The sequence below is a fragment of the Danio rerio genome, chromosome 21 (genome assembly GCF_049306965.1).
Source record: "Danio rerio strain Tuebingen ecotype United States chromosome 21, GRCz12tu, whole genome shotgun sequence".
Taxonomy (NCBI): domain Eukaryota; kingdom Metazoa; phylum Chordata; class Actinopteri; order Cypriniformes; family Danionidae; genus Danio; species Danio rerio.
In genome coordinates, this window is record NC_133196.1 from 19993644 (window position 1) to 20246662 (window position 253019).

The following is a 253019-nucleotide window of genomic DNA, read 5'->3' on the forward strand; positions in this document are numbered from 1 at the left end:
AATTAATAAATGCAGCCTTGATGAGCAGAAGAAGTTCATTTTAAAATATTTAAAAATCCTACTGACCCCAAACTTTTGACCGCACGTTTTACTATCTGTTTAGTGATAAAACGATTTTAAAAATCTGTGTAAAAATTACTTGTGTCAAAAAAGGGAAAGGAATTTCAGAAATTACAGAAATTTACTGTAAAATAACAGAGGTTGAATTACAGAAATTTACCAGAAATTACAATTTAAGCAAATTTCTGTAATTCAATGTCTGTTATTTTACAGTAAATTTCTGTAACTTAATGGCTGTTTTTTAACGTTTTTTCCCAGCTGCCAGAAATAAACTGTAAAATTACAGATTTTTTTTACATTGTAGAAATATGTGAAAATGAGTGCATATTTAATTAATTTATTTGCCCTATGTGCATATTTAAATATAACAATTTACTATTACTACAAAAAATGTTTGCAATTCTTAATGTATAAGTCAACTAAGAAAGCATAGAGATACATTTTTTAACCTATTTACCTGCAGTACTGACTAAACAAGTAGTCCTACATCTCTATATCAGTGGAGCCGCAGCACAGAGACAATTCTGTCGTTTGAAAGCACTCTTATCTCATAATGCCTTTGACATTCAAAACAGAACATTTGTGCAATACAGATGTAATTAAGCATTTTAGAGGGCTGTAAGGCTGGTTTGAATGCAGGGTTTCACCCTTAGATTTGCCCTCAAGAGAACATGAAGGTTTGGTGGTTTTGGGAGCATTAATGACGAATTAAGATTCTCTTTATACCCCAGACCTGGAGCTTCAGACTTGCATGGCTTTACAACAAAAAAGAAAAAGAAAAAAAAGAAAAGTGACTTCTGCCTGATTTAGAGTAAGACTGAAGGTTTGCAGAGAGAAAAAAATCTTTTGACTGAGGTATCTTGAAAACTGATTAATTCAAAACTGCCAGTGCATATCTGAGTCATGGTCTCTCTCATTATCCGTATTCATAAAACTGTGTTACACAGTATATTTTAAGATGAGACATGGTGTGTAGAATTATGCAGTTTTGATTGAGTGCATATGAAAAAAAATCCTTCATCCGCAGACATTGAATCACAAGTCACGCTCCTGTGAAAACAATGAGACTGTATTTCTCAAAGGCCTTACCAAGTAATTCATACCTATATGGAAAACTATTGGGCCATATTATCACAGAAGGTCAAAATATGTATACTGTATATATGTATATGCATACAGTATACACAAAAATAGAAAAACTTGAATTAAAAATCATTTGACTGGATTTTTTGAACATTTTTTGGTGTTCTATTTGCTGTAAATGTTTATGAACTTTAGTTTGACTTTGTTAGTTTGGTTAGCAAACAACTAAACTTGATAAAACAGCATAGCCTTCATTCTAGCTACCATTTTCATGTCTGTTAAACTATATATATATTTTTAATAGCGTTTGTCTTACGTTGTATTTGTCTTACCAAATATTGCTATGAAAAGGAAAAATAAGAAAACAAAAGCAAAACATGATGCAAAAATGCCTTGAATTAAGCTCACTCTCTGTATCTTGCAAATATTAGGCAACATGGAGGAGTAGGTGTTCATCATAATTTTAAATATGTTTCATATAGGTTTTTAGTATCAAGCTGTAGAACTAAACAATACAAAATACCAGCAGTTTAATACCAGCCGCCATTAGACATTTAAATAAGCCATAGACAGAGGCAGAGGTGTTTCTGTGACTTTTTATAGATTGTTTTATTGAGGGTTGCTTGGTTGTCTATTTGCAATGTTTTGTTGTTTTTTTAAGTAACTTGTTTCAAAATGTTTAAAGAAAAATTCTAACATCGATGAGAAAATATTCTTTTTACTATGAAAATATTCATTTCAGTGCTGTTAATTTAATAATGTTACAGATGATCAACTGTATTAAATACCATGGATCAGGTACAACAGCACTGTACTATATAACTGTACCACATCATTATATTTTTGTTAGTAAAATCACACTATAAGCCATAAACTAAATTTAAAATGTTTAAAAATAAGACCAAAATTTACTTAAAAAAAGTAAAAGGTGTATAAAATACTACTAATTTATTTTAGAATTATTATTTTTTTCTCAGTGATGTTTTAAATCCAAACTAAGACCCCATTTTCTGTCCACAACTAAGGAAATTTACAAAAGTGATTTACGGAGGGCCACGGCCCTGCACAGTTTAGCTCCAGCCCTGCTTCAACACACTTACCTGTACCTGCAGGTTTCAAATAAGCCTAAAGGACTCAATTAATTTAATCAGGTGCGTTTAATTAGGATTGGAACTAAACTGTGCAGAGCTGCGGCTTTCCAGGAACTGAGTTTGACACCTGTGCCTTACAGGATCAGCTTAATGTTTCAAATGTTTCATGTTATGCAAAAATTAAATGTCTAAATAATCAAGTTTACAAACTATTGTTACACTAAATGTTGTTTGTGGGTGTCCTCCGTAAATCAAAGTAAAAGAGCATAGCTATTTTTTGTTTGGAAAAAAAGTCAAACAAAAACATTCCAAAGTGTGCAAGAAAAGAAAATGTAAAGCTTTTATAACTTCTTTGATGCCCATACAAAAAACAAGAGCCCACTATGAGAACAATTCACTGCAGCACAAAGCGTGACTCCCCTATATTTATCCACGCTTTGATGTACATATATCTAAGCACTATTCCTGGTTACAGCTGCTCGCTTGTCATCCACGCTTGTACAAAGCCGCTGTAAAAGACAGCAGGTAAAGTGACCCTCGCCATTTACCTCAGTGTCTGCTCCCAAACTGACAAGCGGCGGCGCTTTGAGGAGCACTGACATGGAAACAAATAAATGTTTTCATTTGAGCCGCGCTTCTAACAGCAGGACAGGTTGACTTTAGCAGAGTAATGGACCTGCCAGCTTTCTCCCCCGTGTTCCTGATGGCAACCTCTCAACCCTCACCTACAAACTCCATTTCCCCGAAATGCCGCTTTCATTTAGACGCAGCGCCGACATGAGAGGCAGACAGAGAGAAATAAGGGCACGTTTTGAGTCGAGTGCTAATGGCTTCAGTTTTTACAGCTCCTCAAAGTGAGCTCCTTTGTGTTGCCAGAAGACGGAGATGTGATTTATTGGCCAGCCCTGAGGAACGCTTGCGGAGCCGAGTAACAGTGACACAGATAATCGGATTTGTTAGTGTGGTCCATTAAATACCGAGCCACCTTCTTCTTCTGCCACGGGCTTCTGCGTAAAGGTGCGCCAACAATTTATGTTGCCTCCAAATAATTACTCTGCAGACTCTGTACGTGTGTGTGTGTGTGTGTACCGGAGACTTATTTCTTGGTCTGATAATTCGATTGCAGATGCACACTGTGTTCAAACAATCCTCCCACGCTCAATATAAATATGTATGGTCTCTGGGCATTGAACAGAGAGATCATTGATTTAATAGTCTGCCAGGGGCCAAACCACCCTGGCAGGGGGCTTTCCTTATAGTCCCTATATGATCGGCAGCTTTTTATTAGTTTAGTCTACAATTGCTATTTATCAGTGAATGATGCTTTATTATTTCAATGTCTATGTGTTTTGTTCCATTTCAAATTCATTTGTTCAAATCATCAAATTCAGATCAACAGCACAACGGGGATTTATGCAATAGTTAAAAAGCTTGTTAGAACTTGATTCGAGTCCCAGCAGATTCACTTGGCATTACTGTTAGGAGTTTGCATGTTCTCCCTGTAGTCGTGTTGGTTTCCTCTGGGTGCTCCGGTTTCTATCACAGTCCAAAAACATGAGGTATAGGTGAATTGACTAAACTAAATTGGCTGTAATATATGAGTGTGTTTGTGAATGAGTATGTATGGGTGTTTCCCAATACTGGAATGCAACTGGAAGGTCATCCACTGTGTAAAACATATGCTGGAATAGTTGGTGTTTCATTCCCCTGTGGTGACCCCTGCTAAATAAGGGACTAAGCCAAAGAAAAATGAATGAATGAAGGAATATGCAATGAAAATGGCTCAAACTCAGAGCAGAATCACTCATGTGTCTTTAAGCAATACAGCTTTATTAAGCAATACGTTCATTCTTGAATGAATCAGTTGATGAATTCTGTTTGTTTAGCGAATAATAGAAAATGTTTTAGACAAGTAGAATATCTGAATTCATAGTATTCATAAAATAGTATGTAAAAATAACGATGATTGAAGGGATAGTTTAACCAAAAATGAGCATTTCCTCATTATTTAGTCACACTTAAGTATTTCTAGACTTTTAAACATTTTAAACTAAATTGAAAATATTCTGAAGTATGTTACATGGAAAAAGTAACCTCTGACATCCATAGTAGAAACAATATATACTACGTAAGTCAATTGTTATGTTACAACATTATTTAGTAAATCTTAAAAACAAAGAAATTCAAGTTGGGAAAACGTGGAGGATGAGTAAATGATGAGAGAATTTCATCTTTGGGTGAACAATCCCTTGAATATTTTTGGTAAGATTCTGAAGTGCACATCTTTCTGATATTTTTCTATCTTATAAGCAATAGAAAAGGATTTGTAAACGGCAGTGGTAAGGACAGCATGGTAGAACAAATACATAGAAAATTCCATTGGTACTACAGATATTCATACTATATACTCTAAAAAAACTATTTAAGGGCAACAAAGTAAGTTTCAACCAAATATCTAAATTGCTTCTAAATGAATCAGTGTTTTTAAAAAAGGTATCCATGTATTCAGTCATTTTGCTATAATTGTTGCATTTATTGTTTTGTATGAATAGTGAACAGATATTTTAGTTATAAGACTGAAACCTCCCAACTGATCAATATTGCAGAAGTGCACTTTTCAAACTAAATATTTAATAAGGGGCTGTTTGCTTGTTGGTATGAAAAGAGAAGTTCACCCAAAAAATGAAAATGATAAAAGCTAAGGTGATAGTGTATTTAACCTAGTAATTATATTAAATTATGTTTTAAAATGTTCATAATCAGATTATACACTGTAAAACGTTATAGTCAAATTTACCAAATGAAATGAGTGTTCACTCAAATCTTACTGGAAGTTAATTCTACTCATTTAAGAGTTTTGAACTCAAGTTCAAAGAGTTTTGTGTATATAGGTTTCCTCAAACGATTTGAGTTGTCAACTTATTGGGTTCTACAGAATTCAGTTGGTTTGGGTTTTCATAATTTATTGGATTTTACTGTGCTTGAATGGTTTCATGTACTCAAATGGATTAAGTTCACAGTATTAACTATTAGGATTAGTTTTTAAACTTAAATGGTTTGTTGCAATTGGTTTCATCAAATAGTTTGAGTTACCTTAACTTATTGGTTTTACATTGCACTGTAAAATCTAAAAAGGTAAGGTAACTCAAACCGTTTGAGGAAACCGATTGCAGCCATTTATGCTAATGGTACTAATTAGTACTGCAAAACCCAATAAGTTAAGGCATCTTAAATCGTTTAAGGAAACCGACTGCAACAAACCAATTGAGTTAAAAAACTATTTTTTTATGAATACTATGAACTTACTCTATTTAAGCTGAAGTAATGATGTATTTAATTAACCCATTACCTTCAACACTGAGATCAAAACTCTTCAAATGAGTAGAATTAACTTTCAGTAAATTTTAAGTTAAATAAACTGATTTAATTTGATAAAGTTGACTGTTGGGTTCATATTTATGTGTATGAATTAATTGAATCTTGTATGCACTTTTTTAAACTTTTAAAAATATCTCCAAAAAATATTAAGAAAAGCACATATACCTACAATGCCTCTAGGGTAAGCATATTTTGGGTGAACAATACTTTTAATTAGCAATATTTACTGAACTTAATATGAAGTGAATGTATTCCTACAGCACTTACTGTGTCCCAATGGACTTAATAAAGTTCATACATTTTTATAAGTGGGGCTTAAATGCACAAATAATTCTCAGTGCCTCCATATGTTGCTGCCTTAGCAGATAATGCATCTTAATGACTGAAATCATACAACTGCACAGATCTGATTATCACATAATCCTTCTTCAGCATTCACACGATTTCAAGCAAATGTCTTCCCTTAAAGAACAAGAGGCATCCAGATGAAGGAAGAGCATTGTTAAACCTAATGCACTGGAACAACTATCCAGAAAAAAACCCAAAAACAACAACAATGATAAAAGCCATGTTCTGTCTTCTGCTGACAGAGATGGCTGTAGAGAATTGGTTAAGCTTTAATAGTGAAATGGAGCAACATTTTGGTGTGTAGACACCCTCATCTCTAGGCTTTGCTTCTATCAGCTCCTTTACTACAGCCTGTCACGCTGTTACCACAAGTCGAGCAGTGAGAAGCTCCTCTTTGAACAACGCATAAAAGCAGGCCAGAGATGGTTTGTTGTTATACCCGTTAGACACGGCAAAAACATCCAGAATATATAGAGCATGCATTGCTGTGCCACTTCTCATAAAAACCAATGTTCATGTCGGTGACATCCTCAGTTCCAATGTGACTGATAGTTCATAAATTGCCACTGATGGGGCATTTACAGGAGAGTCTGAAAGGTTTATTGAAAAGTTATAGACGGGTTAGTGGAAAATGAAGTTTATATTGTGCATTTTACATCAGATGTGCTTATATTTAGAAGGTCTGTCAATTTGTTTGTGGTCTGAAGTTTTGGCCGTCTGTTGCGAGATCAGTGCTGGCATTATACTGACAACTCTTTTGACATTTACAGAAACGCCAATGTTGTTAACTGGCAGAAGGCAAGATTACAGCAAGATGCTCTTGGTGAAAATTCAGCTAATGCAAGGTTGAGAGGTCTTGCTATTTTCTCGTCCTTTGTTTCATAAAATCAGTAGGAAAGAAACATTTCACGCACGCAACAACCAGTCTTTGACATTAGGAGAATTAATATACACTCCTGACAGACACCAGCTAATGTCATGATTTAATTTAGAGTGTGCTCGTGCAATTCCACTGAGACGCAGAGAACAGAGACCCAAATACCAAAATATCAGCTGAGATAAAAGGAGAAAACAGACCCAATTCCAGAAGCATCCCTCTGAGGGTTAAGTGTGCAGCCTCTCAATTTGGATCTCAAAAAGGCTTGTCCCGCCGGGAACAAAATTAAGCGCGTGCGCAAGTACGCATGTGTGATTTTCGCTAATGAACTTGTATTGTTTCAGTCGCCACCTTGGATAAAGTTATGCACTGAATGTCGTGCCTTTGAAAGAAGGAAAATAATCCGTGGCTCTATGCCGTGCTGACATTGTTTTCCATTAATTTGTTTACGTTCTACTTATCATAATGAAAGATAAATTAACAGCACTTGTCCGGGAATATCAATAAGCTATGAAACATTGTCAGGAAATACACGTGTCAAAAATTTGCAATGACGGACGGGGCGGAGTCACATGTGATGGAGAAGGCGTTAATTGTCACATCAATGTCAGTTAAATGACTACAATCATTTAGCTCCAAGGGTTGCACGCTAATGTCACATTAACATGGAGTAAAGCCTCACTGCGCTGATCATTAATTAGTCTGGCCTGTCTCGGAGGGGAGGGAGCTGCACCATCCAGCATTGGGATCCTGCCTGTATAGTTTAGCTCTAATGAGCCTTTAATGTGCAGGACTGAAGAAATGGACTATATCTCAAATCCCGAGCTATTGTGTCTGCAATAACCTTTGAATTACATGGTGCACACAGCCGCCACAACAACACACTTCTCGCTAAAGCCTGTGGTTTACTGCAGTGCAATATGGGTAAAATTATAGAGGGCTTTCAAAACATTTTTTTATATGCAGCAAGGTTGAATCGCAATGTTGTATTTGCACACTTACAGTATAGTTCAGCAGTTTTAAGCACATAACCTTTATATGGAGACTTGGGTCATGTGCCTGTCAAGGAGAATGACCATCAAAGGCTGCAAATCCCCTCTGAGGCAACTGGGGTTAGAAATCAGCACCATCAACTGGTAAAAAGTGGAAAAGCAGGATGTCATGGTTTATTTAATATGCAAATAGAAAACCCAGTGATGTAATGCATAAATTAAAAGATGCTTTTTCAGGACTTTATGGTAATAGGCAGTGCTTTTTTAGCTCACAAAACAGACAATTAGTTAAACGAAAAATAAAATAAATGGCAAAGTAAGCTAAAATGCTACATACTGTAACAAACATTGACTCATCACATTTAACAGAAACATATTTTAACAGTACTGACTGGATAGGATCACTGACCGGCGTTGAGTGGACTGTCTTGAACCTCCTCAAGTACAATTATTCCTCTGCGGTCTTCATGAACGTGTCTGTTTCATGAAGTACAAGACATGTGTAGAACAGCGGAGAGAATTAATTAATACATTTTATACTATTAATTAGTCTTGATTTTAATTAATACCATCTTACATGAGACATCTGGATGATCCACTTGGACATCATGCCAAAATAACTGAAAGAGGAATAAATCAGCACACACTATCTAATGCTTTAGAAAGTAAACTGTTTAAAGGGTAATTGTATATTGACTAAGTCCTTTATGATATTTCCAAACAGCTCACAAATATAGATCGAGGGGTTTTCTAATCAATGTATTCACAAATATACTGTTCTGTGGTTTTCTTATGAAAGTATACACGTCTCTCCACTGCATCAATCACAGTACCTGAGGACAGAAGCCCCAAACTCATCCGGTCCAATTAACTTTAACCTAATCATTAGGCTAATCTGAGGGACATTTGTTTAGGTGGGTTAGGTATTCCTTGTTCTATTCTCCAATCACTGTAAGGGGGAAAACTAAACAGAATAGAAAGGAAAGCAAAGAAATGAAAAAAAGGAAATTAAATGCTAGAGCACACATACATAAGCATTTGGAGCGCATATCATCTATCATTCTAATACTGTAAACAACATATTATACAATATTGATAACACTACCTACAACAATACAATTTGCTCAACAGCTCTCGAAGGGATGTGGAGGGTCATTTATCTGCCTGTTTTTCCCAGAAGTCTTCTGCCATATTTATATACATGTTCATTCAAACTGTTGGTGGAAAAAGTTCCAAAATAGACCATTTTTTTCATCCGTCCATACTTTGAATTCACATGCTTGTACATATGGTTGTCAGTCTTTGGAGAAATACAGTAGACACACAAACACGGACAGGAACAGAGATGTATAAAAATATGTAAAAGCTTACAAAATGTATTCTCACTCATCACCCGAGCCAGTCAATGTTCAATTTGTGGAAATGCTGCAGTTTTCCAGCGCACTACTGATATGTTTAAATGTCAGCTCTTTGTGTTTTCTGAGATATTCACTCACAAAAAGATACCACCACCAACCAGGCTTCAGTGTGATAAATTGAAAAAAAAAGAAATATTTATATATATATATTTTTTAAAATATACAAATGGAATATCCTCTTCTTCGGAAAAAAAAGAAAAGAAAATATAGACATCTCGATTGAAACATTTCTCATAATCCAATGTTCTCACATCCTCAGCAGTTTCACAACCATCTCCGTTTTCCTTCTTTCCTGATGATGAACCCTCATGACAGTTGCCATGGAAACAAGACCAGATGAATGGCTTGTCTTTTCATGGTGAGATGTGAGTTTGTCTGAGTGCAGTAGAGTCAGGACAACCCCTCCACCCCACCACCACCACCACCACACCACCTTACCCAGAAGGCATATGGGTGAGCTACGCTTTTGTCTGAAAAATACATAAATAACTACAAGCACACTATACGATGTTCTTGGTAGCATTTTCATTTAACCTTTCCATGTAATTTCGGAGCTCTTTGGAGTCCCCAAGCTCAATGTCTGGGCATACCCATTTGATGTCGCTCTGACCAATGAGAAGAGGGCTTATGGATGGGCAGCCATTGCTGGGCTTGCTATGGCTGAATGTGGTGAACTTGACCCGTTTTCGTTTGGTAGTGGGAGAGTTTATGGACTCTGCCTTGTGATCTCTCCCAACACACCCTGAGTCCGAAGCTGATCTATGGACCTGACCCTGCACACTCTTCTGGGAGGAAAGGCCATTAAGGAGCTGGCTACCTTCCTCCAGGCCCAGCCCGGAGTCCATGGTACCACCTAGCTCCTCTTGATCCAGACATAAACCAGCTTGGCTTTCCAACAATTCAGCATCGTGGCCTAACCAAACCCAGTCGTGGGCGTGAGCCATGGTCTCCTGGCCCTCCAATGGGAGCTGCTTGTTGCGATACTTGAGAGCGTAGGAGACGCAATTGATTAGAAACACCAGGATGGCCAGGCAGAAGACACCTAGCAGGGCGTACATACCTATTTCCAGGTCTGTGAGTCCACGGCGAGAATGCAGCAGGTCATCCTCCATGTTACGTCCAGGAGGAAGATCAGCTTGTGCTGGAAATTCAGAGAAATCCATAGGAACATCGCCGGCTGAGAGCCTGTCACCACTCGCTTTTCCTGGAATGGAGGATTTGATGGTGGTAGCACCTCGATTCATGATTCCAGCCTCCATGTCTGAGATTGAACCTCCATAGTATGGAGCATTAGGTCTATATCTCCTGTCGCTTGCGCTGTTTCCTGTTTCTTCATCTCGACCAAACTTCACAAGGACGTTTGCATTGCCGGCAGCCAGAACAGTGCGGCGCTTGGTTTTAAGACATAATTCAGGTCCATACATCTCCAGGCGGACCAACATTCCTTGCCCTTCCCCCTTTGCCACCACCACTGGCCATCTCCAGGAGGTGCTTTTCTTCACTGACACCACCTGGTCGTCCAGCGAGGTGGCCGTAAGAATGAAATGTGCAGGGTTATAGAGGTCCAGAGGGGTCATGGAGCCATCACTGAACTGAAGCCACGCACTGACAAGAGACTCCTAAAGAAAAAGAAACACAAGATGAACGAATGCTGTTGGGAAAAGCTAGCTTTCTTTCCTTTTATAAAGCTTGCACAATTCTTAACCTGAATGCAGGATGGTTTAAATGGTTAAATATCCCTAAAACCAATTTTCAAAAAGAACAGACGCATCAATCAGCGGGAGATTCAACCAATCTGCCCGTTTTATGTCTGAATGTGGAGAGGAGAGTAAACCCCTGCCGGTGCAATGGTTTTGTGAAATCAGACTAATCAGAAAGAAGCTTTAAATGTGAGATGACTCAGAATAAGTGGGCAGCCCCAAGCAGCAGGATCCACTAACAAACCACAGCTCCTCATTAACATGCTGCACATGTCAAAAGGACTTTGTCCATAATGACAGTGATTACAGTGATTGCACCTGCTCTTAGATAAAACAATCCAGAGATTCCGAGAAACTGGCATGGAAGTATGCAGCATGCAATGTCATGACCAGAAAACCAGAATACAATTTTAAATTTGATGCCATAGTGTTAAAAAATGCACAGACTATTTAGAACACTGTGGTTGGTGATCTTTTTTTTTTTGTGATACCAGTGCAAAATATGTCATTTTAAAATGTTTTTATATTTAAAAAAATATATACCAGACATACTTACACATCTTTTTTTTTTAGAAAAAATCTTTAAACTGAACATTAAGTTTAAATTAACAAGTTTATAGTATACATAAATATGAACTGAAATTTCAGTAATTATGAATATGACCATATTGGTCTTCTCATCTAAAAAAAAAAGACAACTCCAGACTTATCTTACACAATACATATATACAGGAGTGTAACTTTAAACGCCAAGGGGGACATACATGTCCCTCCCATGTTTCCAGCTTTTTTGGATTTTTTATGTGCACTGTCATTTCCACAGATGAGTGTCTCTGTTTGTCAACGCATGCATCCGCATCAAATAACTTTGTGTGCACGCTCTTAAAATAACTCTGTGAAAGTTCTAATGAGCAGATATTGCAGTTGAAACAACCGTTTCAGTCAAAGATAGAACTCCTTACAGCAATAGAAGATGACTTTAATGTCAACAAGGATGAAAAAGGAAGATGTGAGTTGATTGATTGAGTTTATAAGCAGTATTTAATCATATTTAATGTCAGACAGCATATGCCTACATCTCTTGATGTTTGTATAATGTTTAGAAAATTAGCACCAGGGATGTAATTATTTTATTTTTATTTTACAAGTAATAAAATAATGATCAACATTTTCATATAACTTTTATTTAATTTAGTTTTGCTGATGTCCATCTGTAATTAATTACAAAATTGTGATTCAGCGCACACTGTTCATAAATTTATTAGAAGTTTACATTTTTAGGTTAGTTTGTAATCTAAATTTTCATTTTAATTTTAGGTTGGAAATTAAATGCATTTAATCAGCCTATTTCCCCCTGGATTTTGTGTCAGCACAGTCCCTAAATATATGTAAATGAAGAAAATGGGATTTAAATTAGAAACATTTTACTCAATTTTGTGACCTCCCCACATTACAAGCCAAAGTTACATCCTTGCATGTATAGGTTATATAGTGGTACATATATAAAATAGACAATATACCTATTGAATTAGATTTTGGTGGATTTCAGTGCCCAGACCTACAGAATACCATAGACACAAGTATGTTTGTTTGTATGTATGTATGTGTGTATGTATGGATGGATGGATGGATGGATGGATGGATGGATGGATGGATGGATTAACTGATTGATTGTTATCAGTCTTACTGGAATACCTGATTAACACTGTGCATGGTCTCCTGTGTGGTAGCTGTGGCAACGATGGCCCTGTTGCTTCCCGTGCTGAGCTGAAGGTTCAAGGAAAGTCCAGAGACCAGCTGCACACCTAGCTCTGTAATACTGACTTTATCATCCAGAACGCGGATCACCCTCTCAGCCAGAACTGAGTCTGATAATGGGGACATCACCTGGATAAAAAATACACACAGATATGCCTCTGTTACATAACACTGAAACAACAGTATATTTTCTCCTAGTTTCTCATAATGACACATAAAAAAACTGAAGGCTGTGTGCAATTTCAAAAATCTTAGTGACAGCTGTCCGCCCTCGGCCATATGGCAATATCTGACACACGAGCATGAAGATGACTTCGATATCAAACGTGACGTGAAGACTTCCTATCTGGATCAATTAATTGCAAAGCAGCCACCTCCATATTTCCGCATTCATTATGTTATAATGAAGTGTCAGAAGCTATTTACTTCTTATCTGTAAGTAGGACTTCCACTGTCACCAATGCGCACGGCCTGTACTTGCTTCTAACTACCATTTGTACACTAGTCCTCAGGCGACAGATTTGCACTCGAAGATGCAGCCATGTTAAGGTAAAGAAACAATCCTTACGATGTTTTTATATTCTGAGCGCATTCTAATTTGCCATTTGATTTGAGAGATTTATTAATTAGACATAAAAAAAGAATAAGCAAGGGGAGCCTCGGGCCTTACTCAACATTGCGTAAGATGCTGCCCCAGTGCTCCACTTATTTTATAGATCTGTTTCTAACAGTTACTGCATGCCATGCTACTTTAACAAATCTTTCCTTCCAAACGAAACCTGCTCTTGAACATTTTTGAAAGCATACGTATATCCCCCCTTTCTAATTGCAAATAATTAGTAAATCAATTTAGTTTTAATGAACTGCAAAACAGGTGCGTCCCTCTGGAAATTGAATAGTACATTTGGCCTGACAGCAAGGTGGACGATTGGCAATTTGGCCATGGTTAAGTGCTGTTTTTTTTATTTCAGGCATCTCGATATATAAAGCAGCACTGCTTTTCAGACTCCACGTATTCCATCCCACCATTACTGGGCTTTTTATCTGATTTTAATTTCAGCAAATGGATCAAATCGAAGCGTTCTCCACCTGTGGCTCTGGCGTCTATCTTTCTCTGCCAGACAGCACTCTAATGGCACTTTCAGCTCGTCAAGGGGGAGTATTTATGTGTGAAAGTACATGTGACAGATCTATAAGGAAAAAATGTGTAGTCTTCACAGACCAACACGTAATTAGTCGGTCTTAATAAAGAAGATTATGGTTTGTGGTAAGAGCTGTGAGAGATGTGCAGACAGACAGCATGCAAGCTGTGACAGAGCTAAGTGCTGTCTAGCTCTCGTCTGACAGCGTACACGTGTCACATCACAACTCGAGCTGATTCACCTCTCATCCGCATGGAGAGATTGACAAATGACAGCTCGGCTTTTCCAATAAAAACAAGGACGTCCTCACTTTTTATTCATGCGGTAGAAACACAAGGGAACTGCGGCTTAGTCAGCTGTAACTGTCAGTTTTCTTTCTCCAAAATGTGCAGCTCTGGCTGTGGTGTGGAGAGGAAATTGCATAATACGTTATAACAAATGAATCATGAATCTAGCTGTAATAACGCTGAAAATTCATGGACTGCTGATATCCTATCGATTGTGATATACCAGTAAAATGTTTACTATGATAAGAATCGCTTGTCTTCCAGCAAAAAAATAAAGAAATAAATGGAATTACGGCATCTGGAATCTGCCTCTACAATCTGGAAGTGGTTTGGTCTGGGCGGTATAGTGAAGCAAAAACTGGCCTGTGCAATGAATAAAGATACATTGTAACAGAGGAGTGTTTGAGATAATTTTGTGTTCATGTTTTGGTTATCAGACATGGTGATATTTCACGAAATTTGAGAAAAAAATATGATCTGATATGAGTGGCTGTTATGATCACCTGCGATCTAGCGGCTGCAGATGGATAAAGGACAACCAATCTGCCATTTTATGGCCTACAAGATCCAGTCATACACTACCACACACAACCAGTTCCTGATCCTAACTGATTAGACTAACAGCACAAACACACACATTGTTGCTAAGTATTATTATAGGCGTGTTAGAAACGTGGTTCCCTTGCCTAGTCTTGTCATGTACTGAGCTTTGCTTTGTTATGTTTATTCATGTCTGCTGCTTGACCATCCATTTGCTTATTGACCAAGATTATGGATCGCCTGTATACATCTGATTACTACTGTGTTGACTGTTGCTTGCCTGACCATTCTGCTAAATAAACCTGCATTTGGATCCGCACCCCTGTTGTCAAGCGTCACTGTCACATTACAATGGCTATAAGAACACAGATAAATCAAATATACACTCAATTGTGTGCTCGTTTACTTAATGTTTGATCAGCTTACTCAAAATCATACTATTTTATCATATTCTATCCTGTGATGAATGCTATGTCGATTAGCATTTCATTATAAATATACTTAATTCTTATAAAAACACTCAGGATGGCTATAAGAACACAGATAAAACAAATGTTCTTACAACTGTGTGATTGTTTTAATCAGCTTAGCCAAAATCATACTATTTTATTGTATTCTAGCCAGTGATGAATGCTATGTCGATTAGCATAGCATTATAAATATAAATTCATATTTATAAAAATATTCACAGTGACTATATGATCACATATAAACTAAATATTGTCACAACTGTGTGTTTATTGTCTTCATGTTTGATCAGCTTACTTGAAATCAAGCTATTTTATTGTAATCTATCCAGTGATAAATTCTATGTTGATTAGCATAGCATTATAAATATAGATTCATATTTATAAAAATATTCACGGTGACTATATGATCACATATAAACTAAATCTAGCTACAATTGTGGGTTTATTGTCTTCATGTTTAATCAGCTTACCCATGTTTAACTTCTGCTTACTCAAACACAGCAATGACATGATGTCTTTATCCACTTGTTAGGTCTGATGTAATGCGAAGCAGCTCCAGATCCAAGTGTTCTATCAAACTGAATGAGGAGGCTCAACAAATGGTAATAATAAACGTTTACAAAGTGCTGTAATACTTTCGACAATCATGATCGCAATATATATATATATAACCATGCCTAATATCAGATTAACAAGCGAATTGTCCTTTGTACTTGGAGATTGTGTGCAAGGCGCCCTCTAGCTTCCAGTATGAATGAAATTATATTACATCGTGTGTTCTCACATCACCCTGTTCTTGTTTAGAAAATACTTCTCGTTAAAGATGCATGATGATTTAAAATATTTTAATTGTAACAGACACCAGAAAATATTGTGACAGTTTTAAATCCACATTGCCAATCCCTAACTGCTATATTATTGTGGTAGTGCATGTTATTTAATCAGCATTACATGTGTTTATGGTACATGATGACACACTTTAAATACTAGATTAGAACTTCCTGTTTCTTACCTGAACTTTGGTGGTGCCAGTGTTCAAGCCGATCAGGACCTGCTCTTCTGACAGCTTGGCCACACGTTCATCCGCCACCCTTAAAGAGTCTCTCACCAGCTCTGTTACATCCACCTGCCAGTCACTGCCCAGGAGGAAGTCTGGCTGGCCCTGCCACTCTTCTGGCTCGGCCTCAAAGTGTGTGAGGACACGGACGGTGGTGCTCTGGTACTGTGGAGCACAGCTTCGGTCCTTCCTGGCTCCTTCTTCCCCATCATCCTCTCCAGACCTGCAGCACAGAGAGCATTCGATACTGAGCGTAAAATCTACTTTTTTATTAAGTTAAAGTAATTAATTAACAAAAGCACTTTCAAACACTTTGAAGTTATTTTCAGAGGTATAAAAGAAAAATAATCGTATTAAAAATAAAAACAGAGGAGTAAACAGTATTCTAATCTATGCTATTTACAACATGCTATTTAAAGACCAATGTGTAAAATAAATAGAGTTATTGTCTAACAACAAAAAAGAACAATTCAGATGGGTCTGAATTGAGTTGTCATTAACAGCAGCACAAACCTACATAGGTTCGTAACAAATTTGCTTAAAACCAGTTAGACATTGGCCAGTATAATATTCTGACAGTATGATAAACTTGGATAAAAATATCACAGCTTCACGGTATAGTGATTATTGCTCTAAAAATAAGTTATTTTTTAAATGTCTGAATAAAAAAAACAAAAATTCCCCCCTTTATACTTAATATATTTTATTTTGATAAATATTTAAAATATTTTGGAGCAGGAGCTAAACATGTCAGGCTAAATAATTCAAATGAATCATTGACTTCTGCTGTCGTCATTCGTTTCAAACACACATATTTCTTTACAATTTAAAACAGCATCTTTGGATATCTTTTCAGCTGGATATACTGTTGTCCTAAAAAAACAAACAAACAAACAAACAAACAAAAAAGTAAAAGAAAATCTTACATATATCATAGGAATAGTAAAACAGAAAATTTGGGCAGTTTTAAAATCTTAACTTTTCCAAACTGTGGTATATCTTGAAAACGGTTATTGTCCCATGCCTTCCAGTCCTAAGGTTTTCACTGATTGGCCCCAAACAACTTTGAACAGGCTTGAATATGTGCCGGTTGAGAAGCCACTGTGAAAGCAAATCTTTTATTTCAAAGAATTATAAATGTATATATATATATATATATATATATATATATATATATATATATATATATATATATATATATATATATATATATATATATATATATATATATTTATATTTTTATATATATGTTGTTTTTAAGTTTTTCTTAAAACAGTTAAGTAGATATTAGACTCCTTCAAATTTTAAGTATTTATACATAAAAATAAAAATAAACATGATGCAAAAAAAAGAAATCTTAACATTTCAAGGTTTAAAAAAGTTCAAATCAACCAAATAAAGGTAAAACAAATAAAGAACCAAAACTTTTAAGCAAAACTATTATTTTAAATATGGCTAAAACAAAGATGTGCATTATATTCTTATATACTTGTGTATGTGTGTACAAAGTTGAAGTCAGAATTATTAGCCCCCAATTATTTTTTTCCCCAATTTATGTTTAAAAGAGAGATGAGTTTTTCAACACATTTCTAAACATAACAGTTTTAATAACTTCTCTCTAATAACTGATTTCTTTTATCTTTGCCATGATGACAGTAAATAATATTTGACTAGATATTTTTCAATATGACTAGATATTTTTCATACTAGTATTCAGCTTAAAGGGTTATTAAAATGCTAAAAACTAGGTTAATTAGGTTAACCAGGCAGGTTAGTGTAATTAGGCAAGTTATTGTATAATGATGGTTTGTTTTGTAGACTATAAAAATAGCTTAAAGGGGCTAATAATTTTGACCTTAAAATGTTTTTTTTTTCTTTTCTTTTTTTTTTACTTAAAATCTGCCAGAAGAAAATATTATCAGACTGTGCAAAGGGAAAATTTCCTTGCTCTGTTAAACATCATTTAGGAAAAATGTTTTAAAAGAAAAAAAAAATTAAAAGGGGGCTAATAATTCTGACTTCAACTGTATGTGAGTGAGAGAGAGAGAGAGAGACAGAGCAGCAGTGGTGTTCAGTCTCATATTAAGGTTGAGTGGCTTCAACAGGCTATAAATGTGAGCCCTATTCACATTACAGTGATAATGCACTTCCTCTGCTCGCACAAACAGTCCAGCACCAGGTGAACAGGCCGGCAGCTCAGGCTATTCCATTATTTTTAATGAGTCAAAGCCATCGAAAATAAAAAACAACAGAGGTGGCAGGTTAACATGGTGTCTTTGAGCGGTGCGAAGGCCACGCTCCTCCAGACTTTTACGCAGCGACGCCTGACCAGCGCGGCAGAAACAGCATGACATTTACAGAACACAGGTGTATAAACAGGGCAGGCGGCGCTCAGATGAGGAATGTCAGGTCACTGCGGGTCTCAGGAGTAATGAGCTCCAGTCTTAAAACACCAGCGCATGTCTCCCGCTCTCTCACAGGTAATCAAAACACTTCCGCAGACAGACTTGACCTCGCACTAACAGAACATATGATACAGCAAGGGCACAGAATTAAGACTAAAGAGACAAATATGAACACCAGCTGACCACTGTCTTAAAGGGACAGCTCACCCGTAGATGAAAATGTATTTCCTTGTGTCTTTCTAAAACAGCACAACTTCTACTAAGCAGCATGAAAGTGCTTTTACACTAGGGTTTATAGCCTGGTCAGAACTGGAGCTTCTATAAAAATGTAAAAATTATATGATCAAAAGTGATGACAACTATTTTAATTTATGCACATTTTAACTATGCTTTAGGTGTCTGTTTTTTTAATAATGATTTTGTAGTGGCTTTTCACCTTTTATTGGGATAGGATAGTGGAGGACAGACAGGAAAGCATTGGGAGCAGAGAGGGGGGAGGGAACGGCACGGAGCCTTGAGCTGGGAATCAAACTCAGGTCACCGTGAGTGCCATATGTCAGTGCACTTAGACCCAATCCCAATAATGTTTTTTACCGCTACCCCTTATTAACATTGGTTATGAATGTATTAAAACATGTTATTATCCATGCTTGTTTATTATAAAATTTCATAATAATGATGCTAAAGAGAATTGGGACACCCCCTTCACACGAACGCACAAAACAAGGGGCAACGAGAAGGGCTAAGGTGTAGAATAGGGATTGTGATTTAACCACTAGGCTATTGGAGCTGACTGTTTTAGGTCTGTTTAATCAATGTATGTTGCAGTGACTTGTAAACTTGAGTTTATTCAAGTTAAAAATTTAAGGCAGCTTTTTTTTAATTGTACAAAGTTCTTTAAAGATCACTGTGTAAATTAAATGGATAAATGGATAAAAACAGCCCTAAGGTTTTCACTTATTGGCTCCAAAGAACTTGACCAGGCTTGAAAGTGTGTTTCACAGCATGTTGAGAAGACACTATGAAAGCAAATAATTTATTAATTTATTAATATTTCAATAAGGATCTTATTATCTAAAAAATTAAAACAACATCATAATGGATTACTGGTCATTTTAATGCAATAATGATTTAATGTAATGATGAAGTTGATTAATAGATATTATATATACAGTAGATCCATCAGAAATCACTCTCATATTATTAATAATAATAATAATAATAATAATAATTATTATTATTATTATTATTAATAATAATAATGGTAATAGTAATAAAAGCAATAATGACTGGACTAATAATTTCATTTGAAAATACATACAATAAGTAATAAATAAATATTGGACAGATAAGTATTTAAATATTTTTCTTTTTTTACGTTTAATTAATGCCGTCTTTATGAACAATCATTTTCTTTAAAAAATAAACATGAAAAAAACAACTTCAAACTTTTGACCAGTAGTGTACATATTTTCATATATACAGTTGTAGTCAGAATTATTAACCCCTCTGAATTATTACCCACCCCCCTCCACATTTCTGTTTAACGAAGAAATTTATTAAACACATTTCTAAACATAATAGTTTTCTCATTTCTTTTAACTGATTTATTTTATGTTTGATATGTTGACAGTAAATAATATTTGACTAGATATTTTTTAAGACACTTCTATACAGCTTAAGGTGACATTTAAAGGCTTAACTAGGTTAATTAGGTTAACTACGCAGTTTAGGGTAATTAGACAAGTTATTGTATCATGATGGTTTGTTCTGTAGACTATAGAAAAAAATGCTTAAAAGGGCATTTAGTAGATCACATAATTCAGCCTTCACATAATTTAGTATTTTTTCCCCTTATCCTAAATTTGTCTTCAATTTGACCTTTTGTTTGTGTCATTTTTGTAAAAATCTCTTTGTTTGTTTTCTGCACTGCAAAAAAAAAAAAAAAAAAAAAAAAAAAAACAATAAAAAATGAGAAACAGTCCTCATTCAGGTGAGGAGCTGTAATTGCATGTCTATTGCATGATCATTTTTCAGCACAAGACAAAGCTGCCTGTTGTCCGCAGAATGAACTTGCCTTAAAGCATTTTTCTACAATGCAAGAAAAATGCTAAATAATTCAATATATACATATTCTAATGAAAAATAATATAAAATACAGTTTTACGGCCAGTTAGAAATATGCATGACTTTCTCAAGTTAATCCAAAAGTGAATTAGTTTTACAAAGCAAGCTCATTTCCAAGCAATCTAGTACAATAGGAGCTTTAAAAAAATCTTGGTACTGATTTTTTTTGCGCAAACCACATATTTTATTCCTGTCAACCACACACTACAGATGACAGGCATATCCATTTTTTGAGTCTCATCAGTGCCTTGCAATTTTTCTACCGTTCATTCCATCTGTCTTCCGTCTTCCGGTTCTCGCTTATCATGCATGAGTCAATCCAGCAGGATTGTTTCTGGTGGAAGAGTAATTAAAAATTATCTCGTGGATATCCGCACGGTATGCCAGCATTAACCTGTGTGTTGTCTGGTGCTGGTGCGTCAGAAGCAGGTGTGCCTGAAGACGACCCAGTGGTAATTAAAAAGTCAGCGTCCGCATCCTCCCTCACCACCATCATGCTTTCCGGAGGGAGATCCGTACATGTCTGGTGTTACCAAGAAACAACCGAGCGTAAAAGCGGCTGTTTATTAAGACAGGCCAGGTGAGCTGGAGCATTACTGTGCAGTACTGAGAGACTTACTTCAGTAATGTAAGAAATCATTGTGTTTTCAAATCACCAGTCGCATTGCATAACGTGTGGGCTGTGCAGGATATTTTTTGCTCAGATAAATATTAGAAATCTTATCTGAGTATAGTCAGAAGATTCTTATCTTCTAAATTCTAATTTACCAAAGTTACACATTTATAGAAACTTTATAATAGACAAAAGATTTTAGAAGGTTTTTCACCTCAAAAGAAAAATAATACTTTTAACATCTCTAACAGGTTCTTGAAAACCTTTGGTTATTTCTTAATTTTTAACAGTGTAAAGGGTAATATATTACTTTTTAATTTTTTTGTCTACTCAAATATGGTGGCACGGTGGTGCAGTGGGTAGCACTGTCATCTCACAGTAAGAAGATCGCTGGTTCAAACCTCGGCTGGGTCATTTGAAATTTCTGTTTGCATGTTCTCCCTGTGTTCGCGTGGGTTTCCTCCGGGTGCTCCGGTTTCCTCCACAAGTGCAAAGATTTGCACTATAGGTAAATTGAGTAAGCAAAATTGTCAATAGTCTATGTGTGTGAATGAGAGTGTATGAGTGTTTTCCTGTACTGGGTTGCAGCTGGAAAGGCATCCGCTGCATAAAACATATGCTGGATATGTTGGTGGTTCATTCCGCTGAGGCGACCCCAGATTAATAAAGGGACTAAGCCAAAAATAAAATAAATGAATAGATGAATGTCTACCAAACTTCCAATTTTAATGTTTTACGCTATTTTTAAGCTTCACTCACACCAAAAATGATAACTATATAGATAACTCTAGTGATAACTATATTAGTGTCACACCAGCAATTTTGTATATTTTAACCATTTGCTGCTTTAAAATCGGAGTAGGATTTAATCTTTATGGACCCTTTTCACAACCCTGTTTGGACGCGTTTAACGGTCCTTAACATCTTAAAATCTTACAATTTAAAATTTTTAGTTTTGAAAAATTGCATGAACATTTATATGAATGTATTATATCATTTTTGCTTCAAATTACAAAAAAAAAGAATGACCACTTGTGCAAGGCATTTGTAATGCATCTATGGAACAGGACAGTAAATTTGATGGAATTCTCTTCTCTAGCTGCCGTCATCAGTCTCACACATTTTTTTTCCTTTTTCTTAAAGTCTTTATAACATCAACATTTTAAAAAATTATTTGTTGTACTCTCCCATTAACTGCACTCTAAGTTTACGCAACTACGATGACTTCCACTTCTAAGAAATCCGGAATGTGAAAATGGTTGTCCATGGTTATCAATATTTATGCAGCTTTTGATGTCATTTCGATAAATCGTGTAGTCCTAGTATGTAAAGCTTATTGAATAAGCATGGGTGCTTAAAATAAAGATAAAAGTATCTAAAGTATCAAATTCTATTAAAATAAAAATCAATCCTAGTAAGTTTTTAGATGAAATGTTACAATGGCTAAAAAGATAGTTAATCCAAAACGGAAAAGTCATCATTTACTCATCCTTTACTTGTTCCAAACCTGTTTGAGTTTTTTTTTTTCTGTTCTGTAAACACAAAAGAAGATATACTGAAGAATGTTAAGGATTAAACACCTATCTTTTTAGTAAAGCATACACACAATGCATCGCATAACAGTTTGATGCATGAGTATGCTCCACGCAGGTGACCAGGATTGACAACCACCTGTAGGACACACTCCTGTCTTAATGCACCATACATTTTGTTAGAAACACTCATATGCTTTACATGTTTGTTTCCACGTCTGTTTATATAACTACTGTTTTCATTTATACAGTAGCACTTCATTTTTGCATCTTTTAAATACACTATGAACAGCTGCTATGCTAATTATTTTCTTTATTCCCTAGGGTGTAAATAGAGGCCACCAGAGATTATGAGGCCAAATTATGCAGCAACATTGATGCGATTCAAGACCTGTGAAGAAATGATGCCAAGGTATCCATAATCTTGGACCAGGCCGTATTCTGAGCTGATGTGACATACTCACACCTGCAGTTTTCCATGATGGATGTCCAGCGTTTCCAACTCTGAACTTTTAGAAGAGAAAATTAAATCACACTGAACTGAACTAAACTGAGTTTCAACTCTGAAATCTGGACTTTATTAAAACTTCTATGTTAAGCTGCTTTGACACAATCTACATTATAAAAGTGCTATATAAATAAACAGGAATTGAATTGAATTGAATTGAATGTTGAAATTTTAGCTTTCCCTATCATGTGCATCAATGGTTACAAGACCATTCTTCAATATATCTTCTTTTCTAATACCAACCTAAAATACTCAAATTGACAAGTAACGTGTAAGTAATTAAATTTTTTTTGAGTGAACTATTCTTTAACATCAAAACCTTCTTGGGAAAATTTAAATATGCTTAATTTGTATAACAAACTCTTTTTTTCCTCACTTTTAATGAAAGATCAAATTGTGATTCCTTAAAAGCAAACCATGTTTAACCTTTGGTTGGCGGCATCTGCAGGAACTCTCCAGCCCCTGATTTGGCTGAGCTCAGGATCAGACATCTCGATCTGCAGGGGAAGTCGAGGCGTCCACACGCTCAACTCCAGCTGAGCACTGAGGTAACTGTAAGTGAAGTTCACCATCATCTTCACCCTCCCACGCGTCTCCTTGCCATTGACGTACACATAATCACACCTTTCGGACACCTAAGAGGCAGGAATACAAATCAGACCGCAGATAAACAAAGCATTCAAGCAGCACTGTATTCAAAGCAGCACTAAATTAAAGAAAATTGCAGTGCTGGCCAAGGTATCAGCCTACTTTTCACTCCAATTTCCTGGCGACCATTTCAAATTTTGAAAGCGCAAAAAATGAGGCCTCTCCGTGTGCTAATCAGCGCAATATGTGAAAAACAGTCTGGCCTTTGTGTGTTTTCTTGCCGCTGTTGCTCGCTTTGATTCTGCACTTTAATGAGGAAGATGAGAGATTGGACTGGCTTTGACTGGTCTGTCCAACTATTTATTTCTGACTACAGTCGGTGGAGAAGTAGCCATCAATAACTAGATCCTATATTTTTCATGCTTTGGGGTTGAAAAGAGCTAACAGATGGGAGGGATGGAAAATAAAATAGTAGTCAAGTCTTTCCAAAGCAGCAAAGTAATTCATTTGTAGAATATATACAGTGCACTTAGCTAAAGCGTATGATACCTGGCAGAGAGAACATTTCTTGTCATCCAATCAACTTGAGGGCTTCTTTAAAAACAACAGATGTGAAAGTAGACCAATGGCAACAGTGCTTGATTTCTGAGTAGCTGCCCATCAGCTTGAAACCCAAGATGACAAGAGTGTGAGTTGTTTATGAGATTTCCCTAATGTTGTGCCATTTTCCCGATCATCATACTTGTTACATCTCAATATCAGACTGCTATTTGGTAGCCGCAATCAGTAAGCAGTAAGCTTTCATCAAGTTCTCATTTGCTCACTGCTTGCAGTATCTCAGGAATCAATTTCATCTTTTTTTGCATCAACAAAAAAGCAAAAAGACAAAGTCTCAAAGACTTATCACTTCCTAATGAAGTTTTAGACTACTTTCTATTTGCAACAGTGGGGATAGTCAATGGTGCATTTATTTGAGCTGTGATTAACTCCAGTTGCCACTATCCATTATACAGTGCACACTGAACCCTGTGAAATGAATAATAAGTTTTGTTGTGATAATGGCTGCAACAATATGTGTGAACTAAAAATCACATTAGCTTTCATGACAGGACTGGAAAAAGTTTAGTCTTAATAGGAAAACCAAAATACATAATTTACAATTATTATACTTTATTTTCAAATAAAGTAAATGACAAGGTTATATAGGAAGGTTACAGTTACCACTAAAATTGCATTCATTTATTTTTATAGTGGACCAACAGATTACATATACACTCACTGGCCACTTTATTAGGTACTGCTTGCTAATGCAAAGTTCTAATCAGCCAATCACATGGGAGAAGCTCAATGCATTCATGCATGTAGACATGATCAAAATGATCTGCTGCAGTTCAGACCGAGCATCAGAATGGGGAAGAAAGGTAATTTTGGTGACTAATTGTGGCATGGTTGTTGGTGCCAGACGTGATGGTCTGAGTATTTCAGAAACTGCTGATCTACCGGGATTTTCAAGCACAACCATCTCTAAGGTTTACAGAGAATGGCCAGAAAGAGAGAAAATATCCAGTGAGCGGCATTTCTGTGGGCGCATATGCCTTATTGATGCCAGAGGTCAGAGAAGAATGGCCAGACTAGTTTGAGCTGATAGAAAGGCAACAGTACTTCAAATAAACACTTGTTACAACCAAGGTATGCAGAAGAACATCTTTGGATGCACAAAACTTCCAACCTTGAGGCGCATGGGCAACAGTGGATTTGCTACAATTCGCACATGCTCACCAAAAATGGACAATAGAGTATTAAAAAAACATTGCCTGGTCTGAGTCTCGATTTCTGCTGTAACATTTGGATGGTAGGGCCATAATTTGGTGTCAACAACTTAAAAACATAGATCCATCTTGCCTTGTATCAATGGTTCAGGCTGGTGGTGGTATAATGGTATAGGGAATATTTTCTTGGCACTTTGGGTGCATTAGTACTAATTGAGCCTCATGTCAACACCCCATCCTATCATCTTCTATTTGGCTACTTGCAGAAGGATAACGCACCCTGTTATGAAGCACTAATTATCTCAAACTGGTTTTTTGAACATGACAATAAGTTCACTGTACTCATATGGGCTCCACAGTCACAAGATCTCAATCCAATAAAGTACCTTTGCGATATAGTGGAATGGGAGAATCGCATCAGGGATGTGCAGCTGACAAATCTGACAAATTCTGATTAATTTTGTGGTTGTTTTGAATTGTCATTTTAAAATATTATTTAATAATAGTACAGATTTTTAAATAAATAGTATAGTTTAATAATGTATATTAAACAGAAACAACATTACGCATTCTTAAGATGATATTTTACTGTACAGAAATGAAAATCTACCATGTAACTCCATTGTTTTTCATGTCAAGCAAATGATTATATTAAAATGAATATTTGAAAAAATAAATCATTTAATTACACAGTGAGTTTTTGGTGACCAATTTAAATCCTCAAATAGACTTACATGTTTAATTTGTAAACTTAATTCCTATCTGGCACTTGTGGATTTGGAGTTAAGTAAATACATAGATCAGCAATGAATTGGTCCAGTTAACAACACCTGTCATTGTTAAATATATTCACACTGTGTGACTAAAAGCAAACGATGCCTGATGTAGTAACAATGAACAACTGCAGTGAACTTAAATAGAACTATAATTCCCTGCAGCAATTATATCTTGTTAAACACCTGTTAAACTGTCTGGATCTGCCCATATAAATGACATAATGGTACAATCTGCAGTTTCACATCGACAATTGTATTCTTTACTTCCTCATTTATAAACTATAAATCTCCTACAACAGTCTGAGAGCCAGAGGTGCTTTGGCGGCCTGTGAAGGGATTTAGTTTGGGTATACAGATTGAGAGAGTGTGTTTAGTTCATGGGTCAATCTAACTTCACTGCATCATGCCCTTCTCATGAGTGTCTGTAAGCATCATAACAGCCTGGCAGGGCATTAATCAGGAACATTAAGACTGCCGATGAGAGGGACACTTACAGAGGACGTCAAGACCCCTGCGGAGACTGAGTTGGGTACTTAATGACCCATTCAGACGGGCACACAGAGACACTGGACTAAACTGCTTGACGCAAGCACTGTCCCTCTCTGCTCGTCCATCTCAGATCGAGGTGATTAGCAGAGTGCATCGTGAGCACCACTAGATGTTTCCTTCAAGGTGAATACAACTCTTGGGAGCAACTATCAAAAGCTACTAAACTGGAGTTAAACTAGACAAAACATGCTAGCCTTTCCAGTGGCAACAAAACTCCATAACACTTGTTCCATAAGACCTGCAATATTCCCTTTTTTAAATTTAAAAAAAGCTATTTTTTATTATATTGTTTTATATTTAGATTTTTTTTTTAGCTTTTCGAATTTACTGCCACTTCAGAAGAACTGAAAAAAAATTCAACCGGGGGTTCGTTCACGAAAACCACCGCTTGTCAACTAAGGTCTCAAGTTCCGTTGTTCCAAACATCATTCGTTGATTTGGCATTTCCCAAATCCATCGTTCCAACAAGGATTTGCAAACTGCGTCTCAACTTAAGTACATTTCCAACTACTCCTCTAAAGCTGTTGTTAGAAGCATAGTTCCTGATTGTGTTCTATTCCCAGTTATGCCCCCCTATGCCAGATTTATTTTGAACATTCCAACATTAAACTCGGAATGATAAAAAAATGTAATTAAAGTCATCTCACTTAAGTGTAATTTGTTTTCAAAGTATTTTTACAGTTCAGTTTTAGTGATCTTCATATTGACAATTGCGCTCCCTTCGCAGTGCACTTTGAAAACATTTATGCCATTTTGAACACAGGTGTGGAGAAAAGCCAATCATGACGAAAGATAAAGGTGGCCTATCATTCAAAAGCAGAATTTACGTTGCCTCTTCAAAGCTTGTGAAAATGCTTGTAATTTATATTAGGTTATTTATTTAAAAAACTGTATCTGTACTATATATGCATTGGCCTGTTTGTTAGAACATTTCTGCAGTGGTTTGAATGTATCAAAATGTAAAAGTAGACTTTTACAAAATTAAATAAACAATACCCTACTTACTAATAACAATAATATTAAATTAATAATAATAATATATATATATATTTTTTTTTCTTAATGAATAGCCAACTGTAAATTACAACTATTAGCCTAATGATTTATATGACTTCTATATTAGAATAGAGTGTTAGCGAAGTGGTTTTTATGTTTTAGAATAGAATATGGCATGTGCTCCATAACATTGGAAACATAGGCCCTATATGTGCCATCAACATATATTTTAATTAATATGGAAAATGAGTGCATGTTTTTATCAAAACTAATACTGGATTGTTGGCCACACTTTATTTTGATGGTTTGTTTGTTGAATTTAAGTTATATTGCATCTACAGTACATGCCAACTAATTCTTATTAGATTAGAAATAGATTGTTAGTCAGTGTTAGTGTTAGTGTAAGTTGACATGTACTTGCAAATATCAGAGATGCACTTGCAAAGTTTCTTAGTCAATTCTGACTTCTAGTCAGTTAAATGTCTGTTTAACAGCAGTATCAACAGATATTAAGCAGACAGTCTGCTAACACTCAAATGGACCATCAAAATAAAGTGTTACTAGATTTTTTTTAAACGTGTGTGCGTGTAAAACAATATAATTTGCACAAAAAAGTATGGGGTTTATCTCTAAAGAAGTTGTTACTCCACCCAGTTTAGAGCATCATTATGGAGGTTTTACGTTATAACTAATGTGGTTCAAACCATGGATCTGTGACAAAACAGCTATACGGTTTAGAGAAAGACTCATCACTATATTGTTATTTTCCGGAACGATGCATCGTACTATGACAGTTCAGCCACGAGTTACATCGTTGTTTGGGAAACACAGCCCAGTTTTGTTCATGGGTATTTTTCGCCCCTTATCCTTAATTTGTCTTTAATTTGACATTTTTTTATGTAATTTTTATATCAATCTCTGTTTGTTTTCTGCTCTGGGATAGTGTAAAAAGATGAGAAACAGTTTTAATATTTTTTATTTATATATTTTTGCATTTTTTGTTAGCTTTCTGACTTTTCCGCCACTTCAGAGAAACTGAAACAAAAATATGCAACCAGTCCAAAACTGTCAAACAGCAATCTGTTTCAATTTCTACATAGAATATTCTATATACAGTAGATTATTAACATTTAAAGAGATATCTGAGTTACCTGTTGACCTTAACCTTCACTCACTCATGGCACTCTTACACCATGTTCTAACTACATGTGATGTGATGCTGCAACATGTTACAAAGGTATCTTTACCTGGTTATTAAGTTTTTGCCTTAACCATCAACTGCAGCAATGTAAAAAGGTAGAAACGGTTTCTACTCTGAAATGGTATTTGTCACATCATGGCTGAACAACAACATAACCTACCATGAAAATGATCACCTTAGATACTAATGCACGTGCTTTATTCTGTGTTGAATATTGCTATTGTGAGTTTGCCATTTTATGAGACATATATTGCCATACTGAAAGTTGCAGCAGATAGTTTACCTCAGACCATGTCAATAAGTAGCAAACATAGTTTAAACATGATTGTTGGAACTGATTCTGTGCAAACCAACAACATCCCCGCATGTAGTTTTAATAATGTTAATAGGGTTTAATATGTATTAATTAAATTAATATTAAATAACTGTAATAATTTAATTGGATTAAAACCTGTCCCATACAGGGCAGTTTGTTTCTGTGGTGTCACTTTTGGTGTGGACAGCCAAATTGCTTGCCACTGGAATCTTGCATTGCTAGTTGTTAGAACATAGTATTATACTGAATCCAAGGCTCAGAGGAAACGACTGCATTCAAAGCCTGTGTTCATGTGTTATTTGTCAAGTGGGCATTGTCTTTTTATTGGAGATGGGGTTAACCAAAAGATTTGTCACGAATGAAAGATTGATCAATTATTCAGTGATGGAAAAATCTAAATGACAAAATGAAAAAGGATCAATATTTGTAGCTTTGTTTTAGTCATTTCATCACACATTAATTGTAATGATGCTGTCTGTCAGTGGTGTATTGATGTGTACTGTAGCAATAATAAGTAATTATTATTTGAATTATAATAGATCATTTAAATGAATGTACAGTTTTAATTGAACAACAACAATTAAAATACTAAATACATTCTGCTATGGATCACTGCCATCATCAAATAACAGTAGCAACATTTGTTTGTTCGTTTATGATATAAAGTAGAGCTGCACTTTACTACAGAACACACCAATTTCAACACTTGATGGCTTTTTTTGGTAGAATTTTTATGGCTTCCTATACATTTTCACATGGTTATCTCTGAATCTAAGTGTAGCAGAGCCAGTTTTTCACTGTATATATTTGCCACTATCATAGTCTAACATTTAATTTTAAACATACTTCAGTTTTGACTAAATGTGCAGTAATATGGCATTTTGTCTTTGTGGAGTAATAAACCACCAACTACTAACAGTAAACTAATGTTATTAGCTTGTAACTTAAGCCTCAGTTTTAAAGCAGGTTGTCAAACACTAGGCGAACACACTTCCCTTGCCGCACACATTTGTATGTATGAACACAAACAATCCTTCTGCAGTGTGGTGATACGGTGTCATCTAAAAGAATTTACTCCATTTCCATACCTCAGTCCTTTCCTCTTTCATTACTCTCAGCCTGTCCAGCTCCTGTATCTGTCTGTACACAAGATCATCTTGCTGGACTGTCAAGGCGGCTTGGAATCGAAGAAATATTGCACATCAAACACACTAACAGCTATATGTCTTTCCACTGGGTTTCATAATCTCAACTGACAAATAAAATATCAACAGCTGCTAATTGAAATGCCCTTCAGCAAATGTAAACAAAACTGAGCTGAGAAATATGGCAGTAAAAAAGCATCAAATAAGGGCTTTTCACACTTGTCTGTTTAAACACTGGATAAACAGTTCTGTGTCTCCCTGTATTATATTTAATAATGTAAACATTTTCTCATCATTTTTATGTATTTCATACAAAAAAAGAGCCGCTGGGGAATTCAGCTAAATGACCTTTTCTGTTTCCTTTGTGTTTTCTTGTGATATTTTCCTTGAACTGTTCCTTTAACATACTTGGGCACATTTGCATATATCAGAAATATTTATGAGGTCAATAACATTGATTTGATGAGTACATCTCACAATGTGGTTGTCATGTACTTGTAATTTAATTTTTCTTCAGACTGACTGGAATTACTATACAAAACACATGAATAAATAACGAGAAAGCACTGTTTAGTTCATTATTGCTCTTTCTAAAATATAATATATGCATTGCTTTACACTGTATAAACTATCCCTGAGACTACAATTTATAGTGTTCATGTCAGTGCTAATATTTACAGTAAAAATGTCACTGAACTGATGTGTTTACAGTGTGGTTATTCAGTTAATTTAATTTGAGTAGAATATCAAATTGAAAACAGTTTATCTAGAAATCTCTCCAGAGGATTTATAAATTAGAAATAAACAATGAATAACTGTCTAACTGTCATACTTTTATAAGAAAACTGAATTATACTCTAATGCTTTACTCAACCATATTAACAAAATAGGACTCTATTTTAACGATCTATGCACAAAAGTCATAAAAGCGTCAAGGGTATGAATCCACATTTTCTTTTTAAGGGATGGAAAAATACGCCTTGTGCCCTGACACATAGTCTAACAGGGCTGTGCTTTTGTTTTGTTAAAACAAATACAAATATGCATATAATAAAAAATATCGCTAATATAATGACATTAAACAAATGCAAGTTGTAATGAATAAAATGAAAAAGGCATAGAGATATAAAGAAAGCATGGAGGTAGTGGTTTTTATATTTATGTAGAAAATAATATTTTTTGTAACATTTTAATCTTTTAATCTTTTAATTTTTTTCATATTTAAATATATTTGTTTATTGCTTTAAATCCTGTATTACATAATGTGTAAGCATTTGAACCCACACAGGTGCATAACTAATGCTGGACTTTAGACCTGCTTTTAGTAGGTCAATGGCGCGGTCTATTTCAGTTCTTCAAAATAGCAACACACCAACAATGTGCCTTAACACAAATGATTTGCTATTTAAACAACGTGGTGCAAAATGTGAAAATTACGTTGCGCTGGTCCGAAAAAAGCACCAAATTGCGCCAAACATGTCTAGCGCCTTATTGCACCGGTTATTTGATAGGGCTTATAGCGTTTAACGTTATAATACATTTAAACAGTATAATACCATTCAAAACCACAGCAAACCCATGATAAATATTTGAATAAGTTGTGATTTGATCATGAAAAGTTGTCATTTTCACTGGATGTCCTGGTGATGTTTAATATGAACATTTCCTGAGCTTGGGTTGTGTTAAACTCAAAGTATATGTGTTTTAACCATTATTCAAGAGTGCTTGTTGAAGGTCCTATGAAGTGCTTTGAAACGCAAATTTTTTATTCAATGTTTGACATAATCTCAGCAGAAAAATGAAGAGAGGCTGGTAAATAAAGTAGCTCCTCCCATTTAAAAAAATTAAACCAATAGTGTTTAATTTTATCACAACTCTGCCAGTGATAGTGGAGATCAAGAGCATCAAATGAAAAGCAAATGAGAAGCGCCCCAAATGGGGGCGGGGCATGTCAGAGTATTGGTCAAGAATTGATCAGAAACTATAAATTAGTATAAGGTGACTTGAAATAAATCGATGATCCATTTAGATGGAAGTGACAAACTGCAAGCTTTGGATGTTTATATTGGTTTTATATTTTCTAAACAATAATTTTGTCACTGTTCTGGAGCACTCAAGCTAATAGATATTACTAAAACTAACAGACTGAAACTAACATCTACATTTTTTTATTTTAATTTCAAGTGATCTTTAACGGCATAATTTGTGGATATATCTAAATATTTATTTTTATCTCCGGTAGTTTGTTGTTGATCTGAGACTCTTGTTGTCTCTCTTTCAACTGTGAAACATCAGCAAAGGCAAGTGTTGTCACCTTATGGGCAAACTAATTACTACATATACAGCTGAAGGCACATAAGCAGACTGGATGTACTCTGTGTGAAATCATAACATAGCTTGGAAAACAATTATACAGACAATACATTAGCAATTGCATAAAATGCACAATATCTACAATGTCGAACGTCCATTGAGCACAACCTTAGAATAAGAAAGTGTCTTCAGATGCACTTAATCCAGAGCACCAGTGCCTGTGTGTATGTGCTTTAGTGTGGCGAGAGGGGGAATCCTCTCCTGGGGTCAGTGTTTCAGTATGGGGTGTTCATCAGATAATTAAACCCGAAGGGAGTAAACAGACAGACACACACACATTGTCATTTTCCCCCTCATAGAATGCTCTCAGATTTTGTTCCCAAATGACAGAAGGAAGTGGAAGGCATAAGCTTGTTCTGAAAAGACTGCATTTAACATCCCTTTGATTTTGTGCCTCTGGCTTAACAACTGAAAATAGACAATCCTTCAGAGTAGTGCAATACATAGTGCTTTAAATCAAATCTAATATAGTCGCCGTAATATACTATGTGTGCCCTCCAACGGTTCTTTTGTTATCTTGGATACAAAATAATTCCTAGATCATGAGTATCTGCAAGTTCATTCAGCTTGTGCATCTTTTTGATGAAAATCAACTCAACTATTAAAAATGTTCACAGCACATCACACCACATTACAAGGTCTTACTAATAATCATTTCTAAAACCATTTAGAAATGACTAATTTAGTCGGACACACAAACACACATACAAACACACACACACACGCACACGCGCGCGCGCCCACACACACACACACACAACCACATACACATAGGAATGTATTCAACATCTGGCATTTTTATGAATGAGAATCTGAAAGTTTTTATCATTTTTCTTTTTCTCTACTTTTTTTAATGAATGCATCTTATTATTTTGCCTTTTGCACAAATTACAGTGGTTCTGCTGATGTTGCTTCATTTCTATTGCATCAGAAAGATCCAGAGCTAAAAAGTTTTTTATTTTTTTACTATGGAGACAAATGTTTAAATAAAAAACAAATGTGAGATTATAAGATTTTATAAATAAGAATAGACAATGTTTTTATTGTGCCTCATTTCCAATTGAGCTTCAAAAGGGCAAAGGTGATTTTTAATTGTGAATATAAATATATAAAGAGAAAGTGTTTCCAAGATACTGGTGATGCTTTATTCGGTAGAATATTTTGTAGCTAAAGCCATGTTTTATTTTCAGTGAGAGGCTACTGTAAATCTGAAAGTCAAAAAAAGTATAAAGTTAAAAACTATCTGTATTTAAAAGTGCCAACAACCAACAACTAGCGTTTTATAAATCTTCAAGGATGACAGTTTCAGTTAAAATCTTAAAATCACTTATGATGAAAATTATATTTTTTAAGCTGTTTGGACAGAACTGTGTATAGGTATAATGTGTCCACGATCATATTGGAGTGATATAAACCTAACAAGTCACTTTTTAAAAATTGCCTGATGTAAAATTGCCCCCCTCCCACCACCACTAAATTGGTGGACAGGCACTATAATGACCTAAAATAATGCTGAAATGTGTGTGTGTGTGTGTGTGTCTACTGCAAACAGCCTTTGTGTGTGACTCATCATTTCAGAAAAGCCTGAATAAGCTCCACCACAAATACATGAAATAAATTTACTTGGTATTTTTGACTAATGAGCTGTATTTCAGCTTTATCCCAGTCTGTCTCTGTCACTGACTGCTGTTTATCAAATGTAACATGATGCAAAGCAGACACACACATGGGGACGGTGGGTGGGGAGAAGGAGCTCATTTGCATTTAAAGCTACAGGCTACAAAAACCACCTACACTGTACTCAGACACCAAATTTGGCATATTCTGGAGGCTATAATGAATTATCTGATGGGTATTTTGAGCCGAAACCTTACAGACACATTCTGGAGACACCAAAGGTTTATCTTACATCTTGTAAAAGGGGTAAAACAAGTGCTCTTTAAATTTTAGTAAATTAGCAGCAAACTTTCATTTTGGTATGAACTGTCCCTTTCTAGACACAGAAAATTCCATTAGCGTACCAAATAAATATTTTACATTTCCATCAACATTTACACATATTTTAAGGTGTGTAGAAAAAGGTTGATGCTCAGAATTGACAGCTACTTGGCAAATTATATTATACATATACATATACATATATATATATATATATATATATATATATATATATATATATATATATATATATATATATATATATATATATATATATATATATATATATAAACAAACTATAAACTGCTATACCAGTACTTTCTGTGACAATTGTAGCCAATTCAACAATGCATGACAACTGTACTCTCTGGGCAAACTCAGATTTGAATGAATTATCATCAAATTTTTTTATATACATATGCAAATTGTTATTTAGAATTAAGATTGAGTAGATGTTTAAATCCAAATCCAGACTTTTAATTAATTCATTATGGCACTTTAATTTGAAGTAAAATGCATTCAACATATGTGTGATCTATTCACATTACTGCACACCTTAACCACGTTGTCGTCCGTCGAGCGACACTCCACCGACTCAGTCACATCGGTCACCGTGCCTTCGGTTCCAACAGTGACCACCTTGACCGGCATGGCGACAGTCTTCCCGGTGAGGACAGCAGTGTTGAGGATCTCTGTCTCCTGCACACAAAGGGCAGATCAATCAGACTGCGTTAACTCCAGATAATTCACCCGTCATTATTCACGATAATTCGTCATTCTGTCAGCTCCAGCTCTTCAGCGCCAACATCGAGTCGCGCTATTAACCCAGTGAGTCATATCATTCAATTAGAGTCATCAGCTCTGGAGAGTCTCGGAGTGAGATGAAGAGGCCTGTTTAGAGCCAAACAACACATCCTGTTTTCATGAAACTGATTCACTCCTGGATAATATATATTAGCGTGAAAAATACACCCCAGAAATAGGTTCACTATCAAGGTACTGTGAAATGAAGAGGGGAGAGAAAACATTTTCAAATATTCTGAACAAAATGACACCAGGGCATTTCTAAGTGTTTACTAGAGTTTTCTGAGAATTGTGTGTGAAATTGTGTAAACAAACTATCTTTTTTAGAGCTAAAATAGTAAAAAGCAATTTACCTAATTATGATTTGGTCTGATGCTGGTCTAAAAAATATTTGAGTGAGTGAAAACATAAAAATGTTAATATAAGAAATCTTTTTTTGACTTAAAATATGTTTTTGGTTGAACATTTTATATAAAAAGTATATGCAGAAGGACTTTTATATTTTCAGTCACCCAGTTAAAGCGTATCTGGTGAACTGCAAGAATCGCTGTTTAAGGTCTGTTTTCTTAAAAAATCAATGATCTTCACTTAATGATTGATATGATATAAAGTGGGTCTCAGAAAGTACAAGAAGCACTGCATTAAATGTATTTTTCCATGTCATGTCTTTAAAATATGAATATTTATTTTAATAACATTTCAATAAATTTTTATGCACTCGCCTGCTGCTCGTCAAATTGCTCATTAAGGCAAAATTCTAATCAGCCAATCACACGGCAGCAACTCAATGCATTAAGGCATGTAGACATAGTCAAGACAATCTGCTGCAGTTTAAACCGAGCATCAGAATGGGGGTGAAAGGTGATTTAAGTGACTTTGAATGTGCTATGGTTGTTGGTGCCAGACGGGCTGGTCTGAGTATTTCAGAAACCGCAGAATAGTTCGAAAAATAGGATATATCCAGTGAGCGCCAGTTCTGCGGGCGCAAATGCTTTGTTGATGCCAGAGGTCAGAGGAGAATGGCCAGACTGGTTCCAGAAAACAAAAAGGCAACAATAACTTAAATAACAACTCGTTACAACTGAGGTATGCAGAAAAGCATCTTTGAACGCCCAACACATTCAACCTTGAGGTGGATAGGCAACAGCAGCAGAAGACCACACAGGGTGGATAACACACCATGTCGTAAAGTGCAGATCATCTCAGACTAGTTTCTTAAACATGACAATAAGTTCACTGTACTCAAATGGCTTCCACAGTCACCAGATCTCAATCCAATATAGCACCTTTGGGATGTGGTGGAATGGGAGATTCGCATCAGCCGACAAATCTGCTGCTAACATGGCAATATGGAACAAAATCCCTGAGGAATATTTCCAGTAGCTTGTTGAATATATGCCACAAATGATTAGAGCAGTTCTAAAGGCAAAAGAGGGTCCAACCCTGTACATGTATGGTGTACCTAATAAAGTGGCCAGTGAGTGTATATGATCAAATGATTCAGTAGAGATCAATGGATCTCCCGTTATCTCAAATGCCCACAATGCACTGCACCACAATGACACATTCCCATTATCGTTTTTTTTTTTTTTTTAATGTGTGTAAAATAACAGAAATAATGCTAACAGTAATTACAGTTCCACTGTAGGAAGTTCAAGAAATGTGATTTATTTAGAACACAATGTCAGGGGGAAAATGATGTCGGCACATCTTTCTTTCACAGACATATCTGGTAATTACAGCGAAACGATAGCTACGGTTACCATTTCTGTGAATCCATTCTCTCCTTGCGTAATATCTTATCTAAAACCCATCCGTCTTTCATTCTATAGTCCAAACAAACCAACGGCTTGGAAATTACATCATTTAAGTTGTGTTCATCCTGCTGGCTGATCTACGCGTGAGAAGATGTACACAACATAAATAAACCTAAATAAAGAAGCCCTCTGCAAGGTTTGTTCTTCATCCCAGAGTCTTTTCTTCTCTGTATGTCCCAGCTCTCACCACTCTCCTTAGAGAAAACAGATAACATTATTTAATCCTGAACTGTGGATAATGAAATTTCAAGCTTGTTAATAAGACTGAGGTCTTCTGTTGCTTCTTTTTTTCTCCAGGCTGATCCCACTTCAGGCTTCACTTGGCAGCTGATTCTTATTTCAATCATTTGAACTTTAATGCACAGCAATTGCGAAGATGAACGAGCCACTTCCTTTCTTTCCCTTTACGCGTTTAAGACGATCATTATTTTCTATCTACCACTGTCTACTTCTGAGGTACAATTTGAATATGCCGTTTCCCTTGATTTCGAAATTATGCAAATGTGCAATAGAGCAGCGAGAGCCTGGTATTCAAGCCTTACGCTCAGGCGTTTTGACAGGGAGTTATCGCTTGTGTTTGATTTGCTGTCAAAACATTAATTTATCAAGACCAGGAAAATGACTCTGATAAATATTCCGCTGGATGGGATGGGTGAAGTGTTTACAATTCACTCTCCTGTTTTCGCTCAGATGATTTCAAAGAACTCGGCGACACCTTTCAGCAGATGAGGAGCTTTCAAATGTCTTTCAATGCGTCCATTCAGCGGCTGTTAGAACCCAACAATGTAATTTTCAGTCAAGCCTGAAGATTACGCCGTGAATTAAAAAGTGAATTCGAGAGTAAAACAGGCCACGCGGTGAAAAACGCCTCTCATTGTGATGCCACTGAGTCTGATGGGCAGCTTTACTTCACTGTAAAAAACAAACAAAGCTGAGGTGAGCTGAGTTCAGAGAGGGAGCACAATCTGAAACCACACAGGTCAAATCTATTGACCCTTGAGAAATATATATGTGCCTCCATTCTTGAACTCGCACTGAAAAAAAGCACAAATATATAGAGGAACTTTCTTTCTTTCTTTTAACAAATAATCACTCTTTATTTATTTATTTTTTTTTACTTTGACAACTAAATATGAGCATTCTAATGCTTTAAGAAAAATAGGAGAAAAAAAATTATTTTTAGGTTTGTGAATGTTTACAGTTATGATTACAGTACTTTCCAAAGTATTATTTCCATATTTTACAAGCACAAGCAATAAGAACACTGTTTTAATCCAGTTCAGTCATATAAAGTAGTGTTTTGATCCTTACTAGTAAAGTACATTGGATTAATCTGTTGTGGTTATTCTATAGTTTTTACGGTAACACAACAACTGATTGCAAAATGACCAATCAAACAAATAAATCAATACTGTAGTTTTCTACAACTATAGGGTATATTATACTAAAATACACCACGGTTACATTGGTAAAAACTAAACTATACTACAGTATTTATTACAGTTTATCAGTTAACTGTAGGTAATAAGACAGTATTAATTAATAAAAAGTTGTAAATTCTATAATATATAAAGTATCATACGCTTAGTTGTATTTTGGTTATGAAATAAAACAAATAGAAAATAAGGTAAAACAATACTAAGACTAAATAGATTTTATAATGTCCTGAATATGGTCATGAACGGCGTTATGGTGAGAGAACACTATATATACAGTTGAAGTCAGAATTATTAGCCCCCTTTGAATTAATTAATTAATTTTTCATATTTTTAAAAAAAAATATTTCTCAAATGATGTTTAACAGAGCAAGGACATTTTCACAGTATGTCTGATAATATATATTTTTTTATAGAGAAAGTCTTATTTGTTTCATTTCGGCTAGAATAAAAGCAGTTTTTGTTTAAAAAAAAAACATTTTAAGGTCAAAATTATTAGCCCCTTTAAACTTTGTTTTTTCGATAGTCTACAGAACAAACTATCATTATACAATGACTTGCCTAATTACCCTAACCTGCCTAGTTACCCTAATTAACCTAGTTAAGCCTTTAAATGTTACTTTAAGCTGTATAGAAGTGTCTTGAAAAATATCAAGTCAAACATTATTTACTGTCATCATGGCAAAGATAAAAGAAATCCGTTATTAGAATTGAGTTATTAAAACTATTATGATTAGAAATGTGCTGAAAAAATGTGCTGATCTCCATTAAACAGAAATTGGGGAAAAAAATAGGGGGGCTAATACTTCAGAGGGGCTAAAAAAACTTTAACTTCATATGTGTGTGTGTGTGTGTGTATAATTTTATACTATATATATATATATATATATATATATATATATATATATATATATATATATATATATATATATATATATATATATATATATATACATATATATATATATATATATATATATTTTTTTTTTTTTTTTTTTTGCGCAATTGGACATGTTTTTTTTACAGCGATTGTGTTTAATGCCCTGATATCATTATAGCATGAACACTCTGCATTTTCTCTGTAGTTTTTGGTGTTTTTTTTTTAACAAACTCGCAACTCATACCACACACATGAGGAATCCACTATTTATGGGGCCCCCTGGTTTTGAAAAGAAGTAATAATTTTAAAATGTTAATGGTTATAGTTAGATATTACAATATGATTTAAAAATTATAAAACAACTATATGATTAATAGACTTCTTGGCATTGGTTTTGGGGCCCCCTAATTCGCCAGACTCTAAGCAACTGCTCACCTTGCTTATTGGTTAAGCTCACCCCTGCCTGTACAGTACAAAATGTGTTCAGCTTGCCAAATTTACATGAATCTTTGATCGTTAGCAGTGTGACTCTGAAGTGCTGTACTGTATGTTTGCAAGTTTTCACCTCAACAAAATTCATAATGTCGACAAAACATTCATGCTAACCACCGCTCAAAAAGTTGGACTTCTGGACAAGGTAGAAGTTACACGAGTGTTAAACAAGAGAGAAAAGTGTGAAAATGTTAATGCTTATATAAGTACACCCCTCACTAATCTCACTTTTAAATTCATGAATTTAATAAGAAGCTACACAATATTATATTTGTGCATATACATTAGATTAGTCAGATTAATCTAACAAAATAACTTATGATAACGGTCTAAAAACTAGTACAACCCAAATTTATATGTTATAGAAAAAAAATTAAATACAAATTTAAAAAAAGAGGAAAAATTAGTTAAGGCATCATTAAAAAATTATGTTGAAATTTTGTAGGTTGTAATTTATTTTTTTGCTTGAATTAAATAGTATTATCTTTCAATTTCTAAATATGTTTGGTGACTAAAATGTAATTTTAATAAATATATCTGTTTAATAAATCTGTTTTGTTTAAACGCACTAAAATACATTGCCTATATTCACTCAGAAATGGATACAAATATTCATTTTCAAAATTAGGTGTACTCAATTATGCAGAGCACTGTATTTAGTTGTTATTTTTACTATTATTAATTATTATTATTATTATTATTATTATTATTATTATTATTGTGTTATTATCATTATTATTATGAATAATTAAATGTTTTATTAGCAATACAAATACACACACAAAAATACACAATTAATGTAAAACAAATTCATGTAACCCTTTTCAATTAAATGGCCTTGATGTTTCAATCTTTACAGGATTGAATTTGTGAGAAGGACGGCAAGACAAGGTTAGCATGCAGAACAGAATGCAGAGCTCAGTCTCCTCACACACCTGGCTGGAAAATGATAGAAGATTTACTTTGACAAGTAAGACTGATGTGGGAAACATGAGAACCAGCAGAACTAATATGGCACTAGTTTACATCCACCTACACTCCCAGTCCTTCCCCCTGTTACTGGAACACACACCATCCTTCGCCACACCCCCCCATCCACTGAATCCAGCCACTATGTGTTATTCATGCAGACTCATCATCCACAGCGGCCTGGATCTCAGTAAACATCATTCCCTGGACCTCTGGCTGATTAGTGTTCACTTCATGTGGATGCAGACATTAAACAAGTGTCTGGACTGACGTACACTTCCAAAAGTTTGGGATCGGTATGATTATTTAAAAGGTTTTTAATATAAGACTTTTCAGCTTTTTTCAAAATACTGTCTTTTGTGTTGAACAGAAGAAAGAATCTCATAAAGGTTTGGAATCACTTGAGGGAAAGTAAAAAGTGAAAAAAAATTCATTTTATGGTGAATTATCCCTTGAATCAAGCAACAGGGTGAATTTGTAGGCATACTACTGATGGAAAATAATGTTAGACTATAAGACCAAGGCAATCATAGGAAGCTAAGCCTTTTTTGGTGGCTGCATGAGCATCTCAACTCCCCTTCCTGGTTTATACTCGAGGCGTTCGCTAGTTCGCTCGTGTGCTGCAAATGTGGCGCCATCGCTGTGTTTGCAGAGGTTGGCTTTGGGTGCGCACGACATGATTTCGGCTGGCGGAGCGCATGTTTTTTTTTTGAGACTCGAGCGAACAGTCTGCACGGTGCCGTGTTTCATTTTGAGTTGAATATGAGCCACTTTAAAGAGATTTTGTCTGAAACAGGTACGACTATACAGACATCTTTATGATCCGTAATCATAGAGATAACTAGATAATTTATAATTCTTGGATAGAAATTGCAACAGTCGAGGGAAAAGAGAAAAGTTTTTGTTAAAGATTTTGGAACAACCTAAGGGATAAGTTTGTTTAAACAAAAAGAGGCCATGGCAAAAGTGGAGACCCAGGTACAAAATTACAGAATACGTTTTTCCACCATCCGTAAGTTTTACACTGATGTTTATATTACAATTTTGAATTTTAAAACAATTTAATAGTTACACAACTATAATTAAGGAACAAACAATTTCTTTGATAACTGGAAAGGAATATACATACCTATTAGTTTACAATATACTGATGGCCTGTTTTTAGGCTTTACAGGTGATAATAGTCAGGAATGTTGGATCATTATTGCCTTTTTAGCATAAGAAGAGGACAGAAACTAGCCAGACAGTAATGTGTGAATTGTGGAGCAAGCTAAATCTAAAAAAATCTGAATTTTTTAGTAAGTGTACAGTTTTTTTTTATTTATTCTTGCCATAATAAAAATATATTTGTAGAGAAATCCATGTTCTGCTGTCAATAACATTTTAATAAACTTTAATAGGTAAAAATATGTTTTATGAACAAAAGCAAGTGATGCATCAAAGTTTAATAAAAAAAAAATCTTGAAGGGTTATGAAAATCCTTAAACATTAAAATGATTTATAAAAATAATAAAAAATAGTTCATTTTAAAATATTGGATGATATGACGTAGTTCCGGAAACTATCTACTTCTTTGTTTACCTGTCTGACTTTACGGTCAGTTTTTTTTTGACCACCCTTTGTTGTTTTAAAGAATATCACAACAGTGAATGCGCCAAGTATAAAGCCTCATTCATTTCGCAAGTCACAGTCAGCGGAGATCTGCAACGCGGAGCCGGGTGAAAGTATAAATTCAGCTTAAGAGCTGGTGGGAGTGGGTTATATTGCTGAAGTCTAGTGGCCTGGAATGGAAATTAAACTTTTGTTTGAGGTGCCACTTGGCATTTACACTATTTCAAACTATGCAGAATACCTTGTTGTTGGCAAATTGTGACATAGAAGCAAAGTAACTGGTTTAATGATTTTACATGGCAGAATTTTTATATTGTTTGGACAACAGAAATGTTTATCCCACCCCTCTAAAACTAAAAAGGCATTTTAATTGCAATTAAAGTGTTTTTTGTGGTGTTGGAAATTTAAACCAATTAACATTTTTTGTCATGTCATAGTTCTCCAGAAATTATTCTAATATGCTGATTTATGTCTCAATAGATATTTACAATTATTATCAGTGTAGAAAACTTTAGGGCTGCATCATATATTTGTGGAAACTCTGACATAGTACAATTGACATTGACAAGCAACGTTAAACATGTGTATGTATGGTGATCGATGTACATGTGTGGTGACATTTTATTTTAAGATACATATCTCTCAATAAATAAACGGTTAATTAAGACTTTTAGCTCAATAAACTACAAATTTGATGCAAATTAATAGTTAGTGAGATAGTAGTTGGATTTTTATTGGATAGGATTAGCGATGTAGAATGAGACCCTTCTTTTTAAGTACTGATAAACAGCCAATATCTTAATTGTTAATAGTGGGCATTAGTACTTGAACTAAATTGTAACCATTTGCTTTAATTAATAAAGGACTAAAGGAAAGAACTTTCCTTTTTATTATGAACAATGAATCCTTAAAAGTGACAACTTAATGATTAAGTCTCAGTGATCAAAACTGAACAGCAAAACAGCAAACTATAATGATTTCTGCTAAAATGTAGCTTTAAATCACAGCAATTACATTTAATAATAAAGCAGTTACTTCAAATTATATAATATTTCAACGTTTTTTATTTATTTTTGATCAAATCAATGCAGCATTGGTAAGCGGAATTGACTCTTCTTTTAAAAACATGCAAAAAATCCTTTTGTTTACTCCTTTCCCAGAGACCATCTCAATGGGAGGGCAATGCTTCTACAACACGCACTTACCCTTAAATGGCTCCACGCTATCTTGAGAAAGAGAAGGGGGTAAATCGATAAAAGGCCATTACACTTTTGGGCAGTGTTGGTGAGGTGTGCAGTTGGGGAATGAAGGGTTAAACTCAGCACAGGTGATTGGTTGAGTTGGCGTTGGAGCTCCATGTGGTCTAAAGCAGCACTGAATGCATCGGCACCCTGTGTGGATCCTCACTAACCATGCTATTAAAGAGACATCGATCGGCCGCTGTATTTCTTTTCAAGACCGCGGGTCCTCCTGCCTCTTCAGCAGCAATGGTTGAAGCCTTTTTGCCTGCGAGAGTCTTGCTGACAGAGCCTCTGATAAAATGGCACAACAGTGCAGACAAACAGGGAGCAAAGAGGAAGATGGCTATTGATTTCAGTAATAGCGCAGAGAGATGAAACCGACGTTTAGCTGCCGTTGAACACATTACAGTCGCTGGGTCAGACAAGCGCCTCTCAGTGGCCGCTAGCATGTGGATAATCACAGTTTTGTGTTACTATTTCTACCCTTAATACAAGTTTTCTCCAACAAATCCACCTGGTTACACTTTCTAGAAATCAAGAAGACATGAGCAAAACCTGGACTTCTCCTCTACGATTGGCAGAGTTGAACATCAATGCATGATTTCCTGACACTTCATGCATAATATCACTGAAATAGTTTTTGGATCAAGCTCCATCATTGGTTTCTTTTTCGTGATGCACAATTTCGATTTATCTTCTGATTTAAAGGGCACATTTTTGATCCCTTTTAAGAGATGTAAGAAAAGCCCTTGGTGTCTTCAGAATGTGTCTGTAAAGTTTCAGCTCAAAATACCCAATCAGATTTCTTATTATAGCCTCCTGAATATGCCAATTTTAGGGTCTAAATACAGTATAGCTGTTTTTGTAGCCTGTGGCTTTAAAGGGCCATGACACCCCCCACTTTCAGTTAAAGTCTACTTCAGAATTTTTTCAAAAGATGCATGATTAATGGGCGTGGAGCTTCGCGAGCATCGGGCAGGAGTGGGCGTGGCCAGCAGGGGAGAACGTGAGCGAACGAAGCTAGCTCACAAAATGAGACAAACCGTGAGGAGACGCATGAGTTTATAGTTTACAAAGTTAAAATGCAAAGAAATAAACAGTGATTTAGTGCCCTGCTACATTTGTTATTCGTAATTTCATATACACATAACCACAATTTATATAATTATAAAGATAAGTGTGTTCATGTAAACCGTATAAATGGGGACTTCTCCCTCAATTCCTGTATCCAGCAGACTCAGTACAGCAGGTCTCCTGACCTGTCTATTTTAACCATTAGCCCTGCTGGTAATCTGGAGGATTTAGGCAAACACAGCGGCACAGTGATGTGTCTGAATGTGAACGAACTCCTGATGAAAGTCAGCGTCCGCCATTCTCTAATTCTCGTGCTGCTCTCCCGACAAAAACGCTAGCAGCACACACACAGCTTTGCTGTATGATCGGCCCTAACAAGATGGCGGGGGAAAACATGCAACAAACCGCGTGGATCATGGAAACAAACGCATATGAGCCTTCATGAACGGCTAAATACTGTGTGCCTGTGGGTCCGTGACACAGCTCGGGCTTGACTCTGGCAGGTCTGGCAGGTCTCATGAATAATTAAGCAGCCGGCTCTTCTTATAGGATAAGAAAACTCCGCTATGAATAATAATGAGAAACCGACGCGTCATCATTGCACTTGCAGTACTGCGCTACGTCGCCGATTTTGATCCCGCCCCAATAATCATTTTAAACCCGGAAGCTGAAATTAGATGACAAAAGCTCAAAATTATCCAGTTTTCCCCACAATTAAAGGTGACAGGTGCTAACATTGTCTTAACTGATGCTCAACACACACAAATCTGTTAATATAAAAAAAAAGTTATCCAGGGTGTCCTGAACCTTTAAATGCACATGAGCTGTTTCTCCCTGCCCACCGTTCCCATGTGCATGTCTGCTTTTCCTGCATTACATCAGAAAAAAACAGCAGTCAGCGATAGAAACAGACACAGATGAAGCTGAAATACAGTTCATTAGTTAAAAATACCAAGTAAGTTTATTTCATGTATTTGTGTGGGAGTTTATTTAAGCCTTTCTGAAATGATGAGTCTCGCACAAATGCCGTTTGCAGTACACTTAGCAATTTTACTGTCTTTATTACAAACAAGCTCTGTTTTAAAAACATTTTAAACTTATAAAACTTTTAAAAATCCCAGAAAATTGGAACAGATATTTTAATCCCAGTTTCTTTGCAAATAAATGTTCTGTGGACAAGTGTATACATGTTATTATGCACCTATCAATCAATTCGGTGGGCAGGAAAAAGCACACTCCTACATCAGGTTGCAGTGGGCCTTAAAATCACGGGAATTTGGGTCGTAGTTTAAGGTCAAGAAATGTAAAAAAAAGAGACTTGTCTGTTTCTATCACTGACTGGTGTTTATCTGACGTAACACAGGAAAAGCAGACAGACACATGGGAATGGTAGGCAGGGAGAAGCAGCTCATTAATAAATCACTAAGGTATGGGTCCTATCTTAAGGTCAAAAAATAAAAAAAAAGAGACTTGTCAGGTTTATATCACTCCAATGTGACAGTTGGCACACTATACCTACACACAGGTCTGTCTAAAGAGCTTACAAAAGTAGATTTTCATCATAGGTGCCCTTTAAAATACAGATTTTTTTTTTAACATGCAAATTGGAAAATTGATCAGATTTAATCCAAAAAAATGCAAAAGCTTTATGTTTTTAAAGTTAAGTTAAATTGTATAATATTGTAAATTGTAAAAGCAGCTAGCTCTCTGCAACTTTTACATGGTCACCCACTGAAGCTAAGCAGGGCTGCGCCCGTTCAATACCTGGATGGGAAAACCAGGTTGCTGCCAGAAGAGGTGTTAATGAGACCAGCAGGGGGCGCCCAACCTGTGGTCATTGTGGGTCCTAATGCCCCAGTATAGGGACGGGGACTCTATCCACTTGTTAAGTGTGACGTCACGCGAAGCGGCTTCCGGGTCCAAGCACTCTATTCAACTGTATGGGGAGACTCATGAAATCGTAATAATAAACATTTACAAAGTGATTTAATACTTTCGAAAATCACAATCGTAATATATATGTCCATGCCTAATATCTAATGGCCAGAAAGTGATTCAATTTTTTATAAATTGTTAAATTTTGGTATTTGTTATGCAGCAAGCCCAGAGATTGTTGTGTACACTATGACTTTTTATAAAATTAACTTTAATGTGTGATTAGAATAAAAAGTGACCATAAACGAATAATTTCGCAACTCAAATGAGTTTTAGCTTGGACCCGGAAACAGCATTACATACGACACCAACACTTCACCATTTAACAAGCGGATACTGCTTTCAGATGAGACGTCAAACCAAGGTCCTAACTCTTTGTGGTCGCTAAAAGTACCAGGATGTCCTTCAAAAAAAGAGTAGGGGTTTAACCCGAGCATCTTGGCCAAATCTGCCTACGGGCCTCTGTCTATCGTTTCCTCCTAACAATCCACATGCCATAATTGGCTAATTCTTGTCAAACAATCATATGATAAACACACTTCCTAACACAGAGATCACTGGAAAACATTATTTAAAAAGCCATTCTCCTCGAACCATAGCAAGCATAATGGAAGCAGGGGACATTCAACAAAGTTAGAATTAAAATTGAGTGACCTATATCAGCTTATTATAATAACAAAAATAATACCTTTTTTGGTCAAAATATGTGTATTTCAATTGCAACCTTCAAGGCTTTTTGAGTTAATATCCACACAGTTCAGCCATATGATCATCAATAACTCTTTGATAAACCTTTCAAATCAAAACCAGTTCAAAAATCCCACCACCTAATAAGGGATAAAAACACACTCACACACAACTTAGATGCAATCACCATCTAACATTGCCTGTCTCATTTCCTCTGCCTCCGGGGCAGTGAAATGTGGAAGTACAGATTCCATATGCCCTGTGTAGTGTGCAGGCCTCTAGGTGAGGGATAATGAATACATGTGCTGTTCCATATGAGTGTGATAAGCCCTGTGTTGGAGAGAGAGAGAGAGAGAGAGAGAGAGAGAGAGAGAGAGAAAGAGAGAGATGCTAGTAGTAATGAGGGAGCGTGTGGTGAAGACCATCGATCCCCACGGCTCTGTGGCAGAGCGCAGGTTTACCGAGGCCAGCAGCCGCCACACACAATAACACGCTTCTGTCTGCATCTTAATCTCTCAGCGGTCACAAATCAACTTGCATTTCTTTTAGACAACCGCATTCATTTTCCCCTTCGCTCTTTTTCGCTTTCTGTTCTTGCGTGTGTGCTGCAGGGGATTCTAAAGAAACATTTGCATGAGCAGTAAATAAAGCAATAACACAGAGAATGCCCAAATACTTGGTGTACGGTGAACACTCTGTCAAACTGCGTGGCTTAAATGACTTTTCTCATAATAAATCGCCTAGATTACAGTGTGAAAGGATAAATTCCGTGCTTTGTTTTGCTCAAACGAAAGGTCTTCGATATGGATCAGAAAAGTATTAAAAAGATCAGACAAGAACAGCTTAGTTAATTTATGCTGTTGTTAATAAACAGGATACTTTTTACAACAATATTGGCCAGGATGTGAAACATTTAATTTGAAGATATAAAGTAGTCTTTATTTTACATTAATGGGGATCTATGATGAAAATCATCATTTGTAAGCTGTATGGACAGAACTGTGTGTAGGTATAGTGTGTCCACATCATATTGGAGTGATATAAAGACAACAAGTCCCGTTTTTTTTTTTTAATTTCCAGATGTTAAAATAGAATCCAATTCCCTCCCATTTTGAGGCCCACCGCAATGTGATGTAGGAGTGCAGTTTCCCCGCCCACTGATTTGATTGACAGTCTTGTAGTAAAATGTCTTTGTAGTAAGGCTGCTAATCATATCAACAAGACAGGACGTGCGCAAAGCAACTGTGATTAAAAGACCAGTTGAACTCTCTGTAATCATCAATCATCATCAAATTTGATCAAGAATGAGCTTTACAAGTTCAAAAAATTGTTTAAAAATTATTGAGAAATGTTTATTATTATTGAGAAACTCGCCTATGATATACATCAAAAGTCATATGACTTCTGGCAGCTATGCACACCTTTTTGGCATTACATCGATAAATTCTCCTGATTTTCTATTTTATGGTATATATATTTTTGCTTCTAGCTTGACTGTATTACCCTGTTTTACTTGTTTGTAAATTTCCCACTTTTTTTTCTTTTTTTCTTCCCCACTGTATGATGGAGACTGTATTTGTATGTGCTGATGTATCAAAATAACCGACAAATAATAAATAAACAAAAATAAATAAATAATAACAAACAGTGCATGTTTGTAATGAATTACAGCAATTTTAGCGTCTTTATCACTACAGCCACATGTTAGTACAATTATAAAAGAAGATGCTTCAATCCCGGTTTGTGGACATTAAATCAGGTTTATTTTGTACATTAACATAACGGATATCCATAAAGCGGTGTATATTAATCTGTATCCTCTCACATTTTTGTGCGAAAACAGTGCAACGTTAAACGAGCCCACTGTGTGTGTGTCCGTGCGAGAATTGTGTAACAACATTGTGTGTGACTCATCGTTGCAACTCTACAACAAATACATCAAATAATTATTGGGAAAGTTCTTACTGTAGTATTTCTCACAAGAATCACGTGATATCTACTTCCTTCATGTCTGTTACTGTGCTGCTTATCTGACAGCTGAGGCATGAGATTGAGGCACACTCTGACAGGCATGTGTGAACGGTGGGCGGGGAGAACTAGCATTAAAGGCACATGCAGCAAAAACAGCTACATTGTGTTCACAGCAGAAAATTCAATATTCTGAAAGGTATAATAAATAATCTGATGGGTGTTTTGAGCTGAAACTTTACACACACATCCTGAAGACACAAAAGACTTCTCTAAAATCTTGAAAAAAGGGTAAATTTAGTGCCCTTTAGGGACAAAAAAGAACTTAAATCAATTATACTGTGGAACCGATTGATAGACAGAGCAAATAAAGGGAAAATAAAATAAACAATAAACAAATTCTTTCCTTTCCGATTACCTCCGTATAGACAGCTTTTCAGTTTTTATCAGTGTGTCAAGTAGCTCGTTGCATATGTTGGAGAATTTGAGACGCAGAGTGAAGTTGACCGTGACGATGGGGTTCGAGTCTGATGAAAAACGATTCCAGAAAGCAGGTAAGATAAAAACAGAAGCCACAAAACAACAATCATGTAAACAACATGGTGAGACTGTGGTAAAATCTGAAAATGTGATAAAAATCAGACTGCTGCAAGGGCTTTTCTTTTTCTGGATTGATGTATAAACACTGTTGGTTGGGTTTAGGGAAGTGGGTAGGCACTACTCAATCAATGCTTTTTAAAACACTATCGGTTGGGTTTAGGGAAGGGGTGGATGGGGATATCAGTCGGTCAGTCAGTCAGCCAACAGCGGCCTTTAGTGGATTTACTTCTGAACAGCTAAGCAAGAATGGCAATTGCAAGAGAAATTTAAAATCTGAAAAAGCATCTGGTTAATTCACAAAAACTGCCCAAAAAATAGTTCCTGGGACATATTTGGTGCTCTCCAGAAACATATATAGGGGTACATAACCAGAACGAGCCTGGGTTGAGCAATTATTATTCTTGTTGCAGGACTTTACAACATTTTCATGTCTTTTCTGTACTGACATAAAAATTCAGATCACATGCAAGTCAACAGCTATTTTCAAGTTACGGATGATAACTGATAAATGGGCAATTTTAAAATGTTTATTTTTCTGTTCATGTGTGTGTGCTGCAGGGAGTTGTGAGGAAACATTTGCATGAATAGTAAATAAAGCAATAATACAGAGAAAGCTCAAATACTTGTGTTTTGTTTGCTCAGATCAAATTTGCCGGTTTCAGACACAGATCAGAAATGTCAAAATGCAGCTCTGAAAGATCAGACAAGAAGAGCCGAGTTAATTTATGCTGGTTTAGTTGTTAGACCGGTCTTAGTGAAAAGGATTATTTTCTGTATTTTCTTTTGGCATTATGGGGTGGTGCATGCAGTATGAATTTGAATATATCCAACAGTATTTCATTTAATGTAAAAGTTACAGTATACACTTTAGAATTTGTATTATTGACAAAAAAATTGAGATAATTATATTGCACTGATCATGAATGGTGGAAGGAAAGTAAATAAAGTGCAAGCTATTGTGCAATAAGGATAAATAAATGTCACATGATTCACTGCTTCTAAAAGATGTTTTATACTGTATATTTTAAAAGACATTATTATATATATTTGCATTTTTTCTGGAAGAAAGAAAAAACTATTAGATTGCCCAATATTTAACTGTACACTTACATGTGGTCTAAAATGTAGCATATATGAAACAAAAGTTATTAATTTGATATTTTTATTACTGGACATTACATTTTTTCAATCTTTTCTGTGAGAACACCGTGATTTAAAAAAAATCAGATCACATGCAAGTCAATAGCTATTTTCAAGTCATGGATGATGACTATAATTTCTTTCTATTTTTGTGTTTGTGATGCAGGGGGATCTAAAGAAACATTTGCACAAGCAGTAAACAAAGCAATATTACAGAAAAAGCTCAATAATACAGAGTCAAACTGTGCAGCTTAAATAACTTTTCTCATAAAAAATAGTCTAGATCGCAGCATAAAAGGATGAATTCAGTGTTTTGTTTTGCTCAGATAAAAGGTCATTGATTTTAGAAAAAAAATCAGAAATGTCAAAATGCTTTGAAAGATCAGGAAAGAACAGCTGAGTTAGTTTACACTGGCTTAGTAGTTAGACCAGTCTCAATGAACAGGATTCTTTTATGTTTTTTTAAGCATGTGGTGGGATACATAGCAGTTTCAATCTACTAGAACTGCTATGTTAAGCTGCTTTGACACAATCTACATTGTAAAAGTGCTACATAAAGAAACATGAATTAAATAGTATTTAGTTGGAAGATATGCAATTCATGCTTTAAATTGGAGGACTTTAGAGTTTGCACTATGGACAAAAACGCCAAATTGACCCTTCACTAAGCCACACCCGAAAACCGCCACATACCAATCGTGGCTTAGCAACCGTAGCTATGCGTGGGAGGTCTGTCAAACTTTCCAGTGAGGGAAACAAGCCAAAGCATTGTGCATATGGATTGTGAAAATCTGATACCCGGAATCTTAAAAGTTTGGACAGGGTGGTGGAGTTTTATTCCCTTTCCAAAACCTAAAACCCAAGGGGAGAAATGCCAGCGTAGATCAAGCTGTGTGAGGGGCTGTAAAGCAGCACAATCTATTCATATTTCTATCTGTTTCAAGCTACAAATATTCGGATTACATGTCAACAAAACAAAACCGAGATATGATCACAAACTGAGCACTTACAATCAATGTACTTCACCTGCAGCTGTTTTTCAGTAATTTATATCCCTCATGTCCAAATTAGAGCTACAATTCATAGATGTTTTTGTCTTTTTTTTTGGCGACTTAGTCATTGGTGATGACGTTACAGTGGGTTAGTGTCTGCTTTTATATTTGGGGTCTGTTCACTTCTGCTATTTATACTTTGATTTGTATTTCAATGCATTTATTTTCCCACTTAATTGCAAATTAGAATATAAACTGTATAAAAACCACACAAAAGTACTGACAGTTAAAGGTACTGTACATTGTTATGGGTTAAGAACGCACAAATCCATCAATTTCCCCTTTCTGGCTGTTTTTCTTATGAATGAATTATGAAGAAGCACTGTCCATGCATGTTACCTCGTCGGTTAGTAACGCTATATTTCATTGTACAACAATTACTAAATCAGGCTTTATGGTTAAAAAAGAGAGCTTACACAGCTTAATTTGTTATAATTCGATTATTTTAAAATTTCACCAATCTTGCGGTGCATGAACTAAGCTGTTGAATGGTCAGTGTATGAGGCAGCTAGGCATTAGCTTCAGTTTTGATTAAATTATTTTCGAATTGGTTGCCTATTATTTTGTGAATATATCCCTGTAATGCATACTGCAGTCCTTTTATGTCTGGCTTTCCCAGATATCTCACATGTTCGCCAAAAATCACTAATTATATCTCTGGAACATTCATACTGTAATAGACGTGCCAGGCACGAAAGCTTGACAGGCGTGACAACGGTAACTAAGGAGAGCGGGGCTTAGAAAAGGGTCAATTCCTCTTCAAATGTGGAATGGTCTGATTTCAATGTTTAAAATCCTAAAAGTGAAGTTAGACATCATAATTTGCTGCAGCATTAGCTGACCTTGAATGTACAAATAGAGGAAATGATTATTGTTCCAAAATAAAGAACGTTCTAATTAACAGTTAATAAAAAAAACAAAAAAAACAATAGAGGACAATATTCGATGTAAGTTTGATTAGTAGTTCAAAAATGCTGCCTGCTATATGGCCTACGGCCTGTGGAGAACACAAAGGAAAAGGCATTACCTTGCCCTGTAGGCAGTTTACAGAAGACGCTGTTCAAACAGACTTGAAGGAAGGCAAACAGCAGGCCAGCGATGCTCAGAGAAACCCATGAGCTCTGAAGTAAAGCCTGACACACTCCTAAACTCAAGACTAAGGCCAAGAGGCTACAGAGAACCAAACAAAACAAATCCTGGAAGGAAAAAAAGAGTAGAGTTTGAAGTGAGATGCCTTGGACTCGGCAATTTGTTTGATTCTGCTTTTCTCAGAACAAACTCTCCGAGCGGCGCAAGAAGACAGGGTGGCAAACAAGAATGAGAGCGCTTTCAATAGTCAACAGAAAACAAGCTCAGCAGGGACCCCAAATTTGCCTTCGAGAGGGCTGAACGGCCAATTAGGAGGAGCTTAAGTAAAGTTGATTCGAAAGTTGGGAGGTATAGAATCAGAGAGCGAGGAAGAAAGACAAACAGACACACTATAAAGAGAGAGAAAGAGAAAGAAAGAAAGCAAGCACGCCGATGCATCCTAATGAGCCAGAACAGATTTCCTGCATTTTGAGGGTATCATGCACTGCCAAATCCTATTAGGGCATCTCCTCATTCAAAAAGTTGAAAGTGATGTGATTACATTGATCCCCTCCTGCTGTGTAACACAACAATCTGCTCTCCCAGCATTCCGAGAGCTCAAGACAAATGCGCTCCGTCAGAGGGCCAGACAACACAAGTGATTGGTGGCTGCTATCTCGCTGTCTGTAGCCGTGATCGCTGTGTAAAAATGCACCAGTGGGCCAAAGGGGCTCCGTCCGGGGCTGTCGAGCTCACGATGTAAGGCCATCCGGTTTCATTTTCGCAACATTATTACATCATTCTCCGCCTTGCTCGCTACTGTACGGCTGGGCAGTGTTTACCGTAATGGGCTGAGACAGCACAGCTCTCAAACGCGATGGCTGATGGCGCTTGTTTGGCCATCGAGTGGGGAATGGGGCAGCTATGGCTGTCCTCTCTAATGAGGCCGAAGAGACAGCTGGCAGGCCGGAATTAGCTGGTGTCCGTGCGAGGGGAAAAAGCTAATTCTAATGGAGCAGAAGCCTCCGATGGGACAGATTGGAGTCTCTTGCCTTTGTTATCGTATGCCATTGTTCCTGTCACAGCAATCTGCGTAGTTCCTCTATATTAGACAGGTAGAGAGATCGGAGCGCTGGAGGTGATTAAAACAGCCCGCTGGCTCTGCTGCTGGCTTAACGAAGTCTTGATTAGGTTTAACAAGGTGTGGTGATGGCAATGTCATTGTTACGGACAAGGGGAGAAGCCGCCATAGGGTGTGTTCATGAACGCCAGACAGTAAAATGCAATTAAGACCAGCTCCAAAAGAGGCAGGTTGATATAATTCAAGATGCTATGCAAAAAAGAAGCAAATCTGTTGTGTGAATGTATGTGTGTGTGAAGGTCAGAGGAGTGTAAGGTGAAATGCTTTAGCTAACATGAAGCAGCATTAAGATTTCATTGGTTTGTCTTGGTTGTAGAAAATAGACAAACCTTTTTACAAGAAAATGAAATCATCTTCCTCTTACCGGGCTATTGAAAGAAGGCGATGAAAAGTGGATGTCTAGCCCACCACAAATCAAACATCATTTTTCACCTTGCCTTAGACTATCTCTTTGCATAAACAAATGAAACTTACACTAAGAACACACCTTTTTTTCTCATATTGTGGTTTCAAGAGAGCACAGAAGTCCTTATGAAATGTAACAATGCATAATTTAGATATTGTGTACATCTGTTCATGTATTTAGGCAGTTTAACCAATGATGGTGGATATTTTGTCAAACAAGAGCAGTATAAAGTTCGCATACTTTATGAATTTGTAGGTAGGATTGGATGGATACACTACCCAAATGCCACTGAGTGGTACAGTACATTACGGTACGCTTTTACGGCCATTTCCACTGTTAAAAGGTACCAACAAGTGAACTGTCCCATTCCACTTTTTGGCTAGCACATCAAAATGATACCAAAAACTGAGCCAGAACTCCAGCTGAATGCTATTGGTTTACAGAGATATGTCACTAGCTCATGCACAACCCAGGAGAATGAAAACAAAGAAACCACCATCTTTAAATACACAGCCGAGACATCACACATTGTAATATATACATAAAATAATTAGCCATGGTCTTCTTTGTGATGAAGAATGTACACATAAGAACATAGGAACTGTATTGTTAGATACTCAATATAACATGACTCTGACCAGTTCATTGGTACAACTAACTTGATCTGGACATCTCTATTAACAATAAATGCTTCCCTGCTCCTGGAAAGCACCAGTATAGCCCACTCATCATATACAGTAGCTTAAAACAAGCCTCATTATCTTCTATTTAACCTTATTTGTTTGAGGCCACTCAGAGTTTCCTTTCATTTTAAATTAATCACTTTTGGTCCTGACCCAAATTGCTTGTTTTTTAGCAATCTGTACGCTCAATTAACCAAATTAGAGCTAATTAAAGTGCTAGTCATACTGTTGCTTCTGAAAGCACATCAACATTTCCCGTCTTTCCTGTGTGACACATCTTACATTATGCCTGAAGGCAACAATAATTTCTATGATCAAACAGTAATAGTAAAAAGAAAACGGAAGAAAAGTCTTGCATGTTTGGGCTTGTTGAGAATGAGTTGACAAGGAATAAACTCACCATAGCCAATGGCACAATGCCACCAAGGTCATGTGGTGCTAGTCGAATTAGAGTCTGGATCTCATCTGAAAGGGTCCGGGAGATGGGATACTCAATCTGCCATGTCACTAAACGACTTCCTAGAGGATCCAGCAACCCGTTGACCTCCAAATCCACCTGAAGAACCTTCTGAAAACCAGCTTCAACCCTTTAGGAAAAAAAAACAAGATTATTATGAAAATATTGAATGCAATCTCAAGACTCGTTGCATCCTGTGTTTATTTGTTGTTACAAACAGAGGAAGCGTCAGTCTAGAAATGGAAGTGGCCATTTATTGAAACATTTGTTTTTTCATACACCTGGATTTGTCATGTGCAAACCTAAAACCATTGATTTTCATAGTATGTGTTTTTCTACAATTGGTGTCAATGGTTACAGGCTTCCAACATTCTTCAAAATATCTTCTTTTGTGTTCAATAGAAAAAAATCGTTAACACTTTCTATAAGGCTTATAATTTATAACTGTATAACTGTAAATAAAAGCTTTTAATGTATAACTGTTTATAATTATTTATAATAAATCATAACAATTTTATAAATGTATCTATAAAGACAATAAAACATATTATTATGACAGTTATAGCTACATTTATAGTAGTGTTATAAATTCTTACTAAAGAGGAATAGCATTTGTCAATGCATGCTAATTACACATTATGCATGACTATACTGTAAGTATGAATTAATTATGAATATAGCTATAATTGTCATTATAATACAGTACAAGGTTTATTGTTTCTTTTTATATACATTTATAGAATTGCTATGATTGATTATAAATAATTATGAACAGAGTTATAATTCATTATGAGCTTCATATAAAGTGTTTGGAACAAGTCAAGATTTTTGGGTGAACTATCCATTTAAAGCACTTAAATGTGTCCTTACCACTAAAGAACTACACATACTGTGTTGAATGAAAAACATAAGAGAAATATAAAAATATTTGAATGCAAGCTCAAAGCATATGCATATAAGTCGTCCAATGTTTATTTGTTGTTATGTGGCTCCTGGCCAGCACGTGCTGCCAGTAGTTAAAGGGCCAGTCAAGCAGCCATTTATTGACCCTTTTGTTTTTGTACACCTGGTGTGTGTAGGATGCAGGCTGCGATGTATGTGGGTGTGAGTGTGTGTTGGTTTACTCTCATTATTTCAGTTCAACAAAAACACATCCCAGCAGCAACTGAAAAAAAAGACAGCAAAAAAAAGCAATTTACTTTTGGTCCTGCGCCACGGCATTTTCAGAAAAGATTTCCAAAGCAGAGCATAACATTGTCTCCTCTGATTGCGATGCAAACAAAGCTGAAAAACAATGAATAAAAGCAAAGCCATTTGATTTGCCCAGGCCTGGGTTTGATCAGACTAGTTGCTCCGGCCTCACAGTACTTAGTTAAAACAAAACAGCATATGAAAAATTCCTAATATCCAAAAGCAAATGTGAAATATGGAACTGCAATTGAATTCGCACCTGGTAGCATGACAGGGAAAGCAAATCCAAAACTACATTCTGCTTTCGCAGATTTTTTTTCTTATTCAAGGTCTCTCTTAAAATAACTGACACATCCATGGAAAAAATAAACTAAGGTCACTGCATTATTCTGAATTCTGTCATGCTGTCATAACTTCGACAAAACATAATTATAATTTGCTCTTTGGTTCACAAAATTTTGATGGAACAAAAAAAAAAGGCTTTTTTCTTTAAAAGGTTGCAGCTTGTTTTCCCAGTGGAATTGCTACTTTAAAACTGTTCCCATGAGAGATCTTTTTGTCCTGCAGTTTGAAGGTTTGACATATCACACCAATTTGAATCCAAAGAATTTCTGACCAACCAACAGAGCAGTCAAATTTCTGCAAATCAAAACAGGTAAGATGGATACTGCGTTTGATGGAAGAAGACAGGCCAACTGTGGCTATGATTACAATATATAGTTTATTTAAAGTGTAACAAGTAACTGTGAATAATGGGACAGCCTATAAAAGCAACAGTTCAAAAGTTTTGAGTCAATAAGACTTCAACAAGGACATGTTAATTTGATCAAAGGTGACAATGAAAATATATACAATATCAGGCTATTTCAAAGAAATTATGGTCATTTGAGCTTTCTGTATACGAAAATCCTGAAAAAAGCAGCACATATTTTCAACAAAAAGAGAACAAAAACAACCCAGCGAGGGAAAACATAAACATAACAAATAAAAACAAACTGGGCGGGCAGGGAAGAGCAGTGCTGGACTGAGGTGAACACAACAGGACAGGACAAGGCGATATACCACGACGAACTGGCACAGAAAAGCAGACAAGAGGAGATTATAAAAAAAAAGAATTAACAAACAAAGGGTGAACTAAATAAAGTAATAATGGGTTAACAGGGAGGCTGGGACTAGACAATATGACACTGATACACAACACAAGGCATGTGCTCACGTAAAACGGGACTAGAACACACAGCCAATGAGAGACCTCATCATGCGTGTTAACATAAAACATGACACTAAAGCATGCGGCGCATGTAAACATGAACCATGTGCTAAACACAACACCAACAGAAGACTGTACGCAAGACACGAGTACTTGTAATAAAAGCACTCAACATGCATTCATATGAGCAACCTGCATGTTTTATCCCAGCGCCAATCGAAACCGAAACCAACTAGACTGAGATGCTGAGAATATAACAGCACGCTGCAGACAGAACAAACATAAACACCAGGAAGAGAGCGCGCATCCCGAGCACACTCAGGTCCCACCCGTCCGCGTCAAGCCGTGACGGTGCTCATACAAAGAAGAATATAATGACAGAAAATGAGTGTTTGACCCACGAATTCTTGAGCTGAGCACAACATACTAGACAAGACAAGACAGTACAAAAGTAATAGTAAAGAAGCACATCTTTGCTATTCGCTTCACTATAACTATTTATTACATCACAAAAATGTAATAAACCAATCACAGGCATTGACAAATACAGTAGAGAAAAGAAACTAAATAATGCTTTATGGTATTCTGGGAGTCTAAAAAGCATTCAGGTACAAAAAAATTATAAATAAATGTAAAATGGCATTGTATAATTTTATTGTGTAAAAGAATTGGAATTGTCTTGTGCATAAAGCTTTAAATAGGATTGAAATGGTTACAGTCACAGGCCTCAAAAACATTTTTTTGTAACTTTATGGTTAAAAATTGTAATGACTCCAAAATCAGGTGTGTTTTTAACAGTAGCTCCTAGTCAATTATAATTCTGATTCAACATTGCAGATCCAGTGATGTGACTATTGCCGATGAGCACATTGTGATATTGTTGCTGAAACAATATATTGTGCAGCCCTAATATCTTTGTTAATGTTAAGTCAAGTTATGTCAAGTTATTTACGTTAAGCTAAAGTTGTTTATGTTAGTTCATGTTAACTCAGAGTCCATTAATGTTAACAAGCGTAACTTTGGATTTTAATAATGCATTAATAAATGTTGAACTATGAATAATAAATGGTTTACATGATTATTTATACTTAATGTTAGTAAATTACATTAACTAACATTAACTAATGAACCGTTATTCTAAAAGGAAATGCAGCTTCTGTGAGCATAAACATAAGACATTATAATTCAACAGAAACTTTTAACAAATAGAGTATCATGTACATTCTCCATAACGAACAGATATGGCCATCCTTTGTCCATTAAATATATAGATAATCAACCGAATCTACATGAAATGGAAAGAAATAACATCTTCCTCCTGTCTCTGTCCTCTAATCACCAGCAGTTCTAATAACTTTCATTCCGCTGAATTCTCTGATTTCAATGTCATGGAAACAGAGACGGCAGGATATCTTTAATAAGCAAATCTAGGATGATCATATCAGTTTTCACACGTTCTAATCTGTGACTTTACATAATAAAAGCAGCCGCACACTGCCAGTCTGCCAGATCGCACATGCTGTAAGTTAATTTGATTTCTAGATTCCTTAAAGAGACATTATCTGTAAAGAGCAGAAAGTGAACTCAAGACAAGAGCGTGCTTTTGTACAAGATATAAAATCTTGTTATAAAAATCCTTAAAGGAATCAATGCGCTCTAAACCTGTATGACTTTTTTCTTCAAGAAAACACAAAAGGAGCTGTTAGACAGGATGTTCATTTGCAAACAGCGAACACACAATACAAAATGATACATCAGAAAAATACTAACACAGTGATTCACACAACACACACAATATATACAAAGACGTTTGAAGTTTTGCAAGAGAAATACACTCACCAGCCACTTTATTAGGTACAACTGCTCGTTAAAACAAATTTCTAATCATCCAATTACATGACAGTAACTCAATGCATTTAGGTAAGGTCAACACAATCTGCTGCAGTTCGAACCTAGTATAATAATGAGGAACAAAAGTGATTTAAATGACTTTGAATATGGCATGGTTGTTAGTGCCAGACGGGCTGGTCAGAGTATTTCAGAGACTGCTGATCTATTGGGGTTTTCACGCACAACCATCTCTAGAGCTTACAGAGAATAGTCAGAAAATGAAAGTATTTCCAGTGAGTGGCAGTTCTGTGGGTGCAAATGCCTTGTTGATGAGGTCAGAGGAGAATGACCGAACTGGTTTGAGCTGATAGAAAGGCAACAATAACTGATTTAACCACTTGTTACAACCAAAGTATGCAGAAGAGTATCTCTGAACGCACAACACGTCCAACCTTGAGGCGGATAGGCTACAGCAGCAAAAGACCACACTGTTTACCACTCCTGTCAGTTAAGAACAGAAAACTGAGGCTACAATTGCTACAACAGACTCACCAAAATTGGACAATAGAAGATTGGAAAAAAATGTTGCCTGGTCTGATGAGTCTCGACTTTTGCTGCGACATTCAGATGGTAAGTTCAGAATTGGCCAACCAGAGTATTGTTGCTGACCATGTCCATCCCTTTATGACCACAGTGTACCTATCTTCTGATGGCCACTTCCAGCAGAATTCCACCATGTCATAAAGCACAAATCTTCTCAAACTGGTTTCTTGAACATGACAATGAGTTCGTAATACTCAAATGGCCTCCACAGTCACCAGATCTCAATCCAATAGAGCACTCTTGGGATGTGGTGGAACGGGAGATTCACATCATGGATGTGCAGCCGACAAATCTGCTATCATGTCAATATGGACTCAAATCTCTGAGGAATATTTCCAGTACCTTGTTGAGTTTATGCCATGAAGGATTAAGGGAGTTCTGAAGGCAAAAGGCAGTCCAACCTGTACTAGTATGGTGTCCCTAATAAAGTGGCCGGTGAGTGTAAATTAAAATTAGGTCTCTATTCACAGTTTATTTGTTCATACTTATATATTTATACATGTTCTTTAAACATTTATTTGGAATAAACAGTGCATGTCAAATTAAATGTATGTATGTTTACATCAAAGCTTTCATTTTTTGTTAGATATTTTTTATTTATTTATTTTTTAGAAAAGTGCAGCGTGAACATCCTACTTTTATGTTGTACAGAGTTTCTTTGGAGTGATACAAGGATGATGAAAAAACTAGACAAATTCTATAAATTATGGAATCCTAAGCATGTCTGACTACTTCCAAAACAAAAGGTCTTGCTATGCCATAAATGACCTTACCCAGCAGGCAACTGGTTAAGCATTTTTCATGATCATACAAGAAAGGCTATTTAAAGTAAGTGGCATTTTGTAGTGCTAATGTGGCGCTGGAGAATAGAGATGGGCGGCTAAAAGCTCTAGTGTTAGAGAGGCATTCTGGGAGTGACACAGCTCACAGCTTCGTTGCACTTAAAAATAAATGTTTCCGCCTTGCAAACATTGGCTTTCCACGACCTCACTGAAAAGCCCTGTTAGTTCCAACACTTTAATGGGTCATTGTCAGCTTTCCCATTCGCTGTAAAGAGAGCCGAACAAGCACGGGAGGATTAACACTGCAATTAAGGCTCAAATGTAGGGCCAGGATGTGTCCAGTAGAGGGCGACCTGAAGTATCCCTTCAACCTTGATGACACAAGAACACAAGTTATGCTGATTGAATAAAATCTCATGGAATTTGGGATTTTTATCTCCATCTTTGTAATTTATTTGGATGATAATCTCTGGGATTAGTTTTAAAATGAAGAAGTTGGGTAAACCAGATGTTAAACCAAGTGTAGATACAAATACAAACAAAGTTTTGGTGGAATTCTGATCGTATGACTTAGTTTAAGGTGCATTGTATATGTTTATACACTCTACTGAGTGAGTTTGCTGCTTTCCTCAGCCCACTTTGACAATCCTATGCATTGCAGCGTAGGTTATAAGGGCAGCAAATATGAAAATCATTTCAGACACAGAGAGTGAAAAAGTGAAGCCTGAATACATATTTTCAAACCACAAAAAGAGTACTTTGTGCAAACAGGAATGTAAAGTGGAACGTCTCTGCGAGAGTTTCTCTGTGAAGTCTTTGAGAGTCTCGACAGGTGCTCAAATGCTCATCGCTGGGATGAATGGATTGTTATGTCAAAAGGTATCAAAATGCAGAGAAAGCCGGAGGAGCACTATTTGCCGAGATAGACTCGCACGTAAGAGTCGGAGGGAGAGAAATTCTGCTGAAATGTATAGATCTGATGACAAAGGGCTTCTACTACAGGAGGTGGAGAATTAATATTTAAAGTAGAGCTGGTGAAAATTCCAACCTTTCAAAAGGGATCTGAATTTCCAGAAACAGAGGCTCTTCAAAGAGACGGCGTGCGCGCCTCCCTCATTTTACACAAGCATGTAAAAATGGCGTGAGAGAAAAAGCGAGAAGGAGAAATGGGTAGAAAATGGAAACTGCTTTCATTGTGGAGACTCTGGGGTGGATATATTCATGCACAGTGGTGATCTGCTTAGCACTGACAACAATGATACATCAAACGAATGGAATCAATTTGACTACAAAGCCGCTGTGGTTGGCACCTCGCGGCTTGGGGAAATAAAAGTCAAAGCTGGGGAAGTAATGGCAGTTGGCGCGTCAGCTTTGAGTAAAGCTGTGGTGGAATTTCATTTCACAGGTTGCAGGAGAGGCAGAGTGAAAGAGGCGCGCTGAAGGCAAGCCCTCGCCCTCCTGCTGGAGGATTTGCCAGTCGACGACTCCACTCGTTTCCCTCTCAAAGGCAACGCTGGGCACTCGGGACCCCCAACAGGCTAAGCATGAAACTCAATCACAGTGCTGGCATGGGGGCCCTGACCTGCATCACGCTCACTGGAGAAGTTTATGGTCTAAAGACGGAGTTCAGATGGTCCGAACAAAGGAGAGGAGGATGAGAGAAAAGAGAGGATCAGCGCTGACTACAGAGTAACGTTATTATATGCGTGCTGTGGCGCTTTAATGAAGAATCAGGCTGATACAATCAACCATTGTGAGATAGAATCGGTTGCCAAGCTTTACAAAGCTTGTTGCGTCAACACTTTTCTATATAGCCAAGAACTGTGTATATAATTTAAAGTAATTGACATGAAAAACTGCAAAATCAGCACTTTTTGTTGAATGATAGTCACCCTAAACACATATAAAAAGGTAGCTACAGTAAAGTAGTAAGTAAGTAAAATCATATTTTTCCGCACCATGTCTTTAAAATGTGGAAATTAATTTTACCCCAGTATTTTCAATGGAACTTTTTTGCTAGCCTCCGCCTGCGTTTAAATGGTCATTCATCTCTTTTTATGATTTAAGAGTTCAAGAATCTCTTGAGTTTTTTTTTTTTTTACAGATTTGTGTGTGTTAAGCATCACTTAAGACAACGTTAGATCCTGTCAGCTTTAACTCTCCACACCACCACCACTGTGCAGCATCCACTTGGATGATGTGACAGCAGCCACAAGACAATGACGTCAGTGTGCTCACCACACACCAGCTATAGGTGGACTGGAGAGACAGTGATAGAGCCAATTCAATGGATGAGGATGATTGGGAGGCCATGATGATTAAGGGCCGAGAGGATATTTGGCCATTACACCGGGGTTACACCCCAACTCTTTATGAGAAGTGAGATGGGATTTTTAATGACCACAAAGAGTCAGGACCTCGGTTTAACGTGTCATACTAAAGACGGCGCTCGCTGACAGTCGCCTTTACTTTACTGGGCATTAGGAATCATAGAGACTGCAGGTTGAGCGCCCCCTGCTGCCCTCACTAACACCACTTCCAACAGTAACCTAGTTTTCCCACATAGAACTCTATTTTGACGGTCTATGCGCAAAACGGAAAGCGCAGGGCACAAACGCTTTCAGGGCGCGTCAGAATAAATTTTTGCTAATTTAAGGACGGGAAAATCCGCTTTGCGCCGTGGCGCATGGTCTAAAAGGGTTAAGTTTATTTTCTTAATGAGTTATAGGTGTGTATTGAGAATAAACCAATTAGAGTCTCATCTCCCATTCCCTTTAAAAGCCAGCTGCGTCGCGCCATAAGCGCATTTGCTATTTACAGGAGGTAAAAAAGTGGAAGTGAAAAACCTGAGCATTTCACAAGTAAACAGTTACCAGTTAACAGTTTTTTTTTAACAGAAAACAGTTAATCAGAGCATCTACCGCAAGAATGAGAGATAATCGATCTACTTTCACTTTCGCTCTCGTGGATAGGGAAACCTTTATGCACAGACATCAATTAGCCTATAAATAATTAATTTCGTTTTTTAAGTGCAAATATTTGTTTCAAAACTATTTCTAAATTCAGTTCTAATTTCCAGCAAACAAATAAATGAACAATAATAACGAAGTGTGTTCAAAAACCTGAGTTATATCCTAAAACACATGCTGTGCCCCATAGTCTAAATTCTGCAGGTGGACAAATCTAAGCTTGTTTTAATAAAACAAATATAAATATAGATAATATAAATAATACTGCTAATAATAATAATAACATTATACAAAAGCAAATTGTTATGAATGAACTGAAAAAGCCTCCTGAGATGAAGAAGGCAAAAAAACTGTGGTTTTTCATATTCATGTAGGCTAGAAAATAATGTTTTGTAATATTTTATTCCTTTATATTTATATCCTATATATATTCTTATTATATCCTATATACAGGCGTATCCTTAATATTTTAGTTTAGATATTTGTGTATTGCTCTACATCTTGTGTGTAGGATATTAAGCATTGTGTAAGCGGGGCGCAACTCTGCGCAGGAGTTTAGACTGGGTTTGTTTTGGTCTAATGAAAAATCTATTATACAGTAGTTTCTCAAAATAGCAACGCGCCAGCAGTTCGCCTCAGAACGCCTTTGTTTTTAGACCAGAACGCCTATGGGCGCACATATGAGCCCAAATGCATTTGCTATTTAAAGAGCGTGGCGCAACGCCTCAAAATGACTCTTGCGCCAAGCTGAAACTAGCAAACAAGTATTGCGCCGTGCCTTGCGCCAGGTGTATGATAGGGCCCATAGTCTCTCATCCAGGTACTGACCAGACTCGGCCCAGCTTAGCTTCAGAGAGTAACAGGTCTTGGGCTGCAGGATGATATGGCTGTGGCATATTTCTTTGCAGTTTAACTTTGTAAATATAAAATCATGTGTCTCATTTTATGAGCCAACTGACAATAGTTGTTCGCTCCCCTCTTTTTCCCCTGTTTTGCTGGTCACGCCCACTCCTCCCTCTGCTCACAGCGATCTGCACTCATCATGAAGCATTTTTTTTAAAAATTCAGCTTGAACCGAAAGAGGAGGGTTTCATGGCCATTTACCAACCAAATGAATACTTATGTTTATTTAACTGAATATATTGTAATTACATTACAACATCAATGCTGTAAAAGCAACCTCATGAAATTGAAAAAAGTCACATAGATCTTTCATTGGAAGTTCATCATTGGCTAAAAAACACTAGCTGTGCATATACTCATTTATAATGTTAGATCAATTAAGAAGATTCTGTAGTGAGAGTGCATCTCCATAAAATCTTAGAAACAACCTATAACATTTTTGGGGTCCCCTCCCTGAGACATTTTGGTTGTAGTCTTTGCTATTTGCATTTCTGTATTTACATGTGTGGTGAGTATTTTCATGCACTTGTTTAGTCAGAGATTGATAAATTAATGTTTACTATTTACATCTCAAAAAAATCTAATAAACTATCTATAAGATTTTTTAGGTCCCTTGACACATTTACATTGGGGTCTGTGCTATTTGCATTTCTGTATTTACATGTGTGGTGAGTATTTACATGTGTGGTTATCATTCAGTTTTTTAACTGAATGATAAAAAACTAAATAATTCAATAAAATTAATCATAGTTATGGTCACAAACACTACACTTTCTTATACCTAAATGCTTTTAATATCATTATACAATCACAGGCATCAAAAATACATGCAAATGATAAATTGTTACACAAACTCACTAACAACTACATTGTATATCCTGACTATTGCGAATGATCACATTGCGATATCAATGCTGAAATGATATTTTGTGCAGCCCCACTTCTAAGTGATCCCAAAAGCATTGTAAGCCAAGGTAGGTTGTAAAAATAATTGACAACAGTGGTCTTTACAGTTAACGTAGGCTTTCAATGATTCTGGTAAATGCAGTGAAGGTCTCTGAATCTTTTAAGTGAGCAAAATCTCTTAAGTGAATCAATATTATTACCAAACAAACCTTTTAAGTAAACAAATAACTAAAGCAAAAAAGATTTTACAAGTGAACAAACAAACTAACTAAGATAAATGGCATCTCTTATTTACAAACAGTTACGGTTCACATTCTGTGGCGCTCAATTACTTTTTCTGCTTTAAAAGACTGATTACAAAATGAAGAAATTGTATCTTCTGAAAATCATAGAGCATTAAGGTTGTTCCTACAAGACATTTCACCCCAGCAATGGCCAATATTGCTTGTGTGTGAGTTCTGTCATACCACTGCTCTGGATATTGAGTCTATATTACCTGAACAACAAAGAGAAAATGGCCCTCAGTTCAATGTTGTTGTATAGCTGTATTGATGTGTGTGTGGAAGCAAGAGCATAAAGAAGTGTGTGCACATTGGTTTGTCAATAATAGATAACAAGTGCCATATAGCATTGTTTTTAGGACCTTAAGATGTCATCCTACTTATTTACTGCTCATATAATCCATAAAAAGCAAAGCTAAACAAACAGACGGCAACAGGAAACTCAGCCAAGCAGACAAGAACAGAGTGTAGACAGTTCATAGACCTCGACTTTTTAGTGTTAAGCAATCGTGTTGGAAAGTCATCATTAGAATTCACATAAATATATAGAGAAGAAAAAAAGAAGGCTAAAATAAAGATGAGAACCTAAGTGTAAAAGTTTCTTATTTGATACAGGAATTGGGTTGAGGAGTTTATGAAATTGTCTAATTGGAGTTTATGAAATTGTCCAAAATTAATCTTGGTTTACTTTTGGTGTGTAATATTTAGCTTTCTACGAAGGGAGAGCAGGGCGCTAACTAGCAATGATACAATAATACACAGTTAACGATTTTTGTAAATTACACAGTATTTAACCTTAATTTGAACTGTATTTTAACGTATGACATTTATGCAGTATGTTACTGTAATTTAAAGTTGATTTGTGAAAATAATTACAATAAAAATATACAATACTGCTGCCAGTAAATTGCAGTACACTCTACAGGAACAGTGTATACTCAATACCCCTCACTGTTAACGATTTTTGTAAACACAATATTTAACTGTAATGTAAACTGTATTTTACTGTAGAACAGTAATACAATATGGTACTATATTTCAAATTTTGCATTGTGAATATTACTGCATATTGTACAGTAAATTAGATGTAGAAATATACAATACTCTGAGTACAGCAAGATAAATGGTGCTATAAATGTAAGTGCAGTATTTTTGCTGTAATTGATTAATAGTAAGGTACTGGCAAACTGCAACCAGTAAGTTACTGTAGATTAGGTGTAAAACTCTAGCATTTTTTTTTAAATAGGTTGTTGTCAAGGCCAGTAACAGATTATTAAAAAAAAACTAAAACCAATTTTTTAAAATATATATTTAATAAAAACTTTTGAATAGTATGTCACTTATCTTGAATAAAAAGATCCAAACATTTTATAATTAAAAATAAATTTTAAAAATAAACTAACTAAATTAAGTAATAAATTAACAAAAGATAATCCTAAAATAAAATGAAAAAAATGGAAGTTCCTTTATGGAAGTCGGTGGTTACAGGTTTTCAGCTTTCTCCAGAATATCTTCTTTCAAGAGTTCACATTTAGATATTGCTTGATAATATTAGAAGCTTTGGCATGCTGTCCTGGGAGAGAACAATGAGCTTGGTGATAATTGAGCCAGGAATCTTGCCTGGTCAATGAGCATGTTAGGGTACAAGATCAGGTAGGTCTCGAGAGCTCCCCCTGGTATAGGAGAAAAAAGGGGAGATAGGGTAAATGGGGGATTCTTCAAAAAAAATAAAATAAATAAAGGAATAATACTAGATGGGCTATTTATAGTGTGTTTGGATTAATCCGGTTGGCTTAATAATGATTATGGATGGGAGACAAGCCACGATCGATCATATCACATGCTCCTCTTGAAATTATTTTGTGAAACTTCACTTTGTGTTAAACAAAATAAATAAAGGTTTGAAACTACCCAAAGCAAATTTTAAATTAGGGTTAACTATCCCTTTAAGTGTGCATCTGAAGATCATCAACAAAAGAATTCCCCATAAATTCCCTGCTTAAACTACCTTTTCATGAATAAGATCCTTGAAAACAGGGACGAGCAGCATCTAATGCAAAATACCACCAACAAGTGACGAAAAAACCCTAAAAAAACAGACCACCTTGACTGTCTGTGACCAGCGATCATATGAACCTTGAGGCAGTGATGTAATATTCATCATACTCTGTAAGTTGATCTGCTTGGTTTTGCCTCCGCTGGAATGTGAAAAGCTTAAGAAGAATGTGAAACTTTTGGACCAGGTGGAAGCTGAGGAAAATGGCTGCCCTTGGGTGAGACATCCAGCTGGGAACATCATTTAAATCCATTAGCTAGATATCATCGGACTTTCCCACTCACTTAGTAGCAACGTTATCACCACAGCAGACGTGAAGTGGAATGGGAAGTACAGAGTGAAATAGATGCCCAAGACGGCATTTTTTCACACTAAATTACCTGAACCAAACCTGGGTATATCTGCGGTTTATAAAGCCTTCTCACCAAGCAGCATCACTTGTGACAGCTGGTTTAAGGAAGTTGTGTTTAAAAAACTATTCTTTGTATTTACTAGAGTATCAGTAACATTGATATACAGAGCAGCTGGTTCTATTAGTAACCCCTGTATTTAGCTTTCCTAATTCCTAAAAATGTTCCTAAAAACCGAAGCACACAGAGGAAACCCACACAAACACAGTCAGAACATGCAAACACCACACAGAAATGCCAACTGACCCAGCCGAGACTCGAACCAGCAGCCTATCTTGCTCTGAGGCGATTATGCTACGTCTCTGCGTCACAGTGATGCCTTTATACGTTATACATTTATTTATTATAAAAACATCCTTTGTAAGTGAATACTTTGATATGTGTATACAGTAGTTCCTGTTTTTTATTTGATTGTTTTGTGTGTGAAATTTGTCTTTATATTTGACTCATTGATTTGATACTTTGTATATTTTTATTTTTATTTATACATTCTACATTGGACACAGTATATATATATATATATATATATATATATATATATATATATATATATATATATATATATATATATATATATATATATATATACTGTTATAATATATAATATATAATATATATTATATATATATAGTTTTTTTTGGTTTATTTGTTTTTGGCCTTATTGTTTGAGGCCTCGTAGTGGACCCACTCCAGGTTCACTATATCACACATTCATAACTTTTCATCAAAAATGCATTCATAAATTCTTTCTAAAAAAAATTTACAATTCCAAACGTGCATATATGCAATGTTGTTATTTTTATTTTTTATTTTATTATTATAATATTACTTCATTAGATTTGATCTTATATAATTTGATCCCTTGGTTAGATAAAAAACAATGAACAGTTTTGTTTTACAGGTGCAATAAAAACTCTACATACTTTTAACTATAAGAGATGTACAAATTTATATACACTACTGCTCAAAAGTTTGGGGTCAGTTTTTATTTCATGTTTTTTTTTTTTTTTTTTTTTTTGCTTAAAGAAAATTATGTTCATCCAATGGCTAAAATTGTTAAATATTAATTTTATGTACTGTAGTTTAATAAAATTAAATTATTACTCCTGTCATTATTGCTTTTATTACTATTACCATAAATAATAGTAATATAAATAATAATAAGGCAGTGGGTTAAATTTGTAGGTAGTGCTGTCGCCTCACAGCAAAAAGGTCGCTGGGTCGCTGGTTCGAACCTCGGCTCAGTTGGCGTTCTGTATGGAGTTTGCATGTTCTCCCTGCCTTCACGTGGGTTTCCTCCGGGTGCTCCGGTTTCCCCCACGGTCCAAACACATGCGGTACAGGTGAATTGGGTAGGCTAAATTGTCCGTAGTGTTTGTGAATGTGTGTGGGGATGTTTCCCAGAGATGGGTTCTGGCTGTAAGGGCATCCGCTGCGTAAAAACTTGCTAGATAAGTTGGCGGTTCATTCCGCTGTGGTGACCCTGGATTAATAAAAGGACTAAGCCGACAAGAAAATGAATGAATGAATGTATATGAACAAAACTTTAGAGAAAGGCTTCTGCTAATGTCTATGTGCATGTACACTTTTTTCTCCACAGCCTCATTGATGAATTGAAAAACTAAAGCCATTCAGCACACATCTGCTGCCTCATGGGCATGGTAGCATATACGACCGTGGAAAACACAATAACCCAAAACACAGCCATATGAGGAATCATATTCATTATGCAACAGTGATGGATCAGAACAGTCATTATTGCCACTAATTCATGCTCTGCATAAGCCAATATAATTAAATGTGCGAACGTGCGATCACATGGGATCCATGTAAGTGCTAAGCATACATGCACAATGCATGCTAATGTTGGCATACTCACGAGAGTCGCAAGCCACCTTCGTTCCTTCACAGCACTTTGTTCGATTTAACTTGATTAACTTCCATGCCATATGTTTCCTATTATTTTTTTTCACCATTAAGCTCCATTGCTCTCCTTCCAGTCATGAAACATGATATCATTGGCTTCTGTCAGAATGTGGGATGAATCCAAATGATTCGACTCCTGTTTTCTAACTGATGAACTTCCCATTTCTTATACTCAGCGAGAAGAAGACGTCAATCCATAATTGGAAGCTCTCAAGCGTAACATACTCAGACTAATTAAAAGAACTAGAGCTAATTGCAAAACACGCCATACTGCGCTCTCCACAAACAGGTTGTCCCTGATACAAGTCATTATAAGGGCCATACACGCATACAAACACCAGACACTGAGGATGCTTCACTTTTAATGCAGACGCTGATTTATTTATTTATTTATTTTTAACTTCTGTTGGGTCTTTAGAAACCTCCAATTTGGTAACTTTTTACAGTCTTTGGAAAACAAGCTATATCATGGTTCCCAATTTCATCTCTAAAATATTTTAATATAAGAGACTTCCCTTTAGAAACTAATTAAAACTATTAAGCACTTCATCTTACACTGAACTTAAACACAAAGTGTTTAAAATAACTGTATATGTTGTCTGTGTGATAATAAACACCTAAAAAAAGAGGCGCTTTTTGTATTTTTTTTATAAACTAAAATTTAAAAGTGTACTTTTTAGATTCTGTGTGGTCTAGCTTGCTGTTATTAATTTTGTTAATTACATATCTGTAATCATATGAAAAAAGAAAAGTGTCTCTATCATAATCTATGCAAAAGTTATTGTATTCCAACTGATGAGAGGTGCTATACAAGCCACAGACATTGATCATTGTTTTCATATTTCACTATTCTGTTGTTTGATCAAACATAATTCACTGTGTTTGGACCACGTCAGACATATAAAAGGATTACTTATGCACATCACCTCAAAAACAGAGGGGAAATGTCCCTGAAGCGCACAGCATAAGGTAAGAAATGACAGATTTTTGTGCTAACTGGAGCTGCTTATTGATCATAAATATATTGTTTTCACCCATGTGCCATGGGAACACTGCAATTTCTTAGACAACTGTTTGATATGTGAATATAATTCATTAAAAAGAATGCTAGAACTGTATGAGCACAGGCAAGAGCTTTCATTTGAGTTGTAACTTGTACATGTATAACATGTACATGAAAAATATGAAAATTAACCAATGTTCAATACCCAGCTCGGGTATCCAAAATACTGTGTATTTAAGAGTAAATAACTATTGTACAGTGGAATAAAAACCAAAGTGATGCATATGTGCATAATATTTAACTTCTACACTTTCAAATGAAACCACTTAAGGGGTGTGATGCAATGCTAGTCTTTTAAATCTTAAAGCGAAAGTCGATAACTGGTTAAGAAAAGTTGGTGCTATTTAAAGATCATTCAGAATGCACAAGCAAATGAAAAAAAATCTAATTAACATTTAAATATCTTATTATTCAGGCAAATACTGTTTGTACATTAATAAATGCTTTATTAAGTCAACTTCATTTAACTTCATTTATTGTTAAATTATTATATGCTGTTGTTTTATCCAAATTTTTTACTTGTATTTATTTCTAATAGTATTTTTAGACTCCTGTTATTCTGCAATGTTTAAACCACAGTATTTTTTAATTGTCATTTATAAGGGATTTACAAAGCATTAATAGTCCCCACTTTAGATTAGGTCACAAAATTTGCTTAAGTTGACTTACTAAAGCATTTATTAAAACATAATGACCAATAATATATGCCTGAAAAATAACATTTTTAAATGTTGATTTAATTAGTTTATTAATCGTTCACTAACCCTTTCTGAATTATTCTAAAAGCCACCAATTACTCTTAACAAAGGGTTTGTAAATAATGCAATACTGAATATAGTAATGAATAGTTAATAAATAATAAAGTATTTATACAGTAAGTCACAAATACAGCATTTGTAGCTGCATTTATAAACTGCTTACTAATGTTTATTAATTTAGAGTTAATGCTTAACAGACATTGAATTAATTGTTAATTAACTTGCTTAATAGATGATTCATAGTGTGTAGTTATTATAAAGTGTTAACAACAATAGTAATACATTTCGCTTCAGCATAGCACAGAATGATATCTGAAGCACATTGAAGTTCTGTAAGTAATGATGCTGAAAATTAAGCTGTACTATCACAGGATGAAATAAAACTTTTAAATAAATTAAAATATAATACAGTTATATTTGTCTGTAATAATATCATTGTATTTACGGTACTTTTATTAAATAGATGCACGTGGTAAGCATACAGTAAACAGTTGTATTAGTTAATGTTACAGTAGTTAATGCATTTACTAACATAAACAAACAATAGATTTTTTACAGTATTGTTCATGTTAGTTAGTGTTAATATATGAAAATAGAGGTTTTCATTGTTAGTGCATGTTAACTCGTGCTGCATTAATGTTAAAAAGCATGAATTTCGATGTTAATAATTTATTAGTTAATGTTAAACTATGATTAAAAATGCTGTACACGTAATGCTCATTATTAATTTATATTAGTAAATACATTAACTAATGAAACCCCATTACCTAGCATGACCCTGTTGGTGACACTTTAGCTTAGGTCACAATTCATGCTATTAACTATTGGATTATTAGCTGCCTATTATTAAGTTTTTAACTGTTCATTAGTTGTAATAAAGAATGATCTTATTCTGCATCCCTAACCATACCCAAAACTTAAACTCAACTTCTACCTACTAACAATTAATAAACAGCTAATTAGTAGTTTATTAAGCTAGTAGTGTTAGTCCATGGCGTGGTAATACTGTGACTTGTGACCTAAACTAAAGTGTTACCAAAATATTTATTTATTCACTACACTGAATAGAGAGTTGTTCATCCATGACATGTTCTCTCATTCTGTCTGTGCTATGTCAACGCATCAGAATAATCTCTTTGACTGTTCTGTCATGTCTTGCCACGTTGCAGCATCTCACTATGCATTGGTGACAAGTGGCCATGTCAACTTAAAACATATAAAACTCTCTTACAGACACAATTTTAGAAAGCAAAAATGTGTCTTGCAAAAATGTGTCCCCCCACTCACTCACATACACACACATTTTGCTAGCCTCTGTAAATGTGATTTGGCATGTTGGCTGACAGAAGGTGGTACTTCACGCTTGAATTAGTCAAATGGAAATTATCTTGTCACAGAATGTATGCACAGGTCAAGAAGCATGTCTAATTGCATTATTATAAAAATATTATATTAATATGTAAAAAAAAAAACGTAAGCCCACTACTAAATATCTGCCTTGCAGATAGGTTGTTAATAGTTAGCTAAAGTATTTATTAGCATTTAAAAAACAATAAACATTTGAACAATGAATATTTATTCATCTTTGTGAACATTAATCAATGAAATAAAGTTGTTCATTGTTAGTACATGTTAACTCAAAATTATTTTACTAATCCTAACAAGAATTATTCTGGATTTAATAATCAATAGTAGGCCCACACGGAATCTGAGTGCGCAGAAATACGCAGATTTCCACAGATTTTCAGCTTATCATTGAGTCTATTTATTTAGTTGTGTATAAATGTTTGTACATTTATATTTATATTTAGTTTTTAAATAAATTTCAGTAATATTACTGACTAATATGAAAATTTTCATATGATTTACTTACAATACAATTTGTAAAGTAATAATTTCTGTCTTTTAGTTGATTTTTTGTGGATATATTATATGAGATACTTGCTTTGTTTGAAACAGACCATGTAGGTTAAAGAGTTGTTACACAAAAAAATTGAGAGCTAAAGTGGCAGTGTGCCGATTTTCTTTTGACCTTTTGCCACTGTGTTTGTTTTTGATTGCGTATCTGCGTTTAAGAATCCCAGATGTGTGCACATTTCTGTTTTTTAGATTTGCTTTGTTTACCAAATAAATGGATCTAATGGACTTTGCATTGTAACCATTAAACAAAAGTTGAAAATTTATAATGTTTTATTTAACGTATTAAGTTTTTAGTAACAATACACCTAAAAATCATTTTGCACAAATTCTCAGATTTTTCACAATATTCTGTGCAGAAATAGCAAAAAATATCTGCAGATTCTGTCTGGCTCTAATCATTATATACAGCCTTGCTGCATTTCTGTAACTGTGGGTGCTGGATAACGGAGTTGAGAATTCACTTGCAGTTTTATTAAGTAGTAGTCAGACAGGCAATGGTCAAACACATGAGCAAACAGGTACATACAAAGAAATGCGGAAGCATAGTCAGATCACAGGCAAACGGTCAATACATTCAGCAGACAATAGAAACAAGAGAACAAGGCAAGGAACAAACAAGGAAAACGATTTGTAATGGTACAGGGTATAAACCAGCAAGTCTCAGCAATGTGTGTGTGACAAAGTTACCAGTCTATATAGTCGGATGCTGCATCAAAATTTGCATACTATCCGTCCTAAATAGTATTTAAAAATAGAATTTCTATGTCCCAAATCATAATATGTTGAAAAGAGTATGCCAAAGGTTCCCGGATGGTTTCCTATTAAAAATTTGACGTGTACAACCGACCTAAGGAGATTTCTCTGCATGAAAGACTTGTTAATAGGAGATTAACCTGCTGCTGCTTCTCCAATAAGATAAGAACTTCAATAGGAAAGAAATGTGGATGATGTGTGGATGATTGACAGGGCTCACAACTAAGCAACATAACGATCTGTTAGAGAAGAAGTAATGTGTCAAAAGCTTGCATACTGATCTGTTACACACTCAAAAAATATATACTTTTAGGGCGTAGTATGCGTAGTATCGGGACACAGCACGAATAGACAGTCCTTAGGCAGCTCCCAGGTGTGTAATCACAGGTGAACCAGCACAGGTGTGAGTGAGGTGCATGACAGGATTTGTAGTTCATATGATGACAGGATTTTAGTCAATCTATCTAATTAATCTAATCACTTTCACTATGTAGTCATAGTGAAAGTGAATGTCAACCAGCGATCTACAAGCCTGGATCGCTGGTGATGGTGACATTTATGAGTTTGTGTTAATAAATACATAAACTAACATAAACTAATGAAAACTTATTGTGACTGCAACTAAGCTTTAAAGAATTTAAAATCAAGTTTTTCCAAAAATTCAGATTTTTAATTTGAGAAATATTTATGTTCATGGTTTAAATACTTATTTAATACTTATTTAAACACTCATTTAATACTACTACTAATTAAAATGTCATGTTTTTAAAAATAATTTATGTCATTTTTTACTCCTGCACCAAGCACAAATGCTCAACCAAACACCTTGTTCCCTGAACACATGTCAGAAAGCTGGACGTTTCCAAATTCCATACGCGACCTTTACAATATCACTTTGTTTCATGAGGTGTGACCTCTCTGAACACACCAGCCGTTAGCAGAGGAGGAAAAAATGGTTCATTTTGACCCGCCGCACAAAGCAGACACACTCACCATCACACACTCAGACTGAGTCTATTCCTGCCCTGATTAATGTGCTCATGCAAAGTCAAATGTAATTTGAGGATGTGTCTTTTTATATATGCAGATTTCTGCAGCACAGCCACACCGCAACACCGTATTCATAAGCTCATTAGGAATGTGTACGTAGCTGCAGCGCGGCTTGTACAATTTAACCCAAATTGATGGATTGTTCTCCGGGTATGCTAATAGTGGCCAGAGGCATTGTTATGGAACGCAACACTCGTGCTTACGGGGCTGGAGGGTGTGTTTCTTTTTTCTTCCCCGGAGAGGAAACAGACAGTCAATAGAGGATCCAGGACGAGCAACAGCACCCCCAGCATAGACAGAAAGACATTTTAATATATTACAGTGTGCATGTTTTATTACAGGAAATGAGCTCAGGCTGGCGATGAGGAGCACACAAGGCCATGTTTATTTTAAGAGCTGCGCTGAACGAAACATCAAAAAACTTCCCCATATTTCAGTGCAAACATCATTACTATAATAGCATACAACATCTTTTTCAACCGCGCTTAAATCAGAATATTGCATGCGTCGAGATATCTGCATAAACGCACACCCACGATTTTGCCTTTGAGGCTTCGTGTCCTCCCCGATTTAAGGGAAATTCTCATTTACACAAATCCACCAACACTGACGTTCAATCGATGACAGCGGCTTATGGTACAAGGCCACGGGACAGTAAATTAGGCTTAAATCAAACAGTCCAAAGTGCAATTCAGGCCAAGTCACAACTTCAGTGCACTGCAGATGAAGGAATTTTAATGGCCAGTTGGAGGGAATGTCAGTAAAAAATTTAACCGTCAGGGTGATATCCTGAGAAGACATGTTTGATTGGAACGCAGCCATAATCTGAGCAATCAAGAAAAATAAATAAAAAATCTTCAAAGTTTGGTGTGAGCAGGGCAGAGGCAAACTAAAGCAGAAAGCTGGTAGTGGCTTGCTGATTTTAGAAAGCCGGGAGTTTTCCAGTGTTTAAAACTGATACATAAATCAGTGCTCTTTAATGGAGATAATATTCTGGAATGCTCTAAACAAATGGACTAATCATTAAGCTAACAACTTAACAGCTCACAATCAATCATATTTGGTTACATCCCAAACTAAATTACTTTAAAATTACTTTATAAATGATATTTAATGATTTAATATTTGCTACTGTATTATTGCCAGGGTTGTGCATCATTTATTGCTGAATCAAAAAAGGTTTTTCCAATTAAAATCCAATCCTTAACTCCAAAGCTTTAACTGCCGGTATAAAACCGAATCCATAATTGCAATAAAAATTTGAATGCGTACAAATAAAATGATTTGAAATTCAAATCAATTCAAGTATGTAGCTGGAAAAGCAACGTTTGTCGAGACAAATTGACAGACAGAACAAGAGAATGATGGGCGGAGAAAGACAGACGGCTCATGAATAGTATGACAGTTCTTCAGTTCTCAAGTTGAAGTACGCTGCTAATGTTAGCTTTCTGAAGAAATGCCGGATGTGTTTAAATATGACTTATGATATATAAACTGATGTTTAAAAGGTCTCTGGTTAAAGTTAAATTACAGCTTAGTGATTTACTGTTTACCCATGTTAAAGTATTTTATAAGCTAAATTTGCCGTTATGTATGAGTCTGTATGGGTGTGTATGGATGTTTCCCAGTGATGGGTTGTAGCTGGAAGGGCATCCGCTGCGTAAAACATATGCTGGATATGTTGGCTGTTCATTCTGCTGTGGCAATCCCAGAATAATAAAGGGACTATGCCAAAAAGAAAATGAATGAATAAAGTACTTTAAGACATGGGCTGCGTCCATACTTCCAAACCGCATACTTCCATACTATATAGTACTCTAAAATCAGTATGTGAGCCGAGTAGTATGTCCGAATTCAAAGAATTCGAAAAACAGTATGTGAGAAGTACCCGGATGACTTACTACTTCCGGCGAGATTCTGGAGTGCGCATTCCGTGAATGCTGGGCTATCCCATGATGCCCCGCGAGCGAATTTATGAATGGGAGTAAAGCGACGCAAATTACGCAGGTACGTCACGTGACTATGTCAAAATGGCGGACATAGTACATCCGAATTCCATTCATACTTTTCACATTCATACTGTGTAGAACATACTTTTCTAACGGCCGAGTAGTATGTTTAAATTCAAATGCAGTACCTACTGAGTAGTAGGCGGTTTCGGACGCAGCCATGCAGTTAATTAAAAAGTAGCCATTACTACTGCCTGTTTTGGTGTTACACTGATAATCTGGACTTAATACACAATGCATGAAAAGCCTCATTATTAGCAGGTAACCGCCCTGTACCTGTTAACATCCGTACAAATTTCAGTGATTTGGCTGTTCACGGAAGTTTTCAGAGAACACCGAAAATGGAAGAGAATTGCTGATAATTACCGTGGATTTGGCTTAACAGTTGACGCCTCCATGTTTCCCCTCCCCACAGTGAACCTTTCAAATGTAAGTGTGTTGCTGTAAGCTATACACAGAGATAGTATACAGTATACGTATAGTACACACAGAACAGTATTTATGATACCAGATAGTAGATACAAGATAGTGATACAAAACAGTATTTTGTAATTTGTATTTGATATATTTTATGAAAAAAGGGTTAATACTTTATATCAAAATACTTAAGTGTCTTGTTTTTTTTTTAAATACTGTAAAATACTTAGTCTACACGATGACAACATAAAAATGTGATCAGACCAGAAAATGTATTAATATTGAATAAGGTGGAGTATGGATGAACATTATGCAATACACATAAAGAAAATAACAGACAAATGGCGCGGGTATATTCGGGAGCAACTCCACAATCATTGAATAGTATACTGCACAGTGCTAAGACCAGTAATATTTGATGCACTATAGTGGACAATGCTTTAGCATCTCGGTTTAAGAAATAAGATCAAATAAAACATCAGTCCAAAAACAGTAATATGGAGCCTACAGCACTTAATCATTATCAGTCTCAGTGCTGCATGTGAAAATGCAGAGCAAGTTTAGAGATAAAAAAAAAAACACCTAAAGATTGTGTACTGGTGTTCACTAAGGGGTTAAACTGAGATTCTTCCAGTTGAAGTGCCATAATGTCTAATAACTGAAAAATTCTTGGGAGAATAAGTAAACTGCATAAATAATAGTAGTTTTAGATGGATTGCTGATGTACAGTTGAAGTCAGAATTATCAGTCGTCCCTTTGAATTTGTTTTTCTTTTTTTAATATTTCCCAAATTATTAAACAGAGCAATGAAATTGTCACAGTATGTCAGATGATATTTTTTTCTTCGGGATAAAGTCTTTTTTTATTTTGGCTAAAATAAAAGCAGTTTTCAAATTTTTAAAAACCCATTTTAATGTCAAAATTATTAGCCCCTTTAAGCTTTTTTCCGATTGTCTACAGAACAAACCATCACTATACAATAACTTGCCTAATTACCCTAACCTGCCTAGGCAACATAACAAACCCAGTTAAGCCTTTAAATGTCACTTTAGGCTGTATTAAAGTGTCTTGAAAATTATCTAGTAAAATATTATTTACTGTCATCCTGTCAAAGATAAAATAAATCAGTTATTATAAATGAGCTATTAAAACTATTATGTTTAGAAATGTGTTGAAAAAAAATGGGGAAAAAATAAACAGGAGGCTAATAATTCATACTTCAACTGTAGATGCCAAGAAAATAATACAAGCAACACAATAAAGAAGAACTTATTTTGAATTTTGTTAGCTTATAAATACAGTATATATACTCAGGCTAATAAACTACCATACATAACACAAGCAAAGAAAAGACAAGCTTAAATCTATTTGCCCTGACCTACAGTAGGCCACATTCATAAATTGCTAGTGGACTCTGCCTCTTGTCTTCTAAACAACTCAACATTATTATGATGCTTTCAAAATGATAACCTTGAGCTGAGCCATACTGTAAATTATAATGAAATTCAAATAGAACTAAAATTACAGTGCAGGAATTTGGTTCACCAGTTGTACAGCATATAAAAGTGATGGAGACTAAAATAGTCAGACAGCTCAAAACTGCAGAAAAGAAGATCATAAATGTGCATTTCCAAATAATAATAATAAAAAAAATAATCAAATGATTTAAAGTAGTTTTGCTCAAACTGGCAACAAACCTGATAATAACTGACCTCACCATTTTGGCCATGAAATTAAATATTGATGTGCAGTTTACCTTTATGTGCTTTCTAAAATGATTAAAAATACGACTTTGGATTTAGGCTGACACAATTTTCAGAGCATTCGCCAGGATTTTATTTATTTTATTTTATTTATTTAAAAACTAAAATTCTTCTTGTTGGCACAAAATCTACACTCTCTATAACTGACTCCCTTACTATAGATGGCACTTCAGTCTCCCCCTCTCATCAGGTTAAGAGTTTGGGTGTCATCCTCGACAGCTCACTTTCTTTCCAGTCTCATATCAATAATATAACCAAGTCTGCATATTTTTATCTCCGTAATATAAATAGTCTCTGCTCCTCTCTTACCACTCACTCCACCTCTATCCTCGTACATAGCCTTGTCATCTCATGCACTGATTATTGCCATTCTCTCCTTTATGGTCTTCAGTGGACATCCCTCCACAAGTTGCCATCACCAAAACCATATCACCCCCATTTTACAAGATCTGCACTGGCTTCTACTCCAACCCAAACTCGAATATAAAATCCTCCTGCATACATTCAAGGCCATTCATATCCTTGCACCACCTTATTTGTATGATCGCCTCCAAATCACCACTCATTCCCACTCCCTTAGATCCCCCTCCTCTATTCCCTCTCTGTTCCCTCTGCCCCTCTCAGCACAATGAGGAGCAGAGCTTTCAGTCGTTTCAGGGTTTCTTGAAAGGCATTTTAAATAAAATGTAGTATAATTATTAATATCATTATTGTTAATATTTGCTGTTTATATACTGTAGTATCATGTTTGAGGCACAGTAAAAACTGTTTCATATGCCTTTAACTCTAAGAGGCAATGTTAGACATATCAGAAGTTCAGAACATGCGTCACTGGTCAAGGCAAGCTGTAATTCATCTGCATTATGAAACTTTTCATCTCCGAGCTTTCCTCCATGCACACAACAAACTAATTACCAATATGTATTTACATATTAATTCTCAGTAATCTGGCTCCTACCCTTGCCTTCTGTAATCATCCTTGCGTTATTTATACGCATACCTACACACTAATGCTAAGATGACAAGCACTTATCTTCAATAAAAGGGGGGATTTGTAAAGCATGGCAACGCGTGCAATCACTGGATGGATTTAAAGCATCGATCACGCGTTATTTAATTTGTGTGAGTGGCGTATGAATCTTAAATGCCTAGTGTGGCCTTGAGCAGTTATGTAATCATAAACGAGCTGTAACGGTTGCCGGGCACACGGCTATGAAATAAATTAAAAAACGGAGGGAAAAATGTATTTACAGGCTCTGTCATCATTAATGAAAAACAGTAAATGGCCGTCCCACCCTTTAACATAATGGAACAGCCTAAATCGCTTACTATGATTAATATTAGACCCTCTGCCCACCTCCAAACTTCAACAAACCTCAATCGATACGGGGGATAACGGCGATTTCTACTCTCTCCACAGGGATATTGGCCACATCTGAAATCTTGTTTCTAAAGCAGCTCTCTCTCTCCAGAGCATCTAGCTTTATCGGGCAGAGAAACACCAGGGTTTGGAGCTGCTCTGCCAGCCGAGAGCCTGGAGACAGTAAAGAGGGTTGTCAGTGAGGCCGGGCTGGCCTCATGTGATAAGACGTAGTGTACAAATCCAGGGTGGCAATTTAATCCGAACCATCCTGCAGCACTTCATATCACTAACACCAACTACTGTAGAAGTGCCGCGGTCTCTGTATTCTATCATAAACACAGATATACAGCGAGCCCCCATTGGGAGAGAGAAATAAGACCCGTCTGTTCTTAAAGGGCATTCAACTTCAGACGTGCTTGCAGGACTCGGGGCTGCAGGAATTCAATGTCAACAGTGTATGATACTTCTTTAATAAAAGACTTCTTATTACATGGTAGAGAAACAATAACAAAACAAGTGGGCAAATTGGAAAGTAAATGATTATAGTGAGCTATGGCTTAATGTTAAACGAAGCTATAAATATTTAGGAATCTTACCAAGATCTTGTCCCAAAGAAGTGGTTTAGACCAGCAAAGGTTATGCAGAAGATACAGTTTAAAACCAAGAGCATCTTTCTCCATTGATGTTGAAAAAGAGTGCAGCTAACAATATACTTTATACCTCTCCTGTTCAAGAGTTTATTTCTACATTATAATATAAAATGGTATTGGTTTTACTGTGTTTTCAATCTTGGTAAGAAACTTTCAGTAGCATTAATAACTGTGTATGATATATATTTAGACATGACCGTTTTATATTAGAGTTGCAGTATATTTTCATAGTTGCTCTTTACCTCAACAGATCAATAAAACTGTGATTCAACATGATATGACCTCTTTAAACTGCCTCATACAGTATATTAGATAACACTGATTTGCTGAAAAATGTTCAGAGTTGTCTGTATAAGACAGAAGTTTCCCCTGTAGACTTAAAACTGTCAAGATTCCAGCAATGCACATATCTGTGTCACCAGGGATATCAAACCGGTCAATAGAGATATACTGCCAACTAAAATAAATAAATAATTCCACTAAACTATTCTTTTGCATAATATAAAGCATGTATAAATGTAATATACGTGATGTAATGCTGTTCTAAATTATTCCATTGGTTCAGATTAATGTTTACAGATCAACTACAGTTGTGTGACTATATACTGTAATTTCTGTGGGTATTTCTAATACTAAAGTACACAAATTTGTTATATAAAAAGTGTGTGACGCAAATAAATAATAGTATTAATAATACTCACTTTATTCCCCGCTTCATCAGTGGTTGTCACAGCATAATAATCATCTAGTATTAACATATTATATTATAAATTTTATTTATACATATTTATTATTATTATTATTATTACTACTATTATTAATAGTCGTAGTAGTAGTAGAAGTAGTATTAGGATTATAAACGCTTTGCACAACTTAGTTTTCCACAAGGTGATCATGAAATGAGCAAGAACCACATTTGTATTTGCTTTTTCTTTATGAGCTTCCTCATGCTTTTATTAAAATTCAGAAAGAAAATCTACATCATGAGTTATAAGCCAGAAAATGTAACTAATCACAGAGAGTAAAGTGTGCCAAAATAGATCTTTTGCCCCAACTATGAAGCACCAATAATAAGTCGCTTTCCCTGCACTCTCAAAATTACTTTTGCAATAAATAAACTAAATTAATAGATTTATATTTCTCTGTTGTTGTTTTTTTTATTTGACCATGTTATTTACAGTTCATAATGAGAATCATTAAAATAATGTACATCAGATTTTCATATATTTCAATGCTTCAAATCAAGTCCATAATGCTAATATTTTGAATAACTGATTGAGCTGATATATGGCTTACCGTATGGTGCTTTTACTGTACAAATATGTTGTTCAAACCCACATGAAAAAATACAATGCTAATTATTAGTAAATAACAGTGTTTTGAACCACTCTATAATAAATTATTCAAATCAATAAGTTGTGGTCATTTTATAGTTACTATGGTAACACAACAATTACGGTAGTACAGACAAATGACCCAATACGGTAGATTTCTACAACAATATATTTTCTGAAATACACAAGTTTACCATAATAAAAAAATTATGCATCAACTGGTAAATCAGTTGATTATAGCTAACACAACATTATGCTGTAGCATTCAAAGTTGGGAAATAGTATAATAAAGGGGTTCTCAACCTTTTTCACTTTGGGGCCCACCACCTTCGCTGAAAAGTTTTTGAAGGCTTAAGATAATGCTTATTTTGAACCTTTATTTATTAGCAACACATTTCTTTTGCTTATACTATTATTATCTTATTTTGCAACAGCATTTTATAAAAAAGAAAAAAAACGAAAAAATTTTTCCATGTGCAGAATATTTGGGTCTTTTCTTTAATAAATGAACCTGTACAGGACAGCATGACAAAAAAAGCTGCACCTTTGAATTGGACTGACTACAATTCATTTATTGATCAAATCCATTAAAAATAAACAAAAAAGTAAGTACAGTAAAAACTCTCTAAGTCTAAAAACACATTGATCTGAAGACGGTTGGGTTTTAAGGATATTATTAAAGTTCGCTGACAGTAGTGTCAGCTTAAACACCACAGAGTCTCGCTAGATCCTCCTGTATGGGTGCGTGTCCGTTATAAAACAATCGCACTCGCGTTATAAAACACTAATTTGGACAACTATGCTGACATTTTAAAGTTCACACAAAGAGAGCACGCATAGTTTGGGAACCAATGGAGATGTGCGACTCTGATATGAATCACAGACGTGAGGTACGAGCAAACTGGTTATAACTCTAATCATCATTACACTTGTGAGATGTTTTGCATTATACAGCTGAGCCAGTAGTCCTAGTTGACGTGAAGTGGTTGAAAGTGCTCTTTTTGCACCGAGTGCGAAGTAATCAATAACATAAAATAGAAAAAGCCATTACACCAATCATTTTTATATAAATTTTTTTATGAAATCAAATAGTTATAGTACATAGTAATAAGTTTTTTTTTTTAAATATAGCTTAAATTTTAATCTCGAGGCCCACCAGCAGGATCGCTGAGCACACTATAGTAGGCCGCAGCCCACTGGTTGAGAATCCCTGGTATAATATACTGTAAAAAGAATAAGACAATTGAGTGTAGTGGTTCAAAAACACTGTAGTAATTGCTATAATGCACTTCAGTATTTTTTCATGTGGGACTTCTTGTGAAAAAGATATGAAGAAAAAGGAATCAATGAAAATAAATGGCATGTACATTAGACAAGAATGAGTTGATTAAGTATGCAAGTTCTGAGCAACAGAATTTGTTAAAGATATCAAACAGAAAATACTTTGAATAGCTGTGTGTTTGATGGAAAATGAGTACAAGAAAATCCTCCAAACAATGATTAACTCGGCTAAAGGATTCACTCGAAAACAGATTAGCTTCAGAATCAAAACACTGCTATATCAAAAACACTTTCTACTTGTCCTTGCTGCCCTTTATGTGGCCGGGGATTCTGACAGCGCATTGAGAGAGTTTGTTACCAGCAGATACTAACCGAGCTCAATAGTGCACTGACCTGTGGGGTGATGCTTCTGACAAAAAGCCAGCCTCATAAGTGTGTATGTGTGTGTGCACGCATGAGGAGAGAGGAACTTCACTAGTGTCCTTGGCACATTAATGAGGTAGAAAGACAGAGGGTGAGAGCTGAGGTCATCTCAGGGTCAACCTTGGATCAGCAGTCCGATTAAGTGGTCCAGACACACCGCTTTAATGAAATCAACCAGAGAAGAGGCCAGCAGCTTCTTTAGAAATCACTGCGCGACCTTATATTTATTCAGATACTGTTTAGTGTGATTGGCTTTGTATGAAGAAGCCTGATTCTTTCATTAAAATACCCTTGCCTTGTGAATGGCTGATGGGTGGCGTGTTTGCTCCTGCATACGTTTTTCCATTCACTGTCCCTCATCACGAATTCACCAGGTTCAAGATTTCTTATCTAAACAGAGGCAGGCGTCTGACAGATGGATGCTGACAAGCATGTTTCGAATTTAAATCCAGCACCACTGGGGAAAAGGGTGTAGTTTGCATTCAAGCCAAAGTATGTCTGATGTCTTTAAGGTGTTGAACATCTCTGTGAGTGAAATGCGCGGGCAATCAATCGCATTTGGCTGCTATAGGGAGCGAATGCTACTTCTATATAGAAGCCAGACGAAAAAGTGGATGCAGATGGGGACGAAAAATGGAAGAGTAAAAAGCAAAGAAAGATAAAGAAAAGAAGGCAGAAGACAATGATGAAGTAGAGAATACAATTAACCAAGATATTTGGATGTAGCCGTCATTTTAAAATTTGTTTTGGAAATTATTTTTTTAAAGTTGCATTTACATTTAGTCATTTAGCAGATGCTTTTGTCCAAAGCATTTTACAATCAATGAGGCATTCAGCAACAAGTACACACATACACTCAAATGCTAAGTATACAAAGTAACTTGTTTGAGCTCAGAGAATTTAGTGTTAGAGTTTTTTTCAATTTTGAGAGAGACAGAGAGAGAGAAAGTGTATCTACAGGTGGTTTGTCAAGCCCACTCACCTGTATTTTTTGTACGCATACCTTTTTATAGTGTGCATTTTATGATTATGAACAGAAGAAAGGAAAAAATAAATAGACTACTGTATTTTTTTATTTTATTTTAATTTATTTTTTAATTTAATCAGAATTTCTACTGTATATTGCAATTTATGCTGTCTGAAAATCACAAAGAAAAAAAAACTGTACCTTTAGGAGTACAACAGCATGCCACAGGGGTTTTGTTCTGTTCTGTAGTTTTTTTATATGAATCATTTTATAAAGTTGTCTAATGTGTTGAACATAAACAACACTAATTAAAATAACAAATCACACAACACAAAAAACTAAAACAAACAAAAAACCTAAACATTCAGAGGGCTAAACTAAAGAAGATGCAATTTCAGTAACCTAAAAATAGTTTAATTTTGTACATATTTACCACAAAAATTGCCAGAAGCAGTTGTTCATAGGAGTACCTTAATATAAAACAATAACAGTACTGTATAGAAAATCCTTTAAAGAAAACAACAGAATGAATAGTTATTTTCATCATTAAAAAAAACAGCGGTATTCATGAAAAATAAAAAGAAGTAATATACAACAATAATGTGAATAGCAGAATTTATAATATACCTGTTTTCCTCTGACATATTAAAAAGCTCTGGTATGTTTGCACTCTATTCTATTACAAACTTTTTTCTCCTGATGCGATTTCAATAGGTATAAAGTTGTTTGTAAAAATCTCAATGCTCAATGCCACGCTTATTTGAAAACAGACTAAAACTGGCCAATGATTGACCATAAAATGATGCTAACTGACAGAACACATTACATTTCAGTCAATCAATAGACTGATGACATTGCTCATATCTCCATCATGAGCTGCACCTTCTTGGCTCAGTTTAATTTTCCACTTAGTAGCTACGGAGGATGTATTCGCTTCAGATTGTGTGTGACTGATTGTCATGGTAGCATGAATTTCATGTATAGAACATCTTATCTTTTTGCATTTTAAAGAAGTCTGCATTTATATAGGTGATCCAGGAAATCCTCAACAAATTGTGAGCAAAACTGACCAATGAAGGAGCAGGGGACAAATTGAGGCTTTATAAAAAAGTGTGTGTGTGATTATACCCTTGGTTTGAATTGTTATCATTGTTTAAACTACTCAGTTTAACTATCTAACAATAAAAATGTTAATTAAAATACAAAAGATAAATAATCGTAGATGTTTTTGTTTTTCTGTTCTGTAAAAAAATAATCATTTTTATTATTTAATCAATGTTGTTAACTTGAGCAAATTACACTCTAAGATGGAATCTAATTATAAACGAGACTAACATTTTACACAAGCATGTAAATTTAAAGGGTGAGCAAAAGAGACTTCTTTCAAAAGCATTTAAAAAATCTTAACCATATAAATAACGTTTGGCTCAGTGGCAGCCAAGCAACTGTGATAGCCTGGGAATGATAAAATATATGGCCTTCCTCTCAAAATCTTTATAAAAAAACCCAAAAGCGACGTCGTTAAAAGTTGTGCAGGATCCGACCTTAAAAAAAGCCAGACCTGTCAAATATGCTTTGATGGGAGTACAGTGCATCAGACAAGCAAAGAGCGAGTGAGCGAGCGTCAGTCGGTTCACCTGAGACTCCACCTCCAGATCGATCCGGAGCAGGCTGAGAGAAGAAAGGACAAACTCAAAACAAAAGACAAGATGGCTCAATCTAATCCCCGCTGTGGTGCTCCAATGAAAAGAATAAATAAGTTGATGAAAGAGTATCGTGTTCGTTTTTACGCTGGGAATCAACCCTGGCTCTCCGCACCACTGACGGTATGGGGGATTATAGCCTGCCCCATTGAGCAGAGTCCCAACCCCAGGATTAGACGTCTTGCTGTGCCGCTTCAAGCACCTCGATAAGTGGCGTTCCCACTGCTAAATCAATACAAGCACAAAACAGCGCGCAACACGGCCAGACACGGCACTCAAGGCCCAATTACAGCCTCTTTACCCATGGAAACATGAGCCAGCAAACTCAACTTCAGGACCAAAAACCAAGTACTTTGGGTTAAGAAACTAAATTCGACACGTTGTTCAGCGCAGGCCTCTTATAAAAATGTTTTGTTGAGTTTTGCTGCGTCGTTCTAGTAGGGCGACTAAAGCTTGTTACTTTGGGGAAGAGGCAGGGCTGTGGATTCTGCATGAGGAATTCATTGGAAGCACATCTGCTCCTTCCAGGAGTAACTGATCCTCTCATTTCACACACCGTTTGAGAGGAATATGAAAAAGAAAAATTTCCTCTGCAGTCAAGCTGAGGGAAAGAGACAGAAGAAGTTGAAAGAGAATGTTTGTGTGTGGGCACAGTTTAACCCTCATATCCTAGCTTTATAAAACCATTTAAAACAGATGGTTTGCTTGTCCTAATTAATTTGCGACGGCCTATTTTTAAATTATTTTTTCAGCATAAATGCATTGCAGTAAATTGATCACAAAGTAAATATTTTTGTGACCTTGCAAATATTTCTATTTCAAATTAATGCTGTTTATTCAACGTTCAATATGTCAAAGAAATCAATGGTTTCAACAAAACTTATAAGCAGTAATAAATGTTCATTCATTCATTTTCCTTCATCTTAGTCCTTTTATTCATCAGGGGTCACCACAGCGGAATGAATCACCAACTTATCCAGCATATGTTTGACACAGCGGATGCCCTTCCAGCTGAGCTGCAACCCAGTACTGGGAAAAATACACACACATACACACACACACACATGCAAACTCCACAAATGCCAACTGATCCGGTTTGGACTCAAACCAGCAACCTTCTTGCTGTGAGGCGACAGTGCTATCCACTGAGCCACTGTGTTGGCAGTAATAAATGTTTTCAAGAATAATAATCAAATACATTTTTCAAATCTCCATGTTAGAATGACTTCATAAATCTCATGTGACTAGATTTGGGTAATGGTTTTTGAAAATTCAGCTTTTCATCACAAGAATACGTTGCATTTTAAAACAGTAGAAATGTGCTTAGCCAGTCACAAGGATCAGTATGGGGGATGAGCAAGCATTTATTAATAGATCGGTTTTTGCTCACATAAGGCCAATTCGTTTTTTTTTTTTTTTTTTTTTTTTTTACAACTGCAGTCTCTGAAGTTGGTTTCCTCATTGGCACTTGTACATACACTATAATCAGTAAACACTCTAAGAAATAATGGTATGCGAGCTGTCACTGGGGTGGTACCTTTTCAAACGGTAAAAATTTTAATTTACAATTTTATTACCTCAAGGGAACATATTAGTATCTAAAAAGTACAAAAGTGTTCCTCTTAAATTTTTAGGTATTAATATATACTTTTGGGGTACCAATATGGACCTAAAAAAGGTGACAGCTTGCGTACCTTTATTTCTGAGAGGGTATGTGTACTTGAACTGAATCAGAACCCAGGTTCAGATCATATTAAAATGTTATACATGAGGCTACAATGGCTTTTCTTGGTCAAACAATTAAAATCTATTGTAAAAAAGTACTAAAACATGAGTAAGGACCATAAAACAAGTCATAAGTGTTTTATTTTTTATTTTTCGAAAAATGAGAAATAAGCATCATCTGAATATGCTTTCCATTGATGATTGGTTTGTTAGGATAGAACAATATTTGGAAATAGTCTGAGGGTTCAAATAATAGTTTTTTAAAGGATGTCTAAACAGATTAAACAAGCTACTAGAAATATTCCTCCGGTGTGGTCTCCAGCTGCTGTAGCCCGTCTGCCTCAGGGTTCGATGTGTTGTGCATTCAGAGATGCTCCTTTGCAAATCTTGGTTATAACAAGAGTTATTTGAGTTACTTTTACCATTCTATCAGCTCGTACCAGTCTGGCCATTCTCCTTTGACCTTTGGCACCAACTAGCCATTTGTACCCATAGAACTGCCGCTCACGGGATATTTTCTCTTTTTCAGACCATTCTCTGCAAACCATAGAGATGGTTGTACGTGAAAATCTTAGTTGATCTGGAGTTTCTGAAATACTCAGACCAGCCCGTCTGGCACCAACAACCATGCCATGTTCAAAGTCACTTAAATCATATTTTCTTCCCCTTTCTGATACTCGGTTTGAACTGCAGCAGATCATCTTGACAATGTCCACATTTATAAATGCATTGAGTTGCTTCCCTAGCTGATTAGAAATTTGCGCTAACGACCAGTTGGACAGATGTACCTAATAAAGTGGCCGGTGAGTTTATGTAACGTGTAGTGTTTTTCTCTGCACATAACCAGTTAAAATACATCTTGTATATCTCAGCTTACACATGAATGTGATCAAACTAAATATAAAACTAATCCGCCACTACCAAGGCATTTATTAATAATTAAGTGATCATTATGTCAGTGGTTCTCAATTCCTGTCTTCACAACCCAATGCTCTTAGATAACCAGCTTGATAGGAGAGTACTTCATGCATGAACTGTGTTCCAATTGACAGGATTCCTACACAGTGTTCATTGCTCTCTTAACTTCTACGAAGATAGAATATCTTTACTTTATTGCGCACATTTACTCAAAAATGTACCCTATGCCTGCAACCAATGGTTTCACACGTAAAAATTGTGACATTATGTAACATTAATGCCATTTGAATGAAACCTTTATGCTTTCTTCAGACGGGAATCATAGAGGAATATGCTGTGGTGTCTACTTCACAGGACACTCACAGTCAAGTTAGGACAAATGTGATAAGAAAAACATCAGAAATGTGCAGTGATGAAACTGCTATGTGGGAAAGATTTCGAACAAAAATGACCATATAAGAGTTGAGTAACTTTGATTTACTGTCTCAGGTTTTGTAAATCCCGAATGCTCTCATTGGTTGAGACGAGTGATGATGCGCAATCTAAACCATTACTGATCAACTTCACTGCATGTCATTGCTCCAGTGACCAAGGTTATTATAGTTAACAAAAACGAATGAAAAAAACTTTTTGATCTTTTTCTGTAACTGAAAGAAAAAAAGAATACTAACTGAAACTGTATTGTGTACAAAACTAACTGAAACTCTATGCCTTTAGAAGTAAATATTTTTACTTCGCACTGCCAGGTGTTAGACCCGTACAGTACCCCAGAGTCTGTAATCCTGATGCCACTGATCAGCCAGTCCTCGTCCAGTCAGGCCTCGTTGTTGCTCCAGAGATAACGACTAGACATGACAGCAGCATAGTGACAGCTTTAAATGCGACCTGAGAAGACACTTAAAAGTATTAATTTAACACATTTGTGCCCAGTAATGGGTTTTATTTCCATACTAGTAATCATAATATCGAACAAATCATTCATTTTACTGGATCTTCAAAGTCAACCAGTTGAAATAGTTCACCAAATCTAACTGAATCATTTGAAAAGATTCGCGTCTCCAGCAAACACTTATCCAGAAACTACTTACTTTTTAACATACCCGATAACCCCTCTGACTCAACCAAATTTTCACAATCAAGTTATTTAGCTATTATAACAGTTCACAGAGATCAGATTTGACAACCGGTGAACTAATAATACTGCATATGCGTGATTCAGCAGGTGAATTGTTCACAAACAGCACAGGTACATGACAGCCTGCCCTCCTGTGACTTAACTAAACTTGTGCAGGTAAACCCACAAAGGGCTCAAATAAGAGCATCTGACAAAACATAAGTTCATTTCATAGCAGAAAGTCATAATGGAGTGAATTATGCTTCAGTTGGCTTGCAAAACGTAATTGTAAGAAACTTTTCAGATCATGGTGATATTTTAACTGACTGAAATTATGATTGCTGACTGCATATTATTGGTATCTTAAGTCCTTACATGCGAGGATTGTCACAAGATCTGGTTTGTGTTAAAGAGCAGAACTACCCATCACCACTGTAACCTTAGAAGCAGCCTTGCACACATATTGTATTTAGGGCAGCTTTCTTGTGGGCTGTAGTATTTGAATTTGAGGATGGTTAGATGGTAGTGTTCATTTGTCCTCTACATATTTCAAAGAATGTATCTTTGGTTGCGTTTTTATTATACAATATTTATTTTGATGATTTAAAGTCTTGCATCTAACAAATATGCTTATTTACAAAAAATAAAAAATAAAACTAACACTGAAACTATTAAAAACTAAACTAAAACTAAGCAATTTCAAAATATAAAAACTAATAAAATCTTGTAAATCTGCCTCTAAAAAGTAATTAAAACAAATTGAATTTAAAAACAAAGTCAAAATGAAAACGAATGAAAAATCTAAAGCTATTATAACCTTGCCTGTGACGCATGGTTTGGCTGTATGTGTATTCATAGCTAGTAAGAAACAGAGTTTTAGAATCTAAACACTTAACAAAAAAAAAACATGTTAATGCAAAATAAAGTAATTGTCTGCATTCATTTCTGAATGCATTAATGCGATAATGCTTGCCCAGCACTATGGCCTATATGGCAATTCAAAAGCCTAAAGAACATGCAGATCCACAACAGAACACGAGGATTAAAGACAGAAACAGAGTGCAGTCATAAAAGCTCAGCTCTGTAACTTGTCTGCTTTGATTTGACAATGTACATATTCAAACAGTGTAATGCTGCTTTGTCTTGAGGACTTGTGATATTCCCTGAGACTGGCTGTTTCTTTCTTTCGCTTTTTTCTTAATCATTTACAACTTCAGATGGCTATCAACTGCACATCTTTATCTGTGAGACGCTCCAGTATAATTGCTCTCATATGAGTCATCAGAGGCTCTGATAGTTTGTCAAGCCTTGAACTGCAAGTGTTTAGAAACAAAATGGCTTGTTCTACAATTTGTCCTGTAGTTTAATTAAGCAGATATAAAAGCTGATTTAGCACTGCTTCAGTTATCACTCACAAAAAGGAAGTGACTGCAGACTTACAAACTGGCTGAATTATAACAAAGAGTCTAAATCCTAATTACATTTTAAAAACAATGGAAGAATTTTAACTTCCAATCATAAAAAAAGATTTGGTGGCAAACCAAAAATAATACTGATCTTCCTCATTCCTAATTTGATAACTGAATAATTATAATACTTTTATTCAAACATTACCATTATTCTAAAATTGTGTCTAAGACACTGACCCAAGTAAACTGTTGTACCCAACGTTACACCCAAACATTATCTTGCCGTTTAAATCATTGTTTAAGATGTAAACAGCATATTCAATCAATTAGAACCACTTGTTTGGGAAACAGAGCTTCAGCAGTTCTCTCATGTACAGCCAGTTAAAAAACTGAAAATGTTGTGTAAACTCACCAGAGTTGAAAAAAGTGACATTATTTTTGGGAAGTACTGATTGAGAGGAATGAAGCTGTGCTCACTCAATTGATCTAAATCTTCACGTACGAGGGGGTGCAGCCATTGGAATCTTTTTGGCTCAAGACTTCCCGTCTTATTCAATTCCACTGATTTTTAGATGTTAAAAACAGCTTGTTCTGCTGCTTGATGTTGCAAACCGCCAACTTATCCAGCAAGTTTTTACGCAGCGGATGCCCTTCCAGGGACAACCCATCTCTGGGAAACATACACACACACACACACACACACATACACACATACACATACACTACAGACAATTTAGCCTACACAATTTACCTGTACTGCATGTCTTTAGACTGTGGGGGAAACTGGAGCACCCAGAGGAAACCCACACGAAGGCAAGGAGAACATGCAAACTCTACACAGAAACACCAACTGAGCAGAGGTTCGAACCAGCAACCTTCTTACTGTGAGGCGACAGCACTACCTACTGCGCCACTGCCTCACCCTAGTAACTATATGTGACAAACAAAAATAAATTTATTGTTAACAATAATTAACAATTAAATTTTTAACAATAATTTTGTTTACTATGACACTGCTTTACACTGTTTTTTTTTCAATGGGTTAAAGTAAAAAAATATGTTGAAATAAAGAAATCAAATATTTCTTTTACTTTTATGATATTCAGGAGCTATGTGCACCCACTGACAGGTAACATTTGCTTAGCTCTCTCTTTCAAGAGTAAAGCAAACTTGAATGCCAAAGCTTTTTAGATATGTATATAAAACGTCTCGGGTTACGTATGTAACCATAGTTCCCCGAGAGGGAACGAGACACTGCGTCTAACCAGAACGCTAGGGGAACACCTCTTTTATACGCGTCTTGAAGCACATGTGAAATCAATCTAATGTAATTAAGCAGGTGTCGTCAGACCAGAGAGTATAAAAGCCTGTACTGAGCATTCAGTATCAACTTCGAATTTGCTTGAAAGAAGTAACAGGCAGAAGAGAGTATGGCGGAATACGCAGTGTCTCGTTCCCTCTCGGGGAACTATGGTTACATACGTAACCCGAGACGTTCCCCTTCTAGGGAACTTCAACACTGCGTCTAACCAGAACGCTAGGGGAACGCAATACCCACTAGGCCAGACTCACTGCTGACTGTGAACGCACACTACGCAGTGAGAATAGAGGACCCTGGTGAGGGGTCTACATCGAGTTGATAGTGACGCACAAATGTATGTGGAGTCGACCATCCTGCCGCCAAACAAATGTCAGAAAGGGCTGAGCCCGAAATAGAAGCTTTGGAGGCCCCGACAGCCCTTGTGGAGTGGGCCTTAACAAATTTAGGTGCAGGGCGTCCAGCAGCCTGATAGGTAAATGAGATAGTCTCAACTATCCAATTACTTATTGTCTGCTTATTTGCCGGACTCCCCCTTTTTGAGGGTCCGAAGCAGACCAGTAACTGTTCACTCTTTCTCCAGTTGATAACCCGGTTAACATATGTATTCAGAGCTCTAACTGGGCAGAGTAAGTTTAACTTCTCTTGGTCCGACGACTGAAATGGGGGCGGGTTAAAGGCCTGTAGCACAGCAGGTCTCGCCACATGAGTGGGCACCTTAGGCACGTACCCCGGTCTGGGATAAAGAAAGGCTTTGGACATGCCTGGAGCAAACTCCAGAAATGAAGGTGCAACCGACAAAGCCTGGAGGTCACCAACCCTTTTTAAGGAAGAAATAGCTAATAAAAAAGCTGTTTTTAGTGTCAGAAACTTATCTGACGCCTCCTGCAGTGGCTCAAATGGGGGAACAGAGATGCCCTCGAGCACCAATGTTAAATCCCATGTCGGTACCCTGTGTGTGCTGACAGGCCTTAGCCTTATGGCTCCACGAAGGAAGCGACGAATTAGCGGATCCTGTCCTAGTGACTCATCATCTAGGGGAGAACGGTAGGCCGCTATAGCTGACACGTACACTCTCAGAGTGGATGCAGCTAACCCAGCAGACAGGCGATCTTGGAGAAATTCCAGCACTGAGGCTACCTGGCAGCTGACTGGGTTCAGCTGGTGTTCTCTGCACCAAGCTGAAAAGAGAGCCCATTTTAGGGCATAAAGCTTCCTTGTGGAGGGAGCCCTGGAGCTTAGAATGGTCTGAGCAACCTCGGTTGACAGTCCATACTCTATGAGGTGGGCCCCCTCAGAGGCCACACCCACAGTTTCCACAGGTCGGGTAGGGGATGAAGTATCATTCCTCCCCCCTGGGACAGAAGGTCCCTGCTGATGGGGATCTCCCACGAGAGACCCGCCAGCAGGGCTATGAGGTCCGATAACCAAATCCTGGTAGGCCAAACCGGGGCTACCAGCAGTGACCGTACTCAGTCTTGACGGACCCTCTCCAGGACTCCTGGGAGCAGAGCGATCAGGGGAAAAGCATACAGACGTAGCCTCGGCTATGTCTGAACCATGGCAACCAGTCACGGAGGGGCTGGATGCGAGAGAGAAACTCATAGTACGCAATGCGTGGTCTCTTGGGAAGCAAACAGGTCTACCTGCGCTTCCCTTAATCTTTCCCAAATGGACTCCACCACCTCGGGGTGAAGAAGTTTCCATTCCCTGGATCTCACCCCCTGCCTCGACAGGAGATCTGCTCCCATGTTCAGATGGCCCGGGACATACATTGCCCTGATGGACAGGATTTTGTTCTGGGCCCACAGGAGGATCCGATGTGCTAGTTTGCATAGCATTCGAGACTTCAGACCCCCCTGCTGGTTGATGTAAGCGACCACCAATGTGTTGTTCGTGCAGACTAAAACATGATGGCCCCTTAGATCTGGGAGAAAGTGTTTTAAGGCCAGAAACACGGCCATCATCTCCAGGCAGTTTATGTGCCAGTAACGATGATGTTCTCCCCATCGTCCCGCTTCGGGAAGCCCCCTCAGGGTTGCTCCCCAGCCCGTTAGAGAAGCATCTGTCATAAGCATGACGCGATGACAGACAGCCCCCAACACTAGGCCCTGGGACAGATACTAGGGCATTTTCCACATACTTAAGGCTCGAAGGCAGCGCCGCGAGACCTTGATCATGCGGATCAAGCCCGTTGCTCCCTAGCCCGTCAGAGAAGCATTTGTCATAGGCATGACGCGATGACAGACAGCCCCCAACACTGGGCTCTGGGACAGGAACCAGGGTATTTTCCACATACTTAAGGCTCGAAGGCAGTGCCGCGAGACCTTGATCATGCGGAAAGGATTCCCCTTGAGGGAAAACCCCCTGGATTTGAGCCACCACTGCAGGGGTCTCATGTACAGCAGACCGAACGGAATCAAGCTGGCTGCTGCTGCCCTGAGACCCAACAACCTCTGAAAGTGTTTCACAGTGATGAACTGGCCTAGTTTGACTCTGTGTACGGTTGACTGAATCGATTCGATTCATGGCGGGGACAGACGTGCTCGCATCGTCATGGAGTCCCATAGCACACCTAAAGAAATGGTCGTCCTGGCTGGAACAAGCACACTTCTTGCGGTGTTTAACCGAAACCCCAACCTTCTGATATGGGTGAGAACGACATCTCGATGCCGAACTGCCATATCTTGAGTCTGAGCTAGAATTAGCCAATCGTCTATGCAGTTTAGGATACGTATCCCCTGCATACGAAGTGGAGCTAGTGCCGCTTCGACTATTTTGGTAAAGGTTCGAGGTGACAGAGCTAGGCCGAATGGAAGAACCCGATACTGGAACGCTTCGCCCCCGCAAGCGAACCTCAGGTATTTCCTGTGTTGGGGAAGGATGGAAATATGGAAGTATGCGTCTTTCAGGTCTATCGTCACAAACCAGTCCTCGGACTGAATTTGTGACACCACGTTTTTGATGGTTAACATCCTGAACCTGAGGGCCTCGACGGACCGATTTAGATTTCTCAGATCTAATATGGGACGCAATCCCCCATCCTTTTTGGGAACTATAAAATACCGGCTGTAAAACCCTGACTCTTTGTCGAGTGGGAGAACACGCTCTATTGCGCCTTTTATTAATAAGGCCAGTACTTCCTGTTCCATAACCAGAGCCTGTTCTGGCTTCACTATGGTGGGTGCAATACCGTTGAAGCGAGGTGGGCGTGCACAAAACTGTATTTTGTAGCCGTGTTCTACTGTGAACAGGACCCACTGGGACACCATCGGCAGGTGTTTCCACGCTGCCAAAAAATGTGCTAGGGGTACCAGCCTCTCGAGACTGGCCTCTGGTTGTTCTTTGACCCCCCTGCAGAGGGGGTGGGGCCCCCAATGCCCTCAGACACTGAGGAACGCCCACCCCGGGAGACACAGAGCCCCCCACCAGCATACGTGGTGAGGTGGTCTCTCCCTTTCTCCGCGGACCCTGGTTCAGTGAGAGCGCTGAATGGTGCTCTCGGCGTCCAGGGGGGGCCCTGGAAAGCCTGACTCCCAACACGTCAGGACTTTGTTTTATCCTTTGAACTTCATGATATGAGGAGCTGGTTGACGGCTGGCCCAGACTTTTTGATCTTGGGGGGAGAAAGTCCCCGAGGGAGCTAGAGCGTTTTTTAACTCTGTCGAGGGATTCGGCGACGCGATCAACGGCGTCACCGAAGAGCCCTGAGCTCGATATTGGAGCGTCCATAAGAATAGCTCTATCGGTTTCTGACACTTCTGCTTGTGTCAGCCAGAGGTGCCGCTCAGTAGCCACCAGGGTAGCCATAGATCGCCCCAAACTAGAGGCTGCCTCTTTAGTAGCTCTTAAAGCTAGATCTGACGCCCGAAGAGCTTCTCGAAGCTGTTCGGGTGTTGCTCCCCCACCATCTAGGCACTCTTTAATTAGGTCAGCCTGATATGCCTGCAGCACTGACATGGTGTGCAGGCATCCAACAGACTGACCAGCCGTCATATATGCTTTACTGACTAGACCCGATGTTAATCTTAATGGTCTCGACAACAAAGGAGGGACCCTTGCAGATTTTAGATCTGAACGACGATGACACGCTAAGTCCTCTTCTATCATTGGCATTACTGTACATGCCTTTTCCCCTAGCCCACGAACTGCTGAATAAATAGCTGTTTTTGGTGTCATTAACCATGCTGAATACGGATTTTTCCATGATTTAGAAACCGCATCATGTAGCTCGGGACAAAAGGGGAGGTCCCTTAGTGGAGGATCTACTCTGCTGGGTAATTCTCTCTCATCCAGCATTCCTGTCAGACGCAGCTGCTGCTGCTCACGTGCTGGCTGCCAATCTATTACATCGAACCGGTCAGCAGCACGTGAAATCACCTCCACTAACTCCTCATATTCCGCTGACTGGGGCGGCAGATTCCCCGACCCTCTTTTTATTTGTTGCTGCGGCGCCTCGGTTTCCTCGGAAACGGAGGACGCCGCCCTCTCACGAGGCGCAGAAGAAACCGCAGAGCGTGCTTCTGACGCTCCCGAAGGAGGATTAGATCTCACGGATCCAGAGAGAGAAAGGACAGAGTCCGTCTCCATCTCATCCGCCAGATCTAGCTGCGAACCCCACGACCGAAGTCGACGCTCAGCCTCAGCACGAGCGGGACCCGAACCGCGAGGAGCGTGCGCCACGGGAGCTTTATTAAAGAACTCTCTCCGACTGCGCAGCTCTTTACGGGAGAGAACGTCACAGTGTCCACAGTCAGCATTCTCAAATGCTACCAGGGCATGCTCTTCTCCCAAACACTCTAAACACAAATCATGTGAGTCACCAGCCGTAATAAAGCGAGGGCATGGAGGCACACAACGTTTAAAGTTTTTCTCTGCCATACCAAAATAAAAAAGTAAGTTGTCAGTTTTTTTGTATTTTGTGTATGCAAATCAGTAATGAAAGATCACAGAAAGAGGGTGTATTTTCACGTGCGTGCTTCTTGAAAGCAAAGAAGTTGATACTGAATGCTCAGTACAGGCTTTTATACTCTCTGGTCTGACGACACCTGCTTAATTACATTAGATTGATTTCACATGTGCTTCAAGACGCGTATAAAAGAGGTGTTCCCCTAGCGTTCTGGTTAGACGCAGTGTTGAAGTTCCCTAGAAGGGGAATAGCCTGTATAATATATTGGCATTATCAGATTAATAAAATATACAGTAAATGAAAAATAAATGACAGAAAAAAAAGAAAAAAAACTGACAAAATCTCTAAAAAAAATTTATAATTACAAGATTAAAAGGTGTAGATTATTTAAATAAAGCAAATTCTTTGATTTGACATTACTAATGATGTAGGTATATTTTGCAGCCAGTTTAGACAATTCATTTCATCCGTGTATATAGTAAAGTTTGGCCCAATCCCAATTCTCCCCCTTAGCCTTTCCCCTTACCCCTTGTTTTGCGTGTTCCTGTGTCTCAATTCCCTTTTGAAGGCGTAGGACTAAGGGGAAGGGGTGAATACCCCTTTGAACAAAGATTTTTCATGAACCAAGGGGTAAGAAAATTTCCCAGAATACACAAGCCACAACGGCAGATAGTTACACCCGGAAGTAAATTTTTACAACAAACAAACACATTGTAAAATAATCATAACCGCATCCGTGTTTTACAGTCAACCACTAAAATAAAAACTAAATTTCGCAATCTATTATGCATAATCATAAATCCTGTACAGCAGTGCCACAAGATTCTGACACTTGGTGACAATTACATACCCTGTCAGAAAAGTCTAGTGGCTGGAAATTACCTTTGTATGGTGTCTGCTATAATGTTAATGTTGTTTTTGGTGTGATTACATAGATGAATATGGCCACTGTGTTAAATGCACAGTGTTATAATCTTATAGTCACATTAGATCGTTATGATAACATATGTCTTCAGTGATTTCCTGAAGATAAGTACTAAAAAATAAAGCAGCTGGAATCACTACAGCAGTCGTGATCGTCTGATCTTATATGAAGCAAGAGAACGGAATGACATGATGACGTGTGGATGTCCCAATGTCCCAGTGGTGTCCCAATTCTTATGGATAAATTTTGAAGCCCTTCCCCTTCACACTTGGTTTTAAGGGCCAAGGGAAAGGGGTAGACATGCAAAAATAGAATTGGTATTGGGCCTTTCTCTGAGTCGTGAATTATTTAATGTTTCTCTTATCTTCGCAACTGCGTGCATGTACATTCTGTCTGCATCTACATCTTGGCTGCAAAGCCAAGTGGAAGTAGACTTAAATAAAAAAAGGTAATGCAAAAACACATACGATTAACGACAGCTTTAGAAAGCGAAAGTGAAAGCAAAAGCTGAATCCCGGACATTGTAGATTTAGAAACCCCAAACCAAGTCCCAAGGGACATCTCCGTGGATCAGCTGAGCACATAAAGCTATCTTTGGGAGTGTTGACAGTTCTCGCAAACACAGAACGAAAAGGGTAAACAGGAAATGTTTCACTACTTTATTAATCACAGATGTTTGGTTATATTGGGCTTTATATAATTAATATTGGGCTTTATAATACTTTATATAAGTAAAGTCTATGTGTATGAAGCACTGAGTTATGAACACACTTGTTTGTAGGGTAAGCGGTTTAAATGTTTTCTGCCATGTATTATTTCTAGTCATTTTTCCCTTAGGTAACTGTTCTACAGTTCTAAACCAATGCCAATCAATAAAACGGGCACATGTCCGCATTGAAGAATAAGGTCAACTGGTTAATATGCAAGTCACACAAAAACGACTGTCATGCTTTTGCTCTCGAACAGAAAGGTGCCTAAATTTGTTTATTTATCAATACAGCAGCATTTGCAGATATTTTGCAGATCTAAAAGATTTGCAATAATGACCCATTTCTAAATGAAAATAAATGAAAACAAGTTCTATCAATATGTGTGCACATAATGTAATTCTAATATAACTAAAATAAATATAGAAAACATTTAAGGTATTAAAATATAGTTGCCTATGTAGTTCATAGGCAGGCAGCTCACTTGGTTTTAGAAAAGAGTTCATGTCTTTAAAATTTCGTAGTGGAATATTAGTTCAGGCAGACATTATTATGCTGATATAATGATCAAATCTGCTATTGTCAGAGTGGAAATGGTACAGTGTGTAAAGACTCATTAGTGATATATTGGAGACCTCGGGAAATCAAAGAGGAAGTATAATAACTCATTACCAATCTGCCCCCTGTGGACTGGAGCTAGAACATGGTCCTCTAGCTCTCTCACCATCATCTCTTGACCTCTAAAGTAAAAGAACAGATTAGAAAAGTCCATGGGGAAGACTTTCTTACCACTCATACTCTCTGTAAAGCTCATTTACAAAATTATACAGTTAGGTTTTGAAACCCAAGGAGCATAACTTTGCCTAAAGTATTAGAACTTAAAACAAGGTGGATCTGTTTTAGAGATATTCTTTTTTGTCATACCAATATTGGTATGTATTTTCTTTTCCTAATTTTGGCAGTATAAAAGATTTCAGAAAGTGTCTCTGAATCTCCCTTGTGCACAAAAAATAAAACTCTCAAAGCCCCTGTAAAGCCAAATGTATTTTTTTTCTGCTCCCCTGGACAAAAATTACAATTAGGTAAAGCATGTCAAAGTAACAAGAATATCTTCTGGAAACTCCCACACATTAGGTGGAATAGGAATTTCAATGAGGGAGCATAATCAAATAACTGTACGTTATTGAAATATGATTTATATAAAGCTCTACAGGCGAGGAAAGAAAATTCTGTTAATGTTCATCATTTTTCTCTTTAGTCTGAAAATGAGTGTATGAAAGCTCAAAGCTCTGTCAATACTGCTTACCACCCCACACTGTGTGGCCATTATATGAACTGACACACTTGAAAGTAATGTATTTGCAGGCAGATAGGCGAAATGCACAGCCAGAGATGATTCACACTTAAACCAGTCTTAAATAACACAGATGCTTTACATCCCTTTTTCATTCGGGCAGTTTTTCTTTTTTTTAATCAGTACTTGGAATGGAGTGTGTTTGTAAGATTAATTTGCATATGCAAATGCCACCAAAGAGAGGTACAGGAACAGGTGAGAAACCTATAAGGGCTGAGAGAGTACAGCTGCCAGTCTAAGACTTTCTAATCTCTCTGAGTGGAGAAATGCAGAGCGAGAATTATTCTGTTATTTTCAGCCTGGAAATGCAATCTAACACAATTTTTGAAATGAAAAACAGGTAAAAATTTTAACAAGGAATATGAACTTGAATGGAAACTGAAATAATAATGCACCGAAAACAATCTGTTTGAAATCAGTGCAGGAGGAAAATAAACATGCATTAACATTTAGTAGATGCATTTATGCAAAGCATCATACAAGTGAGAAAGAAAGAAGATCAAAAAAGAATCATCAGATAACAACAGTATATTATTGCTATCCAGGGGCGGGCTTAGTTATTTGGGGACCCCTAGGCAATTCCAGGTATGGGCCCTAGCATTAAAACTCAAAACACTCTCTTTCTCAATATATATTTTTCACTTTGTAGATTTGGTTTTATTTTTTTCTAAATAAACTGCAACAAAATAAAAAATATAAAATCTATTTTAAGTGGAACCTTTATTTTCCTAATGTAAAACTAAATACAACAGATTAATACACACAAAAAAAAACAAGTTTACAAACTAACATTGCAAAGTAAATTAAATTTTAATATTTGCATGTGAGGTACAGAGGGAATTTCCCATTACTGTATATATGGGGGACACCTGGTTTTGAGAAGTAGTACCAACATTAAAATCTTAAATCTTGTCAGCGTAATAGTCTAGTGGTTAGCGTGCCGACATATGGTGCAATAGCATGTCAGGGTGTTGCGAGTTCGAATCCCGGCTCAAAAACATTTCCCTACCCCCTCTCTCTCTCTGCCACTTCTCTTCCTATCTTGATACTGTCCTATCTAATAAAGGCAAAAAGGCCAAAAATAAATCTTTAAAAAAAATAAAAAATCTTAAATCTTAATCTCAGCTATAATCCAATCAGATTGATTCAAGCTTACAACAAATAGACAGAATTCGTCCTACTACCTTATCTTTGTTTTGAAAGAATCCCTTCTTCCACCCCATCTCATCCTTTTCCTCCCTTTACCAGGGGGAGCTCTCTAGGCCTACCTGATCTCGGACCCCCTTATAAGCTCATTGACCAGTGGGAGCGGAAGCGGGAGCTCAGGGTTCTCTCCCAGGCCAGCACGCCAAACCTGCTATTAGCGTCTGACATATCTAAGTGTGAACTTTTGAAATGACAGAAAATTTATAAAAGAGCAGTATGATTAATAAATTGGTCAGAGCCCTCTAATTCTCTGGAGCCCTAACCAGCTGCTTACAGTGCTTCGCTTATTGGTTAAGTCCATCCCTGATGCTATCACCAGTATTTTAGGTTTTCCAATTTAAATATTTTATTATTTATTTAATTTGGGCAACATACAGATAGGAGATTGTGTGTCTTCTACAGGTGGTTTGTCAATCCCACCTAACTGAGGGAAGCGTGCACACTAAGAACTGTATGATGTTTTTTTCCCAAAAATACCCATAAAAAAGTGTCTGGTTCATATGGAGAGGAGAGAGTTGCTGTTTCTCCATTTCAAGAACGCAGAGAACTGACTTTCATTCTTGTGGTGACCAGTCTTGCATTCCAAGTTAGCTCGGAAGGACGAACTCTGAAGACTACGAGAAAAGAGAACGTGTCCTGTGAGAAATGAGATGCTACGCTCTTCTGGATAGTCACATTTCTTTAATGGAAAACTATTTAAACATTACAGCATTCAAATTTTTCAATATACTTTGCACAATACAAATAAAACAAACTTTAATGTGAATTTTAGCAAATTAACACCCTTAATGTGTTTATGCCTTTATTAAGATTTTCATGGTAATGTTTACTTTCACCGTATCATTTAGGGAATCTCCTGAGGTAAATAAGTTTTATCTCTGAACTTTAATAAAAAATCTATATAAAATGCTGCTATTCCCACCTCCTTAATTCAGCTGCAAGGACTTCTAGAACTTCTCGAGTGAGTTTTCAGAATTAGAATCAGAAAGAGCTTTTGTGTCAACATACGAGGAATTTGTTGTCGTGACAGAGCTTCTACAGCGCAACAGAATTACAGAGACAGAACAATAAACAGGTAATAAATATATAAACAAGCAGTAAAGTTAAAGTTTTGCGCTCAAGTCTGGATTGATGCATCCTCGATATCAAGAACACATGTGGAAACTTTTATGCATCCTACGTTCTTGCTGTCTTGAGTTTTGGAACTGAACTTTGGCAGTTGATGATGTCATTACACGAGAACAGGAGGATGCAAGATCGCTGAACGCATAGAACAGCCAGTGTGTTTCCTACAGGTGGTTCGTCATGCTCACTCACCGTTGTGAAACACATTTAGAATTTCAAAATTTTTCCAAGAAGCATAGCACCATAAAATTCATGGTAAGAAACCCATATGAAAAAGTTGTGATGGCTTTTGTTTGATGAACAGATTTAATTCCGTTTTTAACATATACACACTGAACCATCTTTTCTTGAAACTAAAGAACAAAACTTGATGGCTGAAATGTGCTTGCTTGACATGGCATGATGTGAGAAATAAACTCATAGCTTCAATAGCATCAATCTAACAAGATTGTGCTCCAATTTGCTGTATCTGATGGGCTTGATGTGAGTGTGTAAAATGTTTATGTGTGAATGAAGTCATGAATAAAAGTCAGTGCAATGTTTTCATCACATAAAAGAGTAGTTTCAAAACCTTATGGGTTTGGAGCGAAAAGAGGGTGATTAACTGATCAGAGGATTTAGATTTTTGGGTGAACTAATGCTTGTTTAAGATGAGTGCTGGCTCATTTGGTGCATTTCAGAACTCACATTTTCCCTCTTAGTTTGGCTTTTTTAGGCAATCACTCTCAGATTCACACAAAAACAATCTGAGTTTGATTGGCAAGAATGAGAAGGCCTCAGCCTGATTTAAAATGAACTCTGGAATGGTTCAGTTGAGGTGAGAAAGCAATACAACCCAACAGACCAGCAAACCAAGTGGTATCATAATTTGTAACAAGAAATATCCACATAAAAAGCAGTAATTTAGGATTATGTGAGTATGTTAGTTATTGCTTCTGAAAACCAAAGAGAGCCTCTTCATCTTAAAAAGTTGTGTAATTGCTTTTATTATAGCAAAAACACCCTCCAGACAAAAAGTGTAGATTCATGCTTCGACCGCATTATAGATTAAATATTAATTTTAAATATAATTAATTACATATAATTATTCACTTAGAAAACTAAAGAAAAACGCAACATTTTAACCAGTTAAGTTCTGTTTTGTAACAAAGCTAACAATCTATAAGTCTGAACATGCCCAAATTTACAAGTAATTAAAAAATCAATAATAAAGCAGCTACTGTAACATGTATAACAGGAGAATTTCATGCTACACAATTCAGAAATGAAACAAAAAGTAAATACAAAGCAAATGCACATTAAAAATAAAAAGATCCCCATAAAAAAATACTTATTATTTACACACCTTACTTTAAGCAGCATTTCACCTAACGTAATTCAGAAATGCAACAAAAAGTAACTATAAGGCAATTAGTACCTAGGCCTGTCACAATAATCAATATATGGATTTATCCCACAACACAGGGACATGGCCTTATTCATTTTTAGTGATGTAATATATATCGCCCATGCAAAAACCTAATTATTGCAACATTTCAGCTTATTGCACCTCACTATCTCTTCTAGAGATGTCAGTATCAGTACAGTTAAAAAAAATAAATAAATAAAAACTACTTTGCAGAATTTACTATAAATCACGATCGGATATTTTCATGTAGATGTCTGACAACTGAAATTAGATCTGAAAGCAGATATCGCAGCCTCTGTTACTATTTACCTTGCCATTTTTTGTTAACATTGATTATCTACTTGTTTGGGATATACAAGTTTTCACATTCTGATTCCAATATATAATTATTAAATTGTTAAAATGACTGTAGTTAAATTAAATAATCTTAAGAATGAAATATTATGTGTTCTCTGAAAGACCGTACCTGCATTGTGATGATATTATATTGTTATTCTGGCATTATATAATAAAAAAATGTCTTAAATGCCAATAATATTGTTTATCACAAAATATTTTGGTGCAATTTTTATACAACATAAAATAGATATTTTGACAGACCTAATAATACCTTAAAAAATTATATAACCCAAAAATAAAAAATAATTACTCATCATTTATTCACCCTAAGTTAGTTGTAAAGCTTATTGAGTTTGCATTTTCTGTAGATCACAAATGAAGATATTTTGAAGAATGTTGAAAATTTGTAGCCAATGACATCCTTAGTAGGGTGGGAAAAAATGTTATGGAAGTCAATGGCTACAGATTTTCCACATTCTTTAAAATATCTTCATTTGTGATTGACAGCACAAAGAAACAAGTAAAGGGTGAACAAATGCATTAGTCTTGCGAACAATCCCTTTAAAGTAGCTATAAAGCTACAGTAGCTTATTACAGAAAAAGTTTCGCATATGAAATAATCTTAAATACTTCTAAGAAAACTAGTCATGTAACTTCTCAGCACTTCAAAATATGATGCAATAATCTGAGAAATAAAACACGCTTCCAGTACCAGAGGGCCTGTACATGAAAGCAGCAGAAAGGTTTAGAAGAGCAGTCATTAGACAGAGATGCTTATATTTGAGGGCTAAAGGCCAAAGGGCTGTACGATGCAGGTCACGGTATATGTGCATGCGTTTGACTGTTTATTGGCTGAAACTTTACAAAGAGAGCTAAATTGTGAGCAAGTGAGAGAAAAAAAACTTTTTCATTTGCAGTGTTTTTAGCCTGAAGCTTCAATTTTAAACTTTGAACTTGTGGGTCACTGAAGTAACTGGCAGGCTTTTGAAGATATCGTCTTTGAAAGCAGCCATCTCTGCATCCCGAATTCTCCCCTGTTAATAAATGCGTTAATAGAACAGACAGCTACTGACCGTTTTCCAAAGCTGGCTTCCTTCCTTCGGCAGTGCAGAGTGACCACTCGATGTCCCTCGCTCCTGACGTCTTGACTAACTGTCCACTGCACAGGGTTGCTGGCTCTCGCCCCCAGAAACGCCACACCATCCTTCAACTTCACTCTGTCGGAAACACCAAAAGAACCATTCAGTAAGTGATTGGATGTGCTTTGTTCAGTAAGAGAAATAAGTCTTGAACATGTCATCGTTTTTTCCCCAGAAAACATATTTCTAAAGGTGCTGTTCACTTGAAACTTCATAAGGATGTTGGTAACAACCATAGAAATCCATATATGCAAATAAAATAACTAATTAGTTAAAAAAAAAAATCAATTTATGTGTAATAAAATGAAAAGACACAGGGAAATAGTCTTGAACACATGAAGAAAGGGAGGTGTTGAAAGGCAGTCAAAGAGCCCAGACAGCAGATGAAATCTCTCAGTAGTTATTCAGCAACCCTCTGCCCTTTTTCAGTGAAAATTAATGTTAGCTGCTGTAGAAGATGAAATCAGGGTGGACATCTCAGTGAGACAATGATCTAAAACACAGCCAAGGAAACTCTCAAAGCTTTCAGTGAAAGAAAATCAAGCTGTAGAATGGCCCAGTTAACCACCTGAATCCAATAGAAAATACAAAATAAAAATCAAATTTGATTGACGAGACCCTCACAATCATCATGATTTTTACACTCTGTTAAAGTCTTTGGAAAAACTTCACACCTGAACAATTCATTCTCCACATGAGAGGCATCTTTAAGCTGCCATCACCAATACAAAAAATTGAATAAAGCAGGGGTGCCCACACTTTTCCCTATATAGGGCCAAAAAGTAAACTTGATTGAGGGCTGTGGGCCGAATATATAACAAACCGTATTACATTCAATTTGCCAAGGGGAATTTCCTCATTTATTCTGCAATATTAAAAAAAAAAACGTTGCTTTAAATCATATATAATATTTAATGCAGTATCATTTTTAATATTTTATAATGAACTTTTACAGTAAAAACATGAACAATTGAATTTATAACACAATGGAGTTCAGTGCTGCATACACTAGTCGAGCTGCACCTGCCTGCTCATAGATGTCAGATGTACTGTGTTGTATGTCAAGTGGCAGTATTTACATTTTTAAAGTCTGATTCATTTACAACATTTAATTGAATCATTTAATTTTAGTTGCCTTTTTTGTAGCTAAGTAATAAAACAAAAAATAAACAAAACATTACGTTAAATTAAATATTCTCAATGACAATTTTTGTCAAAGGCATTCGCCCCAACTACCAACATTCTGTGATTACATTCCCTGTCAACAGCTCATTAAGAAATATTTTTCCTAGGAAAAAACATGACGCATTCAATACTTATTCCCCCACTGTATTATATTTACATTTTTATATGTGAAATACTTGAAGTTTAAGATTATTTCATAATGCAAATTCTGTCATCTTTTACTTAATCTCATGTTGTTCCAAAACTCTTAATGTACACATGAAATCAAAACTAACCATATCATTTTGTTAGTGAACATTGCTAGTTTTGTGGTGAACAATTCCCCTGTACATGTCATTATGAAAAAAAATATATATTTTGCTTTCGTAATCTTTTATTGATATTTGAAATTTACATTTCACTAGAAACTGCATCACATTACAAATTAAAAAAAAACTGTTTCAAATTCTGGTTCATGCAGACTTTAAGACTTTTATTTATTTTTAAAACATGAATGAAGATATTTGGATCAAAACTATTTCAGTCCCTCCATTAAAGTCTATTTACTCAAATCTCTAACACTTCTAAATGTCCATTAAGAGATCAATATATCCAGTAAATTGGGTGATTTTATTCAAGACTTTCTAAAGAGACACAATTGCTTTAAAGATGAACAGATCTAATTTAGGCATTTTCCCCCAGACATATCCACTCATTAGTAAATGTTTACAGCATTTTGCTTTGGACACAGAGGCTCAAGCATGTTTATTTGATGCACAAGAACAAATGAATTTCATTTTTACGTGATACACTGCACTTTTGAGCTTTTACAAAAACCATTTCTTATTCTTGGGCATGGCAGGTTAAACGGTTTTACTTCTGTTGATGTTCTCTAATTAAACTTTTTATGTAAATAATAGCCTAAATTAAATTTGCTTATTAAAAGTGTCCATGTCACTTTAAAGGACTTGGATTAAATTATTCTCTTTTGACAGTTTTTATTTTATCTTATTTTATTAATTTAATTTAATATTTTACTTTTTATTTTTATTTTCTATTTTCTTTTATTTTTCTTTACTTTTTTATCTTTTCTTTTCTTTTTTTATTTTATTTATTTCTTTTATTAATTAATTTTCTATTTTATTTTATTTTTCTATTTTATTTTGTTATTATTATTTTTATTTTCTATTTTATTTTATTTTATTTTTGTATTGTATTTTATTTTTTATTTTATTTTCTATATTATATCATTTTATTTTTTTATTTTACTTTATATTATTTTATTTTATTTATATTTTATTTTACATTTTATTTCTTTTCATTTATTTTTTTTCTTTTCTTTTCTCTTCTTTTCTTTTCTATTCATTTTATTTAATTGTATGTTATTTATTTTATTTTATTTGTTTAGTTAACATTTATTAATTCGTTATTTAATTTAATTTGATTTATTTTATCACTTTGAGGACATTTATATCCTTTTATATCCTGAGAGACTGAATTAGTGTTCTGAAGATGAAGAAAAATCATTACAAGTTTGGAATGAAATGAGTAAATGTTGACATTTCTAATTTTGGGGTTAACTAATCTTTTAATACATTTACATGAAAAAAGTGCATCTGCATTTTCCACTCCATTTGTATACTGGGTGACTAACAAAAAGTGTCTTCTGTTCTTGAACAGATTGCAGTTGTTTGCCTCATGCATTATACAGCCAGAGAGAGACTAACCAACGGCTCATGTAATACACTGCATTGTATAACCTCAAAATCATTTAAGGCCCTTCAGTTTTGCTTTCTTCATGTATAATCATAATTATGTGTGTTGCAAAAGATGATGGTTAGCAATATTTTAAGGCCATTAAACAGGCTGATACTGACATGCAGAACTACATGAAAGGGAAAAAAGATGTTATTATTAACTCTTTCTTACTGAACACAAAGGGTGAAATTTAATAATGTACACTCTTTTCCATGCAATTACAATAAATGGGGACTGTGTATTTCAAGTTAAAAAGGACACAAAAGCATTATATAAGTATCACAATAGAAGTCTGCATGAATTGTAAGCACTATTCAGAAATCTTCATTTGATAGCTATCCGCTTGTGAGGTCATGACTCATGATGTATGGAATACTGTTTCCATGTCCAAGCCGCTACTCATTTGAACAAAGAAAATATTTGTTTATGACCACTTTTTAGTGATATCACACATTACAGTGAATGTGTGCATCATAGAGACCAATATTTCTAAAAAATAAATAAATAAATTTAACCACTTTCTGGCCATCAGATATTCGGCATGGTAACATAAAGTTGAAGTCAGAATTATTATATATTAGCCCCCTTTGAAATGTTTTTTCTCTTTTAAATATTTCCCAAATGACAGAGCAAGGAAATTTCCACAGTATGTCTGATAATATTTTTTCTTCTGTGGAAAGTCTTATTTGCTTTTTTGGCTAAAATAAAAGCAGTTTTTATTTTTTTTTAAAGTCGTTTTAAGAATAAAATTCAGAAATAAAACTTCAGAAAACTAAATACCATAAAATGTGTATATGAATCACTTTTATCTAACCAATAGTGAGTTGTTTCTTTTTCCTTAGCAACTGCAGTCATCATTCCAATATACAGTATATCCATATATATGTAGATATGTGCGTGCACCTTCAATATTTTCATATGCTTTTTATATGTGTGTAGATTTATTAAATTGAATTAAATATGGTTACAAAAAGAAAATTGTCATAGAGACAAGATGAATTTTGAAAAACTCTGTAGATGAACTATGTAGTGTTTACACTCATAAAACAGCACAACGTATTCTTGCCTGTGTCCCACATTGCTCTGAACACCCAGTACCTGCAGTCAGCCAATCAACGACAGGATGCTGAAGACGGGCTGCAGTGCAATTCAAATGCAGAAAATAATGGAACTGATGTTATCGCTAAGACCCACACCAAATGCAATTAGAAACAGTCCTGACGATTGCTTTTTTCTCTGTCCATATCTTTTTGTTCTTCTGTTTTACCCCCCATAGCATTTATATCAAGAATAAACTACCTAATGGTACATAAAGCCAAGTGTTGCAATCATACGCTAACTCGTACACAATCAGGACCACATGCCATGTGATAAAAGCTCCACTGGTGGCAACAAAATGATATGCATTGAAGACATCTAAGAATGAGGTTAGTTTAAAAAAACAAACATGAGGAGGAAAAAAAACACTCAAATTCCCTCTGGGCAAAAACAAAATATTGCTTTCCTTTTAAATCTTCTTTTAGAGCATACTTTAAAGTGAGCTTTTCTATGATGCAATCATAACATTCCTTTTAAAATGTTTTTCTATCCACCAATCAAAGATAACGAATACGGACATCTAACTCAAATTTGATGTCTTTAGATATTTAAAGGTCACTCTGTGCCTCAAATAACAGCAGCTACTTTTAGAAACATGCCACTTGTGAAACATTAAGTACATACATCTGTTCTAGTGAAAATCTACAGTATCTGAATGCTACTTTGGACACTTTACATGCGTGTGCGACAGGATGAATGCGTGCACCTTCAATATTCTCATGTGCTTTTCCTAAATTTTCTGTCAGTAGTGTATCATTTGTAACAGAACAATTGCAAATGCTTTGGTGACCCTGGATCATTTAGATTGCTTTTATTTCTTTTATGGTGTGGCATTTAGGTCATTTCTACTTGCTTATTGCTGAAAGCTCTTAAACACAAGGATGCGCATGCTAATACAAAAGCAAATGAATTCATGAACAGATTTTTACATTTAAAGAAAAAATTCTCAGATTAAAGGATGAGACCTTGCTGCTCTGTAAAGAGTTTCTTAACTTTCATTAAAATTCACTCTGAATTGCGCATAACATTTAAAATAGCTTTTCATATATTATTTTTTTTGACAGAAGAATGGAGCTTTGGCCTCCAAAAGTCAATTGCCAATTAGTTTAAAACAGATCAGCAGTTTTTCTGCTGTTTCATCTGAATTAACTGACCTAGCCTGAAAAATCTTTTACATAATTTAAAATGTATGGTTTATACTGTACCTTAGTTGAGCTAAAGCTGCATAAGTCATGATGCCGAATATATTATTGGCTTTTATTATTTGCTAATATTTTTGGGTTAAAGCTTGGAAGTTGACAAATAAGTTTAGCATAAATAACACAATTAAAGCAGTGTCTTACAAAATACTTCACAGAATTTATCCTGCTAAAAATGTTTTGGAAATATTTAAACTTGATATTTCATAAATGTGTTAATTTTGTGGTCAAAAAAGAAACAATTTTGCATTTTTTTTCATTCTATTTTTGAGTATAGGATAAAAATGTGTTTATTTGGGGGAAACCGGAGCACCCGGAGGAAACCCGCGCGAACGCAGGGAGAACATGCAAACTCCACACAGAAACGCCAACTGAGCCGAGGATTGAACCAGCGACCTTCTTGCTGTGAGGCAAACGTGCTACCCACTGCACCACTGCGTCACCATATATACATATTTCTCTTTCAGAAAACTAGGTGAATACTGGATGTAATACCTTTTTTCTTGTGGCAATGAATTATTAAAAAAAATAAATAAATACAAAGTAATTCACGATGCCTGACTAAATGATGATAAACTACCATTAAAAACTATTCGGGGTGAGTAGGATTTTTAAAAAATGTCTTACTTTTATTGAGCAAGAATGCTTTCTATTTTTGAAAAGCTACAGTACATACATGCATACACATTACAAAAGATACATTTCAATTACATTTTACTTTCAACATTATAGTGCCATTTGGGTCATTTCTACTTGCTTATACTAAACACTCCTAAATACAGAGACGCACATGAGCTTATACAAAAGCAATATAATTTATGGACGGCTTTTCACATTCAAAAGGGTAAAATATTGGATCAAAGCACAAAACCCTGCTGCTCTATAAAGGCGTACTTAACATTCATTAAGATTCACTATGAGTTGCACATTACATTTAAAACAGCCATTCATATTTTTGACAGAAGAATGGAGCCTCGGCCTTACAACTAATAGAGGCAATTGCTTTTTAAATGGATTGAGTTTTAAACACATTATCATTTTTTCTGCACATTAATGTCCATTAAGTGTGTGCATTAACACAAATTTGTTTAATTTGATGGCAATTCCATTCAATATGTGATTTGAGCAAAAGCAGCATAATTTCTGATGCTGCAGGCAGATTTTATTTTTCATACTGTATGTGCTATATGAGCTTATAAAGTACCACATACTCTATTTACATGCAAAAAATTAGAAAAATCTTGTTGAAATTTTGTAGGTTGTAATTTTGTTTGGCAATATTTAGCTTGAATTTAATTGTATTATCTTTTGTTTGAATGCACCAAAATAAATAGCTTAAATTAACTGATAAATGGATAAAAATATTCATTTTGAAAATGGGGTGTATCCAATTATGCTGAGCCCTGTTTTTACACACTGTAAAAGCAATCAGCTGACAAAATAAAGTAAACCCACTGCCTTAAAGTTAAGTAAATAAACTATGTTCACAATTATTCAAAATAGTCAAGTTAATAGTTCCTAGTTTACATGTTTTTTAAGTCAATGTTAATTTTGTCAGTAAGTGGCTTGACAAAAACAAATACTTCACAAATCATCAGCCAGTAACGTGACTGAATGTGCATGCTCTTATCGCCTCATTTAATGAATGAACAGTGCAATGCAACAAATATTAACAATTATGAATGTTGGTTAAGGGCGTCAAGGTGGCACAGTGAGTAGCATGATTGCCTCACAGCAAGAAGGTCGCTAGTTCGAACCTTGGCTGGGTCAGTTGGCATTTCTGTGAGTTTGCACGTTCTCCCCGTGTTTGCATGTGTTTTTTCTGGGTGCTGCGGTTCCCCACAAGTAGAAGAGATATGCACTATAGCTGAATTGAATAAGCTAAATTGTCCATGGTGTATGTGTGTGAATGAGAGTGTATGGGTGTTTCCCAGTGATGGGTTGCAGATGGAAGGGCAACTGCTGCATATACTGGATAAGTTGGTGGTTCATTCCGCTGTGGTGACCCCTGATTAATAAAGAGACTAAGCATAAAAGAAATGGATGAATGAATGTTGGTTAGTTTTTATCTTGTTGACTATATTTTAGGTCAACAATAATGCGCTCTTTATTCACCAGATGAGCAGATCAGAGTGTCATATTCTTAAGTCATATTCTTAAATTACTAGCACAGAGGACCTGTCAAGTTTCTGTTTGTGTCAGTACATAAGTAATGTGCATTTATATAGTGCATTTTCTCAGCACACATCAGCTATAGGTGGAGTGGAGAGATAGTGAGAGAAGAATTCAGTGGATGAGGATGATTGGTGGGCCATGCTGGGTAAAGGCCTATGGAGGGAATTTGGCAGGACACCAGGGCTACACCCTTGCTCTTGACCACAGAGAGTCAGAACTTCAGTCTCATTCTAAAAATAGTGAGATACTGACAGTATAGCACAGGGGTCGGTAACCTTTTTTTAGCAACGAGTCATTTCTGATTTTTTTTTGGCAAATTTATAGAATTTTTTATTTTCGCCATCACCACTCATGAATGTTGTTTGAATATATGTGTGCGAGTTTACCATAGAAATGCAAGTTGTTTGCCCTTTATCGCAGTTGTAATTCCGGTTTATCCAACATCCTTTTTTTTTTTTTTTTAATTAGTTTTTTTTATTAATATAAAAAAGTAATGTAGTTGTATTTTCAATAGCATACTGATTTCTTGTGACATTTATAATTTTAAACAGTAAAATATTATAGAATGGAGACAGCTGGAAAGTCACATATATTCATAGGTTCCCTACCACTGGTGTAGCACCTCCTACACTATACTGGGGCATCAGGATCCACACAGATCCGCAGGATGAGCACCGACTTCTGGCCTTGCTAACACCTTTTCATGGACACTTACAAGCTAAAGGTCTGCCAAGCTGTTATTAACACTATTTTAAAGTTAAATCAACTTGTTGTTTTTAAGTCGATTTGTTGTTTTTGAGCCAACAAGTTTACTCACTATTTTAAATAAACTCGTCACGTTTTACAGTTTAAAAACAGATATGTTTTAATTAGTTATAAAATCTCGTGGTGGCACAGTGGTGCAGTGGTTAGCACTGTCGCCTCACAGCAAGAAGGTCACTGGTTCGAGTTACGGCTGAGCCAGTAGGCATTTCTGTGTTTGCATGTTCTCCTCGTGTTGGCATGGGTTTCCTCCGGGTGCCACGGTACCTCCCACAATCCAAAGACAAGCGCTATAAGTGAATTGAATAAACTAAATTGTCTGTGGTGTATGAGTGTGAATGAATGATTGTGTATGGGTGTTTCCCGATATTGGGTTGCAGGGAAGAACATTTGCTGCGTAAAACATATGCTGGAGAAACTAAGCCAAAGATAGTTGAAATAGAAACTAAGCCGAAGGAAAATGAATGAATAAATGAATGAATGAATCCAATCTCATGATAATACAATTTTTACTGTATTTTCAGTTTTGGTGAGCATTTCCACATTCAGCTGTACTAGCATGACTAAAAACAACCAGCTGAATGACTTTTCAAATATATATCCCCTTTCCTTCAAGACGGCATAAATGCAATTTGTATTTCACCCACACACTTTATTCATCAACTCCGACTATATACAGTTGAATTGTATTGCGGGTGGTTAATTAGTCACAGATGTTTGGTCTGAAACATAATCCAAAAGAGGCTGTTTAGTCAATTCGCCCCTTTCTGTGCTATCTGATCTTTTCCTGTAACAACTTGCCATTTACATAATGAAGATGATTTTGCTCGCAGTTTAATTGTTTCCTGATTGATCAAAATAAAAAAAAATCCAATACTCAACGCAGAGATGTATTCAAAGAGACACACATCTCTAATAGCTCATGTAAAAAAAAAAACTACAAAAAGTGCAGTTGCAAGCAGCATGAGAAGGCGTTGAGGGTTAATTAGGGAATGGAAGATTTAAATGAGATTGGTTTGGCTAATATGATTTCTGGAGAGCAATAAAGGCTGCAAAGCAATTTAAAGAGAGATGTTCCTTCCCCTAACGTCAGCACACGGGTGCCAGCTCATTAATTCTAAAACAACCTGAGTATCAATTAAAGTAGTATTTACCAATGTGATAGGAATGTCAGCGCTCGCGAGACAGCTGAAGAAGTAGAGAGTAGAGGACGGAGGGAGATGGATTGTAATATCAGACAGAGGAGATCTGTCGAAATCCTGACAGTCCGTCAACCCTGTGGCAGTTCTCCAAAATAACATGAGTAAATTCCCCCTATTCCCTGACATTATAAAAGTGAGGGATGCACACGCTTGGATGATTCCGATATTCGTCACAAATCACATTCCGTGACAGTTTTCGGAGCTGGCATTGTGTGTTTCTCTTGTGTACAGCCGGCCTGAACTCCCTCTGCACATGTCCATGATCTATATTGGCCAGGCTGAATTAAATCAACATGGAGAAAGAATTGTTTAAACATAATCGCTTTATCCTCATTGCTGTCCACGGAGATCAGGGATGGAATATCTGATCGCAAAAGAATAGAGGTCAGTATGTGGGACAAATATAACTAGAAAATGATTAGAGCTAAGTGTAGTAGTCTGTGAATTAAAAATAACTATTAGAGATGTCCCGATCAGGTTTTTTTGCCCTTGAGTCATTTGATTTTGAGTATCTACTGATACCGAAACCTGATCTGATACTTCTATAATACATGAAAAAAAAAAATAAAGAACAGTGTGTGGTACATCCATTGTGTGGTAAGGCATAGTAGAGACATGGGTGCGACGAACGAACTCCATATGTCTGTGGTGGACGAAACATGGGGTACATCTGAAAACAGGACAAGTAGTTTGTCAGAAATCTTCTTATAAAGGGCTGGCAGAGCTTTCTCTGTGAAATAGTGGTGAGATGGCATTTTAAATGGAGGTTCTACGTGCTCCATAAGCATAAGAAATCCAGGGTTCTCTACAAAGACGAATGGCAGGTCGCTCATTGCGAACATTTGTGTTACCTTGTGTCTTCTAGCTGTCACAGAGCATTTTTTCTGTCCTCTTCAAACTGTCCTGCAGCATGAGCTGACTCGTCTTCGGTTGCGTGGCCTGGGTAAACGCACTGTATTATGTCGGGTGTTTGTTTTGGAGGTGTCTTATCAGCTTTGTTGTGTTAAATGTGGCCTTTTCCTTTCCACGTCTTGCAATGCCAAGTTTACATATCTAACAGTTTGCTATGGCAATGTAGTCGTCATTACCTTTCCGCCTCAAGCTGCTTCCTTGTTTTACTTTGCAGGTATTTAAACAGAAGCATCTTAGCAACAATGTGATGTCATGCCACACGCGTTGCTGTTTCTGTATAAAGTCAAAAAGAGGTCTAACTCTGTGCCACCGCATTACTATAGATGTGGTATAAAAATAAAGAGAATTTGAGCCCTTATCGGGAGGTAACAACCGATTACGACCGAGTCGGAAACCGAATGATCTAGCCCAATTTCCGATCACGTGATCGGATATGGACATCCCTAATAATCACACCACTTTAAATTAGTTTTGGTATTTGTAGGTAACTTTTTGTCAGCAAGATGACATAAGTGAGTTCATAAGTGAGTCAGTTTAATCATTCGACTGATTTGTTCACAAATGCTGCTTCACTGTAGTACATAAACTCTGTAAGTGATCGACATTATGAGTGAGTCATAGAAATATCCATTCTACAGATTTGTTCAAGAATGCAGATTAATTCCTGAAGAAAACAATTAATTGTCATAACTCAGTAATTTATTAAAATCATTGCTATAAGACAATCCATTAATCCACATAACGGCTCTAATGCGCTCAATTGTTTTTTCCTGTTTGAGCAAAAAATGACAACAGAACCAGAGCGATTTTCTCTAAAATGCATGTACAATATATAAGGATTGATTTAATCCTACAGGGGGCTCACTGGACTGAGTCAATAGTAAGCTTTTTGGCAAAACACTCATCTCTAAAGGTGCATTATGAAAAGTGGACAAGCATAACAATAAGAATAAGGGCAAAGTGAGAGAAACTAAATATTGACTGAGATTCAACACCTGCACGTTCTTTCTAGTCCCTGAGTTGCATATAAACCCCCTGTGTGTGAGAAGAATCATTTATGATACATTATTACACAGACACAAACACACAGACACACACGCATACATTTGTCCCAGGCCAGCAGAGATAGCCTGGGGTGATGATTACTCCAACGCCACCATTTAATTGCAATAAAAGTCGTATTAGCAAAGAGTGAGCTAAGTACTTCACTTTAGAAAAGAAGAAATAAATGGGATAAGGAGAAAGGAAGATAGGATTATCAATCAAATTTAATTCATAGAAATGCTCTGGTGTTATCTGGGAGAAGATTGTATTGAATGGTGTACTGCTTTTTACTATTTAAAAGCAGCCAATTGAGCTGTCACCATGGTTACAAGCCGGTCAGAACTCAGTCAGTGAATGGTCATTTCAGATTTTTATTATTTCATTAGAATATAAATTACAAGAATGTAAAATCCTCACTGTAATGTCTTTTCTTTCCATTCTAATGTATGTTTTATGGTATGAAGAACCTAAAAATGTAAGACATAAAAAAACCACTGTTGAACAGTAATACTCTTTTGTATTCATTTTGTACTAAAAATAGTTGAAAAGAGAAATGACCAATTTTTAATTAAGCGAAATAAATTATTTAGATTTAGAGAAATTAATATAATATATTTCTGTCAAAAAAAAAAAAAACATTTACACTATTGGGGCCCTATCATACACCCGTCACAAAAAGGCGCAATACGTGTGAAGGATGTGATTTTGGATACCCTACAACAGTTTTTTTGAGCACACTTCATTATTATTGTTCATTTATTTGTTTGCTGGAAATTAGAACTGAATTTTGAAATAAATCTTTGGGCTTAACAAAAAAAAAAAATCAATATGTAGGGTAATGGATGTCCTCAGTGGAGTGTATACAAAACAGTTTCCTTATCCATTAAAGTAAAAGAGTAAAGAGTAAAAATAAAGTAAAGAGAAAGTAAAGAAGCTGAATGTAGGAGGCTCGTTTTTTATTCTCTTGCTACAGATGGTTCATTTAACTGTTTACCATGGAAATAGCAAATGTGCCATGGTGTGACGCAACTGACTCTTAAAGAGAATGGGAAATTCTGATTGATTTAATGCAACTAAAACAAACCCATAACTCATTAATAGAAGAAGCACAACCCTATTAGAACATGCGCCAGGGCGCAGAGAATATTTTTTGGTCCTTAAAGAGCCCATATTATGGGTTTTTGAAAATTCCCCTCCATGTAGTGTGTAACACAGCTCTAAGTGAAGCGAAGTATCCAGCTAAGGCTTAAATCTGTAAGAATACAGTGTTTAAAACGGTTGATTCATCTATAAAAGAGTCGACTCATAGTGCTTCAAACGAGTCGCCTTGATACCGACTCATTAGGTGTTTCGCCATGACGTACGAACGAAACCAAGTTATTCACGTGCACGCGCAAACCCGGGAGATTTCAAACCTGAGGCCCCGCCCTCTGACGCAGAAACCCAGACACACACCCACAAACACACGCACACCCACAAACACACGCACACAAACATGCCGGTCGATTGAAGTCACACTGCAGATGGATATATTGAGTCTCTACCCAAAGATGAAACCTCAGCATTATAACCAAGCAGTTGGAAACTTCTGGAAGCTACATGCTACAAAGAATACTTCATCTGAGTTTGTTAAAGGAAGGATCAGTAAAGAGTAACTGATGGACGTCAGGATGGGTTTCTTCCATTTCTCAAGTGTAAGTACGTGCGGTTAAAGTTGTTGCCTCGTTTACTCTTGCTTGCAAATGTATTTAGTTGTGATTTGTTACTTGTAACCGCGTGTACTGTATCAGGTTAACTGGATATTTGATCTTATCGCGTGCAAAGTCACGTTAAAAACGCAACGCGTGCTGTTTGTTTATGGAGCTCCGTGCTAGAGTTCTGCTCCCGCGATTTATTCGGAAATTTATTCCCGCGCCGCAGAAATCTGGCGCGGGGACAGCCGCGGGAATAAATTTCCGAATAAATCGCGGGAGCGGTCGGTAACGGGTTTAATTTGGGACGGGAGCGGGCTGTCTAGCAATATCACGGATATTGCTATGCGAATTAGAAAGAGAGAGTCTGCGTGGTGCTTGTGTGTGTGTGTTAGTGCGCACGCGCGCGTATGAGAGAGAGAGAGAGAGAGAGAGAGAGAGAGAGCGCGAACGAACGACAGCTTGGCTGTCTGGACTGTATACTGGGTGATTTTTGGTTGTGTTCTCCGCTCTAGCGGGACCGGGCGCGGCGGGCAGAAAACGGAGCGGGTTCTCAGGCTAAAACCTGGCGGGTGCGGGCGGAAGCGGGAGCGTTGTCATCCGGAGGTGTGTGTGTGTTTTTGTGTGTGTGTGGTATGGCGAGTACACGACTGTCTCCTTCGTTCGGTTATCCGTGGCACTATCCACTCGCCATAGTGTGGCAGCTAAAATCCACGTCTATACTATCGAGCGTGTATGAACTGTGATTACTTTTTAAATTGCTGATTAGCTATTGGCCATTTCCCTCTCTGACTGAAGGCAGTCGACCAATCGCGACAGACTGTCATCGGTCCAATCAGCGCAGATTAGCTCCGCGCTAAGGAGGGGTTTGGGAACAAATGAATCACTGGACGATTCATACAGGAGTCGCTGGGATAATTAGGTAAAAATAAATGCAGATTATAAGACCATGAAAGTGTTTTTTGACCTTGCATGCATATTAGACTGTTGTTGGAGACCCTTACAACCAGGATATGACCCTATTTCATGTATAATATGGGCTCTTTAAAATAGCAAAAGTAGATTCAGACACACCCTTAATGCTTTTGCGCCATGCATTTTAGACTTTGCACGTAGATCATTCAAATAGAGCCCTTGAATTGTGTAAATGGCAAATTTGTGTAATTCCAGATCCAACTCTAGCATATGAAGCAACCTGTGACTAATCCGCCAGAAAACTAAAGTTCATCTTTAATTGATGTTTTGCTGAGATGTTAATGACAGGATGTTAAGGACTGACTTGACACAAGAATACATTTACATGACCTGCAATAGGAAAGAAAATTAAAAAGAGACCTACGTAAAGATTTGAGCCTGATGGGAGTGAATTAAACGGAAGGAGGTCTCATCTTGGGCTGCTGTCTAAAGCTGACAGACAGCCTCTTGAGCGCTTGCCAATACCAATGGGGACTGGCTACTCTCCCAAAGTGCCAGACTGGGCACAATGTAGCAGGCTCTCCCCCACAGTTACATGTGTGACACCGCTTCGATTAGAGAGGTACCTGCCATTCAAGCTTTGAGCCATTACCTGCCAGTGAGCCGGGCACATTTTACAAGAAAGGCCAATACTCATTCCCAACAGGTGCTGCAGCCTCAGATCTCACCCAGCTATGATGAGACATCCGCACACGTCAAAAGAAGAATGATATCAGAGGACTAAAATGTCAAGTCTTGCATTTGAAAGAGGTTCAGAGTGGATTTTCCACTTCAGCTGTCTTTCTCTCCACACTGTGTTCTGTGGATCTCATTGATATCAGTGTTTGCAATCCAATAAAAGGACAATAGGCTAAGGACAGTACGCTTGTTCTAAAACACAGCAGAAAATATCAATATTTGGACAGGAAGTTACTACTCGTTCGATTTACAAAAGCGGATCAGTGTTACAGTTTGTGCGACTCCCCATAAAAATGCTGTTCTTTGAGGCCCACTAATATTGTTATCAAGATTTTTTTTTTTACATAAAAACAACGTGGCTTTAAAGTAATGGGCTATTTCTCTTTAGAACACACTGTTTAGATTGGAATAGAAGATTAAAATGCATGTGAACAAGGAAATAAGTGAACAAAGGATGTTCTTATTGTAGCTATCTGGAGACGTTTTTTTTCCACAATTGGCACTGCACTGAGTTTTGTTGTTTTCTGAGTATCTTTCAGTGAGCCGAGCTAAAGAGGCAATGATGTAAACCCTGTTCACAAAATCATGGGTATTTTCAAAACTATATATTTTTTTCGTTCCTTTATCTACATGCAAATGCAGTAGCAGGTCACTGCAAATTAATCTTTTTAAAAACTCCAGTCAAGGAAAAGATTTAAAAAAACTCTGGTTACAACCCTGTTGTGTAGCCAGTAAAACTGCTAATTTTTTGTCCTAAAATTCACATCTCCTTTTTTAGGCTTCTGATTGAGCTCGGAGCCAATAGGCAAAGCTCTTGATTTACCGCTCGAACTACGTTCCTACTCTCACCTATGGTCATGAGCTTTGGGTCATGACCGAAAGGACAAAATCTCAGATACAAGCGGCCGAAATGAGTTTCCTTCGAAGGGTGGCAGCGTGCACTTTTATGGATAGGGTGAGGAGCTCGGACACCCAGGAGGAGCTCAGGAGTAGAGCTGCTGCTCCTCCACATTGAGAGAAGTCAGCTTAGGTGGCTCGGGCATCTGTTTCGGATGCCTACTGGACACCTACCTAGGGAGGTGTTCCAGGCATGTCTCACTGGGAGGAGGCTTCGGGGACACGCTGGAAGGACAATGTCTTTCAGCTGGCCTGGGAACGCCCCGGGATCCGCCCAGAGGAGCTAGAGGAAGTGTCTGGGGAGAGGGAAGTCTAGGGTTCTCTCCTAAGACTGCTCCCCCTGTTACCCGCCTCTTAAAAGCAGCAGAAAATGAAATGAAATGAAATGAAATGAATGAATGAATGAATGAATGAATGAATGAATGAATGAATGAATGAATGAATGAATGAATGAATGAATGGGTGATATGTCTTTATTCTTAAGATTATATCACCACCTGTAGGTCTGGAATGCTCTTGACTGGATCGTAACAGTGAGACCTGTGTACATGAACATGGCTTTAGAAGCAAGTGTTGGTCTTTTTCTGTGGAGGTGAAGTTTAGCCACAATATTAATTAATAAATCGACTCATTTTACAGCCTGGTGTTTTGGAGTTGTTTGAATACAAGCCATTTCTAGAAAACAAAAAATTGGACTTCTAAAACATACAACATCTTTTTATAGAACAAGGACCAATGGGAATTTTGATTTCTCAGTTTATGAACCTTTTAAAATGTCACTGAAACAAACAGTTTCCTCAGTGAAGCCTACAGTACACTTCTTTTCATATTTTTTATGAAAAATAGCTACTCGGGAACTGCCATCTGATAAAAAACAAAGCCATGACTTTAGCGTTGCTAATGCAACAGGGATATCTTTACATCTTACATCTACCTCCATTTTAAAGGACACCTAGCTAAAACTGTCCAAATAATTTACAATGACTAATTTATGACATACATATCCCAGTAACATACAGAACCAGTGACTAAAATCAACTGGGAGTATAAAAATAAGCAAGAGACACTGAAAACAGGAAAAATGAATGAGCTATTTTTTCACACCCATACAGCTATGTGATTAAACGAAGGGTGTCAAATCCGCTCCTGGTCAAGGTTGACCTTTAAGAGAGGTATTTGAAATATCTCCATCTCACCAACTTGACTATGATTGAAACAAGATGTTCACGTAGAGCATTGGACATTTTACTTTCAATGTGGTGCATTTCTCTTCATCCAAAAGATTATTCAATTAAGGAGAAAAAAGCAATCATGTAGTAATAATAATAATAATAATAATTATTATTATTATTATTATTATTATTATTACTATTATTGTTATTATTATTATTATTATTATTATTATTATTATTATTATTATTATTATTATATGGAGCTTGCATGTTCTCCCCATGTCCATGTGGGTTTCCTCCAGGTGCTCCAGTCTCACAAGTCCAAAGACACGCAGTAGGTGAAGTAATAAGTCATTTAATTTGCTATTGGTTCACCAAAAAACAAGTGATAAAGTATTGTTGTTGTTTTTTAATCTCAGTCCTATAGTAACATTGCATACACACACACTGAACATGAGACATTTTAGAATTGCATCCTGAAAACACTGCAAAACACTCAGAAAAAAAAAACACAAACAATTTAAGCATGTTTTAGTTCTCCTCACTCCACAACAAACCCTTTTATTGTAAACAATATTTAGAAAACAATAAAAATGATAGCATAAATGAGACAAAGCACATTATTAACAGCAAACATCAAGGTTTGAAGGCATCTTATCTTGCTCAGCATTAACTGCAGTATACAAATCACAGCACAAATTAGATGATAAAATGATCAGATGACTTACATGTTGATTCATAACAATTTTCACTTATAAACAACCTTATTAAAATATTTAATATACTATTTCATATTTTAAATATTAAAACATGAATCTATACAATTTTATTTGCAGTGTGCTCAACAAACAGAAAGTGTTCATCAGTATTATTAAAAACACAAAAAAGCTCCTGTACCTCTTTTTATTTTTCATGACTGCAGATGTATATATTTTATGTGTGTGTGGGGAGTCTTAAAATGTTGAATTTAAACAAGAGAAAGGATTTGGATGAAATTAAAGAAAAAAGCTACAAAAATGTTAAAAAGCGTCTATTAAATTCAATTTAAATTCCCTCCTGTTTAGTCGTAACTAAACATACTGCTCCCTACTAAGCCTGCCTGCCCAGAGGTGAACATTTTCCGGGCTGTTCCTGGCCTAAATGACCTCCCTGCACCTCAAAGCAAAACCAAATTACAGAATGAAGAAACGGTTCAAAGCCAGGCAAATTGAAACAAAATGAACAATATCTGCCATTTGGCTGCCTGAGATCCAGGAAGTTGGAGGCAATCAGAGCTGTGATAAGTGGACTTGGAAAGATGCACGGATAAGGAAGCTAATTTAATTAATGAGTCTAGTTCCCCTCTTTTCATTACCACCCTCGTTAAACGTATTGGGGCATGACAACATGGCAAATGGGAAATGAGATTAACGCTGTCAGATTCGTAGCCCTCACCAGACTAAGCTATAATCTCAATGCAGGCGTTTAGCGTTTCCTTGTCTTGCACACAAGCAGGAACACACACATGTAGTCTCTTAGCCTTTTTCCCTGTCTGTGCTGAAATAATGAGGCGGTGATTAGCCGGGGTCTCTGCTGGGATGGAGGTGAGGCTAATATCCAGACCTAGAGCTCAGCTTCAACACCTCTGCAGAGCTCTGATAGAGATACATGCTGGGCTCAAGCCAAGCACATCCACGTTATCAGCACACGAGCGCTCCATAAAATACAACTGCAAATACTAATTGAGACCGGCTGACATTGTGCATTGATAAAAGTGTCTAAAAAGGATAGAAATGAAGAAATGCAATGGGTCACGTGTTTTTATAACTGCATTCAAACATAGAATGGATCTGCATCACAGAGACCAATGAGAATCAATTGATTTTAATAGGGATGTGGTTTCAGAAGGGTGGAGATTTGCAGGTTTCCAGCTTTTCAAACTCCTTGTGCAGGCAGAAAATGTTCTCGGGCATATTTTCTACAGTGATTTGCAACAGGCGTGAATGAATATAATTGACTTCTAACTGTTATTCTGATGTTGAATTTAGACTATTCAGCTTCATCCTGCAGGTAGTAATTAGCCCAAATCAAGGTGGCAAATTAATTTTGGGCTACCAGCCAAAGTGAAGTTATTGTGATTAGTTTCCTGTCCTACTTTCTTTGAAAATGCTAAAAGGAAATAAAGGATACCAGAAGAAAATGAAAGAGAACCTTAAATTTAGCATATTAAAGTCAATCTGTGGAATACGGTATTATTATGAATAAAGTCTCGGCTGGGTCAGTTGGCATTTTTGTGTGGAGTTTGCATGTTCTCCCTGCGTTCACGTGGGTTTCCTCCGGGTGCTCCGGTTTCCCCCACAGTCCAAAGACATGCGAAACAGGTAAATTGGGTAAGCTAAATTGTCCATAGTGTATGAGTGGGAATGAGTGTGTATGGATATTTCCCAGAGATGGCTTGCAGTTGGAAGGGCATCCGCTGCATAAAACATATGCTGGATAAGTTGGTGGTTCATTCCACTGTGGTGACCCCAGATTAATAAAGGAATTAAGACGAAAAGAAAATGAATGAATAAATTATAAATTAATGAATGAATAATAATAATATATTATAAGTATTTAGCGTTTATAGCTTCAGAACTTAAGATGCAAGTATTGCAATTTATCTACACTGTGAAATAAAATATATACTTTTTAAATTAAATCAATTTTACAGTCAATAGTAATAAGGTTTCTACTATTCACACAATTTTGAATCGACTTTTTTATTTAAAATAATGCTTCAATTTGATTACTTAGTAACTTTTCTCAATTTGACTTAAAGTTTTTAAGGTCAAGGTCTTGGAGAACAAAACACTGCATTAAAACCATTTTCCTGCAGTTGAGTAAATGCAGTATTATAAAACCAATGTCATTTTAGCTTACTGCAACATTAAATATGATATCTGGTAAAAACTGCTACAAACATAGCATTCCTTCACACAAAAACAATTAATAATGAAATAAAGTAGTTCATTCTTGCATTTCTGAATTAAAAGTAACCCAGAAATTTACTTTGATGGGTGGATGTGAAGATGTGCAAGCTTCTGTATACTGTATGTAATATGAAGATATCCATTCTCCAAATAAAGCTGCAAAATACTTGTGACTTTATTGTCAGATATAAAGTAAGCCAGATGTAAAGTTTTCATGACCACATATAGTGAGAACATGTAGACTTCATATTTAAACAGTCTCTTGCTATTTAATATTCACAGTCACTAACCCACTAAACAATCTGAGTAGATGCGACTCCTGTGATGCTTTTACAATTATTCTGTAAGGGATTGTTCTCGTTTTTTTTTTTTTTTTTAATTTGGGAAATGCTTTAAAAATCCTATATTTGTGTTTTTTTTTGTCTCAGAAAAGATATATGTTCACCACTATATCTGAGAAATATTAAAATGATACTTTTACAGTCTAACTTAAATCTGAATTTGTTTAAAAAGTCCAGTTACAAAGATTGTTCAGTTTAGGAGCTCCTAAATATGAATCCTCTGTCCTCTAGTGTTTCTTGCATGTGTTGTCTCAACATTTTGTTTTTTAAGAAGATTTTTTGAGATTGACAAAAATGTTAATATGATCAAAAACAATGAATTACAGTTTAAGAAAATACACTGTGAAATGTAAAATGTTTTATGTTACTTATTTTAATAGGTTTAAAGTGTTTTAAACTAAATGTTTTTAGCTACATTTAAAGTTTATCACTGAAACTACCAGAATTCTTTAACTACTAAAATGACCTTCTAATATAAAACATCATATTTTCAAATCATATTTACATTTAAAGCTTATATTGAGATATTAAAATTAAGCTTTGAAAGTCTGTCATCACATTTAATTAAGTCATGATCCTAAAAATATGATATTTGTGGTAATACAGCCCTTAAATGTAAAGTTAGATCCGCAACTCACTTGCAGTTTCACTTTCATCAAGCAGGGCAGAAGGCTTTTTTGCAGCACTGAATGTGCTGTTTTGAAGACATATCTAAAGTAAAGTTATGTTTTTGCCAACAGAAAGTTATGGTTTAGCAGGAAGTTGCTAGGCAACAGAGGCGCCATTTTGACCGCTATGGTAGTTCTAGGTTGAAACAATCATAACTTATTTATGTTTTGTAATTTGTATTTTAATGAAAAAAAACACACAATGTTATAAAGACAAATATATATGTTTAGCAAAAGTCGGTGGATTATAGATACATGTTTTATTTCAGATATTAAATTGCAAAGAATAAAAATGGACAAAATGACCACCTCTATAGTTCTAGTGTTAACTTAATTTTTTTTTGTCAACAGCTTGATTCATGTAAGTTGAGATGACTATAAAAGTTAAGTTTATCCAACTAAACAATTAAAGGGAGCAAGAAATATTTTACAGTCTACAACAGTTCCTGTAAGAACTAGCTATTGAATGAGAGCCAATGTAGACTTCACCATTAATGCTTGAATGAAGAATGGAGTGCAAGCTACTTTTGAATATTCCGAGGGGGCTCTTAATTACTGGGCTTAAGCGTATCATGACTATGAAACCTTTGAAGCAGCAAGATGGATGAGCATACACCTGATCGTCCCGGTAAAATTCACTGCTTATCAGGCATCAACCCTTCCTATTTGCCCTAATGCTGTAATGAATGCGGTGCGATAATCCACAGGAAATAAGATTTGACCTCATATCGAATCCGTCTCGGGTACCCGGTTGCAAGAATAGCAGTTTGATAGCTGAGATTCCCATCCATTATTACCCCGATCACGTCGATACAGATCTCTGGAATAGTAGCGGCGGTTCATTTTTGGCGGCGTCCTCTGGTCATCATTTGCTGGAAAAGTGGAGATGTCTATAGAACGGAGTGATTGAACGACTCCCTGGTGTGGCTGCTATTAGCAACTTCCCTGAGAGAGAAACGCTGTCACCCGCCTCACCAAGCGCATCTGTGTTTACCATCAGACTAACTCAACCCTGCCATGCCTGGGGAGCCAAGCTAATGGAGCCCATTAATGAGTCTGATGCAGCAAAGCAACGCCGCTTCTTCTAATCAATGAGAGGAAAGTGCAGTAGTGTTTCTTAGATTTGTCACTGAGACAGGGAGGAGGAGAGGCTCTTTGAGCGCTCCTCAAGACAGATGGCGGAGCATGTGTTTTCCAAGTGGATGTACTACAGTACACAGGCATGAGGCACAGGATAAGGGCGAAAGTGGATGAGGAGCAAGACACCACCAAACAAACTGCATCAGGGTATTCATGAAGCATTGATGCTCTGTATTGTTGATATTCTGTTATCATTTTCAAGACCCAATTAATAAAATTGACGCAAATTGAATCATTTCTATTGGTCATTAACATTAATACATAGTAGGGCCATGTGAAGTGCAATTTCTTTAGATAGTTTATCAGATTCTGAATAAAGTATCAGATTTTCTCTATTTAATTTTTTAATGGACCTCTTATTTTATTGCTTCAATTATATTTTAGTTATTAAAAAGCAAGGCCACATTAAATTGAATAAACAAAGACTACATAGAAATTAAAAGAGTCATACGGACCTTTATTATACCCAAATAATGCCAAATTCTATTCCTATATTTTCATGACTGGATTCTGTGATTCTACAGACTATTTTCTACATGTTGGTATTCACCAAGTAGATATACTCCATTCAGATTTTACCTTTTAAAACAAACTTTTTTTCCCCCCTTATTTAGGCTGATCTCTGTTCCAGACAGTTCCACACAAATTACAGTTGGTATTACACTATTTCAAAATCTAAATTGGAGGCTAACAGAGGTCAGATTCAGAGATACTAAAGACAAACCAAGCTGCAGAGCACCCATAAAAAGCATAATATTATACTCGTCTGCTTTTCTTTTTCATTCTTTTATAACTTGCTTTTATTTGTTTTAATCATTTGTAATTCTTTCAATCATTTTTATTGTCATGTTTCCTTTATTCTTGTTTATGTAAAGCACTTTAAATTATCATTGTGTATAAAATGTGCTATATATGTCTAAGTATTTAAATTTATTTAAAACAGACAAGCCGAAAAAATGTTTTACAGTAAAACCAAACTTATCAAAACAGGTGAAAATCCAAATACAAATGACACCAGATATAAAACCAGCTCACCATACAGTTAATTAAAAGCTTGTCCAAAAGGCGTCTTTAAATGTTTTTTTAAAAGTTCAACTAAGAGCAGAGTTCCCAATGCTGGAGGGAGAGAGAGAGTTCCAGAGCCTTGAAGCCACTACAAGGGAGGCACCGTCACCTTTTGTCTTAAGAAGTGTTCTGAGAATGGCTAAAAGCTTCAGAAACCGGCCACAGGAGTGTGTATGTAAAACATCTTGGATATAAAAGGGTGCTTGACCATGCAGAGCTAGATATGTAACTAATAAAAAGTGCTAAAGCACAGGAGTAATGCACGACCTCCAACTGGTGTTGGTTAAAAACCTTGCAGCCGCATTCTGCACAACTTGCAATCACTCCATAGATGATTTGTTCAGACAAGTGTACAGAACATTACAACAGTCCAACCGTGAAGAGATAAAGGCATGGATAAGAATCTCCATCTTTTCTTTCAAAAACACATGTCTATTTTTTTTTAAACTTTCCGAAGATGGAAAAAACATGTGCAAACAACTGCAAACAACTTAACATGACTGAAAGATGACACCCAGATTTCTAATGTCAATGCAATTTGAGGATGACAGACCCACAAATACTCGCCTAATCTTTGGGGTGACGCTATCGGGGACAAAAATCAACATCTCCGTTTTATCAGGATTAAATTTGTTATTTGTTGAATTTGTTATATTTATCTTACATTAGATTTGTTTACTGCTAAAATCAAGAAATGCTGTATCTTTGCCATTCTTTATGCGCCACCTACTGGCAGCGAGTATATTTGCCCACATACTGTAATGTTTTCTTTTCTGCAGTTAAATGTAGTATTTTTTCACATTTCATATTAATCCAGTTTTCTTTTTTAAATTAAGCAATTTATCTATAGCTCATTTAAATTTAGCAAATACTCATGCTAAATGTAACATTTTAATATCATGGGATGCCATTACAAACTGGCAACATATCAGCCGGTGATAAAGCAAATGAACAACTTGTAAATGTACTCATATTCAATCTAGTTAGGTTTGTATATATATATATATATATATATATATATATATATATATATGTATATATATATATATATATATATATATATATATATATATATATATATATATATATATATATATATATATATATACATACACACACACACACACACACACACACACAAATATCTGTACTTTCCACTCTTTACATTTTTAAATTGTGCCTGTTACTTTCGTTTTCATGTGTTTGGTTGCGGGATCTATATTAAATCTTGTCATTGCTCAATTTGAAACCTTTTTGGCTATTCAATTTTTTGAAACCTTTTTGGCATTAAATTTATTTTCGCCATTGTGCACCTGCGTTCTTCTGTGCGTGGCTTTTTCAACCAAGGCCATCATGCATCGTACATACTGTAGGGAGCTTTATGAAGATCTATGAGAAAGGCAAAGATGATTTGCAGTCAAATACAATAAGTATTTATTTTAGCAAAATAAAATATATTTTCAATATATTCAATAAAAAATATTCAAATATAATGTACAAAAATTATATCTAGTTTGGACAGAGTTCAGTGTAAAATGTAAGACATTATTTATCATGATAGACAAACCTATAGATTTGTTTTAGAGTGTATGAACATGAATGACAGCTGCAAAACTACATGATAAACGTGAGTTTGCATCAGAATGATGATAAATGGGAAGAAACCGGCTATTTACCTGCTTAGTGAAAATAAAACATATAGTTGTAATGGGTACTTTTTTACTAAAGTACATATTTCAGGTTGTACTTCTTTACTTTTACTTGAGTACAAAAGTGTAATCAGTACTTCAACTTTTACCAGATTCATTTTAATTTAAACATGAGAATCTGTACTTCTACTTGAGTGAAGGATGTGTGTACTTTTGCCATCTCCGTATATGCATACATACATACTGTATACACACACACTTACCGGCCCCTTTATTAGGTACACCTTACTAGTACCGGGTTGGACCCCCTTTTGCGTTCAGAACTGCCTTAATCCTTTGTGGCATAGATTCAACAAGATCCTGGAAATATTCTTCAGAGATTTTGGTCCATATTGACATGATAACATCACGCAGTTGCTGCATATTTGTCAGCTGCACATCCGTGATGCAAATCTCCCATTCCACCACATCCCAAAGGTGCTTTATTGGATTGAGATCTGGTGACTGTGGAGGCCATTTGAGTACAGTGAACTCATGGTCATATTCAAAAAACCAGTCTGAGATAATTCAAGCTTTATGACATAGTGCGTTATTCTGCTGAAAGTAGCCATCTGAAGATGGTTACACTATGGTCATAAAGGGATGGACATGGTCAGCAACAATACTCAGGTAGACTGTGGCACTTACACATTGCCCAATTGGTACTTATGGACCCAAAGTGTGCCAAGAAAATATCCCCCACACCATTGCACCACCAACACTGGCCCAAAGCGTTGATACAAGGCAGGATGGATCCATGCTTTCATGTTGTTGATGCCAAATTCTGACACTACCATCTGAATATCGCAGCAAAAATCGAGACTCATCAGACCAGGCAACATTTTTCCAATCTTCTATTGTCCAATTTTGGTGAGCCTCTGTGAATTGTAGGCTCAATTTGCTGTTCTTAGCTGACAGGAGTGGCACTCAGCGTAGTCTTCTGCTGCTATAGCCCATCCACATTAAGGTTTTACTTATTGTGCGTTCAGAGATTTTATTCTTCATACCTTGGTTGTAACGAGTGTTTTATTTTGAGTTACTTTTGCCTTTTTATTAGCTTGAACCAGACTGGCCATTCTCCTCTGTCCCCTGGCATCAATTAGGCATTTGTGCCCACAGAACTGCCACTCACTGCATATTTTTTCTTTTTCAGACCATTCTCTGTAATCCCTAGAGATGGTTGTGCATAAAACTCCCAGAAGATCAGCAGTTTGTAAAATACTCAGGCCAACCCGTCTGGCACCAACAACCATTCCATGTTTAAAGTCACTTAAATCATCTTTCTTCCCCATTCTGATGAACTGCAACAGATCGTCTTGATCATGTAGCCAGTCAGTGGATAAGTATCACATGCAAAAAATGTGATATATTCTTGTACTTTTATTATCCATTTATGAGCACACTAGGCAATAATATAAAAGTGAATCAAATATATATTTTTAACTCCTAAAATTGAAGCATAAATGATGAATAGTTGCAGCCCGAATAGTCTGAAGAGTAACAAAACACCACAACTTCGAGACCTCTAAAAGTTTCCATTCTATACTGTATATTCCACCGAAGGACAGCAAGCCGGAGATTCCTTCCACACTAATTACGAATATCAAACGGAATAATTGAATTTTCACTTTAACCTCACATGAATTATTTCACAGCCACATCTAATTTCCTCTTTAAGCGCTTATGTATTATTCCTCACAATCTCTGCTCTCTGACGGTCCAATTGCTCCATGCAGCAAAACGAACGTGGCTGTAAGGACATGAGCGCAACTTTGAACCATGTGCTGATTAAAATCCTTTCTGACAATGACAGTTCAAGTGTGTTCGGCTCGAGGAAGCTTAATGATTCTTCTCTGATCATAACCTTACCCACACGGCCCTTATGGAGCAGAATCAGATTAACATAACTATATATAAAACTGCGCTAGTCGCCAGTGCAGTCTTGGCACACAAGCGCTCAACTGGCAGTCCACAGCTGATAATGAGATACTATAAAATGGCCTGTAAATCCTGAGCCTTGCGTTAAAGCTGAATCCTTAGGAACATTGAAGATCCATCTTTACACAGATTGTGTGCCCTCTTGCTTGTCAGAGATGGGTCAATTATATGAGCGGGCTTTATGTGTCTGGTACAAGCTGAATCAGGTTTGGCCGTTTTCATGCCAGTTTTTATTAAACATTGTATTAATCAACTATATGTTTTGGGCACCACGTTGGCACAGTGGGTAGCACAATAGCCTCACAGCAAGAAGGTCTCTGGTTCGAGTCTCAGTTGGGTCAGTTGGTATTTCTGTGTGGAGTTTGCATGTTCTCCCCGTGTTTGTGGGAGTTTCCTCTGGGTGCTCTGGTTTCCTCCACAAGTCCAAAGACATGTGGTATAAGTGAATTGGGAAGGCTAAATAGTTCATAGTAGATGTGTGTGAATGGGTGTGTAAGGGTGTTTCCCAGTGATGGGTTGCACCTTGAAGGGCATCCGCTGCGTGAAACATATGCTGGATAAGTTGGTGGTTAAAGGGACTAAGCTGAAAAGAAACTGAAAGAATGAATGAACTATACATTTTCTGGAATTTTTAAAAAAAGTCTATTATAGTTGACTAAAACTAAAAAACTTGTACTAAAATAAAATAAATAAAAAATTAATTAATTTAACTACATAGTTATTTAAAACAATATTTAAATGATGAACAAAACTAAATTCTGAAAACCTAAACGTTAATCTGTTAACTTTTCTGCATGCGTAAAACCATTAAATCCTAAACCATATCCTGATCTAAATTTACAAACTACATTTTGTTGGAAAGCTCAAAGTGTGAAATTTTCATTTTTGACCATTGCTTTGCAGGGAATATTATGTAGTAACAATAATTTATTAAGTTGTATAGTATAGCATATATATATATATATATATATATATATATATATATATATATATATATATATATATATATATATATATATATATATATATAGTTGTGGCATTTGTTATGAAAACAAGCACACATAAAATCACTTGAATGTCAGTTGTTATGTCAATAATGCAAACAACATACATTTTCTACCATTTGTCCAAGATGTTGAAAACATAGTTGAAATTGAACATAAAGTAGTGACATAACTGTCCTTTAGGAATCATCTCAAAAGGAAACATAACTATTTTAATTTTGTCAGCTTAGTGGCTAAAGTGGAGTTCAGCCATACGAAAATGTACAATTTTAAAAAAAGAGTTGTGGCACCCAACCCCATCTCTAAACCCAACCGTCGTTGGGGGGTTTGCAAATCCTACTAAATTGTATGAATGAGATCGTACAAGTTCATACAAACTAGCTACTGAATCAAAAAGTTATGAACTGCCATGAGATTGTGTTGAATGCATTAATCTGGCATTAATCTCCTTGTGGCAAATGTTATAGCAGCTGTTTCAGCAAATTCGAACACAGCTTCTTTAGATAGTATTTCATATACATTTTATGGTGGTCCAAAATGTGATTTATTTTTGTTTTATATTTTAATGCATATATTTTTTGATAAAATAAATGTATTTTTATTACAGTATATTATTACAATGAATTTCTTTGGTTATTTATTCATTTTTTACTTTAAAACTTACTTTGAAAACTTACTTTAACCCTAACACTAACTTTTAAAACAAGATGTGAATGAGGATTTTATTCAAAAGTTCTTAGCTGACAGGAGTAGCACCCAGTGTGGTCTTCTGCTGCTGTAGCCCATATGCCTCAAGGTTCGACATGTTGGGCCATCTGAGCAAACATCAGTTGTAACCAGGGCTTGATTTATGCCAGAACACGATAGCCTTGATGCCTTGAGTTGATGCCATGTGATTGGCTGATTAGAAATTTGCAATGAGCAGTTGGACACAGCGACACAGTTGCACAGCAGTTGACCGGTGCGTGTACATATGTGTATATGTATTAACTTTGTACATTTGTGTGTGTGTGTGTGTGTGTGTGTATATATATATAAACATTAATACACAAAAAAAGTATATAAAAAAAAAACTTTAGTTAACATAAGTTACTTAAATGACTTGATGTGAAAGGTGAAATGGTGAAAAGAAAAGTTAACAAGCACTTCATTCGGGTGACAGTACAGTCAGTTCCTTTTCTTTTCCTCTCACCCTTTGAAGAAGGATATTAAGCACACTTGACAAAACCTTTGCCGGTCTCAGCACTAACAAACAGAGCTCAAAATTCAGAGGACAAGACCAAGTCGAGGAGAAAAAAAAAAAAAACAGCATAATGTCAAGCAAGGAAAAAGAGTCTGTTTTCAAATACGAGGAAGCCATGATCCATCTACCGTACATGAGAAGATCCCAGTGAGCCTGAAACAAACTTTAAGCTTTGACTTCAGGACCAGAGAGAAGCAGAGGCGATGCAGGTGGCTTGGCCTTCACAGCTGACTCATTTCCCTCATCCTCTCTTTACAGTTCATTCCGAACCCAGCCGACGGTTTTACAGAGACTGGCCTCAGAGATGAGTTTCGATTAACCTTTCAATACAAAAGTAATCTCAGCTACCTATTCAGCCTTTTCAATTGCAATTTTTCTGTCTGTAAAATAATCAAGAGTTGAAAGGGGGGAGGGCGGCTGCAAGTACACAAAATCGTGCCTGGCAAAGTGATGCTGTTGTGGAGATGCTCGGGCTGAATGTAGAGTGGATGGAGCAGGTCGAACGCCACAAGAACCATCAGAACAATAACGTATGTTGTCCATCACTTATGGCTCTTTAGAGTTGTAAAACAAGACATGGGGTTACTGAGGAAAAATGTAGGAGAGGTAAGGGGGTTTTCTAAAAACCCAAAGCTGAACTTTTTAGGTATCTGACAGATTTCTTAGAAAAATATGAATTTCACTTATAAATAAATACTTTTTATAACATCCTAATACATAAAAGGAGATATCTGTGAAAATCTGGTTTGTTGCTTTTACATTAGATTGGTTAAGGCAAAATGTTAACAATTAAAAAAATAAAAAATAAAAAGAAGAATGTTGGAAACTGTCATTAGCTATGTTTCCATCCAAAAATGCGAATCAACTTTGCGAAACTATGAATAACTATGCGAAAAACTGGAATATCGCATAAAAGACGTTTGAATAACGCAGCAAATAAAGAGTCAAACAGAACAAAATTGTCACTTCCTGACTAACTGGCGCCAAATATCAAAAGTAAAAACAGAATTTGCTGTGGTAGGAGAAGCTGCATGAATCTTTTCTTTATTTGATAATTGATTTGCTGCTTAGAAGACAAATATCAACATGCAATGAACGTGTGTTAGCATTTGAAGGTGTGAGACGCTGAGCACAGACACTCTTATATCTGGAGGTAATTAATAATATAATAACACTGATACTGAAATGGTTATGGCATTTGAGAAGGACCAAAACAATATTTCAGATGTTTTACGTCAAAGTATAACAACATAATTAGTATTTTAGGGCTGCACTTTGACCCTATAGTCTTTTAATATGTCATGAAACCTTTAATGATCTATAAAACTTCTTCTATATATATTGTAGCCCATTACTCACTGAAGCTAAGCAGGGCTAAGCCTGGTCAGTACCTAAATGGGAGACCACATGGGAAAAATAGATTGCTGAAAGTGGTGCAAGTGAGGCCAGTAGGGGGTCACAGCCCACTTGGAGCTCAAGACCCACCCACTTGAAACTGGCTCCGACCTCCGTTGATACCCTTCTCTGTGTCCTGCCCAAATTCCCTCCATTGGCCCTTACTCATCGTGGTCTCCCAATCATCCCTATCCACCAAATCTTTCCCCTCCACCTATAGCTAGTGTGTGGTGAGCGCACTGGGCTGCTGTTGCATCATCCAAGTAGATGCTACACACTGGCAGTGGTGTAGAGAGACCCCCCTCTCCCCCATTTCATGATTGTGAAGCGCTTTGTGTATGGCCATACATTGATAAATGTGCTATATAAATACACACATTACATTTTTTTTTACATTTCTATATAAGTTTCTTTTGTAAAAATATGTTATAGATATAATTTTATGCACAACATTTAAAATTGAACAGGACAGTCTAATGCACAAAGAAAAAACTACATTTAAATCTGCTACACTATTGTTTTGATACTAGAAAAGCCCTTTTCGTTTTGACCCATATTCAACTTACACAATGTGCATAAATATTCAACTTGTACAACTTCAAATATTCCTTTATAAAATATACAAATACATCACTGCAGCCTACGTTGAGCATCATACAGTTAATTTGGTTCCATTTCAGTTAGTATGCTGTATTATTATGCCATGCAGTGGGCACCAAAGAGCTTAACTAACTTTCGAAAAGGAGCATGTAGCATCACAAGAACATAAACCCATCAGCACATACACAATGTAGGCGTCTGACATTTCAAAACCATCTCTAAATTCTTGTATTGACCCGTCTCAAGCTTTGCTGACAGATGCCAGCTGCAGTTCTGACAAGTGAGCGGATGAGGGATTGAAAATGCATTCCTACAAGCAAACACCGGCTGTTTTTTTAAGTAGAGAAACTTAAGCTAAAATGATTACCAATTCCTTGTGATTGAAACTGTCTGGCACTCTTATTAATGGTGCATTAGTGCAGCCAGTGCTGGAAGCTGAATTATCAGCGGACAGACGTTGAGCAACTCTTTCTGAAAGAGGTCACGGATACTGTTGACAACGTCTGTTCGGCACAGGTCACATAACCTCCATTATGCCAACAGATGTGGACGGGCATCACATGGTGCAGATTCCTGTGTGAAAGTTGCAATTAAGCATGACAAAACAAAGATTTGCAAGAGCGATAACCGAAGTCATCACCACAATAGAAGCCAAAGCGAGAGCGAACAAAGGCCAGGGCAGCATCTGCTCGGGTAAATATGAAATCATGCTATTACCAAAATGGCATGAGATGTGTGGAATGGTAATAAAGTGTCGCTGTGGAAAGAATAGAAAAATATGATAATCTCAATGCTTTTTATTTATTTTTTTATCAAGAGATCTTTCCATTTACTGTGAAAAAATGAATCACAAACTTCTGCTGAGAATAACATTTAGGCCCTAGAAATGGGCGCTAAACCAACCGGTCTCATCTGTTTGCGATTTCATAACCTTTAGAGGAATGAAATGACACAAAATATAAACAGTTTTAAAATAGAAGGGTTTTTTATGATAATCTTGTAATTAAACTGGACCGGTGTGAAGATGAGTGGGAAGAGAAAGGAACAGAGCCAAATTATCAAGTGATATATATTATCAAAGTTGTAAGTGAAAGAAGATGACAACAACAAAGATGAAGAAATAACAACTCAAAGCCGTTCATGACAAAAACTACTGACCCAGCGCACGCAAGTCTCAATGCCAAAATATTGCCAAAAGCCTGTCTAACCTGTCTGTGTGACCCCCGTGATGCAATAAGTCAGACTGACTGCAACTTACATACTGGGGAGTATTAGATGGGAATAAAAACTCAGGGACAATAAAAAGTAGCCATGTGGAGTAGTATTGGCTCCTTATTTTAAGGAGCGACGCTCCAGGGACAGACGAGTCTTCATTGAGGCCATTTTCCAGCATAAACCACGGCGAATGAAGTTCTGCACAAGACTTTTGGCCAGCGGAGAAATTAAAATGGTCGTGCCCAACTGAGTCTGGTTCTCTCAAGGTTTTTTTTCTTCACTCCCATCAGGTGAAGTTTTTTTTCCCTCTCCGCTGTCGCCACTGCCTCGCATGGTTCAGGATTGGTAGAGCTACGCATCGATGAATTTGCTCTTCAGTGTTTGAACTCTCAGTAATGATTAAATCACACTGAACTGAGCTAAACTGAACTGAACTGAACTTAAACACTAAAACCTGAACCACACTGTTCCAGTTACTGAACCACACTGTTCCAGTTACTATGACCATTTATGTGAAGCTGCTTTGACACAATCTACATTGTAAAAGCGCTATACAAAAAAAAAAAAAAAAATTCATGTTTTAAAAAAGTTAGTGGAAGCACAATATCCAGCACTAAAGTCATGGTTTTACTGCTCATTTCATTTTAGTCGTTTCCATTAGGTTAAGGAATCGAGAACTAATTAAAAATTTGTTCTTATCCATAGCTGTGTATCTGTCTTTTCAGTGTTTTGTATTGTTTTAAAAATTATACCATTCATTCAATCATTCATTCATTTTGCTTCAGCTTAGTCCCTTATTTATCAGGTGTCGCCACAGCGGAATGAACCAACAGCTATTCCAGCATATGTTTTATGCAGTGGATGCCCTTCGAGCAGCAAACCAGTACTGGGAAACACACACATGCTCTCACATTCACAGTCATACACTACAGCCAATTTAGTTTATCCAACTGCCCTATAGCACATGTCTTTGGACTGTTTGGGAAACCAGAGGAAACCTACACAAACACGAAGAGAGCATGCAAACTCCACACAGAAATACTAACTGGCACAGCTGGAACTCAGCTCTAACCACTGAGCCACCTCAGCCCAATATTAAACCATAAAATATGTGATATTAAGCATGTGTATAGTTTTTTTCTTGCCATCAAACTGTACTAGTAAGCATAATAAGAATAATACACACATAAAGAATTGAGTATTTTCTCTTTGCCAAATTTTATTAGCTCTTTAGTTACAAGCATAGAACTGGAAAAATTTGTTTGACTCCCAACCCTATTTCCATTCAAATGAATATAATGGCAGAAGATCAGAAATGCACGATAGTGTAAAGTTGACTGTAACTTTTTTAAAATGCAAGTTAGGTGTGGGATCAACTGTGACTAGCAAATCTGTATCACATACAGTATACATCACGTTTTCTCTCTCCACAAACATCCAAAACTGGAATTATCAAAATCCACAGATTTATTTATGAAAACTCACTTTAAGGGCCCTGGAAACGCTGGAGACTCAAGACATGGGGGGTTGACAATTCAAGACCAGACAAGGGAATTCTTCTTCTTTTTTTTTTTTTTGTTTAATGGCAGGTAGCAAACCAGCTCAAGGTGCATTTCTGCCACCTGCTGTGTTGGAGTGTGAGACCGCAATGAGTAGAAGGATAAATCTTAGCATCTTTTTTATCATTTAAAAAAATTCTGTAAATTAAATCTGCACTCCTCAAAAAATGTAAAAAAGAATCATAGACCTTTGGCTGTTTCTGTGCATTTATAATATTTTTTTAATCAAGATGACAGTCCTTTCCAAATCTCTTCACTTTTTAATAAGATAGTTCCTCTCTCTTCTATATGCTTCACACTTTATAAACACAAGCTTAACGGTTTCTGTTTTTCCTCAATGACTGCACTTTTGTGTTTCCCTATCATGTGCATTGAACTATTTAATTTGGTGTGACCAATACGGAGCCTAGTTATGACAGTATCAGACAAGGGACTTAACAAACTCAGTGAAATAAATACAAGGGACATGATTGAACTAATAATCAACAGGGGAGAAACACAAGTTAAACTCATGAGCATTAACACACGGCGGGAAAATGGAACAAAGGAATCACATGAGGCAAACATAAGACACATGGGGAAGTCACATGACAAACACAAGATATCAGACTGTGACAGTATAATATGTGCAACCTCTAAAAGTCTTTGAATTTAATTTAAAAATTTAAAAGTTAAAATTTTAAGTTTTACCTGTATATGATTTTATGACTCAAAGCGCAGGTGGATACCCATTGACTTGAATTCTATGACTCACCAAGGACGACCATGGTTTCTGTTAAATAAATTCTTTAACGTTCCACTGAAGAAGGAAAAAGACCACATCATAGTCATCTTGCATGGTATAAGTACCTGTATGAGTAAATTAACATCATTTTTTATCTTTTTTTTACATAAACAATCTCTTTATATCCTGACCGGTCTAGACAGGCAGAAAAAACACAAATAAGCCAATCGTATTAGCTGGTAGTCTTTGTAGGACAAGCAAACTAAAATGTTTTCCTCCTAGCAGAATATCATACATGTAGATTTGTTATGCTTTTACAAGGGTTGTGGGATGAATGCCCAGTAAATCATTTCAGAAATGAGGTCAGGACCAGGCACGAAATGGTGCGACTTTAGGCCAATCCTTTAGATATCGGCCACCTTGGCTAACGCAAGTCTTTACTGACCTGGGTTTGCTGCCAAGCCGATCAAAAATTACAATTTATGTACGAGGTTCTGGGTTAAGGTGGCTGATCCCATAAAGATCCACTATTTAGATGGATTTTGGAGAGTCGAAGGGGATTATCACCAGCGGCTATAAGAGAGATTACAGAGTGACCAATGAGATGAACAAATGGGCTAAAATGGCCAACAGAGGCTCTGTGCGTGCGCCAGCAGAGCAGTCGTTTCATGAAGAAAAAGCAGCTTCTTAGATGTAACTTTGTGATGGAGGATTAAACATGGTTTAGTTGTAGAGCATTTTAGAGTACAAACCACAGTGCGTTTCTGGAGATTATTGCAAATCTGATTACCATTATTTTACTTGTTCCCGCTTATGCAAAAATTCTCTTTGAAAAAACAAAACTTTAACCTTGACTTCTGTCACAACTTCATAGAGGAAAGAAATGTGGGAGAAAAAAAGCACTTCAAAGCAAAGACCGATTTACAGAGCATCGATGCTAAGAAGATGCAAATGACAAGTCAACAGACAGAGATATGCAAATGACACTGATCTGAAGTCATTACCACAACAATTAGTCTCCGCAATCATCAAAATATTTCAATAAGGACGGTTACAACTCATTGACTATTCATTATGTTGTCTAATTAGATCATGAATTGTAAAGATATACAAGCAAGAACAGTTGACAGATTTCTGGTTAGAAAAAGGGTACAGTAAACTCTTGCATTAATAGAAGTCAAAGTGCAAAAACTTCAGAAATAAATGGACACTGAGAAATATGTGCACAAAAGCTATGAAAAACTGCAAATATGTGCAGTTTTGATGATTTATATTTAAATTTGACACCCCTCAGAATATTTTCTACTTTAAATATATGATCATAGGCTGTAAAAACTATCCGTAAATTAAGAGTTTTCCGTATTTTGTGATTCATGTTTTTATTTATTTTCTTATTTATGCTTTTGAATCGCATTATGAGACCTTGATCTTTCTTCTGACAACTTTTAACTTTAAAAAGATGGAAAAAGTGACTTTAATGAAGGAGAGGGAGAAAATCAAAAGACATTGTCTCAGATAAATAATTCCAGAAATGTTATTTTGCATGATATTGCCATCAAATTCAAAACATATGCTCAGGAGATGTGTGGCTTTTGACCTTTTACTTTTCTGTATTGCTGCAGCATCAATTTCATATATTTAATGATTTTTTTATCACTTAAGCATTTATAACTTTTTTTATTTTGAGCATTATAAACTCTAGATGATGGAAAGCAAAGCCTAAACGTGTCTTCTTTCCAAAGATACATGAACTGTGAATGTAGACCAAATTATTCAACGACTGTAATTTTCAAGAACATGGCTTTAATAGTGAGGAAAAGAGGGACACTGATACATACATAGATACATAGATACATACATACATACATACATACATACATACATACATACATACATACTGTACATACATACATACATGCACGCAGACAGACAGACAGACAGACAGACAGACAGACAGACAGACAGACAGACAGACAGACAGACAGACAGACAGACAGACAGACAGACAGACAGACAGACAGACAGACAGACAGACAGACAGACAGACAGACAGACAGACAGACAGACAGACAGATAGATAGATAGATAGATAGATAGATAGATAGATAGATAGATAGATAGATAGATAGATAGATAGATAGATAGATAGATAGATAGATAGATGGGTCAAGAACTGTTACTATTTAAAGTTAGGTAGGTGTAAATCCCCAAAAGTGATTGCTGCTAATATATTGTCTGGGTTGGTGTTGTATTTTATGCTGCGAAAACCTTTTAATAAGCTGCCAGTATTTTTTCTGTTATTTTAGATTCATTTTTTATATATATTATTTCTTTTACATTTCATTATTTCAAACTACTAAAATGCCAATAAAAGTCACTTTATTAAACTGTAGAGTTAAATTTTAACATCAAAAGTCAACAGAGTAGAGATCAAGGTCCCATTATGAAATTCACAACTGTAAATAGATGGAAAACAAAAAAAAAAGGAAACAGTTATTAACAGATATTTTTTACAGTGTATTATATATCAAATTAAAGAATCAAGCCTCAGCTTGGAAAAAAGTATTTTATCTTCATCTGTTTGTGTTTTATCACCACATGAATGCAGATTTTTCTATTTTTTCAAAGTAGTGTATTTTCAAGATATAAAATACACATACATACACGCACACAGAACATGAGCAAGGGGTTTCCTTACCATAATATACCTAAAACATGGATTGCCATGAAAACTTGTCAATAGCGGGGAAATGTTGTCTCTTTATTGACAAGATATTTCATCATTGGTGTGGAAAGAATTAATAAATATACAAGTCATACACCACTGCTGGCAATCTGAGAAGCACAACACAAAGCTAACAATATTTGAGAATGTGTGCCTAGAGAGAAAGTGAAGTGGGAAACTTCATGAAAATGTTATGAAAAACACACCAATTTAAGCCACTGTTGTTTGTAAATGATAAATCACTCGGCATTCCAACATCACTTGTTCAAAACCTACTCAATCTGTCATTGGGTGTAGTGGAGAGATGCTGACAGACAGTCGTTACATATCCTGACAATGGGAGCATCGCCAAAAACACTTTACTGTGCCCTGAAAATAAATGCCTTCTAAACTCATCCAAACTGCCTGGAGTGTGTTTATTTTTTTCCTTATCTTTTTCCTTAGCTTAAATTACAAGTTTAATTTCCTTCTGCTGACGGCCACAACTTTTCCTCCTATCTTGGCATACCTGTAAAGCTTAATAAAACCCAAAGCGCACTCCGTCTTTTAAAGCATAATTTGTTAATAATGTTCCACAAGCTGGAAAATATAAACATCATTTGTACCATGAGAACAACAGGGATTTCTGGGTAAATGTTCTTAAATGATTCAGGGCCAGAATGTCCCTTGCCCTTGATCTGAAGAAATAAACACAGCCGTTGGATGTGCATCCTGCTTATGGCAGAAGCCAATGATTTTTTTTTTTTGTAAATCCCTGGACACGTATATTTGTTATATTCCATTTTATTATTTGTTAATGGCTCAGTGGTGCTGGGACTAAATCAATTTGAGCTGATCTTTAAAAGCCAGCGCATCAGTGAGCACATTAGCCTGATTTGCACTTCATTATGTGCACTGATGGGCAGTGCTGAACAATCACATCAGCAGGTGCAGAGCAAGAGTGGAGGAAACCCAGGCAGGTACAGAAGTGTGTGCGTGTGTGTCTGTGTGTGTGTGCGTGCGTGCTTCACGAGTAATTGCCTTTCTAGAAGAAGATGCAAAAGGTCCATAGAGAGCTATGGTGGATGTTCCACTGTTCTTTTCACTAGTGAGAGAGCAAACCAGGATTGCTCGAAAACAGAAAAATGCATTTTAAAAATGTTTGCTTTTCTGAAACACATAATCTTCTCTGCATACTTGCAATTCTTTGAGCAATGCTTTGGGATTTCCTATCTAGAGTTGTTGTGCTGCCTTTAGATTTCTTGATGATCTGCCAGATAAAGCACAAGCATAAGATAAAATTGCTTCAGTTTCTATATTTTCATTCATTGCCTTTCTGAATTATACATTTTTAATTTTTATTTCTTTATTTTTATTTAACATGCAAAAAATGCATATTTTTGTACTTTTATTTCAAATGCTCTGTCTAAATGTCAGTCTTATTCGGATTTATATTTATTTGCAAAAAAAATAATAATAAAATAAATCTTTCCAAAATAACACAGATTGCAACAAGGCAGAGAAAAGGTTTAAATTGAGTTAGCATAAGATTCATTTAAGATTGAGCTAAGACTAATATTTATCCATTTTCTGCCTTGCAGTGTTTCAGTATTTAAATGTTGTGGGAAAGATTAGATTGGTGAGCAATCATTAATTTAGATAAATGAGCCAGGTTGTGTAAAAATCTTCAGAATCTCTTCGTGGAAGTGTTAACTTGTAAAACCCTGTAAAGATTTGTTTTCCCTCAATTGGCTCCCTTGGAAATTTGAAACAGACTTTAAAAAATTAAAAAATTGTCAGGTTAACATCATTTCAAGAGTGATTCATGATTTTTTTTTTCCTTTTACAAATTACATCTAAATGTTCAATTTGGTACTTTATGGTATATTTAAAACCATTATATTTGGTATATTTAAAAATCCTGAAATATTAGGAGAACACTTGTATTTTCCTTTAATAGCTATATGTTTTGGGTAAATTGTACATTGTTTATATTAAACTCTGAAATATTAAAGATTTAATATCCCAATATTAAAGTCTGAAATTGTGGAATATTTGACCTTGCCCTGTTGTCAAATTTAAAAAGATACATTATCAGAAGTTTATAAAACACAAATGCATTGATGTCAATGCACATATTAAAAGTAAATCCAGAGAACCAATATTAACCAATGACATCTTTAAATATTCTTTTCTAGAGCTGCATATATCCCTTTCACTTCTTGAATATCTGGGTCAGTATAAATGTCATCAGTGTAGCCCTTATTTATGATCTACTTAGCAACTTGCAATTTTAAATGTAGTATTTTAAAGTATTTTATATATTTAAAAATCCTGAATAGTAAAGAGACCACTTGGATTTTCCATTAATAGGTACATGTTTTGGCTGAATTGTTGGTGTTTGTATATAACTCTGAAATATTAAAGTCTGAAAACATGGAATATTTGCACTATCAAATTTGAAAGACACATTATCAAAAGTTTAAAAAACACTAATTTTAAAGCAAATCCAGAAAACCAATAACAACTGACCACATATTTCCATGTTTTGTCGAGAGCTGCATATATTCCTCTTACTTCTTGAATATCTGGGTCAGTATAAATGTCATCAGCTTGGTCCTTATCTATGATCTACTTAGCAACTTCCAATTTCAAACCACACAATCATTTAAAAACACACGCTTGAGGCATGAATTCATGTAATTTTATATTCCAGAGCAAAGTCTGAAAGCCACTTCAAGTGATACTAACCACAGGCCTTATTTCACTCATAAATCGAAAACAGCAACCCTAAAAACCCCATTAGGAATTCCCAAGGGATCCCATTGGGAATCATCTTTCTGAGTTGGCCTACAAATTGTCACCGTGACTAAACATCTCTGTAGTGAAAATGGTTCTATTGTGCAGAAACTGCTCCATTTGTGTCAACACGCAGCAGTTACATCCAAGTGAAGAATTCATGTTTGGAGGTCACAGTGAAAGTGAGCATAAGCATTGCCAACAACCTTCAGCTTAAAGGGAGCATGTCATGAAAATATAACTTTTTCCATGTTTAAGAGCAATAATCAAGTCCCTGCTGAGTCTACCAACTGAGAAAATGTTGGACAAGTGTCTATCTGCAAGCAAGCGATTCACATTTAAATCTCATAGTGATACAGAAAAGGGGTGTTATTAAACATTATTGCACCTTAATCTACAAGTTTCCACCTACAGTGTCATTGCAGCAATCCATTATTTCTGTTTACTTGCTATAGAGGTCCAAAATCTACCATGTCTGCACTGGAAAAGGTGTATTTTAAGATTTTTTACTTTACAGATTCATTCTGAACCCACCAGAGATTTATTTTACATCTTATGAAAAGGGTCAAAACATGTCCCCTTTAAAGATGACATTTACAGACAACTCAATGTGACCCACAGTGACCATAAAAAGTCCTATTACTACATTAGACAAGTGATGTGTATGTGATGGGTCTGTGCGCAACTTTTTTTTTTGTTTTTTTTTTTGTTTGGATCTTCTTGCAACTGCTGGAGGACGACGCATCACCTCTCCGGTGGGTCACAGTCGGCTGATCTCCATCCCCAGGGGCCGAACTCTCCACTGCGAAAGGCATTAAATGGAGAGCCGTGGGCTGCTGTGGGTTTTAACAAGGTAGCTGGCTTCATTTGAGCATATGTTGCTTATTCGCTGCTGAAATGCTCTCAGCGCAGCTTATGTTTGACATATTTCTCCCTTTGCTACTGCATATTTACAGAGGCCATTGAAAACTCCTCAAGGGCACGACAGGCAATGTGGGAGAGTATATTTGTAGCCTTCAGCTTTTTGTAATCCTGAGGTCTCTGCCCAGCTTCACGCCCTTGGTATAAAAAAAACAACAACAACAAGGGTGAAACAGCTCCTCCAATGTTTCAAAAAATACTTCTGCATCACTTATAATACTCACGCAGCATTACAATTTCACACTGGATGTGAGCCTTCTTTTAATAATTCTTTGGACTGGCTCTGAAGTGCCTTAATATTAAAGTGCTTTTTCATGTAAACATCAAAACGGATTGCCTCTTAGTTTTTTATACATTATCGACTGCTGTTTGTGGGAATTTTTTCTGTGAAACCATTTTTGATGGACCAAATCATGTTTTTTTAGATATATATAGACATATACTGTATATTATATATTATATTCTCATGCGCTTTCACAGACGCACCATTGGAAAACTTTACTTTAAAGATGGAATTTACACTGCTTTTCAATTTAGAACATCTAACTTTTGCTGCAGTTATATGTGGTGTCAGGATTACTCTAGAGTTTTTGACACAGATTTTTGTTTCATTTCTGTGACTTTCAAGACTTTCTTCTTGTCTTATAACAACTGACTATGTTTACATGGACATGAGTAATTTAATTATTTGCCCTAATCTGAGTAAGACAATAATATGTTTAAGGTGTTTACATGAGCTGCTTTTTGAATGTTCTTTTCATGATTTCGTTTGACATGTTATAGCACATAATTCAGTCAACATTTTGGAGTTTCATGTAATTTTGGCTGTTTCATTTTCAATTTGTTAACTTTATCTGCAGTTTGGCACTTTCACTTTCATTTAGGAACATGCCCCCATGACAAATGAGATATTGGATGTGAGTATAAACTGCTGGAAGAGTGTTGTTTTAATGGAATTTGATAGTGCACGCCATCTAGGGGGGGAAAAAACTCTGCATTTTGCAATGCAGGTGTCTGTGGTCCTTCACTGACTCAGAAAGTGCAGAAAATAGTGTCAATCAGCTGTGTTTGTATGGAATATCCTGTCACATAATGCAGCAAAAATCCTACAGTAATTGTTTGACTGCAGTGTTTACATGTTTGTACTGCACTTCAATAATGCGACTAAAATCGCTATACTCCACATAACTTAATTTGATTTCTGTTTAGTTAAATTATGATCTTTAATCGGATTAAATTAATAAAAAATTGCTGTTTACATAGTAGACTCTTAATAAGAGTATTGTCTTAATCGTATTAAAATTGAATTATTGGTGTTCATGTAAACATACTCAATGTGGCAGGTGGTTTTTAGAAATGTAACTTTTAGTGCTAGTTCTATCAGGAAGACCTAATGTCACATTATTCCTCACAATCAATTCCAGCCAATAGCTACGAGACAGAAAGAATATAAAAGCTGTCTATTCATAACATTCATTTGGTTGCAGATAATGACAGACGTTCACCCACTATCCTCCCCACCATCACCAGGTTGGCCCTGTCCAGGGGTATAGGCTCTGCCCCTGCCTTTGTGTCTGCAGTCAAAGCTGGATCTAAAAACTTCAGATTCAAGCTACGGATAGGGATTTAACCAAAGATATCCTATGTTTTGTTAAATTATATTTTTGTTGAATAATGAATCATGTTTTAAGTTAATGAACAAATATTGTTCAAAAAATATTATTCATTCAAATTTTTGCTATTGTTGTCATGAACAATCAATTCAAGAGTTCACAATTAGATACTGATTGACACTATTGGCAGGTTTGGCATGCTGTCAGATCAGGTCCTGAAAAGCTCTACCTTGTAAAAGAAGAAAAAGAAGATGGAGTGGAGGGGGGATTCTTCCAAAATGAAGATAAAGCACTAGGGCGAAAGTGGTGTATTTATTGTAGACTTGGATCAATCTGATTAGATATTTACTGATTACGGATAAGGGACCAGCTGTGATCAATCATATCATGTGCTCCTTTTGAAGTTAGTTAGTAAACTATAGTAAATTATTTATTGCAGTTTTCAACTATATCTAGTTTTGACCTAGTTATAATAGAAAATTCAGAATCTATATATATATATATATATATATATATATATATATATATATATATATATATATATATATATATATATATATGCAAGACTGTAGATTTTATTTAGTTACATCACACTACATTTAGTTACATTAAAAAAACGATTTATTGGATTTACTAAATGTTTAAGGAAAGTGTTTGCAAACAATTTATATGGGCTGAATTCAAATAAACAAATTAAATTGAGTAATTTGGTGAATCCAATAAATATTTTTTCAGTGTAGCCAAGTGACAAAATTACTATATCTTGACATTAAAATGGAAGCCAGCTTTATTATCACAAGTGCGTATGAATATAAATCCCAAACACTTCCATCAAATAAAACTTACACAGCATTAAAACTGCCTAGGCATGTGTTATGGTTTCATTTAATATATTATGACCCACTCTGGAACGAGTGCTTTATATTAAATTGCATTTTCATGAAACATCAAACTGAAACTAGTCTCCCATTTTCATACTCTACTGATCACTATTGTCTGCTCACCATTATTTTAGAAGTCCAACTGGACAACATCTAATAATCCAAAACAGTTGGGTCTGATGTGTAGCCTGCAGGTAAAAAAGGCATGAAGAACGGCAACACATGTGGGATTAATCTTTCTCATTAATGGCGAGCTGTGAACTGGAGCTACGCATGACTGCACAGGAGCCAAAGAGGGTCTATGTTTAAACATGGACAGCACTTGTTAAAGATCATCCACAGTTCGTTTTATGGCCAGCAAGCCACTCATATCTCCATGCATAAAAACACTCAGGTATTTATGAGGAAAATGGTGTGTGATTTAATTCAAGGCTATTGGGATAGGAGTGTTTTTAGAGCTTGTTAAGAGTCCTAATTGGATAAGCAGAAGAAAAAGCCAATTTTGCAACTGTTCAAGCTAAAAACAGCTTCTTTAATTGTGACTATATTCAAAGCAGAGCAAACAAATAACATGTGTATGATGTTCCTGTAACACACAGCACATGCTGAGGGTTTGCAATGTTAATTATCTACAATAGCATCTTACAGTATTTGTTATTTTATCAATTTGTGAGACATCAACTTGTATGCCACTCACTTTGTGCTAAAACAACATATTTTTGACCCAAAATTCATTCATTCATTAATTCTTGTTGCAATTGAGCACATAATCAGCAAAATTAGAATGATTTCTAAAGGATCAATTGACACTGAAGTCCAGATTAATGCCAGCTTAAAATGTATATTTGTCATAAAATACACGTACTTACTTACTTACTCCCAGGGTTATTAACATCGAAGTTGATTTTTAGCTGCACCATTTTGCTCTTTCGTAACATCTAATTTTTATGAGGTTAGTTGATAGCGCAATGTTCAACCCCCAACCTGGAGGACCAGGACATACACTATGGACAATTTATCCTACCCAATTCATCTACAGCACATGACTTTGGGTTGTGTGAAAAACTCGAGCACCCGGAAACCCACGGCAAGGCAGAGAAAACATGCAAACTTCACACAGAAATCCCAACCAGGGTCTCGAAACAGCAACCTTCTTGCTGTGAGGCGACAGCGCTACCCACTGCACCACTGTGTCACCCTAAAAATACACATAATAAAATAAAAAGACTACAGTAATGTTAATATAATATTTCACAATAATGCTGTATATTACAGTAGTTTTAATCAAATCACTGTAGCATTGGTGATGCAAATCACATTCAACTCTATATTTATTTCTGTGCAGGCGCTGTTATCTGATTTGCATGATTCCTTCAGTAAATCTGGTGCTAAAACAATCCAAACAACATGTGCGAATAAACAAAGCTCTCAGTGAATTCCCCTGAGAGAGTCTGTCCCCAGTTTATCAATGATCATTTTTCATTCTTAATCTAAAAAAGAAAAAACCTGATAGATACCTGTTAGTAGATAGAGCTGACAGAGCAAGAATCCCAAGAGACATTCAGAGACGAAAAAAAAAAAAAACAGGCAGGGACACTGAGGGGCTTTTTTTGTGCATGAAACAGCTTTTTGTTTTGTTCTTGGCTGTTCTTCCCAGAGAATTATAGCTCTGGTGGAGGTTGCAGAGATCAGCGGTCGCAGACAATGTCAGGTTTCTTATTCTTTTACAAAAGAGTGCAGATTTTTTTCTTTTCAAGTCTATACAGCTCACTGTAATCGGTTATGACTGTGCGTCGAGTGCTTATAAATAGCCATTTTTTAACACTTTTGCAACTGCAGAGATTACACCATCATACGGTCATCAATGCATGTCCTGTTATCTGATGATTCTGGGATTACTGGACCTGACAAGAGATCCCTATGAGCTGATCAAGGCTTAGCCACCCACTACACACTAGCTTCTGAGGGCTTCGGCCCAAATCACATGCTTAAAGCGAGAGATAAAGGCCAAACCAGGCTCATATTGGTGCTGATGGCCAGAATGAGGTCATCCCTGAGCCTTAAAGCACACTTCATCAACACCCGTCTTGGGAAACATCCCTCACTATTTAAGTCTTTGAGTTGTTCTCTTCATCCAGCAAAGATTAAAAAAAGTGGACTACAGGAGACTGTTATGTTTCTTAATTAGTTTTGTTTCAATATCTGTAACTCCGTGGTAGCACTTTTTGTCACAGCATGAGTCTAAAAAATTCATATAATACTCTCATATTTAGCAGATACAAATTAGTATAGCAGATACAAATCTGTTTTTTTTTTTAAAAAACTGTAGATCAATGTCTAATTAAAGAACAAAGAGTGCCATCCAGATGGGGTGTAGCATCAGAGCAAATTAAGCTCATTAAAATAAAAAAACTAAAACATATATTTGAAGAAACAAGTTTTTATATTTAAACATACATTAGCCACTAAATATCCCATATCATCCCATGTATATTTTGGTGATTGAATTTTTGGTTGATACCAAGAGATTTAGTGGCTGACATATGAAATACATAAACTACCATTCATTCATTTTCCTTTGCATGTTCTCCCCATGTTTGCATGGGTTTCCTCCGGTTTCCCCAACAAGTCTAAAGACATGTGGTATAGGTTAATTGGGTAAGCTAAATTGTCCGTAGTGTAGTGTATGTGTGTGAATGAGTGTATGTGGATGTTTCCCAGTGATGGCTTGCAGCTGGAAGGGAATCCGCGGCGTAAAACATGTGCTGGATAAGTTGGCGGTTCATTCCGCTGTGGCGACCCCTGATTAATAAAGGGACTAAGCTGAAAAGAAAATTAATGAATAATTGAATCTCTTCATTCTGGCGACACAGTGGTGTAGGGTGCTCCGGTTTCATTGTGCAGCCTTGGTCAGCAAAAAACTTAATTCAAAAATATTTAAAAGGTGACATTTTACATTTAGGCTCAATATTTTGATAACTAAATTTTTTTACATTACATGAGCTAACATTTTAAGATCATTTTTTTAATCCGTGTTCATTTTATTTAGTGTTAATTTTAACATTTACTAATATGTAAAAATCAAAAGTGCCTGTGTCAGTTTTTATCGTTTTATGTTTGTTATTTCAGGGATATGATAAACAATACAGTTTTCATTAACAATGATTAAATACTATAACGCATGGCTCATCATTAATGTAAATGCATTAAACAAAAAATTATTGATTAGGACCTTTGTAGAGACCAATTTAGATTTCCTTATTCAAACATTTTGTCCAGTAGATTTTGTTTTCCACAAAATAAATAAATAGAATTCATCAAAAACTAAAATCAAAAGTTTGTCAATGTCAAATAAATGCATTTAACAGGACAAAAAAGTAGCAAAGAAGACTTCGCCCTGACTTTGTTGCAAAAGACAAACTGTAGTTTAGACTGACAAACTACACACACACCACTATCATGGACAACAATTTCTCTCGGCGGGAATACGTCTGCTTCTTCAAGTCAGAAAACAAACGGCTTTACTCGACAGTGACGCCCTGCTGTGAACTGCAGGGAAGAAAAAGCAAGAGCGTCTGAGCACAGCGCTGACCATCCAGCAGCACTCAATGCTAGTCATACTGATCAGGGTTTAGCCTAACAAACGAACACACATCAGCCCTGTCAGACAAAAGGCGAAGCACCCATTCTCCCGAGACCCCTCTGTGAGCAGAGTGAATAATAATTATAGAAAAGGATCATTCTGTGCCTTCAGTCAAATAATGACAGACATCGCACTGAAAGCAGGTTTAGAAATTCATGGGTGGGGAGGCATTAAAAATCATTACCAAGAAATGTGCGCACTAGGATTATTCGCTGCGGGCAGTCGCTGATTGCTTTGTGTAGGGAATCTGTGCGGCAAGCAAATCAAAACTGGAGCTCGAGAGCGAATAACTTTCCCCTGTGCACAAATCACTAATTACTTATTAATGGCCAGATGAAGAGAGTCTGTGCCTTCAAAGTAAACACGTGGCAGCGACCCTCCAGGGGCACAAGGAAATTGGGAGGAATCGCTCTGTAAACTGTGATGGCAGCTAATCAAGTTCAGAAGTTCTTGCAACCACCAATACATTGGTGAAAAGGCCAATTCAAAGGCCTTGCTTTGAGGAAGACAAGAAATAAATGCAGAGAACAATCGATGAGAGAAAGAGAAAGGGCAAATGACGGATTAAAGAAACATTATTTTATAACATCAGAAACAATGAAAGTGAAAGGGAAGGGAATGACAGAAGTGATCGCTATTGATATTTACAACATTAAAAAATGACTTTTGCAGCTTGTTCAAACTACTTATTTAAAATGAGTTAAAATAAAACAATTCTCAAGTTGCTTTTGGGACAACCTAATTGTTTTATGTTGAATCTAGGGCTGGGTGATTAATCAAAAAGTTATTGAAACCGACATTCAGAACCTATAATCGATTACATTTTTCCAGGTCAGTTATTTTAATTACTTTCCCTACTATATGTGTCACATGGGCCCACTCTGTTAAGGCGGATTTATACTTCTGCGTCAAATGCATGGGTATGGTGGTCCGCGAAGCCACATACCCGCGCACCTCTTGCGAAATGTACATTGACGATGATTGGAAGCTGAGCCAGAGATGCCTTGAGGCGTCATATTTTCTATTGCAATAAAATTATTATTTACATAAAAATATTTGTTTGCAGAAGATGCAAGAAATGCACTGTTTAAAATATTTTTTACAGGATATTTTATTCAGAAGAGATGCTATTTATTTTTAAGAGATGCTATTTATTTTTTGAAAATTAAGTTATTTATTATCACTTTTTTATAAGAAAAGAGTGACTATTGGTTTTAGGCAATGTCCGTTTTAATTTCAGTTGTTCAGTGTTGATGTTCAATAAATAATCATAGATAGTAGACATCTGTGTTTCCTTCCAATTATTTTAAAATCAAGCAATACACCCTTCATTCAAAAATGTCTGACTTGTAATATGTGAGTGTTTACTGAACAAATCGTATCAGTGAACTATCAGGGCAGAAAAATGAAATAAATAAATAAATAAAATAATCGTTCATTAATCATAATCAAGTTCAAATGTTAAATTAATCAAGATTTTGATTTTATGTCAAATCGCCTAGCCCTAGTTGAAACCTCATAAATTTGTAAAAACGATTAAGATAACTTAATCGATGTGTGTTGGGACAACATGAAGGAATGTTGTGGAAACCAACCTTTTTTTACATTCTACACTGCAAAAATAAACTAGTTGACTTTAAATAAGAAAATAAAACTACCTTTCCTTACATTTGCTAAGTATTTGAACTGTTCATAATAATAGCATAATTATAATCACAACAGTTACACTCACTTAAAGTAAAGTCAACTTTTTTAATGCAACAGGTTTACTCGTTTTACTCAAGTTAAGTAACTTTTTACATTTCCATCCAAAGTGTGGTGTTTAACTTGGAATAAAAATTGCCATGTGAGTACAAAATTGAAAAAAATATTTGCAACTTAAAACTTTTGCAAATAAAATCACAGCTTCCTCATAATCTGGTGTAAATTACTAGTAACAAAATAAAAATTTCTGGCAAGCTTTTTTAATGCAACGGGTTTACTCATTTTACTCTAGTTAAGACACCCTCTCATCTGTTCGACTCTTGCACCAGGTTGCACATTTGCATTAAAGATACTCTTTAATCACTTTATGTCTCTTGCAAACATTGCACATTTTAAATTGTGCTTCATTCAGGTGAGTGGGCTTGACAAACCACGTGTTGAAACACTCTTCTTTCTTTACTCCATCTTACAAGAAAACAATGTTTACTATAAATGTACCACAATCATGTTGCACTGCTTGCTTCAACTTTAAATATCTCTTTTGCACAATATTTATCTTTAATACCTCTCTTGCACAATATCCTGCACAACAACATTTAATTTTATGTAATTGTTCTTGTATATATCTTATGTGTATAGTTAAGTATCTTATAGTATATGCATAGTTTTTTTTTAAATAGCCATGTCCAGTGTTGTGTTTGTATTTATATTTAATTTATGTAGCACCTTTGCCCTGTGAGACACAATATCGTTCCTCTGTATGTCCACACATGTAGCGGAATGACAATAAAACTTGACTTGACTTGACTTGACTTGTTAAGTAAGTTAGGTTTTTACAGTGTATGTTTCTATCCAAACTTGGTGTTTAACTTGGAGTAAAAAATGCTATGCGAGCACATTATTAATTTTTTTCTTAAAACATTTGCAAATAAAATCACAGCTTCCTCATAATTTGGTGTAAATTATCAGAAGTAAAAAAAATGGTCAAAAAAAGTGGGTCTTGGAAGTGGTCAAACTAATGCAGTTTGTTTTTCTTACATAACAGCATTGTCATTATAGCAATAATAATAGCTGAGCTGCAGCTCAGAGAGAGGACAGCACACTGGATAACAAAAGCTGTCTTGTTATCTTGAATGTGTAGCCGATGCCTCATGTTTGAACAGAACTGTGTAAGACACTATGGGAGGTAATTATAACAATTCATTGATTTTCATTGAAAAATTGATAACTCATGCTGAGTGGTTCCAAAACTGTTTAACACAAAAAGAACAATCTAAAGAATTTTGGTAACTGGTAGTCATGAATATCCATAAATGCTGTGTCCCAATTCATATACTATCTATCCTAACTAGTATTCGAAAACAGAAGTAGTATGTCCCAAACCATAGTGTGTTGAAGAAAGTATGCCAAATTTTCTGGTAAAAATTTGAAGTATAGATCCATACATACTCTAACCACTAATATTAGCCACAACACATTGCATGTTGGATGTGAATTTGATTAGAACTACAAACTTGTGTAAAAAAAAATTTAACTACAAGTAAATAAACTACAAACATGGCAGACATGGTAAGACCAACCATCACGTACAGAGGCTTCGGTAAAGTTGTTTGAATGATTATTAATTAATATCTAGCCAACTAGAAAATATTTAAATAGTGTTTTCCATGTTATATTTCCTCTGCAACAACAATGTGAACTTATATCAAGATATATTTGGACATTAACTTCTGAATGCATAATTATCCAAAGACCTGAGGAGAATTCTCTGCATGACAGACTAGTGAATGGCAGATTATCCTGCTGCTTCTTCTCCAGTAAGGTAGGTAATTAAATATAAAAGACGTATGTATGTGTATGGTGTGTCAAGATGATTGACGGGACCTAACTTAGCAGCACAACAATCTGCTTGTTTACTCTTTTGTTACACACTCAAAAGTATGTACTTTTTTTACAAAAAAAGTATACTTTTATGGTGTAGTATAAGTATGTGAATTGGGACACAGCAAAACTATTGAAGTCAAGGGCCACAAAATTCCAACATTCTTTTTAAATGATCTTCTTTTGTGTTCAAGAAAAGAAAGAAACTCAAATAGTTTTGAAACAAGTGAAAGGTGAGTATATGATGACAGAATTCTCAATATGTGGGTGAACTATATTTTCAAAGGAGTTGTCATCATTTACTCACCCTATGTTCTAAAGCTCTATGAGTCTCTTTCTTCTGTTGAACACAAAAGCAGACATTGTGAAAAAAACACCCTGGTATAGTAGAGGAAAAATGTTCCACGGTTTCATTTTCAATTATTTTAATGTCCTACTGAAGAAAAGTATTGATGGTTGATGTTAAAGAATGTAAATTAAGAGCACTTTTTAAATTTTGCGCAGACTACACTGTAAAAATACTGGGTTCCTCACAAATCCTTCATGTTTTGCCAACACAATTCAATTTTAAAGTTAATTTACTTAATAGTTTTGACAAATTTAAGTGGATTGGACATAAATCAATTAATATGTTTTACAAACTTAAGAAATATGTTGGTTCATCTCGTATTAAATAAGAAAGCTTGAACAAGCAGCAAAAGTAATTTTTGGGTTTATCACTTTAAATGTAAATTTTAGCTAATATTAAAATGTCTTAATTTGTATTTGTTTATTCATTCATTCATTTTCTTTTAGGTTTAGTCCCTTTATTAATCCTAGGGTTGCCACAGCGGAATTAAACACCAACTTATCCAGCATATGTTTTACACAGCAGATGACCTTTTAGCCGCAACCCATCACTGGGAAACCCATACACACTCATTTGCACACATACACTATGGACAAAAAAATGTTATATTGGTGCAATAATAGCTTAGATGTAGAGGATATTTGCCGTATCTTAAATAAATAAATTTATGATGGCAGAATTTTCATTCTTGAGTGGACTGTTTGTTTAAGAATTAAAATATTTTGTTAGAAGCATGCACATTTGGTGACTGGATTGTTAAGCAGATGACAGTGGATCATAATGACTTCTGTATTGACTTCAATTGAGTAAAACTGAGAAATAAATGCTTAACAAAAATTCTCACGCTTATTCAAAAATAAGTCAATAAATAATGTGAACACAACTCTATTAAAGTCAAATTAAGTAATTATATTCACTGCCACTCATTTATTCAGCACAAGTCTAAAATAAAGACAGGCAGAGTCAGGTTTACAAAAACAGTCAATCAACTTTTGGTCATTTGTTCTCATTACAGTGGTATATGTATGCAATTGAACTAAAATTGGATGAGGAAAAATATCTCTGCTACAGCAAAATAAGAAATGGTCCATAAGGAACGATTATTCATTTGCATGTATTAGCATATATTCTCCTGGGACATGCAGAAACGTGTAAGATTGTTTAGTCAAAATTACAATACAGCAGGGGCTATTTATCTTTTGAGAGGTTGTTAATTTGTTCGTGAGGGAAGCGTGTTTCCATTTGCATTATGAATCAGGTGTAAATCCCATCTCAACATGTTACTGCTCTCCAAACCGCTAATGAGGCAAAAAGCAAAGGGAAGTGCAAGCTCCAAATACCAAACATTGGCCTGAAAATTAAAATCATAAATTTAAGAGCATGTTCATCACCAGTAAACATTATAACTTGGAGTTCTATTCTCAGGGTGATATTAAAAACATGTGTGGAATATTTTAATGATTGTACTAAAAATAAACCATACTACTAAATGCTTTAGCATCATGTAATACAACCTCAAATTTAGCTGTATATTCAAGAGCATTTTATTCCCAGAAGGTTTCATGCTGAACTGCTGCTGTAAAATATTTATTACATTTCTAGGTTTCCTCTGGGTGTTCCGGTTTCCCCCACAGTCCAAAGACATGCTCTATAGGTGATTTGAATAGGCTAAATCGGCCGTAGTCTAAGTGTGAATGCAAGAGTTTATGGGTGTTTCCCAGTACTGGGTTGTGGCTGGAAGGGCATCTGCTGCGTTGAACATATGCTGCATAAGTTGGCGGTTCATTCCACTGTGGTCATCCCAAATAAATAAAGAGACTAAGTCGAAGGAAAATTGATGTATGAATGAACAATGTTGACAGGTGTTGATCTTGGCGGCATAGACCTGCTACGCTGCTTATTATGGGACGGCAAGTACAGAGGCTTTCTACTGCCAGTATATTCACAGACATGCAGTCTGAGAATATACCACACTGCTCCTAAAATAATAAACATGTAACCCACAGATCTAAACATAGGTGGAGCTAGGGTGGAGGAGAGCTTCCAAAAACGCACTTCAAGTATAGCGTCAACACTGAGGCATTTAAAATGTTGATGAGCAAGCTCACTGGCTCCTGAGGAAACAGCAATCAATCACCTTCACAAGATAGTTGATAATGTAGGAGCAGAATAGGTTAGCAGAATTTTGTATATATTTTTTATTCTATCATATTCATTATTTTCTCTTGGGGCACACGGTGGAGCAGTGAGTAGCAATGTCACCTTACAGCAAGAAGGTCATTGGTTCGAGTCTTGACTAGGTCATTTTTGTGTTGAGTTTGCATGTTCTCCCCGTGCTGATGTGGGTATCTTCCCGGTGCTGCGATTTCCCCCACAGTCCAAAAAGTAAGTAGGTGAATCGAATAAGCTAAACTGTGAATCAAAGTGTATGGGTGTTCCCCAGTGATGAGTTGCAGCCTAAAGGGCATTCGCTGCGTAAAACATATGCTGAATATGTTGGCGGTTCATTCCACTGTGATGACCCCTGATTAATAAAGGGACTAAGCTGTAAAGAGAATCAATGAATTTTTTTTATTCTATTTATTATCTATTTATTATTTTGTTTTATTGTATTTTAAAATATATAATAATATGATTCCATAATATGATTTATGCATTTCATTTAAATTTGCATTTTGATAAATTCTTGTTCATCTATTAAAAGGCAGCAAGTGGATTACTTACAAACTGTAGTCCATTACAGATTACAAGTTACAAAGATGAAAACTATAGTAATACCATATATTTGGAATCTGATAACTTTTAAACTGAGCCTGATCGCAAAAACAATTGGTAAATAAACACAGTGAAAGCTGCGAACATCTCAATTTTTTATGTCCCCAAATCATTTATTATTATTTCTGAAAATATCAGGACGCAATTGATAAGAATTAAAAAATTTGTGGCAGCTGATATACAGTGCAACCCTCTTGACAACTTGAAATGCAATAAAAACGATGTTGAGACTACATGATTAATCAAAAATGGAGTTTAAAATGGGATAAATCTTAATGAATTCAATCATAAAATCTCATTAAAATGCAAAACTAAAATCTTAAGAAACAAACACAGTGTTATCTAAGCATTTAAAACATATTAATAACTCTCTGGATATACCACTAACTGTACTCAAAAAAAAAAATAAATAAATAAAATAAAAAAAAATTTACTAATACTTTCCTTCTTAGACTTTACAGACCTGAAACTTGCCTATAGCACTTATTCATTGTTGCTCTTATAGTTGTGTAAATTGCTTTCTTGTCCTCATTTGTAAGTCACTTTGGATAAAAGCGTCTGCTAAATGACTAAATGTAAATGTAAATTAATTTATCTAAACATTTTCACATAAAGATGATTAGATTTTACAGTTTAGCAGCAAAGAACATGAAAAACTTCAAATCTCAGAGCACTAGTTCACTCAGTTCATCGTGTTTTCGTTTTTTCGAGAAAGTCTGGCGGTCAGATGTGATTCTCAGGAGCTATTCTGTTTTACCCTGATTGTGTTAGGCAGGAAAAAGCTGATCAGGGAGCAGTTTTATCCCTAGGCTGATGATAAGATGAGGAGATCTGGCTCCAACAGCAGCAGCAACACGAGCGTTTTGAACCGTACGCAGCCGCTCAACGCAACCTCCCTCCCCCTGCAGCACCTCCACACATACAGCACAACACATCAACATCCAGCGACCCTAGAGAAACAGCACTATCAGTGGCGCTCAGCTGGTCACTATTTTAAAAAAAACTGTTTGGCTGGAACTCGGAGCACAGCCCAAGCCGAGAACAGAGCGGTGCCATTCTCCAGGGGTTGAGGGGACTTGGAGCCTTCACAAAGACATTTAGGCATCAAGTAGAGGAAAGGCAAAAAAGCAAACCTTTTATAAGGATCTTATCACAAGCCTGTATGAACACAAGAGGAACTACAGAGGAATCGACATCACTGAGCGCTTTCCCAAAGCACTACATTACCCAAGACATCACAAATTTTTACACGCTATTGAAGACTAAACTTCTTCTATCTGCATTAATTAAAGCCAGCCTGATAACTCTATTAGAAGCTGCTGTTTCTAATGTTGGAGCACCCTTGGAGAACATTTCCGAAAACAACGCATCTGCCAGGAGCTTCTTTATTTCTGTCTACATCAAAGGCAATTAATTCCTCAACTTTTCATTTCTGCCTGCTTAGCTTCATTCATGGCAGTTTTCGCCAAAATGAGGTGTAAAACTGGTTTATATTAAGAGCAGAATGCCTAAAGTTTATTATACTGCACAGTTGAGAGAGTGGCCGAGCTAATGGTAACCGATGTTGACTGAATTGCCAAGTTGTCAGTGTTTAACTTGAAGCATGATTAAGATACCAGGCGTGGAAGAATACAAACATTAATTTCTCTCACGGTCATTTACTCACTTGCACAGAATGTCTTTAGTCGCTTCATCAAATCTGCTTGTTCTAATTAGAGCTCAACACTCAATGAATCAATAAAGAATTTCCTCACTTTTGCTCACCGGGGTTGCGAGGAAAATTAATTTAGTACAGGTCATACTGTGTAGTTTGCACAGCTCTTCGCTGAATCATTCATTTGTATGCAGATGCATTTTACTAATTAAGAGTTAAAGCTACTAATTGAGAGTTAATTAGTAATTGTTATGGAAGGCTAATATACTGAATTGCCTTTAGGGTGTTTAGGTGTGTCATCTAATGAATATCACAATTTAAACTTCCAAATATTGATTTGCAGGTGGAGTCACTGTGGAACAAAAGTTTTCAAGGGCAGTGGAAAAAAATGAAGAGTAAACACTAATATTAAATTGAAATTGATATGGTTAAGGGGTGGCGCGATGACGCAGTGGGTAGCACTGTCCCCTCACAACAAGAAGATGGCTGGTTTAAGCCTCAGCTGGGTTAGTTGGCATTTCTGTGTGGAGTTCTCCCTGTGTTTGCATGGGTTTCCTCTAGGTGCTCTGGTTTCCCCCACAAGTCCAAATTCATGTGGTACAGGTGAATTGAATATGCTGAATTGTCCGTAGTGTATATGTGTAAATGGAAGTGTATGGGTGATGGGTTGCAGCTGGAAGGCCATCCGCTGCGTAAAACATATGCTGAATAAGTTGGTTCACTCTGCTGTGGCAACCTCAGATTAATAAAGGGACTAAGCCAATAAGAAAATGAATGAATGAGAATGTAGAGATTAGAGATGCACCTATACCATTTTTTGAAACCGATACGATACCAAATTCATGAGTAATTATGAGATACAGATTGGATCCTGATACCTTTTTTTTCTTTTTTGCAGGTCAAAATGAACCCATTTAATGCAAAACTAAATGCATTTATCCACTGGTTATTTAAACTAATATTAACAAATAGTCTTGGAGAGTTTTGTGTTGTCATAAACGAACGCGACACGCAGTTTGAATTGTGAATGAATGAAGAACGATTGACATACGCAGTAGAGGGAAGTGCTGAAGTCAACATGATTTAAGCATTTGGATATTCAGCTGTACTTAACATTAAACTATCCAATGGCTTCAGAACATTTGGGATATACAGTAGGAGGCCTACAGGACAACTTTCTAGTGCCTTATATTAGGCTACCTTTATGGCTTTTGTTGGCTTATAAGTTCCACAGAATTTAGCGTACAAACAAGATCAAATTTGGATTGGTACCAAATAAGCGGTATCAAACCGATATCCAATCCATGTATCAAATCGGTGCATCCCTAGTATAGATAAATATGCACACTTAAAAATGGCTAAAAAAACTGGCTTTTGTTGACCCGCCTATTTGCCTATTCATGCAACAGGATATTTTGGAGGGAAATGAAAGATGACATGCTTTTATTCATTCATTCATTTTCCTTGGATACCCTCCTCAGCCCCAGCTCCATCTAAAGTATGTTTAGATCTGGGGGTTACATGTTTATTATTGAAGGAGCAGTGTGTTATATTCTCAGACTGCATGTCTGTGAATCCACTCTCAGAAATAAAGGTACGCGAGCTGTCACTGGGGTGCTACCTTTTCACAAGGTATAAACTTGTACCTAAAAGGTCCATATTAATACCTCAAGGGAACATATTAGTACCTAAAAAGTAAAAAAGTAAAAAAACATTCCTCTTAAATGTTTTTAGGTACTAACATATACTTTTGATGTACCAATACAGACCCTTTAAGGATAAATGTGTACCTTTTAAAAAGGTACCACCCCAGTGACAGCTTACATACCTTTATTTTTGAGAGTGTATACTCACAGTAGAATGCCTCTATACTTCCATTATAACCAAAGCAGCAGCGTAGCAGGTCTATGCTGCCAAGACCAACACCCATTCAAATTGTTCAATTGATCATTTCATTTTTCTTCGGCTTAGTTCCTTTATTTATCAGGGGTCGCAACCATGAACCGCCAACTTCCAGCTGCAACCCAGTACTGGAAAACACCCATACACTCTCACATTCACACTCATACACTATGTATGGCCAATTTACTTTATCAAAGTCTGTAATTTACTTAATTTAGTCTTATTAAAAAGCTGTGACTTGACTTTTTTTGCGGTAAGGCGACATTCTTTTATACTTATGGTAAAAATATACAATGCAAAAGGAAAAAACAAATGTCTTTTAGGGTATTTTTTTAAACTTTTGACAAGAGGAGGCTTTTTAAAAATGATCATATACAGAACATTGTTTCAAAGAGTAGTTTTAGCCTAAGAAGAAACTTCTGAGGTAATAAAGAAAAAGCAAGTACACTATAGAAATTTCCCTGACTTCTCTATGACCTTTTAAGGTTTTATTAATTTGTGAGTTTTTTTCAGGTCTGGAAATAGCACTTTTGAAATAGCCTGATATTTCTAGTACTGTGGGAACTTTGTACATACTCGACCACATGCAGTGATGATAAACACAGCTTGTGTCAACCGCAATGAATTCTGAGAGCACACAAAAACGCAAGAACCAAACATAAACTGAAATAGTCAATTTATCTACTCGGTCTACCTCAGAAAACCACATGCCCATTCAAATTGATAGATCATGTTTTTTTGAGCCAAGTGGATATTGACAACAACTTCCAAATTCCATATTTTTTTGAAGGAAAAATTTTATCAGAGCTGCCAATAGTTTTCTGAACTGGCTGCTATGTAAACACAAAATATGACTTAAAACCAGATTCATCACTCACCTTAGAGTGAATATTTCTACCGATGAAAGGGTTGAGACCGCAAGGAAGGCTGACACCGTCTCCCTCTGCCTGATAGGTCTGGAGGGAACCATCACCACAAAGTTGCTGTCCAAACGTAGCTCAGAGAGTGGTTGAAATAGTCTAACGCTGCCAATCCTGCGCATGGGTGTTGGCCCTGAGAAGTAACCAGCTGGGCCCAGTTGCCCAGTGCGGATGGAGTTAGTCTTGCGGGAGTCCTCCGAGCTGCATTCCCCAGAGTCTGTGAATTGTAGCATGTAGTACAGCTCCACAGGAGTGCCTTCAACCATCTCAGGTGATCTCTGTCGACCTGGTATGACACTAGGGGGACTAAACCAGCTAGGCAATGGCTCCAGCTCAGCCACGCACAGCCCAAGTTCTCCTTTCAGACGACAAGTGCCTCGTACCTCTTGGGTTTCGTGAAAGGCAAACATCCTGACACACGGCAACTTGTCCACAGCGCTATAGTCATCCCAGTCCCGGCCAACAACGTAGAAGAGAACCTGAACCTTTGGCCAACTAGGGTGGATTCGCTCACTGATAATGAAAGTCTGGACTTTCCAGTTAAAATTAAATACGGGAGACGAAGTGGATGATGGAGATGTGGATGAAGGGTTGTTAAAGAGTCCCGGTCCTAGAAGGTCTGATGGAACAGGCTGTTCCACATACATCGGTCCATAACTGGCATTGACAGATGGCATCTTTCTGGCCTGCTGAATAAAAAAGAGCTCCGTACGAACCTGAAGGCTGGAGTTCCTCATGATGTCCTGGTTGGCCTCCTTTAAGAAGAAGGCAGACTCTGCGTTTAATACCTGGTATCGCACTGGAAGATACGTTGGAATGGGACCAAACCTCTGCAGTCCTTCCATCAGCATCCGACTGTCGATGGCTGTGGAAAAGACAGAAAAGACATCAGTCATCCACATATCAAGACCTCTAAACCCGACCCAACTACTTGCATGCTCTTACATGATCTAAAGCAAGAGTCATTTGTCTCCCGCCCCATTCTGCAAACCCATCTCTAGGCAACTGGACTCTTTTATTGAATGCCTTAAACCAGCCGTTCACTGCAGATATTTGGGGTGATGGAAGGACCCATGAGGCTCTATTGATTTTGCGTCACAGCGCTAGTCTGAGAGAAAGAGATGCTGGAGATTTGTGACAGCTGGTGGCAGACAAATGCTGCTGGTGCTTAAGGCGGACACTACAGCACAGCAGGAAGGCGCTTATATACCATTGTGCAACATGAAGAATTTTGTGCTTTGCATATAGATTGAGTCTGAGGATGTTCTGCTGCATTTGTGTCCAGTAAGTTAACTTTGTTTTATTATTCTTTTAATGTAATCACATGTAATAAATCAAATGATCTCATGAATATTGAGTTTATATAGCGGAATTGTTTTTGTTTTGTTTCAAGGGAGCCAGATATTGAGAAGAGTAATGCAAAATGTCAGTTAAAAAAGGTGGGAGTAAAAGTTTACTCAAAGCCTATTTTCCTGTGGGACTTAAACATTATTCTTTTTGGCAGCAATAAAGAGGAGAGGGAAAAAAGTAAGAAAGATAAGAGAAAAGAAAGAGGAAAATAAATAAATAAACACAAAAGAACACTGAACGCTGTGCTACACCAGACTGATTAACTTAAGTAAAATCCCGATTTCTTTTCCAAAGCGCTACCTAACAAAAAACTAATTCATTAAATTATAGACACCGCTTCTTTCTCTTGGAAACAAACAGAATATCACATCTAGTCATTTGGAAGAATCAGATGGCATTTTTTGCACAGTAAAATGGCAGTAAACCAGCAATTCTTTGTCTCTTTGTTAAACAAAATATTCAGCCAAAATATTATGTGGGCCACATGCAGGGAAATTACAGTGAAACTAGTGAACCTTTGTCTAAACTTACTAAAATCAAATACTGAGCTGTAAAAAAAATGAATAAAATAGTTGAAGCCATTGCATTATTTCAGCAAATTATTGAAAGTGTCATTTTAAAAAAAGTGAATATTAAAAGACACAGACATAAAAAATGTTTATCTACAAATTCAATAATATATTTAGATGATGTTAACAGTATCTGGATACACATATATACACATGCTTATACTTTATGTATATCGATAAATAGACATTAGGGCTGGGGGATTAATCGAAAAGTTATCAAAATCGACATTCAGAACCTATATTCAATCAAATTTTTCCAGGTCAATTATTTCAATTACTTTGCCTACCATGTGTGGAGTCATGTGACCCAGCTCAGTTAAGGCTGATTTATACTTCGGCGTTGAATGCACGGGTATGGTTCGGCGCAGCCGCATACCCGCACGCATCTTAAAGGTGTGGTCCACTACAATATCATATTTTAAACTTTAGTTGATGTGTAATGTATCTGTGTGAACATAAACAACATCTCTGAATGTAATACACTCTAAGTTCAATGCAAGGGGAGACATTGGCTTTTACAGAGTTAGCTTAGCAAAGCCTACAGCCAATTAAGTTTGGGCACTACAAAAAAATATATACAGACTAGTGACATCACAGGGGCTTCTGGTTACATGTATTCACCACATGTATACACTCAGCGCAGCGAAGAAGCACGGCCAGAGGCGCTGTAATGTTATAGCAGAGAAAGCTAAAATGCCGTCCAAAAGCTATTTCCACAGAGCATGTTCTGTTTCTGTATTTAAGCTTCCAAAGGACATGACACTAAGAGAGAAGTGCTTGCAATTTAATTTTAATTATGTTTCAGAGAATTCAAAAAAATAAAGAGCTAGCGTCAGGCCAGAATTACCGTAGCAGGTCAGACAGGCCGGTGTTCCCTATGGCCAGTCCATACCTGGCTGTATATATTCAAATTAAGATATATGAAAAAATAACGTAATATTGCTTTGCATCTTATAAACACAACCAAGCCTTAAAAATATACTCTGTACCACCCATTTAAAAAATGTGACTGTACATGTCTTGAGGCGACATATTTTCTGTTGCAAAACAAAAAAAAAAATTTACAAGAAAATATTTGCTTACAGAAGATGCAAGAAATGCACTGATTAAAATATTATTTTATTTTATATTATGTTCTACTTTTGAAAACAAATAAAAATAATTAGTTATTTATATTAACTTTTTATAAGAAAAATTGACTGTTGGTTTTAGGTAATGTGTAATTTAATCTCAGTTGTTCAACGTTGTTGTTCAATAAACAACCACGGATAGTAGATAGTGTGTGTTTCCGTCAATTATTTTAAAATCAAGCAATGCTCATTCAAAAACATCTGACTAGTAATATGAGCATATTTACTGTACAAAACTTCTCTGTGAACTAAGAGGGCAGAAAAATAAAATAAATAAATAAAATAATCGTTCATTAATCGCAATCTAGGTAAAATGTTCAATTAATCGAGATTTTGATTTTAGGTCAAGTCGCCCAGCTCTAATAGACAGACAAACAGATTTTGTAGCTATATACTGTACTGTACATCAAAGAAAGAAAGACATCTCCACAGGGCAGAAACAGTCTGTACTCTCGAGCAACAGAAAAAGAGCTAACAAGAGACACACAAGTGTTTCATAAGCAGCTGAACATGCATGCCTCCCCTTGTCCTCAGAGCCAATTACAAGTGAGAGTGCAAGACTGTAGTGACATATCTAATCACTTCACAGCAATTGCTCGATCCCACCTCGGTATACAAGACCACCTCCCAACACCAAACCACCCACACACAACAACACACACACATTCTGAAAATACGAACAGAATTTGCATGTAAATTTTTAAATCTCAGAGCTCAAAACTAAAATCAATTGTAAATTCATTCATGACTATGTAATAAAAAATGGAACAAGTTACACTTTTATCGCAGCTGGATCAGTACAAGCAATCCTTTTATTCTCTGATATTAGCATAAGTTCATTGTAAACTGTATTCGATGCTTAATTAGCAGTTGAGACGAGATCATTTGCTGGGGTTAAAAGAAAATAGTGTCTATAATGCAGATACAGCTCAGGCTTTTACAAATGCTCTTAAGTATGTCAAGTATGCTCCTTCACGGAAAAAACATCTGAAGGACCCTATGAATTTCTATTGAGATAAATAGTTGAGCAGCCAGGTTTACAAAATCGGATCATATACTGTGATGATGTGAAGTGAAATCATGCATAAAAAAACGCAAGATTCTGTCACCGTTCTTTTGCAAGACAATTAATTTTACATCATACTTGAATATTTTAATTAAAAAAACACAAGTGTTTCATTCTGTAATACGGACCAGAAAATTATACTCCAACGTGAAAAAGGTTTATAGCTTTCTCAGTTCTCAGTGATTTATGTGTGGGAAGAGATCATTCTTCATTTGAGTTGGTACGCAATTTTATAAAAGGCCCAGGGTTTTCTTTTATGGTTACATTACTCTTCATAAGCTGACTCTGGTTAGCAGAAGACACAAGAATTAAGGAATGAACTTTAAAGTCACATTGAAATATACACTGAAAAATCCATTAGCTTTTTTTTTTGCTTGATGGTCACTTTTAAACCAGGCCCAATTTATCCCCAATTTACCCATCCAGAAAAATCTTGTCCAAGGCCCTCAGGCAACTCAGAATATCTGCCTAGATTATCTAAATATAATCATTTATATTTATAGATCAAATCTTTATCTGCCCACAAATCTGCCCCAATCATATTGCATCAAAGAGGTTAGATGTTTAGGACATTAAGGATGATAATTAATATGCTAGTGTATGACAATCTTAAAAAAAAACCTATCCACAACAATAAAACAAGCTGCAGTTTGAGTCCAGTGCTTCTCGACTTTAATTGGGCGGGCCACCCAGGTATAACGATCGCCAAAGTATATTTGTTGGTGAGACATGAATAATACTATTATTATCATACTAGTACACTTTTTTGTATCCAAGAAAGCCAAATATTCATGAACAATCAACCAGTGCCGCTGGTTCTGTGTGCGTGAGAATAGGCATGGGCTGGTTTAAGACGGTATGATAACGTTGAATAAAAACCTCACGGTTTCACGATTTCATGGTATTGTGATTATTGCTCTGAAATATATTCTTTTTGAATGTCTGGGTAAAAGGCAAAAATCTTTTTTGAACCAGCTTTCTTTGAACAATATATTTTTTATATTATATTATATTATATTATATTATATTATATTATATTATATTATATTATATTATATTATATTATATTATATTATATTATATTATATTATATTATATTATATTATATTTTGGAGCAGTAAACATGTCAGACTAAATAATTCAAATGAATCATTGACTTCTGCTGACTTCATTTGTTTCAAAAACAAATTTCTTCAAAATTTAAAATGGCATCTTTGGATATATTTTCTGTTGCAGATACTGTTCTCCTAAAAAAAACATAAATGTAAAATCTTACACATAACTTAGGATGTTGGTGGTTTTAAAACCTAAAAAAGCGGTATACTTTGAAAATGGTTATCATCCTATGCCTATCGAAGACACATCAACACTCACACAGACAATCTAATGTGCTCTGCAGACGCATAGAGACGTGCCTTTTGTGCCAAAATGCGTCTGGCCGTAGTTCCAGAATCTCCTAAAATGTCTGGGATTTGGATTTGACTTTTGCTTTCTAAAGTTGCCGCTATTTGTATGCATTTTTGCATTACCTTTTCGCAGCTGACTGCACACACACAGCCGCGAGAGAAACATTGATTGATCATTTAATAAATAACTCAGATAAACTTTACTATTTAATTAGAGAGAACAAAATATAATAACTGCAAAATATATGACACCATTAGAAATGGCTAATCAACTAATTTGCCTTATTTAAATAATCTGCACTTTTTATTCTAGTAATTATTATAATTTTAGCAATAATTTCTATTTTTATTTTTTATTACTTATTGTTATTTACTTTTCATTTGCTGTATATTTTATTAATTTACAATTAATATATAATCTAAAACAGTGACAAAACACACATTTAATAGATACAAAACTCATATAAACATGTAAAGCTTGTAACAATTTTATTCACGTCACCTCATACTTCTGTTTCTCATCAGATCTTGACCAATCAAATGCTCTCTAGTATCTGATATGCCCTGCCCCCTTCAAGACGATTCTCGTTGGCTTTTCATTTGAGCCACAGCCATATCACTCTGCAGCCCAAGGTTACTCACTGAAGCTAAGCAGGGCTGAGCCTGGTCAGTACCTGGATGGGAGACAACATGGGAAAACTAGGTTGCTGTTGGAAGCGGCGTTTAAGAGGCCAGCAGGGGGCGCTCAACCTGTGGTCTGTGTGAGTCCTAATGCTCCAGTAAAGTGAAGGGGACACTATACTGTCAGTGGGTGTTGTCTTTCGGATGAGACGTTAAACTGAGGTCCTGACTCTCTGTGGCACTTCTCATAAAGAGTAGGGGTGTAACCCCGGTGTCCTGGCCAAAGTCCCTCCATTGGCCCTTATGGTTATGGCCTCCCAATTATCCCCATCCACCGAATAGCTGGTCATCCAAGTGGATGCTGCACACTGGTAGTGGTTTGGAGTTAGCAAATGCAAGTCCTGTACACTCCTGTTTGACATAGACCTTACTATGACTACATCAGTTTCTTGATTTGTTCAAAATCAATTCAGTCGAGTTTGATGGCATCGAAGAGACTTTGAATAACAAGTAACTAAAATACATGCTGACAATGGCATATTAGCGCATGGCAAGTGGCAACTTGGGAACTGTTAACTAATGTGGCCTTCAGGGAAAGTTAACATAGTAAGGTTTTGAGGCATCGTAATTGGATTGCCCTCGGGCCATTTTCTCAGCCGCCGATATAAAAACGTGTATAATCTTACTGTAAGGGAAGCAGGAGTTGCATGGAACAGTGGCCAAGTGCTGAGCTGATAGATAGCATTAATAATGGTAATCGTTGAGAGTGCCCTCACTGCATACATTAAACGAGTAGGTAGCATTCAGTATCTGAGGTTAACACCATCACTTAAAGGCTGCAGGACCACTGCACACAGCCTTCAACCATAGACAATCAATAAGCTAAATCATATCTTAGTCTATTTGAAAAATGAAGCATTATGACTGTACAGATAACGATGACACAAATTTAATCTTTTTTTTTTTGGCACTAAATTGGGCACAGCAATGACTAGGGGTAGAAAAATGGAGTAATCGCATACCTAAATAATGAAAGTTTTCTTTCTTAATTTTCCGTGGCTTTATGATTTATAGTTGTCTTAAAGTAAAACATATTTTGTTTTATAAATTTTTTTATGTATGTATGTATATATATATATATATATATATATATATATATATATATATATATATATATATATATATATATATAATGTATAAACATTTTTGTTTTATTCTGTAAACTATGTATGCCTTAATTCACAACCCTAATACAAATCCATCAGAGAAACGTTAACCTATTTTGCTCACCAGATCTGTTGTGGATAAAGGCTAAACTGTAAATAAACTTGACAAAAGATAGTGATAGATATGTATCGTTTATTTTTTTTTTAGGTAAGAGTCAAAGAAAACTTTTGCATGAAAATATGACAGTTGATCGGATTGATTTGACACGATTCAGCAGTCTAGAAGTGTTTGTTGAAACATACTCTTGAAATTTCACAATAAACATGATAAATTAACAAAAGATACAATTAAACCTACCCTAACGTAGACTAATCATGTTCTGTACACAACAATCCATACAGATTACTTTTTAAAGCCAATCTCTGAATAAATACGGGTTAATTTTTATATGATATAAAAATTAAATGATTGTAAAGTTATAATATGTCAAACTTTCATAAAAAGTTATTAAATACAACATTAACTTCAAGTTTAACACAATAATAGTATATTCTGACATTGGTTTTTAATAAGACTTAAAACAATGTCTACTTTTGCCAGTGAATTGAAGTTAAGCGCCCTATACAGAACACTATTTTAATCTTGTACCGAACACCGTTAATACCTATTAATTTCCTTACGCATGCGTAGGTGGTAATTTTCCTAAACTTATCTCAAAAACTGCTTTAAAAGACATGAATCAAAACCTTTTACCCCGTGCTGTGCCTCAAGTTTTGCCCTTGCTTGCTGTGTGCTTGCAGCTGAAAAAAGTAACCTCAGAAAAAGCAGGCTACGTCAGTCGCATCTTTTCATTCTCCAATCAAATGAAAGCAAAGGCGGGGTTTCCATTGAGGTCCCTGCTGTGTTTGTGTTATCAAGACAACTATGGAGACTTTTGAAGATGGAGGAGAGACTTGTGGTTGCTCTTTTGAGTAATCCGGTGCAGTATGACTTACAAATCTTGAATTTCACAATATGATTAAATACTAAAATTATACCAATATCAACAGCAACACTCTCGCACAATACCCAGCTGAATCAGTGATTGCCTAGCAACATCTTTTTTTCTTTTCAATAAAAAAAGGCAGTGTGGTGCGCCTCGCGCTTTTGGAACAGAAAAACGCGTTCGGAGTGATCGGTGTGTAATCTGTAAATCTTGTATTTTACATCCTAGGGCAAGTTTAAAACATGTCTTGTGCGGTCGTTGCCCAGTAGGGCACAGTGAACAATTTGGGGTTCACGTTTTCAAAATAAAAGCCCCACATACATATTAAGTGAAATATATGCTTAAAACAGCTAAAGACGGAAAATGATCATTGTTGTATCACTAGAAAACATTTGACTCATCAAAAGCAGCCTGAGGCGTACATATTAATGAATTCAGAGCTTTTCTTATGATCTCAGAGCTGCATATCAGTAGTGTTCTTTTGATGATGGCTGCTCGTGAGGTCTGGATGAACGACCTAAAGTAGCATGGCCCATGAGTCTTGTCACAGTTGTTTTTGTCCTATGATTGGCCCAATGTAGACCGGGAATTTACATGAGAACAAGGAAACAGTGCTGTCTGAGGCCCACAATATCCCCATTTACATATGCTGATCTTGGATTATTCTACTATTCCTTGGTATACCCAGATTTTCATTATAGGGCACATTTAACTTTTATTTAAATGTCAAAAGCACAAAGAAAACGTTCCAGTGTTTTCACAGAGCAAATAAATTGTATTCTGTAAAGATTAACACATTTTCCTTTTGATGCCTGCAACACAGAGGCATGTTTAACACAGCCTCGCACTTTTGCAACTTTGCATTCAATACAATATCTTATCATCTGGAAATTGATACAAATTGGTAAAGTTTTACACGCAAAAAATGTTTATTCAGTGGTCATCATTATCAGTTTCTCCTTTTTCATGACGAGCCATACATTTTCAACAGGACATAGAATAAATTCCTTAAAACTGTAGTTGTTATTTATAAATTATTGAACAAAAAAGTATGCCTTCTTTTATTTGCCTTAGCTATAAGAACATAACCATGATAAGAGCACTTAAACGTATGGCCAGAGCTTTAGTTTAAAGCATTATGTTGCTGCTCACAAATTGACTTCTGCAATTTGTAGTCTGTAGTGGATTACATTTCAAAAGTAACCCAACATTGCACATAATTACATCCTGAAACAGAACAAGACGGAGACAGGGAGGAAGACAGAAAAAGCAGCAGCTATCTGGGCATCGAGCGCACCCACTGATTGCATCAGTATTGTGAAGCAGGGATCTCAGCATGTAAGCCCTGCCTGAGACGAGTCTGTCGAACTAAGGGGAGAAAATTAAGCTGATTTCAAATGTTGGGAGATGTGAAACAAGCAGAGGGGAAAATGAAATATTTTGAGCCTACGGAGATGATGCTACTGACAGACCTATCACAAAAATGTAGCGGCTGTTACATATTTAAATATAGCATCTTTCTTTGGCTGTGAGAAAAAGTTGATTTTAAGAACTATGCAAAATTGCCCCCGATACTTCAGAGTTACTTGACATAGCTTATAGATAGAGAGTAAATTAACCTCGGATGCTCTATTGACATCAGCACAATTGCTAGTTGCAAGCGACCTCAATTGAGCTCCAAAAATAATATATATGTTCATGATGTTAGTTAGTAGGCCAGTCTAGAAGGCTGATTCACTGTGGTTTTCTTTAGGGATTTCAATTAGGTTTTTAATTTAACAGAGACGTTTGCAATCTACATCTTTAATTCCACATAGTCATACCTCAACTCTACTCCTGTAATACTTTTGTGAAGTTTGCTGTATTTAGGTTGTCTAACTCATCAGTAGTGATGGGAATAAGGAGTCAGACGATGACAAATCCAACAAGTTCAAAGGTAGTGTTTGCAAACAGCACTACTTTTACCTCATTGAGGTGAAAGGCACGAATGTTTATGTTTTCTGTAACTTATGCCCAGCAAAAAAGAGTCTCTCTGTGTCGGTGACAAATAATTCTAATCTAATGAAGCACCTTACGTCACATTGTGTACACAATTAGTGTAGTGCACATTTATTTTATAGTCATTTGACAAATTAGATTTTTTTTAAAGTAACACAATAGTTACTTTCCCTGGTAATTAGTTACTTTTTTCATTAAGTAACTCCTGCAGGAGGATGGTTTAACATTGCTCCTTAAGGCTAAGCCCGGCCAGGTTCGTGGGAAAAAACCCAGCCACCAAGCACTTCCATACAAGCCCCAACCCCAGGCCTAGCTCCAGTGTGGGGCCCCTTGTTTTTTTCCAGGTTGGAGAAAAATTCTTACCCAGTCAATGTACCAGCTCATTGTGGTAAAGAAGGGTGCACCCTTATATATAGGGTGAAGAGCCGCTGCTCTGCCACATCGAGAGAAGTCAGCTGAGGTGGCTTGGGCACCTGTTTTCCATGGCTCCTGGATGCCTAACTAGAGAGTGTTCCAGGCATGACCTACCGGGAGGAGGCCTCGGGGAAGACTTAGGACACGCTGGAGGGACTATGTCTTTCTCTGCTGTCCTGGGAACACCTCAGGATCACCTCAGGATCACTACTGTTACTGTGAATGTAACAGTAGCTTTCAAAAACATTAACTAAAAATATAATTAGATTTAACGCTGCACATATTTGTCACTGTATAAATGAAATAAAGATTAAATATTAATTGATGTCACAAGATGTTCAGTTAAAAGCATGTAAGTTTGTTTTTGTTGCATTGTAGCCCAGCTCTCTATTTACTTGTTCAGATGACTGCAATTCTCACATTTTGTGTGGGAGTTCTCTTCATGCATTGAGAGTTAAATGTTAAAAACTAAAACTTTATAAGCTTAACATTTTTTAAATGTGTTTAGTTTAAATATAATTGGCAACGTACTGTAACAAATGTGGATGTGGTCCCACATTTGTTCATGCTCTGAAAAAACAACACAACTCCTGTCAGCTAAAAGCAGCAAACTAAGGCCCCACTTCACATACACTTCAGTTCTTCAGGACCACAGTGAACCCCTCTTATAATGGACACTTCCACCAAGCTACTGTGCCACAATACAAAGCTCAAGTCTTTCTTTAAATAGTAGACTGTGCTGTAGCATAAACATGTGCAAGTCTCCTGAAGATTACTCCTTATTTTACTCATAAATCAAAATTGTGTTTATAATAATGCGTTTGAAATTCTGAATAACTTGAATGATATTTTTCTTCCAAGATTTAGGACTACAAACTGAACAGCTCGATTGCTTTCTGGGAGATTCAATAAATCCATCTTCCCTCTTTTCCCCCATTCAAACATGATGCATGAAGCACTACTATTTTCCATAATGATAATGAAGAAAATTTTCACAGACCCACTAATGGCAGGAAACTCTCGATCTGCCTGGCTGCAGAAATATCTTCCACAATCTGCCCAACATCACTTCATCAAAACATAAGCAATTGTGCACTGGCTTGGGGGGAACTTGTGCCCCAGATGACACATCTGAACAAACCTAACAAAAACAGAAGCTCAAGAGTCAAGATCTCAGAGTCTAGAGTGGGCTTTTTATGATTACATTATTGCTATCTATTGCTTGTTGAGCTTGATTGTTCCGCAGTGAGGACTGGAAAAAAAGTAAATTGACACTGGAAGTCTGATGGCTCACTGGATTTGTCCAAGACAGCAGGGGAAAGAAGAAAAATCCGCTGATTTGTGCACCTCAGAGTACCTGTTTTATTAACCACAGTGGCTGTCGCTGCACTCTAGGAGGGCTGGATTTTTTTTATTTTTTCCCCTCAAGGTAACAGGCTTTGAGGATTGGTTTATCTGGTGAGATTTTTAGCCATTCTAACTCTCTCTGAATCACTAGCACTTGCAATCTCAGCTCGATTCTCTAGCCCTTGACTAACGGATTCAGTCAGATGCTGAGCCCAGCACCGATGAATTATGGGAAAGGGTGCTTAAATGGGACGCCGGCCCCGTGTCATACTGGACTACTTGGGGAATGATGTAATGATATGCAGGTACGCTCTCATTTAGAGTCATACCTCCGGGGATCACATCTCCTAGACAAATGAAAAAATAAGCGAGAACAGAGGCTGGTGAAAGAAAGTCAAATGAAAAAAATATGAGTGATGGCCTGGGTTATTAGAATCCAAAGCCTTCAACAATAAATAAAAAAAGACATCTGCAAACCAGCATGAAAATATATGAGCTTCTTTTAAATCTGCATTTTTGGCTATCGTTCGCCCTATGGTGTTGTTTTTGTTTTTAGCATTTACAAAAATTGTTGTCAGGGAAACATTCCCTTGACTATAACCAATTTGGCCAATGGGATCCATGCTGGCTTCGCTGATGTTTTGGTGAGGTTTCAAGGTTTTATTTTGTTTGGCCACTGGCAGTGTGTCTGGCCAGACTGGAGTCAAGAGCAAATATTATAAACAAAGAGCTACACCGAAGGGAGCTGCTAAAAACCATTATTTGATTTAAATACAATGAATAAACACTTGAGGTGTTAAACTCTTACATAAATATACTCCCAAGTCTCAACAAACAGATAATTTAGCCTTATGCCACGTTCAGAATTTTAAAAAATTGCACCGTTTTGGCATGAACTATTTGACTTAAGGTGTTGTTGTGATTTTTGGAAACAGTGTGATGTGAACTTTCAACTTCTCAGTGAAATGACACAAATTGTTAAAGACGGCAAGCAATGATTGGTTAAAAGTATGGATGTCATTGTTAAAGGTATAGCTCACCTAAAACCAAAGATTTTGGTATAAGATGGAATTTTGGTTTCAGTACTGGAAAACACACATACACTTTCGCATTGACACACACACTCATACACTACAGCTAATTTTGTTTACCCAATTCACCTATACAGCATGTCTTTGGACCATACCTGTCAACCCTCCCATTTTTCCAGGGATTCTCCCATATTTTACAGTCTATCCCGCTATCATCCCGTAAAGGTAAAATTTTCCCATATTTCTCCCAAATTTGCAATCTTTCTATGAAGGGGAGCAATAGACATAAAAGAGCTAATCCTCCCTATATGCAACACATACCACCGAAACACCAGGGGATGCTCCTTGGTCTTAAATGTGAATCTGTTCTGTGATTTCATTTTATTAAGGCAAGAAAACACTTTGAAATAAATATAAAAATTGAGGGGTTCCCTTCCTTTCCATTACAGGCACTGTTGCTCCTCTTATGCAATTCTCAAAACAGTCAGTTCAAGCACTGTAAAAAATACAGGGTTCCACACAATTCATTCATGTTGTCCCAACACAAATTGATTAAGTTAACTTAACACTTTAACAAATTTATGTATATAAAGTTATTCCAATGAAGTCTTAAGAATTGTGTTGTTTCAGCTAATTTTAATTAAGTAGTTTGAACAAGTAAAAAAATATACTTTTTGAGTGTGTAGAGTGTGTGACTGTCAACTGATGCATTCCATGGTGAAAAATAGATGCTGTTTCTCAAACAGATTCTACATACATGCCATTTGAAATGAAGCAAAAGTCTATATTTTGGGTTTGTGTTTAAACAGACATAAACAAAAAATTAATAATGATAACAGCTAAAGATGTCGATCTTAGTGGGTTTTTCTTTTAAACACAACTAATTTTGTCTTAAATGAGCATAAAAGCTTAGAAAAGCAATTGAATGCTTTCAATATAACGTTAGATGTGTGCATTTTAAAGAGAAAAATCTAAATGAGAGACTCATTTGCTGCTCTTTAATCAGAATGTTGAAGTTATAGAGTGAATGGGGCATATCTCCTATTTTCCTATCCCAATGTTGACAAGCATGCTTTGGACTGTAGGGAAAACCAGAGCATCCAGATACAAACACAGGGAAAACATGCAAACTCCACACAGAAACTCCAACTAGACTCGAACCAGCAACCTTTTTGCTGTAATGTAACAGGTATCACTGAGTCTGTCCTACATGTTTTAATTTTTCTTCAATATACTTTGTTTTGTGTTCAACAGAATAAAAAACACTGATTAAGGATTCGAACCACTTTTATCACTTAACAGTGAGTAAATTTTCATTTTTTTAGTAAAATATGCATGCACTTCATTGGCATGAAAATGTACAAACGACTCAAAACAGAAACATTCACACGCAAAAGAATATGTTTTACTGTAAAAAATGCTTCTATGATTGTGGAAAAAAGGTATAGAACCATTTAATGATAAATATAATAACTAAAATACAATGTGCCAAAAGCACCATCTTAGATTTGCACACTGGCAACTGCTGCATGTGTTCATCCATGTGAACAAATAGTCTGAGAATGTGAAAAGGTCAACGTTTACTCATGAATGTCCATGGCATGTTAAAGACATGGCATTTAGTTATTTGCCCACTTCACCTCCTTTTATGTATGGACGAAATGTCTGTATTTATATATTATGTTCCTGAGCTAAATGTCCTCTTGAGTTAGAAGAAATATGCTAAGCTGTTTCAGATAAACAAATTAAACTCACCAGCTGTGCATGTTTTGCACGTGAGCCAGATGTGCTTCAGAGACATGCACATTAATGGCATCTGTGCGAAATAAACCATTAATAAGGTGTATTGCTTTAAATAGTTATCGATATTTAATCATTCATCAGCATCCACAGTCTAAAGGCAATATGTTGTCTTACATATTTCTGGTTCACAACACATTAATTTAAAAGTCCAAAATTGCTAAATTTGCATGGTACTGATTCTCATGACAAGATAAAAAACATTATGTTGTCACAACCCAGCATATTTATAGAGAAAAACTTGTGAACAGGCGTTCAAAAGTCTACAGATGCTCTGAAACAGACATCTGCAATTTTCTTTCCCAGCATATTTTTTTTATTGACACACAGTGTGGAACATATTGAAGAGCTTGTTCTTTTTGTGTACAATATTATTTAGGTTTACAGCTGAGCAAAGCCATAATTTTCAACTTGATATTACTAGTCTGCCGAGCAGGTGGCAAGAAGATCTAAAATACCTGAAGAGAGCCCTCTGTTATTTCCATTCATCTCAATGGCAGCTGCCACAGAATTCCGTCGCCTTTAGAAATATCTATAGAGTGCAGTCAGCTTGCAGAAGTAAAATTATAACAATCCTTTCTCCATGGGGCTGAAATGCTTTAACAATAATTATAAAGGCAGATCTACAATGAGCTGCAAGATTAAACTTTCAATCACATAACTGAATATTTTTTAAATAATCATGTTTATTAGGGCGGCACAGTGGCTCAATGGTACTGTCGCTTTACAACAAGAAGGTCATTTTTACAAGTCTCGGCTGGTCCAGTTGGCATTTCTATGAGAAGATTGCATGTTCTCCCTGTGTTCGCATGGGTTTCCTCTGGGTGGTCCAGTTTCCCCCATCGTCCAAAGACGTGCTATAGATGCATTGGATGAGCTAAATTGGCCATACTGTATGAGTGTGAGTGAATGTGAGAGTGTATGGCTGTTTTCCAGTATTGAGTTGCAGTATATGCACTGCAAAAAATGCTTTTCTTACTTAGATGTTTTGTCTTGTTTCAAGTCCAAATATCTACAAATTCTTAAATCAAGAAGCATTTTCTAGACAAGCAAAACATATTGTCTTGTTTTAAGAAATAATATGCCAAAATGAAGTGAGTTTTTTCTTAAATCAAGCAAAATAATCTGCCAATGGGGTAAGCAAAATAATCTTCTCACAAATCGAAAAACAAGATTATTTTGCTTACCCCATTGGCAGATTATTTCGCTTGATTTAAGGAGAAACTCACTTCGTTGTGGCATATTATTTCTTAAAACAAGACAATATGTTTTGCTTGTCTAGAAAATGCTTCTTGATTTAAGAATTTGTAGATATTTGGACTTGAAACAAGACAAAAAATCTAAGTAAGAAAAGCATTTTTTGCAGTGTGCCTGAATAGTTGGTGGTTCATTCCACTGTGATGATCCCTAATAATCAGGGGCTAAGCTGAAGGAAAATGAATGAATGAATTCATTAGTACATAACCTATATTTCTGCAAACAAACAACAAAAGCACAAAACATTCAAATGTAATATTAAAATGACAACTTAAATAATACTATTACAAATAATAAAAGCTCATTAAGTACAATAATAGTATATACAGTAAATACAAATAAAATAATAATATCATGATGATAGTAAATCATAAGGGTGCTACCTTAGTGCACTGCTATCAATTACCACTGCTACAGTAATGTTTGTGTTAGAAAACAATACTTTTGAGATTGAAAATGTGATATGTTTTTGAAAAGATGTTACCAATGATTCTGCAGGGGTGTAGAAAGATCATTTTATATGACAAAAATATCCATGTTAATGAGAACCTTAACATACAGATGGCCTTTAAGCCAACACATATGAACTAATAGCTACAGAAGCCTAATTTAGATTTCATGAGGTTTTCAAAGCTAAAAGCCACTGCACAGAAATCTGGATGCTAATTAATCAGACATGGTGTTCAATTCCAAATATATAAATAAATAAAGACCGTTGTATAATGAAAGCTTGCTACGGTGTTGGCCAGTTTCCAGATTGTGGGCATGAGCATGTGGCAGAGAGACTGAAGCTCTGAAATGACACTGTTGCCGTTTTAACTGATGACAGGACTTTGAACGCATTCGAATGTGCTGTGGGTATTTAGCGCCAATAAAACCACAACTCTGATTTATGCATGGCGAGATGGCATTTAATTGCGTGGAACATTTTTGATCCCGATGAAAAAAAACCACATGGGTTTTAGAGTGTCCAATTGAAAATGCTTTAATCATGATCAACATGACAGCCAAGTTCAATCCATACTAAACTCAGTGCTGGCAGAAAGTAGTTCACATGCCACAAACTTAACTACACTTTTAAATAGTGTGACAGAAGCGCAGCTGGTTTCATAATAGTGCTGCTTTTCCAACAACCAGCTACTTTTTCCAAAAAACACTAGATAATCATCAAAAGTGCTTTGCTAAATGGTCGCCTCTCCATCTGCTCCAGCCTCAATGCTTCTAGTTTTAGCCAAACTGCGCAAAGTTCACAAACTCTATTCATCCACTCAACAACAACGCACCAAATAGTTTGTATACAGGCATGATAGCAAATCTTGTTTTGTCAAATACATCAAAAAGGAGACAGAGGAACTTGTCCACTAAGTAGGGTCTGGATTGCTTTGCATTGAATTGCATGGTATTCCTATAAAAAAAATTGAATACTGTATGCAGCGCAGTAAATTGCTGCTTGTCCAGTTTTAATGTCCACTGGTGGAGCACTGGAGTGTTTAATCAGACAAATGATGAAGATGTGGTTAATATTTAAAAATATGTTTGACTAGAGCAAACATTGCTGACTGACAACGTTGAGGGTCTCAGGGTAAAAAGCACATCAAATATTTAAAAAAGAAGTTATTAATTATGGGATTTTAATAAGAATTCTTAAATATTCACATTTAGTAGCCATGTAAGAGGGCATGTTGTCACTCAGAAGAATGACAATGACTTTATTTGAATACGTATGCTTATCATAGCAGAAAGTGGTTGATTATTATAATCTACTTAAATAGGTAGTTAGTGATTTTTTCTTTACACTTTGCTACAAAAAAAAGAAAAATGAGCTTTAATTGGACAGTTCAATAAAAAAAGGAATTGTCATATTTTTTTTCTTTTTACAGTGTCCTGTGATATCTGCAGTCACTGAAAAAAATAACAAGACAAGCAAGCCATAAAAAAGGAATTAGCCATGTAAAGTGAAATATCATACAATTTGGCAAATTGTGAATAAAAAAATCAAAGGTAGCGCATTTTAGTAGTTATTTTTAGTATTTTATTTAACGGCAATCTTTAATTAAATCTTGTATGGTACATACTGAATCACAAATGTCTTTGTGACAGCATATCAAAATAAAATTTCTGTTTAATTTGAAATAATAACAGACCTAATTTACTGTTGTAAAGACAAATGTACAACTGTAGCATTACATGTTTGTAAACAACAAATTGTATTTATTGGTCTACTTACATCTCATTTACACACCAAAGCAACTTAACAGTATTTTTACCTCTCAGTATTGCAATTCTGACCTGATTCAACTTATTTCATATTTATGTTCATACACTACCTGACAAAAATAGTGTTGTCTATCCAAGTTTTAAAAACAACAAATATGAACGTGACTTCTAGTTGATCATTTGGTATAGAAGAGGTTTATATGAAAGGCAAAGACCTCTAGATTATGCATATTTTACCAAAATGAGTATCATGCCTTGGTTTTTAATTATTTAATCAGGACAGTAAGGTCTGACTTTGCTTAGACAAAAGTCTTGTCACTTAACAGAAAAAAATGTCCAGTATAGAGTATAAAGTCATGGTGCAGTGGAAAAAAACTGAATATTGTGTATGACTCCCATGAGCTTGGAGGACTGCATCCATACATCTCTGCAAAGACTCAGATAACTTATTAATAAAGTCATTCGGAATAGCAAAGAAAACGTTCTTGCAGGACTCCCAGAGTTCTTTAAGATTCTTTGGAGTCATCATCAATGCCTGCTTCATTTTACCCCAAACATGCTCAATAATATTCATATCTGGTGACTGGGCTGGCCAATCCTGGAGCACCTTGACATTCTTTGCTTTCAGGAACTTTGATGTGTAGGCTGAAGTATGAGAAGGAGTGCTGTTCTGCTAAGGAAGTTGCCCTCTCCTGTGGTTTGTAAAGTAATGGGCAGCGCAAATGTCTTGATACGTCAGGCTGTTGATGTTGTCATCATCCACTCTGCAGATCTCTTGCACGCCCTAATACTGAATGCAACCCCAAACCATGATTTTTCTGTCATCAAACTTGACTGATTTCTCTGAGAATCTTGGGTCCTTGTGGGTTCCAATACATCGTCCAAAGTATAGTGATGATTGGGATGCAGTTCAACAGATGATTCATCAGAAAAATCTACCTTCTGCCACTTTTCCAAATGATTAACTAGAAGTCAAGTTATTATTTGTTGCTCTAACAACTGGGATTGACTTTTGTCAGGTAATGTAGATGTTCTGTCCATCAAAAAATATTTTAAACATCTCTGCACATGTAACTGCACAGTTCAAGTGAAAATAAGGTTAAGTATACACCCTAAAAGCTTTTTTACAATCTAGTTGAGAACATCAAAAAACACAAACAACTACCAGAGGGGAAAAAAACAGCATTCCTCTTCATGTACATCACATCAAGACCACCATGACCACTGTGATTTATAACTGCTCAAGTTTCCAACATTAAAAAGCCGATCATCAGAAACACACATATGAGATGTATGCATCTGACTGAGACTAAACGAATCGCTCCAAACAAGCAGCCACAGGGCCTGTAGTCCTCAGGAGTCCAGCACGAGTGCAAAGAAGAAAAGGGTTGAGGAGAGAGGAGAACACAAGGCCGAAATGAGATGAACTCCCAGGTCTCCAGTGTGCATGGCTCCCGGTTCAGACACATGCTATCCTTTCAGACAGCGGCAGTGAAATGAGGCTCCCTTTGTTCCCGAGTAAAATGTCCCCCCGTCATTTTGACTCAACACGGAGTATAGCGATATCTATCAGCTCTCCCGGCCCCCAAGACATTGTAAGTAACAGCAGAAAAGTTGAGCCAGATAATTACCTCTCCCTGCCTCCGGTTTTGCTGAGAAAAAGCTTTCCGCCGAGTTTCCCTTTTCTTTATTGCCAGTCATAAAGTACCGGGCCTTCTCATAAAATGTCTTTATATCGCCATGGCATTCTTCAAAAACCTGTTTTTCATGGGACATCAGTCCTTGAAATACCGTGGTACTGCACCGAAGGTCAATGAGCTGATCAGTAGCTGATAAATTTGCCCCGGAGATTGGCCAAGATGGCTTCCCCCCAGGATTGTGTCGCTCATGAAAGGCTCATGCAATTGAGGAAAAAATGATTTTAAACTGTCCAAAACAGCCTAGAGTGGGTTTAATTTGGTCAGGATGGAAAAGACCAGTGTTTGTGGTCACTGGTGTATAGAATTGTCAGAATGTGTTGATGTGCGCTGCAAATGCAACGGATTATGGGAGGATTTATCTGTTTGGGACAAGGAAGTTTACCTCAGGGAAAGATTAGGAAAACATCACGGCGCACTAACAGTGAGTTTTATTTGTCATACCGAGAGCCTGATGGGCTATTGGAACCTGACTCAAAACATCTTTTTCTATTTTAATGAGATGCTTTCATAAAACGCATACTCAGTCAAACAAATGTCTGTTTAATGAAAGTGGCGGCATAGGAAAGCATCAAATGCAGCCTTTAAAATCCACAGGAAAAAGCTTGGGGTGAAATTTTGTTTATTTGTCTTAACTGTTGACTAAAAAAAAATCTCTTGGCAAATGCTGTTGTTTTTCATTAACTCAAAGAGATCCCACAAAGAAGAGTCGTATGTCAGCAACCCTGCAGGATAGCATTTCAGAAGATTTTTTTTTAGTTAAAGAAATCTAATTTAACCAAAGCTTCGGCTCTAAGAGGTGCCAACTCCCCACATGTTCATGTAAAAGTTAGGCAGGAACCTGAAGGAAGTGTTTGCGGACCAGTTATGCTTCACTGTCCACATCTCCACATCCACCCAGTCATGCAGATTTAACAGCATAAGAAAGCTGGAGCCTACCTTTCTGTATGCTGTGCAATTCCTGTTCTTGTCATTTTAACACTGTGCTCAATTTGCTGGCCATCCAGCTAGAATGATTCAACCCTAAAGTATATTTTGCTTTTAACATGCACATGTATATGTATATGTATATAGTGTGTGTGAGAGAGGCACAAAGAGCTTTGTGTTCGTCTGTGCGAGCTTGCTAATATACTTTGAGAAAGCATACCTAGTACTTACGTCTCTACAGGTGATTCAGAATACAACTGTTTATTGTGAATCTTCTTTCTAACTTTTTTTTAATAACATCAAGTATTAAATCCAACATGAATTGCATTTAATACATGTATATTTAAATACTTTATTACATTTACTGCAACAATCAGTTTAACTGATCAAAGAAAATGTAAATATTATGAATTATTAAAATTATAATTTTGTAATACATCTATTATTAAAAATGTTATTCCACATCCAATGATGTTTTTTAAATGATGTACAATTTAAAAGCTTCCAAAACAAAAAAAATGTATTCATGCAGATTATGCAACCATATCTATTATAAACGTCTACTGGATACTGATTTAAAAATGGTATATTTTATATACAGAATAACATTTAGTAATATCTGAGTGTGCGTGCGTGCGTGTGTGTGCATGTGTGTGCATGTGTGCGCGTGTGTGTGTGCATGTGTGTGCATGTGTGCGCGCGTGTGTGTGTGTGTGTGTGTGTGTGTGTGTGTGTGTGTGTGTGTGTGTGTGTGTGTGTGTGTGTGTGTGTGTGTACAAATATACAGTTGAAGTCAGAATTATTAAACCCCCTTTTTTCATTTTTAAATTTTTAAAAAAGCAAGGAAATTTTACAAAGCAAGGAAACTTTAACAGTATGTCTGATAATATTTTTTCTTCTGGAGAAAGTCTTATTTGTTCTCTTTTGTCTAGAATAGAAGCAGTTTTAAACTTTTTTCAAAACTATTTTAGGGTCAAAATCATTAGCCCTTCTAGGCCAATTTTTTTCAATATACAATAACTTGCCTAATTACCCTAGCCTGCCTAGTTAACCTAATTAACCAAGTTAAGCCTTTAAATGTCACTTTAAGCTGTGCAGAAATGTCTTGAAAAATATCTAGTAAAATTGTTTTGAATTAAATGACAATACCTTAATTTATGATTAATTGCTTTGTGGTTTTAGGTGTTCAAATATATTTTGCTCACAGAAAATAAACATCAATATTTCAGAAGTGATTCTGATTTTACTTAAATAATCACTTTAAATGTTTACTTAAACAAGTACTTTTAAAATCTTGAGATATTTTATTTTAAGGCTGAAAACACCTTTTCCGGAAACAATTAATTCATAATCATAAATTAACTCATTAACACACTTAGAAGATTCTGTCAGACAATTCTAACAGGACATCTGCTCTAGTTTTTTTTTTTCCACCGTGCTAATGTTATCAGCTTCTGTACGATAAACAGATTATTTCTCATCCTTATTTGTAAGCTGCTTGGGCTTCGTTCACTAAGTAAATGTAAAAGTTTGTGATTTACAATATGTGCTTACTAAATGAAAAATTCCCATCTCTAAACGTAATTTCTTAGTTCTGAGCAGGTTAAAAAAAAAAAAACAAGATAACGGCGATTCTTCTGAGTCAGCTTTTCAGCTCTAATCGACGGTGATGGAGTACTTTTCTTAATCAGTTATATAAGGACTTGTCTTCCAGCGGCAGAGCAGGCTAGGATTGCATGCGACAGGGGAAACCGAGGGAGGGATGAGTGGGAACGCAAGTGGTACTACAATGGCACTACAAAGAGCGGCAAATGACTTCAAAATGGTTTTAAAATGACAGCCTGTTATCAGGTAATAGCTCAACCCACAATAGGCTGCCTTTATTCCATTTCTGTCAGGAGCGGAGAGAAGGAAGACTACATGAGAACCAAAACCCTCCACCACCCACACAGTACCAAAGAAGACAGCAGTGAACAAATACAGAGGGAGAGCTTCTCAGTTAAGACAACCAGGCAAAGTCAAAAACAGAGCTATCAATTATGGTCAAATGGGCCATGTGGAGTTAACAGGGTGCTTATGCCTTGCATTTGATTTTCCTGGAAAATGTTTTCTTACTCAAACCACACTGTAACCAATTGGGTTTGATATTAAATCATAACAAAAGGTTAACCAGGTTCAATGACATGATGCTAAAGTTATGAATTTATTTAAAAGTTGGAATGCACCGAAACAGTTGGAATGCACCGAAACAAAAATTCTGGACTGAAGCTGGAAAAAAAGGGATGGCTGCACTTGGTCTTTAGGGAAGGGATGTAACGATTCACCATGAACCAGATGGAAATCAAATATGTAATAATTCAAATCAGTTGGAATGGTAAATAACAAATACTATGTATGTTACGGGTTTTCAAAATTCTTCAGTGCATCACCTTTTGTGATGGTTGAACAAGTTAAGATTGAGTAAGTGATGACAGAATGTAATTTTGGGGCACTATCTCTTTAAATCCACAGCTAAGGCATTTCAAGTGTAAGTTCAGTGTTCTCTGACCCTTCAGCAATGGTGCAGTTCAAAGTTGAACCAAAAGTCCAGAAATTTAACCAAAAACAGTCTAAGCACTCCATCGCACTCCATGTGTCGCACTCCATGTGACTTCAGTGATTCAAGTGTAGTCATAGGAAGCTCCAAAAATACTTCTGTGCACCCAAAAACTCTTTTCTTTCTTGTCAGATCAGGATCTGCCTTTACTACGGGCAAGATGATGTATTGGTGTTAGTGTCAGCAGCGCAATATGCATGCATCATATTTCCTGTTAAAAATGTGCACAAAACTGTTCTTGGAGCTTTGTTTGATTACATGGATGATGAGCCACTGAATAGGGCTTGCCAATAAAATCTATATTAGTTTCTGTATTAATGGACGAACACCATTTCCAATATTGATAAAAAATGTTTGGTATTAAGTTCCGGTATGAAGCGCTAAAGTTTTATCAAAATGTGGCTGCTGAGCACGTACTTGGAAGGCATGCCAATAAGCTTAGGGTTTATCATTTTCAATGGAGGCGTGCAACTTGCATGTGGGAGCAATGCGCACATGTTTTGCAAGCGGCCCACAGGTGAGGCACAAGCATTTTCCAGGTGCACCTAGTTGAAAACATCTCAACTTTTCTGAATGCCATGAGCGCATCGTGATTCATTAAGCATAATTAACCAATCTGCTTCACATTTTGTATGAAATGTACAGATTTCAGTAATAATGGCAGACTAATTACCTCAGACAAACATGACGCACCCAAACACTGCAGCGGTTTATACTTTTTTCCATAAACTTGCATCGGAGCTACAGCAATGGTTTGTCCGTTTGTCATCCTCTGAGAAAGTGTTAGTTTAAGTTTAAGTGTTAGATTGCCTAGTTACAGAAAGATGGCAGGGAAAGGAAACCACTCGCTAGTGCTTGTCAATTCAGGTCAGAATAACAACACATGCAAAAATGAGTGCGGTGGCTAGCAGAAGTGAGGAGATTATAAATACAAAAGGATGTAAGCGCATCACCAAAGTGGATTTCTGTTTTCATTTCTTATGTATACCAGCCACTAGATCCTCATCTGAAAGATTTTTTTAGCTAAGTGGTAATGTAGTTAACCAACTTCACAATCTGTAATACTAAGTAAATAGTATGTATGTATGTATTTGAATAGTGACGGCTAGTTCCTTTACTTGAAAGCTCAGATTTGATTATCATAATTTCTTTTTTCGTTTGAGGTTTTCTGTATCATTAGTTTTCACACCTTAATGCTTGCTTTGATTGTTCAGCATTTGGACTTTATGATTGCACACACTTTTTAACATTTTATTTTTTATTTTTATCAAGTTTAAGAGTCTTTTTAATACTTATGTTTATTTTATTATAAAGAGATCAGATATTTTGATCAAATATTTTTATTTTTGATTATTAAAAGTTAACTATATTAGTAAACTAAAAAAATCCTTATATTCCTAAATGTATTATTTAAAAATATTCTTTAATTATTGATGTCAAATGATGTGAAACAGGATATTGTGATAATTGTTTTTGCAATATCACCCAGTCCTACCACTGAAGTCACAATGAATGCTATCACGAGGCTATTGCTGTCAATATAGGGTCAGAATTTTATCTAAATTATCTCAATTTGTGTTCTGAAAACAAACAAAGGTCTCAGGGAATTGGAACAACATGAGAGTAATTAATAACAGAATTTTGATTTGGGTTAAATAACTCTTTAATAGTCACCAAAATGAATTACGAAAATCTGATCTGGTCCAAGTAAAATAATTGTTGTATAGGTATGGCACTGGGTTTCATTAACCAACACTAATCTTCTATTTGGAGAATGTCTTTAATTTCTATAATGGCACCAAGAAATGAACTGCCATAATCTAGCCAAGCGATAACTAAAGTCTGAATATGGTGAGGTATGGGTCAAAGAAATCATTGTAATGTCGTTGAGCATGAAGTAGCAACCACTGTGAAAATCACATGGGACAACGCCCAGGCTTTTCACACACATCAAACTGATGACTGTTTGACCTTCAACCAAACGGAGAAAGATTAACTGTATGAGGTCTTGCAAAGGGGGAGGAGGATTTCGGTCTTGTCGAGGTTGAGCCCAGGGTGATGAGTGGCCATCAACCTGAAATGTCAAATGACAAGCTGAGGTTGTTCAGCGAGAACAGGAGACATGAAGTGGATCTGAGCTATAAACCTACAGTAGGTGTTAATAGCACAGCATCGATAAAAAGAAACCATGTGATTTAATCTTCTAAAACTGCAACTGACCCAGTACTGAGTCTTGTGGAGCTGCAATGGAGAGTAGACAAACCCTCCTTCAAAGGATTAGCTGAGAACAACAGGTAAATTTCAAGATGGTGGTGTATAAAAGTAGTTAAAACTCTGGGTTGGTGGCAGAGACATATTGACCATATTTCCAGGATTGATATGTCTGTTCAGAGATCCAATCACAAGTGGTCAAGCGTGATGCATTATTTTTTCCATTTTGTATTAACATGGCTTTAAAAGTGACCACTTGTTTATGAATTTCGCTGAGACCTTTCATGTTATTTTGTCATGCTCTACATGGCTTTTGCTCAGTGAGATGAATTAATACTGCTGAATGACCAACCCATGATTCATGGCTTACAGACAAATAGAAAAGCAAGTAAATGAAAAGAATGGCAACTGTGATTTCAACTCCTGCAATTTCAAATCCCCCTGTTTTGGTTCAACAGTGCTAAGTATTAATACCTTGTTTTGGTGTGCTTTCAATCTATAACAATCATGTGGAGAGTCTGTGGTATTTGTTTTGTGACTTTGAATGCATTTAACTACAGGCTCATAATATTTTATACTATGTTTACACCTTAATAAGAATGGTCAAGTTGTGAACTAACAGATTAAACTGTATCTCAATACCAGGTGTAACAAGGTCATAAAGAGCTGTTGTGCTCTTAAGGACCTAGTCTGATTTCTTACTCTTTTTTTCTCTTTAAAAACAAAATGTTTACCTTAATAATTGCTCAAAATTAAATGAAAAAAAAAAAAAAAAAAAAAAAATATATATATATATATATATATATATATATATATATATATATATATATAATACATGTAATCATATAATATATACATTTATTTTAACTTATAACTCCGATCAATTCCATGCAAAGTCAACCTTGCAATGAATAAACTAAGGTTCAACCAAAATAGCAAATGTTTCTACATTTTTGTTGTGAGCAAGTATTTTACGGTACTTAAAAACTACTCAAAATGTCTCCGTCGATGTTTTCAATCTATTATATTTGATTTAGCAAAGTCACACAAGTGACAAATTTCACAACAGTCACATTCAAGGTGTCACATCCTTAACGAAAATTTAACCTCATAAATGTAGAAGTGTAAAATAAAAAATCAATCATGCTTGTTCGTATTCTTTTCAATAGCATTGTTTCTTTTTGGTTGTGCAGTTTAATTCACGGGCGAGGCAGTGGCGCAGTAGGTAGTGCTGTTGCCTCACAGCAAGAAGGTCGCTGGGTTGCTGGTTCGAACCTCGGCTCAGTTGGTGTTTCTGTGTGGAGTTTGCATGTTCTCCCTGCCATCACGTGGGTTTCCTCCAGGTGCTCTGCTTTCGCCCACAGTCCAAAGACATGTACAGGTGAATTGGGTAGGCTAAATTGTCTGTAGTATGTGTGTGTGGATGTTTCCCAGAGATGGGTTGTGGCTGGAAGGGCATCTGCTGTGTAAAAACTTGCTGGATAAGTTAGCGGTTCATTCTGCTGTGGTGACCCTGGATTAATAAAGTGACTAAGCTGACAAGAAAATGAATGAATGAGTTTATTTCACAGAATTTTTTGTTGCATACAGTAAACTCGCTGACTTTTTTCGTCACATCCATAACGCATGTTTATGTTCCTCACTAAAAATATTAAAATTGTTTTCAGATTTTATTTTTCTAATCCCATAACTTTGTGGTTAGTTGTTTTGGAAAATATAAACAGATGTTTCAATATAATGTTAACATATACAGTTGAAGTCAGAATTATTAGCCCGCTTTGAATTTATTTTTCTTTTTTAAACAATTCCCAAACAATGTTTAACAGAGCAATGAAATGTTCACAGGATGTCTGATAATATTTTTTTTCTTCTGGAGAAAGTCTTATTTGTTTTATCTTGACTATAATAAAAGCAGTTTAACATTTTTTTAAAAATCGTTTTAAGATCAAAATTATTAGCCCCTTTAAGCTATATATTTTTTTCAATAGTCTACAGAACGAACCATCGTTACACAATACATTGCCTAATTACCCTAACCTGCCAAGTTAACCTAATTAACCGAGTTAAGCCTTTAAATGTCACTTTAAGCTTTATAAAATAGTCTTGAAAAAAATCTAGAAAACTATTATTTATTGTCATAGTGGAAAATATATAAAATAAATCAGTTATTAGAAATAAGTTATTAAAACTAAAGAAATGTGTTGAAAAAAAATTCTCTCCATTAAAAAAAAATAAACAGGGGCGCTAATAATTCAGGGGGGCTAATTAGTCTGACTTCAACTGTACATTCTCTGTCAATTTAGGTTTTTACTGCAAATGTCATCCATAACGCTGGAATTGCTCTCTATATATTATTACTTATTGTATAACCCCCAAAACTTTTTTTGCCAAAAAGTAGTTAATTTCCATAAAATTACACTTTTCTTCAAAAAACTTACACTTAAAATCACATATATAGGACAATTCCATGAATTTATAAACATAATTTTCTAAGATTTGCCATAATGCCAAAACTCTGCTCTTAAAACTCAAAACGTTAAGAAAAACTTGAAACCACAGTTGAAAGTACATTAAATCAATTTCTAAACCATACTTCTCTCATGAATCTCATGAACACAGCCATGCACAGTCGAGGTCATTTCATTAAATAATACATACAATTTTGTTTTGTTTACCCAAGAAGAACTCTTAGAATACATGAAGCATGCTGCACAAACAAATCCAGATATCCCTTTATTGGATTTTGTGCAAAAAGGTTTTTCTTTTAGAAATCACTGCTATAATGTTCTTCTATAAATTCATAAATATACTTCAGCCTTAAAATGGTGCAACAGAATACAACATTAAAGCAACACAAGGATAAGTAAATTATAATTTTTTTTGAAGAAGCAAGGGAGGGGGGGATTTTTTCTTTAATCAATATTTGAGAAAAAATCTTAGAAAAGATTTGGACCTTGAAATTGTTAATATTTGCTTTAGCCACTGTCATTATGATTAAAGGTACAGGCTTACAGGTTTGAGGTTAAGGTGAGCAGGGCAGTTTGAAACTCACACCTAAAGCTAACATAGAATGAATATATCCTAAAAGACAGCTAGTCAAAATCTGCAATGTATGATGCGCTGAACACTAAACTCCCTAAAACCTGAGCTACTGTAGGGTGTTGTAAATAAAAGTGTGCAAAATGACACAAGTAGTACATGACTGAATAGCAACAACAAAGTATCGAGCCATTTTGACTTTATTGTCTTTCTTCTTTCAGTGGCCTTCAATGTCCAGTTTGCGTTCATCTTCTGGCTCCAACACACAGCGCTTGAGCTCAACTCATCCTTTAGAGGTCTGAAGAATTGGATCAATACCTAAGCCTCTTATCATCTCAACCCAAACACAACACACAATTAATCTCTCTACTCAGATTTAATGAGCGGTTCCAAATAACACCTTGCAAAAAGCTCTTTGTGTTTATGCGTACATCGATCTGACAAAAAAAAAGAGGTTTGGCTGCAACAAATCCATTCTAAAGTGTCAAATACTTTACACTGGATCATAGTTTTTATAGCATCCCAAAGATCATTTGATTTGATTTTTAAAAGGCTAGGTTAACAAACTTTAACATTTAGCTCAATTTGGTTTATCGATACAATGTCTACATGCCAATGGTATGGTAATTAGACAAGAGCTCTTTAATGAGTATTGTCATGATGTCAAAATTACAGTATGACGTTAAAACAGTGCCTTATAAAAAAATTCACAATATCAATAAAAACTGATACAAAGACAAAAATCTAACACAGCAAAATCATATTTGAGTAACTAAGCTCCTTTCACAGAGTAATACCAGAAAATTTCTGGAACGACTTTCAAAAAAGCGCTGTTCACACAGGGAAGGATGTTCTGGAATTTTTGTAGAAAAGACTATTCAGACATCCATTAAAAAACAGTAAACTCTGACATCATTAACCAGAAATGACCTCTAAATGGCTGTGCTTGTTTTTGTACACATAGGAGAGGTCAGGCTTTTACTCATGGTTTCACTTTTATTTAAAGCTTTAGCATTCATACAGCTGCTTTGTCCCTGCAACATCCAAAGGCAGAAGTGGGAACCGCTGCTAAATGTTTACACATTTAACTTCATTACAAATTCTGTGGATGGATAAGTAGTGTGTGAACTTGAATGAAAACATGGAGGAACACTTTTGCATGTGGAGATGTATATAATTTATGTGTGTGTGCTTGCGGTCACCGGATCACTCCTTTATTTCACGTGCACACGCGTCAAGCAACTAAAGCAGAGCTTATAGGTTAACAAACAGTGCTTTCTCATAAGCATTTTTTTTCATTTAGATTTTTACACAGTTGGCATTAAGAAGAAACATAGAAATGATATCAGACTAACATCTAGCAGCTAAATGTGCCTGAAAAAATATTCAAAGGCTTTTTTTGTTCAGAAACAGCGCAGATGTGAATGCTTCTGAAAGTTCTGATTGGCTGGAGTAGATGTCCCATGTCAGCGCGTTCTACTTGTGAACGCGCTCTTTCCAGCAATGTTCCTTCTGCATTCACGCAAAGAATGTTACAACTTCTCTTTCCAGAAAATTGCCAGAATGAATTTACTGGTATTTTCAGAAAGGGCCTGTTCTTACATGATCCCTTTCCGGAAGATTTGTGAAATAAAGAACATCCGAAAGTATGTGTGAAAGAAGCTAATGATATACAGGCAAAAATGCAGAAAATTATCAGCTAAAATAACATTTTGGGATTTTGGCAAAAGAGACAAATCGAGGCTGTTTGTGTTTGCTCAGCAGTATTCAGTGTGCTGGTTTTCCTCTCAAGTTTATTGCACATTGAGTCAGAAATGTTCACGTCAAAAAATAAATACGACCTTACATTGTGTCAATTACATTTCACTGCCTCCGAAACTTTTGTTCATCATAAAAAATTTAGATTGAGTATGATTTTTTTTGCATCCATATTAAGCATTATAAAATGAGTTTTGACAATTCAGAGTGAAAGCCAAATTCCTGCATGCTGTCACTCGCAGCACAAAACACTGTGTTACAAACAGTGCAGAATACAGACAGAATGTGGCGGATGCTTGAAAAAAACTGCTGTAGCCTATTATATGCTGGTTTCAATGGAACTTGCGTACATTTACCATTACGCTGTTTGGTAAGCATGCCCATACCTTTGATGTATACTATCAGTCTCTGTTCAGATTTAAATAGTTCATAGAAGTTTGTGTTATGTGACTGCAGTATTGTAAGCAAAATATCAAAATGCCACTGATTTCCTGACGCAAACTAATATGGTGAATTCTCACTCCTCTCCATTAAAAGGAGTTTTTAAAAAAGAAAGAAGAAACATTTTGTTTAAAGAGTGACAACAAATGCATAACTGCTTGATTTGATTTGAATTATTTTGTGTTTTTTTCTGAATGAATAAATATGCCCCAAACTCAGTGTGCAAGGGTTCTGTGCATTAACAATCTTTAAGATACAAATAAAAAAAAATTAGGGCTGCAAGATATTGGAAATTTTTTAACATTGCAATGTATTTTATTCTGCAATATACATCGTGATAAGAATAGGATTTAACTAAGATGAGTTGAATTACTATTTGAAAAGAATTTATCATTTTAGATTGATTGAGATGATGTAGGGGGAGTGCCTAAAATATAGTAAACAATCTACAAGCATAGAGAAATTCAATTAAGAAAAAAGATACAAATTAAAACATTTCTTTGTTTATTTAATTAAGCGTTTTATTGTTTTCCAAGGAGTCGAATTGTATTCAGGTATACAGTTATTGAATAATTAAATGTAATTAATAATACATAGTATTCTTTTATAAACAATTCAATAAAGTTAATTATTATATAAGTTACTAAAAGTACAATTTATGTCTGAATGCTTTCAAAACCCTCAGACAGTCACAGGCCTCAAAAAACACTTTGCTAAATAATAAATTAAAATCCAGATCTAACGTTGCATATCCTCGGGATGTGACTATTGCGAATGATCACATTGCAATATTGTTGCTGAAACAATATTTTGTACAGCCCTAAAATAAATACAATATAAAATAAAAAGTTTCATACTTATATTAGTAAAGATCTTTAATCCAGCTGTAGTCACCAACCAAGAGCAGCAAAGTTCAATATTCTGCACATTCTCACTGGAAAAGTCAGCTCAAATAATGCACCGACAGGACATTTCTATGTCATATGTTTGTACCTGCTGCTTGCGTTAGCGCTACTCTGATGTCATGACAACACAGGTAAAATGACACTGATAAACATGGTAAAAAAAGGGTAAAAGTTCCTAACTTAAGTTAGGGAGACGGCTGATCAGTCAAGTGGGTCAGTCATTTATGAAGTGTGTATATAAGTAGCGTTCCTAGCACTATTTTAGTTGACTTTTGTTCCGGCATCCCACCACCTTCCTATCTCCTCCCATGTTTAAAAAAAAAGCCTTCTTCAAGGTTTCAAGGACGGGATAGCTTGATAGCTTGGACCCCTGCTTCAGGACAGCAATGCCAATATCGCTTAGCATGTCAATGCAGTTGATTGAGCAGGTGAACTTGTGAACTGTCAATAAAATGTGATTATTTTATTGCCTTGTGTTTTTTTCAGTGTTAATTAAGTTATTGAATACAATTTTAAAAGTCTTACACAATGACTTTAAGTTAGCCTCATTAATTAATTATTTCACAAGGCAATTTTGGACAAGTGCCTCCAGAATTTTCTGCATCCTTATTAATTTCATGTTATTAATTAATTTTCCTTCGGCCTAATCTCTTATTTATCAGACTATGCCACAGTGGAATGAACTATTCCATATGTTTAACGCAGCGGATGCCCTTCCAGCCATAACCCAGTACAGGGAAACACCCATTCACTCTCACATTTACACACACTCATACACCAAGGCCAATTTAGCTTATTCAATTCACCTATAGCGCATGTCTTTGGAATGTGGGGGAAAGCTGAGCACAAACCCAAGGGAACACAGGGAGAACCAGCGACCTTCTTGCTGTGAGATGACAATGCTAAACACTGAGCCACCCCGCTGCTCTATTTTCATTTAACAATAATAATATATATTATTTGCAATAAGTAAGAAAATCCTGTTGGTATTGAAATGTGTACTGATACTAAAAAATGAGAAGGAATATTGTAATATTCAGAATTGGAACATAAAAATTCTAGTTTTATGCAACAGTCAGCAGGACTTCACCAAAGAAGCCCCCAACGCTAACTTTCATACAATCAGCAGACTCCTGGTTTGATTTTCCCCATTGTTTCTGCTTGTTCGCCACTCGCACCATTCCATCGTTTCATCCCGGCAAACCGCTGGGTCTCATGTTTCCATCCTCCAACAAGTGTCTGTGCCTCCGCTCTTTTCAGCCACCGAGCAGCTCCAGGAGGGATGTAATAGGCTTGAAGGAGCGTGTGCTGTCGTGGCTGGGGTTTGTTGTCACAAACGCAGTGTGAGCAGCATGCAAATCTGTGTGTGAAACCTCCCCTATAGTGAGCTGCAGGGCCCGTAGAACAGAGGATTCGCAGGCGAAGGCTCTGCATCAGCTTCCTCGGTACAAGGATGACAGCTCTGACTGATCCCAGGACTAATGCTGAAGACATGTAGGGGGTGTTTTCCCTCAACATAACACAACTACAGACATGGTGTACGCTCCAGTGTGTGCTGTGTTGGGGAGACAGCAGAGACATTGTTCAGAATGTTTTCTCAAGCTACTCCAAATCATTGCAGCTTCTCCTTTTACAAGCAAATTTGTCCAAGTACACTGCTGGAATACATTTTGATGTGACTATAACTTTATAGTAAAGTTAGCCAAGGTACAAATCAAAAACAATTTACAATTCACTGATCAAATAAGTGATTCATCTTCAATCATTCATTCATTCATTCATTCATTCATTTTCTTTTCAACTTACTCCATTTATTAATCTGGGGTCGCCACAGCAGAATGAACCACCAACATATCCAGCATATGTTTTACCCATCGATGCCCTTCTAGCTGCAACCCATCAATGGGAAACACCCATACACTCATTGACACACATACACTACCTAATTCACCTGTACCGCATGTCTTTGGACTTGTGGGGGAAACCAGAGCACCCAGAAGAAACCCACGCGAACACAGGGAGAACATGCAAACTTCACACAGAAATGCCAACTGACCCAGCCGAGGCTTGAACCAGCGACCTTCTTGCTATGTGGTGACAGCATTACCTACTACGCCACCCCGTTGCCTTCATCTTCATTTTTAAAGCAATTTTTTTTCCCTTCATCACTTTTATTTTAGAAGTTAATTACAATGTATAACCAATTTTGTTTATTTCTAACTAGCTGCTTCACTGCTTTTGTATACCTGAAATCTGAAATTTTTACTGGTTGTAAAAATGAAATTATCCATGCCTCTTTTCCATTTTGAAAATACAAATATTATTTAAGTTGGCCACTATGCCAACTATTATTTATTTTTGTTGCTCACTGCGCGCGAAACAATAATCACCAACCAATGAGAGTGATTGTAAAAATAAGAAAGACAATTGGCTGAAAATATTGTTGAGGGCTGGCGTGCGTGTTTGCATGCACCCACAATCCACATAGCCTTGCTTGCGCTCATTTTCTCTTTCTAACACACACGCACACACGCATGTTTTCACCATGCAGAAGTTGATCCTTTAAAACAAATAATGGAATGCAAAATACGAATACCTGACATTTTCCAGTGCGAGATCCGACTCAAATTAAGCACTGCCTGAAACGGCTCATTAAGATTTTTCATTTACTAAGAAGGGATAGGTTCACCCAAAAAGAAAATTCGGTCTATATTTACTCACCATCCACTTGTTAACTTTTTGCTTCTGTCGAACCCAAAAAGAATATATTTTAAAGAATTTAAGAAGCTGGTAGCCATAGAATTACAATTATGTAGCATTGAAGGCCAATAGTTTTTAGTTTACATTCTTCAGATTTATCTATAAAGTTCTGAACCACTCAAGGGTGAGTAAATGATGACAGTACAGGTGTACTACAGGTCGGGTGTACTATTCCTTTAAATTGTTTTAAAGTGCAACTTTTTTCATGAGACCATCAAAAATGGTTTATTTATAAATAAGAATCCCCCCCTGAAGAATCCCTCCTTCCACCCCTACTCCTCCTCTCATTTCCTAGATAGAGTGGCACGGTGGCCCAGCTGTTAGCACTTTTGCCTCACAGCATGAATGTCACTGGTTCAAGTCCTTACCAGGCCAGTTGACATTTCTCTGCAGAGATTACATGTTCTCCCCATGCTTGTGTGGGTTTTCCCGGGTTCCCTGGTTTCCTCCCACCATCCAAAGACATGCGACATAAGTGAACTAACTAATCCAAAGTGGCACCACTCCTTTCTCGCCCTTCAAAAGGGAGGGAGCCCTGGGCTCGAGGATCTTCTGAGCTCAGGGCAGAATGCTAAACATTATCAATCATCAGCTAAGTGTGAAATCTTCAAATGCTGTTCATTCAGAATCTAAAACAATAAATGTATAGTTTTGATATAATTACCTTCAATATTTCCAACAAAATGTTTACAATAAAAGGATGAAGCGGCACTGAAAACAATCAGCTTTCTGAAATTCAGCTTTCATCACAGAAATTCATAAAAAAATCATATATTTAAAAAAACATTACAATTGAAAAAGCTTATTTCAAATTTGATATCCATTGCTTTTCATGCAGTGTTGGTAAGGTTTATTTTTTTCAAAAACATGTATAAAATCTTATGTTTGCATCCAAATTTGCAAATAAATTTTTTGCACACATTACTGGAATATCACATAAAGACATGCAAATAAGACAAAATCGCCACTTCCTGATTAACTGATGCCAAATATCTACAGTAAAAACGAAATTTGCTGCTGTAGGAAAAGCTGTGTCAGTCTTTTAATAAATTATTTTGCACCTCAGAGGACAATGCCGACACCCAATGAACGCATGGTGGTGTTTGAAGGTGCAAGACGCAGAGCACAGAAGCTCTTGACAGTTCTGGTGGTCATTAATAATATAAGAACACAAGTACTAAAATTGTTACAGTGTTTTGAAATGACCAAAACAATATTTCTGATGTTTTACAATGTGCTCAGCCTGCTGGTTTGTCCATTCACACAAATTTTTATCATCACATAATGTCTTATAACAAAATCACATGACTTTTTTAATGTGCAAACTAGAATTTGGTAAAAGTGTTTCCATCATAGTTTATGTGCATTTTTACTTGTTGAATAAAAAGTTTTTCCTACTCAGTTGTGTACATACGTTTTATGCTCATTTTCAAACATATGCGCATCTTGGCGTTTCCATCAACCAATTTTTTATGTACATATCCAAAATGCACAAAAAAATAGGTGGATGGAAACGTAGCTACTGACCCAACACATCTGAACTGTTTCCACCATATACAAACACAAACATATGGCCACCTAAACAAACCATACGGCTCCCACAGATGGGGTGGCATAAACATAGAAGTATGACCTCCCACACTATATGCGTGTGGGTTGCTGCATGTCACTTGCTTCTTAAATAAGTACAGCAAGACAGTGAAGAGCACAGAGCCACTGCAGTGATGCACAACACATCAAACTGAGCAGCTGCCGCAGAGCAGAGCTTTCACACATCGGCCACAAACTGCAGCGACTCCTAATCAAAACACTCTCATCTTGTCTTGCCTTTAAATGTGAACTCAGCAATGAAATTAAATACAGCTTAAACTGAGACTTCAGTGTCTCAACACTGTTTCAACTTACAAGATACCTTTACCTATAACATGTAATTTACATTAAAGAGGACCTATTACGCAAAATCACATATACTGTTTAAGGGGTTTAAACACCGTTGTGTTGCAACAGGGTGTAAATATAGCCAGCTTCTAATGGTAAAAATTTATTCATTCATTGTATATTTTATAATCACACTTGATACAAACAGTCTGAAGAACCACTTTAATTGACATTTTCCTTTTGTATGTGTCAACAGAGGATCACCAGCCATGAGTGAAGAGCGATCTCCCTCATTGGCATAAACAGCCCTAAGTGAGAAGCAGCAATCTGCCATTAGAGTTTTCAATTGCTGAAGGTAATGTCAGCGAGAGTTTCAGGATGCACAAATGAACACTGTAGTCTCCACACAATAAAAAATAAAGGCTGTCACGGCGGTACATTTTCAGAAAGTACATTTTTGTACCTTACAGGTGCACATTGGTACCCTATTTAAAATACTTTGAATGTTTTATATTTTGTTACAGACATACAGTGTCATCCTGCATCTGTTTTGTAGCATATGAAATGTCCCAAACACTATTTTAACTGTCTAAAATGAGAAAAAAAAATTTGTTTTTACTATGTGATAGTCAAAACATGTTCACAAAATATTCTATGTTAAATATGCATTACAAAACAGCCAGGAAAAAGTGTTTTAAGTAAATTCGGACCACGAGTCCACATATATGGACATACTTTTTCTCTAAAAGTACATCATATCAAAATATAATACTTGGTTTTTATTCTAATTAGGTTCCAATAAGCCCAAATAGCAAAGAGAAATAAAAATGTAAAAAAACACCTTGGAGCTTAAGAGGATAGCTACTTAAGAGCTAAAATGTGCTGTCCACATATGTGGCCACTAAGCCCTAGGAGGTTAAAGGAACATTTTTGTACCTGTACGGTTACCTTTTGTACCTTTAAGGTACTATGAAGTACACAATTGTACTTTTTATGTATAAATATGTACCTTTATGGTACAAAAGTGGACCTGAAAAGTATAAAAGTGTATCTTTTAAAAAAGTACCACCCCATTGACAGCTTTTGTACCTTTATTTCTGAGAGTGCATAGACTACCTACTTCTGAGACACTTCTTTTCACATTTTCAGCTTTTCAAACAGATAAAGTTAATCCTATTTTGAATCTGCCACTATGCTGACACATGTGCCTTTGTGCATTTGAATTTAAAGCGACAGTCACCAAATCTGCTTAATTTGCCTCGAAGCATAAAAGCAGCAATTGATAAAACAATTAAGAAGTGATAAATCCATATTTGTGTTTCAAGCTAAAACGTCACATACAGTACACTCTTATTTTACATGTTGTAAAAAGGGCCAGAATAGGTCTCCTATAGTGATTAATATAGTTAAACAAAAGATTTGCCAAGATATTAAACTCTGCACTCAATTGTTACTGATTTCAAGTTATTTCTTCCAACATTTGCACCACCATAAATAATTGCAATACATTATTTCAAACAAGATGACACGGTGGCTCAGTGGTTAGCAATGTTGCCTCAAAACAAGAAGGCCGCTGGTTAGACTCCCGGCTGGGTCAGATGGCATTTCTGTGTGCAGTTTGCATGTTCTTGCGAGTTTGCATGGGTTTCCTCTGGGTTCTACGGTTTCTCCCACAGTTCAAAGACATGTGCTATAGGTGAACTGAATAAACTTAATTGGCTGTAGTGTGTGAATGAGTGTGTATGGATGTTTCCCAGTACTGGGTTGCAGCTGGAAGGGCATTCGCTGTAAAAAACATAAATTGGATAAGTTGGTGATTCATTCCGCTGTGACAACCCCTGATGAATAAGGGACAAAGCCGAAATAAAATTAATGAATGAATGAGTTTTTAAACTATCTTAAACTATCTTTAAACTATCTTAAACTATCTTTATCTTTATCTTTTAAACTATCTTTAACTTTTTTTTGCCAAAACATTTTTTTGTTTACAAAAAGTGCAGCAAATTTGAAAACATAACTTTAATGTACTACTATCAATTTAAAAACAGTTATACATGGTTAACATCAATGAAATTATGATTTAATTGTCAACAAAAGGTTTACCACAGTGGTCCTAAACTAAATTCCTGGAGGGCCGCTGCTCTGCATATTTTAGCTCCAAACACCACCAACTCACACCTGCTTGATAGTCTAGTAGTCTTGAACACCTTGATTAGTTGCATTAGCTGTGTTTGATTAGGGTTAATGCAGCCCTCCAGGAATTGAGTTTGAGGCCTGGTTTACCAAGTTCCCAAACTATGCACTAAAAATTTTAAGTATGAGCTCATTTGGTGGGATTATTTTAATACTTTAAATCTAAAGTATTTTCTTGTTTGTTAGAAATATTTGCATTTTCACTTAATGTAAACATTTATGTGCAAATGTTTTACCTACAATAAGTTAGCAATTAAATCTATTAACTTCATCCATAAAATCAAAAACATGAAAAAATGCATGTATTCTACAAAACATCAATTATTTATAGTTCCCAAGACATAAATCTTTCTGTGATTTCAGCAAACATTCCTCTGTGTAAGCCTGCAATATTATCTTAATGACAAATCAGCAGAATTTGCCCCAAAATGTAGAACTCTGAAAAAGTTGATCCTCGAAACATAACACAGAACTCTCTAACTCAATAGAGCAATAAAAGAGCAGCAAATCCTCCTCAGTGTACTCATACCCTCATAGAGTTTTGTAGATGTCAGTTTGTGTAAGAGTCATGCTTTGAACAGAAGAGCTCAACCCTTCACACATTCACACAAACACGCATTAAACGCTCCAACTAAATCCACAGCCACTGTCACAGTTCCCCAATCACCTGCATTCATAATTTACAGGATGCCAGCAGAGCGAGCCAGAAGCCAAAGTCAACCATTTGCACGTACCGTCTGCTTGGCTAATTGTGTACATCGTCTTTCATTTAGGCCTGATTGAAGCAGAGGAATGGATCCAGCCGGCCCGATGGAGCTTCATCACTGAAGTTGCTCTGCCAGCATGGAGAGGCGTATGAGTCTCTAGGGCCTGCAGCTTTTGATTCGGAAGATGTTCTGAAGTTCTCTTTCCTCATGTGCTCGACGGCTGATCTGAGACCATTAAAAATGAAAGGAGCGCACTGGTGTACTGGGGGCTTCTGGCCTGTGCTGAGGAGCAGTTGATGCTAAATGATTCCTGAGTCAGAGAAGCTCAAAAGAGTCACACAAATGCTGTCCTGACTAACTCACAGGTTCACCCAAAGAAACGTTCTGGAGTGGACGGCTGATGAAGGCTATTCTGCACAAAGACGGGACACTTAAAGCCTGTGTGGGAGCTTTTGTACTGGACACTGCTTTCACTGACACTTCACTAGCTGTGTATTTGCATGCATGTCCATGGGTTAAAGATGAGACTTTCATTTTTGAGTCCTTGTCAAATAATAACATAGCAAAATATATTTTATATGTGGTGGCACGGGGGTTCAGTGGTTAGCACTGTCACTTCACAGCAATAAGGTCACTGGTTTGAGTCTCGGCTGGGTCAGTTGGCGTTTCTGTGTGGAGTTTACATGTTCTCCCCTGTTTGCGTGGTTTTCATCCGGGTGCTCCGATTTTCCCCACAAGACATGTAATATAGGTGAATTGATATAGGTGAATGAGTGTGTGTTTGTGAATGAATGTGTATGGGTGTTTCCCAGTGCTGAGTTGCAACTGACAAGGCATGCGCAGTGTAAAACATATGCTGGATAATTTGGAAGATCAATCCGCTGTGGCCACCCCGGAAAATAAAGGGACTAAGCCGAAGGAAAATGAATGAATGAATGAATGAATACATGAATGATTTTATATGTGGAAAGCATGTTAAGGGCAAGTGACTATGTTACTGCTTCAAATAGCTTTGTGGGAAAAAAAATGTCAAAGGCAGTTTCACCTGAAAAATTTTCAGTGTTATTTAAACCAGTCGTTGTCGTTCAACATACTATGACATCATTAATTACACCAGGAAGACCATATTACTAGATTTCTTGATATCTTAGTCACATCTCACACTTAAAACACTACAATTACTATGCTTAAAAAAAACAGCACTACAACATACAAGAGAGAGATCGACTTGAAATTTTACAATGTTTTGATCAGCTGTGGTTTGAAAATATGTCATTCTTTTGTAATGTAATATGTATTTATATAGCGCATTTATTGTGTATGGCCATACAACCTAAAGCGCTTCACAATCATGAGGGGGGTCTCTCCACACCACCACCAGTGTGCAGCATCCACTTGGATGATGCGACAGCTGTCACAGGACAATGGCACCAGTGTCTCATCCGAAAGACGGCGCCCACTGACAGTGTAGTGCCCCCTTCACTTTTACTGGGGCATTAGGACTCACATAGACCTCAGGTTGAGCGCCCCCTGCTGGCCTCACTAACACCACTTCCAACAGCAACCTAGTGTTCCCTAGTGGTCTCCCATCCAGGTACTAACCAGGCTCTGCCCTGCTTAGCTTCAGTGAGTAACCGGTCTTGGGCTGCAGGGTGATATGGCTGTGGCTGTGTCTTTTCTCATCTAGGGGCTTATTATATGGTCTTGTTTGCCATCTTGTGGAGGGACAACGTTAATTAGCTTTGCTCTGCTTAATGAAAGGCTGATGGATGTCGACGCATTGTCTCACAGAAAATATAAATATTTAAAATAGGCACTATCCCCTATAAATAAACTTCATAGTTGCAATGTAAACAACTACATTCTCACCGAAAAAGCCTCAAAAGAACATTATGTTGTCCAACAGCAGCAATATTTGTTCAACTCTAGTGAGTTTATTGATCTGCTGTCAGTCTATGTAGGCGGAGTAATACAGAAGGGTGAAGAGGCAGTACGAGTTCTGATATTGCAGAATTTTACACTGTTCTCAGCCCATCAGATTTGTGAACCAGACAAAAATATTATAAAAATATAATATCCATTGTTTTGAACAAGGCTGCAATTATTTAGGAAATACAGTACAAACATTTAGTGAAAATGTACTACATTTTAAAATAAGTTGAGGTTGATCCTTTATAGATCATTTTAGCATGCTGATTTGCTGCTCAAACATTTGTATTAATTTATTTACATAATTACAATGTACTGTTTTTAGCTTTGATTTAATAAAGTTAAAAAAACGAAAGTACACAATTATGCTAGTTTTAAAGAATGTGCTTGAAATATTGTTTTAAAAAAATCAATACTGCAAGAAAGAAAGAAAGCATATTACAACTTAACCCAGTCTTGCATAAAATTAAATAGAACTGTGGCACATTCAAAAGGTACAAAGGTGATGGTACACAAAATTAAAGTGCGACCTTTCAATTACCAGTATTTACATCGCCACTAAAAAGCAAGCAACTCAAACCTACATGCACTCCATGCTTACATTACTTTGTATGCCAGAGTCAGAGTGATCTGGCTAATACTGACTGGTCATATCTGGTCACTTATCTGCACAACAAACAAATAAACAAAACATTACATAATGAACTAACAAATGCAATGAACAAATGAAGTAAAAACAACATGAACAACACTGGCATACAAATGCTCCCACTAGTACAATTCTAACGATACAGATCTAACAGTGATTAAATAGTAATTATAAGGATAGCATGCATCTGCGTCCAGAGAGAGTCTAATCATTATAGAAACACAATTATTATAATTGACCTTCATTACCAAGAAAATAATCCAGGGCACACGGGACCAAAACTTGTCGGACGGAAATATAATGTCTAAGGTAATAAAATTATTGTTACATGTTATATTCCTCATCAAGATAGTATGCACGTGACCCCAAAACAGTCCAGTTCAACATATTTAACTCTTGTCTGCAGTAACAAACTTCAGAGTTATCTTCAGATGCATTTGTCATTACATAGATCTATATTAATAGTGAAAATGCCAAATTTCACCAACTTGCATACACTCAGATGTATTAGGGCTGAACAATTAATCTATTTTGATTAATTAATTAATTAACAATTAATTAATTTAATCAAAATGAAATCACAAACACAATTGATCATATGTGCGATTGCCATGTGCATCTTGTCAGGGAAGAATGGTTATGTGACCAGTAGTAAAACTCCTCGGAATCTCCAAATACACTGTAAAAATATATATATAAGATCAATTAGCCCTGACAGCATATGTTTTTAGTTTACTGTAACTGTAGAGTTAATTGTGGCCTAACTTAATTTAATTTAATAAATATAAGTTATGCAAGCTGTTTTAAGTCAGTTTAACATAATATAAGTTCAATTAAGTCATAAGGTTAATTTGATTCAGTTTAAAAAATTAGGGCAATAAGGATTTTTTTACAGTCTATCTGAAGAAACCCAGCAAATCGCCACTATTGTTACATTGTAAACAGAAGATTGAATTCCTTTCACTGATTTAGCATGACTAATAAACACATGACTATGGAATTATCTGACAGATTAATTTATTTTAACACTCAACTGAAGTTGTAAAGTAAGTTGGGTGTAAAACATGCAATTAAAGTGGTGTCTTCACTGAGAAGTGACCCAAATAGCTTACCACAGAATGAAACCACAGATTAAATTGATTTCAATTTTGTACATGATTTTGCACAGTTTATCACTGTACTATGACTATGTGGTAAACACTGTTCCATCTGAAAGCACCTGCTGCTGCTAGAACCAGCTTTACTGACAAAATGCACATGATAATCGTTTGAGATTAATCACTCAGCCCTAAGATATATTATTATGCATATTTGGACATAGATTTTGCATGTATATTTTTTTAACACTCCAAGTGCAGGTTGACATTGACCTGCATTTTATGAAGGAAAATGGCTTTAGGTTAGGTAATTTAATAGCTAATTTATTCTCTCATTTGTGAACTATACCATTAATAAACCTGCTAAAGTAGATACTGCCAAACTGTTGCTCTACCAGCTGAAGTGAAAAATAAAATTGCATATAGCAATGCCAAAAAAATACAACATGTACATGTATTGTGCTGTGGAATTAACTGAGGTCTGATATATTTCAATTTATGAAAACACTTCCACACACCCACACACAAATAAAAAGAAGAACTAATTTAAAGAATGTTTAGGCCCAAAGTGTGAAATTAAATGAAAAACAAAGACATTAAAGCAAGAAAAAAACAAACAAACAAAACAACATTTTAAAAGTCCAAACCAGGAAGAAATAACATACTGCATTAATTTCACCGTAATTTTGAGTTATATAACATGGGATGAGAAAATATTTGTTTGGTTTATTCTACTGTACCTATTTAAATTCTTATACGTCCCGTAATATCTAAACCCTCTGTTGTATTTCCTTCCATGAACTTGAAAAAAAGAAATATGCTAAGCTTGGAAAACAAACCGCTGTTCACTTGGTTGGATAGGCCTGTATCTCGAGCGAAAAGCAGTGCGATGTGTTCTGCCTGAAAGGAATTTCGGCGTATAGCCTTCCTGAAAGGTACACGATGCAGTAAAGGAAAACAGCCCAGTGGTTCCCATCCCATCGGCTGACAGGAGAAGATAATGTATTTTAGATAGAGCTTATACACTGGACCATGCCGCTGTCCATCAGTCGATCACTCCCTTGAGTCGATATCCCAGAGAGCCAGAGACATGTTTATTAAAGAGGTTTGGGGGGGGGGATTTGCTGTATATAGGGGGCTGAAATTGGCACGCTTGGGAGACCTGGATGGATTCTACACAGTTAATTAAGATAAAACGATTCAATTCAGTAAAGATTGAGTTGCGATTGAGCCCAAGCTGCTCATGGTGGTTGCTCTGATTAGGAGCCAGAAAATGCATTTGCTGAGATTTTGATGCGAGACAATATTCCCGTTTTCAATTACACACACGAACAACCCCCTAACTACCAAAACTGACTCATTTGCATGATTGAAATATAATTACAGCAAGATGAAAAAATGCCTGTGTTTTGTTTGGTGCTACAATTGTGTTTAATTGTTTCTGCTGTTTGTTTGTGGTTTGTTTGTGTACATGTTTCTCATCCAAATATCAGCGAACGCATTCGTACCAATCGATCTCAGGGTCAACGAATAAACACAAGCTCATTTTTTTTTCACACGTGGGATATAAAAGTCCATCTGTATTCAACCATCCTCTTTGGAGTAAAAAAAAGACCAACTAAACTATCATATAGGTTGTTTTCAATCACGTGGTTCTAGTGATGAGTGAAATTCAGACGGAGGGCAGGAAGTAAAAATCTAAATGGGAGACATAGAAGGAAGTCTGTATTTTTGCGATTTATACCATACACTGAAAAAAATTATTCAGAGATGATTCCTTGGATTTACTCAATTTGTTTACGTTAAGTGGTTGTAAACAATTTATTTGTGTTGAATTTAAACAAACAAATTAAGTTGAACATTATTAAACTTAATTTGTTTGTTTAAATTCAACACAAATAAATTGTTTGCAACAGTTCTGCATGCAACACTTTTTTTCAGTGTATTTCAAAGGAGATATAAATAGAAAATAACCACATAGATTGGGCATGATCCTTATAACATAAAGAGGGCCGATATCTCTACTGAACTAAAATTTATTTGCCTGTCATTAAGGCGGTACATACTGTGTAAGCTATTATGTTACATGAAAAATGCTATAGTAAATACTGTTTGGAAGCATACTATAGATAAGGGATCACCAATCTCGGTCCTGGAGGGCCGACTTACCTCAAAACACCTGCCTGAATGTTTAAAGTATACCTAGGAAGACCTTGATTAGCTTGTTCAGGTGTGTTTGATTAGGGTTGGAGCTCAAATCTGCAGGACACTGGCCCTTCAGGAACAAGTTTGGTGATCCCTGCTATAGATAATTACTTGAATTAAACTGTTGTAGTAATTAGCCTATATTGTTGCTGTGGTACAACACAACTGTAGTAATAAACAAATTATTCAATAGGCTTCAGTTTTCTACGCTATAATCACAATGCACCACAGTTTATCAGTTTACTATGCTACAGTATTCTGTAGCATTCATTACCAAAGATTTGTACACATGATATACTTACAAATACATGTTTATTATAAATTACGATAGTTTTCCCCCATGCGGATATTTTCCAGACATCATCCATGAAAGCATACAAAAGGGACACATAGTCTACATTATTATTTATTTATTTTTGCAAGGGGGAAAATGCTTCACAATAATAACCGTCTAGTTTTGTCGCAAGAGTTGCTTTTCTTTTTTTGTTCTCTCATTTTTTGTTTGAACCAGTGCTGCGCATCTCGATGTTCACGTTACAGATGTTCATTTCACCAGAACAGCAATAAAGACTTTGATTATTGTAAAACAAGACAGAGATTTCATTGCAGCAATTACATGGTAGAGTACGTTATATTCTCCTGAATTTTGTATAAGTGTGTTGTTGTTCGTATCTGACTTTTATATAACACATTAAAATATTTCTACACATAGCTAGGCCTGTATATAATCTTTATTGGAAGTGTGAAGTGAGTTATTGCGTTCAAAAACGTTTGTACACATGGATGTATTGAAAAACATTTATTACATGCCAACTTTTCTTCCGTTTTTCAGCTAATTTCATGAACTCCCCCCCTTTATGAACAACAACCTTCTATAAGTTCTATTAAAGTGGTTCAGCGTTATTTATTTTGGACAATTTAAATAATTATTAACAACATAAAACATAGATATGTTGACGTTCTGATAGTGATTGCCATGTAGAAGAACCACTTCCTGCCCTCCATCTGAATTTTGCACGTCATCAATGACGTCATGTTAAAAAAACCTACTGTATACAGTGCTCAGAATAATTAAAAATGCCTCATTTAGAAAATTAATATTTTATCCATTTCTCAGTGATTATAGGCAATGTTTTTTGGTGCATTTAAAATAAACTGATTTATTAAACAGCTATATTTATTAAAATAATATTTTAGTCACCAAACATTATTAGAAATTGAAAGATAATACAATTAAATTCCAGCAAAATATTGCAAAAAAAATACAACCTACAAAATTTTAACTTAATTTTTAAATTTTTTTGCTTCTCTCGAATTTTCCTCTTTTTAAAACTTGTGTTTAATATTTTTCTATAACATAAATTTGGCTGTACTAGTTTTTGAACCATTATTGTGAGTTATTTTGTTAGATAAGCTCCAGATTTGGCTTCAGTACTGACTAATCTAATCTAATTTAATGCACAAATATAAAACTGTAAAGCTTCCTATTAAAATTATGAATTTAAAAGAGAAATTTGTGAGGGGTGTACTTAAGTGTGAGGGGTGTATATATGCTGAGCACTGTACTATGCTGACATACCCGTTCACAGTACACTCCATATTATTCCAGCAGAGGAAAATTGTAAGCCTGATGGAGAATCCTCCATGGGAAAAATCGATGGCACGAATACACACACACACAAGCTGCACAACAATAAGGAAACTAGATGTTCTCTGTCACCATGTCAGAAACCTCTAATGGCGTCTCACAGCTGTTCTTTCTCTTGTGTTGACAGCCGCCTCTCGGCACCATTAACAACTCACTGACGTGCCTCGCCACTCCCCAACCCAGCGTTAATTTTACAAGAGCATGGAAACTGTAATCAATGATAATCATGCTCAATCATTCGCTAGGGCCTTATTAACAGCAGTCCCGCTGTAATATTGAGTTGAGTGTTTAGATTTATGCGTCAGTAATTCACTTCGCCGTTTCTGACAGCACTCACTCACACTGCATTCCCTCCTACTTTGAGTCACAGTTTGCTGAGCTGCGTCCTATCTTTCTCTCAATGCGGGGGTCACCGAAACAGGCCCTGGTCCCTCGGGAACTACCTTTCAGCTTCTCTACCCTCTTCGTTCTCCTCTCTCGGGCTGTCTGATCCATTTCAGTGCCTTCGGTGGCCTTTTCACTGCTAACAGAGTCAGTGTAGATGTCTTCACAAAACAAAACAGACACACATTCAATGCTTGCGTCGATTCTAAATGTCAACGGCATGCTCGCTATCACCATTCATCATCCTGAGGACGTCGCAGGGTTTACTCAATGCTTAGCTCCTCCGCGTAGCTGTCAATTCCTCTGTAATATCGCACAATCAACAAATGAATAGCGATAGTCAGACTTCATCTAAGTATCTGCTTTTATATGATTTTTGATAAGCACTGCAGCATTTTCAACCTACTCCAGTCACGCTCCATTTAACAAGGGAAATATAAAAAGTGTGGGTGTAAAAATAGAAGGTGATTTAAATTTACATTAACATGACTGCTTAGAAGATATGCAAAGTGAATACTCTAGACTCAAAAATAGGCAGAGCCATAAACAGAAATAAACTTAAGTACAACTTGGCATATCTACACGGTAGATACACATCAAAAATACATTAAAAACATAAACAAATGAATAAATCAAGAGCACACTTTAAGAATTCTGTAAATTTTTTTAAGCATCTATATGAAATCTTTTTATTAGCTTTATTAATCCCCTTGGTGCAATTCATTCTGACATAGTGGTGCTTTACATATAAAAAGAATGACACACTTAACACAATAAACACCAACAATTAACATCAAGTACACAAACAAAAAACTGAAACAAAAATATAAGAAACAGAAAACAAATGAAGAAATAATAATAATAATAATAAAATTCAAAAACAATAATGATTTATATAAATAAATAATAATCCATCGATTACCTACATTTATTACTTTACCAAATTGCTTCATGCACAAAAGTGAATTTTTAACAATTTGTGGAACATCTTATTGTTTTAGACATCGCCCAAGGGGCATCTATTCAAAATATTTGTTTAAGGCAGGAGTTTCAAACTCGAATTGATGGGGGGCTATTTCATTCATTCATTTATTTTCTTTTTGGATTAGTCCCTTTTTAATCTGGGGTCACCACAGCGGAATGAACCACCAACTTAATATCCATCATATGTTTTATGCAGCGGATGCCCTTTCAGCTACAACCCATCACTGGGAAACAACCATACACACTCATTCACACACATTATATTATAATTATAAAAGGTCTCAAGAATAACTCTCATTAAAAGAGTTGAGTTTCCACAATAAATTAGTCTTTGATGAGCCTTATTTGTATGTGTGTTTTGATTAAATTTTAACCCGTTATCAATAATTGTTCTTACCTATATTCCTCCACAACCTCACCCTGTGTGTCATTTATGACCTCCCTATGGAGAGCAGGTGTTTTTTGCCAAAGTAATAATACATTTTATTTAAAGGCGCCTTTCTAGCAACTGTCAAAAGGTAAGTTACTACAGTAGTCTATGTAGATATATGTATACAACTTCAACTTATGACCAAGTAGCCATATACATGTAAACATTCATTCATTTTACTTTGGCTTAGTTCCTTATTTATCAGGGGTCGCCACAGCAGAGTGAACTGCCCACATATTAACAGTAAAATGTAATTTAATGTAATTTATTAAGACAGTACTAGTCCATGTAGGTGATTGTGTGAAACTTAAATATATGTGATTAAATAGCCATATAACTCCAAACAGTGTAATAAAATGGAAGAATCATGGCACACTGAGTTTTGTTTTTATAATAAAAATGCCTTTACCTGCATTGATTCATTCAAAAGCTGTAAGTGCAGGTGGTGAAATGAATAAACACACTCTTCATTTCTGGTGACAGGACACTTTCTAGGTTGTACCAAATGGCTATATATATCATGCTGAAAAACAAAAAGTGCACCAAACTAATAATTGCGTAAGTAAACTGTATGAACGGACTGAATCACGAACCGACTCACTTCATTATTTAACCTATTTGACCAAAACTTTGTAAAGAACTGACTCAAAAGATAGTCAATAGTTCAACAGTTCTGATTCTAAACAACAGAAGGCAGTACAAATTGTCAATCGAATGTTCAATCGAAATGTTAATGGAGCATCCACAACTTTTTAAAACAACAAACATTGATTTTATATTTTATGTGACACCACTGAAGTAATAATTATGGCTGTTTTGGTTGGGGTGGTTAAGATTATATAATTCAGTACAAAATGTGAGCAGATAGAGCTCCTTTCATTTAACACAAAACCTGACAAAACTGTCAAAATATTAAAACTTAATAGCAACTCATTAAAGTAGACTGTAAAAATATTCGTAAATTAGAAGTTTTCAGTATTTTGTAATTCATGTTTTTATTATCTTCCCGTATTTTTATACACTTTTGAATTGCGTTATGGGACCTTGATCTTTCTTCCAATGTTTTAACATGAAATATTGGAAAAAAGTGACTGTTAATTAACAATAAATGTTAATTAACAGATACTTTTACAGTGTAGACAATAAGACTGTACAGTTATTAGAGCTATTGTTTTAGACTACCATTCAAATGTTTAGGCTTGGAAATATATTAGTAATATATACAATATACAGTTTAATAACAATAAAAGTAGAAATATTTTTTTTTATTTAATATTATAGCATTTGAAAGATATTATTTTTTTTTTTCAGCATTTGTTTCAGTTAACATTTATTATCTGCTAAATGTTGGAAATATTTCACTCATTCACTTTCCTTCAGTCTGTTCATTTAATTTTTAAGAGTCGCCACAGCAGAACAAACCATCATAAATATCTGTGTTGCTTATATTTGTTTTAAATGAATGTAACAATAAAATAAAAAAGTAATTCTCTTAAAAAATACTTGTAAATAACAGGGTAAAAACTGATTTGTGTGAGCAATGTTGATATTACAGGGCGACACGGTGTTGTCTCAAAGCAAGAAGGTGGCTGGTTTTAACCCTGACTGGGTCAGTTGGCATCTCTGTGTAGAGTTTGCATGTTCTCCCTGTGTTCGTGTGGGTTTCTCCGGGTGCTCCAGTTTCCCCCACAGCCCAACAACAGGCGCTGTAGGTAAATTGAATAAACTAAATTAGCTGTGTGTTTGTGAATGAGAGTGCATGAATGTTTCCCAGTCTTGGATTACAGCTGGAATGGCATTCGCTGTGTAAAACATATGCTGGATACATTGAAAAAAGTGCTATATAAATACACATGAATTAAATTGAATAAGTTGGCGGTTCATTCCACAGTGGCAACCATTGATGAATAAAGGGACTAAGCCAAAAAGAAAATGAATAAATGAATGAATGTTGACATTCAAATGTCAAATTTCAAAGCTTAGCTTTAACACTTATCAAACACACCTGAACATGCTAATCAGTGTCTTCAGGATCACTAGAAATCTATACGCAGGTGTGTTTGATTAGAGTTGGAACTAAACTGTGTAGGACACCAGCCCTCCAGGTCCGAGTTTGCCCACCCCTGCCCTAGAGGGTGTACGAGATCAAAATGCCAACTTTACTGATCCACATATTGAGATCTCATTAGAGACACTTGCTTACTCAAAAATCACATTGCTTTAATAAGCTGTGAAGTATAATTACTACAGTAGAATTCCATCCCAGAAATCTCTATGAAATGATTTCTGAAATCATGAAACAATACGAGTGGTTCATCTAAGAAAAGTAACTTGAGCAGCAGGCTGAAAAGACAATCATTTACACATAAGTAATGACACATTTAACAGCCATTGAATTGAAAAGAAAGGCATGTTGAAGAATATGTTTTATTTAGACTCATCATACCATTACAATATTTCTAGCAGCTTATTCATTTCTAAGGTCACGACATTCGCAAAAACCAATTACATTTATGTGCATGAATTTGCTATGCTAATTTTGTGCTGGGGTGTTTAACTTGATAGCTTCTAAAATATGGTTGATGATATTGGATGTAATGACTTTTTTGTTGTTAAACTGTTTAATCAAAGCAAAGGTGCTATTTTTTTAAATAGTAGAACTTAAAGATGCCAGCTTGTAATGTGATTGCGCCTACTGTAGAGTACAAGAAGAAGCAAATGCTTTTTTTCTAGACCAAAGTAATGCCTGCAATCTTGATCTCTAGAGAGTGCGCATCACTTTAAACCTATTTGTCAGAAATATTATTCATTTTGTTGTCTGTAAAACATTTTTAATAAGGAAAAAAATTACTAAACTGCACCTGAGGTTAGCTTTATATCATGCTGCAAATTTCTAGCTGGTAGTCAAATATCTAATCTACTTTTCCACCTTGGAAATTACGGAAACAAACGCCAATGGAGAATTCTAAGAGGTAAAGGATAACCGCAGATTCGTGTTTTGATTAACACACATGCCAGAACCATAATTTTGAAGCTTATTAGATTATTGCCAGCACATTCATCTCTTTCTATTAAGAGGCTCATAACATGGATGGCCAATCAGCAGTAGAAGCAAATTCCATTTGACAAACTTAACTTGATGGAGATTAATAAAATTAGCATCTAAAAGTTTTTTGAGACCAGATTGTTAGAGCTGAATACAACCTCCTGCCATAACTAGCACATTTGGCTTTCTGTTTATATATTGTCACTTTACTGTATTCATTAGTCTTCCCAATTACGAGGTCTATGACAGCCCATGGGACTGAATTGTAAAAAGTTGTGAAATTTGGCATATTGGTTAAACATATTCTGGACATTAACCACAGCAGTTTTGGAGTCTCTAACATTTTGAAAATATAAGATTTTTAAAAAATCTTTTAGTGTGTTCCCATGCCTTACTTATCCAATTGCTATGCTTCTATCCATTTATTTTTATAAGCATTTTGAATATGTGCATAAAAAACGGTGAATGGCAACGCCAAGATGCACATTTGTTTTAAAAATGCGCATAACTAAGTAGCGTAAACTTTTATTCGCTAAGAAAAGATGTGCATAAACTATAATGAAAACACTTTTACTGAACAAATTCTAGTATGTGCATTAAAAAAAGATCTCATGTGATGATGAAAATGTGTGTGAATGGACAAACCAGCAGGCTGTAAGAGTCTAAATTAACATAAGCATTTGTTTAAATGGCAAAACATGTCTTTTTCACTAAGAAGGTCCAAAATTAAATCATTTCATTTTCAAGTATTTGTGAATGAATTTTCATTTAAAATCAAAAAACTTAATTGCTCCATATTGCAATAAAATACAATCACATAGTAGCAACACTCTCCCACATTTTTAGCTATTATTTCCGTTTTTGGTATAACATTGCAGGTTTGACTTGAAACATACTGTTTTCACCATCATACAGATAACTTTTTATTCATTCGGCAGAACTATATTTCAAACAGCTACAGTAAAAAAAAAGATCTTTACAAGGCTTAGCACATTGTAAAACATCTAAAAAGATGTTATGGTCATTCTAAACCATTCTTAACCATTTCATTATAAGTGTTATTATATTATTAATGACCTCGAGAAACAAGAGCATCTGTGCTCCGCGTTTTATGACCACGAATGCCACCATGTGTTTATTGCATGTCCAAAGACATGCAGTATAAGTGAATTGGATGAACTAAATTGGCCGTAGTGTGTGAGTGGGAGTGTGAATGCAAGAGTGTATGGGTGTTTCCCAGTACTTTATTGCGGCTGGAAGGGCATCCCCTGCATAAAACATATGCAGGAATAGTTGGCGGTTCAATATACTGTAGCGACCCCTGATAAACAAGGGAATAAGCCGAAAAATGATTAAATGAGTTATAGGTTTCAACCATGTAAGCTCCTTGATTGCTGCTTGCAACTATATTTTCAAATAGAACTTTTCTCGCTTGCATAGTGAGTAAGATCGTTGAAAGTTCAAATTCAGTTCAGCTTTTGTTTTGTTTTCCTGTGGCATGCTGAAAATTCTTGTTACTGTTACGGATTCTATAAAAACTCAAGAAAATATATCTCATTCTTTCAATTGTGATTCTCAATGAGTCACAAGTAACAGCAAAAGACTGAAAGAAATTGCGCAGAAGGCGAATTAGTCCAGGAATGCTGTCATTTTTCTTTTCTTTTCGGGTCTAAAGCATTTGACTTCGAACACAGGACAAAACAAGCTAACTGTAGCAATTAAGTCAAAATGCCACTTCACACCTATCATAATCAAGGACAAGAGGCAATCACGCCAGGCAAGCAGCCCTCCACATCAGTTAACATGCATAGAAACACTGCACCTTCTCTCCTCCAGCAACAACAAAAAAGACCCACCTTCCTCCTGAGGGGCCAAAGCACTGTGTTTATGGAGATTACATACAGTGGCGGAAAGAGCCCAATTACCTACAGCAAATGTACTGCGTGGAGCCAAAACCCACAGCAGCCCACAGTGAAACAAAGTGATTTTACAGCTCAATTTTAATCTGCAGGCTTTGGCCTGGTCTCCGGTCCCCCATGTGGGCCTTTTAAAATCTGATTTATCTTTACGCTTTAAAGCAGACCAGTGGCGGTAGCAGCCCTGATTCTTAGTGATGCTTCTGAGGGTTCTCCAGTGATAGTGTACGGTTTAATGAGGTGGTCTGAATACAGAGACGGTGCTCCACGGAAATACCCATTTTCACAGGGTGTGTGAATCAAAAACACAGGGAATGTAAAAAAAAACATTAATAGGCTCACATAAGACAGGCTTCAAGACTTTCCTTCATAGCCAGGCAAGAACAAGGAAAATATTGTATATCTGTGTTTCTGTATAGCTAATAAGGTGGAGAGGTTAACTTAGCTGACTTTTTAATAGTGCAATGGGTTTAAAAATCCAATGAGATTTGTAGTATGAAAAGAATTACTATGTAAGTCAATGGCTACTGAATTATTTCCAATAATATTCAATATATGAGTAATTCTATGCAAAGTTAACCTTGCCATGAAAAAAAGTTATTTTGGTTTTCTCCAAAATATCTAAACTGTTTCTGCGTTTTTTTGTGCAAGCAAGTATTTTACAGTGCTTTAAAAATACTCAAAAATGTCTAAACATTAACATAAAAATGTTAATGTTTTCAAAGTCAAACTATTATATTTGATTTACCAAAATCACAAAAGTGCCAACTTCACATCCATATCACATTGATAATGGAAAGATGTCACATTCATAATGGAGCTTTTTCCTCATAAATGCAAAAAATAAATCTAAATCAATCGTTTTTGTTCTATAATAAGCAATTCTTATCCTTTTGATTATCATTATCTCTTGGGTTTGTGCAGTTTAATTCACAGAATTTCTACAAAGTATATGGTAGACTGTGAACTCGCTATCTTTTTTTCATCACATCCATAACGCATATTTATTTGCATGTTTAAAATATAAAAAATATTTACAGATTGATATTTTTCTGATTCTTTAACTCAGCAGTTACAGTAGTTGTTTTGAAAAAAAAATAAACACCTTTCAATGTAATGTTAACATTTACTTTCTTTGTGAATTTATGTTTTAAGATTTTACTGCAAATCTCACGTACATAATGCTGGAATTGCTCATGTCTTCTTTTGTGTTCAACAGAAGAAAGAACTGCAAACAAAATAGCTGATCTATTGGAAGTTTCATGTACAATCATGTTTAGGATATTCAGGGTATTCTCTAGCAAAAAAATAGAGAAATATGCTATTAGCAACAAATGTGTATGTACAAGAATGCATTGTTAATGCCAAAGTTTAGAGGAGAATTACACGTACAGAAAATAAAATAAAACATGGGCTCATTTAAAATTATTCATTCATTCATTTTCTTTTAACAACCGCCAGCTTATCCAGTACATGTTTTACGCAGCGAATGCCCTTCCAGCTGCAACCCATCACTGGGAAACATCCATACTCACTCATTCATACACATACACTACGGACAATTTAGCTTACTCAATTCATCTATAGCACATGTCTTTAGTCTTGTAAGAGAAACCAGAGCACCCGGAGGAAACCCACGCAAATACAGGGAGAACATGCAGACTCTACACAGAAATGCCAACCGACCTAGCTGAGGCTCAAACCAACGACTCTCTTGCTGTGAGTCGATCGTGCAGCCCACTGTGCCACCGTGACACTCCATTCAAAATTAGACAATACAAAATTGTATGCATTTATGTAAATGCATGTTTACTGCTGTGCTGTCACAAAAAATATGTAAAAACACACTCACCGGAGACAATAAGTTAAAATGTATTATGTTGTCTGAAACTTTATATTCTTTATATATTTTATATAAATGAATTTCTCTATATTCTATCTTCTTTTTGTGTAGCATGGCTGTGCTTTAACTACAAGGAGCTTGACAAGCTGCAGTTTAAAAGCAGATTCCCCAAGACTGAAACAAATTCCTGGTCGGATTGAAGTAACACTCAGACCTGAGGGCTATTTCGGAGTACGGATTGGCTTTGAAAAAGGAACCATGGTACACTAACCAGGAGGAACCAGAGGGGAGCAGCTGGGAAAGGTAATTGCCTAGTTGGTGCCATATGAGATGAGTATGGAGGGTGTTGCTTTATCTGTGGGGTGTAATATAGGAGGAGAAGGTGGAGGAAGCACAGAAGTAGAGAAGCAATTCGCTTCCATTTAGATTTAGGTTGCCTGCACCCAACTGAACCCTGCTTACTGCTGTTAATTACATTTGAGAGGGAGGTGAAGGGCAGAGAGGAGGGTCAGAGTGGTACAGTAGATGAGGGGAGGGGAAGCTAGTATGATCTCAGTAAAGAGCGCAGTCCAAGCTTCAGCAAAGAATAATGTAAATGAAGCAGAGGTCAGCAAGTTTTCCCAATGAATGCAGCTCCCCGCTGGCACGAATGGTAACTTTACTAGGGAAACAGCGGGTGAGAGTGGATAATGGCGTAAAGATAATTGCTGGACTGTACTTATCCATGTCAAATCATAAATTCAGAGCTCGAGTTGCAATTTCAAAACAAATGAGACTTTAAAATGCAGAGTTTGTTCAACATACTTTTGCTTAAATAAATTTCATATACGTTCTGTGAATTTATTTTATTCCACGTGGTAAGCCTAATTACTGTACATCATCTGAATATATAACAGTAAAAATTTGTAGCAAAGCATCTGAAAGTGAAGTCCTGACTTTGGGCACATCTACAAATAAAGACCTATACTTGTACTTAATTACTTATGATTTACTTTTAGCAGATTTTTATGTGATGTTTGTGATTACGTTTTGCAGATATTGAAAAATACAGAGATGATAAATAATAAAGGAAATCTGGACCAATAGCAAAGTTTTTTATACCATTTGAATGAACAGTGTGTATAAATTGTGTAAGAATTGGTCTGAAAGCATCCGATATGCTTTGAAAACTCCTGTTGCCATTACAAACTGAAATGGACTGCAAAATTATCACCGTCAACAACAACTAATGTCTCTAAAAGGGTCTAAACAATTTGTTCCTGAATTCCGTTGGCAGAAGATTATGCATTTTAGGGGGTGAATGACTAAAACATATCTGTGCGATTATAGAGAGAATAATCTAAAGTCTTCAGCTGAAAATGGAGATGCAATTCATTCTCCCAAGGCAGTGTTGCTGAAAATTGACAAATGGCTTTAGAACTCAGAGAATACTAAGATGTTTTGAATTTTTTAAATTTTTGTAGGATGATAGATTTACAATATCTTTGCTCAAGTCATAGTCAATATTTTTGACATTTGATGGCAGATATGTAATTGCTGCAGAACTTTAAAGCATTTTTTTCTTTTGAAATGTATCGTCTGATTGGGGAGATGTCTGATAAGCCTCTTACTGAAGACGAGAACTGCCTTTAAAAATATCTTTGCTTAATTCCCAAAAAAAAACTGCACGCATTTGCATCCGCCACTACATTTTAAACTACCATCCATTACAGGTGAATATGTATATGCTGACTAACTCTTCTCTTTATAGACTATCTAGCTACAGACTTATGCATTAGTTTGTCCACCCCTGATCATTTTCATAATTGCAAGCTATAGGCTGCTGGCCTTTTAAATCAGCAATTTCATTTGGATATATTTGCTATCCTACGGAAAAAGTAACATTTCAGTTCTGATATATTTATTTAATTAACAGATGCAATGCACTTTATATCATAACAAAAACAGACAGGTGCAAAAAATTTGCATCCCAACAGAATAATGACATCAATCTTTTGTACAGAGACCTTTTGCTAAAAGAACAACCTTATAGTCAAGGATAAGTCCCTGAACTCTTAATGAAGGCGTATTGGGCCATTCTTCCTTGCACAATTTCTCCAGTTCAGTCATGTTTGATGGGTGTCGAGTATGAACAGCCTTTTTCAGATCCATACATGTCAGTACATTTAAATTGTGATTCCCTATGAATTCAGTGTTGTGACAATGGCAATGCTTGTTAATGTACAAATGATGCATACATTTTGATAATGCATTTATTCCAAGATAACTAGTTGACTCTGTTTCTGATTTCATATTTCATTAATTTCAAACTGTCTATGTGAATTGATGAGAAAGTTCAACATTTGCCTGCATGACTGTTTCTTTTCAGTCATTTTTATAAATATTAAGACATAATTTAGATATTTCCGTCCCTTCCAAATAACTTTGCTTGGGGCTCATTCTCTAAGTAATTATGTTTCATTTGATTAAAGCTGCCATGTTGATTGTCATCCCATCAAACAGCACAGCGATCGCCAGCACCCTCGCAGCGAGTGCAACAAGAGACTTAGAAAAAGAAGTGAGAAGAGAAAAGACAACGGAGCTGTCAGGGGGAGAACGAGGTGCGATCTGATCCCTCACTCATTTGAGTTTGGCGAGATAGCGAGATGGTGGGTGAGTTGTTTGACTAATGCTCTGTTAGCTAATGTGTCCAGACCACCCACTGCGCTGCACCCGTCTGTCTTGTTCTGATGTTGTCTTGTAGTGGGGATGTGTGCTCAGTTGCATGAGCCCAGCACTCTCAGCCACTATTCTGGGGAGGCGCGTAAGATACTCCCAATGGTTTCAGTGAGCTAGTGGGAGTTTGATCTGGCTTTCATGATTATGTATGCATTTTTTCTGATTTATAGGGCCAGACACAAGCCATTGTTTCCAATAGAGTTTGGGGGGAAAGCAGTTTTTTTTTTTTTTTTTGGATTGGTTGCCACAAATGTTGTCCACAAATTGGAAGTTAAGACTACAGCTAGGATATGATGTAATATGGTGCAAACTGTAAATTGTGTTCTGAACAACACAAATGTCTGTTGTTGTATCTCCAGAGATCAAAATAGTAATGTCTCGTTTAGTGCCAGGAAAGCCAACAAGCAACATGAAAGAAAAATTGTGCACTATTAAATAGTACAATGCAGAGTTCTGCATTCCCCAATGAAACCTTAAGAATTGCCTAGGCTTCTACCCAGGTAGCTACTTTTTAAATGAATAGATCACTAAACTGAACTTGATTTACCCACCCTCAAGCCATCCAGGTGCATATGCCTTTCTTCTTTTAGACAAAGAGTGAGAGTTAAGAAGATCTATATTCATAACATATTCATCTATTATCTCTGGCATCCAGCATAATCATACACTGATGTAGGATACTGTAGCGCTTCACAATCATGAGGGGGGTCTCTCCACACTACCGCCAGTGTACAGCATCCACTTGGGTGTGCTCACCACACATTAGCTATTGGTGGAGTAGAGAGATGATAATAAAGCTAATTCAGTGGATGGCGATGATTGGGAAGCCAAGATGGATAACGGCCAATGGTGGGATTTTGGCCAGGAAACTGGGGTTACACCACTACTCTTTACGAGAAATGCCATGGGATTTTTAATGACCACAGAGAGTCAGGACCTCAATTTAACGTCTCATTTGAAAGACGGTGCACACTTACAGTATAGTCTCCCCTTCACTATACTGGTGCATTAGGACCCCCAACAGACTGAACGTTGAGTGCCCCCTGCTGGCCTCACCAACAACACTTTCAACAGGAACTTAGTTTTCCCATCTTTAAGACAGATACTAGTACAAATTTACAGTACAGCCCAAACAACTTACTACTATGCAAAATGACTTCAAAGAGAGAGGTCAGTTCTTATTTCTGCTACACCTACATCAGATCTCATTAACTCAATTTTCCTGTAAATGTGTGTGTTAGTGGCAAGATAAATGTTCATAAAGTTTTAAATATGGATGTTTTTGTTACAAAATTCACTTAGCTTCAGTTACTGTAGAAGACATTCAATTACCCAATGGAGTCATATCGGTTGCTTGTATTATAAATGGATGCAGTTTTTGTAGATTAAAATAAAAATCAACCAACATGCTCTCACCTTTACAAAGCTAGAAAGAGCCAGAATGTTTGTGTGTACGTTTGAAAAAGTAAGGAAGAAAAATGCATGCCATAGAAAAACATCAGGTTAAATAATATTGGTTTTAAACAGACTTTTACCTTAAACAACTAAATGTGTGTTTTTATAACATTATTAGGGAACTGAACAACTAAAGCTCAAACCAAGCAAATTTAATTCAGAAGAAAACTTACTATTATCTATTATTCTACGGTGGAGATACAGGTGCTTACATTAAAGTCACTTGAAACTTTTTAGATTTTCAGCATATTTTTTCAATTGAAGCATAGGTCTCAAACTGGATTTGTGGTGGGCTGCAGCTCTGCAGTTTTGTTTTGACCCTAATAAAACACAGCTGATGCAACTAATCAAGGTGTTCAAAACTACTTGAGACTACTAAGCAGGTGTGAGTTGGTGGTTGTAGGTGCTAAACTATGCAGAGCTGTGGCCCTTCAGAAATTGAGTTTGAGACCACTGAATCAAAGTGTTTGGGTTTTCCCACAAATATTTTGAGCCACAACAAATGTAAAGGCTAAAACCACATTTTTATATTGTTTGAATAGATAGATGGGGGGGCGGATTTTTTCAAAGAACTTGCATTGCATTATGGGATTGTCTTCCACATAGGACTATAATGTATTACAATAAGCTTGGTGAAAAAAGAATCTATCAAGACAACTGATGAAGACTATTGTAAATATACTTTAAAAATCTGTAAACATACAGCACAGTGTACTGCAATAATATGAAGAATTTTTTCTTGATTTTAATATAAACATTTTCCCTTAATTTTCCTTCATTTAATGTTTTTTAAGATGTGTTACACTTTTATTTTAAATTGTGTGCTGTATTGCATTGTTTAATATAGTTAACATAAAATGTTAATTATTTAAAAGTCAATAATTCATTCATTCATTTTCTTTTCGGCTTATCCAGCACATGTTTTTTTCGCAGCAGATGCCCTTCCAGCTGCAACCCATCTCTGGGAAACATCCATACACACTCATTCACTCTCATACACTACGGACAATTTAGCTTACCTCATTTACCTGTACAACGACATACGTATTTGGATTTATAAAGACATACGTCTTTGGACTGCAGGGGAAACCCACGCGAACGTGGGAAGAATATGCAAACTCCACACAGAAACGCTAACTGACCCAGCCAAGGCTCAAACCAGTGACCTTATTGCTGTGAAGCACTAGCACTAAATACTGCGCAACCGTGTCGCCCAAAGTAATAATATTAATATATTATATCCATAGAAAAAACTACCCATACTTTTAATGTATATGATTACATTTTAACTGCATAATTAAGATTAGCATGCTATTCCGAATTGGTGACACCTTACACTATTAACCACGTTTTTTGATGAGAACCAGCATCTTATTTCCTTGTAAGAAAGCACATAGGACAAACAAAATGAGAGGTTGTCAAGACTGTCGCGATTTTTCTCTTACAATATATCAACACAGACGTTTATGGCAATGATTATAATACTTTGGCTAATCATTTTTGAAGCCTAAATCGCCATCCTGGAGCCGAGGTTGTCAGATTGACACTTATTTATTTGGACCATGTCCAACAAAACACCGTCCCTGCTTTTATTTTTATTGATGTCGATCCGGAAGCGGCATACGGCTGCTGGCAGCCACCCTGAATTATGAGGGAGGTGATTACAGCCCCTCTCTCGCTCTCTCCATAGCCAAAGATCAGTGAGACAGAGAAAGACAGCTCTTGTAATCACTCTTAATAGTCTTGTTGTTTGTGTGAGTGTGCGTGGTAATGATGCTGGCACTTCAGCATGAGCTCACAGGGGACTCACTATTGTTTCATCGTCTCATTGCCTTTCCACAACAGGTGCCTTTTTCCTAGCCAGTTAATGCATTAAATAAAAACTATATTCTATTTTTAGCTTTCTGCCTTGTCTTTATCATTTCTTAATCCCGCCAGTGCATTGATCTAGAGTGGACCAATCATTGTAATGTACTTCAGCTTTCTCTGGGTTCCACGTTTACAGCCTCCATCTTATGATCCTCATAATGTTCTTCATGATAACTGAAAGTGCTGACTGCTAAATTAATGATGTGCACCATATCATTCTGTTGGCATCGACATCTTCTAATTTTATGTCCAGAAACAAGACTGAACATCTAACCTAAAGCACATATGAGAGATTGCCGCATAGTCAGTGGTGCGTTGATCTTAAGCCAGTTCGACATGCCAGACAAATCAAAACCCAAAGCGGGACACAGGAAATTCATACTCAATAGAGTTACAGTGATTCATTTTCCAAGAAAAATGATTCACCCTTTTATTTTTGGAGAGAAGCAGTGCTGATGTCTAAGGAAATCCATGTTTCCTCTGCCTGAACGCAATTATCTGTTTTCTTATGTGTGATTACATGTGACATTTTTCCTGCCCCTTTGACCTGATTCATCTCCTCCAGAAGAGTAATGAGAGTTTTAAATGAAGCTTCAGAAGGAGCTAGTTTGTGACGCAGTATATACACAACAGCTTACCTCACTTGCATAGAGATTCTTCTGGCATCTTGAGAACTTTTATTTATGTTCATTTGTAACTAACTTCATTAGGAAGTATGCCAAGTCTGTCTGCCTGCATTACACTCTATATAAATACTTGGCAAGCGTGTTTAACAGTCATTTTATATCAGCAAGCATCATTGATAGAATGTGTTTAAAAATTAGTTCTATGCATGGGATGATAATCGATTTCAAGGCTTACCACATTTTGGAAAAGTCAAGGTTTTAAAACTGCCAGAATCATATGTTATACTGTTCCTACAGTACATTTACAGTTTTTATTATCATTATTTTTGGAGGGACTATTTTATTTAGTTTTTAGAGCAACGGTATCTCCAGCAGAAAAGGACCCTCCACATCAAAAGCCACTGTTCCAATATATTTTACATGTTTCTTAAAATAAAATAGATTGTGTACAAAGGGGAGAAAAAAAGTTGTTTTACCCAGACAATTAAGAAGAATTTATATTAGAGCAGTAATCACAATATCATGCAACCGTGAAACCGTGATATTTTTACCCAGGGCTATCATACCATCACAATCATGTACCGGCCCATGCCTACTTAGTTCACAATAAAAAAACAATAAAACTGTCATAATTTGAGATTATGAAATGCTGTGATGGTGTCACGAGTTTCTTTTGTAGAACACAAAAGCAGATATTTTGCTGAATACTGACTTTCATGGTCATTTTTTGTGAGAAAAGCAGGTTTGATTTGGCATGACAAAGTGAGTATATTAATAGTATTTTTCAAATGCTTAATTTTAGCCAAATACCTGTATATTTCACCCAAAAATTACAAGTTACTTACTATTTACTCACCCTAAAATGATTTAAAACTTTAAGAGATTCTTTCTTTTGATGAACACACAAACCATTTTGAAAAATGTTACAAACCTGTTACTGACATCCATAATAGGAAAATGGTTACAGGTTTTCAGCATACCTTCGATTGTGTTCAGAAGAATAAGAAACTCAAACAGGTTTCTGACAAATGAATGATGAGTAAATCATGACAGAATTATTAATTTTGAATGAGCTAAAGGAATAGTTCCAAAAAATCCCATTTACCTCATCATTTAACCTCCCTCATGTGGTTTAAAACCTTAATGAGTTTTTTTAATCTGTTAAACACAAAAGCAGATTTTTTTTTTGCTGAATACCAACTTTCATGGTCATGTTTTGTGTTCAGCTGAGAAAAGAAGGTTTGGAATGACAATGTAAAATAATATTATTTTCCGAATGCTTAATCTATGCCAAATACTTGTATATTTCACCTAAAACGAACATTTTCTCACTATTTACTCACCCTCAAGTGGTTTTAAAACTTTTTGAGATTCTTTCTTATGTTAAACACACCAAAAAAAAAAAATATTTTGAAAATTTTAGAGACCTGAAACCGCTGACAACCACATAGGAAAAACAAATACTATGAAAGTCAAAGGTTACAAAGTTTCAGCATATCTTGTTTTATTCTGTTCAGAATAATAAGAAACTCAAACAGGTTTGTGACAAGTGATTGATGAGAGAATTTTCAGTTTTCCATAAACTAAAGGAATAATTACCCCAAAATCACAATTATCCCATCATTTACTCTCCTTTGTGTGGTTTTAAAGCTTTAGGTGTTTCATTTGTCTGTTGAAAGCAAAAGAAAATATTTAGGAGAATTTTGGTTGCTGGGACCCATCAACTCCCATTAGGGGAAAAAATACTATGAAAGTCAATTTATCCCAGCACCAAGCAACATTTTTCAAAACATCTTATTTTGTGTTCAACAGAATGTTTTGAACAAGTGAATGGGTGAGTAAATTATTTAATTCAGTGTGAAATATCCCTGTAACAAACTGCAGAGTAAAACAAATGGACATGTGCCAGATGACAAAGCATTTGTGGTTCTATGCAGATTCTTAATATCCAAGTAGTTTCATTAGTTTTTCATCACTCATCTAGTTTAAAATCCATACGGTAATTGTATATTCAGCACATTTAACCATGGCCATTCAGAGCCCACCTTCAATTGCTTTACAACCGGTCATCAATAACATGTCAAGAGCACCTCTGGCAATTTGTAATCATATTGATTCACACGCTATGATGTAGCACCCTTTGCATTATAACCACTGTTCGACTGCGATATGAGTTGGTGCATGTATTCCCACATACACATGAAAGCAATAATGCACTAAAATCGGCATGCAAAGTAAAAGACCTGATGCGCTCTGACAGACACTCACCTCTGCAAAGCAAGAACAGCATGAGCCCGGCTGGACTAAGACGCAGCATCTTCAGCTCCTCTAAAGTTGGTCGGGGCTCGAGAAGGGAACAGATCAGTGTTTTCCCACCGACAGGTCTACAAGACAACAAGTACAGCATTCATCTCTTTATAAGGTTAGATGTTTCTCCCTCCGATCATCTCAAAACGAGTCACTCCTGCGGTGCGATTTCTAAATGCTGTCATCTTGATTTAAATGTCTTCTGAAGTCTGGCAAACATCAAACATATTGAAGTGTCGTCGCTTTTAAAAATAAAAGTCACAGATTTGTAGTGCCACAAGTGTCTGTTGCTAAAAACAATCTGGTGGTCGTCGATCAGATGCTCCGTCTAAATAAACCCGAGTCTCAGTGGAAAGTTGAACATCGCTCGTGAGGCTCGACAACGCTTCATAGTGATGGGAAATCCACTGTAATTCCAGCAGTAAACGAATAAAGTTACTTTTTAAAAGACAATAATGGAAAATAAGCAACAAATATGAGCTTTTATATAAACAAGTGCTCGTTTAGAAACAGATTAAGCGACTCCGGGTTTCCACAGGTATTAGTACACTTTAAGAAATAAAACGGTAGTCCAGCGTTTCGCGTTTATCTGTTTTGATGTCGAAAAACAAAGTATAAACTTCAACAGTCTGAGGAAAGAATTAATGAAAAGCATTTGTTCAGTGAAAAAGCTCCTTTCTCTCATCCATGAAGTCCACTGTGAATATTCCTCGTGCTTTCTCTGCTCTTTGGGTTCCGCAGCGACAAGCACAGTGAGTCATGAAACTCTCTCTCTCTCTCTCTCTCTCTCTCTCTCTCTCTCTCTCTCTCTCTCTCTCTCTCTCTCTCTGCTGAACTCAAAGGGCGTCATGAGAATTTTAATTTTAACTTCAAAATACTTTAATTGCTGATTTGTATTATATAGCTGCAGTACTGTTTAATGTAAAATAGCCTACCACCTCAGTAGTGCTAATGAAAAAATTAATAGAGAATATGCAATTCAGCTAAAGTTAAATAATGAAATTTTAAAGACATGTGCACATATAGACATACATGCATTGTAAACAAGTATTCGTGCTGGTTAAACATGTGCACCTGTTGTGAATGGTTTTAACAGGAATCCAGAGTATAATCGATCAGTGGGCTACAAAACAGAACGGAAGAGCCTTGATGCTGAAGACTGAGTGAATTGTAAGAGTTTTTTTACAAATCATTCTACCATATTGTGGTGAGTTGTTATGGTTTCATTGTAATATGAGTGATGATTTAGGTTTTAAAGTAGTTATTGAGTGGTTTGATGATCATTGATTGTTTTCTGCATTTGCCTCAGTAAGCGCGACAGTGCCCTCTAGTGGTGAATGATGGCATGAAGTAATAACGTGTACTGCAAAACGTTAACTTTTTACAAGATTTACTGTGGTGGCTGGGGTGTAAATGTTTTCTCTTTTGTTTTGCATTTGTGCATGCTGTTCTGATATTGTGTTATGAATGTTTTTTTTTATTTGTTTTTATTGGTCACGATACAGATATGCACATTGCTGGTATTGATACTTAACATATACATACATGCACCTCAGCATTATAATGTTTTTTATTCAGTATCTGCAACTGTTGGACTGCAACTATCATGTCAATGTTCAGTACGAACTCTGAGAAATGTTTTTAGCACTTTGTTGAATGCAGTTCTGAATGCAAATGGCCGGCCAGCCTTGTACAAGTGATGTGTATTTCTTTCTTCATCATAACTGATTTTGAATTCTGTTGAATTCCTTAGACATGCGGGAAAACCTGAGAAAATAAATATAGAAGTTTCTGCTTTTGTGTGGGACTAATGAATAATTAATGAGCTAGGCATTGAGGCAGTTTGTGATTGGTTATCTTTTCCATGCATTCCATAAATAACATAAATAGCACTCTATCAAACTAAATGCTGTGGTTCACTCTGCTGTGGTGACCCCTGATGAATCAGGGACTAAGCCAAAGGAGAATTAATGAATAATTGAATGACTGAATGAATAAATAAATGAATGAAATACATCCATTCTAACATTCTGTTTACTGATATACCTTGTAGATCAATAATAGAAAACAACACTTACAGATACCTCTTAATCCTGCATGTGATGTTGATTTTTAAACATTTATCTGACAAACTCTTTTTAACTTTCAACTTCAGGAATTGTTAACCCAAACCAAAAATGACACCACAATTTACTCACCCCCTGTGCGTATGATATTTTTTCTTTCAGATGAAATCAGTAGTTTTCATTTTAGTTTTAAAGTAGTTTCATCCTGACTCTTTTATTCTGTGTAATAGTGTTGGATTTAATGATTTTGTTTTTTAAAGCTTCCAAAGGTTCATAAATCTGTAAATACCAATAATAACGCCAGCACTGACAGGATAGTAATGTCTGTCTTATGAAGCAAATGGATGTGTTTTGTAAGAAAAATATTTCATATATTTTTAAATTGTAAACTCAAAACTACTGACTTCTCACAACTGCAGAATGTGTCCTTATCAACTTCTTAGCTGACCTCTAACTCAACACAGTCCACAAAAAGGCTTTTTTTAAGTGCCTTGTTTTTTTTTGCAAGATACTGTTCTACTAGCATGTTATAGCCACACTAAAATTCCTGAGAATTTCTTAAAAATTCAAGCATTTATACATTGCTCTCTAATTTTTATTCCAACTGTTTATCAAGACATCCTCAAAAAGAAAAAAATATGTTTTATTCGATTTTGAAACACCATAGCTCCAATCCTAAATTTCATTTTGCATTAAGGCAGTTTGTGGTTGGTTATCTTTTTTATGCATTCCATAAAAACCATTCTATCAAACTAAATGCTGTGCTTCATTCCGCTTTGGCAACCCCCTGATTAATCAGGGACTAAGCCAAAAAAGAATGAATAAATAAGAAAAAATATATAATACAAAAAAAATATATATATATACAAAAAAGAATAAATAAATAAATAATTGAATGACTGAATGAATGAATTAATTATTAATTAATTATCACTCTCTGTGCATACAGTATGACTTTCTTCTTTCTTCTGTTTTCATTTTAGTTTTAAAGTAGTTTTATATTTCATCCTGACTCTATGCTGTGTGGGTATAATTGTTTTTTCAAAGCTTCCAAAAGTGCATAAATCTGTAAATAATAATAAAACTAATAATAACGCCAGCACTGACACGATATTAATGCCTTTCTTATGAAACAAATTGATGTGTTTCGCAACAAAAATAGTTCACATTTTTAAATTGTAAATTCAAAATCACCCAGCAGGCACAGGAGATCAACATGATGTCTGATTGATGTTGTACGCCAACGCCGGCCCGTGTGACATTGCATTTTGTTTGGAAATGAAAATCGAGTTGACATCAGAATCCAACCTCAGGCTGACATCAATGTCAAACTTCAAACAGACGTTGCATTTGGGTCACTTTCCAACGTAACCTAAAAACAACAAAATAACAACGTCTAATAATGTTACATCTTGACTTTTTGTGGACATTACCACTATGACGTCTATCAGACGTTGGATTTTAGTTTCAATACCTGACAAATAAATGTCAGCATTTGATATCAATATGATTTTAGTAATTTTTCAATACAACCTAAAATCAACCAGATATCAACGTCATTTCATGTCGTTATTGGACATCAAAATAATATTGTCCCTAGATGAGGGTGACCTAAATCTAACCTTATATTAATGACTTCTGGCAGCTGCAGAAAGTGTTCTGAAAAACTTCTTAGCTGACCTCTAACTCAACATAGTCCACTAAAAAAGTCTTTAACATTTTTAAGCTCTTAACATTTCTGAGAATTTCTTAAAAATTCAAGCATTCAAACATTACAACTGTATATCAAAACATCCCAAAAAAGAAATGAAAAAAAAACTTCATTGTATTCATTTTCGACACGCCATTGCTCCAATCCTAAAATTCACTTTTGCTGAAAACACAAATCAGTTACAAATAACATGTATCGGAATGGTCCATCAAGGCCGGTTTTCTCCACAGCGGTTGGAGATTTAATGTGGCCCACTGTGGTGCTCCGGCTTTCACCTTGCACTCGCTCACACCATGCTGAATAGAGATATTGACAGCAAGAGAAGCTGATGACTCCCCTACTGCTCAAGTCAGCAATTACTGTCAGTTCACAGAGGGAAGATGTGTGTTGATTCTGGAAGAAAGAGGCATTTAAGAAGACCCACATGAACAGGCATCCAATTAGCAAACACATTAATTGTGTTGCCAAATTCTGGGCAGGGTATTGAAACTTATCCAACCACAGCTCACAAAGAGGCCTTTGTAATTAGCTGCAGAGACACCTGTAATAAACAGCAAAGAAAATAACATGCCAAATCACTAACCCCAGAGCATATATATATATATGTGTTTATAAACAGTATAGAGAGAGTGCTATACTGCAAAGAAACTAAGTGAATATTGACCCCATTTACACTCTCTCCATTTGCACCGAGTGTCATATTTTCCCTGTCATTTCAGTGTATTCACCAGGTTGATTGCCGTGACCCGTCTCTTGCTGCTAATGTCAGGCGATTAACATTTATCAGTCTCTGGGCAAGACCTTTCTCCTGAGTAGACATTTCAACTGGTCTGCTCTTTCCTTCTCTCATTATTGCGCATTTACACAAAGTGCATGTCAGTGTTGGTTTAGTGTGTGATGGCTGCTGCAATTTAGTATTCAAATAGACAGCTGCAGGTTTGTTTTCCGCTCTAATAGGAGCTTCGCACAACTTCCAGTTCATGCAGCGATCGTGCGGCAGTTTTATGGGAACAGCTGCTGGGATGCTAAAGCACATTTGGTGCTGTTTATTGCCTTAATGCATAATGCTGGTCTTTTTGTGAGTGTTTATTAGTTCGTGCTATTTGAACGTCAGTTTGCTTTAGAATTATGCTCCATCACAGTTTTTTTGCTGAATAATTTTTCACTTGAAAATTGTACTGACCTAAATCCATATAATATGAACAACATACGTCACATTACAGAAGTAAAATCAGCAATACAAACTCAATAGTTCACAATGTTTCAAACATACCAAATTAGTTGAATTTTACAAAACAGAGCATTAACACTTATTTGGGAAAGTTTTTTTTTTTTTTTTTTGAATGGGCAAAATAAAAATAATCATACCTATCTGACTGGAAAGGCAACTTGATGGTAACATCTAATTAGGGAACATTTTTTTAGCTGGAATGATTCTGGCAATCTGTGTGTGAGTGAAATCAAGGAGGAATGTAAACAATAAGCTCAAGCGCACATACAAACTCACAGAACAAAAATGCAGGGTTGCTGTGGCAAACCCTGATTAAAGGGACTAAGCTGAAAAGAAAATGAATAAATGAATATCAGTATGATTGTAAATTTGACCTTCATTTTACATAAGTTAAAATCATTAAATCAAAAAGATTCAAAGGGTATAATGAAGTGACACATAATGTATTAGACACAATACTTTGTGTTGTCTGTTCTACCGCTAATTTATTGATAAAAATACTTACAAAGATCTTAGCAGATAAGATCTGCATCCTTGTAGTGCTTTGTTACTGAATGATTCATTTTTTTTTTTTTTTTTTTTTTTTTACGAATAGATATTGTATTGTATTGTACTTGGGCAAAAATGTACTCTAATTAAATCACATCCAACACTTTAAAAATGCTGGCTTCCATGCAGATGATTTGTGTAGAAGCAACATGAAAGAGTAAGTTAGCTTATTAGTTTTCACAAATTAAAGTGCAAAAAAAAAAAAACCTCAATAATTCTGTTGTTTTAGCTCATTTAAAATAAGTTGTTTGAACAAACAGCAAACATAATTTTCTGAGTTTGTTTTGACATAATTTAAGTAAGTGTATTGTGTATATTTATTATGCATACATCTGTTTAGTAATTTTTTTAATTTATATTTAAATATGATATACAGGGTGGGCCATTTATATGGATGTACCTTAATAAAATGGTTAGTGATATTAACGTCCTGTTTGTGGCACATTGGTATATGTGAGGGGGCAAACTTCTAGATGGGGTGACCATTGGCCATTTTGAAGTCGGCTATCTTGGATCCAACTTTTATTTTTTCAATAGGAAGAGGGTTATTTGACACATCAAACTTATTTCAAAATTGCACAAGAAAAACAATGGTGTGCTTGGTTTTATCATAAATTTATTCTTTCATGAGTTATTTACAAGTTTCTGACCATTTATAAAAATGTGTTTAATGTACTGCCCATTGTGTTGGATTGTCAATGCAACCTTCTGCTCCCACTCTTCACACACTGTTAGCAACACCGCAGGAGAAATTGCAGCACATGCTTCCAGTAACTGTAGTTTCAGGTGCTGCACATCTTGTATCACAATAGGTGTTTATTAGGGTGTATCCATATAAATGGCCCACACTGTACATGTATATGATACAAATTATATATCCATTAAAAATATATGTAGGTTTGTGCGTGTGTGTGTGTGTGTGTGTGTGTGTGTGTGTGTGTGTGTGTGTGTGTGTGTGTGTGTGTGTGTGTGTGTGTGTGTGTGTGTGTGTGTGTGTGTGTGTGTGTGTGTGTGTGTGTTTGTGTATCACATATACATAATAAATATAAAACACGCACACATATTATGGTAAAACAAACTATTATATTGAATGTGATTAATCACAATTAATATTTGCTGAAAACTAATTGCATTGTAATGCATGGTAGTTTTGAATGAATATGAATCAATGATTCCGATATAATTTCAAAAAGATTATTAAATGAATGTGCCTTTGAAATAATTAGTTGTTCCTAGAGTTGTCATGTTTACCAGTGAACAAACCACCAGGTGTCGCTGGTAAACCCTCAGTCATGAAACTACAAATCTGCCAGTTAATGGACTTCAACTTCATACATGCTCTTCACCCACACACCTGCTCTAGCTTGATTACATTTGCACACCTGAGGACTTTCAGAGACTGATTACACACAGTATTTAAGCCACACATTCACCCCTTCAGTTTGCCGAGTCTTGTTTATCTGTAAGGTGACATTACAACGCGTTATCCTGGTCTTGTTTCTCTGTGTTTTGAACCTAGCCTTGTTTATTTAGTTTTCCTTGTCTGCCGCCTGCCTTTCGACCTCTTGCTTGTTAACTGACTACGATTCTGGATTGTCCTCACATACCTGTTTGCTCCCGTATTGACCACTGCTTGCCTGACTGTGAATAAACCTGCACATTGGATCCTACCTTCTGTTGTGGTGTTACTCCCCGGCGTTACAGAAGACTCGGCCACACAATGGATTCAGCGGGTATCAAGATCATGTGTCTGCGTCAGGAAGCCAGGTCTATAGAGGAATACGTGGAGGACTTCATCCAGGTAGCCCATTTAACATCTTTGGATGACTTATGCCTAATGATTTTCTTTCGTGGAGGACTTTCTGAGCCCCTATATTCCACAATGCCTTTGCATGACCCCCACGGGACTCTAGAAGGTTATATTGATCTTGCACTTCAAATGAGTGGGTCCCCCTTCACTGTAGGAGAGGTGGAGGACACCCCTAAATATTTTTTGGGGGGGGGGCAAAGGACAGCAAGACCCGCTGGCAACGGGGCTTGTTGCTCATTCCATCACCACACTTCCAGCTCACAAGATGGCCGACTCCAGTCCTCCAGCTCACAAGATGGCCGACTCCAGTCCTCCAGCTCACAAGATGGCCGACTCCAGTCCTCCAGCTCACAAGATGGCCGACTCCAGTCCTCCAGCTCACAAGATGGCCGACTCCAGTCCTCCAGCTCACAAGATGGCCGACTCCAGTCCTCCAGCTCACAAAGTGGTCACAACCAGCCCTCCAACTCAGAATGTGGTAAGAGTTAATCTAGCACAAGCTCAGAAGATGGTTTCCTGTTCCTTGTCTGTTCCTGCCATAGTTCCTGTTCTAGTTCCTGAAATACCATCAACTGAGCCCCTAGAATGGCCTCCACCACCTGAGTTGCCAGAGCTGCCAGACCCTCCAGAGCTGCCAGACCCTCCAGAGCTGCCAGACCCTCCAGAGCTGCCAGACCCTCCAGAGCTGCCAGACCCTCCAGAGCTGCCAGACCCTCCAGAGCTGCCAGACCCTCCAGAGCTGCCAGACCCTCCAGAGCTGCCAGACCCTCCAGAGCTGCCAGACCCTCCAGAGCTGCCAGACCCTCCAGAGCTGCCAGACCCTCCAGTGCTGCCAGACCTGCCAGATCCTCCAGAACTGCCAGTGCCGCTGCCGCCAGAGCTGCCAGAGCCACCGCCACCTGAACCTCCAGAATGGCCGCCGCCTCCTGAGCTTGCTGAATGGCCGCCGCCTCCTGAGCTCGCTGAATGGCCGCCGCCTGAGCTTCCTGAATGGCCGCCGCCGCCTGAGCTTCCTGAATGGCCGCCGCCGCCTGAGCTTCCTGAATGGCCGCCGCCGCCTGAGCTTCCTGAATGGCCGCCGCCGCCTGAGCTTCCTGAATGGCCGCCGCCGCCTGAGCTTCCTGAATGGCCGCCGCCGCCTGAGCTTCCTGAATGGCGGCCGCCGCCTGAGCTTCCTGAATGGCGGCCGCCGCCTGAGCTTCCTGAATGGCGGCCGCCGCCTGAGCTTCCTGAATGGCCGCCGCCGCCTGAGCTTCCTGAATGGCGGCCGCCGCCTGAGCTTCCTGAATGGCGGCCGCCGCCTGAGCTTCCTGAATGGCGGCCGCCGCCTGAGCTTCCTGAATGGCGGCCGCCGCCTGAGCTTCCTGAATGGCGGCCGCCGCCTGAGCTTCCTGAATGGCGGCCGCCGCCTGAGCTTCCTGAATGGCGGCCGCCGCCTGAGCTTCCTGAATGGCGGCCGCCTCCTAAGCTTCCTCAATGGTCGCAGCCTCATGATCCAGGGCCACTGCAGTTCCACGCTCCAGGCCCTCCGCAGCTCCACGCTCCAGGCCCTCCGCAGCTCCACGCTCCAGGCCCTCCGCAGCTCCACGCTCCAGGCCCTCCGCAGCTCCACGCTCCAGGCCCTCCGCAGCTCCACGCTCCAGGCCCTCCGCAGCTCCACGCTCCAGGCCCTCCGCAGCTCCACGCTCCAGGCCCTCCGCAGCTCCACGCTCCAGGCCCTCCGCAGCTCCACGCTCCAGGCCCTCCGCAGCTCCACGCTCCAGGCCCTCCGCAGCTCCACGCTCCAGGCCCTCCGCAGCTCCACGCTCCAGGCCCTCCGCAGCTCCACGCTCCAGGCCCTCCGCAGCTCCACGCTCCAGGTACGCCCCCGCTGCATGGTCCTGGCCCTCCATCCCTCCCCCAGTTCCGCCTCCGCTCCACCTCCCGCCTGAACAGTATTAGGAGTGTCTGGAAGCCACTCCTTAGAGGGGGGGCTCTGTCATGTTTACCAGTGAACAAACCACCAGGTGTCGCTGGTAAACCCTCAGTCATGAAACTACAAATCTGCCAGTTAATGGACTTCAACTTCATACATGCTCTTCACCCACACACCTGCTCTAGCTTGATTACATTTGCACACCTGAGGACTTTCAGAGACTGATTACACACAGTATTTAAGCCACACATTCACCCCTTCAGTTTGCCGAGTCTTGTTTATCTGTAAGGTGACATTACAACGCGTTATCCTGGTCTTGTTTCTCTGTGTTTTGAACCTAGCCTTGTTTATTTAGTTTTCCTTGTCTGCCGCCTGCCTTTCGACCTCTTGCTTGTTAACTGACTACGATTCTGGATTGTCCTCACATACCTGTTTGCTCCCGTATTGACCACTGCTTGCCTGACTGTGAATAAACCTGCACATTGGATCCTACCTTCTGTTGTGGTGTTACTCCCCGGCGTTACAAGAGTGTGCTTTTGAGTGTTAATTTTTATGATACTGATAAACTAATCAGTATATTCCAAATCCAACTATTCAGCTGATTCATTGAAACAGCTAAACACAACTGATGAATTCACAACTCATTGAGACATTGTCCTGATGCAGTCTCCTACTGACTGTTTATATTCACAATAAAAACATATCATTGCATGTTTTCAACAACTCATATTTTGTTAAAAATTATTTAACACACTAAGCCCATAACATTATTTATGAGGTAGTAGTTTTGCAATGTAAATTATTCATGCCACATTTGAACTTCTTTAAATGTGCAACAACATAACTAAAATCTGCTTTAGCTGCAGTATAAATAAGGTTTTTGACCTATTTCATTTGAACATCGACATCCCTTTAGTGTCTTAATGTATTAGTTGAAATTATTACTACACTGATAGCTGAAATCAAAAGATGGTACTTATATTTATCAAGGCTAGGGAAAAATGCTCAGTATACCATATCTTCTAAGCATGAAAAAATATCAGATTCACTTTGTTAATAACTGTGAGATCAAACAACAGGAATAATGCACACGTTTATTAAATAATTAAATGCTATACTGAATAAAAATAAAGAAGTTAAACAAGAATTGTCTTATACTGCAATACTTTTTAGCGTATGACACTGCATTTTGTTTTGCCTTCTAATAATTCATCTGACATGCTAAACAATGTTTACACTGTTACAGCAACCCATACAAGCTGTTATTATTGTATGCAATGCCCAGTAATTATTTAATGATTGAAATAACCATGCTTTTGATTTATTGTGAATTATTGTGAATTATTACAACTGTTGTTTTTGTCATCAGTTTTTCGCAGCTATACAGACATCGGTCAAATTTCCCTCGGGTGCCTGTTAATTTTGATGGAATGAAGCTCGAAGACCTAATTGAGATTTCTGCATTGGTTCTGATTTAAATCTGTTTATTATATTAATGTCATGTAAAAAAAATAGATAACCTTGATGACAGAAGCTAATTAGTGTGGTCATTTATTCAAGGTTTAATACACTGATGACCGCCTTAAGACCCGTTTTTGTCGAGGAAGTTGTACAAACCAATTAATACGTTGCCTCTGGGAACACGGTTTCAGACTCAAATTACAAGACACATACCATAATAATTAATTGTTCATGGAAGTGTGTGTTTATTATGTTGTATGTCAGCAACTCTGACAAGCAGACTGGTATACACACATACTTGCTGATATTAAAGATTGCAATATGAAAACAGTTATAAATTTTAAAAAAGGCCCACATTTTTTTCTTGTGTAAACAATCTGCTTATGTTTGAAACTGTGTTTAAATGGCACTTTAATATTAAATCTTTAAATGTAAACCAGCAGTTCCCAACCTTTTGTTTTTCCAGGGACCCTCAACTTTGAAAACCCTATTATTATCTGCCAATGGTTCTAGTAGTCATGTCAAAGCAGTAACTAAATCAGCATACTATCGTCTCAAAAACATTGCAAGAATTAGATGCTTTGTTTTTTTAGGTAACTTGTTCATGCCTTTATCACCAGCAGGGTGGATTACTGTAATGGCCTCACTGGCATTCCCAAAAAGAGAGTCAGACCAGAACACTGCTGCCAGGATTCTGACCAAAATCACAAAATCAGAGCACATCAGATCTTTCCTTAGGTCTTTGCACTGACTCCCAGTTACATTCAGAATAGATTTTAACATATTGTTACTTGTCTGTAGATCACTAAATGACCTAGAACCTCAATACATTACAGATATACTAACTGATTACAAACAGATCACTTAGGATCAAGTAAATTAGAAATTCCGAGGGTTTAGTCAAAGCAGGGTGAATCGGCTTTCAGCTACTACGCCCCCCGCTGCTGGAATCAGCTTCCAGAAATGATCAGATGTGCTCCAACATTAGAAACATTCAAATCAAGACTTAAAGCACATCTGTTTAGCTGTGCCTTTACTGAATAAGCACTGTGCTACGTCCGATAGATCACACTATGTCTCTTTCCTTTTTAAGTCCTTTTTAACTTAACACATTTTAATCAGTTTATCTGTTTTTTTATAATTTTTATTCTATGTTGTTTTTATTTTCTTATAATTGTTTTTAGTTTATGTAAAACACTTTGAATTACCATTGTGTATGAAATGTGCTATAAAAATAAACTTGCCTTGCCTTTGTCACGGGCCACACAAGGAAGACAAGGTAAAACTTCGAGGGTGTTTATTCAAACGTCGCAACAACAGTAGGAGAAGCAGGTGAATGGCGTTGGGGGGATGAGCGATCTCACACACAAACAGTACAGTAGATCAGCTCAGTGCTGTGGTTAGACGCCAATATAAGAATAGTCTCTTTTCATTCAAATAGATGTAACTGTATGCGCAGGAGAAGAAGGAGAAGAACATTTTTTTTCTTTACTGTTGTTTAATATTTGCAATAGAGCAAAAAAGCTCAGCTTAACCTTTTCTAACTTTTGTGTGAACAAAAACCTGCAGACATTCTAAATGAAATTGTGTTCTGACAGAAGGCGGTGCTTGTAAAAATTTTAAAATGCTCGAAGAAATATGCTTAATGCTGGCAGGTATTTCCTCAGGTATTTCAATTAATCATTCATTCATTCATTTTCTTTTCACTTAGTTCCTTTATTAATCACTAACACTGGGAAAACATTTATACACTTCTGCATTCACACACATACATGTTTTTAACATGCCCAATTCACCTATAGCACGTTTTTGGACTGTGGGGGAAACCGGAGCACCAGAAAGAAACCCACACCAACACTGAAAGAACATGCACACTTCACACAGAAATGCCAACTGACCCAGCCAGGGCTTGAACCAGCAACCTTCTTGTTGTGAGGCAATTGTGCTACACACTGCACCAACGTAACACTCAGTTTTTCAATCAGCACTAATTAAATAAAAAACTTTTAATGATTAATAAAATAGTGATTTAAACTTCAATAATGGGTTTTATCCTCAAATTGGTATTTGTTTCATTTGTACTTGTAACCCTCCAACTAGTGACCTCTTATACATCTTTGGTAACCTCTTGTAGGGGTCATGACCCCTAAGTTGGGATCAAATCACACTTTACAAAAAAAGTTTGTGTTGCATTTGACAGAATGAATATTTTTCCCTCTTCATCTGCAGAGTCAGTAGCAATACTTTCTTTTTTTACTGTGGTATTAAAAGGTACGGGAGTGGATTATGGCTTTCCTATCTGAACTGCTTGCACTGTGAGCTGCAAAAGCTTTTCACCCGCGAAGTATACGGTCCTTCTCAAAAGTAACCAAGATGGACACAAATAGATTGCATTGTGCCCTGTGTAGCCCTGGCCCACGTTTTAAATCTCTCCTCTCTAACCTAATCAGTGACACTTAGGGTAGACAGCCGACATCTGCGAAACTATATCAGTTCATGTCAGTCAAGTGCTTAAAAAGGTGGAATTGGAAAAATCTAATGGCAAAAAAATGGAGACCGTTGCATTATCTGGAGACATTTGTGTGTAGGCGTGTGTACTTGAAATTCCCTATGTTATGGGGGACCAAATATTGTGGTATCAAAGCTGTTGATAGCAGTATTCTTTGACCTTGTGAGGACATTTTTGCCCCCCCCATGAGGGGAACAGCTAAATCAAACAGAATGAGGTATTCCAAACACGAGAAACTGCAGAATGTTTTTTTGTGAGGGTTGAGTTAGGGGTAGGGTTGTGGTAAGTTAGGGAGGAAATCTGGGATTCTCTATTAATTCCACATGTGAAAACATTAAACAGAGTTCACATTACACAAACCTTTTGCGGCTGTTTAGCTATTGGGCTAAATGGTTCCTTTTGCTTAACCATTCCATGCCAATCTGAGCCAGTCACCACAGATACAGTTTCATTTTTCACTGTTATGCTGATAACAGAACTTTTTGCCTTGCGTGTGTAATGTAAATGCAATATGGACAATAATCATATATTTCTTGTTTTTCCCTTTTTTATCTGATATTTATTTTGTGGTAAAAACAGAAGTAATAAATAATTCATCTCCGCTTAGCCAGTTATAGAGTGTGACAATGTCACACAGACTCAGCATGGCACAGAATAGTTGTCTAAGGGGACAATTACACCAAAAGTGCATTTCAGTTCTAAAAACGCAAAGCTTAGCGCATTGCCTTTTTGCTGAGTTTAGAAAAGAGCAGTGCACTGCACTTTTTATGTTGCTAGGCATCCAGACTTTGTGCTGGAGTGCATAAGGGTGGGCACATTTTCCGCACAGAGATTACTTTTTTTAACTACAGGTGCACAGTGCTTTCCCTCAAAAATGTAGTGCGCAGGAGGTTAGAATGTGAAGAGCCCAGAGTGCATAAAACAACACACAAAGTTCTCACAGCCAATACAAAATTACTTTAAAAAGGTATATCCCATCTGGAAAATTAACATGTTCGGTGTGAAAGGGGCCTAACCACGCTAATAATTTGGGTCCCAGAAAAGTCAGGCTCATGTTGAAATACACCTGCAACCATACCTGAATATTTGTCCATACAATTAATTAATATATACTCTACCGGTCAAAAGTTTGTAAGGGGGGTTCATGTTTTTTTTTTTTTAAGACAATTATTCTGTTCATCAAGACAGCGTTTAATAAATTTATTAAATTATTAAATATTTATTACAATTTTAAATGACTGCTTTCTTATTGTATGTAGTTTCATATAAAATGATTACTCCAGTAAAGTGTTGCTTTTATTACTCTTACATTATTAATAATAATAATTACAATACTTAATATTAAAGTAATTTCTGAAGGATCATGTGACTAAATACTGGAGTAATAAAGCTGAGAATTCATTTTTAAAATCACTGGAAAAAATTTATAAATTAAATTATATATACAATAACATTTCACAATTTAAAAAAAAAAATCTGTATTTTTGGATAAAATAAATGCAGCCTTGGTGAGCATGGGAAGCTTATTTTAAAACATTTAAAATCATACTGATCACAAACTTTTTACCAGTTTGTTGAAAATGAATTCATTGTTGTTCAGTGCTGTTTTGAATCCCACTGAACTGCTAAAAAAAACATTTCTGTGCACATTTTAATAAAGATATTTTCTTCTTTATCAAAATAATAAATAATCACAGCGTTTTCATTCTATATTCACTGGTGTTATTGTTTTAGCGCTGTATTAGAGAGTGTTGTTTTCCACTGGGACTTTGTTTTATTCAAAGCATGATATTACGCTAATTTCTTCCCCCAAAGCTGCCATGTTCTTATGTTGTTTTCTCTCTAAATATGAATATATCCTTGAAAACCACAACAAATAAAGAAAACGCACAATGAACTTCATTACAACTATGTATCCTAAATAGGAAGCTTAGCGTATACAAAGTGTTTACCCATTGGTCCTAGCCACTGTCAGTGTGAAATATGAAAGTGCTTAACCCCTGTGTGCTGAGGGAACGGCAGGGAACCCAACGGGTGTTGAATTGCAGGGTTTGCATGTTTATAATGAGCAGAGAAAACTGCTGCGGAGCATAAAGAAGGAAGTCTATTGCACATTAAGCGGCTGAATGTTTTACAGAGGGTAATAAACTCCTGCCTGGCTAATCAAATTCACCAAGAAAATACCATCCTTCAAGTCTTCAAGAGGCCAAGTTTGTTTTTTTGTGTGTTTTTTTAACTCGTTTTCTTCAACAGCGTTTATTGTGAGTCATTGCAGCAGCACAATTTACCTGATTACAGAATGCATCTTCTAGCTCATTTTCAAAACAATTTAGAAAAGTTTAATAGATTACTCAAATTGCCCTGGTGTGCCATTCTGCTAAATTAGTTGATAATATAGGGATTTGGAAGATTTATAACCATGTGCTTCCTCAGATTTCTGTGCAAAGTAGATTTTAATGCAACTTAAAATATACACCTATGGAAAAAATGTTCAAATAAAAAATATAATGATGTGTTTGCTTAAAACATATTTTTTGTTTGTTTTTGTAAACTAATGGTGACATTTATTCCAATTTTTAAATAAAATAGTTTTTGTTTATAGCATTTTTTGCATGAAAAAGCAGGTGCCTTCTTTTCAGGCATATTTATATTACCTTTAAGATCATTCCAACACAGGAGTGAACCTTTTTACGTTTTTATTTGCTAGAATAACCTGATTATTTCAATTTCAATGAAAGGAAAGTAACAAGTCATAAAAGTATTTGTCTGGTAAACTATGTTTTCTTTAATGTTGATGTTATCAAACATTTATAGAATTTAACCCTTTAACTGCCCCACCAAGAAAAAAAATTGGATTGCATTTTCTATATCCTAATGTTGCTAGGATATAGAACAGGGGTGTCCAAACTCGGTCCTTGAGGGCCGGGGTCCTGCAGATTTTAGCTCCAACTTGCCTCAACACACCTGCAAGGATGTTTCTAGAAAGCCTAGTAAGAGCTTGATTAGCTAGCCCAGGTGTGTCTGATTGGGGTTGGAACTAAACTTTGCAGGACATCGACCCTCCAGGACCGAGTTTGGACATGCCTGATATAGAATATATAGAAATAACACATTCAATGTATTTTTTTTCAACATCCCAAAATGTCTAAAATATCGTCCTCTATCAAATTGTTGATATGTCAGTTTATGGTAAAAGTACCAGAATTAATACATATACTATGAAAATCAGAAAAACATGAAGTGTTTCAATTTTTTTTTTAAATATTTAAAAAAAAAGCATTAATGAATACTAAATCACTTTATTTTTTGAAGTATGCCATAAATTATTTCAGATTCTCATTTAAAATTTTCTTGTTTTTATTTTTCACAATAAAAGCAATAATGTTTGTTTGATGTTTTTGTAAACCAACAATACTGTGTAGTATAAAATATTTTTTAAAACAGTCATTCTTTAAATGACTTTAACAATCATTAATTAAAACAGTCAATATATAGTCAAATAATTGGCAGTGAAAGGGATAAGGAACATCACTTGTGTAAAATTCTTACCACGACATGTGCTCAGTTCAGTGTGGGAGTTGTAGGAGACTGGAAGTGTGAGTCGTGGTGAACGGTTGGTAAAAGTATTGAGTCTGGAAGGCGAAAACTTTGTATATGTCTATTTTGTTACTTTATTTTCATTTTTTCTTTTGTTTTGTTGTTTGGTTATTTTTTAATATTTATTTTGTCTACTTTTTTGGGGGGGAGTTTTGATTGGACACTTTTGCACTGTAAACAAAAGCACCTCTGTGCTATCGTGCTACGTCGGCTAAACCATCTTTTTTTACTCGTTTCACACATTTATGTTATATCCCATAACAACACCTCTGTGTGACATACTTATTTTTTCGATATAATTTGTTAATAAAAGTGATTATTTTTATATGATTAGAAAATTATTCTTATCTCATAAGTCTGTGGTGTTTCTATCTGCTCCTTTTTATACAATAAATAGTAATAAATATTGTAATGCCTGGGTTCACTCGAAAACGGCACAGGATTGTAGGATCGTCAAAACACATATATTTATTGAAGCCTTACGAAGATGAACACAGGAAGAACATGGAGTAAAGACAAACATTAATGTAGTGAGAATACCGGACAATGGAGGAACTGAATACAAGAACTTAAACACACATGACAATGATTAGACAGAGGGGATGAACACAGGTGGAACAGATGAGCATAACTAGTGGCGGGAACTGGAACAAAGGAGCACATGGTGAAAGTCTCATGAGGAAAACAAACACACAAGGGAGTCAGGTTGTGACAAATGGGAATGAGCTGTTAAAGTGAAAATAACATCAACAAAAAGCATCACAAAATATGGCAAATGGAGTGGATAGCACAACCGCCTCACTGCAGGAAGGTTGCTGGTTCGAGTCCCAGCTGGGTCAGTTGGCATTTCTGGACAGAGTTTGTATGTTTTCTCTGTGTTTATATATATATATATATATATATATATATATATATATATATATATATATATATATATATATATATATAATTATAATAAATATATAAATAAAATACAAGTTCTTCATGAACGTCATCTCTTTATGCCAAAAGTTCATATTCATCATGTCCCAGAGGATCATATCTTCCATCATGTTTACATGCACCAATAATGGCCTTATCATTATTAGAACAGTGAGGTTATCACTACTATTGTTCAAATGTCTACAGATGTCCACTCAATGCATGATTTAGTATATCTTATGATTAATTTGCTTCATAAGCTTGCATGTAATTAAGGCTCTAATTCATTGAAGGGAGCGTCCTCTCCCCCTGAAGCCTTAGAGAAAATGATAATGCACGCTTCAGAATGGAGATTGCATGCAAATAAAATCCGTTTCAATAACTGTTCCTTTTTTACAAGCCTACTTTTTCAGATGTTATTATTTTGCTCTGATGTCTCTGTCCACGTTAGTGTCAGATCAAAGTTCTTGCTCCTCCCATTGAAGGCTGTTCATTCAGAATGCAATTTCTCATTGCAGTGGATACATTTAAAAAGAAAATTGTAAAATAAATTTGGTAAAAAAAATTTGTTTCAGTTCTTTTGCGTGACAGTGTTTTAAAAATGAGATGCTTAGATTAAAAGCTCTTTTAAGAAACGTTTTTGTTGTTATTCCACTGCCCACTGATTGTATTTATTTATTACAAAACCTTGCTCTGTAGATTGAACGCTGCTTTTAAATTATTTTTCTATACAAAAACGTGCTAAACCATGCAAAACAACCACAGTGAGATGCATCACTTGACATCACTTCACAAATGGTACTTCTGCTTCACTGAGATTAGCACAGAGCTACCTTATGTGAAACATATACCTTATATGTGACAGATATCATTTTATAAATGATCATTTATTTAAGTTTAGTCATTATTAGCACAATAATATTAAATGTAAAGAACTAGCAGTGACACAAACTGTGTTGTTGCCTTTCATTGGTTGTGCCAATATTTGGTTGCAAATATTTGAGAAATGCTGTCAAATTACAGCCGGCTTCACTGTGTTCATGTAACGATGGGGGTGTTTGGACAAGGGTTGGATCCAACATGCAGTTTATTAGAGTCGTCGGGCAGGCAAGGTTCGATATTGAAGCAGATAGTAACATGAAGATAATCCAAACAGTAAACGAAGCAGGAGGTCAAAGCTGTTGGCAAACAATCATAAAACAGTACAAACAAACAAAGGGTCAAAAACACTGCAAGGCAAGACAAGGAAAATACTTAGAAATGTGCACTACATTATAGCAACACTCTGGATGTGTGTGAGCGTTGTATATATGGTCCATGTAGTCAGTCATGATGAGCTGTGTGTGTAAACAGGAGGTAAACTGAAACTGGTGTGTGACTGCAGGTCATGATGGTATATGAGGTTCGGGTGACAGGGAGCATTCTCCAGTGATCCATGAGAGCAACATCACGGGTGATCACATCTTTTGATGTGCATTGTTTACTTAGTTTTGTCACTTCAGTTTTCATTCTCACACACTGATTTGTAGCTGAAAAGCCAATCGGAGCACTCTCTTGTAGCACATGATCAGCTTAAACCAGCTAAGGAGCAGCTTAAACTAGCACATTAGTTTCAATACATACCTAATAAGCATATGAGGACTATTTTTCAAGAGGGGTAATGTCAAAATTTTGAGATGCAGACTAATGTGTAATAATACCAAAAAAAAGTACTTATTCCAAGTACCTTAGGACACATGTTTAAACACAACTAGTTTACTGCTCTAAATAATAATGAATGCTTGAGACATAAAAAATATATGAATATGTCCTGTTCTAAGAAAGATGCAAAGTAAAGCTGTGCCTCAGGCTGTATGAATCACAGGGCCTAATCAATTAGAAAATAGTTTTTTAAATAAATTAGCTAAATTCACAATTAATGCAAACAGTCAAAGTATTCAAATAGGAAAACCCGCCTGCTCACTAACCGTATCTTCATGTAATCCTCTCTTGTAAAACCCAGTTAGGCCCATATCCACACCAATCAAATCACTGAGTTAATATGAATTAATCCTTGCCTTTTGGCTCTGCGGTAAGTTGGCAGTTTCTGCTCATAAATGTTAAACAGACAGACGCAGTCTTTATATATACTCTTCATCTCACACTTGATTAAGACAAACAAGATGTAATAAGGATAAAAGAAAAAGGCTTTGGTTGCAGAAATATAAATGTAACTGCCATTAACACATTCAGAATCCTTTTGCCTCTGGAAAAACTGTAATTACTCAGTATTCCCGCTACAGTACCAGGCTGAGCAGATATGATCTGAAAAACTTCTTATGCATAGTTCTAACTAGGCAAAAATTCATAGAATCTGAATCTGCTTTTGCGGTGAACATCAATGTCTTTGTTTTACTACTCAAAGTGATTTCTATGGACCTCAGCTAAAATAAACTTGCTATCTTTCATCAATATTTTTGTGATCTTGATCAACTGAAAATATGAGGGGAAAATTAAATATTAATATGCAAAAAGAAAAACTTGGAAGTTGTGATTTTCAGCATTTTTATGAAAGTCTAGACCCCCGTTATTTTAGGTATGATGTATTAAGACATAAAGCTAGCTTCAGACTTTACTGGTGTTTTCATTAAGATGTACATTTGTCTTCTGCCGCCTCATAAATCATGTCAGTTTGCCTTCCTCAGTCTGATCATCTGGCAGGAATTCAAGCTGACATTTGGAGACGGAGTGAGCGAGGCAGTTATTTTAGAGGCAGCTCTCCACAATGAATTGCTGACATGATATAAGATAATTTAGCAGCATCCCATCATGCCATAATTCTGTCTGTTCCTTCTGTAATTGCAGCTTCACTTAAAGATGCAGTGAGCAGAAATTGGAGCCACATGACTTTGAATATCATGCAGTTTGAGAATATTTCTTAGCATAACCTCCAGATTTCTATTGCTGTTTGGAGTAGTGCAATATAGGTGTTGTGGGTGTTTATCTTCTTGTGGGTTCTTAAAAAGATAGAAATTCATAGGTTTACCCATATGTAAATTTCATGTATGGCCATTACTACAATGTCATTTCTGTCATTACATTATAATTGCCATATAATGAAAGTGTAATTACACTGTTATAGCAGTGTATTTACATATGAGATAGTACTGTGTGTTGTTGTATATTTAATGTACAGAATTTGTAAATTATAGTTAAGTTCATATACACAGTACACATGTAATGTGTAATTACAAACTTTTATCTTGGATGTAATTACTATGTTGTTGCATTGTACTTGTATTGTAGTTACATCAAAGATAACATTTAAGTGGAATTGTTTCATTGTATGTACAGTTTTTGTTAATTTATAGTTGTATACACATACACAGAACACGTGTAGTTACAGACTTAATTACCATTCCATCACAATGTAATTACATTGCTATTACATTATAATTTCATCCAAGATAATATTTATAAACTTAAATGATTCTTCGTATATTCCATGTACAGCATTTATATGCAAATATACGCAACATTTGTAATCACAAACTTTTATATTGTATGTAATTACTATGTCATTACTTTATAATTACTATGTAATGAACGTGTAATTACATTTTTATAACATTGTATTTTCATCAGCTATTATTGTAAATGTGTTTTGTATATTATGTACAGTATATGTCAATTATAGTTATATACATAAATATGCACAATACACATGTAATATGTAATTACAAACTTTTATCTTGGATGTAGTTACATTGTAAATTGCATTGTAGCTACATACAAGATAATGTATATAATGTAAATATTTCTTCGTATATTGCGTGTGCAGTATTTGTTTATTTAGTTGTATATGTACACATAAACAGTACACATGTAATAACAAACTTTTATCTTGTGTGCAATTACAGTGTAATTACATTGGAAATACAAACTTTTGTTTTGGATGTAACTACTGTGTTGTTACAATGTAAATACTGTCATTATATTGTAATTGCATTCTACACTCAAAATAATATTTATAAATGCAAATTTTCATTGTATGTAGAGTATTTGTTTATTTATA

At 36.2% G+C, this 253019-nt stretch overlaps 1 protein-coding gene across 1 annotated transcript; it reads right to left on the minus strand.

Annotated features, from left to right (window-relative positions):
• Window positions 1-7976: 7976 nt before the first annotated feature.
• si:dkey-112m2.1 lies at window positions 7977-232028 on the minus strand. The gene is made up of 9 exons (XM_009295369.5): window positions 231157-232028; window positions 166578-167484; window positions 108550-108693; window positions 56442-56628; window positions 35593-35736; window positions 23813-24021; window positions 16157-16424; window positions 12643-12834; window positions 7977-10866 (listed from the first exon to the last, which is right to left on the minus strand). Exons 1-9 carry the CDS (start codon window positions 231293-231295, stop codon window positions 9748-9750), a joined length of 3309 nt encoding a protein of 1102 aa, XP_009293644.1. The 5' UTR covers window positions 231296-232028; the 3' UTR covers window positions 7977-9747.
• Between the last annotated feature and the right edge of the window lie 20991 nt (window positions 232029-253019).

Bases quoted from the DNA above. Each gene is read 5' to 3' on its own strand.
- si:dkey-112m2.1 (XM_009295369.5), bottom strand. From the start codon at position 231,295: ATGCTGTACTTGTTGTCTTGTAGACCTGTCGGTGGGAAAACACTGATC. The intron at 56,629-108,549 runs GTCAGTAGCTGT...TTTTTCCTAAAG, and splicing joins GAAGCCAGCTTTGGAAAACG to GGTTGAAGCTGGTTTTCAGA. The intron at 12,835-16,156 runs GTAAGAAACAGG...TTTTTTATCCAG, and splicing joins CTGGCACCACCAAAGTTCAG to GTGATGTCCCCATTATCAGA.